The sequence below is a fragment of the Chiloscyllium punctatum genome, chromosome 4 (genome assembly GCF_047496795.1).
Source record: "Chiloscyllium punctatum isolate Juve2018m chromosome 4, sChiPun1.3, whole genome shotgun sequence".
Lineage (NCBI taxonomy): Eukaryota > Metazoa > Chordata > Chondrichthyes > Orectolobiformes > Hemiscylliidae > Chiloscyllium > Chiloscyllium punctatum.
The window spans coordinates 88,784,048-89,072,405 of NC_092742.1; the positions used below are offsets into that span (position 1 = coordinate 88,784,048).

Genomic DNA, 288,358 nt, shown 5'->3' on the forward strand with positions numbered 1-288,358 from the left:
ATACTGCCTCAAACAAAAGGCTTTCAAGTTAAAAAAGACACTTTCATAATGAAAGGAGAGTGGCCAATTCTCCCAGCTCAGCTTTTCTCTGGTTTGGTTTCGTTTTTAGCAGCCTGGCTGTTCACTGAAAGCAGTCAGGCAGTTTGGGACTGCTGCTTCAAGGAACAGCTACATGGAAGAAGGTGTTCCTTGCTGAATCTCTCTGCCATCTCTCTTTCCTGTAAGACCCGGTGTTTGATTTTAATTTTTTTTATGGGGATTGTTGCAGGAATTTGGAACAGCATCAATAAGTTGGGATAGTCTGTTGGGTTTTCAGATAGGTTAGGTTATTCTATATTCTGTTCTCTTCTGTTTGTGTTTCATTTGGTAATATTCCAAATGAATTCTGTTTTGTTTAAAACTAAGCGTTTGGGTCACCTGCATCACTCCTGAAATATCCACATGTACACCTGCTTAAAACAACTAGCAAAATTAGGTCTGGGCTACTTTCTTGAAATGTTTTGAGAGGGTCTGGCCTGGTCCATAACATGTGCCTGCAGCCCTCCTAGAGTCATATAGAATAGAAACAGACTCTCGATCCAACTCATCTGCGCCGACCACACGCCCCAATCCAATTTAGTCCCATTTGCCAGCATTTTGCCCATTTCCCTAAACCCTTCCTATTCATGTACCCATCCAGATGCCTTTTAAATGTTGTAATTGTACCAGCCTCCACCACTTCCTCTGGCAGCTCATTCCATCCATGTCCCACCCTCTGCATGAAATTGTTGCCCCTTAGCTCCCTTTTAAATCTTTTGCCTCTCACCTTAAGTCTATGCCTACTAATTTTGGACTCTCCCACCTTAGGAAAAAGACCTTGACTATTCATCCTATCAATGCCCCTCATGATTTTATAAACCTCTATAAGGTCACCCCTCAGCCTTCTGATGCTCCAGGGAAAACAACCCCAGCCTATTCAGCCTCTCCCTATAGCTCAAATCCTCCAACCCTGGTAACATCCTTCTAAATCTTTACTCCGCCCTTTCAAGTTTCACAACATCCTTCCTGTAGCAGGGAGACCAGAACGGAACACGGTATTCTAATTCTTCTTATTAATTAACAAGGTCGAGTGGATGGCTTAGTCCTTTATGGCATTAACGTTTCTCATAAAACACATGCACTGAGTGTTAATCCAAGATTCAGAGTTGGAACCCCTGTTTCCAGTCAGGAAGGCTTATTTGGAACGAAGTTTGAAATTTACACATTTTCGTTCAGGGACTAAAACGCTATCATCAACCTTGGTTCCAGAATGACCCTCACTGGTTTATCAGTGATCTGCCAACTTGGGAACGTGACAAATAGGTGTTATTCCTAGGCCAAAAGCAATAAGCAAATTTTCCAGGCAGAATAGGAATTTCTAGGTAGTGATGAATATATGCTTATTATAGACTGCATGTCTGCTAAAGTAACTGGCACCTTTAATTGTGAACTATCGGACAGTTTGAAAGGAGCTGACGTTTTACATTGACCAATCTCAGTTTTTCCGGGATGATTCACCCTGCCCAATTAACACCCTGTCAGAATCCTGACATTCATTATCACCGTGGTGGCTGTTGAATTACTTTGATTCCCAGTCTGAAAACGTTTTAATTTTGAAACCTTTATTTTCATTGTCAAATCAAGCCATGGTCTCAGCCCTCCTTATCTTTGCAATATCCTCCAACTCTTTTACTAGAACATAGAACATAGAACATAGAACATTACAGTGCAGTACAGGACCTTCAGCCATAGATGTTGCACCAACCTGTGGAACCCATCTGAAGCCAATCTGTCCTACACTGTTCCATTATGATCTATATGCCTATCCAATGGCCATTTAAATGCCCTTAAAGTTGGTGAGTCTACTACTCTTGTGGCAGGGCGTTCCACGCCCTTACTACTCTCCAAGTAAAGAACCAGTCCTATATCTATCATGCCTCAATTTAAAGTTAATCCCCTCATGCTAGCTATCACTATCTGAGGAAGAAGGCTCTCACTGCCTACCCTATTTAGTCTCTAATCATCTTATATGTCTCATTTAAGTCATCTCTCAACCTTTTTTTAATGAAAACAGCCTCAAGTCCCTCAGCTTTTCTTCATAAGACCTTCCTTCCATACCAAGCAATATCCCAGTAAATTTCCTCTGCCCCCTTTCCAAAGCTTCCACATCCTTCCTGTAATGTGGTGACCAGAACTGTACGCACTAGAGTTTTGTACAGCTGCAACATGACTCCTGGCTGCAAAACTCAATCCTTCTACCAATAAAAGCTAACACACCATATGCCTTCTTAATAACCCTATCAACCTGGGTAGCAATTTTCAGGGATCTATGTACATGGACACTGAGATCCCTCTGCTCATACACACTACCAAAAATCTTACCATTAGCCCAGAACTCCAAATTCCTGTTACTCCTTCCAAAGTGAATCACCTCACACTTTTCAGCATTAAACCCCATTTGCCACCTCTCAGCCCAGCTCTGCAGCTTATCTATGTCCCTCTGTAATCTGCAATATCCTTCTGCACTATCCATAACTCCACCGACTTTAATGTCATCCTTCTATGCCCTCATCCAGGTCATTTATAAAAATGACAAACAGCAGTGGCCCCATAAACAGATCTTTGCGGTACCCCACTAGTCACTTAACTCTAGGATGAAAATTTCCTATCAGCCACCACCCTCTGTCTTCTTACAGCTAGCCAATTTCTGATCTAAACCACAAAATCACCGTCAATCCCATGCCTCTGTATTTTCTGCAATAGCCTACAGTGAGGAACCCCATAAATGCGATACTGAAATCCATATACACCACATCAACTGCTTTACCTTCATCCACCTGTTTGGTCACCTTCTTGAAGAACTCAATAAGGTTTGTGAGGCACGACCTACCATTCATAAAACCATGTTGACTATCCCTAATCAACTTATTCCTTTCTAGATGATTATAAATCCTATCTCTTATAACCTTTTCCAACGCTTGACCCACAACTGAAGGAACGCTCACTGATCTATATTTGCCAGGGTTGTCTCTACTCCCCTTCTTGAACAAAGGGACAACATTTGCTAGCCTCCAGTCTTCTGGCATTATTTCTGTAGACAACTATGACATAAAGATCAAAGCTAAAGGCTCTGCAATCTCTTTCCTAGCTTCCCAGAGAATCCTAGGATAAGTCCCATCTGGCCCAGGGGACTTATCTATTTGCACACTTTCCAGAATTGCTAACACCTCCTCTGTATGAACTTCGATCCCATCTAGTCTAATAGCCTGTATCCCAGCATTCTCCTTGATAACATTGTCTTTTTCCTGTGTGAATACTGACAAAAAATATTCATTTTATTCCTCTCTTATGTCTTTGGACTCCTCGCACAACTTCCCACTACTGCCTTTGACTGGCCCTAATCTTACCCTCGTCATTTTTTTATTCCTGATATAACTAAAGAAAGCTTTCGGGTTTTCCTTGATCCTGTCTGCCAATGACTTCTCGTGTCTCCTCCTGGCTCTTCTTAGCTCTCTCTTTAGGTCTTTCCTGCCTTCAAATCTCATCCTAACATAAGCCTTCTTTTTCCTCTTGACAAGAGATTCACCTTCTTTAATAAACCACGGCTCCCTTGCTCGATGACTTCCTCCCTCCCTGACAGGTACATAATTATCAAGGAGCCGCAGTAGCTGTTCCTTGAATAAGCTCTACATTTCTGTTGTGCCCATTCCCTGCAGTTCTCTTCCCCATTCCTGTGCATCCTAAATCTTGCCTAATTAGCCTCATTCCTGATGAAGGGCTTATGCCCGAAACGTCAGTTCTCCTGCTCCTCGGATGCTGCCTGACCTGCTGTGCTTTTCCAGCAACACACTCTTCAACTCTGATCTCCAGCACCTACAGTCTTCACTTTCTCCCTATGTCATCTACGTGTTCATTAAACTCTACCTGTACATCCACTGCAGCAGTTAATCTTCCGTGAAAGTTAAACTCACAAGTTAAACTCACAACTGTTTTAATTTTAGAGCAGCTAAATGAGATCCTGAGGGATTGTGTCCAGCAATGTCCTTCATTCTCCAGCAGGCACCACACTCCAACTGGCTTTCTGGATTGTTCTGCCTCTCTCTGTATAGTATTGGACCCCAGTCATTAAGCATCAGTAAAATGTTTTTCTCTTATCTTTGTTTAAGGCATGGCCAGGGTTTTTAAAACCTCATTAAAATACATGCAAACAAGACAGACCCCTGGGATCATTGGCATTGACTCAGAAGAGCACTCAAGCATCCATCAAATCCATAGGCAGAATCTCCCCAACCTCTAAACAATGCAAAGCTACGGAGTCATAGAATCATACAGCATGGAAACAGATCCTTTGGTCCAACTTGTCCATGCCGACCAGATATCCTAAATTAATTGAGTCCCATTTGCCAGCACTTGGCCCATATCCCTCTGAACCCTTCCTGTTCATATTCCCCTCCAGATGCCTTTTAAATGTTGCAATTGTACCAGCCTCCACCACATCCTCTGGCAGCTCATTCCATACACACACTACCCTCTGCAAGAAAAGGTGCCTCTTAGGTCCCTCTTATATCTTTCCCCTCTCACCTTAAACCTATGCCCTCTAGTTTTGAACTCCCCTACCCAAGAGGAAAAGACCTTGTCTATTTATTCTATCCGTGCCCCTCATACACCTCTATGAGGTTACCCCGAGCCTCCGACGCTCCAGGGAAAACAGCCCCAGCCTATTCTGCCTCTCCCTATAGCTCAACCCCTCCGACCCTGGCAATATCTTGTCAATCTTTTCTGAACCCATTCAAGTTTCACTGCATTTTATTAAAGCTGGGAGACCACAGAGTTGAATGCAGTATTCCAAAAGTGTCCTGTACAGCTGAGAAATTTGGGAGAATTGTGTGAGATTGGCAGTGAGGGGTTTCCTATCATCGGATCTTATTTTCTGAAAAGAAAAGCAGTGAGATTCTTGTTTGTAAGTAGTGAGAGGACTGTTTGTATGTATTAGAATCCTCGTTGCTATGCCATACCGTCACATTAATGTATAATGTCCCATTCATGCACCCACAGGCTAGGAACTGGATAGCGACAATTCCTGACGTGAGACTCAGAGCAGTCAGCTGGCAGAACGGCTGTGCCCTTGCTCCTCCAGACCCCGGTCAGCTTCTCATGGCATGTTACATGGGCAGTGACTGCACACGCTTCCACTCAGGCCATCCAAGTCCCCAGCAAAGGCAGTGTGAGTAAGTTAAATGAAACCTGCAAGGCGCATGCAGATGGCTACTGCTGGAGAACATCGAGAACTGGTGAGTTTGGGACAGGTCTTGGACAAATGTCAGGTTAGGCTTTTAGGTTAATTTTCAACAGCATTTATTAATAGACTGTTGATAATGGTAAAGTTACAATGTATCGCTCACCCCTATCTTGGGAAGAGCATGGCCTAGTGGTATTATCACTCATCTATTAGTCCAAAATCTCAGCTAATGTCCTGGGGACTTAGGTTCAAATCCTGCCATGGCAGATGGTAGCATTTGATTTCAAGAAAGAGTCTGGATTTAAAGGTCTAATCATGGCCATGAAACTGTTGGTGGTTGTTGGAAAAGCACGTCTAAATACTCTAATGTCCTTTAGGAAAGGAAATCTGCCATATGTACCTGGTCTGGCCTACATGTGGCTCCAGACCAACAGTAATGTGGTTGACTCTTAATTGCCCTCTGTGGGCAATTAGGGATGGGCAATAAATGCTGGCCTAGCCAGAGACACCCACATACCGTGAATGAATTAAAAAAATACTGTTGAGACATTGGCAACAAAAGAAACAGAAATTGCTGGAAAAACTCAGCAGGTCTGGCAGCATCTGTGGAAAGAGAGAGAAAGCAGTGTTTGAGTCCAGTCTGACTCTTCTGAAAACCGATTTCTTTGACGAAGCTTTTGATTGCCTGTCTTAATATCTGATGGGTTTCTGTGTCAAACTTTGCTTGATAATACATCTTCAAGGCACCTTGTTTTAGTATATTAAAAGTGTTACGTAAATTAAAAGTGTTTAGTGAATTCCTGTCAGGTCAATAAAGGGAGAGGCGGAAGTGGGGGCGTTTTTGCTGCTGACATACACACAGCTGATGGATGGTGTCTCTCAGAGAATGTGGCAGCCCATTCCAGTCATAGTTTGTGGGGCTTGCTGTGAAACATATAACCAGCCAAAATACGGCTGTCATTCATTTAGAGGCTAAGAACACGGCTGACAGCATTCTTCGTTTTCAACAACACTCACTGCTTCAGCAATTCCATCCCAGTAAGCTGGCCACCATGGTAATTATCACAATCTGAAGCCTGACATGCAGCAAAAAGATGGGGACAGCTCATGCATCTGACGCAGCTGAGGACAAACACAATTGCATAGCTAGCAAGGCTCAAAAAAGGCGAGTGTTAAACATTGTCCTTCACCCAATGACGTGTAGTATCCTTCATCCTTTCATAGACTCCCTACAGTGTGGAAGCAGGCCATTCAGCACATCGAGTCCACGCCGACCCTCAGAAGAGCATCCCACGCAGGCCCACCCCCTCTGCTCTACAATCCTACATTTCCCATGGCTAATCCATCTAACCCTGCACATCCCTGGACATTACGGGGCAACTCAGTATGGCCAATCCACCTAACCTGCACATCTTTGGACTGTGGGAGGAAACCAGAGTACCTGGAGTAAACCCACGCAGACACTGGGAAAACACGCGAACTCCACATGGACAGTCACCCGAGGGTGGAATTGAGCCTGGGTCCCTGCTACGACGCAGCGGTGTTAACTATTAAGCCACTGTGCCATACCATAGGTTTATATGCAACAAACAAGATAACAAATTTCATATTATTGTACCTTTAATCCAGCAAAACAGCTCAGGGCTTTTTCAAGGCCAATTGTCAAGGAAATTGGGGAGGCTGGAAACGTCAAGTCGAGAGGAAACAAATGTAAGGTTAAAGAGATTGGCAGAGTGACAGAGCCATGCAGCTAGTTACTTGCTTTACTGAAATATCAACGTTAGGAGTTTGCCAGCAGACAGAATGCTGGTGTTTATTCATCCGTGACTAAAGTGCATTGCCGGGAACAACTGAGCCCATATATTAGTGCATTATTATTCCTTGGCAATGGAGAACCACATTTCTGGCAGTCTTGGTCTAGTCCCTGTGGACAGCTATTAATAATGTTTCAGATAAACATTTCAGTCTTAACACATCCCAGTGCAGTGGACTCAGGACGGCCAGATCCCTATTGGGAGGGCTTGTGATAACCAACAGTATTCTAACTCACGTTCCAACCTGTGCAGAACAAAAACAAAAATTAAGCTTTTTACCAGCAGAACGACGTTTACCGGTATCAGACTTAATTGGTCACATGAAGCTTACTACCTCGATTACACATTATTATTCCTGTTCCCCAGTGTCCAGGAAATCATGTTAAATTCATATAGGGACCACCTTATGAATATCCAGGGTGAGTAACAAGTCCTATGTGGGCTGGTTCTTGGCTGTTTGGAGGGTAGAGGGGATATGAGAGAATCCATGTAAAAGCAGCCCTTAAAGTGAGTGAAAACTCTGTCAAAGGTCTACAACAGTTGCAGGAAGTTCACACTGCACAAAGAGATTCTCCTGTTCTGCATTAGCGGTCGACAATTTTTATAATGATATTTTTTCTCTCAGGATGTGGTGCAGCCTTTACTCACTATCCATCGCTAATTGACAGTGGTAGCTTCCTTCTTGTCACTTTGGTAGATGTGTCACACAAAACGAATGGTTTGCTATCCCCTCACACGGCATCTTAACAGTCAACCACCTGACTGTAAGTCCGGGTCCACTAGGAATGACAAGCTTCCTTGTCTGAAGGATAATAATGCGCCAGTCAGGTATTTACAACTGGACAGTTTCACAATTACGGTGCTGATATAGGCTTTCCATTTCTGAATTATTTCAATGCAATCTAAAGTTGTAAATGGCAATGCTGAGAGATGAATTCCAGGCTTTTGCAAGGTGTGAGTCACCCTGAGTTTGATGGAGTCAAGCCAAACCAGTTTTCGCATTGTCTTTGAACAATCTCGTCGTGCTGATTGGTGTTTTAGCCTTCATGGCAAAAATCATGTCCAAATTCTGCCCCGTCTTACCATGTGGTGTTCCCGGAGCAACTCGCCACTTTGTGGATATCCTGGAATTGAATGGCATTCATTGCGTCGACAAGAGCTTTAAAAAGTCAAAGTGCGCACAGACAAACACTATCAGTCCCGAGCTGCCTTGCATGATTCCTGACATGATAGACAGGAGGAAATTATGGCCCTTTATTTGCAGACACGACCCTGGAATTCCTGTTGGATGGGGTGGTACACAGACAGGACTTCTTCTTGCCCCCCCCCTTCAGGACCAGCAGTAAAAGGCCTTGGCACCAGACCCTGCCTTTCGGAACCAGATTGAAGCAGTCTCAGCTGTCTGGAGAAATGCCCGGTTCTGTGGGAAGAAGATCAGTGTCCTTCTCCACTTATCCATGAGTGTAACGGAATTCTCCCCACTTGCCTGCAGCTCCAACAACACTCAAGAAGCTTGACACCCATCCAGGACACAGCAGCCCGCTTGATTGATGCCAGAGATGCAAATATTCAGCCCCTCCACCACCAATGCTCAGCAGCAGTGTGCACTATCTGTACGACGCACTGCAGAACTTCACCAAAGATCTTCAGACAACACCTTCCAAACCCACAACCATTTCTATCTAGAAGGATAAGGATAGCAGGAACATCTTCAAGTTCCCCTCTACTCATCAGCCTGACTTGGAAATATATCACCTTCCTTCACTGTTTCTGTGTTAAAGTCCCAAAATTCCCTCCTTACTGTCAACCCATTGCAGTGGTTCACAAAGACAGCTCATCATCACTTTCTCAATGACAACCAAGGATGGACAATAAATGCTGGCCCAGTCAGTGACACCATAAATAAGTACAAAAAATCTCACCATGCTGTCTGAAAAAAGTGTAAAATGTACAATGAGATGATCTTCACTGAACATCTTGCCCAATTCTGCCACCCAACTCACCACAGCCCCCATCACTCACAGCATGAGTCTTTGAATTGCCAGCCCAGAGGCATGGATTACTCATCCAAACATACATCCACTGAGGGTGAGGGCACTGGTTAGCCAGCTAGTTAGCACTTGGACCCAGATTGAATTGAATTGAATTTATTGTCACGTGTACCGAGGCACAGTGAAAAGTTATTGTCTTGCGAGCAATACAGGCAGATCACAGAGTTAAGTAAATAATAGGTAAACTGCGGCAAAAACGAAGTAATGTTTAAAAGTATGCTGTTAAGTTTAAAGAGTGTAGGACGATTGTAGAAAATAGGAAACTTAGCTCTGCAATGAGTTGACCATATCCAGCGCCATCTTGCATCGCCAGCAGGGATTTCACTGGCTGGGCCGGTATTTATTGCTCTTCCTTGTTGCCCTTGGGAATGTGATGTTCAGCTGGCCTCTTGAACTGCTGCAGTCCATGTGCTGTAAATGGACCCACAACACCGTTTGGAAGGAACTACTGGGATTTTGATCTCACAGCCTTTGAGCTGTAAGATGTGAACTGCTGCTTCAATAATAAAGCAGGGTGATACTGCGTCTCTGAGTGTCTCTTGACAGACTCATCTCATCTCTCGTTCACATTTTCTTCATTCTGTTCCTTCACTGATTGATTTATGGCCCAGAGCTCCGCCTCTAAAGTACCTTTGCATAAAAAAATTCCACAAATAGAAGCTGCTGGTGTTCTCTGTTTGATGCTGAAGCATCTTTATAAACTTGTCGACTGATCTGAATTAATGCATATTTAATGCAGAATGAACACTGAATTTGAACCTACCTTTCTAGTAAATTGTTTTTTGTATCGAAGTAACAGCTCTGAGACAAGACTGTCAGCACTCATGATGCACCCTCTGTCATGAACAACATAAAGAGCTGTTCTTTGTCACTAGTATTCTTCAAAAACAATTCCATCCATAGTTAAGTAGCTCCTTGGTATGCAAACCTGAAGAATTGCCAATCTCCTAGCAGTGTTTATCTTCCCGAGTAAGCGCAGGGACAGATGGCCCAAGGCAATCATACAGGTTGTAGCTTAGCATTGAGGGACTCAATGAAACATTATTTGGAAGGGATATAATCTGTTAGACACAAGGAGAAGATTGGAAAGCAGGCAAGGTTACTGGGGGAATTGTAAAGAAAGACTTGCACTCATGTCAGGCTTTTCACAAGCACGAGGCACTTCAAAGCATTTTTACAGTGATTTGAGGTCCTTTTGAAGTCCTGTCTATGTTGTAATTTAAGAAGAGCTGGTGATGCTGGTCACCTCATTCAGCGCTGGCAAGTACTGTGGGTGAACACAAGCAAGCCCCAGAAACTGGAGTGCTGTGGTAGGCTGGCACCACTTGGTTCCGTGCCCAAATGTGGAGACCTGAGACACACCTGATAATTGGGCAAGATTTGCATGAGAACGGAGGGGGTTTCTCCTCGGATGCCTCCTGGTTGTTCACCAAAGTGCTCGCTGGCAAATAGATTCTGAAGTTTGGGTGGCAACCCCTTCCTGTGTGGTCACGGTGGGGTGAGGAAACCTGGAGAGGGTCAAGCTGGGCGCGGGAAGGTCAGCACTCCAACGGAATCAGGAGGGGCACTTGCAGTGCTACATTTTGATATACCATCCCAGCAATCTTTGCAAGAATGCTGGCAATTCAGTTCTGAATGTCAGTAAAATATATAACTCAGTGAGATAAGCAACTTTGCACAGAGCGTCAAAAGTCCTTACAATCCTCTCCAAACTCTTGGCAGGCTTTTAGAATCAATTGATCGTGTTGATAAATTGCTCTACTGGATGAGATAAGCAACTTTGCACAAGAAAATCTGAACTTTGAAATGATCACTCGTTTGTCTTTGAAAATTATATTTTTAGAAAATTCCAGTGTGACCAGAAAGAACGTGCCTGTTCATTGTTGCATGTGTTCAGGCTACAGGCTGATGCTGATCTTCTTCAGCTGGCTTTGCTCTCTAAATTCACCCTGTATGCTTCTGACCAAAATGAATGTGATTGCATGGAAACTATCTCCAAACTCAGATTCAACAATAACCACTTTTAAATCTAGAGGACTTTGTTTTCAGCAGGATTTGGAAGTCTGTTAGGAGCATCGGGAATACTTATTTATTAACGTGCTTTATATTTGAATTCAAAATTGGATCTTTGAATGTTCACAAGTAGACATTATATTCAAGTAGATGCTCTTGAGAGAGTTTCACAGATCATTCCCAACAGTTTGTGCTCAGTATGAACTTCGAAATCATTGCTGACTTAGTACAGATGGAACTTTTGCATTCTGAAAATGAAAATGAGAGTTTCCCTGTCTATATTGGAGTTGTTTGCATGGGTTGTGGTAAAAACTTTGGAACCAACCATAAAGAGCTTGCCTTCCTATGCTAGAGATCTTACTAAGATGCATCTATTTCCAGTATAGTAAACTTGGAGGGATCATCATTTTGGCAAATACACAAGCTGGGACAATTAGTGTTTTGATAGATTGAATGATATGTTGGTGACCCTCCTACTATGTATATGGTGAATTTATGTGGAGCAAATCTCACAGAGGAATAATTGGTCGCAAAGTTCAGAATATATGGACATCAGGGGCTGAAGAAAAGCCTTGTAAACCATCTTTGTCTTGTGGTGCGGGCATTTTCTGTACATTTTCAATTGAGGTATGACCAGATCTGATGATGTTTGAAGAAGAAATTGATCTAAATAAATTGATTTGGCTCTTGTTGATTTGATATTTTTCACTAAGCCTTGTTTTTTTTTTGCTTCCATGAACTGATGAAAGTTCGTTTCACTGATTCTAAGATAGAGGGACAACCTAGCAGTTTCTTAATAATACGATCCCTATGTTGTGGATCTGATTGGTGTCATCACCACAGGGTTCGTGTCCATCGTACCCAACTTGGGTAGATCCAGGCGCTGTCTCCTTGCCTTCGTTGTGGAAGACGCTGCTGGGCTGTCGGTCAGATATGCCTTTGGGCAGGCAACTGGAGAAGAAGACAAAATCAATTGTGTGTGAATTTAGCACAGGGTCCCTTCCAAAATCAATATCATGGTTTCTGAGCGTTTCTTTTCAAAACAAAACAAAATACTGCAGCTGGGATCTCTTCAAGATTATGTAAAACTGAAACATTGCTTCTCCACTTGTGAATTCCAAACCCATTGACCTGTTTGTACTTTATTCCATGCTTCAGTACAATCATTCATCACGGGTGAGGTGATTGTGGAATTAATGCACTCAATGATTCACTAAGACTGTGAAGTGTGTTGTGACTGAGTAAGTTTCAGAGTGCTAACCTGTCATTGAACCACTTTATTAATATCAAACTGCTTGTCAGTTCAGAGATTCCAATGCAGTTACCTTGACCTGTGGGAAGCGTGTGTGAAGTATAATTCTTGGAATGCGACTCCCAAGGCTCTTGTGCACCATGTTCTCCCAATCAACGGGACTGCAACTGTTCACTAACCTTTGGCAAATTCACGCTGTTGGATCACCAAACACTTACAAAAGCTGCTGGGCATCTAGCACGGCAAATTCCAGATAACCAAAGGTGAATTGACGCCTAATGTTAGAGGTCAACTTGGATTGGTGAGGGGAGGCAGGCAGGAGCAGGCAGCCATGTTTAAAAAGGAAGGAGGAGGGTTACTGTCTTTGGATCATACTCTTCATGAACTTAGGCAACGCCCCACTCCAATAGAAGATAGTAGCCTTCCTTCCTGGATTTTAAAACCCATCACTCCACCCTTCTTGCTCCCACTTCCTACGCCTGAACCCCCTGCCTTCTTTGAACTGATCACAGTCTTGGCAGCACCCAATAACAAACTCTTGGCAATGCCTGGGCTGTTGGAACCAGCCATCAATCAAATTGACAGGCAGCTCCACCAGTGGGAGCGATGTTCCACTGAGCACCACATCAGCCCACCCACAATGTGTTATTGCTTCAGGTAGGGGTTCTTACAAGTCTGGTGGCTGGGTGCCTCTTTCATTCTGACAGGTTAAGCTGTCAGCAACCTGTGCGCCCCTTTCTCTGCCCACACCCCCAACCCCGGAAAGCTTCTGGCTCTGGTATTTTAATGTTTTACGTCCTTTGGAAATTTTGCTTTAAACTATGAATTAAACTATCTTAATTCCACAGCACTGAAACTGGCCATTCAGCCCAAGTGGTCTGTGCCAGTCTTTGGCTGTTATAGAGTCATACAGCATGGAAACAGACCCCCTCGGTCCAACTCATCCATGCTGACTGAGTACTTAAACTGAACTAGTCCCATTTACATGCATTTGGTTCATATCCCTTTAAACCTTTCCTGTCCATGTAACTGTCCAAATGCCATTTAAATGTTGTAACTGTATCTGCATCTATCACTTTCTCTGGCAGTTCATTCCACATAAGAACCTCCCTCTGTGTGAAACATTTGCACCTCTGGGCTCTTTTGAATCTTTCTCCCCTCACCTTGAAATTATGCCCTCTCGTTTTGAACATCCCAATCCTAGAGAAAAGACCTTGGCTATTCACCTTGTCTATGCCCCTTATGGTTTTATAAACATCTATAAAGTCACCCCCTCAACCTCCTATGCTCCCATGATAAAGAGCCTATTCAGCCTCTCCTTATAACTCAAGCCCTCCATTCCCAGTAACATTGTGTAATGGTTCTGAAAAGGTTACAGTTAAGACCACATTAGGCTTGACCCAATCTGATGATGACACATAGTCTTGGGTGAGAAAATGGAGTTGAGCTTGACATCTTGAGGGAGACAGATGTGTCAACTCCTGACAGTCTTAGTAATTATGCTAAACTGGTCAATATAACCTGTACCTTTGCTGCCATGCAGTAAACTACATCTTGTCAGACAAGTGTCTCTTCTCAATAAGGCTCACTAGACCAGAACTCCTCAAGGGTGTCCTCTGAGGTCATGTACAGTCTCCACCAATGGGCATCAGAATTCAGCATTCTGCAAGAACCAGGAAAAATGCACTGTCAAATAAGTGTTCCAGGAAAATGTTTTTTCTAACATGAGTTCTGGCATGAATTAATTTATACATTTGAACCAGAATACATTTTCTATGCTGGATTTCTTTTTATGGTGTGAAAGAGGATGATCAGTAACAGAGGTAAAGTAAGGGGTGTGGCACAATGTCAAAATGAGGAATTCAAGTGGCTTTAAACTGATATTCCTGATGGAGTTTTATTGTCTCTGTGTAGCCTGGGGGGGGGGAGGGGGGGAATAAACGGGGACAGTCTAGGGTGTGGTCTCCATTCCTGTTCTGCCTCCCCCTCCTCAGCTGCTCCCTAGATAGATTGGAGGGGGAGGTGATCACTAAATATTGCGCCACAAGTTAGCAAGGACTTAAAAAAGGCAAACCAAGAACCACATTTATTTTTGGGAAAGGTAGATTGCTAAACATGAGACAGACTGCATACAATTCTGATCATTATGTTACAGAAAGGATATAGTTACACCTGGGCAGACTTGAGTAACCAGAGAGTGGTGGGGGAGGTTTTAAACTAAATTGGCAGAGGTACGGGAACCTATCAGAGGAAGGGCAATCAAAGACAAGAACAAAAAACAGGAAGGCAAATAACAGAAAAGATAGGAAGAGGAATCAAAAACCAAGGCCATTGTAAAAAAAAAGGTTGGGAATGGGGTAAGGAATGTTGAAAAGACAAGCCTTCATGTTTGTTCCCCGAACACATGGAGCATTTGAAGTAAAGTAGATAATCATGCAAATAGATGTAAACAGGTATGATTAGAGAGACATGGTTGCTGGGTGACAAGGGAGGGAAATCAGGGATATTCAATATTCAGGAAGGACGGAGAAAGTGGAGTTGAATTACTGGTTAAAGATGATTGTTCATACAATGATGAGAAAAGATCTTAACTGAGACAATGTAGAATCTGTGTGGATAGAATTAAAAAATACCAAGGGGCGACAAAAATCATTGGGGTGCGTGATTGTAAACTGCATTTAGATTGGGTAAATCAAAATACCATTAAGGAAGCATTGCGAGAGTGTCTACAGGATGGTTTTCTGGACCAAAACCTTGATGAACCAATTAGAGAACAGGCCATCTTAGACTTGGCCATATGCAATGGGAAAGGAATAATTGGTAATGCTGTTGTGAGAGACCCCTTAGAGATGAGCGACCACAGTATGATAGAATTCTTCAACAAGATGGAGAATGAGGTAACTGATTTTGAGACTCAGGTCCTGAATTTTAATAAGAAAAACTCCGATGATATGAGGCATGAGTTGGCTGTGATACATTGGGATAATGTTACTGAAAGAATGTCAGTGGATAGGCAATGGCAAACATTCAAAGAGTGAATGGATGAACTGCAAAAATATGATTTATTTCTCTCTGGGGCAAGAGTGCAAAAAGAGCAGTGGCCAAATCATGGCCTACAAGGGAAGCTGGTGATAGTATCTGATGCAAAAAAGAGGCATGCAACTTGCAAGAAAAAAACAATAGACCTGCAGAATGGGAACAGTTTAGAAGTCAGCAAAGGAGGACCAAGAGATTGATTGCAAAAGGGAAAGTAGAGTATGAGAGTAAGCTTGTGGGGAACATGAGAACTGACTGTAAAAGTGTCTACACTTACGTAAAGAGAAAAAGATTGGTAAAAACTAAAGTACATCCCTTACAGTCAGAAATGGGGAACATTATAATGGGGAATAAAGAATTGCTTGACCAGCTAAGTTTAAATTTCACTTCTGATTCCACAAAGGAGGACAGAAATAATGCACCCGGAATAATGGGGAACACAAGATTGTGAGAGGGAGGAATTGAAGCAAATTTGTATTAGTAGAGAAATGATGTTGGAGAAATTGATGGGACCGCAGGCTGATATATCCCCAGGGCCTGATAATCTACATCCCAGAGAACTTAAGGAAGTGGCCCATTGGACTAATGGATACATTTGTGGTCATCTTCCAAGAGTCTTTAGACACTGGAACAGTTCCTACAGGTTGGAGTGTAATTAATGTAACTCCACTATTTAAAAAGGCATGGAGAGAGAAAACAGGGAATTATAGACCAATTGGTAGTGAGGAAGATGCTAGAGCACATTATCAAGGATTTTATGGCAGAGCATTTAGAAAACAGTGATAGAATTAGACACAGTCAGCAAGGATTTACAAAAGGGAAATCATGTTTGACAAATCTGCATCAAGGATGTAACAAGTCGAGTTGATCAGGGGAGCCAGTGGATGTTGTTTATTTGAACTTTCAGAAGGCTTCTGACAAAGTCTCGGACAAGAAATCAGTGTGTAAACTGAACGGGATTGAGGATAGTGTATTGAGATAGAAAATTGGTTCACAGACAGGAAACAAAGAGTAGGAATAAATGGGTCTTTTGTGAATGGCAGGCTGTGATTAGTGGGGTACCGCAATGATCGGTGCTATGATCTCATGTTATATATTATAACATCACATTATATGTTAATGATTTAGATGAGGGATCGACATGCAATATCTCAAAATTTGCAGATGTCATTAAGGGCGAGCTGCTGTGAGGAGGGTGTAAAGATGTTGCAGTGTGAGTTGGGTAGGCTGAATGTGTGGCCAAATGCCTGGCAGATGCTATATAATATGGATAAATGTGAGTTTATCCACTTTGGTGGCAAGAATAGGAAAGTAGGTTATTATCTGAATGGCTGTAAATTGAGAGAGGGAATTTTCAATGAGATCTCGGCATCTTAGTATACCAGTCACTGAATGTAAGTGCGCAGGTTCAGCAGGCAGTAAAGAAGGCGAACTTGTATGTTGTCCTTTAAACTGAGAGGATTTGACTACAGGAACAAAGATGTCTTGATGCAATTATACATTGATGAGGCCACACCTGGAATAGTGCATGCAGTTGTGGCCACCTTGTCTAAAGAAGGAAGTTCTTGCTAGAGAGTGAGGGCAGAAAAGACTTACCAAACTGATTCCTGGGATGGCAGGACTGATGTAGGAGGAGAGATTCAGTGGAGTTAGGATTGTATTCTCTGGGAAGAATGGAGGATGGCGGGGGGGGGGGCATGTTTCTGATGGTGGGGGGAGGCCAGAACCTGAGGTCATAGTTTTATGATGAGGGGTAGACCTTTCAGGAGTGAGATGAGGAGAACCTTCTTTACCTAGAGGGTGGTGAGCCTGTGGAATTCACTATCACAGCAAGTATTTGAAGCCAAAACAATATGAGGATTCAAGAAGGAGGTCAATATCGCTCTTGCAGCTAAAAGGAATAAGGGATATAGGGGAGGATGGGATTAGGGCATTGGGCTCGATAATCAGTCACATAGAATGACGGAGCAGGTTCAAGCAGCTGAATGGTCTACTCCCACACTCATTTTCTATGTTTTGAAGTATCTGTGCTCACGGTCTCACTAATTTTTCAGGTTCTTTATGTTTATTATTGCTTTGCTACTGTTCCATTGGGAACATTTCTCGCTCATCTGGATTCCATTCAGCCAGTTCACCTGAGTTGCTTGGCTATATTTCTTTGCTATTTCTCTGGCTCAGTTATAAATATATCTGTTTCTTGCCACCTTACTGAAATGGATGCCTTTTTAACTGATATTTATCAAGCTAGTATGGATCTCTCAGCAAGGCAGTAACCCTTGGTTCTGTGTCAAATACTGGAATTGTCAATAAGGTAAAATAAATTGTCTAAGCAACCCAAGTTCACAACTGAATGTTTCTGTTAAGGAGCTTTGATGAAATGATGAAGGACATGTCGACACTTCAGCAGTCAGAAGAACTAAGAACAGGCATCTGCCTCAGGTAGAACTAATTCCTGGTTTGTAATCTTCTTCAATGGTCTGTTTGCTCCCAATCAGTGACAAGAGAGGAAGTTAGTTCAGGAATAGTGGGGCCTCCTGTAGTATAACAGTATTATCCCTAACTCTGAGTGAGCCCAGGTTTAAGTTCCCACTTGTTCCCCATATCAATATAGAAAGCTTCTCTCCCTTTTCAGTTCCCTACACCAAATCTATCCGAATATCATCTGAAAACCTTGCTGTGTGCTCTGAGTTGGATGAAGAAAGTAAACATAAGTTTGTTGATTACACAAAATAGGTGGGAAGGCAAGTGGCGAGGATGACACGATGAGTCTGCAGGGAACACAGACATTTTAAGTGAATGGTCAAACATTTGACAGACAGAATATAAAGTGTGAAAGGGTGTGAGGTTATGCACCTTGGCATAGCCTTGGAAAAGCTGAATATTTCTTCAACATAACGAGAGACTGCAGGAACCTCCAGAACAGAGGGGTGTGAGAGCGCTCGTCGATGAATCACAAAACCATAGCAGCCAACTTTCAGCATGTGTTAGGAAAGGCTGATGGAATGTTGTCCATTATTCCAAAGGGAATGGACCAGAAAACAAGGAAGGAATTGCTAGAACTGTAAAAGGCACCAGTCAGACCACAGCTGGAACATCGTGAACAGTTTTGGGCACATTACCCAAGGAAAGAATAACTGGCATTGGAAGCATCCAGGCTGATAATGGGTATGGAGGGACTATCTTATGAGGGGAGATTGAGTAGATTGGGCATGTGCTCATACAAACTTTAAAAAAATGAGAGGCAACCTTTTGAAACAGGCAGGGTTCTTAGGTGACTTACCAAGGTCGATGTGGAAGGGTCGTTTCCCCTTATTGGGAGAGTCCAAGACCAAAGGGCATAATCTCAGAGTAAGAAGTTGCTTTTGAGACCCAGATGAGGAGGGAATTTCCTCTCTCCGAGTGCAGTGAATCTTGCAGAATTCTTTATCACAGAGGGCTGTTGAGGCTGGGTACATTCAAGACTGAGAGAGATAGATTTTTAATCAGTGAGGGAATCAAGGGAATGGGGAAAAGGCAGGAAAGTCAAGCTGAGAATGATCGGATAAGATCAGCCATGATCTTATTGAATGGCTAAATGGCCAGGTTCTGCTTCCAGGTCCCAACCTGCTTCACGATGACCGCCATCATCCCAGTGCTAAGGCAAAACCATGCAGTGTGCCTCAATGTCTACCATCTGGTGACTGTGAACTCAGTAATTATGAAGTGCTTCCAGAAGGTAGTCATGACTCATGTCAACACCAGCCTCCCAAATTGCCTTGATCCTTTGCAGTTCACCTAGCGGCACAATAGGCCCACAGCAGATGGCTTCACACTCGTCCCTGGAATATCTGGGTAACAAGAATACCTACTTCAGGTTCCTGTTTATTGACTACAGTTCTGTGTTCAACACCATAATTCCAAACAAACTCATCTCCAAAGTCCAAGGTGCAGGTCTCGGCTGCACACGCACCCACACCACCCCTCCCAGTAACTGGATTCTTGCACTTCTGACCCATAGACCACAATCAGTAAGAGTTGGTGACAGCACCTCCTCCACCATAATCCTCAACGCCAGTGCCTCACAAGGCTGTGTACTCAGCCACTTATTGTACTCCTTATACACACATAACTGTGTGACCAAATTCCACACCAACTCCATTTACAAGTTGCTGATGACACCACCGTTGGAGGGTGGATCTCAAACAATGAGACAGAATACAGGAGATAGATTGACTGCTTTTAGTGGTCTGGTGTAAAGACACCAATCTCCCTATTAAGGTCAGCAAAACGAAGGAGTTCGTCATTGACTTGTGAAAGCAGAGAGTATACCATTGTCTACACCAATGGAGTTGAGGTGGGCGTGGTGATCATCACTCCCATGAACTTGACGCTTTCAACCACGCCCACCTCAACACCCATGTCGAGAAATGGTCAAGAAAGAACAACAATGTCTCTACTTCCTCAGGAGCCTAAGGAAATTTGGCATATCCACATATCTTACCAATGTTTAGAGATGAAGTGAAGATGGCAGAGTTGGACTGGGTTGGGCAAGGTCAAAAATCAAATGATATCTGGCTGTAGTCCAACAGGCTTATTTGAAATTTTTATAGATGCACCATAGAAAGCATCCTGTCTGCTGCATCACAGCGTGGTTTGGCAACTGCTCTGCCCAAGACCGCAAGAAACTACAGAGAGTTGTGAACACAGCCCAGTCCAACACACAAACCAGCCTTCCATCCATTGACTCCATCTATACTTCCCTCTGCCTCAGGAAAGCGATAATCAAAAACCCCTCCCACCCCAGTTATGCTCTCTTGCAACCACTTCCGTCTGGCAGAAGGAATAAAAACTTGTATACTCATACGAATAGACTCAAGATCAGCTTCTTCCCTGCTGTTACTACACTTCTGAATGGACCTCTTAAATTGTACATTTAATGCTGATCTCACTCCCTGTGCACCTTCTGTGCAGCTGCAACATTATATTCTTCGCTCTGTTCTATTACCCTAACACATTTGTATGGTAAGATCTGCCTGTACTACACGCAAAACAAAACTTTTCACTGTACTTAGGTACATGCGACAATAATAAATCAAACCAAATCAAGACTTATGGTCTTATAAATTATTGCAATCTTATCTCCAATAAACCCAGCACCTCCTGCAGCCACAATATTCGTCCCCTTTAAGCGATGCAGGTTACCTTTAATTACTGCTGTTTCATTTTATGTCGTGCTATTGCAAGAGATGATTTTGAGGCCCTGGTTGATGAACAGTGTGGCTAGTGCTGGCTGCATACAGCAGTCATTATAATTAGCAAGTAATATTGTTTATACACTTATTGTATTATGCTAAATTGAAGGGGTGTGGGTAAGCACATTCCAATCCCCGCATTCACTTGCGGGAGTTGTCTACAATGAACCAATCGGTATTATTGCTGTAACGGTGTGCAGGTAGACACCCATTTGGGTTCAAACCGGTCCATCTAATGAAGTTAAGCTTCCAGATCATGTTGCAAATGTCAGTCATGTAATGCTACTGAAATCCACATGGTCGAGTCATGAACACAGAACCACCTGAGAGTGAAATATTGGTATCCCAAACCTCTTCAACATCCACCCACCCAACTGCACACTGCCCCCACTCTCCAGCACTCACTGACCTTCCGTTTCTCCTTCCTATCGCACAATCTATCACTTCACAACTCCGATAAGGCAGATATATTCAGAACGTTAACACGTTGATTGTGTTTTCACTTTCTGCCTCCCAGTTGAGTATTCTTTTTTGATGGGCATCTTTAACAGCCAGCAAAGTAGTTAATAATTACTCAGCTTGTAAAGGTTTTACAAACCATTCATGTGTTTCATGTTACACGCTGTTTATGTTGAATTGATAGCACCTAGACAGATTTTTTGCCCACCTGGTCAATACCTGTGTTTATGCATCATACAATCCTTCTCCCCTATTCTTCACATCAATGTAACCTATTCCTTTCTCCTTCATGTACTGACTAGCTGCCTCTTCAGCAGAATTTCTTCCACCATTCCAAGTACTAGCAAGTTCAACATGCTTACCAATCAATTGCCTCCTGAATTCTTTATTGGATTTAATCGTGACTGTTTTACGTTTATGTTTTCTGGTCATTGAATACTCCATGAATTGAAATATTTTATTTATGTCAACCCTACCAAATCTCACGTGGAGACACAGCTCGCGGGCTGAAGGCCTCTTTCAAGCTCCTCTTCAAAAAAAGCACAAGCTGATGCAATTATTCCCTCTCATGTTTGGGGAAGTTGAGTTTTCCGCACGCTACAAATGCACCAAGAGCACAAAACCAATGCCTGCTTGCATACACAGTGGAGAATTACTTGCGGAAAGTAATATTTAACCCTTTCCGGCAGCTTTCTGAATTTCACTGCTTTTGAGCTTTGATCGAAACCCTCTGGTGATTTCCCCTTGCGGCATTGAATAAGGAGGTGGTCACCACGGCATCCATTGGTGCCTTTTTTATCTGCACCTCCCTCCTGCGGTTGAAGTAGGAGCTCGTGAGGACTTGCTGACACCTTTATCGGCAGGGCGGGAGGGGGCTCGGTTTCCCAAGCACGTGGGGCAGTGCCGGCAGCAACAATCGGCGATAGCAGTGGAGGCTTGACAGGCGGCTTGTCTGGCAATTGGAAATGGCATTAGTATTGGCAAAGGCTCAGTGGACCAAGCCCCAGGAGGACGCTGACTGAAACTCAAGGCCAGGACTAGGCCCAGGGAGGTAAGACTTTAAGGTCTGAATGTTTTTCTTTTGGCTGTTTCTTCTTTATTTCTTCTTTTTTTTTAAAAAAAAATCTGACTTTGCATTTTGGCACCTTTGTCCACTTTTCACTGTCCTCCTGTACACTTGAGTACACATGACAATAAAACCTAATTCTAATTCTAATTCATGAGGCCATAGATTGTTCTGTATGACTAGGGTGTCAAATGGGAAAAGAGGGAGATTGATGTCTGAAAGCTCAAAGAAGGTTTCTCAAATTGAAGACTCTCAGCAAAATGAAAGAATCAAAGAATTCCAGCAGCTTCTGAGAATTAATCTTGCTGTTAGTTCTATCCCATAAACAATTGAGTGGCAATTTACTGACAGAAGAGAATTCTTAGAGGCTCAGGTATTATGAGCAGAGAACTGGACTGTGCAAAATCATGAAAGGTTCAGATAGAATGGAAGAGGAGAAAATGTATCCATTGACAAGAGGGTTGGTAACCAGAAGACATAGGTTGAGGTTTATAAGGGGAGGTGGGGACAATGTTTAACAGAGCAGTATGATCAGAAATGCACTGCTTGAACAAGAGTAGCTTCAATATTAACTTTCAAAAGGAAATTGGGTGGATGTTTGAAAAGCAAAGCAAAGGGTAGCGAATGTAGACTGGGATTAATTGCATAGCTGTTTCAAAGAGCCAGCACAAGCACCGTGGGTAGAATGGCCTTCTTCTGCACTGTATGAGTTAATTGAATGACGTCCTGTTCTAATTACTCAATTATTCATCAGGCAGCTTGGACAGCAAAAGCAATTTACAGGCAATTCAGTTGCAGGGCGCATCTCATGTGAGCCTGCATTTTGTCTGAAATGATTGTTCTATAATCCAGCAGCAGCATCTGCTGACTGACATTCAGAGCCAGGGATTCATTGGTTATATTTACCTCATTGATGCATAACCATAGAAAGGAGTTCAACTTCCCACCTACACCCTTTCCCCTCGAACTTCCCTCCCTGAGACCCCCACCCCCACTTCGTTGAGATCAGATAATCCAATATTCATATGGTACTGTGAATTAAGGAATAAATCACATTGGTAGGTTCCTTCTTTATGATGTAAAAGGTAGACAATAGATCAGATGGAGGTCTGCAAATATTAAAAGGGATCATTGGCGTAGAGTATGGGGAAGGAGTGACTTCATTGATTATGGATAAAATCTATAATAAGAGAGGAGATAGGTAGCAATAAGAAGAGGTTATGCATACATTAATGAAATAGAAAAGAATTGGTGATTGAAAAGGGATTGTGTATACATTCCCAGAAGTTGCTGTGAATTGGTACCTTGTATAAGTGGTAGGATTGACAAAGCATTGCAACATAGGCAGAGTGCTTCAAATGGGAAATTTTAATTGCGATATAGATTGGGAATAAGCAGACCAACACATGCCAGCAAGGTCGTGAGTGTTTAGACTCATAGTTATAACTAGTTATACAGCTGGTGATACAGGATAGTCATTTGAAACAACATTTCCTAGAACCTATAAGGGGGTAAGGTAAGAGGTGAAGTCAGAATGACAGGCCTTGATACCAAGGCCACATTTGACCAAGTGTGACATGAAGGAACCTGATAAAACTGGAATCGACGGGAGTCAGAGGGAAAACTCTCCACTAGTCATACCTGGTGCAAAGGAAGATGACTGCGGTTGTCGGAGGCCATTCATTTCAGCACCAGACATCTCTGTAGAAAATCCTCCAGGCAGTGTCCCAAGTCCAACCATTCAGCTGCTTCACCGATGACCTTCCCTCCATCATAAGGTCAGAAGTGGGGATATTTGCACAGTGTTCAGCACTATTTGGGACTCCTCATATAATGAAGCAGCCCACATCCATGTACAGCAAAATCTGGACTATGTCTAACTTGGGCTGAAAAATGGTCAGCAATATTCACTAGACAATACATGTCCAACAAGGGGGCATGCTCAGGGACTGGAACCTATTGCAGTCTGAGCACATCTCCAACATTGAGATAGCGTGGCTGCAGAACCACCTTCCTCTGTATCAGCTCCCTGTCATGGTGCAGTTCAGGAGGAACTGTGACTATATCACCCCACAACTGGGACCAATTGACATTCCTTGGAGATCATGCAAAAATCCAACAGCTTTTCCTTCTGATCGAAAGAACATTGGTTAGTTCCTTCAACAACACAGCACTCCCACTAACTCTGCAATGGCAAACCAGCAGTCAAAACCACCTCACCTGAAATAGTTCCTTCAGTGTCACTGGGTCAAAATCCTGGAATTCCCAGTGGCATTGAGGGTCAACCTACATTTATTCAATCCTGAAACTTAACTCATTCATTTAACAAATTAAACTTCATTCATTGATTCAATGAAACGAGCTTCACTCATTCATTCAACGAATCAAACTTCATTCCTTAATGCAGTGACTGAAACTTCACTCATTCGTTCATTGAAGCAAACTTCATCCCTTCATTCAATGATACAAGCTTTGATTAAAGAAGGCAGTCCCTTCTCAAGGGAAACTACAGATGGGGCCGACCCAGCCAGCAAATGCCCATGTCTCATGAGTGAATTAAAAAAAGGTCGGTGATGTCTTGATTCCTTGTGTGTTTAAGATAGGACATTAATAGCAAGTTCCAAAATTTCCAAAGGGTTGTTCTGTATTAAATCAGTGTGGCATGCTGACTGATGCACGGTCTGCCCACTCTGCAAATGCCAGTGAAACTCCAACAGGCGTTACGCATCACAATGTTACGAACAGAGCCGAACCCCACCAAGATCTTCCTAACCCTAGTCCTGTAAATACCGGAGCCGTGGGGACCAATTCTGTGACTAGCAAGTAGAGAGAGAAATGACGGTTTTCATTGACCTTCCAATGTGAACAGCAGCATAAACACAGGTTCTCCTTGAGGTGAGCTTCATTTCCTTGTGTAGAATCAATAACACTGAACAAGGCAGCTTTCTATCTTGTACAAGCATCTCCTACAGACACGGAGTTTGTGATAACTAATCGCATCACTGCCAGGGGAAAGAAATAGGATTTCCAATTTCCAGCAGCAGTTACTATCTGTTCATTATTTGTTAAGCATTTATTAGGCCTGTGACAGACATCTACCTTAGTGTCATAGAATGTACACAGCCCACTAATTCTCCCCACTGCCACACTGCAGTTTGACACAAATGTTGCATGCCATTGGGAGATTTATTTTCCTCAAGCCTTTTATGGTACACTGCAAGAATGAAGAACTCATTGGATTTAGCAATGTTTTCATGACCAATCCAGGAACATAGGAACTGAACCATTCACCTCCCCTTGGGCCCATTCTGCCTTTCAATTAAATCATGGCTGATCTGTATCTCACTCCATCATGACTAACAAAAACCTATCAGTTCGAAAATCTGTCGCCGTTATTATCCCGGAAGTGCGATGCGCCATTCATACCTTCTGCACACAGAAGAATGCAGAAGGCTGTGAATAAATCATTTTTAAAATGTCACATAATCTGTAGGCTGCTTGTTCTCTGAATGCCAGCATCCAAATGAAAGGGTAATCTCGTTGATCAGTGGAGACACATTATTTGCTGAATACTTACACTTGCTACTGGCTCCTTCCTTTTATTCAGTACAGCAGCGGTGGATTCATAAGCGGGACCATACATGGCCTCAACAGAATTTATTTTATATTGTAGTGTTCGCATGAATGCAAATTCTCTACTGATTTTCCATCCTCTGTTCTGGCCTTTGAATGAATTATTCTGCACAGAACAGCAACATTTTATGGGATGATAGTTTCCTCCTTGCCAGAATTAGCACAGCACAAAACTTGCATTTTATGAATCTAGCCAATGGTATCCTCCAAGTGGGACAGAGAGAGGGTGAGATGGATCATATTTTATCCTCTACGGAGTGCACTCTGACTCAGTTAAAAAGGTTTGTGGCACACCTGGTAAAGTGAAGTAAGGTGGAGCAGGATTGAGGTGGACTTTGGAAGTCACTGAGTGGAATTACATAACATCCACCTCATGGAAACAGCTCACATGTCTCAATGGGTCAATGTTCATGTCCAACACAAACACTCTCCCACTCCTCCTCCAGCAGCAGCAAGAGCAAAGCTCCTCATGGTGATCGATGTGAGACTCGCAGGCTGACTCAGACTTCAGGCTGTGGCTAGGCCTGTATGCCTGCAATGGTGGTGCCAAACATCTTTGTGGAGATAAGACTTAGACTTTAATAACTGGATGTTTATATTATCTTTTGATTTTCTTTTATTTCTGCTGTTGTATTTTCTTCATTCTAGTTTTATAACCAGGATAGCGCTGGCGAATGGCGAATTTATTCACTGTTCACTGCACACTCATGTATTCCTAGACTTGAGTACACCTAACAATAAAATCTAATTCTAATTCTCCTCATCAAAGGTTATGAATAAATCCTTCAGTTCTTTCTTAATTAAGCCTGTTTATGCTGTTCGCAGATGACACAAAATGTGGAATTATTTTAAACTATGAGAAGGGAAATAAGAGTCAAGAGGACATAGGATGGTGCCACGGAAGGGAAGTAATCTGCGTTGACATGGGTACCAGTAACGTGGAGAGGATGAGCAACGAGAGATTGAATTAAAAAGCAGAATCACAAAGGTAATCATCTCCAGGTTACTACTGGAGTCAAGCGCAAATTGTCATAGTGCAAATAAGATCAGAAAATTGAACTTATAGCTCAAAAGTTGTGTGGGAGAAATTGTTTTCAGTTCATGGGGCCATTACCAGTTCATGGTAATAGCTCTACCATTAAAAGAGACTCTGTTTGAATCATATTGGGACCAGTGTCCTGGTGAGTCAAATAGCTCAGACTGTGGCAGGGAGCTTTGAACTGAACAGTTGAATTTAGTATTCAGGTGGGAGGAATTTAGAAAGTTAAAGAAAGGGATAAGGCAATAGTTTTGGGTGGTCATATATTGTAGACAATGATGATCAGAATATGGTAACGCACACAAACAAAGTTCTGGCAAAGCTAAGATCAGTCACAGGAAGATTGATAAACAGAGTAAAATTAACACACGCATCATTTGTAACTAATAGAACTCAATAGTTAGGATGTGAATGTCATTACAGAGATTTGGCTGCAAGATGCCCAAAAGGGCGGCATGGTGGCTCAGTGGTTAGCACTGCTGCCTCACAGCACCAGGGTCCCAGGTTCGATTCTAGCCTCGGGTGACTGTCTGTGTGGAGTTTGCACATTCTCCCCGTGTCTGCATGGGTTTCCTCCGTGTGCTCCGGTTTCCTCCCACAGTCCAAAGATATGCAGGTTAGGTAGATTGGCCATGCTAAATTGCCCATAGTGTCCAGGAATGAGCAGGTTAGGTGGATTAGCCATGGGGAATGCAGGTTACAGGGATAGGGTAGGGGGTGCGTCGGGATGGGATGCTCTTCAGTGGGTCAGTGCGGATGCAACAGGCTGGATGGCCTGCTTCCACACTTCAGGATTCGGTAATTCTATGAAAACTGTAGCTTGAATATTCAATGGCATTTGACATCTCAGACACATGGGATGAAATGAAATGGAGGTGGTACAGCTCTGTTAATAAATCAGTACAGTCATGAGAGATGATCTTGACTCAGAACATCAAGATGCAGCATCAGTTTGTAGAGATAAGGCATATCAAAGCAAAGAAATCACTGATGTTTAGAGCCTCCCTAACAATAGCTACACTTCAGGACAAAGTAAGTGTTAAGAAATAAGGGGGTCTTGTAAGCAAGAAGCACAATAATTGGAGACAATGTATAGTTTGGATAATTCAAATTGGCCAAAATGGTCTTCAGGATGAGTTCCGATCGTGTATTTGAGGCAGTTTAATACAATAATGTGTTCTGGAACCAACCAAGGAATTGGCTATTTTACGTTTGGTAACATGAAATGCGACAGAATTGTTTAGACTCTCACAGTAAAGGAGCCTCTGGGAAAGGATGATCACAACATGACAAAAGTGCACATTCTGTTTAATGATGAGAGTCTCGGATGAGGAACTAGTATCTTAAATTTAAGTAAAGTCAATTAAAAAGGCAGGATAACCGATTCGATTAAGAAGGACTCAAGAAATAGATTAAAAACTAAGAGGATAGAAAAGTAATGGCAAACATTTAAGAAAGCATTTTATAATTCTCAATAAAGATCTATCTCCGTTTATCATGTCTGGGGCAAATATCAGGAACTGTGCAGGGCAGCTCTGGACTGACCAGGATGTATCCTGTGCACAATGGGCTTTTGAAGATGTGGATTCAAAGAGATAATTCCAGGATTACTGCTGAGTGGCGGGTTGCTGTTTGAAAGGTGTGAGATAAAATGGGGTGGAAATCAAATGTGAGAAACTCCAATAAGGATGTAGTAAGTAATGAATGAGGGGCATTTGGTAAAGTACGGCAAAACAATTCACAAGGCCTTACAGCATAATGAAGGGCTTTTGCCCAAAACGTCGATTTTACTGCTCCTCGGATGCTGCCTGAACTGCTGTGCTTTTCCAGCACCACTCTAATCTAGACTTACAGCATAATGCCCTTCAGAATAAAAACCCAACACGAGTCAAACCTAGCATCCTGGGTAGCAGCACCCAAAAATTCATCAGCTTCCAAAGATGTGATGACATCTGTTCCACACCAGCACCACAGTTGTATCCCTCAATATTTTGTGATTATCGACTGCTCATCTGACAACCAGTATAGAATGATCCACGATCATTAAGTGCTATTAAATGTTGAGAAGACCAAATCTACCTTTAAACTTTGAAGTGGCCCATGTGTGCCTCAAAGCAGAATCCTACCAGGCCCTGAATGACATGGTATATAGCGGGAACTTTGGGCAGGAGAAGTCAGCCAGACCCAGCCCAACATCAGTAATAACTAGCTGCACTTTCCAACACAGCTCCAGGCATTGCTTGGAGATTCTCACTCAGGAGTGGTGAGATGCCTATTAACAAATGATTTCTCATGATTATCCTCATTAACACTGAACCTTACCTCATTAATATGCACAGTCCTGTTGAACCACGCAATGGATAGGAACTAACCACCAGCAGTTCCTGATGTGAAAGGTACTGCTTGCCACTTGCTCAGCTGGACCTGCACCTTGGTTGGACACCTGGCATCAATGTCTCTAGGACTACGCCTGCATGCACCCCTCAGACACTGGCAACTGCCATGTGGCAGCCTCGCTGTGCCATTGTGATACATCGCCATTGTGATACGCTGCTGTACCGCGATGCTGTAATTCAGAACGCAGCAACATCTCTCATTGTAATGCTGCAGCAAGGACACTGTGCATACAGGGGATGGCATCCAGCTCACAGACTGCACCAGGCCGGGCTGCTAACTTTGTGTCAGCCTGGTTTCTCACAGCCTCCTTGTCTTTGCAGTGTTGCGCACCCCGGCCAGAGTTTAACAGCTTTCAGTTTTGTTGTCTTGTCTTGCTGTTTAGTGCCGACATGAAGCCAGACAGCTTGCAGTTGAGGGAGTGGACATGTTAATGTATGGCACGTTGTCCAATCAAACTCAACCCTGTACCACGTGTCAGCTGCATACACCCTACACCCCCTCCAGTACAATAATCTCCTTCCTAAAATGTGCTGTCCAGAACTGCATGTAGAACTCTAGTTGTAACCTAACCATATATTTCCAGCAGAATCCCTTTGCTCTTGTGTGCTAGACTAATAAAGGTGACTTCTTCACCACATTGTCTACCAGCCTTGTTACCCTAACACGAACCCTAACAACAACCCTAAATCTAATCCTAACACAAACCCGAACGCTAACCCTAACACTAAACCTAATACTAACCCGAACCCTATCCCGAACCAAAACCTTCATGCTAACACCTTAAGCCTAATGCTATCACAGCAGACCCTGAGGGTGCTGGACCAACCTGTTGATGGAGGCAGCCAGATGTTCACACGTCTGAGACGAAGGCCCTCGGGCATGGTTACCCTCCCACAGCTGCTGCACTGGAATGGCCATTGTTCTCCACAAAGCTGCCTGCCTGTGTGTGTGTGTGTGTGTGTGTGTGTCCCTGATTAAAGATACCAGGGGCTCCTCGCCTGCCTGGGGCTGAGCAGGTACCTAGTCTCTGGCAGTCCTCTGAGATGCCAGCGACCTGGGGCATTTATTCCTTGGCCAGCTGCAGAGATGTGGCAATGAAGTGCTGACCTGCATGTGCTACCACCTTAAATCTAAATATAGTATCCACTGTGGTGTCGGTATCTGAGGTGATGGAGGTAGCTTTGGCAGTGCATCCCCTGAGGGATCTGTGGGTGGAGGAGGGGATGTGTGCCAGTGAGACCCTTTTGCCCACTGAGACAGTGGAAGATACAAAAGAGAGAGGAGGTGTTACAGCTAAAGGCTATAAGTTCTGATTGATATAAACTCCATTGACAATAGGAGTCAATGTTAGAAGCGCATTGCAAGGAATGTGGCATCTTGCTCTGTTGGTAGGACAGCACCTTATAAGGGGGTGAGCACCATCTATCCATGCTCTTTTGGCTGTTAATGGGGCAATTCGCTCCTGGAATGGGGGAAAGAGAGGGATTGATTGAAATGAAGATGGGTGGTGCAAGTCTTGGTGCTGGTGGGGGAAATGGGTGAGGAGTCACGAGTGAGTGAGATAGCAATGCAAAGACCATGCTGGGGCAGTCGGGTTGGGGTGGGGGTCAGAGTGAGTGATGGAGGAAACCATGAGAGGGACGGAAAATGAGCCTTGATGGGAGGTTGGTGTGATAACGAGTGTGAGACGATAGAAAGGATGGTGGCACTAATCCTCGCGGAGCGTTGAATTTCCAAGTTTACTGGGAATTCTGCTGAGCGTTGAACCTGTATTGACCCAGGTAGGGAGCTCAGACCAGGCTTCCATGTTCTGGGGTGGTTGCCTCCTCTGGTGGTCCTGGGGGAACAGAATGGCCTACACTCCACCGTAACAGCATGCCCACCCTCCAGGGCAGCTCCAGAATGTCAGTGTGCGCAATAGTGTTTTAAAGATGGCCCGTAATGCCAGTCCACTCAATGATAAGAAGCCAGTAGTGAGCTCTCCCAGCCACAATGACCGGAAGAGCCATTCTCACAACAGGGTTGGAAGGGGAGCCCTATGGGCAGGTAGTTAACAAGGCAAGTCTTTGCGAGAAAACTCACTGGGCCTTGAGGGGGATCTCTCCATGAAACCTGCTAAAATAACAAGTTGTCGAAATATTGTAAGATTCAGCGCTTGGTATTGTTCAACCCTTCTCTGATTGTGTACAACATAGTGTTAGGTGAAGGGGTAAATGTAGGGGAATGGGTCTGGGTGGGTTGCTCTACGGAGGATCAGTGTGGACTTGTTGGGCCGAAGGGCCTGTATCCACACTGTAAGTAATCTAATCTAATCTAATCTCACTCCTTTCACTCATTCACACCTTCTGAATATCACTGAGACAGGCCTGACATGGCCATTCTCTCGGATGGAAGGCAAGAGGTCAGCATAACGTTTTTTGTAGCTTTCCAAGACTTTGCTTCAGCCACATTTAGAATACTGCCTGCAATTCTGGTCACTGCATTACAGGAAGGATGTGGAGGCTTTGGAATGGGTGAAAATGAGGTTTACCAGGATGCTGCCTAGATCAGAGGGGATGAGCTATAAGGAGAGGCTAGAAAAACTCAGGTTGTTTTCTCTGGAGCAGCAGGAGGCTGAGGGGAGACTTGATAGAAGTCTGTAAAATAATGAGATGCGTAGATAGGGTTGACAGAATTTTTTTTCCCAGACCTTGTCCTAGGGGACAAGGTAAGAGGATGAATGTTCAAAGGAGATGTGAGGGGTAAATTGTTTACACAGAGAGTGGTAGGAGTGTGGAATAGGCTGCCAGGGGTGGTGGTGGGGGCAGTTACGATGGGGCATTTAAGGGGCTTTTAGATAAGCACATGAGTCTGCAAGCAATGGAGGGATATGGACCAAGGGCAGGCAGAAGGGATTCGTTTAATTTGGTGTCATGTTCGGTACAACATCCTGTCCGTCCCTGTGCCATACAGTTCTATGTTCTATGCTCTAACACAATGTTACAAACCAAGTCTAGAGAAGTGCATTGTCTGTGGGCGAAGGGGATGTTGATTTACCTGCAAGACACAAGAGACAGACAGCCTTGCAGCCAGTGGTTAGAAGGGATGGATGACAAAGAACAAGAGTAGGCCATTTGGCCCTTCGACCCTGCTCCACCATTTTATAAGGTCATGGCAGACACTGACAGTGTTGTCAAAAGCAGAGTGACAGTGGCACTGGGGAGTGGCAGGACCTGGAGGTTTCTGCATCCCCGGTCAGCTCCCAGAAGATCCAGGACTGTCCCTGTGCTTTGGGAAGGTGGGGGGGGAAACAATGATGAGGATCTCAATCAGGCATGAAGATGCCTTGACCTGTAATAACAGAAAGCGGGAGAAAGGGGGAGGTGTTGAAGGGAGGGATTGTGTGAGATGACAGTAGGCGGTATGGATTTAGTCATGGTCCGTATGGGGGAAAGGCGATGAGGTGTTCCAAGGATGTGAGGAGGCAGGAGTGGAGGGCATGCAGTGTAGGTGAGAGTGACTGAGGGAAGGCATGGCAATGAGGGTGGTAGAGAGCTTGGTGGCAATGGGAGTGTGGGGGGGGGGGTGCGTGTAGTGTAGTGACAGAGATGGAGTGAGAGTGAGGTGGCAGAGAGACGAGTGTGGCTTTTACCCTGGTAGAGAGGAGAAGACCATCCGACATCTCTCCATGCCACTGGCCATTCTGGAAGACAACACCAATCCAGATGGCACCCCTCAGGCTGGGCTGGCACCGTCCAGTGGACAAACAATCCCCCCTGACCTCCAGGAAGAGGGCACCCTGTCCCGGTCAGAGCATCGCGATGCCAACTTGCCCCTCCTCATCCATGTTCCGACTCTTCCCTTGACTGAAGGCAGGGCAGCTTCTGGATGCCAGTGTGCTCTCGACCATGAGTCCAGCAGCCTTTTCAAGGTGGCAAGGGGTGGGGGGGGGGCAGTGGCACCAGGGATGATGGGTCTTGTTGCACATCTCCGCTGAGTAGCAAGTTGCTCTGGAGAATGGTAAGGATGGCATGCAGATCAGACGTGGGGAATGCCATAGATCTGTGGCTTGTAATTAACGGAGCGGGTTTGATAAGATAGGGCAAGAAAATCCCTGAGGCCTCATGGGGAACCTCCCCCAACCCCCCCGCCCCCCCCCCCCCACTGTCCACATCTCCGGCTCAACAAAAGAAACATAAAATTCACCGCATTGTCTCTTCAACAAAGCCTTAGTGACTGAGTGAACTCGAGTTGAGAAATATTTTGTAACACTTTTGATGTGCTCACCCCATAGCAAAACGAATCAAAAATTGATGTCCCGGGAGTTTCTCCAACTGTCTAACATAAAACGAAACCTGTATTAAAAAGCAGCAAATGCTGGAAAGGAATCAGCACCTGTGGGGAGATAAATCGAATGGATTATTCAGAACTGTAGAAAGTCAGAAGTAGCAATTCTACAGCAAGTGTAGAGGCAGGAAGAGAGGGGAGGAGGAATAAAAAAAAGGCACAGTCAGTGACAGATGAGAGGGCAGGAGTTCATCAATGACATGAGGAGCGCTGGTGTAAGGCAAAAGGAAGCAGTAATTAGACAAAAAAAAAGGTTGCTCTCGGATCATGGTCTCCGACGCGTACGTAGCAGAGTCTCTGGTAGTCGATCTCATTGCCCTCGTGCTTCCTCACTGATTGTCAACTTCGGGAAATTGCGCGGCTATAAAACTTGCATGATAGGGTACCAACAATGCCCATTGCTCCAGGTAGCACCGTCCGGACACTTGGAGGCCAGACATCTGTCTTGCAGGAGGAATTCCTATGGGGCATTCCCTCTCCAGGCGTCCCAATGGCAGTCACAAAATGGCCCCCAGTGAGTTTGCTATTGGCACTCTAACTGGTGAACCTGTCCTCCATTGCACCCATTAAATTCTGATCATTGTCTCTAAAGACCTGACCAAGGGACTGTTTCCATCTCCACAGAACAAAGAACATGACAGCACAGGAACAGGCCCATCAGCCTCCAAGCCTGCGCCGATCCAGATCCTCTATCTAAACCTGCTGCCTATTTTCTAAGGATCTGTATCCCTTTGATCCCTGCCCATTTGACTAGATACATCTTAAATGACGTTATCGTTCCCGCCCCTACCACCTCCACTGGCAACGCATTCCAGGCACCCACCACCCTCTGCGTAAAGAACTCTCCACATATATCTCCCCTAAACCTTTCCCCTCTCACTTTGAACTCGTGACCCCTTGTAATTGATTCCTCCACTCCGGGAAAACGTTTTTTGCTATCCACAGGTGTTGCCTGACCTGCACATTCCCAAATCCCAACCAGGTTGAAATCCAGATTTTCCATGTAATTTTCTACTGAAACCTTATTTACAGGATCTTAAAATAATGGAACTCCTTGATGCCATCAAAGTTACAGCCTCCAAGAGCTGAATCTTATGATACTTCAGCTGAGCACCATTTTTGTAAAGATTCCTCTTTGTCAGGATGAGTGAGTTTCCTCTTGCTATCATCCACAAAGCTGCCTCATTTGACTAATTACCCCAGCCCCTGGCACACTGTCCGCCACCTACCACCACCCAATGCTAGCTGGATTCCATCATTCACTGTCATTCACCCCTGCTGGGAATCCCAGAAGAGACTGGCATCCTTGGTGTTGGTACCATCTTGGAGGTCCAGCCATCCAGACAGTCAAGTGTTAGCAATCCAGAGTTGCCCTTCTCTGTCAATGTAGTGTTACAGCAGCCAAATACCAGCGCCTCTCACGGAATTAGGGGGAGGAGATGGCCGAGTCGTAATATCGATGGACTGTTAATCCAGAGACCCAGGTAATGTCCCGGAGATCCGAGTTTGAATCTCCTGTCATGGCAGATAATGGAGTTTGAGTTCAACTTTTTAAAAAAATCTGGAATGAAGAGTCAAGCGATGACTATAAATCCGTTGCTGATTGTCAGGAAAATCCCATCTGGTTCACTGACACCCTTTAGAGAAGGAATCCTTACTTGGTCTGGCCTACATGTGACTCCAGACCCTCTGGGCAATAAACGCTGGCCTAGCCAATGGTGCCTTCATTCCATGAATGAATTTTTTAAAAAGGTTGACACTTCCCTGAACGTATAACAGCACATTCCAACTTCGATCACTGGATAACCACCAGGAAACACAATTCACTGTCCATAACTCCATTCCATCTTACGACCCACTCTCACTATAGGCTAGCACCTTATTGTTGTTCATTGTAGACCTTTCATAGACAGAGAAGACTGCAAATCCTGTAAAAATATTAGCTTTTATCCAAAGGATGCATAAAAGAGGCATCACTCAAACAAATGCCCCCCGGCATGCAAACAAACTGTTGACATGCTGTGCAACAAGTATCTTGTGGGTGCTGAGTCATCACTGCTCTCAGCTCTTACCTACTGGAACCTGATGTCAGTTGAGCTCTGATTGGTTTGTTAGTCCTGATATTGGAGCACTCTATCACCAAGAGGATGATATCCTCCTTGGGAGACTGCGGCCACTCCTCAGTGTCCAAGAGTTCCCGCCTTGGCTTGCTTTGGTTGTGCGGAGCACAGCCTGCCAGGCCCGGGCAGGAATGCTCTGAAAAGCTCTCCCAGACTGCTCGGATCCTAAGTATCGTAAGATTCAGCCCTCAAAGCTATAACTTTGACAGCAGCCAGGAGTTGAACAGAAAATTACGTGGAAAATGTGGATTTCAATCTGGCCGAGATTTAAGAATAAGCAAGTCAGACAAGTTACTTTCAGGAGACCCATTGGCTGCTCTACCACAATCCCAGCTGAAGAGTGGGCTGCATTGCATCTGCATTTGGCCTCAGTTGCATCATGGGGTCATCTGGCCATGGTCACAGAAGGTGTCACTTGTCCTCAGTAATCTTGCTTGTGAGGCATCTATCCCTTCAGCAAATTCTCCAGGATGTAGGAGTTATGCTCGCGCCCAACGTACCCAACTCAAACCCCGAAGAACTGATGGGTTGAATTCCTATTCTCTTGATAGACTCTGCTGCATCGGGGTTAGTCGCCAAATCCTCCATCCTAGGCTAGGGCACTGAAGAGCTGTGATCAGCCACAAATGACAATGATGCACTTGTGGGTGGGCAACAAGAGATCTCACACAGTCTCCCCCACCGCCCTCCTCCCTGTGGCTCCCTGGAGCCTACACCTTTGATACCACTGCCATCTTGGTAGTTACCAGGAGAGAATGGCTGCCCACTCCTTAGGTCAGCTCCGACAATGGCAATGATGAGCCCTGCTGAAGCTGGGTGGGTCAGTCATGCCTCACAGTGCAAGAAACAAAACCAGTTCCTGGCAATGAGATGGGACATGCCTTACAAATGGCACTGGTCATGGACAGGAGGGTTTGACTATGAGTGAGGCAGGTAGGGATCCAGGAGGCAGTGCTGAAGATGCGACAGCCTTGAGCCCTTCTAAAGGATTTCTGTTTGGTTGAGAGCAGGGGCGAGAGGCAGGATGAGCAAACTGACCATAGCACCATGGTGCAGGGAGTTATTCAAGACAGGAAAAAAAGAGAATTGGAATTGCAATTGGGGCTAGTATAGTCAGGGAACAAACACAGTTCTCACTGGCAGGACTAAGGGCGCTGAAGGCTGCATTGCCTGGTGTCTGGGTTCAGGATATTTCATCTGGGCTGCAGGGGTACTTGGAATAGGTGGGGGAAGATCTGGTTGTGGTGGTCCATGATAGTGATAGAAACAGAAAAGAGATTCTGCTGAGGGAACATGAGCAGCTAGGGGCTAAATTGAAAAGCAGAACGAGAAAGGTAAAAATCTCCAATTACACACTGTTCCATGAGTTAATTAGCACAGGGTCATCAAGGTTAGACTGGTAAACTCATGGCTCAAAGATTAATGTGGGAGAAACAGGTTCGGAATCACAGGGCACTGGCACCAGTACTGGGGGAAGGAGGGAGCAGTTCCAATAGGGCATGCTCCACCTGTATAATGCTGGGGCCTGAGTCCTGGTGAATCACATAACTAGGGCTTTAAACGGAATAGTGAAGGAGCGATGGACTCAGTTGCATGGAAAATTAGAAGATAGCACTGCAGGTTAGTGATGGGGCTGATGGTTACGAGAAAATAAAAGGAAGGGACAGAAAGTGGTGAATACCATATTGCACCGAGGAATCAAAGAAGTGAAGGGAAATTCGATAATAGAATAAACGTAGAGGCCTTTATCGTAGAGCACAGAGATTTTTGAATAAGGTAGATGAACTGGTGGGGTTAAAACAATGACTGCAGATGCTGGAAACCAGATTCTGGATTAGTGGTGCTGGAAGAGCACAGCAGTTCAGGCAGCATCCAAGGAGCCTCTTCCAGCACCACTAATCCAGAAGATGAACTGGTGGTGCAATGTGAGGTAAATGCATATGATCGCACAGCCTTTATGGAAATGTGGTTACCAGGAGATCAAAGCTTAACATTCAGCGATATTCGAGCTTTTCGAGAGATAGGAGGGATTGAAAAGGTGGTGGGGTAGCTCTGTTAATAAGGGATGAAATGAGGACTGTTGTGAGAGAGATGATTGAGGCTTACATGGTGTAGAGTTAAAAAAAAAGCAAGGAAAAGCAAACATTGTAGGAGTGGCATACAGCCCCCCAAATAGTAGCCACTCTACAGAAAAGATTACAAGTCAATAAGTAACTGGAGCATGTAGAAAGATTAGAGTAATAATTATGAGTGACATTAATCTCCATGACAACTAGGTTAATCAAATTAGGAAGGGTATCCATGAAAACTAATTCATAGGGTACATTAGGGATAGTTTCCTTGAGCAATATGTTATGGAGCTGACCAGGCAGCAAGCCATCTTGGATCTATCAATGGGTAATGCATGCAGTGTGTCCAGGAAGCTTTTCTAACTCATTATGTAGATTGTCCGACCGGAGGGGAGGCCATATTGGATTTGGTACTCGGTAACGAACCAGGACAAGTGATGGGCTTGTTAGTGGGTGAGCATTTTGGTGAAGGTGACCACAATTCTGTGACTTTCACCTTGGTTATGGAGAGAGATAGGTGCATGCAACAGGGTAGGTTTTACAATTGGGGGTAGGATAAATACGATGCTGCAAGACAGGATCTGAGGAGCATAAGTTGGAGCATAGGCTGTCAGGGAAGGATGTCGTTGAAATGTGAAACTTTTTCAAGGAACAGATACGACGTGCCCTTGATATGCATGTACCTGTCAAGCAGGAAAGAGATGGTCGTGTGAGGGAGCCTTGGTTGACGAGGGAGGTTGAACATCTAGTAAAGAGGAAGAAGGAGGCTTACATAAGGCTGAGGAAACAAGGTTCAGACAGAGCGTTGGAGGGATACAGGATAGCCAGGAGGGAGCTGAAGAAAGGGATTAGGAGAGCTAAGAGAGGGCATGAAAAATCTTTGGCGGGTAGGATCAAGGATAACCCCAAGGCCTTTTATGCATATGTGAGAAACATGAGAATGACGAGAATGAGGGTAGGTCCGATCAAGGACAGTAGTGGGAGACTGTGTATTGAGTTGGAAGAGATAGGAGAAGTCTTGAATAAGTACTTTTCTTCAGTATTTACAAATGAGAGGGACCGTATTGTTGAAGAGGAGAGTATGAAACGGACTGGTAAGCTAGAGGAGATATTTGTTAGGAAGGAAGATGTGTTGGGCATTTTGAAAAACTTGAGGATAGACAAGTCTCCCGGGCCTGACGGGATATATCCTAGGATTATGTGGGAAGCAAGAGAGGAAGTTGCAGAGCCATTGGCAATGATCTTTTCGTCTTCACTGTCAATGGGGGTGGTACCAGGGGACTGGAGAATGGCGAATGTTGTGCCCCTGTTCAAAAAAGGGAATAGGGATAACCCCGGGAATTACAGGCCAGTTGGTCTTACTTCGGTGGTAGGCAAAGTAATGGAAAGGGTACTGAGGGATAAGATTTATGAGTATCTGGAAAGACACTGCTTGATTAGGTACAGCCAGTGAGGGGTAGGTCTTGCCTTACAAGTCTTATTGAATTCTTTGAGGAGGTGACCAAGCATGTGGATGAGGGTAGAGCAGTGGATGTAGTGTACATGGATTTTAGTAAGGCATTTGATAAGGTTCCCCATGGTAGGCTTATGCGGAAAGTCAGGAGGCATGGGATAGTGGGAAATTTGGCCAGTTGGATAGAGAACTGGCTAACCGGTCGAAGTCAGAGAGTAGTGGTAGATGGTAAATATTCAGCCTGGAGCCCAGTTACAAGTGGAGTTCCGCAGGGATCAGTTCTGGGTCCTCTGCTGTTTGTAATTTTTATTAATGACTTGGAAGAGGGAGTCGAAGGGTGGGTCAGTAAATTTGCAGACGATATGAAGATTGGTGGAGTTGTGGATAGTGAGGAGGGCTGTTATCAGCTGCAAAGGGACTTAGATATGATGCAGAGCTGGGCTGAGGAGTGGCAGATGGACTTCAACCCTGTCAAGTGTGAGGTTGTCCATTTTGGAAGGACAAATAAGAATGCGGAATACAGGGTTAATGGTAGGGTTCTTGGTCAGGTGGAGGAACAGAGGGATCTTGGGGTCTATGTATATAGCTCTTTGAAAGTTGCCACTCAGGTGGATAGAGCTTGTAAGAAGGCCTATGGTGTATTAGCGTTCATTAGCAGAGGGATTGAATTCAAGAGTCGTGAAGTGATGTTGCAGCTGTACAGGACCTTGGTAAGGCCATATTTGGAGTACTGTGTGCAGTTCTGGTCGCCTCATTTTAGGAAAGATGTGGAAGCTTTGGAGAGGGTGCAGAGGAGATTTACCAGGATGTTGCCTGGAATGGAGAATAGGTCGTACGAGGATAGGTTGAGAGTGCTAGGCTGTTTCTCATTGGAACGGTGAAGGATGAGGGGTGACTTGATAGAGGTTTATAAGATGATCAGAGGAATAGATAGAGTAGATAGTCAGAAACTTTTTCCCCGGGTACAACAGAGTATTACAAGGGGACATAAATTTAAGGTGAAGGGTGGAATGTATAGGGGGGATGTCAGGGGTAGGTTCTTTACCCAGAGAGTGGTGGGGGCATGGAATGCGCTGCCTGTGGGAGTGGCAGAGTCAGAATCATTGGTGATCTTTAAGCAGCAATTGGATAGGTACATGGATAGGTGCTTAAGCTAGGACAAATGTTCGGCACAACATCGTGGGCCGAAGGGCCTGTTCTGTGCTGTATTGTTCTATGTTCTATGTTTGATAAGTGACCTCTGAGTAAAAAATTCCCTTGGAACTAGTGATCATAACAGTGATAGAATTTAATATTCAGATCAAGAGTGAGAAATTTGGGTTGGAAACAATTAGACCAGAAGACCATAAGACATAGGAGTGGAAGTAAGGCCATTTGGCCCATTGTGTTTGACTTAAATAAAGGGAATTGCAATGAAATGATAGTTAGCTAAAGTGATGTGGGTGGATAGATTAGTAGGAATGACAGTAAGCAAGCAGTGGCAGACATTTAGGGAGGTAATTCATGACTCTCAGCAAAAATATGTCCCAGTAATCAGGAAGGATTTATGGGAGGGGTAAACCAACCATGGCTAACCAAGGAGAGTATTAATTAGATTAGATTACATTACAGTGTGGAATCAGGCCCTTTGGCCCAACAAGTCCACACCGACCCACCGAAGCGTAACCCATCCATACCCTTACATTTACCCCTTACCTAACACTACGGGCAATTTAGCATGGCCAATTCACCTGGCCTGCACATCTTTGCGACTGTGGGAGGAAACCGGAACACCCGGAGGAAACCCACGCAGATACGGGGAGAACGTGCAAACTCCACACAGTCAGTCGCCTGAAGCGGGAATTGAACCTGGGTCTCTGGCGCTGTGAGAACCACTGTGCCACCGTGCCACCCACTAATCTGAAAGAGAAAACATATAAGGAGGCCAAGGTTAGTGATAGCGCTAAAGACTGAGATAAATTCAGAATCTAGCACAGGAGGACTAAAATGATAATAAAGGCAGAGAAAGGATACTATGAGGGCAAACTAGTGAGGAATATAAAAACTGACAGTGAGACTTAGGTTAAAGAGACTTAGGGCGGCACGGTGGCACAGTGGCTAGCACTGCTGCCTCACAGCGCCAGAGACCTGGGTTCAATTCCTGCCTCAGGCGACTGACTGTGTGGAGTTTGCACATTCTCCCCGTGTCTGCGTGGGTTTCCTCCGGGTACTCCGGTTTCCTCCCACAGTCCAAAGATGTGCAGGTCAGGTGAATTGGCCATACTAAATTGCCCATAGTGTTAGCTAAGGGGTAGATGTAGGGGTATGAGTGGGTTGCACTTCGGCGGGTCGGTGTGGACTTGTTGGGCCGAAGGGCCTGTTTCCACACTGTAAGTAATCTAATCTAATCTAATCTAAATATATTAACAAAGAGGGAATCAAAATGAACATAGGCCCCTTAGAAAATGAACAAGAGGGATACAGTTTATAAATAGATACTAATAGGTTACGTAAGTGGGAAAAAGTTGGCAAAAGAAGTATAATGTGGGAAGATGTGAAGTTTGGCAGACAGAACAAAATAACAAAATAAATGGTGAAACACTGCAGAAAACATGCGACACAAAGGGACTTGGGGATACTTGTGCATGAAACACAGAAAGCCAGCATACAGGTGCAACAGGTAACCAGGAGGGTTCATGGAGTGTTAGCCCATTTTTCAAGGAGAGTTGGTGGCTAAGAGTAAGGAAGTCTTATTGCAACTGTACCTGGTGCTGATGAGACCATAACAGGAGTACTATGAGCATTTTTGGGTCCCCCTATTTAAGGAAAGACCGGGTTTTGAAAAGTTTTAATTCTGAGATGATAATGCTTGAATCAGATGTTAAACCCAAGAGCCTAAACGTTCCATTGGGTGTGTACCAGATCCTGCAGTAACAGTTCAAAGAAAAGATTGATCTCCCAAGCCAATATTTATATTTCAACTAGAGTTACTAACATCAAGATAACTGGCTACTCATTTCATTTGTGTCTATATGAAATTTTGGTGAACAACTCAGCTTCTGCGTTTCTTCCATTACAATAACGACCACATCTCAAGGTGCACTTCATTGCAACTCTTGTTGGACATCTGTAAAAGGCACTCTACAAATGCAAGTCTTTTTTTCCCCTGCAAGATGACACTTGACCTTAATTTTAGCATTATTCTTTACCAGTCTGGTTGGAATTAGGAATTTACCCTACACTGAATAGTAAATACAAATTGTCTGAAATAGTTCATCATTTTAATGTAGTGGCCTTTTCCAATTTGTCACGAGTCTTTGGACATTCCTTTGAGTGGCCCAGGCTCTTACTACGCAACATCAGACCGTTATAGTTGGGAGGAATTCTAAAAGATGAAAAATTCCTGCAATATTAGCTTGTGAATTATTTTAATAGAATTGCTGTCCAAGGACATCAATTACCTATGCTCTGATATAAATGTCTATTTGGGGTTGCCATGGTGATGTGCATATACCAAGGGACATCTGAACTGCTGGGTTGCCAATCCCAGTTCCCTTCCCTCATTGGAGAATTCAAAAACTGACTTAATCAAAGCAGATGAATCATCCTCCCCAGAGACAGTCATTTAAATACTTTCTCTCTTTGCAAGTTCTCTACCACTTCTATTTAAAGGTCAGACGGAGGTATATTTTGGTCAATGTGCAGTCCATCACAACCATTAAAAGCAGAATTGTTTTCTTCATTTACTCTGGATATTTTTGGCAATTCAATACTTTGGATCACTTCCACAAAATGTAATTTCCTCTGCAAAATTACAGAACAAACATAGGCCATTTGGCCCAATCAATCTGGGCCAGTGTGAAAGCACCTCATAGGTCTCCTCCTAGCTCTCTCTCCTAGCCCAGATATATTTTCTCTGAGGGATGAATGTGTGTTATTACCGTATGATTCAACTTTCCTTCTTTCAGATTTTTGTTCCATTTAGGGTTATTTTTGATGGACACCCTTTCCCGTCCTGTCTCCTGGAAAAACTGAAACGCAACACACAAGGTGCACCCAGGCCATAATATTTGTCCACCCCAGACCCAGTCTAGTAGATTCTGCTGATGTGGATAGGCTGGAAAATATTAGCCCAAATTTGTGCTTTGAGAGGCTCAATTTAATGCCCTAGATGGGGGTTTGTGAATCCAGGATTGCATAAAAAATCATAGTCATAGAGATGTACAGTACGGAAACAGACCCTTCGGTCCAACTCGTCCATGCCGACCAGATATCCCAACCCAATCTAGTCCCACCTGCCAAAACCCAGCCCATATCCCTCCAAACCCTTCCTATTCATATACCCATCCAGGTGCCTTTTAAATGTTGTAATTGTACCAGCCTCCACCACTTCCTCTGGCAGCTCATTCCATACACGTACCACCATCTGCATGAAAAAGTTGCCCCTCAGGTCTCTTTTATATTTTTCCCCTCTCACCCTAAACCTATGCTTTTTAGCTCTGGACTCCCCGACCCCAGGGAAAAGACTTTGTCTATTTACCCTATCCATGTCCCTCATGATTTTATAAACCTCTATAAGGTCACCCCTCAGCCTCCAATGCTCCAAGGAAAACAGCCCTAGCTATTCAACCTCACCCTATAGCTCAAAACCTCCAACCCTGGCAACATTCTTGTAAATCTTTTCTGAACCCTTTCACAACATCCTTTCGATAGGAATGAGGCCAGAATTGCACACAATATTCCAACAGGGGCCTAACCAATGTCCTGTACAGCCGCAACATGACCTCCCAACTCCTGTACTCAATACTCTGACCAATAAACGTCAGCTTCTTTGTTTTATTAAATACTTTAATGCAATCATTCTCAATTACAGATGATGCCAACACAGCATTATGCTGTAAGCCTTGCCTTACAAGCAAATATCTTAAATAACAGAGTATGTTAAGACTGGCCATGAAACAGTGCCTATTCTACTTCTGTTTTAATTACCGTAAGTAACACATTCCAGCCCATGTTAAACAATAATGCACATTACAGTGGTTCTTTTGGATTTAAAACAGTCTGAGGAAGCTTTGTGGTCTAATTGTCGCTCTCCATCTTGGAAACCATCTTTCGGATGAGATGTTAAGCAAATGTCCCATCTGTCTGCCTGTCCGAAAGCCTTCTCATCACTGAGGGCAATACATTTTTAGGTTGCAATTCTCCATTTCTTTGACACTGCATCTGTATCTGAGGATGCTTGGAAGATTATGAACTGAGCCTCCATCAACACTATCATTATTTCCTCATTAGCTGTGGATGTATGCCACTCTACACTGACGACATAGATTCATAGGGATGTACAGCACGGAAACAGACCCTTCGGTCCAACTCATCCATGTCGACCAGATATCCCAACCCAATCTAGTCCCACCTGCCAGCACCCAGCCCATATCCCTCCAAACCCTTCCTATTCATACACCCATCTGGATGCCTCTTAAATGTTGCAATTGTACCAGCCTCCATAACTTCCTCTGGCAGCTCATTCCATACATGTACCACCCTCTGCATGAAAATGTTGTTCCTCAGGTCTCTTTTATAAGTTTTCCCTCTCACCCTAAACCTTGGCTGTCTAGTTCTGGACTCCCCCATCCCAGAGAAAAGATTTTGTCTATTTACCCTATCCATGCCCCTCATGATTTTATAAATCTCTATAATGTCACCTCTCAGCCTCCGACGCTCCTGGGAAAACAGCCCCAGCCTGTTCAGCCTCTCCCTATAGCTCAAATCCTCCAACCCTGGCAACATCCTTGTAAATCTTTTCTGGACCCTTTCAAGTTTCACAACATCTTTCCGATAGACAGGAGACCAGAATTGCACACAATATTCCAACAGTGGCGGAACCAATGTCCTGTACAGCTGCAACTTGACCTCCTAATTCCTGTACTCAATACTCTGATCAATAAAGGAAAGCATACCAAATGCCTTCTTCACTATCCTATCTACCTGTGACTCCACTTTCAAGGAGCTATGAACCTGCACTCCAAGGTCTCTTTGTTCAGCAACACTCCCTAGGACTTTACCATTAAGTGCTACCAAGATTTGCTTTCCCAAAATGCAGCACCTCGCATTTATCTGAATTAAACTCCATCTGCCACTTCTCAACCCATTGACCCATCTGATCAAGATCCTGTTGTAATCTTCACTGTCCACTACACCTCCAATTTTGGTGTCATCGGCAAACTTACTCACTATACCTCTTATGCTCACATCCAAATCATTTACATAAATGATGAAAAGTAGAGGACCCAGCATCGATCCTTGTGTCGCTCCACTGGTCACAGGCCTCCAGTCTGAAAAACAACCCTCCACCACCACCTTCTGTCTTCTACCTTTGAGCCAGTTTTGTATGCAGATGGCTAGTTCTCCCTGTATTCCATGAGATCTAACCTTGCTAACCAGTCTCCCATGGGGGACCTTGTCGAATGCCTTACTGAAGTCCATATAGATCACATCTATCTCTTTGCTCTCATCAATCCTCTTTGTTACTTCTTCAAAAAATTCATTCAAGTTTGTGAGAAAAGAGTTTCCACGCACAAAGCCATGTTGGCTATCCATAATCAGTCCTTGCCTTTCCAAATATATGTACATCCTGTCCCTCAGGATTCCCTCCAACAACTTGCCCACCACCGACATCAGGCTTACTCGTCTATTGTTCCCTGACTTGTCCTTACTACCCTTCTTAAACAGCGGCACCACATTAGCCAACCTCCAGTCTTCTGGCACCTCACCTGTGACTATCAATGATACAAATATCTCAGCAAGGGGCCCAGCAATCACTTTCCTACCTTCCCACAGAGTTCTCGGGTACACCTGACCAGGTCCTGGGGATTTAGCCACTTTTATTTGTTTCAAGACATCCAGCATTTCCTCCTCTGTAAAATGCAAATTTTTCAAGATGTCACCATCTATTTCCCTATATTCTATATCTTCCATGTCCTTTCCCACAGTAAATACTGATGCAAAATACTCGTTTAGTATCTCCCCTATCTCCTGCAGCTCCACACAAAGGCCGCCTTGCTGATCTTTGAGGGGCCCTATTGTCTACCTTTTGTTCTTAATGTATTTGTAAAAACCTTTTGTATTCTCCTTAATTCTATTTGCCAAAGTTATCTCATGTCCCCTTTTTGCCCTGCTGATTCCCCTCTTAAGTATACTCCTACTGTCTTTATACTCTTCTAAGGATTCACTCGATCTATCCTGTCTATACCTGACATATTCTTCCTCCGTTTTGTTAACCAAACTCTCAATTTCTTTAGGCATCCAGCATTCCCTATACTTACCAGTCTTTCCTTTCACCCTGACAGGAATATACTTTCTCTGGATTCTCGTTATCTCATTTCTGAAGGCTTCCCTTTACCTGCCGTCCCTTTGCCTGTGAACATCTGCCCCCAATCAGCTTTTGAAAGTTCTTGCCTAATACCATCAAAATAGGCCTTTCTCCAATTTAGAACTTCAACTTTTAGATCTGGTCTATCCTTTTCCATCACTATTTTAAATCTAATAGAATTATGGTCGCTGGCTCCAAGGTGCTCCCCCACTGACACCTCAGTCACCTGCCCTGCCTTATTTCCCAAGAATAGATCATGTTTTGCATCTTCTATAATATGTACATTCACATATTGAATCAGAAAGTTTTCTTGTATGCACTTAGCAAATTCCTCTCCTTCTACACCCTTAACAGTACGGCAGTCCAAGTCTATGTTTGGAAAGTTAAAATTCCTGACCATAACCACCCCACTATTCTTACAGATAACTGAGATCTCCTTACAAATTTGTTTCCCAGTTTCCCTCTGACTATTAGGGGGTCTATAATACAATCCCAATAAGGTGATCATCTTACTTCTCAGTTCTACCCAAATAAGTTCCCTGGATGTATTTCCGGGAATATCTTCCCTCAGTACAGCTGTAATGCTATTCCTTATCAAAAATGCCACCCCCCCCCTCCTCTCTTGCCTCCCTTTCTATCCTTCCTGTAGCATTTGTATCTCGGAACATTAAGCTGCCTTTCCTGTCCATCCCTGAGCCATGTTTCTGTAATTGCTATGATATCCCAGTCCCATGTTCCTAACCATGCCCTGAGTTCATCTGCCTTCCCTGTTAGACCTCTTGCATTGAAATAAATGCAGTTTAATTTATCTACCTTGTTCTCTGCTTTGTTCCTGCCTGCCCTGACTGTTTGACTCGCCTTTGTTCTCAGCTGCACCAGTCTCAGATTGATCTCCTTCCTCAATATCTTCCTAGGTCCCAACACCAACACCAACCCCCCACCCCCAACCTTACTAGTTTAAATCCTCCTGAGCAGCACTCGTAAATCCCCTGCCAATATATTATTATTAACCCCTTCCAATTTAGGTGCAATCTGTCCTTCTTGTACAGAGCTTCCAATGATCCAAAAATGTGAATCTTTCCCTCATACCCCAGCCCCTCAGTCATGCATTCATCTGCTTTATTGTCCTATTCCTGCCCTCACTAGCTTGTAGCACCAGGAGTAATCCAGATATTACTACTGTCAAGGACCTCCCATTTAAATTCCTGCCTAACTAATGTCCCTTCAGAATCTCAACTTTTCCCTTAGCATCACTTGCCTGTCTAATACAACCTCTTTAGCAATGTTAAGCCCATTAAGTGTCTCAAATAATCACTCTGGCTTGATTAGCATTTTATTCCTTTTCATTTCTTTCCTGAAAGAAAGCAATTTAAAAGGGAGTATTGTTAACAAAGAACACTCGAATTTCAGCAGATGTTCTTGTGTCTGTCAAACAAAAAAAAGACTGCGCAGAACACAACCATCAAACTATAATTGTAATAACTCTAGCAATTCTGAGTAAACTCCAGTGCACACTTAACTAGTGTAAATACATTTATATTTACTACAATGTCCATATAAAATAACCTTAGCAAGTCTTTGCATCCTTGCTTTGTGTTTGATAATATTCATTGTTTGGAATATGTTATTGACAATTTTTCAAGTCTTGCCTCCATGTTGTTGCTAAGTTAGTCTGTATGTCTCTCTTTCTCCCTCTTTCTCAAGCTGTCTGTTGCTTGGCGAGGGTAACGCTAATGACCCATCAACTGAGAAGCCATGCAGTCCTTCATATCTATTCTTTCTTCTTGCATTTCTTTCCCTCTCAAGTATTATTTTTTACTAGTTCGTGGGATTTGGGCATCACTGGCTGGCCAGCAATTATTGCCTGTCCCTAGTTGCCCTTGAGAAGGTGGTGGTGAGCTGCCTTCTTGAACCACTGCAGTCCACAGTGAGGAAATTCCACGATTTTGACCCAGCAACAGTGAAGGAATGGCGGTATGCTTCCAAGTCTGAATGGTGAGTGGATTGGAGGGGAACTTGAAGCTGGTGGTGCTCCTATGTGTCTACTGTCCTCGTCCTTCTAGATGGAAGTGGTCGTGGCTTTGGAAGGTGCTGCCTGACGATCTTTGGTGAATTTTGGCAGTGCATCCTGTAGATGGTACACACTGCTGCTACTGAGCAGTTGTTGGTAGAGAAGGGAGTGGATGCTTAAGGATGTGGTGCCAATCAAGCAGGCTGCTTTGTCCTGGATGGTGTCAAGCTTCTTGAGTGTTGTTGGAGCTGCACCTATTCAGGTAAATGGGAAGTATTCCATCACACTTGTGCCTTGTAGGTTGTGGAACAGGCTTTGGGGAGCCGTGAGTTGAATAACTTGCCGCAATATTCCTAGCCTCTGATCTGCTCTTATAGCCACTGTGTTTATATGGTGAGTCCAATTGAGTTTCTGGTCAATGGTAACCCTCGGGATGTTGATAGTGGGGGAAATCAGTGATGGTAACACCGTTGTATGTCAAGGGGTAGTCGTTAGATTGTTTCTTATTGGTGATGATCATAGCCTGGCATTTGTGTGGCATGAATGATAATTGCCACTTGTTAACCCAAGCCTGGATATTGTCCAGGTCTTGTTGCATTTGAACATGGACTGATTCAGAATTTGAGGAGTCATGGATAGTGCTAAACATTGTGCAATCATCGGTGAACATTCCCACTTCTGACCTTATGACGAGGGGAAGGTCACAGATGAAATAGCTGCAGATGGTTGGGCCTAGGACACTACCCTGAGGAACTCCTGCAGAGATATCCTGGAGCTGAGATGACTGACCTCCAACATCCGTGACCATCTTCCTATGTACCAGGTATGAGTCCAACCAGCAGAGAGTTTATCCCCAATACCCATTGATTCCAGTTCAATTTCCTTTTGAGAGTTACTATTGAGTGTGTCTCCATCACCCCTTCAAATGGTGCATTCTGGATCTGTAATTAATTAGTTAATGCTCCAGCAGTTAAAAAAAATCCTTCTAACCGCCCCAGTGAATTATTTTCTCATCAACTATCTTTGTCTGTGTCATTTGCTTACTGGCCCTTGCTTGTAGAAACAGTTCCTCTTTATTTAATGTACCAAAACGCTTCATAATTCCTGCTTTAAAGAAGAACCATGCCAGCTTTTCTCTTCACTCCATCTAACTGCAGTCTATTATTTCTGTTGGCCATACTTTCAATGACAAATTTCCTGTCCGATGCCATTTTCACAGCTTCATTTCCCATAAATAATGTGCAAATTTCCACCCCAGGCCATTACGTCTCCTGTCACTAAATAGCCCAGTGACATTTGCTGCTCAGGCCCGTATGTTAAGATTGATCATTATGGAAACCTTTCGCTATTAATTCCAAACAAACTGTTAGCCTCCTGTCTCCTTTGCAAACATCATGCTGGAAGTCACAACAAACTACTCCATTTACGCTGAAGGTTAATCTTCAAGCTTTTGACCTCTCTCTCTGCAGTGTACCTTTCTCTATTAATAGGATAATTCAGGAGGCATGCTTTCTTGGGTTCAGGTTTTGTGAAATTTCAATAAACCATGTTTTACTGGACTCTGCACTTAGCAAGCAGGCTGCAAAATACAAAACGACAAAAATAAAGACAGCCACTTAGACTAGTGAATGGTGGGAAAGCAGGGATCTGTACTGACATTATTGTTCACCATTTACCCATGAATAATTTGGATGTGGGGATCAAAATACGCTTTCTAAATTTGTAGATAAAACTGAAGTAGGGTTGTGCAGTTAATGCATTGGAGGACTGTAACAAAATGCATTCATAGGGTCATAGAGATGTCAGAAACAGACCCTTTGATCCAACTTGTCCATGCCAACTAAATTAATCCAGTCCCATTTGCTAGTATTTGGCCCATATCCCTCTAAACCCTTCCTATTCGTGTATCCATACAATGTTATTTCAATGTTGTAATTGTACCAGCCTCCACCACTTCTTCTGGCAGCTCAATCCATACACGCACCACCCTCTGCATGAAAAGGTTGCCCCTCAGGTCCCTTTTAAATCTCTACCCTCTCACCGTAAACCTTTGCCCTCTGGTTTTGGGCTCCCCTACCCATGGAAAAAGACCCTTGTTGATTCACCCTAACCAAGCCCCTCATGATTTTATAAACCTCTTTAAAGTCATCCCTCAGCCTCCGACGCTCCAGGGAAAATGGCCCCTGCCTCATCAGACTGTCCCTGTAACTCAAACCCTCTAACCCTGGAAACATCCTTGTAAACCCTTTCAAGTTTCACAATATCTTTCCTACAGCAGGGAGACCAGAATTGAATGTAGTATTCCAACATTGGCCTCACCAATGTACAGCTGCAACATGACCTCCCAATTCCTATACTCAATGCACTGACCAATAAAGGCAAGTGTATCAAATGCCTTCTTCACTACCCTGTCTACTTGCAAGTCCACGTTCAAGGAACTACGAACCTGCACTCCAAGGTCACTTTGTTCAGCAACACTCCCTAGGACCTTACCATTAAGTGTATAAGTCTTGCCCTGATTTGCCTTTCCAAAATGCAGCACCTCACATTTATCTAAGTTAAACTCCAGCTGCTACTTTTCGGTCATTGGCCCATCTGATCAAGGACTTGTGGTATTCTGTGAAAACCTTCTTCACTGTCCATCACAGCATCAATTTTGCAAACTTACTAACCAGACCTCCTATATTCACATCTAAATCATTTGTATAAACAACAAAAAGCAGTGGACCCAGCATTGATCCTTGCGACATACCACTGGTCACAGGCTTCCAATTCAAAAAACAACCCTCTATCACTACCCTCTATCTCCTACCTTCAAGCCAATTTTGTAACCAAATGGTTAGTTCCCACTGTATTCTGTGTGATCTAGCCTCTAACGGAAAACACCAAAGACATGCACAATTGATATACTTCAACATGGTTTAGTGTAACATTGTGGTAAGAAAAATGCAGAATTGACCAGCTCTTTGCAAAATACTAGTGTGAATGGGACAAAGGAGCAAAGCAATTCCAGCTACCTATTCACAAGTCACAAAAAAAGTATCATTGCAGGTTAATAGGACCAAAGGAAAGCAAACCGAGAACTGGCCTTCATTTATTGAGGGATAGAATTGAAAAGAAACAGAGAGGTTACAATAAACCTGTGTAGAACTTTAATCAGACTACCTTCGGAGTACTGTGCACATTTCTGTTGGTATCTGTATTATAGAAAGGACATGAAACTACAAGCACAAAAATGATTCAGAACTGAGAGAACATATTTACAGCTAAGGTTGAACAGAGCAGGGCTCTTTACTCTTGCACAGAGAAGGCAAGGTTGTGATGAACATAATTTGATGAAAAGATTTGATTGAGTAGACATAGAGGAGATGATCTCATTCGTTGTGTTATCTGAAGCTAAACACCTTCAATATAAGACACCTATTGATAGAATTCAATGAGGAATGCAGGAAAATCCTTCTTTTTGAATGATCAGAATTTTGTTGGTCAGTAGTGAGTCTCGAGGTGGGGACTGGAGAGCCAGGGGCAATGACATCTTTGCCTGTGGATGGTTCCTGTGATGATCTGTGGTGGGGCTATCAAATCTTTTATGAAGAGATCTCCAAAGGTTGTCGGTCAATCAGAGGGCATCCTAGCATCACCAGTGGGGATGGTGGTCACTGCCAGTCAGACAAACATTGAAATAGTGAGACCATTGAAATGGTCATGAGGATTGAGAGCTGTTTGTATGCTGGCAAGGGGCCATTCTATGGGACCATAGACTCTCTGGTTAGTAAGTTCACCATCTATTTCGGGCCTGCTGCCAAAGTCATGGTTAAGGCATTGGAGCAGAAGTTGGCCATTCAGCCCATCAAGTCTGCTCCACTATTCAATGAGATCATGGTTGTGATCTGATCATTGTCAGCTCCATTTTCCAGCCTCTTCCCCTAGCCTTTGATTCTCACACTGATTAAAGATCGGTCTATCTCAAGTTTTGAATACACATAATGGTCTATCCCTCACATTTACCTTCTGTGGTAAAGAATTCTACAGATTCACTACCCTCTAAGGGAAGAAATTCTTCTTCATCTCTGACCTAAATGTGCAAATCCCCTATTCTGAGACTATACCCTCTAGTCCTAGACTCTTTCACAAGGAGAAACAACTTTGCCACATCTACCCTGTCAAGTTCCTGGATAGTTGTCCATGTTCCAACAAGGTTGCCTGGTCAGTTGAGTCTCAGAGATCCTGGGGGAAGAAAGGTTATCTTTCATCCTCTACACCACTGTGAAAATTGCACCGTGTGGGATAAGTGGCAGGAATGTCATCTCTTGTCTCTTTTCCCAGTTCTCTGCACCACCCCTATGTTCCATTCAATCAGTGCAGAAAATATAGAACTTGCAACAATGCAGAGGTGTTAACACAATTAATATAGTTGCATTAAGAAGATTTATAAGCTCATGAGGGAGAAAGTGGCATGATCCCAGCTGATGGTACTACTGGACAAACCTGATTCCAGAATGAAACCTGGTAGATTTGTTTTAAAAATATGAGTTACTGATATTCATTCACTGAAGCATAGTCACATGACATTTATTCAGCAATTGCACAGAAGTTCATTACACAAAAGGTGAAAACTAAAAACATACAGCTATCTAGATAAGGTGTATAGTTAGAAACATCTTAAAACATACAGCAATGTTTCAATCTATTCTCCAACACCATCACTTTACAGTGATTCAAATCCAGAGAAATTACATCTCCAAATCAAATCTTTTAGCTCAACTTAGCTGGTTTTCCTCAGTTATTTCCTGTGAACTATGGATTCTTCTTTCATGAATACTCACAAAACTAAGAGTTTAGACTTTCTTAGCTTCTAATAACCTGAAGATTTCTGGAAGTTGCACAGAGTAACTTTTCTACTTGTTCCCTTAACTATACAGGAAACAGACTGTACATTCTTCCAACCTTAGTCAGGTCTCCTCCCAACTGCCCTAAAAACTGTTAATCTCTGAGTTTTCTGAAAGTTTTCAATCCTTGATTATCTTGAATGAAAAACAAACTAATGACCTTTATAATCTACCAATTGGGAACCACCAGAGAGTAAACAATTTTCCACTTATACTCCAGAGAGTTCTCTGCTCTCTGACAAACACTGGATTTGGTCATTGTATTTATATTAACTTCTCAAAAGTAATTGACACCCATTTTCCAAAATCCAGACTATAAAAATTATATTAATATTTCAATAATTCGCAAACGTTTCATCACAAAAGAAGTAGAAAGGTATGCAAGCAGGTTATATAAAATAGAGTGAGTCAATGCTTGTATGCAGCATAAACTTCATACATGTGTTAGGCTGAATTCTCTATTTATCAAAACATCACTTATGGTTGGGATGTGGGTTTGTTAAGGCAAAGCTAATGTTCATTGCTCATCATTAACATTTCCCCCAAGAAAATGGTGGTGAGCTATGCTTGTGAACCTCTGCTGTCTGTGGGGTATAGGGATATACACAGTACTTTAGGAAAGGGAGCTCCAAGATTTTGACTCAGTGATGATGAAAGAAAAGCAATATGGTTTCAAGTCAAGGTGATTTGTGACTTGAAAGGGAAGTTGCATATGCTGCTGTCCCCATGTATTTGCAGCCCTTTCCCTTCTAGCTAGTACACAGCATGGGTTTGGAAAGTGCTATTGATGAAGCCTTGACAAATTGATGTAAGGCATCCTACAGACTGTCCACACACTGCAGCAATGGCATGTTATTGATGGGTAGAGTCAATATTTAAGGTGGTGGATGGAATATTGATGAAGTGGGCTGCTTTGACCTGGGTAGGAATGATGGAGTTGCACCCATCCAAATAAGCAGAGACTATTCCATCACATTCCTGACTTATAGATGATGGATAGATTTGAGGAGGTGAGTTACTGATTGTGAAACTTTCAGATCCTCACTCACCTCAGGACCTGTGTGGCTAATTCAGTGATGTTTCTGGATCAACAGCAAACCTCTGAGATGTTGATGGTGTGGAATTGGAAAGAGTGATGCTATTGAATGCCAAGTGGAGAAGGGGTAGATTTTCCTGCTGGAGATGATCATTACCTGATAGATGTGTGGCATGAATGTATCTAATATGACATTAAATATAACGGCATGTGTGTGAATTTCCTCAGCCATTATAGGGGACCGGAATACACAGCGTGAAGATTGTGCTGGATATAATACTTGTGGAGCTGTGGAATCAAGGCAGTTTGTGCAATTTAATCTGAACATTTTTATGCAGGTCTTGAAAATCGAACCTCATTATGTTTTATTGTCAAATCGCAAAAAGATTTGCTTGTCGTCATATATTTTAAGGTCACTTTAGCAATCAGCAGAGGAAATGTGGGTGGTATCTTGTGCTAGTGAAAGGGGTCTCAGCTCCTAGTTGGCAGCTGCACTTTGAGAATGTCTGCCACTTCCTGTGGCACTTAAGCACTTGATCAGCCAGTGGTGGGTCTTTTAGCTCAGATGAGTGCAGCAGGATATTGAAACTACTGAGCAGAAAGACATATATTGAAATTAATGACAAATAATTTTGAAGCTGGAAGCAGAAAGAATTTCAATCAAAATGATAACTGCTTCTTATAAAACAAAGGCAGAATAGAACACGAGTGTTACGGAATGCACAACTATAATGGAAGAGTTCATGAAGAGATGATGGTTTTCCTAATTGTAATGTGAGTGGAAGCAACAACGTACATTTATATAGCGCTTTTAACATGTTAAAATGCTCAGGGTGCACAATCAGATAAAATGTGATACTGAGCTGACTTCACAAGACAAACCCCTCAATCCGGTGCCTCTGACACAACAACAACCCTCCTCAAGTAAACGACCAAAGTTGTACATTTTACTGCAGTATTGGGAAGGCTGTGGGTTGTCTCTCATTGAAAGGCACTCAGTGCTTGATTGTGGCACTCAGTATTCGGAAAGGCATTGAAAGCCACTTGCTCTTTCTCCTGAAGCCATCCCACTCAACTGGTCTGGGATCCCTCATTGATTCTGGTCCACTAGTAGAAACATTGCTGGTAATTGACACTGCTCCCAATGTTAGTGATGGCAATGGAGGAACTGCTGGCCTCGAACTGACCAGCAGCTCTCATGGGGTAGGATTTCCAACCCTGGAGTTCTTAATCCCAGTGAAAGGCCGAATACCCTGGCTAATTAAGTTCCTGATGGTGAGCTTTCCCAACAAAGTGCATATCTCCCACTAGTTATAGAGTCAGAGAGTCATAGAGATGTAGAGCACAGAAACAGACCCTTCCATCCAACCTGTCCATACCAACCAAATATCCTAAATTAATCTAAATCCCATTTGTCAGCATTTGGCCTTTAAACTCTTCCTATTCTTATACCCATCCAGATGTCTTTTAAATGCTGTAACTTTACCAGCCTCCACCACTTCCTCTGACAGCTCATTCCATACATGCACCAAGGTCTGTGTGAAAAAGTTGCCCCTTAGGTCCCTTTTAAATCTTTCTCCTCTCACCTTAAACCCGTGCCCTCTAGTTTTGGACTCCCCAAAGACCTTGGCTATCCCCCCTATATATGTCCCTCATGATTTTATGAACCTAGGTAAGGTCACCCTTCAACCTCCGACACTCTAGAGAAAACAGCTCCAGCCTATTCAGCCTCTCCCTATTGCCCAAAGCCTCCAATCCTGGCAACATCCTTGTAAATCCTTTCTGAACCCTTGCACGTTTCACAACATCCTTCCGATAGCAGGGAGACCAGAACTGACCGCAATCTTTCAAAAGTGGCTTAACCAATGTCTTGTACAGCCACAACATAACACTCCAACTGTTACACTCAATGCACTGACCAAGAAAGGAAATCATACCAAACTCCATCTTCACTACTATATCTACCTGTGACTCCACCTTTAAGGAACTATGAACCTCCACTCCAAGATCTCTTTGTTCAGCAAGACTCCTCAGGACCATTCATTGAATAAGTCCTGCCCTGATATGCCTTACCAAAATGCAATACGTCATATTTATCTAAATTTTCCATCTGCTACTCCTTGGCCCATCGGCCCATCTGATCAAGTTCTCCAGAACTTGATGGGACCATCAACGCGACAATAAATTCCAGGTGACTGCCAAACACAGTCTGGAGTGAGTACAGACTTTGTGATCACAGACCAAACAGTACATCACACTCCCAGAGTCCTGGGTAATGAACCTACATTTCCATCGCACCTTTCATGACCTCAGGAAGTCCTAAAGCATTCTAAAACCAATGAAGTATTGTGTAAGTGACTACACTTACTGTTGTAACGAGAGTGTTGCAGCATCCAATCTATATGCAGTGAACTTGTACAAACAACAATGTTCCAGTAATCAGGCAATCTGCTTTTATGTGATGTTGGTCGAACATTAAATACTGACCAAGATGGTGGGGTGAACTCCACTGCATTTCTGCCACAGGTTGTTATATATTCACTTGAGGGTACAGAGGTGTCCTGGCTCAACCTCTCAACTATATGATCATCACCGTTAACTGTGCAACACTCTCTCACCGTTATTTTAGTCTTTGTTTAGATTGTGATTAGATCCACTGGCTTGATAGCACGTTCCCTTGACTTACTTAAAGACCAGCTACAGATATAATGTCAGTCCCAAGGAACATGGCTGTAATGGTGTAAAATGGCAAATCATAGAACCAGTGCGGAAGCAGGCTCTTCAGCCCATCAAGTCCACACTGACCCTCCTAAGGGCGCCTCATCCAGACCTGTGCCCCCTACCCTATCCCTGTAACCCTGCATTCCCCATGGCAAATCCACCTGACCTGCACATCTTTGGACTGTGGGAGGAGAAAGTGAGGACTGCAGATGCCGGAGATCAGAGCTGAAAATGTGTTGCTGGAAAAGCGCAGCAGGTCAGGCAGCATCCAAGGAGCAGGAGAATCGACGTTTCGGGCATGAGCCCTTCTTCAGGGATGAGGAAAGTGTGCCCAGCAGGCAGAGCAAACCCACGCAGACACGGGGAGAATGTACAACCTGCACACAGTCACCTGAGGCTGGAATCCAACCCAGGTCCCTGACGCAGTGAGGCAGCAGTGCTAACCACTGAGCCATGGTGCCACCTGGCAAGTGATCAGAATTTTGCAGAATCACAGAAGCATTATGGTGAGGAAGGAGGCTCATCATGTATTGACTTAGCTCATTAAATGAACATTGTTACCCAGTATCAATCTGCTTTACCCTCACATCCTCGCACGTTATTTTCATCCAAATAATCAATCAATACACACTTGAATGTCTCAGTTAGTCGCAAGGGATGAATGGAAAGAAGATATTGTGACACAGCCTTTTAAAGTGCAGCTTGTCTCTGTACACGCCACTCTTTCATTATCTAGGACTGAGTTCAATTGCTCTCATAATCCACTTGGTTGTGAGTCATTTAGTCCGACTTCACTTGACGCTTGTGTCCATCTGTTTACATCAGGAGGAGATTAAGATCCATCCCATCTCGGTTAGAAGTAAATTTTGCAAAGCACTTTAATGGAGAACAGAGGTTTAGAGCTCGGAGCCTGTAGGCAACTGTTGGCACAGCTGCAAATGATGTAACAGCGAAAATGTGCTAGAGGTTAGAGTTGGAGCAGGGCAGAGACTACACAGAGTTGCATGCTGGGAGAATGTGGGCAATTGACAAGGAGCAGGGCAGGATTTGTAAACAAGAATGAGAATGTGAGAAATACCACACTGCTGAAACAGTAAGCCATGTAGATCAGTGAGCACAGGGGTGAACAGTGAACAGAAACGTGCATGAGTTAGAATCTGTACAGCTGAAACCTGCCTGAGCTCAGCACAGATCGAATACAGAAATAACAATGGCATGGAGGGTACTTCCAGCAGCAGTTGGGCTGAGGCAGGGGCGGAGACAAGCAATGATGCAGAGATTGAGGTAGACGGTTTTGATCTTCAAGTGGATAATGGGATCGGAAGCAGGGTCAATTGCAGCACCAACAACGCGATAAAATTGCTTCAGTCTCAAACAATGATCATCGAAAGGGAGTGAGTCAGTGGCTGGGGATCAGAGTTTGTAAAGGAACCTTTATGAGGTGTGGAAAAGCAGTTGCGAGTTTGACTGTATATGAGCCTGAATGGGTTAATGCTGAAGATTGGCATAAGCATCACCCACCATGATGACATAGGGGCCTGTGGACAGATCAGCTTTGACTCTTGACAGCATGAAATCCAGTATCCACAGTCACAGAGTCATAGAGATGTACAGCACGGAAATACCTTTGGTCCACCTTGTCCATGCTGACCTGATATCCTAAATTAATCTCGTCCCATTTGCCAGCACTTGGCCAATATCCCTCTAAACCCTTCCTATACATATACCCATCCAGATGCCTTTTAAATGCTGTAACTTTACCAGCCTCCACCACTTCCTCTGGCAGCTCATTCCATACACGCTCCACCCTCTGCGTGCAAATGTTGCCGCTTAGGTCCCTTTTAAATCTTACCCCTCTCACCTTAAACCTGTGCCCACTAGTTGATTAGAATTCACGGTGAGTGCTTGGAAGACCTAGAGTTTGAAGTTCCCGTCTACAGAAGGCTGACACAGAAATCCAGCATCACCCAACAGTTGCGAATGCAATCTTTGGCTACCGGGAGAAGATGTTGAAGGAACATGACACCAAAAGTGAAATCAAGCTCATGGTCTGTCATGTGAATGATTTCAGCACCATACTATGAAGGTACCAACAAGGAGTACATACAGATGGGGATCTCAATCCATACATGCCATCCACACAGTCATCAGAAAATATCTGTAACAATATCTATTGTATTCACGTAACTCATGACAAACATGTAACCATCATAGAATCCCAATGGTGTGGAAACAGGCCATTCGGCCCAACTGGTCCACACCAACCCTCCAAAAAGCATCCCACCTTGACCCATCCCACTACCCTATATTTCCCATGGTCAATCCACCTGACCTGTGCACATCTTTAGACTGAGGGAGAAAACCAGAGCACCCGGAGGAAACCCGCGCAGGCAAGGGGATAATGTGCAAACTCCACACAGGCAGTCGCCCAAGGGTGGAATCAAACCCAGGTCCCTGACTCTGTGAGGCAGCAGTGCTAACCACTGCGGCACTGTGCCATCCGTGACTACTTTTTGCTCAAGTCTCTTTTACCTAGGCAATGAGGGGGCTTTGCTCTAGCACACAAGGCCAAGCAGGTACTATAGAACACTGCACCTACAGAGGATCGTGACACTAAACGTTTGTGATGTTGATGTGCAGACTTGGTTTAGCTACACATCCAACATGATGGGCAGTGGGAAGGATTCCATTTAGCACCACACACTGGTAGCAGTGGAGGTCTGAAGATTTTTCACCAACTCAGTTCGCCTGCTCACACAGCCAGTTAGCAGCAGGCAAGAGCTGAACACTCAAGAACCTTACTGACTTCGGCAAAGAAGCATCGACATTCAATGATAAAAGCATTTCAGACGTGGTAAGGGATGAGCGGTGGCAGGGGAGTTAGGAGCTCCCTCGAGGTGGAGAATCAATTGCTTCAAAGCAGATTACAGACCTGTATCACGTGATCTGAATGAGCAGTCCTAAATTGGGGTTCAGCTGGAGAACAAACAAACATTGTCGGGTTACAATGAATAAACTTACAATCCATGGTGGACGTTTCAAAGAAAAATGAAAAAGTAAGGATACAAATGCTACAGGAAGGATAAAAAGGGAGGCAAGAGAGGAGGGGGAGTGGTGTTGTTGATAAGGGATAGCATTATAGCTGTGCTGAGGGAGGATATTCCCGGACATACATCCAGGGAAGTTATTTGGGTGGAACTGAGAAATAAGAAAGAGATGATCACCTTATTGGGATTGTATTATAGACCCCCCCAATAGTCAGAGGCAAATTGAGCCACAAACTTGTAAGGAGATCTCAATTATCTGTAAGAATAATAGTGTGGTTATGGTAGGGGATTTTAACTTTCCAAACAGATTGGGACTGCCATAGTGTTAAGGGTTTAGATGGAGAGGAACTTGTTAAGTGTGGACAAGAAAATTTTCTGATTCAATATGTGAATCTACTAGAGAATGTGCAAAACATGACCTACTCTTGGGAAATAAGGCAGGGCAGGTGACTGAGGTGTCAGTAGGGGAGCACTTTGGGGCCAGTGACCATAATTCTATTAGATTTAAAATATAAAGGCAGTAGGAATATACTTAAGAGGGAAATCAGGAGGGCAAAAAGGGGACATGAGATAGCTTTGGCAAATAGAATTAAGGAGAATCCAAAGGGTTTTTACAAATACGTTCAGGACAAAAGGGTAACTAGGGAGAGAATAGGGCCCTCAAAGATCAGCAAGGCGGCCTTTGTGTTGAGCCACGGAAAATGGGGGGAGATACTAAATGAATATTTTGCATCAGTATTTACTGTGGAAAAGGATATGGAAGATATAGACTGTAGGGAAATAGATGGTGACATCTTGAACAATTTCCATTTAACAGAGGAGGAAGTGCTGGATGTCTTGGAACGCATAAAGGTAGCTAAATCCCCAGGACCTGATCAGGTGTACCCAAGAACTCTGTGGGAAGCTAGAGAAGTGATTGCTGGGCCTCTTGCTGAGATATTTGTATCACCGATAGTCACAGGTGAGGTGCCGGAAGACTGGAGGTTGGCTAATGTGGTGCCACTGTTTAGGAAGGGCAGTAAAGACAAGCCAGGGAACTATAGACCAGTGAGCCTGACCTCAGTGATGGGCAAGTTGTTGGAGGGAATCCTGAGGCACAGGATGTACATGTATTTGTAAAGGAAAGGACTGATTAGGGATAGTCAACATGGCTTTGTGCATGGGAAATCATGTCTCACAAATTTGATTGAGCTTTTTGAAGAAGTAACAAAAAGGATTGATGAGGGCAGAGCAGTAGATGTGATCTATATGGACTTCAGTAAGGCATTCAACAAGGTTCCCCATGGGATACTGATTAGCAAGGTTGGATCTCACAGAATACAGGGAGAACTAGCCATTTGGATGCAGAACTGGCTCAAAGGTAGAAGACAGAGGGTGGTGGTGGAGGGTTGTTTTTCAGATTGGAGGCCTGTGACCAGTGGAGTGCTACAAGGTTCGGTGCTGGGTCCACTACTTTTTTTCATTTACATAAATGATTTGGATGCGAGCATAAGAGGTACAGTTAGTAAGTTTGCAGATGATACCAGCATTGGAGGTGTAGTGGACAGCGAAGAGGGTTACCTCAGATTACAATAGGATCTGAACCAGATGGGCCAATGGGCTGAGAAGGGCAGATGGAGTTTAATTCATATTAATCAGAGGTGCTGCATTTTGGGAAAGCAAATCTTAGCAGGATTTATACACTTAATGTTAAGGTCCTAGGGAGTGTTACTGAACAAAGAGACCTTGGAGTGTAGGTTCATAGCTCCTTGAAAGTGGAGTCACAGGTAGATAGGATAGTGAAGAAGGTGTTTGGTATGCTTTCCTTTATTGGTCAGAGTATTGAGTACAGGAGTTGGGAGGTCATGTTGTGGCTGTACAGGACATTGGTTAGGCCACTGTTGGAATATTGCGTGCAATTCTGGTCTCCTGCCTGTTGGAAAGATGTTGTAAAACGTGAAAGGGTTCAGAAAAGATTCACAAGGATGTTGCCAGGGTTGGAGGATTTGAGCTATAGGGAGAGGCTGAATAGGCAGGGGCTATTTTCCCTGGAGAGTCGGAGGCTGAGGGGTGACCTTATAGAAGTTTACAAAATTGTGAGGGGCATGGATAGGGTAAATAGACAAAGTCTTTTCCCTGTGGTGGGAGAGTCCAGAACTAGAGGGCATAGGTTTAGGGTGTGATGGGAAAGATATAAAAGAGACCTAAGAGGCAACTTTTTCAAACAGAAGGTGGTATGTGTATGGAATGAGCTGCCAGAGGAAGTGGTGGAGACTGGTACAATTGCAACATTTAAGAGGCATTTGGATGGATATATGAATAGGAAGGGTTTGGAGAGATATTGGCCAGGTGCTGGAAGCTGGGACTAGTTTGGGTTGGGATGTCTGGTCGGCATGGATGGTTTGGACCAAAGGGTCTGTTTCCATGTTGAACATCTCTGTGACTCTATAGTATAAGCTGGGAATATGAAAAGGAAAGACAGTACTTACTGTTTAGATCAAACAATATTGATTAGATTAGATTACTTACAGTGTGGAAACAGGCCCTCCGGCCCAACAAGTCCACACCGCCCCGCCGAAGCGTAACCCACCCATACCCCTACATCTACATCTACCCCTTACCTAACACTACGGGCAATTTAGCATGGCCAATTCACCTGACCTGCACATCTTTGGATTGTGGGAGGAAACCGGAGCACCCGGAGGAAACCCACGCAGACACGGGGAGAACGTGCAAACTCCACACAGTCAGTCGCCTGAGGCGGGAATTGAACCCGGGTCTCCGGCGCTGCGAGGCAGCAGTGCTAACCACTGTGCCACTGTGCCACCGTGCCGCCCACTAATGAGGGCTGACAACATGAGGCATGTCTACAACAAGGGAAATTAAGGGCTACAAAATAAGCTAAACAGGGGTCTCAGGCACAAGGACAGCACAAAGCCAACATTAAAGCTACAAAGAGGAGGAGTGGAAGGCTTGACCACATATGATCTAATGGAAGGGGAAGGTTTGGAGAGATTATAGATTAGATTACTTACAGTATGGAAACAGGCCCTTCGGCCCAACAAGTCCACACTGACTCCTCCGAAGAGCAACCCACCCAGACCCATACCCCTACATTTACCCCTTCACCTAACACAACGGGCAATTTAGCATGGCCAACTCACCTCACCTGCACATTTTTGGACTGTGGGAGGAAACCAGAGCACCCAGACAAAACCCATGCAGACATGGGGTGAATGTTCAAACTCCACACAGACAGTTGCCTGAGGTGGGAATTGAACCCGGGTCTCTGGCGGCGTGAGGCAGCAGTGATAACCCCTGAGCCACCACGCCACCCACTGGGGGCCACAAAACAGACAGATCCTTCTTTAAAACTCTGTTAAATGTGAGAAGTATTTATTTAAAATGCAGAGAGAAGGAACAATTCAGGAATATACCACTAGAGAACTGAAGATCATTATCAAGACTGAAGACAACAGGAATAATCTGGAAACAAGTGTTAAAAATGCAGAATTAATCTTGTAAATCAGTGAGTAGTGGGAGACAGTCAGTAAAACCATTATGGTGTTCTGAATTTTGAATTCAAACGGGTTCTGCTGCAATTAAGTAAATAGCTGTTCAAACACTTGCTGCCAATGCCTTAACTTGAACAAAGCCTATACAAGCTCTCACCCCTGTGCTCACTCACTCACACTCACACTTGGTCAAGCATCATCTTGGTTTGAAAATTCCCATGCTTATTTTCAAATCGATCACGTCTCTCCTTGGCTCTGTTTTCCTCCAGCCTCTCTGAAGGATCTGCACTTTTCCATATCTTGTCTTTTGATGTTAATTATTGTACCGTTGGTGTCTGTTAAACCAGCTTGCTAGGCCTAAGACCTGGAGCACCCTCACAATGCCTCACTGCCCCTCTATTCCTCTCTTCTTCTCACAACTCCCCAATCTGACCAAGAGTTTGCTCATCTGTCCATCGTGTTGTCTCTGGGTGGCTGGGAGAGGGGGTCAGCTGTGGAGCAGATTGGATCACTGGGGATTGGGGTTGGGGGCAGTGGTGGTGGGGAGGGGTGGATGTTGAGGGGCAGGATGTAATGCCAGGGCCCAGCTGTGGCAAAGAGGGAGGTTGGGCCTGGGGACAGAGGGGTGGCTTCAGGTCCTGGAAGGAGAGAGGACATGCCCAGTTGGGGATCTAGGGGAACTGTAGTGGGGAGAGGGTGTGTGAAGTAAGATAAGGATTCAGCTGAATCGTTCCTCAGGAGTTAGACGAGGTAATTAATGATTTAACTTTTCTGAAGTAATTATTTACCTAACTGCAGCCGAACCCATCTGAATCCACCGATTTAAATGGATACTTCCAGAGGGTTCCAAAAATAAAGAATTTCCGAGCTGGATCTTCAATTTCTCCTGCAATTTCTTTGGAGTCCTTTATGATGAGGATTCCACAGGATCCTTATGTACAACACCTATGCTTCAGAAACAAATATCTGACCATTGGAAAACCAGGGCCAATTGTTTTTTACAAGTGCCAACATCAAAACCTAAAATCCTAACCTAAGAATTCCAGGACAATGTGATCTAGATGTGGGCTTGTGAGGATATCAGTCGATTATAATTGCTTATGAATATTCATTGTAAGAAGCAATTCTACATTTCATCATGGGAGTGAATGCTGCATTACAGAATATACAATCTCAAAGTGACCCACTTCATTTATATACATTCTGACTGCTCAAAAAAAATAACCGTTCAGTGCTCTATTATCTCAGTACTGAATGGCAGCTCTACAGTCAATTAAAGACAGTTATTAATGTTGAATGACAATTCTTTGAACACACACACACACACACACACTCACTCCAGTCATAGCAGTCATCACACTACCACCCTCATTTGAGAGAGAACTGGTGGTGGTTTAACCTGAGGGTCAGCACATCTCAGGCAACAGGCAAGGTCAAGAGGGTGGGACCTTCATTGTGACCTGAGCTGGTAATGAGAATGGAACCTGTTTTCTGAGTAGCACCCTGCTGCACAAATCAATCATCCAACCAACTGGGCTATAAACTCTTTAGAATGTCTTTGTCTCAGCCTTCAGGGAGAAGTGGGGACCCCATGTGTCTTGACGCGGTTTCCCTAAGTCTCTGTGTACATGTCTGTGCATTGACTTTTTAAAAGCCACTGTAGTTATAGAACAGGCTTTCCTTCTCCATTGTATGCCCTTAAAAGCATTTTATAAATAGTCCTTAGCACTCTGTTTAAAACTGCCTCTTTATGACTGCTTGAGGTCCACTGTTTATTTTTCTTTTTTTATCTTACAGCTGGTTGGCTACTTTCCAACAGGAAAGCTTCAAGGTTCTGAAATGTCCTAGGCTTTTGTTTGATTTTTTAAATGAGTTTCTTGGCACTTGAACAAATCAAATAGTGAATTTAATTTTCATTAATGAACACCACAATTTCTTCACGAAATTGGCCACTTTGTTTGAAGTATCTCTCCACCTACCCATGTCACAGTTTATCTACATATTGCACTGCCTTCTCTCACTGTCTGGGACTCCATGTCTGTCTCCCTCTCTTATCCATCTGTGTGTTGACAAGGTTAACACTAATCTCCTGCAGCATGGCACCAGTGAAGCAGAGGAGGGGCTAGGACAACGTGTTCTATGGGCACGCCAGGTCACTACATTGCTATAGCACCTGCTCACGATGAAGGTTGCTCCAACCAGCCATTTCATGTGTAGGAAACGACAGTGTCTGCTTGGTCTAGTATTGATGTGGAGGTACCAGTGTTGGACTGGGGTGGACCAAGTCAGAAGTCACGTGACACCAGGTTAGAGTTGAACAGGTTTATTTGAAATCGCAAGTTTCTGGAACGCTGCCCCTTCATCAGGTGGAAGATATGAGCAGAAGTAGACCTCTCTATTCCTGGAGACTTGTCCATCATTCAGTAAGATCAGAACTCATCCTTATGTTTCCAATTTCACATTTCCATCTCTCCTGAATAACCCTCCATTCCCTGTCTGACAAAGATCTATCCATCACAATGCTCGGTGTGAAAAATATTCTCTTAATTTCTGTCCTGAAAGAGCTACCCCTAATTTTAAACCCCCACCCCCAATTCTGGACTGATTCGCAAAAGGAAACATACTTTTCATATCTACTTTGTTCAAGATCCTTCAGAATCTTACAGCTTTAACCAAGTTACCTTTCACTCTTCTGAAAAAGTGGAAACTAGCCCAGCCTGTCCCTCATTCCAGATGTTAATCTTGTAAATCTCCTCTGAGCTGCCTCCAATGTCTTTCAATCCCTCTTTAAATATGGAGACCAAAACTGAACACAGTATTCCAGATTGATTTAATATTTCAGCCAAAACATGGCTCTTTCAACATTGTAGCAGTTCCTCTGTACCAAACTGTAGCCAGGATTTTGTGGTCCATTAAGTATGATGTGATTGCTTAGACTTAGTTCCTCTACTCCCATGCAGAACAATGCAAGCAAAACTCCACTACCAACCCTGATCTAATGCAGTGACTTGCAAAGGACGTTGGGTGGCAGGGTGGCAGTGGTTAGCACTGCTGCCTCACAATGCCAGGGGCCTGCCAGCCTCAGGCTGTTTGCACATTGTCTTTGTGGTTTCCTCTCACAGTCCAAAGATGTGTGTGGGTTAGATGTATAGGCCATGCTAAACTGCCCATAGTGTCCAGGGATGTGTGGGCTAGGTGAATTAGCCATGGGAAATGCAGGGTTACTGGGTTTGGGTGGGATGCTCGTTGGAGGGGGCAGTGTCAACTTGATGGGCTGAATGGCCTGTTTCCACACTGTAGGGATTCTAAATGGTCTCATCAATTCCCTGTATAACTGAAGCATAACAGCCTTCTTCTCATGTTGAATTCCTCTCATAATAAAGGGTAGCATTCCATTAGGCTTCACATTTTCCCACAGTACTCTGCAGCTGCCAGATTTTTGCTTGCTCACTCAGTCTATTTATATTTATCTGCAACTTCTTGATGCCTACTCTGCAACACACTTTCCCACTATCTGGGTGTGTCATCTATGAATTTAGCTACTAAGCCTTTACTCCCTTCATTCAAGTCATTGAAGCGAAGGACCCAGCACAGACCCCTGCAGGACTCTACTTGTTACATCCTGTCAATCAGACAAAGACCCAATTATGCAGACTCTCTGTTTACTGCCAAACCAGCCTGTTTTCTATCTATGTTAGCCCCCATACCATGAGCTTTTATTTTCCAATAATCTTTGACGTGGCACCTTATCGAATGCCTTCTGAAAATCCAAGATAATACGTCCACAGGCTCCTCTTTATCCACACTGCATGTTACTCCTTCAAAGAAGTGCAATAAATTAGTTAAACATGATTCGGAAAGGTTTGGAGGGATATGGGCCAAGTGCAGGCAGGTGGGACTAGTTTAATTTGGTCAGCATGGACTAGTTGGACCGAAGGGTCTGTTATGACTCCATAACTCCATGATTTCCTTTTGATAAAACCACGCCAACTGTCTCTAATCACCTTGAACTTTCCTAAGTGAGCAACCATAATCTCTTCAATGACTGATTCTACCGTCTTCCACGCAACAGGGATTAAATCAACTGGCTCATCGTTTCCAGTTTTCTGCCTTCCTGCTTGCTATTTTGCAGTGAAATGTAATCTTTCCAGAAATTTTAATTAACACAAACACATCTACCAGCGCACTCACCAGCAGTCTTAAGATCCCAGGATGAAATCCATTGGGACCCAGAGACATGACAGCTACAGCACCATCAGTTTGACTTCTATCATTATTGTCATTTCCTCTTATTTCCACTTTCTGATTTACAGCTATTACTGGAATGTTTCTGTATCCTCTGTACTGAAGGCAAAAGCAAAGTTTTTGTGACTTTCATCCACCATTTCCCAATTATCCACTCTTAACTCCCCATCCTCACTCTTTGGAGAACCCAACACTAAATACTTACAATTTGACTTTTTAAATACCTTTAGAATTTCTTGCTATCCATTCCGATATTCCTCGCCAGCTTCCTCGAACATGCCATAAAACAAAACAAAAGAACTGCAGATGCTGTAAATCAGGAACAAGAACAGAAGTTGCTGGAAAAGCTCAGCAGGTCTGGCAGCATCTGTGAAGAGAAATCAGAGTTAATGTTTCAGGTCCAGTGACCTGAGTTCTGACTTCTATTTTTGTTCCTCCCATACTCTAACCTGTTCCTCCTGATTAACCTTCTCATCATTCTCTGTCATTCTTTATGATCTCAGCAATCATCTGAGTTGCTACACATCTTTACACCATTGTAAACACTCTCCTTAAGTTTGATGTGTCCCCTAGTTTCTTCAGTTAACCACAAATGACAGGTTTTCCCTTTAGAATTGTTCTTTACAGTAGGATTGTTAGCGTACTGTTATAATTATGGCGAGGACCACACTCCCTCAAGGTCCTAAGTTGTTCTCCCTGGTAAGTCCATACAGCATCCACATAGTGGGCAATGCTTGCGGGCACAGCTTAGTATTAACCTTTTCAGTCACATTCTCTGAAGGCTCCTTGTGCTTCTCTCTCTTCTCTTCCACTAAGACCTGCAATGTGCCCGAGGGAGAAGAAAGACATTATATGGTGGCACAAATTGGTGAAATACGTTTCCAAGTTAGTGCAGTGCAGATTACAACTTCTCATGTATCGGTGACATCAATTCAGCATGAGAGAGAGTCAAGAAGTAAACTGTAGGGTTCAGGCTATGATCTGACACTATGTTTGTTTCTGGACTATACCCATCCATCGCCAAGCACCAGTACTAGTAACACCATGCCAATCTGAAGGGCACCGTCCATTATGGTGCTCAGTGGCAACGGCTGCAAGTCAGTTCCATGGCTCTCAGTCTTTCCTTTACATTTTAACTCTATTCACCTGCAATGAGAAATGGTAGAGAGTGAGAAATCTTAAAAGTGGAGGTTGAACATGACTCATTTTTCGAGACAGACTGTGAGAAGAGGAACGAAGGCAATAGCCTGATGATGAGTGCAAGTGTTGTCTGGTGAGGAAGAGGTTTGGGTGAGGAAGCAGGAGAAAAAGCAATGTAGAAGAAAGCTAGTGAGATGAGAGAGTGGCAACTTGTAGTACACTGACCTTGACAGATCTTATCCGGCTATTACACCTCTCTCACCACTAGGTGTCGGTCCTGGGTACCAAATGCCAGCTGCTTACCATTTCTACTACAACTTGCAGTCACATCTACTTGGTAATGTTGGTTGATGTCCTCCTCCTCCCATCCTCAGGGAACAGGACTTCTCCATCTTCAATGCATGCAACATGACCTCTAGAGATGGGTTTGAGCTTAAAACTAGAATGTAATCCTCCCGTGTACGTCTTCTTTCTGTTCTGCACCTGCTTCCTCCCCCCACATCCAAGTTCAGTGGCTCACTTAGTGCTGCTAAGTCTGACTGGAATAGACATCCTTCATTTTAACCTGCCCTCCCTGGTTGGTTAAACAGCCAGGTGAGATATTGATGCCATGGTTTGGTTAAAAAAGATGAAGGCACGGTGGGCTGAATGGCCTCCTGCTGCAGCCAATTCACGGAGAAACCCATCAAAATTGAACAATCAAGTTCCTGACCTGAAAATGCTCTCATCATTTCAGCAAAAGCCGAGTTGACAAAATTCCAGCCAGTTTGTCTCTTTTTGCATCCGTGTGTTTGCATGTTTTCCAACTCAGTCAATATTGGAGGTAATGAGTGTTTGTTGATCTGTGTGTTTATCTGTCTCAGAGTATGCCTGTGGGTATGTCTGTTTCAGTGTATGTCTGTGTGTGTGTGTGTGCTTGTCAATGTTGTGATCATATGTATTTATCTATGTGTGTATCTATCTCAGTGCATGTCTGTCAATGTTGTGTGTGTGTATGTCTGTCAATGTGTGTGTTTTCTATCTATATGTGTATGTGTCTGTAAATGCTGTGTGCATGTTTTTCTATTGGTGTATGTATGTCTGTAAATGTAGTGTGTATGCTTTTCTATCTGTATGTTTATGTCAATGTTGTGTGTGTGTTTTTCCATGAGTGTGTCTGAAAATGTGCGTGTGTGTTTCTATCTATGTGTAAGTATCTGTAAATGTGTGTGTGTTTCCCATCTGTGTGTATCGGTCAATGTTGTGTATGTTTTTCTATCTGTGTCTGTCAATGTTGTTTATTTTTCTATATGTGTGTGTTTTTCTATCTAAGTGTGTGTGTCTGTCTCAGTGGATGTCTGTTGGTGCAGTATCTGAGTTTCTCTGTCTCTCTCTCTCTCTCTCTTTCTCTCTCTCCCCTTCTGTTGCAAAATGGCAGAAAGTCCAATCAGAGTTATAACCACATGGTGTCTTGTGAGTGGCCAGTTACCTGCTGGAACCTCTTTTCATATCCTTGATTTCCTACCAAAGTTGATCTTGAATATGAATACTGAATGCATCATGTAACAAAAGATCCCGTTACAAAATTATTAATGCCCTTTGGAAAAAACTGGATCAGACAAAGAGTTTTTTCTCCCAGCTGCCTGCCTGGCTCCGTGGATCAGAGCCACTGAATACAAAGCAAAAGGGCTCAACGTGAATTACAGTGTAAAATGAGAACTGCTACCACTTTGTGGACGGCACGGTGGCACAGTGGTTAGAACTGCTGCCTCACAGCGCCAGAGACCCGGGTTCAATTCCCGCCTCAGGCGACTGATTGTGTGGAGTTTGCACATTCTCCCCATGTCTGCGTGGGTTTCCTCCGGGTGTTCCGGTTTCCTCCCACAGTCCAAAGATGTGCAGGTCAGGTGAATTGGCCATACTAAATTTCCCGTAGTGTTAGGTTAGGGGGTATGGGTGGGTTGCGCTTCAGCGGGTGGATGTGGACTTGTTGGGCCGAAGGGCCTGTTTCCACACTGTAATCTAATCTAATCTACCTACTGAGCAGGGAGAAAAATCTTTCAGAAGAGGCTGGTAAGTGTGCCTAAAGAGTCACTTAGAAATTTACTGCCTACCTCTGGAACCATGTATTACTACCAGACTTGCCAATTCCGTGCTGTCGTGGTCAGTCTCCGATCTGCCACCCTCCATAACCGGTACAGTTTATCCAAAGAGCTGCTGCCTATATTCATGAGTGTTCTTAAACCAGCTCTCTGCTGAGTAATGTCTCACAATGTCAACATTCTCACCTCAGTCTTCACAGATCTCTGTGCCCTCCTGCTCTGTAGCTTTATTCAGCCTCCCACATCTTCCCACTCCTCCAAGTCTGCCCTCTCAGGAATCCCTTAACACAATCATTGCTGGTTGAGGGTTCAGCTGCCTTGGCTCCAAGCTCAAATTCCATTTCTAATTCTCTCTAGCTTACCACAACTTGCCTATTTATGTTGTTCTGTACAAACGATCTCTTTGACCCCGAATGCTCGATCCTCAGATCTCCTCCATCCTTTTATCTGCACTGACGAGAGGAGAGGGAGCACTGCTTTCTCTGAAGGGCTGTATTTTAGAAAGGATGTGGAATGCTAGGCCTCTCAAGAGGATATGAAATATCCTGAGATACTCTTTCAAAGAAGAACATAGGTGTTGTTTGACTCCCCCATGAAAACTTAGCTCTCAACTAACATCTGATTGTTTTTCAATGTGTGTAAGTACAAGAGTTTGCTGCATGCAAGTTGACTGCTATATTTCCAACACTATAGCAATGACTGTGCTTTGGAATGTATTGATTAGCTGTGGAGTATCAGAACATTCAGAAAGGTGCTGGATGAAGGCACACCTTTCTTTACGCAGATCAGCATCAGTTTCTCATTGATACCCAAGAAGAGCCTCCAGGTGGTTTGCTTTGTCAGAAGGCTACACAAATGCAGGTAGGTTGTTGTTGATTCCATCAACTAGAGGAACAACTGCTTGACGTTGAGAGGGGAGCTTGACCTGTTGGGATCCTGCAGTGCGTATGGTTGGTAAACAACGTTGCCTGGATTTCTGATGCATTCCCTGAACCTGCAGTGTCAGCTCAGAAAGGAGTGCTCTGTCAGAGGAGCACCAATGACCCAGGATTAGTTGGGAAGACTCTGTACATTAAAGATGAAGCAAAAAAACAGAGGTTGCTGGTGTGCATCTGTGGGAAGAAAGTCCTATGACTCTTCATCAGAACTGACAGCAGCTAGGAAAAGGTAGTGTTTATGCTCAAGACTTTGTGGAGTGGGGAGGTGGATAGGGGGAGATGGAACTCAGAGAAAGAAAGATATGGAAGGGGTAAGTAAACAAGGGAGATTATGTATTGCGGGCTGATACTGAAGGAAAAGCTGAATAAGTGATAACAAGAACTAAGAGTAAATTCATAGCGATATACAGCACGGAAACAGACCCTTCAGTCCAACTCGTCCATGCTGCCCAGATATCTAGTCCCATTTGCCAGCATTTGGCCCATATCTCTCTAGACCCTTCCAATTCATGTACCCTTCCAGATGCCTTTTCAATGTTGTAATTGTACCAGCCTCCACCACTTCCTCTGGCAGCTCATTCCATACACACACCACCTTCTGTTGAAAAAGTTGCCCCTTAGGTCTCTTTTAAACTTTTCCCCTCTCACCTCAAATCCATGCCCTCTAGTTTTGGATTCCCCCACCCTGGGGAAATGACCTTGTCTATTTCCCTCATGGAGAAAACAGGCGTGCTGTACTAAAAGCAACCCAGGTAATGTGATAATGGGCCTAGCAGTACTGGAGGATGCGTGACCATACTAAAAGCAGCCCTGGGTGGGTTAAAAATACAGCAGTTTAGAATCGGGCTCTAAGGTTATTGAACATATTGTTGATTCCTCGCGGCTGCAGGGTCCCCAAGTCTCTTTGAGCTTATGATGAGGCTTGCTGAAGCACTGCAGCAGGCACGAGACAGAGATGTCCGTCAGGGAACAGGGTGGTGTGTCAAAATGGCAGGCAACTGGAAGTTCGGGGTATTATTGCAGACAGATCGTAGGTGTTCTGCAAAGCGCTCGCACAGTCTGTCTTTTGTCTCCTCAATGTGCAGCATAGAATCATCATAGACTCCCTACAGTTTGGAAACAGGCCCTTCAGCCCAACAAGTCCACACCGACCCTCCAAAGAGTAACCAACCCAGACCCATTCTCCTACTCCATTACTTTACACTTACCCATGACTAATGCACCTTACAGACCCCTGAACACTATGGGGCAATTTAGCATGGCCAATTCACGTAAACTGCACACCTTTGGACTGTGGGAGGAAACCGGAGCACCCGGAGGAAATTCTCAGAAACACGGGGAGAATGTGCAATCTCCATAGAGACAGTCGCCCAAGGCTGGAATCAAACCCATGTCCCTGGCTCTGTGAGGCAGCAGTGCGAACTGCTGAGCCACTATGCCACCCTCACAGTGACGCAGATCACAGTGTGAACAGCGAATACAGTAGATGAGATTAAATGAACTGGTGCTTCACCTGGAAGGTACATTTGGGACCTTAGATAATGAGGAGGGAGGAAGCAAATAGGCAGGGGAAAGTGCCAAGGAGTGGACCAGGGTGGCACAAATGGAATAGTCCCTGTGGAATGTTGACAAGGGAGGGGAGGGAAATAGGTGTCTGGTGGTGGCATCCAATTGGTGCTCACAATCCTTTGGATGCTGGTGGGCTGATAAGTGAGGACCAAGAGGATCCTATTCCTGTTGTGGGAGGGGAGGGAAGGGGTGAGAACAGACATGCAAGAGATGGGTTGAACACGTCTGAAGGCCCTCAACCAAAGTGGTGAGGAATCCTTGGTTGATGAAAAAGGAGGGCATTTCTAAGGCCGTCCAGCTGAAGGTGGCATCATCAGGAACACATATGACAGATGTGGGTCAACTGGGAGAATGGGATGGAGTTCTTCATGGGAAGCAAGATGTGAGGATGTTTAGTGAAGGTAACTCTGGGAGTTGGTGGGTTTGTAGTTGGTATTGGTGGCCAGCCTATCCCCAGATATAGAAGCTGAGATGTTGAGGAAGGAAAGGGAAATGTCGGAGATGGACTAGGTGAAGGTGGGAGCGGGGTGGAAATTGGAAGTGAAATTGATAAATTGTTCAAGTTCAAAACGAGAGAGGGAAGCAGCACCGATGATGCACTGATGTACCGGAGAAAGAATTGTGAGGAGGGTCCTGACTAGGATTTGAACAAAGAATGTTCCATATCTGCCACAGAGAGCCAGGCGTATCTAGGGCCTGTGCCCCAGTTTTGTTTTTATTCAAGATGAAGCCCCAGGACATGGCTGCAAGGAAACCTGATGGGAAAATCATAGTGGCATCAAAAAGTGATGTTTTCATTCATACTTATTACACAGAAAGTATTCGTCACAAAATAAAAGTGGGCTCTTTTATGTGGAATTACATTGAATTTACTGCAAATTAAAGAACCCTTTTTGTGTTCCACATCAGCCTCCATCTACTTCATCTCAATCAATCTACATATCATGTTGGACCAGGAAAAGTGGTTGTTGGTAGGAAGTCATGTGATATGCAAGAAAAATAACAACTTGCATTTATATAGCTCCTTTACTGCAATAAAACATCCTAAGGAACTCCATAGTAACATAGAATGGCTACAACACAGAAATAGGCCATTCAGGTCTTGTATTGGTGTCAGCTCTTTGCGAGAGAAACTAAGCTAGTACCACTTCCCTTCCTATTGCCATGGTCTGCAAAGGCTTTGGATAATGATCTTCTGGAACCTTTGATTTTTCTGAATGTCTCCCTCTATAAGGAGATCTTACTGCGGATTTCAAGTAGTAGATACCTACAGTCTGCAGGATTTCCCCATTGGGGCATATTTTGACGTGACCTTCTGAAGTGTGAAGCAATGTGAGTATTAAAAAGCATCATGTGTTGCCGCAGTCTTGGTGGGCCAAAGGTGTGTTGTACTGTTCTTTGTTATATCTATTCCACTCATTGATGGAGTGTAAAACCTCCCCACGAACGTAACGGAATCTCAATTGTCCCAGAACTCGAATCAAATAGATTTTATCCTTCACCCCTCTGGAACATCTTTTCTATAGAGAATGGTAATTCTCTACTTAATCTACTTTAACTTCCCCCTCTTACCTGAACACCTTGTAACTTGGAATATTTTGTACCCAGTGCTACGTTTCCTTAAGGTCACATTTGAAAAGTGTGGCACCTCTCTAGCCATGCATGAATCTGCCATATCCTCACTTGCGTATGTTGTCAAGAGTAATTTGGAGACACATGTTAATTGATGCTGTTAATTGATGTGAATCAAAAAAGAAATCAGTATAGAATCTGTTAATGAAAATGACACACACACACACACACACACACACCAACAGACACCTAATCCTAGCATAGGCAGCAGAGCTAGGATAAAGATCGATGAGTAGACTCGAACCAACAGGTTGGCCTACTTTCGTCAGTAATCGGTGATTAATAGCACTGCAGCGAATTGAACCAAGCTTTCAACAGAATTGGTTAGCCTGATGTTCAAGAGGGAGGAGCTTGCATAGACATTGTGGACAGTGTAGGTATTTTGTGCTGTTTTATTTTACAGAACGTAAAGGATCACAAAAAGGAAACATCTCCTCAGCAGAGTTCAACCATCAAGTACCGATCCAAGTGCAAGTAACTATCCCAGGTGACTCAGTGGATAGGTGACAGTCGAACAGGTCTTTTCGTGATCTGGTCGAATTTGGTGGCCACGCCCTTTTAGTGTATCAAAGACGCATTCTTAAGAATTGGATCTATTGTGACATTCACCTCACTGCTTAATTCTGAAGTCACCCAAGTCCAACTAATTACAAGGGCCTAGAATGTTCTGGTGAGAGCCTGAGGGAATGGGAATGTTCCACCAGCTCCTCGCGAACCCTTTTGTATCTACAAAATGAAAGAGTAGAAGATCCTTTCAAAGTTTTGGGCAGGGACTGGCACCATCCCAGGAGCAACTTGAAAGTCCACTTAAGGGAATGGGAACAGTTGGAAGATTTACGTGGGATTGGTAACTCAGAGCACAGTGAGAGTCTGGACAAGAAAAAGTTTGAAAATCCACATCAGCTTTACTTCCCAGATGAACACGTTGTTGACGACCCCTACCCAGAGGGAAAGAACGGTGTTTAAGAAGTGGAACTGTAGCCTTTTTAAAATTGGGGAATCCAACTACACTATTGTGCAGCTTCAAGTAAAGATTGAACGAGGAAAATAAACAAATAGAATTGGATATCATTGTTGCTTTATGTTCATTCACTTCTTCTTTGTGTGAGAAAGAGAACTAAAACTACCAACCTCTCCCCCATATCAATGCAGAATGGCTAACTCTGATAGAATGTGCTCTTGATAGAATGTCTAGGACATGACTTTGTCAGTAGCAAGACAGTCACAAGATATTATGGCAACAGTGATGGTACACAAACTGGTCAACTACATCATCACCTGAGCAAGGGGCTACAGAGGTGACCACCATCAGTTGTACCTTGACAGGTAACACCATCTATTGGACAGATCACCACGTTTTCCAATGGACCATCAGCCAGGCCCCCAAACAGGAAGACAACTAAAGTGAAGCTGCAAGAACATTAGTGTTGAAGGCCACCAAGATGGTTCTTCTCAATCAGTGCCTCACTTCCAATCTCTCAACCTCCAGTGTGCACCTTAAATACACCACAACAAGCACCTGCAAAGGGGTCCATTGTCTGTTTACCAGTTTGGCTTGACAAAAATAATCACAGAGAGATCCAGCAGACCTAATCAAGTGCATGCATGAAACTTTCAATTACTGGAAACTTCATCACACCTCAAGAGAAAAGCAGCAGTTCTTTAGGCGACAGGAGGCAGGAGTATAGATTAAATGAGGGAGGAAATCCCAACAATTCACAGACATTAATGACAACCGTGAGTTCTTCAGCATTGTCAAGACAATCTATAGCCCAAAGAACTGAGGACAGTAATCAAGGCAGGGAGCTCAACATGGATAGGGAGGCAGTCACTGCTCACTGGACTGAACATGTTGAAGAAATCCCAAACAAACATCCTGTTTTTGATTTGAACTCCTTCAATTCCATTCCACAATCCTTTATCCTACTCAATCTCAGCACCAGCCCAATCTGATAGAAGTTGAGAAAAACACTCTAATACTGAAAACAAGGCCTTCGGGGCAAATGAAACCAAGAAAGAAACTAGGAATAGCACAATCTACATTATTCAATTTTATGAAAGCCTTGGACTCTTGACCCCTGCAAAGGTTTTTTTTCTCAAACTTGGCTGTCATTAGTAATTTATCACCACTTCTCTGTGATGATATGCAAACCAGGATCATCACCAGGAGGGAGTTGGGGGAATAGATGGTAATGTCACTGGATGAGTAACGCAGAGCTTCAGGCTAATGTTCTGGGGAACATGGGTTTGAATCCCACCATGTCTGATGGTGAAATTTGAAATCAACAAAATCTGGAATTACAATGTAATTTAATGGTGAGCGTGTAATTGTTGATGCTGTTGGTTAAAAACCCATCTGGATCACTAGTGTCCTATAACATATGAGAAAATGGGCCTTTCATAAAACATCTGGAGAAGTAATGTTCTCTTCCAACCAGCTCCACGCACTCTACTCGTAAGTTTAGTCAAATAGAGGGTTATATCCGATTGCTGTATCTCAGAGGAACCTGTCTGCTGTCTGTCACAGGGGAGATCATTGCAAGGACCCTCAGCAATTGTCTCGACCCATTGGCTAAGCAGAGTTGTGGTCTGGTTTTCGTTCATCAAGACTAGCAGAATGCTGATTAGTATCAATGATGAGAGCCTGGAAAATGTTTTTATATCTTTTCCTTGTGGCAAAGGCAGACATGGTCAATAGAAGTCACCACCTCCAACATGGCAGCCCAGTTTCCAGCCAGCTAAGGTAAACTCAATACAAAGGTCATGGTTTACTATACAGCAGCATTCCCTACACTCCTACAGGGAACAATCTACAGCAGATAACTCAAAGCACAGGAGAAGGGTGGCATGGTGGCTCAGTTAGTAGCACTGCTGCATCACAGCACAAAGAACTCAGGTTCAATTCCACCCTCGGGCAACTGTTTGCACGTTATCCCTGGGTGCTCTGGTTTCCTCCCACAGTCCAAAGATGTGCAGGTTAGATGGATTGTCCATGCTAAGTTGCTCATAGTGTCCAGGGTGGGTTGGCCATGGAAATGTGGGGTTATGGGGCTAGGGTGGAATGCTGTTTGGAGGGTCAGTGCACACTGAATGGGCCGAATGGCCTCTTTCCACACTGTAGTATGGATTCTATGGAGTACCACTAGCAATGCCTTCTCAAGATTCCTCAAATCTGCTTAGAAGAACAACAACAAATCCGTCTCCCAAACCAACACGCCCAACATTGAGCTGCCAATCACTCAAAACAAGCTCTACTGGGCAGGACATGTTGTTCCTATTGCTTCACCAGAGCCCTGAAACAATTCCTCTACTTGGGACCTGGTTATCATGGGAGCCTCCAACAGGGCAGCAGGCATGTTTTAAGAATATCCTTAATGAGGAAGTCAAACATCCCTCACTGACCTTTGAGAGTTCATGGTTTGTGACCAACAAAAACAGAGATTCATTTAGGAAGGTACCGAGCACATCGGGAGACCTGGTTGAGAAGAGGTGAAAGTGTGGAATGATCCTCCTCTCACCTCATCTACTCAAACTCTTCAAGCACAGGGGGCAAAGTTTGCAGATCATGCATTGGACTTACCAGCTGCCTCAGAACCCATTGGCCTGGAGTTGAAGTGGTGGCATTTTCCCAGATGACCAATGCTAGTACCCTGTAGTGTTTGGCATCTGTTTCAGTGTGTGTGGAATTGTTTATGTGTTGTTTGAGTACTCCACTGCCTCAAATCCTCCTTATTCTTAGGCTACAGTGTGACTACAGTAACGGATATACCACTGTACAGAAGAGACACTGTCCTTAGATAACAAGAAAGTGTATTGCACTGACATCAACAAATACAACTACTATTGGTCAAATATTAATTATAGGGATTTAGGGAGCTGATACACATACATCTGCTCCCTAAGACAGCTAAAGCAGTACATCCAGTCTCCAGTGTGTCACATCAGTCGAATGAGTGGAACCAATTTAACATGAACATTAACCCCTTCAGAGCCATTACAACAGAAACAAGTCTTTTTAAAACTCGATTCCAAAGGACTGCCGTCATTGAGACTGCCTTGCTAAGACTTCCGGGTGAGTTGCTGTACTATAGCTCACAAGTACATAATAGCATGAACTCGCTGTGAATCGACTGACCAGGCAAATCTCGGGTAACTTAACTAAGAATGGACAGAGGCACGTTCGCTGGCCTGTATTCTCCTTTCTAAACCCTCCTCCCTTTGAGCCTGTCCTTTATGAAGAGTAAGTATTGATTTTATGCAAAACAGCAAGTTGCAACCGTCCCCAGGGAAATCTCGCACTTCCCAAAAGTTGGAATAAATGTAGCAGAGAGAGCATAATAAATTCCACAACTCCACTCCATTATTGCTATCAATGCCCGCACAAAGAAGTTGGGCTTATTTTTAAAAAATATAAAATCACGAGTATAAAATACAAACAACTTCTCTGTTTCATGTCAGGGTGCAGGGCTGTCTATTCTCCTGGTGGGACCCACAAACGCTTGATTTTTAAAAAAAACTCTCTCTGTGACCTCGAGGGCATCACAGGGTGGAAAGATGTGACTGTAGTGTTGTGCTGCCATTCATCTCACAAATGACTGCACAAGAGACAGCGTTCAGTGTTGGTGGAGAGAGAGAGAGAGAGAAAAGGAAGGAGGGATGGTTGCATAGGCAGAACACTGATCTCAGGCAGTGCATGGACAGTGTGGCAGTATTTCACACAAAAGCAAATTGGTGATAAATTATGCACATTGAACTGCACAGAGTCAGCTGCAAGCCTCGTTCAGCAGCAGGAACCCAGGGCTGTGTGCCGGCAAGGGAGAGAGTGGGAGATTTGAGCCAGGCGAGGAGACAGCAACACCACCTCAGGGCTCCTCAATGTCACGGTCCTACTCACTACCCGGGAGAGGTCTATCGAAGCGGGCTCCTTCCTCCGGGCGAAGGGGAGATTACCAGCAGCTTCTCATCGCCCGAGCAGTGAGGAATTGGGAAGCTACGCCAATGTACTGAGTGTTAGAAGCAGAACATCGGGGTAAGAGAGAACGTGCAATCTTCCTTTGAATCGGTTTAACTTTGCATAGCTGCGGAGGCTGGGGCTGGTATTCAAATGCAAGAAAAAAAATCAAAATATATATGTGTCAGTGACTGGACCGGTTGCATATATGCCCCTGAAATAATGTATTCCGTCCAGTTGTCTCTTATCAGGCAGACTGGTGCTTATTGCAGTCTCTGGGGTTTGCATTGTAGTTAAAAATCGAGGAATTCTGACCCTTTGCAGAGATACTTGAGTACTGGTGTCTGTAGGAATCAATGAACATAACCTCCTGGGTGATATGGATAGGGAGGGGGCGGGGGGGAACAATCGTTAGATAGCGAGGCTTGGGTTTTTGGGGACATTTTGAACTTTATACTGTTTGTACAGTGAGAGCAGGGCTTTGCTTTATGTTGCATTCCTATGGAACCGCATGTTCAAATCACACTGTGCGGTTTTGGCATGATTGGAGGTTACACCCACGCTTCATTTATTTTTGTGTACGTATATAAACTCTGGTCTATCGGAGATGTTAACAATGTAAATCAGGTTTGTGGATGTCCGGACACACATGGTGGTGCGGGTAAGCAGAGATGGTTTCTGGGCTTAAAAGGGAAACTCTCCTAGTCACTTTTATCCCAAGACTGGGGGAATGAACGTCGATCCTGGCGAAAAAGAGTTTTCCCTTTGCAACCTCTTGCTAGAAAGTGCCACTTGATTCTTAAGCAGCCGCTAGCCCAGCTCACGACCAGGAGGGGCTGCTAGCAACAAAGGGGCGGAGCGGCCGCATGGGACATTGCCCCCATCCGCAGAGGGCGAGATTCGGATTGGATTCAGCCAATACAGAGACCCAGCGCTCCGATGCTGACTTGCCTTCGAAACACACAGTCTCACAAATGCCAATTGAAAGCTTTCCATCTTAGGGAAAACAATTCAGGTTTATTTTGCTAAAAGTTGGGTTGGTTAACATCCACAGCAGGTGGCAGCACCAGGTCGCTTTGTGGGGTAGGGGAATGGAGGCATAGATATTCTTACAAGCCTAAGTATTGCAGGTCAGCATGGTTTAAACCTGCCCAAAAAAATCTATTCAGTGCAAATAAATTTGATGCAAAGATGTTAATCACTAAAGACAAAGTCTTGTGTAACAGGCGGTGAAAGAGAACATGCCAGGAGCAGAGGGTTGGAGGAATGGTAACTGTACACAGGAACGGCAGTTAGCAGTGTGTCAGACACTATTCCGTGTGATGTTCCTGCTGCTTTCTATTAAATAGTCCATTACTGCTCACTCTGCAACACTCCGCTATACACAGTGTGACTGAGATTTTTCTTTTCAGCAACCTATTCAGAGATGTCATTACACATCTCTGGAGCAGCTAGAACTTTGAACCCTGAAGTGCCCATTCCACTGCACAACGTGGTAGCAAGAATTTTCGATGACCCTCCAGCCAGGAAATTAAAATAACCTCTGCAGCAGTGCTTTTCTGTTTTGGTTCATGGTCAGTAAATGCATTACTGTATATTATTCAGTTTGAAGGATATGCAAATGATTGTGGGATTGAATGTTCATGCATAACCAGTTCTCAGGCAACACCACACACAAAACCACACCTGCAAAACAAAATGCTAACCTGTTTGCTGCTAGCTGATTTTAAGATGTGCAGATTTATTGGTGCTGAGCTTGAATGTGATGCACTTTGATCAGTAAATAATCAGATCAATATTTCTTCTGATTCCTTTGAGGATCCACAAAGCTAGGCCTGTATGTGTATTGGGAGGGGTTACTGACAGAGAGCAGGATTAACATCAGTAGAGATACACAGGCTGGGAGAGTGTTGAGTGACCTGAGTGTGTGTGCTAGATTATCAGTAAAAATTCAGTCCCTAAATCTGCCAGCACTTAGTCAATAATATAATTTAAACGGTGTTCGATAGTTCACCCTGGCGTGGAGTGTTTCTGGATGATGTCAAAATTTTTTTTTGGAATTAACTGGCCCTTTTCTAATAGCTATTTATTTTTCAGAAGTGGTATTGATGGTAAGACCTGGGGTGTTCATGGTACAGGTGCCTGTTTTTACATGGATCCTGTCAGTGAGTTCCCTTCCTTCAGGATGATAGTCATGTACAGGTTTACAAAATAGGATGTTGGCTGATTGGCTGTGGAGAAGGGTGTAGTTTATGCTGTCTTCTGGTAACGTCCATAACTGTGGGCCAGAAGGTCCAGGTTCAAGTCCCACTGGCTGTGGAGTTGTCATAACATGAAGAAACTGTTCAACATCTTCATCAGGAATAAATCAGGCACAAGAACAATAATTCTGGAGACATGGACAACCGTGCCACTCCTGGCGTAGGGTTTTCTCATTTTGTTTGCGATGGCATCAGTGCCCTGCTCTATCCACCCTGATGCCAATCCTCTATCGGTGCCAGCTCAGGAACCCCATCAGAATGTAGCAGTGCACCATCATCAACAATGCAAGGAGGTAGAAACCGGTGGATTAGAAATCATTACAAAGTTGGATACCCTCTTTCGAGAAGGTATTAATGTACTCTTTAAAACGTGTACCAATCTTCTGAGTGAAGAGTATTTTATATGTAAGCAGTCTCTTGTCCTTCAGATGTACAACAGATTGCAACACAGTTGTAGTAAATTTCATTACAAGGAAAGCCAGTAATATTGTATCCTTTCTTGTGCGGCAGCAGAGTTGGCATGTCTGAAGAAAGCAAAGCTATTTCTGTTTTTTTTCCTGTTCTTAGATTGCTATTCTTTTGGAATAGTACAATAATAAGGTCCTGTCAAAGATTAACGTTGACCCCAGTGACACATGTGGAAAAGTAGGATTATTAGCTTTATATTGTTGGAATCATCCTATTTGTTCAGTGGCAAAAGGCCAAGGTACATCTAGTTCACCATGAAGAATCCTGGTAATCAGGTTTTGTATGCATGACTGGAGTCGTTGATGTATTATAGAATCAATTGCCATTGGTTAGTCTGCTAGGTAAAAACAAGGACTGCAGATGCTGGAAACCAGATTCTAGATTAGAGTGGTGCTGGAAAAGAACAGCAGTTCAGGCAGCATCCGAGGAGCAGGAAAATCAATGTTTTGGGCAAAAGCCCTTCATCAGGAATAGAGGCAGAGTGCCTGCAGGGTGGAGAGATAATTTACCTCTCCACCCTTCAGGCACTCTGCCTCTATTTCTGATGAAGGGCTTTTGCCCGAAATGTCGATTTTCCTGCTCTTCGGATGCTGCCTGAACTGCTGTTCTTTTCCAGCACCACTCTAATCTAGAAATTGGTTAGTCTGCCACAAACCTTGACATGAGGCAAGGAAGTCCCCCAGTGGTTGAAAATTCTGGGATTGATATTTCCAAAGCCTGTTGCTCCTCTCAAGCATGTTACATTTTAGATTTTTACTGTTTTTTAAACATTTTATCAGGATGTTACCGGGAATGGAGGGTTTGAGTTATAAGAAGAGGCTGCAATATGCTGGGACTTTTCTCAATGGTGCATAGGGGGTTGAGGGTGATGTTATCGAGGTTTATACAATCATGAGGGGCAATGATAAGGTGAATGGCAGGTGTCTTTTCTCTAGGGTGGGGGAATTTAAAGACCAGGGGACATATTTTTAAGGTGAGAGGACAAAGATTTAAAAAAGACATGAGGGACAATTTTGTTTATACAGGGAGCGGTTCATGTGTGGAATGAACCTCCAGAGGAAGTAGTGGGTGTGGGTATAGATGCAAAATTTAAAAGGCGTTTAGATAACTACATGAACAAAAAAAAGTGTGGAGGGGAATGGGCCAGGAGTGTGCAGGTGGGGCGAGTTTAGTTTGGGATTATGATCATTGTGGACTGGTTGGACCGAAGGGTCTGTTTCCATACTGTGTGGCTCCACATATACCACATGTCTTGTCTTAAATCACTCAAATGCTTTGTCACAAACTATTGGCTTGGATTTTCCAACAACTAGACAGTTGTTATTCCATTGTAGATAGGAGATGCCTTTTAGGGACTTTGCAGAATCCCGAAATAGTACGCTGTAAATAAGTTGCCTGGGAGGTAGATTTTTCTACTGGGGCGTTCTCTATGTCTGAAACCCTCCAAGATTCTGCATCAGAGACTTTGGATGGTCCTGATGAAATGAAGTAAAATAGTTACTCAGGCAAAGTGAGACTGTTCAGAATATTGTCTAATGCCTGAGTAACACTTCAACTGACCTTTGAGTATCGGAGTTGGGACGTCATGTTGAGGTTGTACAGGATGCTGATGAAGCCTGGTCTTGTGCAGTTCTGGTTACCATGGTAATATGAAGGATATTACTAAACTGCAGAGGGTTCAGAAAAGATTTACCAGGATGTTGCCGAGAATGGATGGTGTGAGGTATAAAAATAGACTGGAAAGGCTGGGACTTCTTATTTAACTGGAGTATAGCAGGTTGAGGTGTGAAACCTTAGAGGTTTATAAAATCATGAGGAGCATAGATAGGGTGAATGACAAGGACTTACTCGTGAGGGTGGGTGGGTTTAAAACTAGGGGGCATATTTTAGGGTGAGAGGAGAAAAGGTTTAAAAAGGCATGAGCAACCATGTTATTTACACAGAGAGTGGTTTGTGTGTGGAATGAACCACCAGAGAAAGTGGTGGATGTGGGTATAGTTAGTGTTTAAAAGACATTTGGATAAGGTCATGAATAGGAAAGGTTTAGTGGAATATGGGCCAAGTGCAGGTAGGTGAGATTAGATTAGTTTGGAACATGTTGGACTGAAATGTCTGCTTCCCGTGCAGTATGACTCTTACTGACCTTGTACTTATGACACACACAGACACAGACACAGACACACACACTCCAATTACATCTTCCCCAGACCACTTTTACAGTACCCAGATTCTGACCAGCCCTGGGACCCAATGCTCCCTTGGGATCCTGATGCACAACCACCCCCATACAACCAGATCCAGCATGGTGGCACAGTGGTTAGCACTGCTGCCTCACAGCGCCAGAGACCTGGGTTCAATTCCCGCCTCAGGCGACTGACTGTGTGGAGTTTGCACATTCTCCCCGTGTCTGCGTGGGTTTCCTCCGGGTGCTCCGGTTTCCTCCCACAGTCCAAAGATGTGCAGGTCAGGTGAATTGGCCATGCTAAATTGTCCGTAGTGTTAGGTAAGGGGTAAATGTAGGGGTATGGGTGGGTTGCGCTTCGGCGGGGCGGTGTGGACTTGTTGGGCCGAAGGGCCTGTTTCCACACTGTAAGTAATCTAATCTAATCTAATCTAATCTAACCCCAATGGATTCAATTTCTGCCAGACCTACCCTTAACACTGCATCACCTACTTTGCCACTTGGATCCTGGCACCCTACCCTCTTGGCAAACAATTCCCTCCTCAACTGGCATCCCACCCCGGCTTCCCCACATGCTACTTAGGTCACCCTACGCCCCACCCAACTGAAACCTTTCCTCCCCTCCCTGTACCATTACATTACACTTACCTTGGAGATGTCACAGTGGCTGTCAGCACCTTTACATTTAAAATACAGCTGTTTTGCCTTCCTCAGCCAGTTCTGCACCAGTATAGAGCTGTCAGGATGGAAGTACAGCTCTTCATTTTTGAGGGAACTCCTCTGATTGGAATCTCCTATTGGAGATGTGGCCTCCCTTCTTTCTCGAAGACAAAGGGCTAGAGTGATAACTTGGGTGAGATTGCTACCCTTTGGAAAATTCTGCCCAAGTATTTTCTCGAAGAGGTGAAGATTTATTGGGCTGAATCAATGTTGCCTGGCTCTGCTTTCTCCCAGCGAGGATCTTCCGTAGATTTACTACTGGCTCTTATCCAAATAATCCCTCCAGCTTTGAACAACTTCTGCTCCAGAAAGGTGACGTTGAGGCAGTTCGGCAGCCATGACGTTTTGGAACAGTAGAGTAAGCTTTAAAAGCCAAATGTTCTGCAGCTGCTCCTATTTCTGACATTGTTGCGTTCTACTGCGCTGGGCAAACTGAAGTAGGGTGTCATGGTTGACATTATCTATCCTTATTGGATTCCATGAACAGCAATGATTTCACCTCCTTTTCCGGTGAGAACATATCCAATTTAAATAATCATTTCCCCTAATCCCATCACTCAGTTGTCCTGATTGCTCTGTCCTGCACCCTTTTACCAGCACTGATATCCTGTTTTTTTTGTAAAGTGGAAAACAGAACTGCATAAAGTATTTTAACTGCTGTCACACCAGTAATAGCGACAGGATTGCCAGGCTGGCTTCATTTAATATCTGACTTGCTTGATTCACTGCTGCCAAGCATTGCTACAAAAACTTCAATTTACAGGATCCAATAGATTTTAATCTGCTCCCACGTGAAGCACTTTGTATTTCTCTGCAGGAGGGTTCATATACTGTACGTCCTTCTGCACAGTTCACAAAATATGTTCAAATTTCCCCTTTGCTTCCCCTATAGCAGCTTTGACTGCTGCTGTTCAAATCACAGTCAAAGATTTGTTACGGTACAAAAGAAGGCCTGAGCTGTTTCAGCATTTTGACCTAATGCCAAACTCCTCCCTTTTCCCTCCCATAACCTAGCACGTTGGTTCTATTTAAATGATTATATAATAACCTCCTTGTAGGCCTCAGTTGAACCTGCTTCCATCACACTTCCAGGCAGAGGGGGATGGCAGACCCAAATCCTCATTTGCTTAGCATCAAATTCCATCACTTTTTAAAAACTATTTGTCACTGCCAGATCTGGACATAAAGATATTAAGTGAAAAGAACCCCCAGAATACACTGTTATGGGAGGACCTGGTTCACATTCTCCTGTGTTGATGACAATCTCACCCCTGAGTTCTGTTGGTCAATCAATTTCACATCCATGTATTATTCCCGCTGGCTCCCACTGTACTGTCAATGTCAACGCCTCTTTGATAGAAAGGTCTTATCACGCCCACTGACCCTTGTTAGATGAATGTTTTTCTGTTCTCAAAGGAACTAGAGGGCATAGATTTATGTGAGAGGGCAAAGATTTAAAAGGGACCTAAGGGGCAGCTTTTTCACGCAGAGGGTTGTGCATGTATGGAATGAGCTGCCAGAGGAAGTGGTGGAGGTTGGTACAATTACAACATTTAAAGGCATCTGGATGGGTAAATGGCTGGGAAGGGTTTAGAGGGATATGGGCCAAGTGCTGGAAAATGGGACTAGATTAATTTAAGATATCTGGTTGGCATGGACAAGTTGGACCGAAGGGTCTGTGTCCGTGCTGTACATCTCTTATGACTCTAAAAGTAAAACATTGCAGAAGCTGGGCATTAGAAATAAAAACAGGGACCACCTGAAATACTCAAAGAGATCTTGCAGCATCTGTTGGGAGAGAGGAATGGTTGCCAATTGATGCCCTCTCATCAGAACTGGGAGAAGTCGGAAATGCAGTCTGCTTGAAACAAGTGAAAGTGGGAGGGCGAGAGGGAAAAAAAAGTACAAAAGGGAAGATCTGTCATAGGATAAAAGGCGCGAAAGACTGCACGAAAGCTCAAGAGGATTGGCTGTAGTACATGTAAGAGATTAAAGCATGTGTCAGGGGGAGGTGTGAATGGTAGAATGATGAACAGCTGCGATCCAAAAGCAAACAGGAAAGAAATGATCACAATCCAGAGCAACAGAGAAAACAAAGGGACTACGGGAAGGAACCGTCTTAAATCATTGAACTTGGTGTTGAGTCCAGAAGCTGTCAAGCCATTTATTGAAAGTTGAGGTGCAATGCCTTGAGATTATGTTCAGCTTCATTCGAACATTGCAGGAGGTGGAGAACAGAGAGGTTAGAGCACGGGCAAGGTGGAGAGTGAAAGTGGGAGAAAACCAACACGCTTGACAAGCCCTCTTTCATGAACACGTGACCCGATCTGCTCTCATGGGTGAATGGAAATTATTTCACAGCCACATTTTTACAGAATCCTCCCTGGTGCTGTGGTCAATATGATCCTTCAATCAACAACATAGATATTGATTATCTCATCGTTATATATTGCTGGGATATCAATTATTTGGCTGCTATATTTCCTACACTACAACAGCAACTTCACTTCAAAGACATTGCATTAGAGATTTTGAGAAGTCCTGAGGAAGTGCAAGTGCTCTATTAATACAACTGTTTATTCTGATTGTGTTCATGAGGAAATCAACGACTTCAAACAGAATCTCTTGTTGTCATGTCTAATGGCTCTTTGGGCCTTGGATGCTCTCTGGATGCATCCACTTCATTCCCATGCCCATTCCGAATTGTGGTCATCCTCTCATAGCTTATTCCGAGGGCTCACCTGACAGTGGATTCCACAATCACCTTTCTTCCCAAATCTTGCAGCACCTCAGACCTGCATTGGATTTTTCACATCACCTACCACTGGTCTGCTTGTGTGGCAGGGTTTTAGAGTATAAATGTAAGAGGCAATTAAGGGGGCAGTCTGATTGAAGTGCTTAAAATGATCAGAGTAAATAGGGAGACACCATTTCCATTGTTGAAGGCATCGAGAAGAAGGGGGCCATAGCCTTAAAATTCGAATCTCTTTGTGTCAGGAAACAACTCTTCCCGCAGCGTTGTGGAAGCCTCTCCCTTGAAAAGGCTGTCGAACCTGGAGATTACTTGAACAGGGCAGCACGGTGGCACAGTGGTTAGCACTGCTGTCTCACAGCACCAGGGTCCCAGGTTTGATTCCAGCCTCGGGTGACTGTCTGTGTGGAATTTGCACATTCTCCTCCGGGTGCTCCGGTTTCCTCCCACAGTCCAAAGATGTGCAGGTCAGGTGAATTGGCCATGCTAAATTGACAATAGTGTTAGGTGCATTAGTCAGAGGCAAACGGGTCTGGGAGGGTTACTCTTCGGAGGGTCGGTGTGGACTGGTTGGGCCGAAGGGCCTGTTTCCACACTGTAGGGAATCTACTCATTGCAAACCTGACACTTCTGTTATTCAACTTTTGTCAAAGATTGGGAGCAAATTAAAGTAAAATGGGCTGGAGGTACAGATTATCTATGATCTAACTGAAATGGGGGAACAGGCTTTAAAGGCTAACAGGTCAGTACCTGCTCTAAATCTGTTTAACTCCCTTACACTCCTACATTGTTCCTGTGGCCCAGTTCTCATCCTGCACATCTTGTGCTGGCAGTGGTAAACGTGTGGAAAAACTCACCTCATTAGTTAAAAGTGACAGCCAGAAGGATTCTCGTTGCCGAGGTTTCCCTGTCCTGCACTATATGGCTTAACCTTACCATTATAAAATAACAGCGGATTCTGGAGTTCATCGACCCTTGACTAATTAAGGATATGAGCCTGAGAACAGGAGAATTGTCTGGGGTGAAGCCAGCTGCAGTTCTTCACACAAAGCACAGTGGAAATCTGGAATTCTGTCCTTAAAAGGCTATTGAGATGGGGGTCAACTGCAAGTTTAAACGTGAGATTTATGGACTTCTGTTGAGTCAGGATGTTAAGTGCCATAGAACCAAGGTAAGTAGCTGGAGTGAGGATTCAGAGAAGCCATGACTAAGGTGACTGAGTGTCTGAATGCCCTCCCTATCTTTTTCTGTAAGCAGATTTAAGACTTCAGATTATTCGCCCAATAACTCACACCTTAGTGAATACAGTATCTGTTTATTTTCTGAATTCTTCCATATTGTGCCCATTCATTTCAGTGCTGTTATTCCAAACTGCTGCATCTGCAAAATAAGCCGCTTATATTGTTCCTCTAATATTTATACTGACTTTCCACCAGAGTAATGGGGTAAGCCATTAGGAAGCCCATGATGATTCACACCAAATATATTGTTGAATTAGCTCAAGCACCAATTTCCAATGGGTGTGAGGTTTCTCAGTTTGATGGAAAAAGGATTACTTTCTCATCTCCTCACTTAAACTGGAATAATTGTATAGCCAACGCATTATGATAAAGGCATAAGGATTAAGAGCAGGAGTAGGCAATTCAGCCCTGTCAGCTTGCTCCGCCATTTAATCTCATCTTGGCCTCAACTTCAGTTTTCTGCCCGCTCCCCATGACCCTTCAGCCTGTTACAAATTAAAATCTGTCGATCTCCTCCCTAAATTTATTCAGTGTCCGATCACCCTCGGGTAGTGAATTCCACAGACTTAAAACTCTTTGAGAGAAATAATTTCCCCTCATCTTTGTTTTAAATCTGCCACCTCTTAGGCTAAAACTATTACCTCTTGTTCTAGATTTCCATCAAGGGAAACAACCTTTCCATGTCTACTTTGTCAATCCCCTTTAGCATCTTATTTACCTCAGTAAAATCTCCTGTCATCCTTCGAAACTCTAGTGAATACAGGGGCAACGTCAATTATCTGAACAACACAGGCGCCGGGAGTATTTTTCTTCGGATAATCGAATGATCAGATAATCAAATGTTCGGATAACATAGTTTACTCAAGCATCGGGACTTGGAAATCTTGATGGATAATCCAAAATTTGGATAATCAGTGTGCGGATAATCGAGGTTGCACTGTAAATGCCTAATCTGCTCAATCTGTCCTCATAAGAGAAGCCTTTCAAATCTGGAACAGATAATGAAATAAATATCATTCTTGTAAGCCGACCTCTTACTCCCTTCAAGACCAATATGTCCTTCCTAAGGTGAGGTGCCCAGATATGCTCACAGTACACCAATTGGGCTCTAATCAGGCCTTTGTATAATTGCAGCATAATTTCTGTGTCCTTATACTCCAGTCATAAAGGCTAACATTCCATTAGCCTTCTTGATTATTTTCTGTGCCTATTCATGGCATTTCAGAAATCTATGGACCTAAACCCTCAAGTCTCTTTGGACAAACACTGGATTTAACTTAATGCCATCTAGAGAGTACCCCGATCTACCCTTCCTCGGTTCAAAATGGATAACCTCATGTTTGTTTACATTGAAATCCATCTGTCACAGTTTTGCCCATTCACTTAGTCTATCAATATACCTTTATAATTTTATGTCATCAACAACAATATCTATTGTGTTGTGTAACTTTGTGTCATCAGCATATTTGAATATCAACTTTCTATGTCATTATTCAAGTTATTCATAAATAAATGTGAATAAACTTGGGATTTCTGGAGGGCACGGTGGGTCGGGTGGCAGGAGGGTTGACGTTTTGGGCATGGGCCCTTCAACAGGGATGTAGGCGCAGGCCCGTGCGGGCTGGGAGGTAGGTGGGTTGCTGGGGGGGATGTTGGCTTGGTAGGTGGATGCAGGTGGATGGTGAGTTGGGGTGGATGGGTGGGGGGGGGGTGTGGTTGGTGGGGGAGGTTGGGGGGGCAGTGCCGGGTTGGAGGGTTGGATCTGGGATTGGGTGGGGATAGGGGAAATGAGGAAACTGGTGAAATTGGCATTGATGCCGCGTAGTTAGAGTGTCCCTCGATAGAAGATGAGGCGTTTTTCCTCCAGGAGATAGGTGGTTAGGATTTGGCGGTAGAGGATGCCCAGGACTTGCATGTCCTTTGCGGAGTGGGAGAGGACTTGAAGCCCCACCTTGTCCCGGATCTGGCCCTCCAGCTTGGCACTGCCCTCTGGGACCTCTCCCACCTGTCAGTCTTCCTTCCCACTTATCCGCTCCACCCTCCGCTCTGACCTATCGCCTTTACCCCCGGCCTGTATTCGCCTTCCGGGCTGCCTTACCCCCAGCCCCACCCCCCCCTCCTGTGTGTCTCTCAGCTCCCTTGTGCTCCCTCACCCGAAGGGGCTTGTGCCTGAGGCGCTGACCCTCCTGCTCCTTGGGTGCTGCCTGACCTGCTGTGGTTTTTCAGCGGCACACATTTCGACTCTGATCTCCAGAATCTGCAGTCCTCACTTTCCCCTCATCATTATTATAAACGCTTCAGCCTTACCTTTTCCAATGATGTGCTAGGCTCTCCCATCATTGAGAATGGAAATATTTGTGGAACCTTGTCTTCTATGAAGTGTTTAAATTACAGTTTACGATTAGATGTGGCAGGACTACAGAGCGTAGATCTGTTCCATTGGTTGTGGGATTGCTTAGCTCTGTCCACGACTCACTGCTTATGCTGTTTGGCACGCAAATAGTCCTGCTTTGTAGCTTCACCAGATTGACATCTCATTTTTAGGCATGCCTGATGCTGCTCTTGGCTTGTGCTCTTGCACTCTTCATTGCGCAGAGTTGATTCTCTGATGGTAGAGTGGATATGCTGATTCTTGAGGTTGCACATTTTGTTTTTTCCCTGCTGCTGTTAGTCAGCAGCACCTTTTGAATGCCCAATCTTGAGTTACTCGAACTGTCCAAAATCTGTCTCATTTAACACTAGGATGGTGTTACACAACATGATGAAGGATATTCTCAATGTGAAGCTAAAAATCACACAACACCAGGTTATAGTCCAACAGGTTTAATTGGAAGCACAAGCTTTCGGAGCACTGCTTCTTCATCACCTGATGACCTAAAGAGAGAGCTCAGAAGAGCCAGGAGGAGGCACGAGAAGTTGTTGGCGGATAGGATCAGGGTAAACCCTAAGGTTTTCAATAGGTATTTAAGGAATAAAAGAATGACAAGAGTAAGATTAGGGCCAATCAAGGATAGTAGTGAGAAGTTGTGTGTGGAGTCAGAGGAGATAGGGGAAGCACTAAATGAATATTTTTCGACAGTTTTCACAATGTTGTCGAGGAGAATATGGAGATACAGGTTACTAGACTAGGTGGGATTGAGGTTCACAAGGAAGAGGTATTAGAAATCCTGCAGAGTGTGAAAATAGATAAGTCCTCTGGGCCGGATAGGATTTATCCTAGGATCTTCTGGGAAGCCAAAGGGGAGATTGCTGAGCCTTTGGCATTAATCTTTAAATCGCCATTGTCTAGAGGAATAGTGCAGAAGACTGGAGGATAGCAAATGTGGTTCCCCTGTTCAAGAAGGGGAGTAGAGACAACCCTGGTAATTATAGACCAGTGAGCCTTACTTCGGTTGTTGATAAAGTGTTAGAAAAGGTTATAAGAGATAGGATTTATAATCATCTAGAAAAGAATAATTTGATTAGGGATAGTCAGCACGGTTTTGTGAAGGGTAGGTCGTGCCTCACAAACCTTATTGAGTTCTTTGAGAAGGTGACCAAACAGGTAGATGAGAGTAAACCGGTTGATGTGGATTTCAGCAAGGCGTTCGATAAGGTTCCCCACAAGTAGGCTATTGTACAAAATGCAGAGGAAAGGGATTGTGGGAAATATAGCAGTTTGGATCAGTAATTGGCTTGTTGAAAGAAGACAGAGGGTAGTGGTTGATGGGAAATGTTCATCTTGGAGTTCAGTTACCAGTGGTGTACCGCAAGGGTCAGTGTTGGGTCCACTGCTGTTCATCATTTTTATAAATGACCTGGATGAGGGCGTAGAAGGGTGGGTTAGTAAATTTGCAGACGACACTAAGGTCGGTGGAGTTGTGGATAGTGACGAAGGATGTTGTAGGTTACAGAGAGACATAGATAAGCTGCAGAGCTGGGCTGAGAGGTGGCAAATGGAGTTTAATGTGGACAAGTGTGAGGTGATTCACTTTGGTCGGAGTAACCAGAATGCAAAGTACTGGGCTAATAGTAAGATTCTTGGTAGTGTAGATGAGCAGAGAGATCACGGTGACCAGGTACACAGATCCTTGAAAGTTGCCACCCAGGTTGACAGGGTTGTTAAGAAGGCATACAGTGTTTTAGTTTTTATTAATAGAGGGATCGAATTCCGGAACCACGAGGTTATGCTACAGCTGTACAAAACTCTGGTATGGCCGCATTTGGAATATTGTGTACAATTCTGGTCACCACATTATAAGAGGGATGTGGAAGCTTTGGAAAGGGTGCAGAGGAGATTTACTAGGATGTTGCCTGGTATGGAGGGAAGGTCTTATGAGGAAAGGCTGAGGGACTTGAGGCTGTTTTCATTGGAGAGAAGAAGGTTGAGAGGTGGCTTAATAGAGACATATAAGATAATCAGAGGGTTAGATAGGGTGGACAGGGAGAGCCTTTTTTCCAAGTATGGTGACAGCGAGCACGAAGGGGCATAGCTTTAAATTGAGGGGTAATAGATATAGGACAGATGTCAGTGGTAGTTTCTTTACCCAGAGAGTAGTAAGGGTATGGAATGCTTTGCCTGCAACGGTAGTAGATTCGCCAACTTTAAGTGCATTGGACAAACATATGGATGTACATGGAGTAATGTAGGTTAGATGGGCTTCAGATTGGTATGACTGTTCGGCGCAACATCGAGGGCCGAAGGGCCTGTACTGCGCTGTAATGTTCTATGTTCTAATCAAGCGAATCTTCTCTGAAATAAATTAATCATTTCTGAATTCCTGGTTCACTGGTCTTTTTTGAAACATAGCTAAGTTTCTCGGCATTCTGAAAATATAGACCAATGCTTGCCGAATCTGAACACTACATTTAACTGGAATAGCAGAACGAGCTGAAACCGCAAAAAGTGGTCAGAAACATAGGAATCAAACACCTTTGGTATAATCTTGAAACCTTTGTAAATCCTGGTGAAATAATCTGGACACTTACCATATCGTAGCTATGTTGAATTTGTATCGAGCTATGGCTATACCATATTTGGAGCATGACGCGTAGCTCTGACCTCCATGTTTTAAAATGGTCCTTGAGGTGATATCAGAACTGACGAGAAGGGCACAGTAGGCTCATGTGGTGCATTAACCAGTGATCTACATTCTGTGCAATATTTCTTGGATGAATGTCTGCGCAGCACAATATTACAGGGAGCAGGGAATGCACAAAAATATTGCCCAAAGGAGCCAGGATCAGTTTGAAATTTCAAACAGAAAATACCACATACATCGACTGATGTGTTTGCTAAAACCACTGCAACTCAAAATAAGTGACCAGGACAATGTCACAGCTCTGAGAACACAGAGATACATAGATTCATACAACGCAGAAAAGGTCCTTTGCCCTATCGAGTCGACACCGACATAACTACCACTAAAAAGGACTAAAATCTCAACTTCCTGCACTGGTCCCATACTCTTGAACGTTATGATATTTGAAAAGTACTCCTCCAAATATCTTCTAAAGGCTGTAAGGTTTCCAGCCTGCACTACTTTCCCAGGCAGTGCATTCCAGATTCCCACCATTCGCTGAGTGAAAAGGCTTTTTCTCAAATACCCTCTGAATCTCCTGCCCCTTTCCCTGAAACCGTGCCCTCTCCTGATTGACTGCTCAACCAAGGGGGAACAGCTACTCTGTATTCTCCTTGTCCATACCCCTCATAATCTTATACACCTCCAATCGTGTCTCTTCAGTCTTCTCTGCTCTAAAGAAAACAATCCAAGCCTGTCTAGCCTTTCCTTATGGCCCAATTTCTCAATCCCAGGCAACATCCTGGTGAAGCTCCTCTGTACCACCTCCAATGCTATCATATCTTCCTTCCCTGTAGGGAGGTGACCAGAACTTCACACGGTATTCAAATTGTGACCTGACCAACACTCTGCACAACTCCAACATTACCTCCTTGCTCTTACGCTCCATGCCACACCTGATGAAGACAAGTGTCCCATAAGCCTCCTTAACTATTCACGTGCTCTGCCGACTTCAGGGATCTGTGGATAGTTACTCTGTTCTTCCAAGCTACCCAGTGTCCCGTCATTCACTAAATATTCCCTCATCTTGTTTGTTCTTCTGAAGTGGATCACCTCACGTGGATGTTAACTGGATGTTAAAAGAGAAATGGAGAGGGCAGACAGCTGAGACTAAAGGGACATCACTGTCAAGACAAGACAAAATATTTGAACAGCATTTATAAACCCAGTGGCTACCTTATGACCTTAGACAAATAGTGCTGTGTTGCCATCAACACAACAAATGGATTGGGTAGAATTCCTACAGGGGTGCCTCCCAATTTTTTTGTGTAATCTCAGTGATTTCCTCAGGGTTCTGTTAATTTTTATCCACATTTTACAACTCGAGATCAGGGAAGCTTCAGTTGAAATTTCTACTGGGTTATCCCTCTCCCTGTAAGGCATTGTGCAACAAATTCCATTCTCGCATGAAATGTCAAGTGAACTTGGCAGAAAGTCTACTTTAATATTTCAGTCCCATTGATTTAATAATAAAAATCAATACCTCTCTTACTTTATTAAGAGGGCACTGTTCTCACAATCGGCAATAGAATTTGTCATAAGGTGTGCTTACAGCAGCTGAAAGTGAAGCAGAGATTATGACAAAAATCTATTGAAGTTCTTCTGTTATTTAAAGTTTACACATAAAAGATTTTAGGATTATGGGAATGGCTGACAATAAGAGGCCAGGTCCATTTGTTGGCCTTCTATCATCTAGTAATTGGCTGATGGAAGGATAATGAAGTAATTTTCCTAATTATAGAGGCAAAAGTGAGGACTGCAGATGCTGGAAGCCAGAGTTCAGATCAGAGTGGTGCTGGAAAAGCACGGCAGATCAGGCAGCATCTGAGGAGCAGGAAAATCAATGTTTCGGGCAAAAGCCCTTCATCAGGAATAGAAGCAGGAAGCCTCCAGGGTTGAGAGATAAATGGGGCTGGGAAGAAGGTAGCAAAGATTACAGTAGGTGAATGGGGGTGGGGATGGAGGTGGTGACTACCTGGTCAGGTCCAGCAACCCACCCTCCCATCTTGGCACCCTTCCCTGCCACCGCAGGAATTGCAAAACGTGCACCCACACCTCCTCCCTCACCACCATCCAAGGCCCCAAAGGAGCCTTCCACATCCATCAAAGCTTCACCTGCACATCCACTAATGTCATTTATTGTATCTGTTGCGCTCAATGCGGTCTCCTCTGCCTTCTCACAGAGCACTTCAGGGAACATCTCCAGGACACCCGCACCAATCAACCCCACTGCCCCATGGCCCAACATTTCAACTCCTCCTCCCACTCTACCAAGGACATGCAGATTCTGGGCCTCCTCCAACGCCACTCCCTCACCACCTGACGCCTGGAGGAAGAACGCCTCATCTTCCGCCTCGGAACACTTCAACCCCAGGGCATCAATGTGGACTTCACCAGTTTCCTCATTTCCCCTTCCCCCACCTTACCCCAGTTCCAACCTTTCAGCTCAGCACTGTCCCCATGACCTGTCCTACCTGCCAATCTCCCTTCCCACCCATCTGCTCCACCCTCCCATCTGACCTATCACCTCCACCCCCACCCCCATTCACCTATTGAACTCTTTGCTACCTTCCCCCACCCTCCTCTTTGACCTATCACCTCCATCCCCACCCCCATTCACCCATTGTACTCTTTGCTACCTTCTCCCCAGCCCCACCCCTCCCTATTTATCTCTCCACCCTGGAGGCTTCCTGCCTGTATTCCTGATGAAGGGCTTTTGCCCGAAATGTCAATTTTTCTGCTCCTCGGATGCTGCCTGACCTGCTGTGCTTTTCCAGCACCACTCTGATCTAAATCCACCTTTTCCTAATTATAATCTCACGTGAGTTTGTAAAAGATCCATTCATAAAGGAAGGATAAAACAAGCAGAGAAGGCAGGTTCATAGTTCCTTGACAGTGGAGTTGCAGGTAGACAGTGTAGTGAATAAGGTATTTGGTAGGCTTGCCTTTATTGGTCAATGCATTGGGTTGGGGAGGTCATGTTGTGGCTGTACAGGACATTGATTTTGGAGTACAGCGTTCACTTCTGGTCTTCCTGCTGTAGGAAAGATGGTGTGAAACACAAAAGGGTTCAGAAAAGATTTACAAGGATGTTGCCAGAGTTTGAGCTGTAGGCAGAGGCTGAAGAGGCCAGAGATATTTTCCCTGGAGCTTTGGAGGCTGAGGGGTGACCTTATAGAAGTTTATAACATCATGACAGGCATGGATAGGGTAAATAGTCAAGGTCTTTTTCTCAGGCTAGGGGAGTCCAAAACTAGAGGGCGTAGGTTTAGGTGAGAGGGGCAAGATTTAAAAGAGACCTAAGGGGCAACATTTTCCACATAGAGGTTAATATGTGATTGGAATGAGCTGTCAGAGGAAGTGGTGGAGACTGGTACAGTTACAATATTTAAAAGGCTTCTAGATGGGAATATCAATAGGAAAGATTTAGAGCAAGTGCTGGCAAATGGGACTAAATTAATTCAGGATATCTAGTCAGCTTGGATGAGTTGGACTGATGGTTCTGTTTCTATGCAGTACAATCTATTACTCCTATATTCTAGTGGGTGAGAAATATATTTCCAAAGACATCAATTAGTACCAAACATTAAGTTTTATAATGATGGTCCCAGTGTAATATATTATTGGTCAATCTTAATGCCTTATTCAGGGAGGAGGGATGTGTTTTAATGCAGTTAAGAAAAGTTCAGTGGTTAAATGATAGATATGCTCTTTTGAATGCCACTAATGGATCCTTATATAAATCCATCACTCGAAGCGTATATCATGACTGATGGTGAGATGAGTGTGGTGCTGGAAAAACACAGCAGGCCAGGCAGCATCCAAGAAGCAGGAGGATTGACGTTTCGGGCATAAGCGCTTCTTCAGATTCCTGAAGAAGGGCTTATGCCCGAAACGTCGATTCTCCTGCTCCTCGGATGCTGCCTGGCCTGCTGTATTTTTCCAGCACCACATTTTTCAACTCTGGTCTCCAGCATCTGCAGTCCTCACTTTCTCCTCCCTGATGATGAGATGAGCTGGGAGTTGTTGGTTTTGCTTTATGGCCCAGGTGTAATTTTTCCAATGAATTCAGGAAGTTGTGGGGTGTTCTGACAAAGGTGTTTAAGTTGATTATCTCTTAAACCTATTGTATCCTTTATCTAAAAATTAAACAATTTCCCTGGGAAAATCTGGGTGTGGGGTGGGGGTGGGGGGAGAAAAAAAAGAGAAACCTCTATAACCACAGCAGTGAGATCAGAAAGCACTTATTCTGACATGAAGTAGTGGAAAGTTGGAAACGTGCCCCTCAAAATGATGTGGAGATGCTGAAGCCGACAACTGTAGCCTTCGAGACTAGATTAGGGTAATGGGACATGGAGAGGAAGGCAGGAAAATTAGACTTAGGGTACAGATCGGTCATTATTTAATTGAACCGTGCAACAGGCAAAACCCAACTCTTTTACTTCATGTATAAACCTGAATGTGATTTTTTTAAAAAGTCTCTGTGCAATCTTAGGCTTCCTCAATCATAGAATTATTGAATCATAGAACCCCTACGGTGTGGAAACTGGCCACTTGGCCTGATAAGTTCACACCGACCCATTCCTCTACCCTACTACGCTGCATTTCCCTTCAGTGTGTAGTCTTGTAGAGGCAGTGATCGATGCTTTCGAAAATGTTCAGAGTTGGAAATAACATACAGACAGGCTCTTGTTACTGGGTTTTTCCTGCAGTTACATGTCCTATAAACAATAATTATAAGAATCAGGAGCAGAGATAGTCTATTCTGTTTGTTCAGCCATTCAGCGGAATCCTCAACATCACTTACCTAGATTTTCCCCATAACCCTTGATTCCCTGATACTGATGTAAAAATCTGTTCATCTCAGCCTTAAATGTACTTAATAACCCAAACACTATAGCCGCCTGTGGTAAAGAATTTCACAGATTCACTACCATCTGAAAGAAAAATTCCTCCTTCTCGCTGTCCTAACTGGGTGTCCCTTCCTCTAACATTATGCTTCCTAGTTCTAGACTCTCTCACAAGGGCAGAGCCAACTTTTCGACATCTGTCAGTTAAGGCCAAAAGAATCTTGTAAGTTTTAATAGGGTCTCCTCTCATTCTTCAAACTTTTAATGAGTACAGGCCCAACCCACTCAACCTGTCCTCCTATATAAATTCCATCAGACCGAGGTCAATCTAGTGAACCTCCCCTGACTACACTGAATATTAGCATATATTTCCTGAGATAAGGTGGCAAAAGTTGCTCGTGTTATTCTAGCTGTGGTCTGACTAGTGCCTTGTATAGTTTTGGCAAGACTTCCTTATTTTTATATTCCATTTTCTTTGAAATAAAGGCCAACGTACCATTTGATTTCTCTCTTACCTGTTTAATTTCTATTTTAGTTATCTGTGATTCCAAATCTTTCTTTGTTGCAATTTTCTGCAATCTATGTCCACTTAACTAACATTCAGCTTCTCAATTCTTCCTTCAAAACCTGGCACTTGCCACGGTATATTTCATCTGCCAAGTTTTTGTACACTCCCACCCACTTATCCTATCCTTATTCCTCTGCAGGTGCTTTGTTTCATCTACACCACTTGCCTTCCTACCTACGTCTGTGACATTTACAAACTTGGCAAAAAGTAATTCACTTTCTTCATCCAAGTCATTGATATGTATTGTAAATAACTGTGGTCCTAGCACAGATCTCTGTGGCACTCTGTTACCTACAAGTTGCCATCCGGAAAATGTCCTGTTTATCCTAACTCTCTCTTCTATTACTGATCTGAAAAATGTGTCGCTGGAAAAGCGCAGCAGGTCAGGCAGCATCCAAGGAGCAGGAGAATCGACGGTTCGGTCATGAGCCCTTCTTCAGGAAAAGACTTATGCCCGAAACATTGATTCTCCTGCTCCTTGGATGCTGCCTGACCTGCTGCGCTTTTCCAGCAACACAGTTTTCAGCTCTGATCTCCAGCATCTGCAGTCCCCACTTTCTCTCTTCTATTAGTTAGCCAATCTTCTATCCATGCTAATATGCTAATTCCAAAACCATGAACTCTGACCTTATTAAGCAGCCCAATGTGTAGTACCTTCTTAAACACCTTTTGGAAAAACAAATACAAAAACATCTATTGGCTCCCCTTCACCTAACCTGTTTATTACTTCCTTAAAGAATACACAAACAATTGTCAGGTGTGATTTCCCTTTCATGAAGCCATACTGATGCTGCTTAATTATATTTTAATTTTCTAAATGCTAGGCTATGATATGATATTCTTTCTAATAGACTCTAACATTTTCCCAATAACAGATGATAAGCTAATTGGCCTATTGCTGTCTGTGTTTTTGTTTCATATCTCCCACCTTTTGTGAATAGGGGTGTTATATTTGGCAGTTTTCCAATTGCCTGGCACATTTCCAGATTTCTTGGAAGAATTCTTAGAAAATTATTACCAGAGTATCCCACTATCTCTGCAGCTATTTCCTTTAATATCCTACAATGCATTCCATCAGGCCCAGGGGACTTAGCAGTCTTTAGCCTCATTGGTCTCTTGTTCTCTAGAGAGAGCTATAGTATTTATTTCTTCTCCAACTTTTGCTCATGGACTCTTTAGTATTTTTGGCATGCTGTTAGTGTATTCTACTATGAAGACTGACGCAAAATATTATTCAGCACCTGTGCCATTTCTTGGTTCCCCATTATTATTTCCCCTGCCTCATTGTTTAGGACTCTATTTTCACACTGGCCTCCATCTCTCTTTTCTACTTTAAAGAGGCCCTTGCTGTCCATCTTGATATAACTTGCAAGCTCATCCTCAAAGCTTATTATCATCCACTTTATTATTTTCTTGGTTATTTTTTGTTTTTTTTTCCTCAAACTTTACTAATTCTCTGGATTACTAATAATCCTTGCCACTATTTGTTTGTGTTTCCTTCAATTTGATGCTATCCCTAACTTCCCTAGTAAGCCATTGCTCATTTATCCTAGTATCCTTTTTCCTCACCGAGATAAATGTTTGCTGAAGAGTCACACAGTATTTTCTTAACCATCTGCCATATTCCTCAGCTGCCTTTTCTGCTAAGCTCCTGTCCCATTCCAGTCTTTAATTATCCTTGTTTCAGTTTCGCAAAAGTTGCTTCTGTACTCTCAGGCTGAATGCTAAATTCTACCCTGTTATAGTCACTGTTTTCAAGAGGATCATTTGCTCTGAGCCCACTTAATAAATCTACCACATTACCAGATCCAAAATGGCTTGATCCCTGGTTTGATCCACAACATATTGTTCAGGGAAACTTCAGAACACATTTCCTGAATTCCTAGCTCCATATGCCCATGTGACCATCTCAATCTGCATAAAGATTGAAGTCCCCCGTAATTAGCATACTGTCTTCACTGCATCCCCTTATTACTTTCTGATTTATTCTCTGACTTACCAGAGAGCTGTTGTTAGGGGGCCTATAGACTTCTTCTAGTATTTTTAACCCGTTTTTATTCCACCTATATGGATTCAACATCTTCCAATCCAATATTGTTGGTCAGGGATGGATAGAAAGAACAATGCTACCCCACCACCCTTTCCTTCCTACTTGTCCTTTTGAGAAGTCACATACCCCTTATTACTTAGTTCCCAGCTTTGATCTCTTTGTACTTGGCTCTGTAATGGCTATAAGAACTATTAAACTGTATCTGCGTCATTAATTCATTTATTTTGTTCTGAATACTGCACGCATTCAAGTAAAGAGACACTAATTTTGCTTTCTCGCCATTTTTTCCAGTTTTGACCCTGTTTGCTGTTGTTTTTCTTTTCGTATTTGCACGCTCTGTCCTTTTCAATTCAACTGTGGTTATCACTCTCTGAATAACTGCCCTGTAATACCCGGATGTCCTTTTGTAAGTGTACGATTCCACTCTTCACAAGCATCCCCCCTACCCTTCCTCTCTTTACTTTAAATCCCTGTCTACCACTCTGGTCATCCCCTTCACCAGGACACTTGTCCCAGTATTGGTTCAAGTGAAGTCTGTTCCACCAGAGCCGTTCCCTTCTACCCAACTACTAGTGCCAGTGCCCCACAAACTGAAACCATTCCACCCACATCCATCTTTAAGCCATGCATTTAACCCTTTGACATTATTTACCTATGGCTCAGCTGGAAATCCAAAGGTTAATACCTTCAGAGTTCTAATTTACCTCCAATTTAATCAAAATCTTTGAGCAAAACCTCTTTTCTAGTGGATGACCACGACTGGATCTCTCCTTTTAAAATCTATGTTCCTTCCTAGCCCCAAAGCGATGTCCTTAGCCTTGGAACTGGGCAGGTAACACAGCCATTGAGACTCTCGCTCATGGCTGCAGAGGGCAGTATCTATTCCCCTAGTTTTACTTTGCCCCACCCCTATTATATTCCTGTTTCCTCCCTCCACTTCAATGCCTCCCTGTACCATGGTTGTCATTGGTACATCTGAGTGGCTTGCTCGGCCATTTCAGAAGACAGATGAGAGTCAACCATAGTGCTGTGGGTCTGGAGTCACATGTAGGACAGACCAGGTGAGGATGGCAGATTTCTTTCCCTGAGGGACATTAGTCAGCCAGATGGGTTTTTCTGACGATCGACAATGGTGTCATAGATTCTTAATTCAAGATTTTTAAAAATTGAATTCAAATTCCACCATCTGACATTTGAACCTAGGTCATTGGAATGTTAGTGTTTAGATCACAGTGGTGCTAGAAAAGCACAGCAGTTCAGGCAGCATCCCAGGAGCAGGAAAATCGACATTTTGGGCAAAAGCCCTTCATCAGTAATAGAGGCAGGAAACCATCAGGATGGAGAGATAAATGGTGGTGGGGGGGGGGGGGGGGGGGGAGGGGGGAGGCTGGGAAGAAGGTAGCAAAGAGGTGAATGGGGTGGGATGGAGGTGATAGGTCAGAGAGGACGGTGGGGGAAGATAGCAAAGAGTACAATAGATGAATGGGGGTGGGGATGGAGGTGATAGGTCAGAGGGGAGGGTGGAGTGGATAGGTGGGAAGGGAGATGGGCAGGTATATTGGAATATTAGCTAAGCTTACAGATGAATAGTCTAACAGTAATGCCGCTAGACCATTGCCTCCCGTGGTGCTGTGGTCATGTCATTCAGTCCTACTCTGAGCCATAGAATCATACATCACTGAAACAGACCCTTCGATCCAACCAGTCCAGTTTTGTCCACACAGCTTGTTCACAGGCCAAATTTGAATAAGCTAGTCTGAGGGGTGTGATTGTGTACCGGAGGTAAGTATGCAGGTAGCTTTCCCCCTTTACTAAGGTGGCACAACATCTGCAGTTGGGACTCCAGCTGGAATCTGAAATTCCTACAGCTGCGAACACTCACCATAGCTGTGTTCTCCCTGAAGAACCTTGGCATCCAGCAGCTCCCACATGCCGCAGCAGCAACACATAACCATCCTTTCATGACTATCATCTTTTAAAATTAATTATTCATTACTCCGGTCTCCCTGCTCTTTAAACTTTATTGCAATTTTTTTGTTATGCCAGAATCGATCTTTATGCTTGAAAAGTTATTTTAATCAAAATGATATTATTTTTACTTGGACCTTAACGATTAGAAATACTCCTCAGTGCTTTCACTGCACTGATGTACCGTTGTGTCACCCTGTCGCTGCTCTCACTGCAGTTCGGCCTTTCAATCCATACATTTTATCCTCTTTTGCTCCCCTCTTGCTCAAACATTATGAGAATGAGCTGAGGAATAGAATAAACCTTGACTACTTACGAGCTACTTAGCAGTTAACCAGCTTCTTGTCCCAGTAATGCACATATTCAGCTCTAGTCCCTGTTGAAGGCTGTATCATAATTTGGCAACATCTCCAGATGAGGAAAAGGTATTTAGAAGAAACTTGAACCGGAGACTGAGTGTGTGGAGCTTGCTGCAATGTGGTAGTTAATGAGAATAATATAATGTATTAATTGAGAAGCTAATTAAGTGGAAGGTAAGAAAGGATCTGTTGAAAGGGTTAAAATTAGGGTGGGAGGAAGCTTGTGGAGAAATACAATTAGATTTTATTGTCACTCAAGTACGGGAGTGCAGTGAAAAGTGTACAATGTCGCCATTCTATTGGCGTCATCTTAAAATACAAGATCAGAATTTTGTTTTTAAATGTAAAAGAAAACGGAAAAGAAAAGAAAAACATCCAACTCTTAAAGTTCAAACCCAAAAGAAAAGGGAAGAGTCCAGATTTTAAAATCTTATCCCTCTGGGCCTACCACTGGCCTAGAGTTTGTTCAGCCTGCTCCTGGAGCATGCTCCACTGATCATCTTTGATGCCAGTGCCGCCTCTGCTCACCAGGGGGAGCCGCCTGTGGTATTGTCACTGCTGCAGTTCCTCAGGAGGCCGGACCTGGTCTTGCCCTGCCGAGGACACTGGAAAAGGTGTTTGAAGAGGCAAAAAAAAAGGGAAAAAATAAAAAGAGCAAAAGTAAAAAGAAATAAAGAAAGCAGATGAGCCCCAGGCCAGGAACCCATGCTCAACACTGCTGCTCCGCCGCCATCTTACACTTGTGTCTGATGCAGAAATACTAGCATGGACATCTGGGCTGAATGTTCCGGTTTCTAAATGTAAAATTCTGTGTGATTCTCCTTAACGCGAAATTGAGTGTAGAAGGGATAAGTACAATGGAGAATTGTTATTTGAAAAAGTGCTCATGGTGAGGCTATCCCTTTTAAAACACATGCTCAGTGAGTGCTCAAATAGAGGAACATGGTAAAAGGAAAGAAATATGTGTTGATGCTGAGAGTAATTCCCCTTTTTAATTGGTCCTGGTTGCAGACCTCTGAGGTTAAAATGTCGGCTGGAAAAATTGCTGTTTGGCAGCCATACCACACGTTTTGTTTGTTCTTACCGTCCAACATCACAAGAGGCAAAATCCTTTTCCAAAGCTAATTTTGGAGCTTTCTCTTTTACAATGCTACAGTGAAGGGTAGTAACAGTAGTCCTGTCCTTCAGACTGATCTGCCCACCCCCATTTCTTTGAGACAGACCATTTCTATCATTAATTAATTACATAATAGGGTCATTGAGTTCAACAAGGTGCTGAATTAATTAGTACTTCACTTCTAATTTTTTTTTGGCAGCAGATGTTTCTTTCTGGAGAATTGTAACTTTAAAATGGATTCTCAGGACAATCTCAAGATTCTCATTATCGTAGTGCATTAAACCCTGGCTCTGGACCAGGGCAATCCTAGATAAAATTAAGATTCTAAATACCTTTGGACATCTTCAGAGTCAAAACCTACATTGTGTGTGCCAATGAACAAATCGAATATTCATTACCATTTTCACTTTCGCATAGTGCACTTAGCTGTAAATATCTCAATTTTTTCAGTTTGGAAAGAAGCCTTACTTCAGGGTACTGGAGGTCTTGTAGGAAAACTGGATATGCCCCTTCCAGTCCTGTTCGAGCTTCGGAAAGTGTATTCTCAATGAAATCAAATAGGTTGAATGTCAGTGTGTTGGTCCTTCTAACATACAACAATGGAAGGCAGGACTGAGAGAGATTCCTGCTCAGCCGTGAAACAGAATGAACTTGGCGTCTCTCCCATCACTGTCTGCAGCTCCGTTCATGTAAAAGTATAGGTTGCCGCAGCAACTCGGACTCCTTGCGGTGGCTAGTCGGCTCAATTGATTGGTGCCGACAGCGGTTGGGGTTGACCCCAATTTCAGCTGGCATGGACTCGGGTAGAAGCAAAATACTTCAGGTGCTGGAAACCTGAAGCAAACACAGAGAATGCTGGAGAAACTCAGCAGGTCTGGCAGCATCAGTGGATAGAGAAACAGTGTTGATGTTTTGAGTCTGGCACGGTTCTTCTTTGGAACTCGGACTCAGGATCTTACTGAATGGGAAAGCTGCTTTGTAGGGCTAACTGGCCTCTTTCAGCTCCTACTTATCTTGCTCTTATGTACCAAGTAGCTATTGTGGAGCACACTGCTTTACTTCTTCACCCTATTAGCTGGGTAGTTTGCAGACAAGGTGCATTAACACACTGGAATACTTGACTCTCCGACACAGTGAGAGGTTGTTGTAGAAGTTGTTCGGCTGTGTAAGGGTTAATGCTGAGGATTGCATCAAGCACCACCAAGTATACTGATGGACTTGGATGGGAAAACAACTGTGGATCGTGAAGGAGATTGATCTATCATCTCAGTCTCCTCATGGTCTTAGTAACAAGATTTATTAGACCATTGTAACTTGTACCTACTTGCTATCCTGCAATAACCAGCATCTTGTTTGAGATAAGAGCCTCTTGTTAAACTACCGAACCATTTAAGTCTTTAGGCTAACAGTAGTTTGCAGACACTTAGTTCAGGTACAACTCCAGCAAGGAGAGATGGGGTTGAGAGAATTTACAAGGAAAGGAACCAGAAGTGCATGGGCCAAATGCTGTAGACAAGTGTAGGATCAATGTGAATCACTACAGCTTCCGCCTGGCTGTACTATAACATCCGTACATCTGTTTCAGTGCTCTCCCGGTCTGCAGGCTTGATGAACTTCAGATTGCACTTTGCCTGTGTCCTATCTTGCATCTCCACCTCCTTCCCCTGCGTAAAACCCAACCCATTGGCCAAGGTCCTGGTCAACCCTCCTAATTCCTGCCTCTTTCATTTCACATTCGCTGTTAGCTGTGTGCACATTTATGAAATATGCTACATTGTTTTACCCCACTAAAGGCACTAAATAAAATCAACCTATTATGGTAATAAAAAAGGACTTAAGAGAATGGAAGAAGAAGAATATAAACACATGAATAATTTCCATGCAAATTCGATTGAATGGGAGAATATTGACTTCCAAACTCTGGGATTTTGATAATGTTAGTTGAGTAAAGAATTGGACTTTATTTTAAAATCATTCAATGGATATGGAATATTTTGAGTGTTGCTGAGAAGGCCAGCATTTATTGTCCTTCCCTAATTTCTTTTAACAAGGTGATAGCGAGCTAGCTTCTTGAATTCCAGAAAGACTGCTTGGTGCCACACTCTGTGAAATGTGGCCTCGATGTTAAGGTAGCTGCGGCATTTTGATGCCGTGACATTTGAAGGAACACTTATACAGCTCCCAATCAGGCAAGAGTGTGCCCTTGGTGGTGGTGTTCCAATGCCTCAGCAGCCCCTGATCTTTTTCAGTGGGTGAGGTAATGGCTTTGGAAGGTGCTGTCGCAGGAGGCTTGGGGAATTACTGCTGTGTGTTTGAGTCTGTAGTAGCCTTTTAGAATGAGAATGATACTTGGTCTAGAGCAAAACCTATATGTGGAGTGTTTTTTTTCGATGGGGATGTTATGGTGCTACAGCAACCACACCGCTTTTGCCGACCATGAATCAGCCTGACTCTCAGCACTCCCCGTAGGAAAGATATACAGATGGTGGCAGGAGTAAATAATAAAATGGTAGATTGGATGCCAATCTGTTATGGACTAGATTAAACCTCCTCAAAATATATGAAGAAGATAGCCTAGACTCGTAACCTCTTCTTCGTTTAAAGGCAAATGCCAGGTGTTGCATTCAGGATGCAATTTGATTGGTCAAACTACCAGTCTTGCAACAAATGCACTTTATTCATACATTATAGATAAACTACAACAAAAGAAAGAAGAAATTAAAATAACTTAACTCTATTGGAAAACTGAACAGAAAAATGGATTATTTAACTACCAAACAGTAACTGCTCCGATTATAGTAACTTAACATAAACACACTCTTGGCAAAGGCAAATTCAGTAAAATAGATTGTCTCACATGCGATTCTGACAGGATGAGACACCTCTGTCTTCAAACCTCTCTTCAAAACAATACCAGGACAAAATATACCTCTTAATGCCATAGCATCATCACAGATCAAGCAGATTTAGGGCAGCACTGTGGCTCACTGGTTAGCACTGCTGCTTCACAGGGACCCAGGTTCGATTCCTGCCTTGGGTGACTCTGTGGAGTTTACACATCTCCCCGTGTCTGCATGGGTTTCCTCTGGGTGCTCCAGTTTCCTCCCACAGTCCGAAGATGTGCAGGTCAGGTGAATTGGCCATGCTAAATTGCCTGTTGTGTTAGGTGCATTAGTCAGAGGGAAATAAGTCTGGGTGGGTTACTCTTCAGAGGGTTGGTTTGTACTTGTTGGGCCGAAGGGCCTGTTTCCACATTGTAGGTAATCTAATCAGATTGCTTTTCTTGGATGGGCTCAGGCTTCTTCTGTGTTATTGGGTCTGGGCTCATCCAGGGGAGTCAGGAGGTGAGTTATTCGCTGCAGAGTGCCCAGCCTTTGACTTGCTCTTGCAGCCTTTATATAGCATTTATATAGCTGGTCCAGTTCACTGTCTGGTTTGCTGGTATCCTTCAGGAGGTTGAGGGTAGGAGATTCAATGATGGTAAAACAGCTAAATTCCAAGGGAAGGCAGTATTGTGTAAATTTTGTTAATGATGGTTTTTCCCCACGCTGGTATGACTCAATTTTTGCTTGCTACTTATTAACCCAAACCTGCATCCCATCCAAGTATTGCTGTGAGTGAACGAGGGCTGTTTAAAGAATTAAAATTAAGATTCAAAAACTACTGAAAGAATTGTGAATGAATAGAACACTCTGCAATCATCAGCAAGCATTCCACTCCTGGCCCTTCTATTTGAGGGACTGTAGCTGTGTTGAGTTAGTCTTCAGGCTTTGCCCTGAGGAACCCCTCCCTGTGGCAATGATGTGAGGCAGGGTGATTTGCCTCAGTAACTAGAATCCTCTTCCTTTCTGCTAGGTACGACTCCAATTAGTGCAGAATGTGTTCCTGCGTCCTATTGACATCAGTTTTACTGAGGCTCCTTTGGCCAAACCACATTTGTTCAAATGCTGCCTTGATGTCAAGGTTAGAAACACTCTACTCAGCTCTGGAGTAATCAATGATTTATCTTTAAAAAGAGCATCTAGATTGAATTGGTCCGAAGTGAAAATCTTATCAAATAAATGCTTCAACTCCAAACTATTTCCTCATTGCAGATTGGCATTTGAGTCAGATAACAAGGAGAATTGAATAAGGTAGACACAAATGTCTAAACTGTGCCTTGACTTGATTTAATGCATTGACAATGCCAGCTGTTTCATTACGGATAACTCCAGCGCTGAGTAATTCTAATCAGTGTCTTGGTTTTCCCCTCCCATTTAAATAAGTTGGGTTTAGTGTGCTGAAGACTTCAAACTTACCCCAGCAGGGATGCTGCTGCTGACGACCAATCCCATCTCCAGCACAATGAGCTATTTATAAACCATGTACAAAACCGCATTTCTGAGCTGCAATGTCATGGTTCAGAGTCTGACTTGAGGAACTTGAGCCCTTGTTACCTGCTGCCTGCCTGATACAGTACTTGAGGGAGTGCTGCATTGTCAAAGGTGCTATATTTTTGATCGGACGTTATCCCGAGGTGCTGTCTGATTCTTGACATTGTGAAGTATCCCCTGACACTTGTTGAAGAGTGGGCAAGCTTATCCCTTTCCCACTAAAATTGGTAATTGGGTCATTAATATTTTTGGGACCTTGACTATTGCGATACAATGATTACTCTTCTGAGAAGTTCGCCATATAGCATGATGGGATGCCCTGGAAGGTGCTATTCAAAGGCAGGTCTCTATATATTTCTTTTTGAGAAACAGTAATTATAAATTGTGTCACTACCTTTCAGGCATGAGTTTTCATTCAGGGATTGGGAACCAGAAGTGGGAGCTCATTGGAAATCCCCAACGCTCTGTTAGGATTAGGGAGCACCTTGAAGAGAGAGAGAGAGAGAGAGAGAGAGACGGAGAACAGAAAATGCTGGAAACTCAGCAGGGAGAAGCAGAGTCATAATCATAGAAATGTACAGCACGGAAACAGACCCTTCAGTCTAATTCATCCGTGCTGACCAGTTATTCTAAATAAATCTAGTCCCTTTTGCCAGCATTTGGCACATACCCCTCTCTTCATATACCCATCCAGATGCCTTTTAAATGCTGTAATTGTACCAGCCTCCACCACTTCCACTGGCAGCTCATTCCATACCACCATCTATGTGAAAAAGTTCCCTCTCAGGTCCCTTTTAAATCTTTCCCCTCTCCCCTAAACCTGTGTCCGCTCTAGTTTTGACTCCCCACCTCCAGGGAAAAACACCTTGGCCATTCACTTTCTTCATGATTCTATAAACCTCTATAAGGTCACCCCTCAGCCTCCGATGCTCCAGAGAAAACAGTCCCAGTCTATTCAGCCTCTCCCTGTAGCTCAAACCCTCTAACCCTGGCAACATCCGTGTAAGTCTTTTCTGAACCCTTTCAAGTTTCACAACATCCTTCCAATAAGGAGGAGACCAGAATTGCACACAGTATCACAAAAGTGGCCGAACTAATGTCCTGTACAGCTACAATATGACTTCCCAATTCCTGTACTCAACGCACTGACCAATAAAGGCATGCATAACACCCTCTTCACTATCCTATCCATCTGCAACTCCACTTTCAAGGAACTATTTGCCTTTCCAAAATGTAGCACCCTTGCATTTATCTAAATTAAACTCCTCAGCCCATTGGCCCATCTGACCAAGATCTCGTACTCTGAGGTAACGTCCTTCGCTGTCCACTACACCTCCAAATTTGGTGTCATCTGTAAACCGACTAATTATACCTCCTATATTCACATCCACATTATTTTGTATAAATGACAAAAAGCAGTGGACCCAGTACCATTCCTTGTAACACACTGCTGGTCACAGGCCTCCAGTCTAAACAACAACCCTCCACCACCACCCTCCACCTCCAAGCCAGTTATCTATCCAAATAGCTAGTTCTCCCTGTGTTCCATGTGATTGAACCTCGCTAAACAGTCTACCATGAGGAACCTTGTCTAACGCCTTATTGAAGTCCCTATAGATCGGGTCCACTGCCCTGCCCTAATCAATTCGCTTTGTTATTTCTTCAAAAACCTCAGTCAAGTTACTGAGACACTACTTCCCATGTACAAATCCATGCTGACTATCCCTAATCAGTCCTTGTCTTTCCAAATACATGTACATCCTGTCCCTGAGGATTCCCTCCAACAACTTGCCCACCGCTGACGTCAGGCTCACCGGTCTGCAGTCCCCTAGTTTACTTTAAATGGTGGCACCACATTAGCCAACCTCCAGACCTCTGGCGTCATACCTGTGACTATCAGTGATACAGATATCTCAGCAAGGTGCATAGCAATCACTTCCATATCTTCCCACTGAGCTCTAGAGTACACCTGATCAGGTTGCGGGCATTTGTTCACCTTTTAGGTGCTTTAATACGTCCAGCACCACCATGTCTGTAATATGGACATTTTCCAAGATATTGCAGATGAACATTTCAGACTTGTTTACCTTCCTTCAGAGTTCAGTACTGGGATATGCCTCCATGCACCTGAGTGCTGAGTTTTGAAAGATGTGAGTTGGAGTGCGGCAACTCCCCCCTGCAGGTAGTTCTGGTTACACTGGCCTCAGTGACCCAGTTCACATCGGAATATCTGTCGATGACAAAGGAGTGTCCCGGCTGCTTGAAGGGGTGAAGCCAAACCTTGCCAGGACTTGGGAAATCCTGGCTGGAATGTGACCTGGACCCATCAAAGAGAATCCTAGTTCTCCATTACCCCAACCTTGGATCAGTTTGAGTTGGCAGTGGGTAGGATTGGGGTATAGTCGGTTTACTGGGTGCTATACTTTGTTGGGCCTGCAGGTGGTGGCAACAAACCAGTGAGGAAGGCACCACTCAACTGGAGGAGACCCCTCACTCACTCCCTTGAACTGGATGGTGATACAGATTATTGCACAAGCACTATGTGATCCACTATTCACTAGCTGAGCTGAAGTTGCATTAGTTGCTTATAATTCATTTAACTACTATGTTTTTCAATAGACTGTGTGTGTGTGTCGACTACATTTTATTTATTTTTCACTGTTGCTTTCTCTTTGCTTTTTAATATCCTTCCTGCTTTTTCAGTTCCATTGTTGTTGCTCAGTTCTGTGGGGCAATACTGTCCTCTGCTGTTCTTGCCGCTTCTGATTTTGAACCATCCTTACATGTGGTCCTGGTTCTATGTTGGACATCCACACATCCGCTCTACTCACCAGGGATTGCTGTAGAGTCATCCCAGGTCCTTCCTGTCCCTGTTCTATGGGACCTATGGAACAATACCAGGCAATATGTGAGCCTGCAGAGTTAGCACTGCTGCCCCACAGCGCCAGGGTCCCGGGTTTGATTCCAGTCTTGGGCGACTGCCTGTCTGTGTGGAGTTTGCACCTTCTCCTCGTCTCTCTGTGGGTTTCCTCCAGGTTTCACCCACAGCCCAAAGATGTGCAGGTTGGGTGGATTGGCTGTGCTAAATTGTCTAAAACGTGTGCAAGCAAGGTGGATTAGTCATGGGAAATGCAGGGTTGTAGGGATGGGGTGAGTCTGAGTGGGATTTTTTTTGGAGGGCCAGTGCTGGCTCAGTGGGCCGAATGGCCTGCTCCCACACTATAGGGATTGTAAATTTCTGAAGAATTGGAGCACATCTCAGTAAGTGCACCAAATCCTTGTCTAGTCGACTGCATCCCAACACTAACTACCCTAGAGTAGTATGCTGAGGTAATTTGTGGTAACTTTGGCTTCTCCAGAGTACAAACAGCCTTGCTTCAGTAAAAAGGATCGGAGAAACTGATTCTTTATGACAGACACAACCAGGAACAGGGCATGTTCAAAATTAAAAAGTGTTTTGATAACAGAGTTGGGCAAGTTAGTCCCACCAATATAAGCGTTGGGAAGGGAAATGTAAAGATAATGGCTAAAAGGAGCAGTGGTGAGTTGAATTTCTGAGGAGTTCTGGAATACATTGTCTATGTGGTGGAAGCACACTCACTAGTAGATTTTGAAAGGACTTCAGGTAGTAACTTGAGAAAGGGGTCAGAAATAGCTGAGAAGGAAATATTGGTATAATGCGGCCAGGAGCAGTGGAATTGATCAAGTTAGAAGACTCTAAGAGGGAGTACAGTGCAGGCACGGCAGATTGAATAGAGCTCTTATTTAATAAACACTGGCTAGAATGCACTGTGAAACCGACAGTTTTGGAAGGTGATAGCACGGCAGGGAACTCGGAATGTGTTCTGTTAGCTGACGCTGGGTGGAATTCCGACTTCTGAAAACCAGAATGAAACAACACCCACTGTGTGAAAGCCAAGTGTACAACTTCAACGCTTTGTGACCGCTCCCCATGAATATGCAGCTGCTTCCAGGTCATACTCATGACCTTAAATCGCAGGCACAGTGTTTTTCTTTTTTTTTCAAAGAACTCGCTGCAAAAGAGGAAATCACTGTGATCTGCAGAAGAACATGCTGGTATCTCGTTTATAATTCAGGGCCGTTATTGTGGGTTGTGATTGCGTTAAATGTGCAATTTGAAAAGCTCCATAGTTGCTGAGTCCTCACTCTCTCGGTCCTCACTTTTTGCATCCTGCTAGCATCCACATCCAAAGGATCATGAGTCACCATTTTTGCCACCTCCAGCAGGATGCCACCATCGGACACACATTTCCCTTCCCATCCCTTGTCAGCCTTCCACAGGGACCATTCCCTCTGGGACATTGTGCTCCACTCCTCCTTCACTCCCCACACTCCCAGGGCACTTACCCATGCAATCCCAGAAGGTGCAACACTTGCCTGTTTCCCTTATCCCTCCTCCCTATCCAAGGCCCCAGACACACCTTCCAGGTGAAGCAGCACTTTACCCACACTTCACTCAATCCAGCCTGTGGTGTATTCACTGCTCACAATGTAGTAAGTAACGCCTACCCATAAAAATGACCCTCAGCTTCGAGGTGCCTGCCACTTTAACTCACCACCGTGTTCCCATGCCAACATTACTTTCACAGTCTTGTTGGAATTTTCTCGCAAGGCTCAAAGCAGCTGTAAGAACAACACCCCCTCTTCTGCCTTCGATATCTGCCAGCCTTCAGGACTCAACATTGTATCTAACAATTTCAGAACGTGAAGACTCTCTAAGATATTTACTGTCCTCCGCCACTATTGTCTGCCACTACCCTAGGTCTGGACATGTGCTGCACCAACCCGTCTTCAATCACTTTGGGTTCTCATTAGCACTCTACCCAACATTTAGAAATCCCTCCGCTTATCATCAACAATCTCTTTACTGTCCTCTCCCTTTTATTCTCTCTCACTCTCTCCCTCACCGCTGCCCCATTAAATCTCTTCTCACCTCAACCTCTACCCCCTTATTCAGTATAAATATCACCCTTTATCAGCTATTTTCAGTTCTGATGAAGGGCTCTTGGACTTCAAACATTAACCGTTTTTACTCTCTACATATTTTGCCAGACTTGCTGAATACATCCAGCACTTTGTTTTCATTTATTAGTTGGATTCATGGAGATGTACAGCACAGAAATAAACCCTCTGGTCCAACTTGTCCATACCGACTAGGTATCCTAAAATAATCTAGTCCCATTTGCCAGCACTTGGCCCATAGCCCTCTGAACCCTTCCCATTCATATACCCATCCAGATGCCTTTTAAATATTGATTCCTGATGAAGGGTTTTTGCCCGAAACGTCGATTTTCCTGTTCCTCGGATGCTGCCTGACCTGTTGTGCTTTTCCAGCACCACTGTAATCTCGATTGTAAATGTTGTAGTTGTACCAGCCTCCGTCATCTCCTCTGGCTCAGTCCATACACACAGGCACCACCTTCTGTGTAAAAAGGTTGCCCCTTAGGTCCCTTTCCCCCCCCCCCCCCCCTCTTGTCTTAACCTATGCCCTCTAGTTTTGGACTCCCCTACCCGAGGGAAAAGACCTTGACTATTCATCCTATCCATGCCCTTCACAATTTTACTGTTCTAATTTCTAAGCAGTCAGACATCACCATTACTTATTGATGAAGATTATGGGTACCCACACCATTGGCCTAATCAGTGGGAAAGCTGATTGCATTTGTATAGTGCCTTTGAAGCAACAAAAGACTTCAAAGACACTTTGGACAAGCCAACAAAATGTGACACCCAAGCAGGTAACCAAAAGCCTAAAAGGCCACATTTTAAGAAATCCACTCAGTTCAGCTATAATGCATAGTTCTGTTCTTGTGCAATAAGAAAATTGTGTAATATCAGCACCATTTAAACTGATGGGGCTGGAATCGCATTATAATGAATACATGCTTAAAAACTTCACGCTGTAGGAACAGTGTCTGAAATTCGTCAATCATGTTATAGTGAATTTGGGTTAACAAACCGTGTGGTGGAGCAGAACGACCTACACCTTTTAAGGAGGAGGGGGTGCAGAGACATTGAGGTACAGAGAGATAATTCCAGAGGTTGGGGCTAAGCAGCTAAAGCCATGGCCATCAGTGGTGGAGTAATGAGAATAGAGGGATGAGTGAGGGATCAGAATTAGAGAAATACATTACTCATGGGGCATGATGGGGCTGGAAGAGGTTATAGCGATACAGAGGGGGAGCTTACGGTCACAGCAATGAGGAGGATTTTAAACACGGTGCTGTGTCAGGAGATATCGTACAAATCTTCAAGTGAGTTAGCAGGCAGCTGTGGTCCTGACGGTCCTCTCACTTTGTTCTCTACAAACATAGTCAGAGACCGGAGGAAACACAAACAGAAAAGCTCAGCAGGTCTGGCAGTGTCTGTGGAGGGAAATCAGAGTTAACGTTCTGGGTCGAGTGATCCTTCCACAGAACTGATAGTAACTAGGAAAATGTCATTTTTTTAATGGAGAAGATAGGGTGTGGGGAGGGGGTACGCAGTAGTTAATGGGTGAGAATATAGCCCAGAGAGAGAGAGAAGAATGGTTGGCCATACGAAGGACTGGATAACAATTTGGCCAGGAAGGTGAATTAATTGAGACTGTTAATGTTTAACAGTAGATTGTGTGTAATAGCAGACTATGTGATAGCAAGGCCTGATGTGTGGGGGTTGGGGTAAGGACATAAGACACCTCCAGCCTTAACCTCATTGAACTTGATATGGAGTCCAGAAAGCTGCAGGGTCCCCAAGTGGGACCTGAAATGTTAACTCTGATCTCTCTCCACATATGATGCCAGAACTGCTGAGCTTTTTCAGCAATTTCTGTGTTTGTTTCTGATTTACAGCCTCCGCAGTTCTCTCAGTTTTCAATAGATACAGGAGTTGGCCATTTGGCCTTTTTGCTCACTGCGACTCAGTTAGATCATGACTCCCGTGCACCTCAACTGTGTACCCATCAAAAATCTAACACCCGCCGTGTGGAAAGTCAATGTCCTACTGAGCAAGTCACCCGATGGTGATCAGGAGCAGAAGCTGTGATCCATTTGTCATTTCCTGTCTTGTGCAGTATTGAACCTGCCTGAAATCAGCTAATTTACCTCAATTCCACACCAGGCATTGAATCTAAGTCAGGCGGTGAGCTGCATGGCATGCTGTTAAATGTTGAGGGACACCATGGAGCGGTAGATATGATTTATTACTGGTTGTCAAAAGACTATAACAGCAGCCTGATGTCAATCACTGGAATGCAACAACACTGACACCATGTTTATTGAGTTATCCTCAAGGGAACCTTTCCCTGTCACTTGGACTCCTTCAGCTGGGAAAGGCAGGCATGTGAGCTGCAGGCTGTGTTTACTAATTCATTATCCGGTGAGTTGTGTATTCAGAGGTGAGGGCTATATGAAGGACTCCCGAAGCATGTTCGATAACAGATCTTCCCTTCCTCCTTCCCTAACCACAAGCAAGATCTTTAACTCATTTGAAATTGTGCAGAGTTAAAACGGGGTCCGCTGTGTCTCACCCCTGGGCCAGCTAGTGTGTTGCTTCATTCATGGACTGGTGACAATCTTTTGCACCTGTCAGTCTGAGAGGGTAGAGGGTATTCTGCTTGAAGTGTCAAAGCAAAGAATTTTAAACACAATCCAGGCTGATGCTGCCAGTGCAGCACTGGGGGAGTCATACATTTGTACAGCATGGAAACGAACCCTTTGGTCCAACTCATCCATGCTGACTAGATATCCTAAGTTAATCTAGTCCCATTTGCCAGCATTTGGCCACTATTCCTGTACCCATTCACATGCCTTTTTAAATGTTGTAATTGTAGCAGCCTCCACCACTTCGTCCGGCAGTTTATTCCATACACGCACCACCCTTTGTGTGGAAACAGTTGCCCCTCAGGTCCCTTATAAATCTTTCCCCTCTCACCTTGAACCTATGCCCTCTAGTTTGGGACTCCCCTACCCTGGGGAAAAGACCTTGTCTATTCACCCTATCCACGCCCCTCATGATTTTATAAATCTCCAGAAGGTCATGTCTCAGCCTCTGATGCTCCAGTGAAAATAGCCCTAGTCTATTCAGCCTCTCCCCATAACTCAAACCCTCCAACATTTTTGTAAATCTTTTCTGAACCCTTTCAAGTTTCACAATATCTTTCCTAGAGAAAGGAGACCGGAAATGAACACAGTATTCCAATAGTGGTGTAACCAAACTCCTGTACAGTCGCAACGTGACCTCCCAACTCCCATAGTCAATGCACTGACCAATCAAGGCAAGCATACCAAACATTACCTGGGACTCCATTTGCAAGGAACTGTGAACTAGTCCTTCTCTGACGAAACATTAAACCAAAGCCTGACCCAGCCTCTCGGTTGGGAGGTCCCATTCAGTGTTTTAGAAGAGCATCTCTGACAGCCCAGCACTACTACAGTTCTGCATTGGCATATCAGCCTTTAGTGTCTGTTTGAGACTTACCCTCGGAGAAAGTGAGGACTGCAGATGCTGGGGATCAGAGCTTAAAAATGTGTTGCTGGAAAAGCGCAGCAGGTCAGGCAGCATCAAAGGAACAGGAGAATTGACGTTTCGGGCATAAGCCCTTCTTCAGGAATGAGGAGGGTGTGCCAAGCAGGCTAAATAAAAGGTAGGGAGGAGGGACTTGGGGGAGGGGAGGGAGTGGTCTTTCCGGAACGCTGATAGGGGTGGGGAGGGAAATATATCTTTGGTGGTGGGGTCCGGAAGGACCACTCCCTCCGCGACTCCCTCGTCAGATCCACACCTCCCACCAACCCAACCTCCACTCCCGGCACCTTCCCCTGCAACCGCAAGCAATGCAAAAACTGTGCCCACACCTCCCCCCTCACTTCCCTCCAAGGCCCCAAGGGATCCTTCAATATCCATCAGAAATTCACCTGCACCTCCACATACATCATTTACTGCATCCGCTGCACCTGATGTGGCCTCCTATACATTGGGGAGACAGGCCGCCTACTTGCGGAACGTTTCAGAGAACACCTCTGTGACACCCACACCAACCAACCCAACCGCCCCGTGGCTGAACACTTTAACTCCCCCTCCCACTCCACCAAGGACATGCAGGTCCTTGGCCTCCTCCATCGCCAGACCATGGCAACACGACGCCTGGAGGACGAGCGACTCATCTTCCGCCTAGGAACCCTCCAACCACAAGGGATGAATGCAGATTTCTCCAGCTTCCTCATTTCCCCTCCCCCCACCTTATCTCAGTCCCAACCCTCAGACTCAGCACCGCCTTCTTGACCTGCAATCTTCTTCCCGACCTCTCTGCCCCCACCCCCTCTCCGACCTATCACCCTCACCTTAACCTCCTTCCACCTATCGCATTCCCAACACCCCTCCCCCAAGTCCCTCCTCCCTACCTTTTATCTTAGCCTGCTTGGCACACCCTCCTCATTCCTGAAGAAGGGCTTATGCCCGCAACATCGATTCTCCTGTTCCTTGGATGCTGCCTGACCTGCTGCGCTTTTCCAGCAACACATTTTTAAGTTGAGACTTACCCTCACCTATCTTTACCACTGAGCAGCAGCTGACATGACGAATGGGGGAAAAAAACTGAGGCACAGTGAGGTGTTGTGAAGAGTTGGTGCTCGGGAAATGTGTATCTTTACAAAACAAGGGGCGTTGGACAAATGACTGTCAATAGCAGGACGTCTCTGTTAGCTCAACATCGATCGCTTATTCCAGGGCTATTTTCACTGGAGCATCGGAGGCTGAGAGGTGACCTTCTGGAGGTTTATAAAATCATGAGGGGCATGGATAGGGTAAATAGACAAGGTCTTTTCTCCAGGATAGGGGAGTCCCAAACTAGAGGGCATAGGTTCAAGGTGAGAGGGAAAATATTTATAAGGGACCTGAGGGGCAACTGTTTCCACACAAGAGGGTGGTGCGTGTATGGAATAAACTGCCGGAGGAAGTGGTGGAGGCTGCTACAATTACTGCATTTAAAAGGCATGTGAATTAGCGATCAATGTTATGGTGTGAAGGCACCGGTGTTGGACTGGGGTGGACAAAATCAGAAGTCACACGACACCAGGTTACCATCCAACAGGTTTATTTAAAATCACAAGCTGTCTGAGGTGAAGTCAGTTTGAGTTATACAACAGCTATCGGCATGATATGGTGCACGTTGGAGACTTACAAAATTCTTCAGATGACCAGCACCGCACCACAAAAATGAGCAGATTAGGAGATGGCACACAGGTTACTAATAATGACGGTATGACCTGGTTTTAAAAGGTGGGACGGGTGGAAGGATAGAGGAGGTGGTAATGAGGTCAGCTGAAACACAGCACTTCTAAATAAATGAGTCTGTGCTCTCCACTGAGAAACTGAACAGAAAATAATTGTGTAGTGGGAGCACATACCCATCTCTCAGGTTTTATTTACATTGTACTTACTATGAAAAAAATGACCAGCAATTCTATCATCCCTTTTATATGCATTCAGCGTGCTGAATAAGCTAATTAACTAGGTTTTTTTGTGTGTAGTCACTGTTATAATGTCGAAAGCAGGCCAGCCAATTTGCACACAGTAACAGTGAATGGTAAATGCTATGTCACCTGTTAATTAATGGATGTTACTCCAAAAATAAATATTTCCTGGGACATTGAGGAGCATACACTGCTCGTCTTGGAAGATCAGACTGAGCTTTAGTATTTTATCTGAAAGGTAGCACCTCCCATTGAGCAGCACAGTCCATTTTGAGGTACTCATACTCCCCATTATCGTCAATCTAGCTGTTCTTCTGTTACAATTCCTTTATCTGCCTAACTTTCTCCGTCTGAACTCTGTCTCACCTATCCTCTTCTTTTACTCCCCACTCCCTACTATCAAGATAAATACCATGTTTTCCTCGATGCTATTAGTTCTGAAGTACTTGCTGGACTCAACATTGGCTTAGCTGTCTCTCCATGCATGCTGACACACCTGCTGAGTTTCTCCAGCAATTTGGTTGTCCATTGCATAACCCTTCAGTGTTGTACTGGGTGTGTCTGCCTGGACGATGTGCTTTATTAAGGTTCAGAGGCAACAGTGTGACAATACTGTTGCTTTAAGAGATGTATTTTTTGATTCTTTTTTGAAAAGAGGTTTTAAGACAGAGGCGCCAAGGTGTCTATTTAAATCCTATGAACAAAACAGCTGGTGATGCTGCTTTTAATGTTAGAACAATAGAAGCAGCCTGAATGGGTGGAGGCAAGCTCCCACAGAACCAAGATGTTTAGTTTTAGCTTTTCAGCAGCAGTTGCTGCACCTTGAAGCTGAGTTAGGAAGCTGCAGGGCATCTGTCCCTCTGAATTTTTCTCTTGATGTTTTTCCACCTGGACTGGAGGATTTCCTGTGAGGCAATCTATTTTACTGAATTTGCCTTTGCCTTGGGTGTGTTTATGGGATGTTACTATATTAGAAATGTTACTGTTTAGTAGTTAGGTTATCCATGATTTTAAGCTTTCCAGTGGAGTTAATGGGCAGCACGGTGGCTCAGTGGTTAGCACTGCTGCCTCACAGCGCCAGAGACCCAGGTTCAATTCCTGCCTCAGGCAACTGTCTGTGTGGAGTTTGCACATTCTCCCCGTGTCTGCGTGGGTTTCCTCCGGGTCTTTTGGTTTCCTCCCACAGTCCAAAAATGTGCAGGTTAGGTGAATCGGCCATGCTAAATTGCCCGTAGTGTTAGGTGAAGGGGTAAATGTAGCGGAATGGGTCTGGGTGGGTTGCACTTCGGTGGGTCGGTGTGGACTTGTTGGGCCGAAGGACCTGTTTCCACACTGTAAGTAATCTAATCTAATCTAAATTTTACCAATTTCTTCTTTATTTTGTTGTATTCTAACTACAGTGTATGAATGAAGTGTTTTGCTTCAAGACTGGTAGTTTGAGCAATCAAATTGCATCTGAAACACAACACCTGGCATTTACTGTAGCTCAGTGGTTAGCACTGCCTCACTGCGCCAGGGACCCAGGTTCAATTCCAGCCTCGGATGATTATCTGTGAGGAGTTTGGATATTCTCCCCGCGTCTGCATGGGTTTTCTCTGGGTGCTGCAGTTTCTTCCCACAGTCCAAAGATGTGCAGTTAGGTGAATTGGCCATGCTAAATTGCCTATAGTGTTCAGGAATGTGTAGGTTAGGTGCACTAGTCAGGGGGAAATCTAGAGTTATAGGGGAATGAGTCTAGGTGGGTTACTCTTCGGAGGGTCGGTGTGGACTTGCTGGGCTGAAGGGCCTGTTTCCACAATGTAGGGATTCTAATTCTAAATAAGAAACAGTTATGGTCTAGGATATCTTCTTAGTATATTTTGAGTGGTTTAGTCTGGTCTAGAAGAGGTCTAGTTTTTTTTAACTAACCTATTTGGAGATATTATCCACTTTTTGGAGCAGGTGAGACTTAAACTTGGGCCTCCTGGCTGAGAATACTTCCATCGCACTATGAGAGTTCTCTTATGCAAGAGTCGACTCACTGAACTGACACTCCTACTATGTGGATCCAATTTGTTATTGATGACAGACAACTTGGAATAGAATGATTGAAGTGTGACATGGCTCCTGTCTGTGCAATCATTTATTGATGAGCTGATGCTTTGAAGTTGAAAAGTACTCTGACTGAATTCGCTGTTACAAAGGACCTCTGCTCCACCAAGGGAATTTGTACTTTCAATTATTCATCCTCCAGAGAAGCCCAAACCTCTGCCAGACACAGCCTAATGCGCATTAAGTCCCATATGTCCTCCGTCACTACGCTTGCTGGCTCCATTGGCTCCTAATTTAGCAATACCTCAGTTTGAAACTCTGATCTTACTTCTCAGTCTACTCCATGGCCTTCCCCGTTGCATCTCCCTAACTTCCACTAGTTTTACAATGCTCCCTGCACTTCTCCAGTTCTTCACTTCTTACACATTTCTGTATTTTTCTAACTTATTACTGTGATTTTGTACTTTTGAAGGTCTGTAGTGCTCAACTTTTAATTTCTTTATTTTTCCTAAGAATTTGTACTCTAGAATCTGTACCTCGGTACCTTTTATAGCTAAGATGGTGCCGTAAGTGGTGAGTTGTGTACTTTTTTTCTTTCTTTTAAAGCATTAATGTGTTACCTCATTAAGAATTTATTGACTATGTGTCATAAAACCATAGAGATATACAGCATGGAAACAGACTTTTTTTATTTAATTAGATTCCCTACAGTATGAAAACAGGCCATTTGGCCCAACAAGTCCACACCGACCAGCTGAAGAGTAACTGACCCAGACCCATTCCCCTACCCTATATTTATCCCTGACTAATGCACCTAACACCATGGGCAATTTAGCGAGGGCAATTCACCTGGATTGTAGGAGGAAACTGGAGCACCCGGAGGAAACCCATGCAGACGCGGGGAGAATGAGCTAACTCCACACAGTCGCCCAAGGTTGGAATCGAACCCTGACCCCTGGTGCTATGAGGCAGCGGTGCTAACCGCTGAGCCACCTTTACTTGTGAACTTTGCAATGTACTCATGTGATCATGTGACAATAAAGCTCACTGATTCAATCATTCATCCTGGAGTTAAACTACTCGGTTATTGGTGGCTGTGCGTCGGTCAGCTAAGCTGTAGGTTCTGGAATTCCTTCAATAGACCTCTCCAGCTCGTCACATTGCTCCCTTTTCAAAAAAAACATCTCACAACCTACCTGTTCAACCTAGTCGGGTCACCATAATACCTCAACACTGGTAAGTATGAGCTTTTGCTGACTGGTGCCATGTAAAATAGCCTGGGCTATTCTGTTCAGTAAGAGACACTTTGCACACGCAATTTTGTCTCCTCACGGTCACAAGGGTTCAGTGGTGGAAGTTCGTTTGCGGCAGTGACTTGGGGCACAATTTTGGAGGTGTTGGCAGTTCTATCCGCTCAGCCACACACCAGTCAGGTAGGGGCAAGACCATTGATGGGCTTCCATTTGAATGGAAACCCTGAGAGCAGAGGTTCCACCCAGCAAGGGCTGTCGGCCAAATAGGGGAGGTTATAGCTACTGCCGGAAGAGCTGCGTTGAGTGCCTGGACTGCTGAGGTCCCCAAAGATCGACACGTGATGTAGGGAGCCAGTATGTTGAGGGAGTCAGGGATTGGAGGGGAAGGGGAGGGTGGTGGAAACAGGGGCCAGGTGGCGGTGGCTGCCAGTGGGCATCTTCCTCCATGTCTAGTTCCTCCATTAGACATTGATCAAGAGACCCCACCACCTGGGATGGCAAGGGCTGCCAGCAGGTTGGTAGCTGTTAGGACCATGGCACGGGAACAGTCCAGCCCTCTGCTAATGCAGCAGAAGTGACGTCCTTAATTTGCCCCCAAAGGCCTTGATCAGTGCTGGGGGTAGGACCGTGGACCAAGAACCCAATTCTGTTGGAGGCAGGAACGCATGGGTTTTGGTTACATGACCACTCTGCCAAAACGAGACGTTGTTCCTGCCTGCACCACCGGGAGCAGGAGGTTCTCCTCTCCTTGGGTCACATGGGAGTAAATGTTGGACGAGCAGGAGTGTGAGCATGAGGGGGGGGGCGGGGAGGCAGATCCCTGCACTTTTCAGAAGTCATTCCCACTTTCAAAACCTCATTTTGCGATCGGGGAGGCCAAGCAACCCTTAAGAAGCATTTCCCCCTTCAGTGGGGAGGCAGTGGACAGGGAGCCAAGGCATCCGTGTAGGGTCAGAAAGTGGAAAAGTCACCCCTAGGGTGCAAAGGCGCACTGGTGCCTGTCCACCCTCCCAAAGCAGGAAACGAGCACCTCATTGATGACCCAGTGCTCGAGCTCCCTCTATGTGGGAGAGCAAACAAAGGGACCAGCCATTACCACAACATGGCGATGATTAGATGGCTCATAACCAGCATGTGACCCCCTGTACAACAGTAGTCAGAGCAACTGGGCCAGCAGCCTGGATGAGTGGTGGCTTTGGCTTTTGGTCAGTTCAGGGCAGGATCCCTCAGTAGGGCTGATTGCCCCCACCCACTGATAACTGATGAAAGAAGCCCTGTGTCGGGCCTTCTACCAGTCCAGCTAGACGGGATACCTGCCTTCAGAAGTAGTTAATCTGGCAGACTCTGCTTTGCCTTAAGCCAAGGAGGACAGTTGCTACTCTCAGCATCACCACTTCCAATTGTAGGAGAGGAGGAGCAGGATTCTCTCATTACAACCCACGAGAGGAGTTGCTGTGAGGTGTATGACAGACAGGCCATGTTGAGCCTCTTTTCAAGAGCACTGCCCGTTAGACCTTCAGAAATTTGGACAGCCTTCCCATATGTCTACACGGCAGTAGCAATGGGAGAGTGGCCAACAACTCTAGCCAATGCTCTCACGCAGATCTTGAGGTCCATATTGGGGTGAACGTCGCCCCATAGCTTTTCACAACCAGTCGATAAGAGGAACGGAGCTACAGGAGCAGCAGGACACAGGATGCAGCTAACCCCCATCCCCTGCATAACCTCAGCTAGACTTTTCCCACAGATAACTGTGGCATAGGGATTGCCGTGGGATTGAGAGTCATGTCCACTTCACTATTGTCGAAACACAAATAATAGAATAAAATTACAGGGCAGACAAATAGGTGTTACTACAGGTACGCAATCTTTTATCTGAAATCCTTGGGGCCAGTTGTTCTTCGGAATTTGGAATTTTTCGGATTTTGGAATAAATGACATTTTCACAGTGAAATAAAAAAAATCACCTAACAGCAGAAACACGTGTGAATAATTGACACCTACCAGTGCTGGGCTACACTGCCATGTCACATCTGAGTGATTCGAGTGAGTGTGGAGTTGGGTCACCAGTTCACATGCCAAAATAATGCTCCCCACTCCACGGCAAAACTTTTCAGATAAAGGATTGTGTACCTGTGCTAGTCTTCGCTTCAGTTTTCTTTGAAAGGAGGGAAAGGGAATAGAAAGTTGAGGTGAGACAACAAAAAATACAGGAAGGCGATTGTAGGATGGGTGCACTCTTTCACTGACACAGTAACAGCAACAGGTTTCACAGGAAACAGAAAAAAAAAGATGAAAATGCAGCTTATACAGGAAATAATATTCTCAATCAACAGAAGGACAGAACTTTGATAGACAACAGGGTTCCAAAGTGAGATGGAAGCTGTTCGAAAGCAATCAGTAAGTCCACAAAAGACTTGAACCACTCAAAATAGCTTGAGAAATGAGATCCGTCACCGGCTAATCAGGAACAAAATTTGGAGGTCATCCCTCGGTAACTTAGTTCTGGAACAGCAATTGCATTCCGTGATAGAAAATACCTGACAGTTCCTCCAGCCAAAATCCCCGTCGCAAGTATCAGCAAATTTCATACCTGGTATAAAGACTCAAACTCTCACTTGTTATTGTAAATCCTGAACTTTTCTGTTGGAAGGCTGGGCTATTTAGTTGTATGGGGTACGTTGCCTTTAAGATAATCCACTATTAAGGACTCGCAAGGTATCCTAGTAGGGGACTCAAATGTCGATCCCAAAGAATGCCTCAGAAACTGCACTACTGACTGAATTTTATTAATGCATTCATAGAATGAGGGTTTCACTAGCTAGACCAACATTTATTGCCCATCCCTAATTGCCCAGAGGGCAGTTAAGAGTCAACTACATTGCTGTAGGTCTGGAGTCACATGTAGGCCAGACTAGGTAAAGATTTCCTTCCCGAAAGGACATTTGTGAATCAGATGGGTTTTCAACATTGGATTCCTGGTCACTTTTAACTCTTAATGTTTAACACTCACATTAGACTCTTAATTCCAGGTTTTTTTATTGAATTAAAATGTCATCATCTGATGTGGCGGGATTTAGAGTCATGGAGATGTACAGCATGGAAACAGATCCTTCGGTTCAACTTGTCCTGATATCCTAATCTAATCTAGTCCCATTTGCCAGCACTTGGCCCATATCCTTCTAAACCCTTCCTATGCATGTGCCCATCCAGATGCCTTTCAAATGTTGTAATTGTACCAGCCTCCCCCTCCTCTGCAGTTCATTTCATACACACCCTATTTGTGGAAAACGTTGCCCCTTAGGTCCCTTTTATATCTTTGCCCTCTCACCTTAAACCTATGTCCTTTTAGACTCTCCCACCCCAGCGAAAAGACTTTGTCTATTCACCCAATCCATGTCCTTTATGATTTTATAAACCTGTATAAGTCCACCCCTCCACCTCTGATGGGAAAACTGCCCCAGCCTCTCCGTCTCGCTCAGATCCCCCAACCCTGGCAACATCCTCGTAAATCTTTCTGAACCCTTCCAAGTTTCACAATATCTTTCCTCTATCAGGGAGACCAGTATTGCACACAGTATTCCAACAGTGGCCTAACCAATGTCCTGTACAGCCGCAACATGACCTCCCAACCCCTGTACTCAATACTCTGTCCAAGAAAGGAAAGCATACCAAACGCCTTCTTCACTATCCTATCTACCTGTGACTCCACTTTCAAGGAGCTATGAACCTGCACTCCAAGGTCTCTTTGTTCAGCAACACTCCCCAGGACCTTACCATTAAGTGTATAAATCCTGCTCTGATTTGCCCTTCCAAAATGCAGCACCTCATATTTATCTAAATTAAACTTTGAACCTGGGTCTCTGGATAATACCAATGATAAGACCATTAGGCCATCACCCCCCCAGTGGTCACTTGGTCATGTCTTGAAGGACATTGCTGCAAAACAACCAGGTTTGGGCTGAAAAGTGGTAATATTCACATCACACAAATGCTCGCCATCTTCAATAAGCAAGAATCTAACCACTGCCCCCTGCCATTTAATGGCATCACCATTAATCAATTCCCCAAAATTGACATCTTAGCTGAGGGAGGGGAGTTTCCACTGATCAGAAAGAGAGCTGGATAAGCCATAGAAATAAAGTGGCTACAAGAGTAGCTCAGAGGCTCAGAATTCTGCAGCGAGGAACTCGCCTTCTGAACCCCCCACCCCACCACAATGCCTGCACATAGCACAAGTCAAGAGTTTGATGGAATACTCCCCAGTTCTGTTGAGGAATACAGCTCCGACAACATTCAAGAAGCTTGATATCACGAGGGACAAACATTCTCCCTCTGCACTCAGTTGCTGCAGTGTATATGATCAACAAGATGTACTGCAGAAATTCACCCAAGATCCTTAGACAGCACTTCCATCTGCAGAAAGGGCAGCAAGTACATCAGAACACCACCATGTGCAAGTTGCCATCTAAGCCACTCACCATCCTGACTTGAAAATATATCACCCCTTCCCCAAAATCTTGGGGGGGTGTTCCCTCCCCAACAGCGTCGTGGGTCAACCTACAGCACATGGACTGCAGTTGTTCAAGAAGGCAATTCACCACCAACTTCTGAAGGGCTATAAGGAATAGGGAATAAATGAAGTCAAGAAGGCAAGTAGGAAGTGACAATAAATGTTTGCCCAGCAATGCTCATACCAAATGAATGAATTAAAAAATTCAATTCTAACTGTTAGCCTGCTATGAGTCTAGAAGCTGTGCACGCAGAATTCAGATGGCTGTGGTCATGTCTGCTTCATAATTTATGTTTTTGTTTCTCAATGAATTAATCCATTAAGTTATTTAATCCCTGATGGACAATTGATTATTAGACCATTAACATCAACACCACAGAACAAAGGAACAGAAGTAGGTATTTTAACCCCTTCCACCAATTAGATCATAGCTGCCTTGTTTCTGTAATGTCTAACACCAATATCTGATTAAAAATATGTCAGTCACTGTCTTAAAGTTTTCTCATTGAATCCTTACAGTGCATAAATAGGCCCTTCGGCCCAACAAATCCACACCGACCCTCTGAAGAGTAACCCACCCAGACTCATTCCCCTACATTTACCCCTGGCTAATGCACCTAACTTACACATCCCTGCACTCTACAGGTAATTTAGCATGGCCAATTCACTGAACCTGCACATTTTTGGACTGTGGGAGGAAACTGGAGCATCTGGAGGGGACCCACGCAGACACGGGGAGAATGTGCAAATTCAACACCGACAGTGACCCGAGGCTGGAATCAAACCCAGGTCCTGAAACTGTGAGGCAGCAGCGCTAACCGCTGAGCCACTGTTCAACATCCACAAATCTTTGGGTAAGGAATGAACAGATTTCGGTGAGGAATTGCTTCCTGATCTCACCCCTAAAGTGCTCAAAGTTCCATTCCTCTTTTATTTTGGATTCCCCCACCAAAGGAAATTCCTTCCCTATTTTAAGTCAATCAGCTGCTTTGTCAGTGACAGCTCTCCCTCATTTTGAGCATATTCAGAGTCATGAGTTTACAGCGTGGGTCTTCAGGTGACTGAACAGACTTATTCTCAAATGCCTCCTTCAGTAATCCAAAGCACATCAATTGTATTACCCCATTTCAAAGAAATGCAAGCTTAGTCAATTTCCTCGTAATTTAGCCCTGTATCATTCTGATGAATGTTCATTGCAACCTCTCCCAGGCTAAGATACCCTTTCTGGAGTGGAGTGCCCGAAAGCGATTGGAGTATTCCAGATGGGGTGCTAACCAGAGCTCTGTACAGTTTTAACACAACTTCCATCCCGATGTACCATCGCCTTTGAGGCCTTTTCAATTACATTTGTCTATCATCCAATCAGCTTTTGGTGATCTCTGTACTTGGACACTTGCTCATTTCCGTTCTGCCCTAACTATAGTTTCTTGCCATTTAGAAAATATTCTAATTTATCTTTCTCTTGTCCTAAATGGCCAACGCTTTCCACATCATTAGCTGCTGACTTAATCAATCAATGGCTCTTTGATACTTTTTACTCTTGCCTACGCTTTCACCGAACACTTCATGTCCTCTACTGACACACAGGTGGGCCTCTATTCCTTTATCACTTACAAATATAGTTAGGTACCTTTTGGAGGGACGAGGCTTTGATCCACTTATAACTTCAACATTTGATCTGTAAATATCAAACTGCCATTTGACAGTTGGTAGAAGGGTATATTTTAATTTCCAGTGAATTGCTTCTTTGAAGCATTTAGTCTTGCAAAGACACGGACAAGAAATTCAAGATAATAGAAATTTCTGCAAACAACAATCTTTCATTGAAAGGCAAAATATTTGTAAGCTCATCACTGTTAGATCATTCAGCGTTTATTGCAATTCAGGATCATAGAACAGGAGGAGACCGTGCAAATTCTAAAGCCTGTTCCAGCATCCATTCATAATTAGTCAGAGTCAATGAGGGAGCCACAGAAATCTCTACTCAGTGCAATTCTGTGCACTCCTGCCATTCTTCCTTCATCTCCAGCTTTCGATAGTTCTCCAATCCTTAACCTGGTATGTGCCTTCTTTCTTAATAATTATCTTCTTTTGTCGCTAATACCAGATTCTCAAATTGTTTTTCCATCATTCTACACTCTTGGTTTCTGTTTCTTTGGTTCAACTCAAAGCCCATATGATGAGTTTTCTTTTCATTTGTCAAGAAATTTCAAGGTTCCTTGCTCAATTTGGCTGATTCTGAGCACCCTTCTCTGGTGTTTCTCAGAAGCTGTTCTGATCAACTTGATTGGGGGTTCAGTTCTCATGTTCGTCCAGGACAAAGTTTCATATCAAGGATATTGCAAGTGGCTTTTTCATGTAAAGGGCAACGTTGGATGCACTTCACACTTCAATCAGCTGTTGGGTTGCAGAATAGTCCTGACTTCAGTGTTGCTATCTAATTTAGGGTTACTTTTAATCCCAGGAATTGGTGTATTCCCACTGTTTGATTCACTGCGCTCTCTGTGACTGGTCATTGAATGTATCTTATTATTAATGTTCAGTGGGTGGCATGGTGGTTCAGTGGTTAGCACTGCTGCCTCACAACGCCAGAGACCTGGGTTCAATTCCACCTTTGGGCAATTGTGTGGAGTTTGCAAGTTCTCCCTGTGTCTGCTTGGGTTTCTTCTGGGGTGGGGGGGGGTCTTCTGGGGTGGGGGGGGGGGGGTGGAGGGTGCTCTGGTTACGCCCACAGTCTGAAGATGTGCAGGTTAGGTGGATTGGTCATGTTAAATTGCTCATAGTGTCTAGGGATGTGTAGGGTAGGTGGGTTAGCCATGGGAAATGCAGGGTGAAAGAGTGCATGGAAAGGTGGGGGATGTGGGTCTTAATGAGATGCTCTTCAGAGGGCCAGTGTGCATTCAGTGGGCGGAATGGCCTGCTTCCACACTGTAGGGATTCTATTCTACAAAAGATGAATTGCAAAGTTGTTAAACCTCAGACATAATTTTCTCAACCCTTGACTGAATCTAAGGACTTTGTGTAACCTACCACTAATACCAACAATTCTTTTTCATTTTGCTTTTTGATATACTTCTCAATTTTGCAATGGAATCATATCTGATTACCTTTGGCTATGGTGTAACCAAACAGTTCCTCTCCATTTTTGGGCTGATGATTCACAAAAACCTTCATCTAAACATTTCTAGGAGAACCTTTGAGGCTTGGCTTTATGGGATCAATTATTCTGTGGTTTTGGCAATGTCACCCGCTCTAAAATTAGTCAAACATCTGGCCAGATCCAAATCCAGTTTCTTTCATTGATTTGGATGCCATTGCTTTTCAAAACCTTCAAGACATGACATAACAAGAATGTGTCAAACTCAGATTTTAAATTAACAATTGATCTAGCATTACTTACTGTTTGCAGAAAAATGTTCAAAACTATGACGACCCTTTGTGTGTAGGAATGCTTGATAATTTCACTCTTGGAAGGTCGGACTGTAATTTTTAGAAACTGCGCCCTCATCCTAGACTCTTCAATATGAGAAAACACTCCTCTTTATCTGTTTCCCTTAAGACCTTAAAGATCTGGATCAATTTACCCTTTAACTTTCTATATTCCAAAAATTGCAAATCGATGTTGCAAAATCTCTTCTAGCTAATGTAACTCTTGGAATCCAAGGATGACTGTCCATTGATTAGTGAATCAGTACTGAATTTCTCCCAGATTGTTATATGTTTCTGAAGATATGGTGCCCAGAACTGCTTGCAGTACTCCCAGTGTAGTCTCACCTGCACTTCTGTACAGCTGAAGCATGGCTTCTGTAGCCATAAACTCAAGATGGCTAAATATATTGGCTATCATATTCCATTAGTCTTTTCATTTGTTTTCTATAGTTATTCATGGCATTTTAATGGTTTATGAACCTAGGCAGCCAACACTATCTGGGCATCTACAAGCTTTAGCTTTTCATCATTTGGAAAGTATTCTGCTATAATTTTCTTTTAACATCCAAAGTGGATGAGCTCATATTTTCTGACATTGAAATCAATTTTCCAGCTTTGCTGATTTATTTAATCTATTAATATTGTATCGTAACTTTGTACTGCCATCTGCACTACTTACAAGCCTCCTGACTTTTGTGTTCAAAGACACAAGTGAATGTGTGCTTTCCATCCTGTAAGCTAAGGTGTGGCTGAATACCAGGAATAGTCGAGGACTTGAAATAGATTCTTGCAGGATATCACTAAGCACATTCTGCCAGTTGGATTGCCAGTCTAATATCCATACTTCCTATATCAATTCAGTAATTTCCTAAGCAGGTCAGTAATTTGTCTCAGATTTTCAGCCAAAAGTCTCTTCAGAGATATTTGATCAAATACCTTCTGGAAATCCATGTAAATAACACCCAAGGATATTCCCTAATGTCAATAATTTTAGTTCAGGTAGTTCTTCTGTAACGTGATGATTGTGTTCTTGTGCAGCCCTGCTTTATAGAAAAATTGCACTTTAGAAACGACGCTTAAAGTTTTGGCTAAGTAATCGCGTTACAGCCAACACACGTTTTAAAAGTCTGCGCTTTAGAAACTGTCCCCAATTTGTCAATTGTGTTCCAGCGAATTCACATTCACGCGTGTTATATCAGAACGTCCTGTTGTCTTTATCCTTGTCAACATGAGAAGCAAATATATGATGCCTGTCAAGTAGAGTCTGTTCCTGTGGATACTAATGCTCCATTTCACCTGAGTCCCACTTGCTGTGTGCACTCTTGATTAGAGGATCCCTATATTGTGGAAGCAGGACATTCGACCCTTCGAATCCACATTGACCCTCCAAACAGCATCCCACCCAGACCTAACCCCCTTTCCTGCATTTCTCCTGGCCAATCCACCTTAAATGCACATCTTTGGACCGTGGTGGGAGCGGGGAACTGGAGCACCGGGAGGAAACCCATACAAACACTGGGAGAATGTGCAACCTCCATGTAGACAGTTGCCCGAGAGTGGAATTGAACCCGGGTCCCTAGCGCTGTGAAGCAGCAGTACTCACCATTGAGCCACTGTGCCGTGTGTCACAGAGTCATACAGTACAGAAATATTCCCTTTGATCCAACCAGTACATGCCGAACATAATCCCAAACTCAGTTAGTCTCACCTGCCCTCTCATGTCCCATATCCCTCCAAACCTTTCTTATTCATGTATCCACTCCAAATGTATTTTGAACATTGTAATTGTACCCGGATCTACCACTTCTTCAGGAAGCTCATTCCACACATGGCCCACCCTCAGTGTAAAAAAATTTGCCTCAAGTCTTTTTTTAAAATCTCTCTCCTCTCACCTTAAAAATGTGCCCCTTAGTCTTGAAATCCCTCATCTTTGGGAAAAGACAACTACCATTAACTCTATCTGTACCCCTCATTATTTTATAAACTTCTATCATACCTGATCCTGCATTTCCACAATATCTGTTGTCCAAATGTAACTCCATCTTTCTTGTGCATCAGGGTATCTCCATCAAACCCAAATCTGACAGGTTCAAGGTGGAGAAATTATCCACTTGGAGCAGTCTCACTGTCCATAAACTCCCACACAGTCGGCAGTCCAAAAACGTAACCTACCCTGCCATCTCGTAGTCTAGATTATTTATAAGTATGTATTTTTGGCTTGTTGTACACTTTTTGTTTTGTTTTCTTTTCATATACAAGAACTTGCATCGGGCCTTAAAACGTCAGACGAAAAATGTTCAACAATTACAGCATCAAGCTTACCTGAAGCATTATCTCAAGATTGGGATATCTCCCTTTCCTTTCTGCACTGAATTTCCACTCTTGCCAGAATCTCTGCTGTTGTAGTGTCCATAATGAACTCTGTTTCTGAACACTTCTCCTGATTTTCCTCCTGACAGCCATTAGTTCTTAGCACCACTAATTTAGTAAAACTGTCTTAAGGTGCTTGACATGCAAGAATGTATTCCAAGTTTTGACATGGAGCTAGATATGAAATTGGGTGACGGGGACAGGTCTTAAACAAGCATGTGAGAGGAAGAACGACAGAGAACCAGAAAGGATAATAAAAGGCATATCAGAGCCTAAGCAACTGCTGAAGACAGTTCAGTACAAATGATGTGGTGAGGGAAGTGGGGAAGCACATATGTCAAAGTTGGAGGAACTAGGAGATCATGGGATTGAACGAGGTTATGAAATTATAGTGAGGCTGCAGAGGGATTGAACAAGAGTTAAGCAGGAAAAGCATATAGAATGCAACAATCTGTGAATGTTTACTCTTGATGAATGCCAACTGAATGGAATAGTTAGCAGACCCTGAAGCTAAAATTGGCCTTTGACAATGAAGTGTGCTGGAATGATTTAGAGCTGGAGAAATGCAGCGTTCTCAGAGTGCCAAGAGTTCTACCTGGCTCGGTAAATCTCACCATCATGAGAATGTGCTATTAGCAAGTGTTTTCTGGGCCATTTTGCTTGTGGAAATATTCGCTGATTACCTAGGTTCAGAGACCTTTCCCCTGTAGTGGGAGTGGAAAATCGCATGTAAGTGAAATGAGATGAGAAGACATTTCTTCACTCAAAGGGTGGTGACTCTGTGCAATTCTCTGCCCCAGAGTCTCCAGTTAAGGCTGGTGCAGTGATTGAATGAGGTCAGCCTGGTGGACCTCATAGAGGCCCACCAATTGGAGCTGTTAGTCTGGTCCAATCATGGGGTCCTGGTTGACAGATAGAAATAGGAGTGTCGGGGCTTCTCCTCACTCTAGGAGCTGGCTGTGAGCTAACTGGCTCACTGTCACGTACGAGGCACGTGTAAATAAAGGGTGACTTGGTGACTGGGATACCAGCCTTCATGGAGTTATTTCAGCTGGGATAGAGAAGAGGTTTAATCCCTCAGGGAATCAAGGGATATGGAGTGATGCCGGTGGTCAGCCGTGATGAAATGGGATGGCAGAGGCTCGATGGGCTGAATGGCTTATTCCTGCCCCTATTTTCCTGTGTTTTTGTGCTAAAGGGATGAAATGTTTTACACAGAGGCCAAATGCTGTACTCCAAACGTTAGCTTTATTTATTATTAATGAGGTGCTTAAGATATCTGCCCATTTGGGATGATTAGGAAGTAGAGAAGTAAATATATCCGCAAACAGTCCCATATCGCAAGTAGTAGCTTTAACTGTGTTGCCTTAAGTTGAGCTTAGTCCCTTGAACATATAAGCCAGAATTGAATAGCGGCTGGTAGAGGGGAGGCAACTTGGTTTTTACCTCAGGCTTCCCACTAACACTCAAGGGAATCGAATTCTAAAGCTTTGATGAGGCTTGATCTCTTGATCGCTGGTGGGCAAAGAGTGGGTGAAGAGGACGAATTATCAGTGACCTGGGGGCTTGGGAAAGTTGTGTGGGGTCTGGCCTGGGGGTTCCTGGGGTTCGATGGGGGTGCACTACATTGCTGGCTGCTACGTGTATAGACAGGATAGGTGTGTTAGTGGGTGATTCAACTCAAATACTATGACAGTCCTCATTGTTGAGAAATCATCCTGTAGGTTGTCCAGCAGGTTAAGGTCAACGTGAGACTGCACCCCTGGAGAACTACCGCGCAAAATGTTCAAAGCTCATAATGGTTGAGTCCTTACCTCAGTAGTTGTCAAGGAAAATAGATCAGGAGTAGACCATTTAGCTGCCTAAACGTATTCCACTGTTTAATCAGCTTATGGTAGCGCAAACCATTCACCCAACGTAGCTCTGCTTTCCAACAAAAGCTGATCAATCTCAGTCTTCACTTCAATTGAGGTATAGATTCCATAGCATTTAGGGAGAGAGATTTCCATTACCATCTCTGTAAAAAGATATTTCCTGATTTTAGTTCTCAACAAACTAGCACTAATTCAGTGCTGTGCGCCTCTGTCTCGATTCCTGCACCAGAGGTTTTTCAGCAATTACTTTACACATTTGAAACACCTCGATGGAAGACTGGAAAACTTTCTGGCTGTAACTGGCTGCTCCTTTGTTGAGGCATTTTTTAGGTGTTGGAGGTGATTTCCTCGAGTTCCAGGAGCAGCAGTTACTGGACCTTTGCAGGAAAAAAAGTCAAAACAACAGCACTTTTAAAAGGGAGAGGGACAGATAAAGGAAGCACATGGTCTCAATTTCTTTAGTCATCCAGCATTCCCTGTACCTACCAGCCTTCCCTTTCACCCTGACAGGAATATACTTTCTCAGGACTCTCGTTATCTCATTTCTGAAGGCTTTTCAAGATGGTGACATCTTGAAAAATGTCCATATTACAGAGGAGGAAGTCCTGGATGACTTGAAACCATAAAAGTGGATAAATCCCCAGGACCTGATCAGGTGTACCCTAGAACTCTGTGGGAAGCTCGAGAAGTGATTGCTGGGCCTCTTGCTGAGATATTTGTATCATCGATAGTCACAGGTGAGGTGCCGGAAGACTGGAGGTTGGCTAATGTGGTGCCACTGTTTAAGAAGGGGCAGTAAAGACAACTATAGACCGGTGAGCCTGACGTCAGTGATGGGCAAGTTGTTGGAGTGAATCGTGAGGGACAGGATGTACTTGTATTTGAAAAGGCAAGGACTGATTAGGGATAGTCAACATGGCTTTGTGCGTGCGAACTCATGTCTTGCAAACTTGATTGAGTTTTTTGAAGAAGTAACAAGATTGATGAGGGCAGAGCAGTAGATGTGATCTATATGGACTTAAGCAAGGCATTCGACAAGGTTCCTCATGGGAGACTGGTTAGCAAGGTTAAATCTCATGGAATACAGGGAGAACTAGCCATTTGGATACAGAACTGGCTCAAAGGTAGAAGACAGAGGGTGGTGGTGGAGGATTGTTTTTCAGACTGGAGGCCTGTGACCAGTCGAGTGCCACAAGGATCGGTGCTGGGTCCAGTACTTTTCATCATTTATATAAATGATTTGGATGTGAGCATAGGAGGCATAGTTTGCAAATGACACCAAAATTGGAGGTGTAGTGGACAGCGAAGAAGGTTACCTCAGATTACAAGGGGATCTTGATCAGATGGGCCAATGGGCTGAAAAGTTTAATTTAGAGAAGTGCGAGGTGCTGCATTTTGGGAAAGCAAATCTTAGCTGGACTAAGACACTTAATGGTAAAGTCCTAGGGAGTGTTGCTGAACAAAGAGACCTTGGAATGCAGGTTCATAGCTCCTTGAAAATGGAGTTGCAGTTAGATAGGATAGTGAAGAAGGCGTTTGGTATGCTTTCCTTTATTGATCAGAGTGTTGAGTAAATGGCAAGTCATGTTGTGGCTGTACAGGACATTGGTTAGGCCACTGTTGGAATATTGCGTCCCTATCAGAAAGATGTTGTGAAACTTGAAAGGGTTCAAACAAGATTTGCAAGAATGTTGCCAGGATAGGTTTGAGCTATAGAGGGAAGTTGAATAGACCAGAGCTGTTTTCCCTGGAGTATCAGACGCTGAGGGGTGACCTTATAAAGGTTTATAAAATAATGAGGGGCATGGATAGGATAAATAGACAAAGTCTTTTCCCTGGGGTTGGGGAGTCCAGAACTAGAGGGCATAGGTTTAGGGTGTGAGGGGAAAGATATAAAAGAGCACCTAAGAGGCAACTTTTTCATGCAGAGTGTGGTATGTGTATGGAATGAACTGCCAGAGGAAGTGGTAGAGACCGGTACAATTGCAATATTTAAGAGGCATTTGAATGGGTATATGAATAGGAAGGATTTGGAGGGATATGGGCTGGGTGCTGACAGGTGGGACTAGATTGGGTTGGGTTGTCTGGTCAGCATGGACGAGTTGGACCGAAGGGTCTGTTTCCATGCTGTTCATCTCTATGACTATGACCTCAATCAGATTACACCTCAATATACCGGGAAACTCTTGAGAACCTCGCTACAGGAGGGCACAGGTTCGGAGAAAGGGAAAAGCAACATTTCAGAATCGAATAAGAATGAGATTTTGTTTCCCATTGCTGTTCTTTTCTGTTGTGGCATGCATTAACTGCTTGTGTTTTTTTTTAAATATCAATATCACAAAGTATTTATCTTTCACGCTGCATCTCAGTTAATGACTGCAGAGAGTGACACCACAAGTCTTCGCCACAATAGAGGATGATTCAGCCATTGTTGTGAGCAACAATAGTTTTGTCAATTTGTGCACAGTGTGGTTTTACAAATCAATCAGTTAAACAGATAATCTGTTTTTAGATGTTGGCTGACTTCTTTTGTATTGTGCGAAGCAAAAAAAAATCGAATGCCAGTAAATCAAATATCCTCGACAAAGCTTGCCATGTAAGAACATGGGTCTTCTGTAGGCTGCCTGTGGATTTCCACTGAAGCTGTTTTTTCAGAGATGTGCTCCACAATTTGATGGAGCTCTGTAATCCCTTTCTGCGCAGAGTATCTACAATGGCAGTCTTTGTTGTCCCACTATTTGAGAGGAAGGTTTGTTCCTGCCGGAAATTAAAAACTGGAAATACTCGGCAGGTCTGGTAGCATTCTGTGCAGAGAGAAACATAATTAGCGTTGCAAATTCAAAGATGTGTCCTCAGTTGGATGATGTTGTACTTCATCCAAATGTTGTGCCCCATTCGCCAAGTCTGAGGGCAGCTCCACGTAGATCTTCAGTATCTGTCCAAAATAGCCGTTCAGTTTTAATTAGTGATGCTGGTAGATTGGTCTGGATTGACATGTCTGTTTGTTGCACTTGTAATGATATGAATCATTGTCAGTAGAGACTGCATATTTGTGGTGTTGGCTGACTGATGGATATTTTAAAAAATAAGGAAACGTAGGAACAGGAGTAGGTCACTCAGTCCCTGGGGTCCAATCAGTTCAATCGTGGCTGACCTGTACTTCAACTCCATTTACCTGCCTGTGCTCCATTCTCTGTGAGGTTCAGACTTTACAAAAATGTATTTACCAACTGCTGTAGACTTCAAGCATCCACGGCCTTTTAAGGAAGCAAATTTCAGAGTTATGTAAGCCTTTTTGTGAAGACCAGGTCAAGAAATGGTTTGAAAGATTTGTTTTAAGGTGAATGTGTACTACAGAAAATGGTGATTGACTGAAAAAGAAATTCTCCAGAACTAAAAAGGACAGTTCTTAACTCTTCACATATTCTTATGTTTCTGCTCGTGTATGCTGCTTCAGCTTTCCGACAGAAGTTCACAACCAATAAGCAAGCTCGTAAAATATTTATATGATTTTGCCACTGGCCTGGAGTGAAAGCTTTGAGGATTTAGGATATAAAAAGAAACAAGGAAATGTCAAAATGAGAAGGAGCCATCAAATTCTGCGAAAGCCTCGATTCCTTTCTGGAATTTTCTGCACGCTGCATGTGCTCAGAGTGCACAGGGTAAAAATATCCTGGCAAGCCTGAGGCCTTCAAATAAAACCTTTTTAATGAAGGTGCTAAAAGACACAGAATGAAATGGACTCATCTAATTGTGTTACTATGAAATGCATGGGGTTTTTTTTAAAGCCCTTACTTTGGAAATTGATTACTGTTATTTAGATTAGTTATTCAAATAAAAATTCACAAATCTACTCACCAATACAGGTATCCCCTGCTTTTCGAACGTTCGCGTTACGTAATATCACTTTTACAAAAGACTTAAATTAGTACCTGTTTTTGCAAATCCGAAGAGGGTTTTTGGTTTTATGAAAAAAGGTATATAAATCATATACCTTCGCTCTGCGCCATTTTCGGCTTACGAAAGGTTTCCTAAGAAAGCTGTATTTTCGGATAGTGGGGGCTACCTGTACTGGGCACACCAATAAGCTGCATAGTCACCAACTATCATATGAAGGGTAAAATCCTAACACAAAAAGGTGTGATCAAGGTAACCTATCTTAAAATGGAAATGATTTAGAGATGTCGGTGTTGGACTGGGGTGTACAAAGTTACAAATAACACAACACCAGGTTATAGTCCAACAGGTTTAACTGGAAGCACTAGCCACAACCACCTGATGAAGGAGCAGTGCTCCGAAAGCTAGTGCCTAGGTTCGAATCCCACTGCAGCAGATGGTAGAATTTGAATTTGATAAAAATCTGGAATTAAGAGTCCAATGATGACCACAACTCCATTGTCGGAAATGCCCATCTGGCTCAGTAATGTCCTTTTAGGGAAGGAAACTGCTATCCTTATCTGGTCTGACCTACACATGACTCCAGACCCACAACAATGTGGTTTACTCAACTGCCCTCTGGGCAATTAGGGATGGGCAATAAATGTTGGTCTTGCCAGGGACATCCACATCCCGTGAATGAATATAAAAGGGCTGTTAGCAGCTGCTTTGGCACAACAAGATGCCATTGACAGGAATGTAATCATGACCAGATGATCACTTTTTCAGTGATGTTGGTGGAAGCATAGATATTGTTCAGGATACTGGTTTAAAACCCCTCTAATCTGTATATTGCTGTGGAATTTTTTTATGTTAACTGGAGAAGGCAGATGGAGCCTCCAATTAACATCTGCTAAAGAGAAAGGATACTAATGTAAACACTGGAGCTGATGCTTTCTGTTTTTTAAGTAATATGGCCATGTATATGCTTCTTGTCTTTATTAGCATGGCTGGAGCTATGTTTAACTGACTGTACTGCTTGCTCCTTAATGAGGTTCTCTGCAAGGGAAAAGTCACTACCGGTTTATCGTTTGGTCTTTCTGCATCTGATTTCTCAAAATCTGTGTGCCAGCAGTTTTTTTTCTAAACCGGCGCTCCTTTTGATTTTCACTTTGGAGTGGAAGGTCAGGGATGGAAAACTCTGTCATCACTGGTCTCATCAGCTTTCAGACTGGCAAAGCCTGGATTTTAAAAATTGCAAGCCTTGGTATATGCTATTATTTTTCATCATGCATTTCCTATTTTTACATTAGATAAGATTACTTACAGTGTGGAAACAGGCCCTTGGGCCCAACAAGTCCACACCACCCCACCCCACCCCACCGAAGCGCAACCCACCTGTACCCCTACATTTACCACTTACCTAACACTATGGGCAATTTAGCATGGCCAATTCACCTGACCTGCACATCTTTGGACTGTGGGAGGAAACCGGAGCACCCGGAGGAAACCCACGCAGACACGGGGAGAAGGTGCAAACTCCACACAGTCAGTCGCCTGAGGCGGGAATTGAACCCAGGTCTCTGGCGCTGTGAGGCAGCAGTGCTAACCACTGTGCCACCGTGACGCCCACTATGTTGTGACCCAGACGATATCCTGTATATCCCAATATTTACAGTAATATGTATTGTATATACAGGCATGTATCTATATACCCAATCGTTCCACACAATGTGCCCTGTATATAACCCACCACTACAAGCTTATGCAGCAAGCCATGCCCGTAATATCTGTTAACATTCCTGCAAAATTGACTGGGGATGCTTTACTAGGTTAAAGCTGCTTTATGCACAACCAGGGGGAGGATGTGAGTTATGTATACCTGGAATAATGAGGACAACAGAAGCCTCATATACAGGGTCAAGGGTATGTTCTTATGGTCCCTTCCGTATATTCTGTCTTTGCCTGCTATGCATGGCCTGAATCCTCTGTATACCCCGGTCGAAGCAGACATATATTGTCTATATAATTCATTAATTCACAGTGTGATGTATAGATAGCCAAAGTGCTTTCTTGCATTACAGTCACCAAATTCAGAATGTGCCACACTGTCATTTATTATTTAAGCTACATGTCGCAGTTCTCCAGTGCATGTGCTCCATATATTCCAAAGCTCTTGAGGGTCTATTATCTGCTTCCTCAGTGTGCTCGCTATATTCGTCAGCTCCTGATTGGATGCACAAATGTTTCCAACGTATCAATATTTTCGCATTTTAATACATCAGTGCTCTACACTCCATTTCCGCAAACTTTCCTTTAAAGATCAGTGACTGGGGCATTGATGGAAATGTCTGGTGTCTACATGGAGGCATCAAATTACAATACGTATAAATCTTAAACTCTGAAATGATTCAGCCTTGCAGCTCCCACCACTGTGTGCTAGGAATCATTCCAGCAATAGGTTAGTCCAGAGGTGGGGAACCTTTTCATGTTGGAAGGCCGCATGATGTTAGTTGTAATCTAATAAGGCCGCATCCAAGAAACTTCAATTATATATTCTTCAAAATTCACATTTTTTAAATTGTGGCAGTCAGTCTGTGAGGATTATTTCATTGAATTTTCTTTTACTCTCTGGTATTTTAAATACATTCATTTTAAGATTAAAATAAAAATAATAAAGGATGAAAAAAAACATATTAATGAAAAGTACAGGATTTGTTCTGAAAAATTTGGATTCATTCAAAAGGCCACACACAATGGCCTAGAGGGTCGCAGATTCCCCACCCGTGGTAGTCATTTATTAGAAGTAAGTTCATGACTGAGTCAGACTCTAAACCTGGATCCAAGTCGAGGGCTATATAACAGTGCACTATGTGTATTTATGCAGTGCCTTGCATGTGGTAAAGTATCGCTGGATGTTTCACAGAAATGTTGAGTTAACGATTGGTAACAATTAAGGGGAGATATTATACAGTTGTGGGTGGTTCTAAAAGGATACGAGGGATGAAGAGAGTTTGGGGAAGAAACACCTCCGCTCAGGGTGACACAGTGGCTCAATGGTTAGCACTGCTGCCTCACAGTACCAGGTTCAATTCCAGCCTTGGGTGACTGTCTGTGTGGAGTTTGCACATTCTCCCCGTGTCTGCGTGGGTGTGCTCCGGTTTCCTCCCATGATCCAAAGATGTGCAGGTTAGGTGAATTGGCCATGCTAAATTGCCCATAGTCAGAGGGAAATGGGTCTGGGTGGGTTACTCTTCAGAGGGTCAGTGTGGACTGGTCAGGCCGAAGGGCCTGTTTCCACGCTGTAGGGAATCTGATCTCATCAGGGTCCAGAGTGGTGAAGGAACAAGTACCCCGTCTTTCCTCTTGTGATCTACATCATGGAGGGTTTTTTTTATTGTTGAACAGAAATGAGACTGGCTTTTAACAGCACGTTTTCTCATTCTCAAACTAACAGTGGGAGAAGGCAACATAATTAAGGAGCGACATAAAACATCACCCTGAGTGTGCCCTTGTGCAGAATCTACCATTTGAATCACAGAAAGCAATGAATCTGTTCAGTGCGAGCACCTCCTGTTTACTGCTGTTTATAAATCCTCTCTCCCAGCTCACCAAGGTTGCCTCTTTGATACTGATTAAATTTCTTCAAAAAATGGACCAAATAAATAATAAACACCAGGGGGACAGGACTTGAAGGTAATGAGGATGTAAGAAACCGTAAGAACGTGAATCAAAAGTCACGTTCTCAGAGCACCCGTACATTCCCAACAAAATGTCATAGAGCCATTAAGCTATACAGCACAGAAACAGACTCTTTGGTTCAACTTGTCCCTGCCAACCAGGTATACTTAAATAAATCTAGTCCCATTTGCCAGCACTTGGCCCATATCCCTCCAAACCCTTCCTATTCATGTACCCATCCAGATGCCTTTTAAATGTTGTAATTGTACCAACCTCCACCACATCCTCTGGCAGCTCATTCCATACACGTACCACCCTCTGCGTGAAAAAGTTGCCCCTTAGGTCTCTTTTAAATCTTTCTCCTCTCACAGCTTTGGTTTGCAGGCTGTCAGACTAGCCAATTTTCCCGCAGCAAGATCCCAACATTGGCAAATGCAATTAAGACCCCTTGATGAATATTTGAAGCTTTGGGTTGAATAGTAAATGTCGGTTCGGGAGAATTCCTTGTTCTTAGCAAGAGTCCGGGAAGTGCACTAGAATGGTACCATACAAAAGCGTAGTGATTCCTTGCATTTAGAACAATTTAGTTTGTTGAATGGAATTGCAACATCAAGTAATCCTGCATAGATTTCATAGATCTGTAATCAGGGAACGCAAACTGATGCCATTTTTCATGCCAGTTCTTCTTGGCCATAACTTCTGCTGGATTGTCATTCAGGCAGGAAGGTGCCAATAGAGTTGCAAGTCGCAGTTCAATAGGAAGTAGACCAACAGGAGGCTGGAAGAACACAGCAATCCAGGCAGCTTCAGGAGGCAGAAAAGTCAACGTTTTGGATGTAACCCATTTTGAAGCAGTTCAATAGCAAGCACTCTCGCCTCTGGGTTCCATGGCTGAATTCAAGTCTCACTATAGAATCTTCAGTACAGAAGCGAGGTCCTCATTTCAGTTTGCCTGTACTGAGGCAGCAGTGCAACCTTGGAGGAGCAGAGTTTTGGAATGAAATGTTAGGCTTCAGATTTGTCCACTCTCTCAGTTAACATAAAGGATCCAGGAGCTGTACTGCGAAGGAGAGCAGGGACGTTTTCTCCAGCGGCTTAGCTGATATTTATCCTTCAACGAGCTTCACAAGAAATGTGTTATGGCTGTTATCCGTTTGACATTAGTATGTAAATGCTGTGTAAATTGCTAGTTGCATGTCCTGTACAGTATGAGTTGGGGATGGCTAATTTGCAATGCAGAGTGATACCAACAGAGTGGATTCAGTTTCTGCTCCCACTGAGGTTACCTTGAAGAACTCTCCTTCTCAACCTCTCCCCTCACCTGAGGTGTGGTGACCTTCAGGTCAAACCACCACTGGTTGTCTCTCTTCAAAGAGGCAACAGCTCTGTGGTTGGTCAGACTATGGTGACTTGATCTTTATTGCATCCATGATTACAATTCAAAAGTACTTTGTTATCTGAGAAGTAATTGGGATATCCTGAGGCCTTGAGAGACATTCTGTAAACCCAGTCCTCCTCGTTATCTGGCACACGTGATGAAAAATGATGCTTTCATTTTTCATGTGCTCTTGTTGTTTGTTTACCCTTTTATTCTTTCAGGGGATGTTGGTGTCAGAAGCAATGCTGGCATTTGTTGTTCCCCACCCAACCATGAACTGAGTGGCTATTTACGTCATTTCAGAAGAGTCATATAGCACAGAAGCAGAGCCTCTGGTCCAACTCAATCAGGCCCATATCCCTCTTAATATTTCCTATTCATGTACCTGTCCAAGTGTCGTCTTAAATACTGTAACTGTTCCTGCGTCTACACCTTCCTCTGGCACTTCATTCCGCATACGAACCACCCTCTGTGTGACAAAGTTGCCCCCCCGGGTCCCTGTCTCCTCTCACACTGAAATTATGCCCTCCAGTTTTGAACTCCTCACATGGAACAAATTCAGTTGGCTGAAGATTGGCGTCTGAAAATTGCTGCGAATGCTTCAGCTTTACGTTTGTCCTGATGTGTTGGTCTCTTCCATCATTGAGGATGGGGATATTTGTGGAGCCTCCACCTCTATTACATTGTTTAATTGCCCATCACTGTTTGAGGTACCACTGCTGTGGGCCTGGAGTCGCATGTAGGCCAGATCAGGTAAGGATGGCAGATGTCCTTCCCTAAAGGACATTAGTGAATCAAATAGGCTTTTTATTCCCACAAGAACAATCAGTGATAGTTTCATGGTCACCTTAACTGAGACTAGTTTTCAATTCCAGTTTTTATTAACTTGGATTTAAACTCCATGAGCTATGATGGTGGGGATAGTGAGCATTAGCATTAGTGAGAGTCTGGAGATTACTAGTCCAGTGACATTAACACTGCCACAATCTCCTGTTGCAGAAATGCTTCCTCTAGAATATGCTGTTCCTTTTACTACAGGACAAAGAGTATTCGTTTATTATGAACTATAGCATTTTTGCTAACTGCAAACTGCATCCCCATGTTACCCCCATCCCTTCACACCCCTTAGGCTCTCAAAGAATTAACTTTAATACATTCATGAAGTGTGGCGTATACATATTAATGTCAGTCAGTGCTCCTTACAAGGTGCAATGTCCATGAAGGGCTAATTTCCTGACCGCAAACCACACACACACCAGGAAGTGGGGAGCTCAGGGCAGTCATCAAGTGTTGTAATTGCAACCTACGCACTGTGTACCAACAGTTAACCTGCTCGTCACAGCGTGTGCTGTGCTAATTATGCAGAGCGCAGTTAGTCTCCAGTAACTGCCGTTTAGTGCAAGTGGTTGCTGTCCACCTCGAAGTAAGTAGTGAGCTGTCACATGTACACGTTTCTGTGAAATACCCAGATTACTTGTGGGCACCCACTATTGTTGAAGGTAGGGAGGAGTGCTATGCTGGCACTGGCTGGCACACAGCAATCCCGGGTGGCTCACTGGCTGGGAAGACGTACAAATTCTCTGATACACAAGGGGGAGGCAGTGGCCTAGCCGTATTATCACTGGTCTGTTAATCCATTGACCCAGATAATGTTTTGGGAACCCGGGTTTCAATCCCACCGCGGCAGATGGTGGAATTTGAACTCAATAAATATCTGGAAATAAGAGCCTAATGATGACTGTGAATCAATTGTTGGAAAAACCCATCTAGTTCGCTAATGTCCTTTCGGGAAGGAAGCTATCGTCCTTACCTGGTCTGGCTTACGTGTGACTCCAGACTCACGGCAATGTGGTTGACTCTTAACTGCCCTCTGGGCAATTAGGAATGGGCAATAAATGCTGGTCTAGCCAGTGATGCCCTTAACCCATGAATGAATAACTAAAATAAAAATGCAAGAAATCCAGCTTAAAAAAAAATCCAGAGGAATCTTTTATGTATACTAAATGTGAAGATAGATATACTCTTGATCGACAGTGGGATTCAGGGTTCCAGGGAAAAAGCAGGAACAGATACTAGGAATGTCAGATCAGCTGTGAACCTATTGAATGATTGAGCAGGCTCAAATCGTCGAATCCCTACAGTGCGGAAAGAGGCCATTTGGCCCATCGAATCCACACTGACCCTCCAAAGAGCACTCCGCCCGAACCCAGCCCCAACCCAGTCCCTGCATTTCCCATGGCCAATCGACACAACGTGCACATCTTTGGACTTTGGGAGGAAGCTGGAGTACCTGGAGGAGAATGTGCAAACTCCACATAGACAGTCATCTGGGTCCCTGGCGCTGTGAGGCAGCAGTGCTAATCACTGAGCTACCATACTGCCCCACCCATGGCTCAAGGGGCCAAATAGCCTACTCCTGTTCCTATTTCTTATTTTTCTTAAATCACAAGTTGTGGGCGTCTCTGGCTAGGCCAGCACTTATTGCTGGTGATTCCACAGAACGTAGATTGGATGTGACAGCTTTGCTGAATGCCTCCGTTTACCTGACTACCTGCCAGTTTAGCTCCTGACCTTGCTCCCGAGTTGGCCTCTCTACCTTTGACCTCCTGCAGTGTTTCAACAAAGTTCGAGGAACAACAACTCATCCTTTGATTTGAAACCTTGAAGCCTTCTGGTCTTGATATTGGGTCTAACAATCGCAGCTGGTAACCTCCATCTCCATTTTGCTTCTTTTTGTTTTAAAAACTTTGCAGACCTTCTTCAATACTTCTGCTTTTGCAACTTTGTAACTTTGTATTCCTTGCTCTGTTTGATCACTCTGTGATCATTGTACGGTATGATCTGCCAGTACTACACACAAAACAAAACCTTTCTCTGCACCTAGGTACGTGTGCGAATAATAAATCAAAGTCAGGTTTTAAAATGAGGCCGACCCATTCAAAATTACTGCCATTGCAAGCTTTTAGACTTGCTGGGGTGACATGCCCTCTCGACCCTCCTGTGTGCCCACCGCAGCGGCTCAGGAACAAGTTTGATTTGACCTGCAGTGTCAGGGTCAACTTGGTTCAGGTCAGTCCCAACACTGGTCAAGCGATCCAGCCCCTCAAGCATGCTCTGCTGTACAGTGAGCTAATATGGGCCTGTTCTCTGTTCACTCGCCTTATACCTTAATAATCTGACCCCAGAAAAATGGACCACCTTCAGGCTTGGTGGATTCAGTTGACATTGCTGCTGTTTGCTGGCATCTGCTCTTTACATTTCTCCTTTGCTACGTTCCATGCAAGCAGTTCTGCAGAACAAAGCTCGCTCCAGGCAAATGGAATAAGGAACGACAATTATTCCTGCATCAGACCCTAGCTACTCTCTTGGTAGTCGATGCATATTCCAGTTAATTAAATAGAATGCCTTGGAGCTAAGCCTGTCCTTTCATTGCAGCTCCAGGTGGAACCTTCTGGATGCTGAAATTTTTTTGTTGTTATTTATTCATGGGTTGCAGATTATGGTTTATTGGTTTACTGGCTTATTTACTGCTCATACCCAATAGAGTTGAGGTCGTTTAAAAGTCAGTCACAGTGCTGTGAAATGGAGGCCGGACCCAGGGAAGAAAGGCAGATTCCCTTCCCTAAAGGACATGAGTGAACCGGATGGGTTATCATGACAAATGGTGGCTTTTTAAAAGTTCATTCAAACGTCACCATCTGCCGTGGTGGGATTTGAACCCAAGCCCCTACAACGTTATCCTGGAATACTAGCCCAGAGGCATTACCACTGTGCCACTGCCTCCCCCAATTTGCAAGCTTTTGTTTTGGATTTTGACCGTGAGTTAGGTTTCAACCACAGCCTTCCAGGAGGCTTGGTGATCAAGAGCATGCCTCTGAGATCGCTTTCCAATTGGCGATGGTGGGTGGACTGAGAGGGATGGCAGGAGGAGAGCCAATCTGCAATGTGAGGGGCAACTGGCAGCAGTGAGTGTGTCTGGGAGATGAGAGGGAACAATGGTAAATGGGAAATAAGGCTGATGATGGTAAACCAGAGCACTGACCCTGACAGCAGTCTCCATGGCAACTGGCCTGTGCTACTGGACAATCGCTTTCAAGCCTGTGCCCCTGGCCCTTCCGTTTTCACCAAGGACTGGTCATGGACACTGCAGTTGTGGGGAGGGAGGAAGTCCTGTTCACCTGGAGAATAGTTCAAAGGAATGGTGAAACATGCCTGATAATTGCCTCTCATAAAGACAGTGCCTTTTTACTTGGTGCTTTTTAATCGTGTGGAGCGAAGTGGGAGACAAGTGTTTTGGAACCCAGGGATTTACAAAGGTGGCTGCGTGTTTTGAAAGCAAGGGATTTGATATCTGTTGTGAACCCTTTTTTTGTGTAGCTGTTGAGTTCAGTATGCAGACAAACTGGAACCAAAGGGTTGTTTACAACTGAAACTGTTGACTAGGGACAGAAGTACTCTACCTGCCAACAACCATGTGTTTGGTTGCCCTATAGTTGACCAAGTCAGGCTGTGAAAAAAGACTGAGTGAAGCTTTGATAGCCCCAAAGAGAAACCAGCAGTTCTACAGCAGCCCCCCTCTCTCTACCTCTCTCTCTGTCTCTTCTCTGCAGTAAGCTACTCTGAAGCTGAAGAAAACCAGCTTATCTGATTTCCAGCACACTACCACAGTGAGTCTTGATAATGGGCTCCCGATAATGCATAAAGCGTCGCACTAAAACATTTGGAGATGGGAACTCATCGGCAAAGTGGTCCGCACAGTCCTTCAGATATCTGCTACTCCTGCCTCTTTAACCCAACCCAAAGAGGCCGGAAAAGATCCCCCTCCTCCCCTGGCCCACTAACAGGTAGGTCCACTAAGGCCCTCCCATCAAGCCTGCTGCAGCCCTGATGGAGCGTTTCAGCCTGAAACATTGATTTTCCTACTTCTTGGAAGCTGCCCAACCCTCTGTGCTTCTCCAGCCTCATACCTACTGCTGAAGCCTGCTAAACCATTCAGTTAGATGATGACCGATTTGTATCTAAATACTGTCTTTGTCCCTTGCTTCCATTGCCCTTAATACCTTTAGTTATTAACAATCTAATTAAACTCAGCTTGGAATTTTTCAATTGATGCTTAGCCTCGATAGATTTCGAGAGCCGTGTTTTCCAGAATTTCACTAAGTCTTTCTGTGAACATCACTGCAGAGCCACATAGCTCCAGTTAGTGCTCTCTTGCCTGCAGTCTGTCACCAGAGACTAGAGTTCCTCTGTATCTATGCTGCTAACTCCTTTAACATAGAGTCATGGAGTAATAAAGCACGGAAACAGAACCTTCGGTCCAACCAGACCATAATCTCAAACTAAACTAATCTCACCTTCCTGTGTTCGGCCCATTTCCCTCCAAACCCTTCTTATTCATGCACTTATCCAACTGTTTTTTAAATGTTGTAACTGTATCCATATCCACCACTTCCTCTGGAAGCTCATACCGCACACAAACCACTCTCTTTAAAAAAAAGTAACCCTCATGTCTTTTTTAAATCTTTCTCCTCTCACCTTAAAACTGTGTCCCTAGTCTTGAAATCCCCCACCCTTAGGGAAAAGACACCTGCTGTTCACCTATCTATATTGTATAAACCTCTAGAAGGTCACCTCTCAACCTCCTACGCTCCAGTGAAATAAGTCACAGCCCCTCCTTCTAACTCAAACCCTCCATTCCCAGCAACATCCTGGTAAATTCCGTGTGAACCCTCTCCAGCGTAATAATTTCCTTCTTAGAACAGGACAGCCAGAACTGGACACAGTTTTCCAGAAGAGGCCTCACCAATGCCCTGTACAACCTCCACATGACTTCCCAACTCTTATACTCAAAGGGCTGAGCAATGAAGGCAAGTGTGCTAAAAGCTTTCATAACCACCCTGTCTACATGTGATGCAAACTTCAAAGAATTACATACCTGAGCTCTTATGGCTCTCTGTTCTACAACACTACCCAAGGCCCTACTTTTAATTGTCTAAGTTCTGTCCTTGTTTGTTTTACCAAAAGGCATTACCTTGCATTTATACAAATTTTCAACTCCATCTGCCACTCTTCAGCCCATTGACCCAGTTGATCAAGATTGAATGAGTTAAACCTAAGTATCTTAATATCGTAAACTATGTAATTTGACATCCCTTAAACAAGGAAATACAAGCCTAGTTTATGTAACCTGTCCTTATGATGTAGCCCTTTTTGCCTACATTGTATCCTGGAAGTGTGTACTTGCACCCCCCTCTAAACCAGATACATTTTCCCTATGTTTTACCAACACTACGACTCAGTTACAATCTTAGAAGCACATTCCCCATTGCAGCAATGGAGCACAGTTTCTCCTATGTCTCTCACTTGCTATCCGGTGTAGACTCAAACCCACACAGCATGAGATTGAGGCAGTCCAAACTCAATGATCAACAGGTATAGAAAGCCTCCAACCAGTCAGTCTGAGCATCCAGATACAATAGATGGAAGGTCAACCCCCTGGAGTACAGTTTCTCCCCAAGAGGGTTGCATTGTACAAACATAACTCACCCTATTGTCGAATGACCTTTCTTTAAATCATTCATTCACAGAATGTGGGCGTTTCCGGCCAGGCCAGCATTTATTGCCCATCCCTAATGGGCAGTTAAGAGTCAGTCACATTTCTTTGTGGTCTGGAGTCACATCATCAGCCAGACTAAGTAAGGATGGCAGTTTCCTTCCCTAAAGAACATTAAGGAACCAGATGGGTTTTCCTGACAATCAACAACGGATTCATAGTCGTCAATAAACTCTTAATTCCCAATTTTTATTGAATTCAAATTCCTTGATCTGCACGGTGGGATTCGAACCTGGGTCCCCAGAACATTACCTGAGGTCTCTGGTAATGTCCAGTGATAACACCACTCGGCCATTGTCACCTCATTGTTGAACTATATCTCCTCAAAATCCACCACTCGTAGAGGTGACTGCGTTCCGTTGGGGACTGATTAAACCAAATATTGGAAGTGGGAATGCAAAAGATGCAACATAAAAGATATCTCTGACTGATTTTCAAACTTTCTGTACAGCAGGTTACTCTTTCTCAATAGGGGTTTTAACGGGGGATGTTAATTTGCTAGCTGAAAAACAACATCAAATAGACAACAGAATCAAAGCAGGCCACTTTACTTCCTATATAAGGAAAGATGGCATCTCGACCAAATGTCCCCAGATCCTACTCAAATGTCTTTGTATTAATGTGCCCCTTTGTCTTGAGAAACAAGTCTGGTTCAATAGCCTAACGGAATTAAACTGCTATCAGAAAAGGACTGCAGGGCTAGTGGCATTAGGCAGTCACTAACCATCAGTTAAAGCAGAACGTAGCTCCTACAGGTTGCAGATCTGTAAGATTCTGTTATTAATGAGGCCTAAATGAAGGCATTATAGGACCAAGGTTGGCTTTCTTTGTGCCTTCATATCAGCACAGAGCCTCTTGCTTTGAAAAAAGTATAGAGAATCTGGGAGTGTTCTCTTCAGAATGAGAAGGTTCTTTAGAAGATGTTCAGAAATATGAAGCTTTGATAGGGGAGACAGGGAGAAACTATGGTCAAAATTAGAGTGGTGCTGGAAAAGCACAGCAGGTCAGGCAGCATCTTTTGGATCTATTCCTGGAGGTTTCAATACATGATATCCTTTTGCTAACAACTCTGCTCTCACACTTCATCACTGATCAATCAAACATACCCATCTGCCAAAGCCATGCCTTCCTATGCTTATCGGAGAGTGGGAAAACTTTTTTTTTAATCCAACTGGATGCCTCTGGACTGGGAGTCAGACAATCCAATTTCCAGAGGATGTGCTTCTTTTCAAAGTAAGGTGTGAGATATGTTACTCCAAGCACTGTGGCTGGTAGGGTGAGGGGGTGCAGTTTTCAGTTGCAGATCTAGCACTACAGAATCTCCATTGTCCAAACCTGGGTTTTCACTTCCGGGCCAGCCGAGCAAAGACAGGAGGAATATGAGGCTTCAGGAATATGAGCCTTCAAATTGTCATTGGATTTGCAGGCTGGATTAGAATTTGGGGTGGGGTGACCCTGGCAGAATTGAAGAGACAGCCAGATGCAGAGGCAGATTCGCCTGCCTCAGGGATGTGGCAGTATATCCAAAGTTGAAAGAATAAACTTGAATTTTCTGTCCAGCCCTCACTTGCCTTCATGTTCCTCACGCACCATTCGTTCCTAACTTAGGCCACCTCATGTCATCAACCACATGATCCCCCACAGCTCCTCATGGTCTGTAAGTCATCCTGTATTGTGGCTTCACCAGGCTGATGCCTCAGTTTTATCTGTGCCTGGTGTGGGCTTTTAGTATGCCACCCTGCATCCTTCATTGAACCAGAGTGGATCACTCTGTTTGTGACATTGGTAGAGTGTGGGATCCACTGGATCATGCAGTCACTAATTTTGGTTGAATACTATTTTGCTGCTGTGATGGCCCATAGCATCTTACAGACGATCGGCTTTGAGGTTCTACATTTGTGCGAAAGATCTCTCGTTTAACGTGGTGGTAGTGTTACACAACACAGTGAAGGATCTCTTCAGTGTGAGGAAAGAACTTTGTCTTCACAAGGCCTATGAAGTGGTCACTACCACCAATACTGTCATGGATTGTCATCTGTGATGGATAAATGGATATGGATGAGGGCAAGTAGATTTTTCTGTCTTGATTACCTCACCATTTAAAACAGACTCAGTCCAGCCGCTTTAGAACTTGGCCAGATCGTCAGTAGTTGTGTGACTGAGCCATTCTTGATGATTAACATTGAAATCTCCCACCCAGAGTACCTTCTATCATTATCTTGAGTCCTTTTTTTTGGTGTTCAACATGAGGCATACTGATTCTTCCACTGAGAACGGATGGTACGTGGCAATCAGCAGGACGGTTCCTTGTCCATGTTTGGCCTTATGCTGTGGAACTTCATGATGTCCAAAGTAAATATTGAGGGCTCCCAGGATAGCTTCTTCCCAACTGTGTACCAGTGTGCCTATACCTCCACTGGGACTGTCCTACCAATGGGACAGAACATACCCAGAATGGCGGTGATGTCTGAAACTTTTTAAGGTACAACTCCGTGAGAAACACCAAGTTAGGCTTGACTAGTCTGTGGGACAGCTTTCACTAAGGAAGGTAGATTTCCTTCCCTAATGGACACATGCGAATTAAATGAATTTTATGACAATTTGCAGTGGTTGCTCTTAGACTAGCTTTAATTCCAGATTTACGAAGTGCATTGAAGTTTCATTAGCTGCTAACCATTACCTTTGTCCCCTGGTTTCCTAGTCTAGTGCCCGTCCTGTTAACAGCCAGGGAGAGATTCATTAAGACTGACTTTCACTTGAAATATCTGCTTGCACTCATTAAAGTAGCATTTTGCACTTGTTTTGAAGTAAACAGGATGTTATTGAAGAGTTTAAGTACCTCTCCTAGCATGCTATCCATTTCACCTTCACCTGCTTTGAGAGAAGTGCAGAGGATGTCTTAAGGAAATCAGGCAGTTTATTTAGTCAGTCTTCACCATAACATTTATTCCACAAATTCTGTCAGGATTTTGCCTAAAACAAATGTCACGGGTGTGCTGCTGCTGCTGTTTATCAGAATCAGCAGGAGATGGTGATCTTGAGTATCTAGCTCCAGACTCCTCTTGGTTCAGGTGAGAAATGGGAGGAGGACATGAGGTCAGGCAGTGCAGCACTAGCTGGGGCAGTACAGGGGCATTCTTCCTCCTTATTCCAAATGCACACTGCAAGACCATAAGAAGAGGCAAGGGCCTAGTGGTATTATCGCTGGACTGTTACCCCAGCGATCCAGGTAATGTTCTGGGAACCTGGGTTTGAGCCCTAATACGGCAGATGGTGGAATTTGAATTCAATAACAATCTGGAATTAATGATGACCATGAATCCAAGTCAATTATTGGGAAAATAACCCAAGTGGGTCACTAAAGTCCTTCTTTAAGAAAGGAAACTGCCATCCTTCCTTATCTGGCCTACATTTGACTCCAGAGCTGAAAATGTGTTGCCGGAAAAGCACAGCAGGTCAGGCAGCATCCAAGGAGCGGGAGAATCGACGTTTCGGACATGAGGCCTTCTTCAGGAATGCTGTGCCTCCAGACCCACAACAATGTGGTTAGCTCTTAACCTACCCTCTGAGCAATTAGGGAGAGACAATAAATGACACGTTCATCCCATGAACGAGAGGAGGTGAAAGAACAAGTGTTGCATCTGCTCCATTCTAGCAGAGTGGTGCCAGTGGGAAGGGAATTCTGGGAATAGATGATTGTATCAGGTTGTTGTGATAGGAATTGTCCTTTAAGAATGCTGGAAGGGAAAGAGGGAGGAAGGTGTGCCAGGTGGAGAGCATTAGCCTGTGGAAATTCTGTCCTCATCTCCCACAACAGGGGTAGTCGAGGACATTAGATGTTTCTATCACCCCCCCCCGACCAAGGACATTGAGATTAATTATTGTACCCCACCTTCACTTACTCCTTACCGTTGCTGCCATCAGTGAGGTTGAACACAGACTAGGCATGGACATTGTAGAGCATGGTTCACCATCATAAGAGTGCACATGTAACCAATGCAATGAGATAAAAGTGCAGAATGAGAAAAACTTAAAGGTGATACGAGGGATTGGATTCTATGATTCAACATGGATGATGTCAGTCAACGCTAGTTCTGGTTAACTGGATTTCTTTGTGTTCTGCACATGGAGTTAACTCCAGAAGAAGGCAGTGGAGATAACCAGCCTGATTATAATGTAAATGGATGACCCCTTGGAGGATGTATCGGGCCTTTTTGGATGGATGAAGTAAGCTGGAAGAATATGTAATCCCTTTCAGGATTATGAGTGGGATGCCTATTTAAGTGAACTTATTTGGACCTCACACAGTTTATTGTGAGATAAATGCTACCATTTCTATCTTGTGGTCTCAGATCCTGATCTCTAATGACCTGTTTATCTTGTTCAAGTTTGTTTTGCAATGTCTCGCTCAGTCTGTAAGGAGCTGCGCTGGGGTTCCTCAGAGAGGAATGTGTTTAGTTTAAAGCTGCCATTCACTGTCATTGGCTTTAGAATTAGAAAGATACAGGCAAAAGTGATCAAATACAGTATGATACAGCAGGCGTGCTAATAAGAACGGGATGATGTATTTTGGTCTGACAGCCAAATCTCATTGGGAAATCTCATGGTTAAGGGAAATCACATTCCGATGAGCAATTAAAGATGATTTCTGGAGGGTAACATATGAAAATGTTATATTGAAGGCTGTGAGCCTGGTGTGCTGAATGCTATGTATGTTGCTTTTCTACCAGGCTAGTGAGGAAAATGCTCATCGTCTCGTAACAAGTGTTCATTCATTTGATCCACAAACATTATCCAGCACTGCATGACCAAACTGTCGAGAGCCCTGTAAATGGGTGACATCTTTGAAGGAAATATCGAGTCTTTTGGGACAGATGAAGTGACACAACCTAAAGCCGTGGCTAATGATCAAGAACAGGTGGTCAAAGTGGTAGCCCACCCATCCCCCCTTTCCTCTCCTATTTCCAGGCCAGCTTCGTGGAGAACAGTTTCTGAGTAGTTTCTAGCCCATGGCTGTCACTCTGCTGCATTGAGAGGCAGGGGTAATATTGTTACCTGTCTTCCTGTCCCAACTGAATGTGTCATCAGTCTCCCATTCTCCCTGATTTAGAAATCTGATTGCTCAGATTTGCAGTGTTTGGGGAATGAATGATAGCCTTGCATTTCTGAATGGTGCATTGTTCTGCATTTCCTATCCCACCTCATTGGTGGATCCCAGCACTACCACGTCAGATGTATAAGTGTCTTGGCCATCCTGTGTGTAACTTGCCCTGGACAGACCCTCAGACATCCTTTGAAATATTACCAGCTCCAAGCACCACAGGCTGCATGACAAAAGACTTAGATGTCCGTTCAAAGGCCATGGACTTTTAAATCTGTGTTTTATTTGTGGAAGCTGTAGAGTCGTAGTCATAGAGACGTACAGCGTGGGAGCGGACCCTTCGGTCCAACTCGTCCATGCCGACCAGACCCTCTAAACCTTTCCTATTCATAAACCTAGCCCTTTCAAAATTGTACACCGTTCTCTGCTGAACTAGCAGTAGAGCAGTCTACCATCGTGAACATGAGCCAGTACAATCTTTCAACACTAACTCATCTCTCTCTCTCTCTCTTTTCTCTCTCCACCCCAACCCCATTTCTCCCAGAGCTCATCCAATTGTTTCAAATTAGTGCGGCGATGGATTTTAAGATGAAAACCAGGATCAGGATTCCAGAGAGGAGGTCTTCGCTCTCGTGGTAAACAATGATCAGCACAATGACACAGGCCGTGCAGCAGAGTAGAAGATCACAGCTCCAGTGCACAGAATGCAGCTGATGAATTACTCCAGCCCACTGCACACTCCGCCTGCAAATTGGTCATCAATCAGTTCGGGATGCATCTCAGGCTGATTCCGCTCTCACTGCACTGAATGGGCACACCATCTCCTGGATTAAACATTCCAAGTCATTAATCCTAGCTTGTGTCTACAGGTCAGATGTATAATGCTTTTCACCAGGGCTAATGGATTCCTGTGATCTGTTTACTTCTTCCATTTGAAATTGTGCACTGCTTTCCCTTTGAAGTGCACAGCACCTCGGAGCGTTGGTTTAGCCAAGAAACATACACCCCGCACGCAGTAGGATTGCGGATGGTTGAAGTTGCTCATTAACGTTACTGAATCTTTAAAGGATCAGACATTGGAGGAAATACTCGTCTTCCTTTCGGAGCACAGAATCGGAGGCTATCGGCTTCATGCAAGCCATCCTCCTCTGTAGGAGCTGCGACGCTTTGGCTGAGCTGTCTAGTTCATTAGTTGGTCAGGACCCCCTTGGAGTGCCGGGAGCTCCTTGACGGATCAACATGGTGCTGCCACCGCCGGACCGGCGCCACGTCTGCCTCTCCACCATCGTCATCATGAGCAGCATGGCCTTCATGGACGCCTACCTGGTGGAGCAGAACCAGGGGCCTCGGAAGATTGGCGTCTGTATCATTGTCTTGGTCGGAGACATCTGCTTCCTGATCGTGCTGCGGTACGTGGCTGTCTGGGTTGGAGCCGAGGTGAAGACTGCCAAGCGTGGCTACGCCATGATCCTCTGGTTCCTGTACATATTTGTCCTCGAGATTAAGCTCTACTTTATATTTCAGAACTATAAGGCTGAGAAGAAGAGCACGGACACTGTTGCACGGAAGGCCTTGACCCTACTCCTTTCCATCTGTGTGCCTGGATTGTACCTCATCTTGATCGCCCTGGACAGCATGGACTATGTCAGGACTTTCAGGAAGAAGGAAGACCTGCGAGGACGCCTCTTCTGGGTAGCCTTGGACTTGCTGGATATTTTGGACATCCAGGCCAATCTCTGGGAGCCACATAGGTCTGGCCTTCCGATGTGGGCAGAGGGCCTCATGTTTTTCTACTGCTATATTCTCTTGCTCATTCTGCCGTGTGTGTCTCTCAGTGAGATCAGCATGCAAGGTGAGTACATAGCCCCTCAAAAGATGATGCTATACCCTGTTTTAAGTCTGGTAACCATCAACGTGGTCACAATATTCATCCGGGCAATTAACATGGTCTTGTTTCGAGACAGCCGGGTTTCGACTATATTTATCGGTAAGAACGTCATCGCAATCGCGACCAAGACTTGCACTTTTGTAGAGTACCAGAAGCAGGTCAAGAATTTCCCAGAGAACGCGATAGCCCTTGAACTGCAGCAGAACTCCATTCCGCACAATCAGACAATCCATGAAACACAAGCCATTCCACAGGACCAAACGCCAACGAGGGAAATAGTGGACACATGACACAATGTGGCAAAACAGTGCATCATAACACACTGGGGGCCTGGGCAGAGGAGTTGGTGGGCCAACTGGAAGGAAACAACGCCGGACTTTAGCTAGCCCTGTCCAAAAAAGTTGTGTGGATGGGCAGCCAATGATCTGTGTTCATCCTGTCTCTCACTTCCCCCTCCTCCTTTTGGTCTCCAGTCACCAGCCTCTTACAACATCTCAGGTACAATGTGAAAACCAAGGGAATGAACGGAGCTGTGGAATGGTACCATAAACCCTTCAAACTATAACTAAAGGTTTGGATGGAAACTCTAGCTTGAACTCACCACGAGAGGCTGTAACACAATGCATTTATTTTCCACAGCTGACGGCGCATTGGTTTGTCGTTCTAAAGACTTGAGACTTTTCAACTTTCTAATGTACGAATTAACATGTTTAAGTGACCATTTTACAAACATATTTTGAGGTGCAGCTGTATTTTCGGATCAGAATATTTAAATTATTTCATAAATCTCTGTCAAATTTTAAAGGCAGGAGGAAGATTGGAGGTGGAAAGGCAAACAGCGAAACATGTTTTGATATGTGACATGTCGCCCTTGAATCATCACCCTTTTCTTTTGGGGTTGGTGACACCTCATGTGCTGTCCTTCACTTCCTTTGCACTTGCAACTCACGGTTGTAATTAAACCTGGACTTCTGCAATTCTAGTGAAAATTGCTCAGTGCTTCTGAAATGTTGATTTGAATCATTCTTCTAGGAAGCTGCTGTCTCATACTATTGCCCCTGTATTTACAACACATTGACGTTAGGCTCCAGCTTACGTCATGAGTAAACCATGAATTGCAACTCTTGCAAGCAGTGGGTCACTCTTCCTTATGGATAAGAGAAGGGAGTTCTCCGTCAGTGTGAAGGAAACTGCCGTGAGTCCCACTTGACCTCTTTATCATGAAGGTCTACTGTATGCTTGATTATCATGTGAAAATCCAAACCACCAAGAGCTGTTGGTCAGTGATACCCATTCAAGTCCAAATATAGATCCCAGACCAGAGTCATGGGGTGGGGGGGGTGGGGCCAGGGAGTTGCCGAGATCACTCCGTAGGGATGATTGGGAAGGAGCTCGGCAGCAAGGTGACACTAAGTGGTTCTCCAGCCACCAAATCTCCCCCCCCCCCCCAATACTGGGAACCTTGATCCAGCCCCTCTGAGGTGAGTCCCACCTCACCTCACCTCCAAACCTACACCCCCCACCCCCCCACCCCTTTCCGCCCCGTCCTACAGACCAGAGCTGGAATGCTGTGAAACTGGAGCAGTTTGGAATTAAGATGTACTGGCATTGGAGGCAGTCCAGGGAGGGTTGACAAGGCAGATCCTGGGAATGAATGGACTGTACTCACTAGGGTTCAGAAGAATGAGAGGTGACCTCATCGAAACAGGGATGATTCTTAGGGAACTTGACAGAGTAGATGATGCAAACAGGTAGATAAGTACATGAATGGGAAAGGTTTGGGAGGGGTGGGGGGAGCATGGGCTGGGAGCAGGCAAGTGGGAGTTGTTGAGTTTTGGGATTATATCCGGTGTAGACTGGTTGGACTGTGAAGGGTCTGTTTCTATGCCGTATGGCTCTATGTGGGGAGATTGTTATCCATTTTGGGAGAGTTTAAAACCAGAGAGCAAACTCAAAGGAAAAGGAGTCACCCGGTTAGGATAGAGATGAGGAAAATTCCACCCCCACCCACCGGAGGCCAGTGAATCTGAGGAAGTCTGTCCTGCAGAGGGCTATAGAGGCTGGGTTCTAGGCTGAGATGGACAGAATTTTAAATCAGGGAGGGAATCAAGGGTTATGGTGGAAAGGCAGGAATGTGGTGTTGAGGATTATCATGAAATCAATGGGAGGAAACTCAAGGCCAAATGAGCGGAAGTGAATACTGCAGAGGCTGGAGATTAGAGTCAAGATTAGGGTGTCGCTGGAAAAGCACAGCAGGTCAGGCAGCATCCGAGGAGCAGGAAAATCAACTTTTCAGATGTCATTTTTTCTGCTCCTCGGATTCGAATCTTGACTTTAGGCCAAATGGCCTAGTTCTCCTATGTCTTATGGTTTTGTTTCTGAAACCAATAATCATTTGGAACAGAATTAAGAGTCACATGGAAAAAAATGTGGATTGATTGGAAGAGTCATCATGGATTTATTAAATGAAAATCACGTCTGTCTAACTTCTTAGAAGAGGCAACAGAGAGGGTTGCCGAGGGGAAGGCTATTGGTGAGGTGTACGTGGACACGAGACTTGTAGTTTTATTTTATCACTCGTGGGATGTGGGCAATACTGGCTGGACCTGCCAGTATTGCCCATCCCTAAGAAGGTGGTGATGAGCTTTCTTGAGTTGCTGGAGTCCACCTGCTGTAGGTTGGTCCACAATGCCCTTAAGGGAGGAAATTCCAAAATTTTGACAATGAAGGAACAGAGATAAATTTTCAAGTCAGGATGATGAGCGGCTTGAAGGGGGACTTGCCGTTGGTGGTGTTCCCATGCATCTGCTGCTCTTTTCCTTCTAGATGGAAGTGGTTGTGGGTTTGGAAGGTGTTGTCTAAGGAGCCTTGGTGAATTCTGCAGTGCATCTCGTAGATAGTATACACCGCTGCTACTGAGCAGCAGTGGTGGATGGAGTGGTTACTTGTGGATGTGGTACCACTCGAGTGGGCTGCTTTGTCCTGGATGGAAAGTTAGACTATAGAATGAAAAAGGACAGTAGTAAAGTGGATACAGAGTTAGCTGAGGGATAAGAAACATAGAATAATGGCTAATGGGTATTTGTCAGGCTGGAAAAAGATAATGGAGCTCCTCAGGGGTCATGTTAGGAACTTTGCCTTGCATGATATACATAAATGATCAAGAACTTGGGGGCACGAGACAATTTTAGAGTTTGTAAATGAGACAAAACTTAGGAGAATTGTAAACTTTAGGGTGACACGGTGGCTCAGTGGTTAGATGTATTTCCTCACAGGGCCAGGGTTTGATTCCACCCTTGGGTGACTGTGTGGAGTTTGCACATTATCCCTGCATCTGCGTGGGTTTCCTTTGGGTGCTCCAGTTTCCTCCCACGGTCCAAAGATGTGTACGTTAGGTGGATTGCCCATGCTAAATTGCCCATCATGTCCCAGGGTGTTCAGGCTAGCGATGGGAAATGGAGGGTTACAGCGATAGGTTAGAGGGGTGGGTCTGATAGGGTTATTCAGAGGGTTGTTGTGAACTTGATGGGCTGAATGGCCTGCTTCCCCACTCTAGAGATTCTACAATTCTTTGAGGAGGACTGTGTGGAACTTCAAAAGGACAGCAGACACATTGATGGATGAGGTGGATAAGGGAAATATGAAGTGTAAATGGAATATAAAGAATATGGAGAGACAGTGGAAAGGAAAGGGGACTATTCTAAAAGGTGTTCAGGAGCAGAGAAAACAGGATGTATATGTGTATAATTTATTAAATGTGACAGGTCAGGTAGAGAGCATACAGTATTCAGGTTTCAATATGACAGGCATAGGGTAGTGGAGCAGGGAGGTTAAGCTGAAATCACAGGACACTGGATAGATCTCACTTGGAATGTTGTGCAGGGTTCTGGGTGCCACGCTATGGAAAGATGTGAATGCACCAGCCAGCATGCAGAAGAGGTTTACGAGGATCGATCCAGTGCTGAGGTAGATTAGAAAGAGGAGATACGTTTTTTTTTTCTTGGAGAAGTCCAGGAAGGGATCTGATAGAGTTTTCAAAATCAGGAAAGGTCTGGACAAAGCAGACAGGGAGAGACACACTCAAGCAGATCTGAAATTGTTGCCTCTCGTTCTGAAGCATGTTACAAATTTGTACACGTGAGGTTAGAAAAACCCCTTAACACACAGCAAGTAATTAGTGTCTGGAATGCACTGCCTGGAAGTGAGGTCAAGTGAGGTATTCAAGAGGGTATTGGATGATTGTTTCTTTTTAAACAGGGTTGGGTGAAAAGGCAAAAGTTGGCACTAAGTTAAAATGTTCCAAGAGCCATTGCAGACATTATGGGCTGAATGGCCTCCTCCTGCATCAAACCAGTTCTGTGATTCTATGATTTGACAGTGGTGATGAAGCACCCTCATTGGTCAAAGATGTGAAATTGTGAAAAGAATTAAAGAATGAACCACCATTTTTAATAAGTAGCCACCAGTTGTTGAGGTTTACGAAGCATATTGTTAAGCTAATGTTTGTAAAGGACGAACAATGAGGCAGAGCAAGGCACTTATTTAATTTTCATCCCGGAGCCACATGATTTCAAGGTCCTGTGCTTGTTTGTTTTATGTTCTCAGACTGTCCTTGCCATTACTGGGAAAACTGTCAGTCACTCTAACCCTGTCACTTTCTGAACTGCAAGACGTTATTTTGGCTGTCTGTGATTTGTCTAACAGGGAGATTATTGGAAAACCAAGTTGATTTGCTGAAGCAAAATTAACCTTATTTGTTTGACAAACACCACAGGCCTGATACTGAAGTAATCAAAGGATAAATAAGATATGCAAAACCACGTAGCTAAAGAATGTGTTACGGTTTAGATGATGATCATTAACACAATCAACGCTATTAAAACTCTGCATTTGATTTTCGCTCGTGTTGTCTGCACAAAGATGGGTCCTCAGCTCAATGTTTGCATTTCTTCATCGATTCACAATAAAACCTGGGTCATCGGTCACAACTTGTTTCAAATGAATGTGATTCAGCCAATCGTGCTCTTGCCTCAGTGTTGGAAAGAATTGGAGGGGTGGGGTGGGTGGGGTGGTATTAAACCCCGTGAACAACCTGATCTGAAATCCCACAGCTCCACATTGAGAAAGCAGAGGTGATCTCAACTTGTTCCCAGAATGGGAACGTCTCGCAGTTTTTTCCCCCTCAGAGGCGGGATGGCCTTCCCTAGTGAGCTGCTGGTCAATGAGATTGGAACCAGCAATCAAGCAGGGGCCACTACTAGCAGGACAAGACACCAGAAGGTCCCATTGCACCAGTTTAAAGATGACTTGGGCGGGGGTGGGTGGGGTGGGGGGGGGGGGGGGAGGTGCTGGGATTCTAGAGCTATAGATCTCCTTCAAATCGGACAACACTCTGGGTCATTGTCACTCTGCTGTTTTGTAGCCTGCTGCTGTGCACAATAAGATACTGCATTTCTCCACACCACAACAGTGAAGACAACTTCAGAAGTATTTGCTGTCAGTAGAACTGGGATGGCCTGAGATTTGCAGAGGTGCTATGTAGAAGTAGGCACTTTCCCACAATTTTAACAATCTTATTATATTTCCTTGTTTGATTCCATTAATTTGGTCTGTCGGAAATATGAAAATCATTTTTTTTTATCTTGGCTTCAACGTTTTCATCTGGGTTAGAATGAAACTTAGAGATGTTAACCTGGCAGGGAGAAGGCGATGGTATAACTCACTGCCACAGACATGCCTCCATTTCTTCCTCTTCAGGCTTTCAGACATTGTCAAAACTAATAGAAGTATGCAACAATATCCATACCAGCAGGTAACCTTACTGCCAACAGCCAGTAACAGACAAAGGTATCTGCCAATCGTGAGGTCTATTAATGTGAACACCATCAATGCTTCACAAGATAGAGTTCAGATTTTGTCAGCATTGATTCGAGTGATATGGCTTCAAGCTAACACACAACTGACATTCCAAACAGAATTACGTTGAACTGGCAGCACAGAAACAGTTTCCAACATCTCTGTGGTGATATTTATGCTCCTCTGCTGGGTGTTATTTAGCTTCCTCTTACCTGGAAATTACAGACCGATTAAAAATGTCAGCCAAATCTAACAGGCCTTCAACACGGTGAGAGTTAAAATTCCCGCGACAGCAGTGCTCCAAATATCACATGTCCACTTCTTGGGAAACTCACTCATGTATATCCGGCAACTCATTCCGTGCAACAATCATAGAATCTCTGCAGCGTGAAAGCAGGCCATTCAGCCCATCTAGCCTACACCCACTCTCCAAAGAGCATCTGTATCCCTGTACCCTTCATTTCCCATGGCTAATCCACTTAAACTGCACATTTTTGGACTGCGGGAGCACCCAGCAGAAACCCGCCCATGGGGAGAATGTGCAAACTCCACACGGACACTTGCCCGAGGCTGGGATTGAACCTAGGTCCCTGGTGCTGTGAAGCATCAGTGCTAACCACTGAACCACCATACCACCCTGGATTATGATTCCCCTCCATTCACTTGCCTAGGTTTATTATGGTAATCATTTTTCCACCTTAAGAAAAACATAATTGCTTTTGATTTATGTTTTTTATTAAGTATAATGTATTCACAGAAAATAGACAAAAGGCAATTGAAATGCCAATGAACAAATTTAGTATTAACTTTCCAGAAAGATTGTAAGCAATAAATTCAATACTAACTGGCCTCCGTAATCAATAAACCCCTCACACCAATTGTGCTAAGGAGTCTGTGGTTCCACTGGGTTACTTAACGTGAAAAAGGCTCACACGATAAAAGGAGAACTTTTTGTTTGCAGTCATCAGAATTAGAACGCAAGAAACCAACTGGAAACAGGGGATATCAATTCAAGTCCTACAGTTTGAGGAAAAGGGCACTGCTGGGTCGGGTCATCGTTGGCATGGAGATGCAGTAAGAACAGTTAACTGTCAGACTTGGTTCCTTTTTATTCATTTTTGTTTGTTCACTTTCAGAGACCTGGCAGTGTCAGGAGGTGTCTTACTCGAGGAGAAATCATTCACGGGCCCCACATTTTTTTTTTGTTTTTTTTTCCCTGTTTATTTTGTAAAAATTATTTTATAAAAATTATTTTATTAGACGATTACAAAAGAGTTTATAAAACACGGTTAACCTTTACAGCTGTATACAGGAGACAGCAATTTTACAAGGGAGAGGAAAAGCAAAACCAGGCCCCAAACCCTACCGTCCAACCAGTTTACAGGGAAATGAGGGCAAACCTCAAATCCCCAGACTTGGTTCTTAGATGAGGCAAGTGGTCTCTGATTGGTCTCGGTATCGCCATGGAAATGCAACAGAGCTTGATAGTCTCCATGACCCCTTTTAGATTACTTACAGTGTGGAAACAGGCCCTTCGGCCCAACAAGTCCACACCAACCTGCCGAAGCGTAACCCACCCAGACCCATTCCCCTACATTTACCCCTTCACCTAACACTACGGGCAATTTAGCATGGCCGATTCACCTAACCTGCACATTTTTGGACTGTGGCAGGAAACCGGAGCACCCGGAGGAAACCCACGCAGACACGGGGAGAATGTGCAAACTCCACACAGAGTCGCCTGAGGCGGGAATTGAACCCGGGTCTCTGGCGCTGTGAGGCAGTAGTGCTAACCACTGTGCCCACCACAAAACCAGGCCCGTTCAATGGGTTTACAGGGAAATAAATAAAGTTGCAAAGTGTGTGCAAATTCCTTTTGCGTACTCAAGATAGGGTCCTATTGTTAGTACATGCATCACAATGCATGAGAATCTTGAATTATTTTCCAATTTATTTCTTAGCACAGTCGGAGTTATTTAATAAATAATGACCAATACAGGAATCACACCTAATGGTGGCACAGAGTATTCTGAGGCTGGCAAACTCAGGCTTAAGCCTGATTGGCATGTTTTCCACTGTGACTACTCAAAAGGATAAGATCCACCATTTCTTGGGGCATATGGCCTACATATCTAGCATCGTTCTGGCACTAAAACACGTATCAGTTAGTGTGGTGGGCAGAATATCGTTTTGACTTTATGGTAGCATCCTGTTAGTGAGATCACAAACTACATGTGTTTATCGCAAAGTAGCAGCGTGAGACAGCTCGCTTCACCTATGGTTCAGGAGAGAACTGCCCACCTCTCAGGATAGCACGAGGACTCTGTTTTCACGTGGACCAAAAGGAATTTGGACATGCATTACACCTTCCGTTGAAGAGTGGGTTCACGAAAGCTGCCAATAATTGCCACAATTCCATGGCACCACTTGGACCATTCAGCGTCGACTTGCCTGGTCAGAAAAATAAGTTCAACGAGGTAAGAACAATGACTGCAGATGCTGGAAACCAGATTCTGGATTAGTGGTGCTGGAAGAGCACAGCAGTTCAGGCAGCATCCAAGGAGCTTCGAAATCGACGTTTCGGGCAAAAGCCCTTCATCAGGAATAAAGGCAGAGAGCCTGAAGCATGGAGAGATAAGCTAGAGGAGGGTGGGGGTGGGGAGAAAGTAACAGAGTACAATGGGTGAGTGGGGGAGGGGATGAAGGTGATAGGTCAGGGAGGAGAGGGTGGAGTGGATAGGTGGAAAAGGAGATAGACAGGTAGGACAAGTCCGGACAAATCATGGGGACAGTTACTGAGCTGGAAGTTTAGAGCTAGGGTGAGGTGGGGGAAGGGGAAATGAAGAAACTGTTGAAGTCTACATTGATGCCCTGGGGTTGAAGTGTTCCGAGGCGGAAGATGAGGCGTTCTTCCTCCAGGCATCTGGTGGTGAGGGAGCGGCGGTGAAGGAAGCCCAGGACCTCCATGTCCTCAGCAGAGTGGGAGGGGGAGTTGAAATGTTGGGCCACGGGGCGGTGTGGTTGGTTGGTGCGGGTGTCTCGGAGATGTTCCCTAAAGCACTCTGCTAGGAGGCGCCCAGTCTCCCCAATGTAGAGGAGACCGCATTGGGAGCAACGGATACAATAAATGATATTAGTGGATGTGCAGGTAAAACTTTGATGGATGTGGAAGGCTTCTTTAGGGCCTTGGATAGAGGTGAGGGAGGAGGTGTGGGCACAGGTTTTACAGTTCCTGCCGTGGCAGGGGAAAGTGCCAGGATGGGAGGGTGGGTTGTAGGGGGGCGTGGACCTGACCAGGTAGTCACGGAGGGAATGGTCTTTGCGGAAGGTGGAAAGGGGTGGGGAGGGAAATATATCCCTGGTGGTGGGGTCTTTTTGGAGGTGGCGGAAATGTCGGCGGATGATTTGGTTTATGCAAAGGTTTGTAGGGTGGAAGGTGAGCACCAGGGGCGTTCTGTCCTTGTTACAGTTGGAGGGGTGGGGTCTGAGGGCGGAGGTGCGGGATGTGGACGAGATGCGTTGGAGGGCATCTTTAACCACGTGGGAAGGGAAATTGTGGTCTCTGAAGAAGGAGGCCATCTAGTGTGTTCTGTGGTGAAACTGATCCTCCTGGGAGCAGATCTGGCGGAGGCGGAGGAATTGTGAATACTGGATGGCATTTTTGCAAGAGGTAGGGTGGGAAGGAGTGTAATCCAGGTAGCTGTGAGTCAGTGGGTTTGTAAAAAATGTCAGTGTCAAGTCGGTCGTCATTAATGGAGATGGAGAGGTCCAGGAAGGGGAAGGAGGTGTCAGAGATGGTCCAGGTAAATTTAAGATCAGGGTGGAATGTGTTGGTGAAGTTGATGAATTGCTCAACCTCCTCGCGGGAGCACTAGGTGGCGCTAATGCAGTCATCAATGTAGCGGAGGAAGAGGTGGGGAGTGGTGCCGGTGTAATTACAGAAGATCAACTGTTCTACATGGCCAACAAAGAGACAGGCATAGCTGGGGCCCATACGTATGCCCATGGCTACCCCTTTGGTCTGGAGGAAGTGGGAGGATTCAAAGGAGAAATTGTTAAGGGTGAGGACCAGTTCGGCCAAACGAATGAGAGTGTCGCTGGAAGGGTACTGTTGGGGACATCTGGAGAGGAGAAAACTGAGGGCTTTGAGGCCCTGGTCATGGCGGATGGAGGTGTAGAGGGATTGGATATCCATGGTGAAGATAAGGCGTTGGGGGCCGGGGAAACGGACGTCTTGGAGGAAGTGGAGGGCGTGGGTGGTGTCTCGAACGTATGTGGGGGGTTCCTGGACCAGGGGGGGATAGGACAGTGTCGAGGTAGGTAGAGATGAGTTCAGTGGGGCAGGAGCATGCTGAGACAATGGGTCGGCCAGGGTGGTCAGGCTTGTGGATCTTGGGAAGGAGGTAGAACCGGGCAGTGCGGGGTTCCCGGACTATGAGGTTGGAAGCTGTGGGTGGGAGATCTCCTGAGGTGATGAGGTTCTGTATGGTCTGGGAGATGATAGTTTGGTGATGGGGGGTGGGGTCATGGTCGAGGGGGCAGTAGGAAGAAATGTCCTCGAGTTGACGTTTGGCTTCAGTGGTGTAGAGGTCAGTGCGCCAGACTACCACTGCGCCCCCTTTATCCGCTGGCTTGATGGTGAGGTTGGGATTGGAGCAGAGGGATTGGAGGGCTGCGTGTTGTGAGAGGTTGGAGTGGGGGAGGGAGGTAGACAGTTTGAGGTCGACCAACCTGGCCGACCCATTGTCTCAGCATGCTCCTGCCCCACTGAACCCATCTCTACCTACCTCAATACTGTCCTATCCCCTCTAGTCCAGGAACTCCCCACGTATGTTTGAGACACCACCCACGCCCTCCACTTCCTCCAAGATTTCAGTTTCCACAGCCCCCAATGCCTCATCTTCACCATGGATATCCAATCCCTCTACACCTCCATCTGCCATGACCAGGGCCTCCAAGCACTCCGTTTTTTCCTCTCCAGACGTCCCCAACAGTACCCTTCCACCGACACTCTCATTCGTTTGGCCGAACTGGTCCTCACCCTTAACAATTTCTCCTTTGAATCCTCCCACTTCCTCCAGACCAAAGGGGTAGCCATGGGCACATGTATGGGCCCCAGCTATGCCTGTCTCTTTGTTGGCTACGTAGAGCAGTTGATCTTCCGTAATTACACTGGCACCACTCCCCACCTCTTCCTCCATTACATTGATGACTGCATTGTGCTCCCGCGAGGAGGTTGAGCAATTCATCAACTTCACCAACACATTCCACCCTGATCTTAAATTTACCTGGACCATCTCTGACACCTCCCTCCCCTTCCTGGACCTCTCCATCTCCATTAATGATGACCGACTTGACACTGACATTTTTTACAAACCCACCGACTCCCACAGCTACCTGGATTACACCTCTTCCCACCCTACCTCTTGCAAAAATGCCATCCCGTATTCACAATTCCTCCGCCTCCGCCGGATTTACTCCCAGGAGGACCAGTTCCACCACAGAACACACCAGATGGCCTCCTTCGTTAGAGACTGCAATTTCCCTTCCCACATGGTTAATAATGCCCTCCAACGCATCTCGTCCACATCCTGCACCTCTGCCCTCAGACCCCACCCCTCCAACCGTAACAAGGACAGAACGCCCCTGGTGCTCACCTTCCACCCTACCAACCTTCGCATAAACCAAATCATCTGCCGACATTTCCGCCACCTCCAAAAAGACCCCACCACCAGGGATATATTTCCCCCCACACCCCTTTCCGCCTTCCGCAAAGACCATTCCCTCCGTGACTACCTGGTCAGGTCCACGCCCCCCCTACAACCCACCCTCCCATCCTGGCACTTTCCCCTGCCACGGCAGGAACTGTAAAACCTGTGCCCACACCTCCTCCCTCACCTCTATCCAAGGCCCTAAAGGAGCCTTCCACATCCATCAAAGTTTCACCTGCACATCCACTAATATCATTTATTGTATCCGTTGCTCCCGATGCAGTCTCCTCTACATTGGGGAAACTGGGCACCTCCTAGCAGTGCGCTTTTGGGAACATCTCCGGGACACCTACACCAATCAACCACACCACCCCGTGTCCCAACATTTCAACTCCCCCTCCCACTCTGCCAAGGACATGGAGGTCCTGGGCCTCCTTCACTGCCACTCCCTCACCACCAGACGCCTGGAGGAAGAACGCCTCATCTTCTGCCTCGGAACACTTCAACCCCAGGGCATCAATGTGGACTTCAACAGTTTCTTCATTTCCCCTTCCCCCACCTCACCCTAGTTCTAAACTTCCAGCTCAGCACTGTCTCCTTGACTTGTTCGGACTTGTCCTACCTGCCTATCTCCTTTTCCACCTATCCACTCCACCTTCTCTTCCCTGACCTATCACCTTCATCCCCTCCCCCACTCACCCATTGTACTCTATGCTACTTTCTCCCCACCCCCACCCTCCTCTAGCTTATCTCTCCACGCTTCAGGCTCTCTGCCTTTATTCCTGATGAAGGGCTTTTGCCCGAAACGTCGATTTCGAAGCTCCTTGGATGCTGCCTGAACTGCTGTGCTCTTCCAGCACCACTAATCCAGAAAAATAAGATCGGCAGTCAACTGTTCCCGCTGCATTTTGGTGCCTATTAGGGCCTAACCAAGTAGCATGCTGTATAAATTGGTGTCCCCATTTTTCCAAGTGCTTTTCTTGCATTTGAGTTCTGATGAGTGCAAGAGCAAAATGCTCAATTTCAGGCATCCTTTGTCTACAACGCCACAACCTTTTTCATTGAAAAAGGATCATGGAGATGTTTAAATTCTCTCCTACCACCCAATTATAGAATATCAGTCGGCACTCCTAGCCAAATTTTGAATACAAGGAGATAATCATGACTTACTATTTAAAGCAAGGCCAAGTCTCCTTATATCTGGAACTTGATTTTATTACTTGTACTCAAATACAGAAGTACATTGAAAAGTGAACTGTCGCCACACACGGTGCCATCTTTGCATCTTAGGTGCAAATACTTATGCACAGAATCCTAAGATCAAGGCAGAAGGAAAGAACTAAGTTTAAAGTTAAACATTGCAGTAATTATAGTGTAAACTGTATGAAACAAGGTTAGAAGTTACACATTGCAGACCTTAAGTAGAAAATAAAGTAATAAAGCTAAAAGTTCAAATATTACAAAACCTCTGTAGTACTGTCCCAGTCTGTCAATTTGCTGATCTAACTGTGTCAACAACAGTGAAAAAGTCACCCACAGTATCCATCTCGAAAATATATTTGCTTCCAAAACCAACTTGAACATCTGGACTATTGTTTTGATTAAAAACTATTTTGTCAATAACTAATATTATCAATGGCTACAATTACATCAATTTGTAAATCATTATTTAATGCCTTTATCCATACATTCTTTCTGCTGGTACATTAATATGTATACCAGATTTAAAGGGGTGTCCCGTGTTACACAATAATATGTTGCTCAAAACACGCTGTCCAATAAGACATCTGTTACTGCCTTACAACAGAACTTTTACTGAGGTCTTCACCTGACCACATACCCAAGGGGACACCAGAATTGTACTGAAATGTTAGGACCTCACCTAGGTGGAGACCAAAACCTCAAATCAGCCAGTGGTGGCAATTGGTTGGCTTTGTTAACCGGACAGCTGGGTTTGCTAGGCAGAATGATACCAACAGTGTGGGTTCAATTCCTGCACTGGCTAAGGACTCAACCCTACCGCTCAAGATATATTTCCCTCCCCTCCCCTATCAGCTTTCCATAAAGACCATCCCCTCCACGACTCTTGTCAGGTCCATGCCCCCCACCAACCCACCCATCCATCCTGGCACCTTCCCCTGCCACCGCAGGAATTGCAAAACTTGCGTCCTCACCTCCATCCAAGGCCCCAAAGGAGCCTTCCACATCCATCAGAGTTTTACCTGCACTTCCACACATTATTTACTATATCCATTGCTCCCGATGTGGTCTCCTCGACATCGGGGAGACAGGACGCTTACTCGCAGAGCGCTTCAGAGAACATCTCCGGGACACCCGCAAAAACCAATCCCACCACCCCGTGGCCAAACACTTCAACTCCTCCTGCCACTCCGACAACGATATGCAGGTCCTGGGCCTCCTCCATCACCACACCCTAACCACCCGACGCCTGGAGGAAGAATGCCTCATCTTCCACCTTGGGACCTTTCAACCAAATAGCATCAATATGGATTTCACCAGTTTCCTCATTTCCCTTCCCCCACCTTAATCCAGTTCCAACCTTTTAACTCGGCTCCGCCCTCATGACCTGTCCTACCTGTCCATCTTCCTTCTCACCATTCCACTTCACCCTCCTCTCCGACCTATCACCTTCACCCCCCCACCTTGATCCACCTATCACACTCTCAGCTACCTTCCCCCCCCAGCCCCACCCCCTCTCATTTACCCACCCCCTCGGCTCACAGCCTCATTCCTGATGAAGCGCTCTTGCCTGAAATGTCGATTCTCCTGCTCCTCGGATGCTGCCTGACCTGCTGTGCTTTTCCAGCACCCCAATCTCAACTCTGATCTCCAGCATCTGCAGTCCTCACTTTCTCCTAAGGACTCAACCTGTCCCCTCACCTGAGGCCTTCAGTTCTCTCTCTATCTCTCTAATGAGAGAGCACCCCAATGGTCCATTCGGACTATGGTGACATTTTACAACCCGACAGCTTATTCTGGCTACCATGAACACTTCTGCCTAACACAATAGATTGATGGTGCTAGGAACACAGGAAGATGTGGAACAGGGATAGGTCATTTAAGCCCAGGAACCCATTCCTATATTTGGTTGACCAGTATCTCCACTCCTTCACCCACTTTGCTCTGCATTCCCTGATCCATTACCCACCAATAACCTGTTAAGTTTGACAACATCTATCGAACCCCAGCATCACAATTCTAGATTTAGAGGGCTCTTAATGTGGGAAAAGAAAGTGAGCAGAAGTTAACACCTCCCATATGACGTATTTGATGAAGGGGCAGTATTTAATCAGACGAGAGTGTGGTGGATGGGGACCCTGATACCATAACAGTGCCGACCTTTGATCCTGGTTAAGTCTGTGCCATGGATGGTCTTTCTACCCCAATGATACCTGACATCCTTAGGTTGAAAGCTAATGCCAACTTAAGGTTCTCATCTTGTCTGCTGGTGCTTGGCCAGTGGATACCCAGCATATGGGAGAAGCCAAAATCCAAACCGTGCTGATGTTGTTTGTGGGCCCCCACAGGAGATCCTTGATTCAAAGGTATTCATCGCCCAATCACGAGACTCAGCAACACAAAGGGGATTCCTGCTAAGAGGAGACCAGAATTGTTCATGAAATGTTCGGAACTCAGCTTAACGGAGAATTTAAACTTCAAGTCAGCCAGTGGTGGGGATCAGTTGGCTTAGTCAACTGGACCAAAAGGTGTGGTGCTGGAAAAGCACAGCCAGTCAGGCAGGATCTGAGGAGCAGGAGAGTTGATGTTTTGAGCATAAGCTCTTCATCAGTAGTCCTCACTTTCTCAGGTTTATTCCGCTCTCTGGGACTTGATCGGCCAGGACCTGCTGGAGGTATATGTCAGTATGCTTCGGGCAGGTACCATGAGTGAATCCATGAGGAAAGGCATCATCACCCTCGTCTACAAGCGGAAGGGGGAGAGGGAGGAAATTAGAAATTGGAGACCGATCTCACTGTTAAATGCAAACTACAAAATCTTGTCAAAGGTCATCGCCAACCGGGTCAGGTCTGCTCTGGGATCGGTGATCCACCCGGACCAAACCTGTGCTGTACCGGGCAGGAAGATCTCTGAGAGTCTCGCACTCCTCAGGGATACGATCGCCTACGTGCAGGACAGGGGGGTGGACACCTGCCTCATCAGCCTGGACCAGGAGAAAGCCTTTGACAGGATATCGCATACATATATGAGGGATGTCCTCTCCAAAATGGGCTTTGGGGAGGGAATCGGAAATTGGATCAGACTGCTCTACACCAACATTGTCAGTGCAGTCTCAATCAATGGGTGGGAATCAGATAGCTTCCCTGTAAGATCTGGAGTCAGGCAGGGATGCCCCCTCTCACCCGCCTTGTTTGTGTGTTGCATAGAGCCATTTGCCGAATCCATCAGGAAGGATGCGAGCCTGAGAGGGGTGACTATTCCTGGCAGCGGGGGCCTGCAGGTTAAGGCCTCCCTGTACATGGATGACGTCGCTGTTTTCTGCTCGGATCCGCTGTCCGTGCACAGACTCGTGTGCATCTGCGACCAGTTCGAACGGGCCTCGGGGGCCAAGGTAAACCGAGGCAAGAGCGAGGCCATGCTCTTCGGGAACTGGGCCGACCAATCCTCTATCCCCTTCACCGTCAGGACTGACCACCTGAAGGTGCTGGGTATTTGGTTCGGGGGGGCTGGGGCGTGCGCCAAGACCTGGGAGGAGCGGATCAGGAAGATGAGACAGAAACTAGGCAGATGGGGGCAACGGTCGCTCTCCATCGCAGGAAAAAACCTGGTCATCAGGTGTGAGGTCCTCTCAGTATTGCTATATGTGGCACAGGTCTGGCCTATCCCCAGGACCTGTGCCGCCGCAGTCACCCGGGCCATCTTCCAATTCATTTGGAGATCAAAGATGGACCGGGTCCGAAGAGACTCTATGTACAAAGACCGGTGCAATGGGGGAAAAAACACGCCCAATGCCACCCTCACCCTGATGGCCACCTTTGTGCGTGGCTGCATCAAGCTGTGCGTGGATCCCCGGCACGCAAACACCAAGTGTCACTACGTACTGAGGTTCTACCTGTCCCCGGTGTTGCAAAGGATGGGCCTGGCCTCGCTGCCGCGGAACGCTCCGAGTAGTTGGACCGTTCCGTATCACCTGTCCTTCGTGGAGAAATTTATGAGGAAAAACACCTTTGACCACAAGTCCATCAGGAAGTGGTCAGCACGTAGCATCCTTGAGACCCTTCGGGAAAAGGAGAGGGCGGATCCTGTCGAGCGGTTCCCTGAGCAGACTGTCAAAGCCATTTGGCAGAATGCCTCATCGCCAGAACTTTCCAACAAGCACCAAGACGTGGCTTGGCTGGTGGTGAGAAGGGCTCTGCCTGTGAGATCCTTTATGCACGCCCGGACTCTCTGCCGCACCGCACGCTGCCCTCGAAGTGGCTGCGGGGGGGACGAGACTGTCACACACCTCCTTCTGGAATGTGCCTATGCAGAGGAAGTCTGGAGAGGAATGCAGTGGTGCTTGTCGAGGTTCGTCCCGAGCAGCGCCGTGACGCGGGACTCCGTGCTCTACGGCCTGTTCCCTGGGACTCACACCGAGACGAACATTAACTGCGCCTGGAGGATCATCAACTCGGTGAAGGATGCTCTCTGGGCGGTCCGAAACCTGTTGATCTTCCAGCTGAAGGAGTTGACCCCGACCGAGTGTTGCAGACTGGCACATTCCAAGGTCCAAGACTACGTGCTGAGGGACGCGCTGAAGCTTGGGGCAGCTGCCGCCAAGGCGCGGTGGGGAAAGACCACCGTGTAAGATCGGCCTGCCTAAAGAAGAACAGGGGGCCCATGCTATGTTTTTTTTTTGGGCTCTGCTGATGCCTCAGCCAAATATATGTATATATACAAGATTGGAAAATGCACAGGATTGTAAAGGACAAGGATAAAGTCGAATCTGTGTTTGTAAATATGGACATATGTATGGCATGATCCAATGTACAGACCATCAAATCATTTATGAATAAAGTATATTTTTGAAATAAAAAAAAAGTCCTCACTTTCTCTGAGTTAACTGGATGGCTGGATTTGCAGAGTGATACCAACAGTGTGGGCTCAAATCCTGCTCCAGCTGAGGTCACCCTTGCTGACATGTCCCCTCGCCCAAACCCTGAAATTTCCTCCCATCAACACGGTCTTTAGGATGGGTGATCTGTAGACAACACTTTCTAGTGATCTGGAAGGGGGGGGACCTGCCTGTGAAAAGTGGGCCCTCCCAAAAATAAAGGTGAAGCAGAGCCATATTTGGTTCCCCAGCAGGGGACAAGAGTCCCAACTCCTTTGCCCAATTTTCTTGATATCTCTCCTGGACCAGCTTTGACATTAAAGTTATGTTTGCATTTCTGATGACCTCCCACCAGAGGAAATAGACTAGCATTTCAAACATCTTGATTAAATCACCTGTCAATCTTCTTATCGCAAGGCAATGCAAGCTATGAACCTGTTGTTGGGACTGAAACGAGGTTGGCCAAGTGGATCTTATTGAGTATGAATTTCCTGATTGGCCCCAGGTTAAAGCCCCAATCAGGGAGCCCTGGCTGACAGATATAAACAAGAGAGACACCTGCGCACACACATACACGGGTGCTGGGGAAAAAAATAAGCACTACGCAGTAGTGTGGGGGTTAATACAATAGAAAAAAAGAAATAAAAAGAGAGAAAGAGAAAAAAAAAAGAAAAATAAATAAATAAACAAGAGAGACCCCTGCACACACACACATGGGTGCTGGGGAAAAATATAAGCACTACTGCAGTTAGGCGGTAGTGTAAGAAAAGGAAAAAAAACACAGGAATGTCAGAGGTTCTGTTCAATCTGAGAGCTGGCTCTTGAGGGAGCTGGACCAGTGTGAAGAAGAAGAAAAAAAATAAACAAGAGAGACACCTGCACACACACAACATAGGTGCTGGAAAAATAAGCACTACCGCAGTTAGGCAGTAGTGTGGGGGTGGAAAAAATAATAAAAAATAAAATTAAAAAAAACAGGAAAAAAAAATAAACAGGAGGGTCAAAAAAATAAACCGGAGGGTCCAAAAAAAAATTTAAGCAGGAGGGTCAGATGCTAGAAAAGAAGAAAACAAAGAAAAAGAAAAAAAAACAAGAGAAACACCTGCACACACACAACATGGGTGCTGGGGAAAAATAAGCACTCCCACAACTAGGCGGTAGTGTGGGGGTAAAACAAAAGATTTTTAAAAATAAACAGGAGTGCATCATGGGTTTTGCTCACTCTGAGGGCTGGGTCAGTGTGTGTGAAGGGAAGGACTCTGCTCTTTGAAGAGAAGAGGGGACTAAATTTTGTTGGTTTCTTTGCAGTATGGAGGAGTTTATTTTGAAGTTTTTTTATTGTTTGTTGAGATTGTTTGCTTGTTTGTTTTCTGGCTTTTTCTTAAAAAAACTAAATAAGAGTGACACCTGCACACACACTTCATGGGTGCTGGGGAAAAATAAGCACTACCGCAGTTAGGCGGTAGTGTGGGGGGACCGAGAAAAAAGGGGGAAAAATGAACAAAGGAGTGTCAGGAAAAAAAGAGAAAAACATAATAAACAGAAGGGTCAGGGACCCTGTTCAAAGATTTAAATAAAATTAACGGGAAAAAAAATAAAAAAAAAACAAGAGTCGCACGTACACACACATGACACGGGCACTAAACAAAATGAAAGAAGAAAAACATGAATAGGAGTGTCAGAGCTTCTGAGAGCTGTCTCTGAGGGAGCTGGATCAGTGTATGAAGGACTCTCCATTTTGAGTGTTAGGTAGAGGGACTGACCTCCAAACTGCCTGAACCAGACGGTCAGTGTGTTACTACTGCTGTTGGGTTTCCGACTGAACATGTTTTTTTTGTCTCTCCCCCTTGTTTCAGGTAGACTTTGCTTTGATTTCTTTATTTTTCTTTATTGTTTATTGTGTGTCTCAGGGATTCTCCTCATTCTAGGAACTGGCTCAGATGTCTGATCAGAGCCCATGTATTGTACGCATGTGAATAAAGGGTGACTTGGTGACAAGATATCAGCCTCTGTGCAGTTATTTCACCCGTCCCTGTAATCTGAGCCTCTGGGTGTCTCCAAAGCTACTACTGGGACTGGTCTGAAGTTATAGACTCTCTTAATCAGTGCAGTCATCATTGCCCAAGTAGAGACAGCAGAGTCTGCCTGGAAAGACAAAGAATTGAACGGAATGTTTTATACAAGTCAGTTTGCAAAATGTATAATTTTTCTGTGTGTCAATGAGGGGATTAGTTTGATCAGTTTAAGGATTTCCTTCCCTCAAACCATTTAAAATATGTTTCACACAGAATCATTAATTGTGATTAGCCTTGGATTATTACACTTATAGGTGGGTATAAAAACGCGACAATAATGGGTGAAATTAACCAATTAATCCCTGTTTATCTCAACGAGATGAAATGAGTGCTCAGTGTTTACACTGCATAATATTAAAATACTTGGATTTCTAATCTATGATTTGGTGGCTAATGAGACACTTAGGAGGAGCAGGGTGACTGAGGGAGGCTCATGTGCAGTGCTGTCTAGTTTAACTTCATATCGCTAAACACTTTTGCACATGAACATATTGAGATTAGATAAAGAATCTACTTAGAATCATAGAACCACTAATGTGGAAACTGGCCACTCAGCCCATTAAATCCACACCACATCCCATCCAGACCCACCCCCCACCTTAATCTATAACCTTACATTTCCCATGGTTAATATACCCCAACCTGCCAATATCTGGACACTCTGACCAATTGAAGACGACCAATCCACTGAATCTGCACATCTTTGGACTGTGGGAGGAAACACAGACATGGGGAGAACATGCAAACTCCACACAGAGGCTGGATTCAAACCTGGGACCCTGGCGCTGTGCAACAGCAGTGTGAACCACTGAATCCACCATGCTTAAACAGTAATCTGTTACATTATTGGGAAATCCCAAGATACATGCAGTAGAATTGCAAGGACGGCAAGTTTTGCCATCTGAATCTTGAGATCATTTCGCTGTATCTTGTTCACTTGTCACATGCAGCGTGGTGAGATTCTCTCCAGCTCATTATTGCTTGTTAAATGCTTTGTTAACAGCTCAAGTTGCCATGGGTTGTTATCGTGACCAATATTGCCAAGCAAACTGGCCATTGAGAAAATCTGACTTGGAAACCAACGTGGGTTCATGACGGGTTTGAGTCACCACTTTCTCTGAAAGGTGCCAATGTCCATGGGCACTGACTGCATGACACCACATTGATGGCCATTGACATCTAACATCTGCCAGCCTCGATGGCACATGTTCGATCCACTTAAAAGGGCACTTCTGTATTTCAATGGTGCACCAGCAACTTTCATTCTAGTGTTGCAGCACGAACCACAGTGTGCTCAGGGACACACACCCAGCTCACGGACTGGAGCAGGCTGTTCACTGGCGATTAAAGCATTCACTCAGTCTAAGTCTACATGGAATCTCACAGCATCTCTGCCTTGCATTGCCTCATTGTGGATTACCACCTCAAAAAGAGATACTGGGCTCATAATACTACTGTTGTGCTGCGCCATTTAGCAAAGAAGCAATGCCAGGAAGAGTGCCAGGATTGTCAGCCAGTTTCAGTCCAGTCAATGGGGGATAGCCTTCACCCAGGAGATGCCAGTACAATAAGGCCATCCTCGGAGGCCAGTCCCTGCTCCCCTCAGTACCCTATGCTGATAAGGGATGGGGAGCTGAAGGAGGGGCAACACACACCAAATGTCTTGAATCTTTCCGCCCTATTAGGAGCTGTTGTGCTCCTGGAATGAGAGAGAGAAGCGGGTTTCATGGGAGATGGAAGTGGGTGCTACAGTTAGCCCAGTTGGGGAGGTTCCCCTGGTGAGTGGGCATGCCGCACAGAGGGTATGCAGGGCTAGGTGGTGTTGGGGGTTGGAGTGGGTGAGGGGAGGGTGTTACTGGCAATGGTGAAATTGGTAGAGCAGGAGCCTTGATGGGAGGTGGGGCAGAGTAAGAGGTGCCAGAGAGAAAATGGTGGCACCTACACTGGCAGAGTGGAGATGAACATTGACCTTCTCCTTACAGAATGGGCTTTCCTGCAGGCAGCTGAGACTGCACTAACCGGCGTGGGGGTTGGTCAACCTTGGGCCGGGGCTGATATGATCTGGTGTTGTGGCTTCCACTGCCAGTCCCAGAGGGGCTGATAAGAAAATCCTATCCGTGCATCACCCCATCCAACGGGAAACCCAGGGCCAAGCAAGGTACTGATGTTCCCCTGTCTGACAATGCTCAGGGAATATGTCAGTAACCATGCAGGGCACCACCAGATTGACAGGGCTTGTCCAGGTACACAATGGTCTTTTGAAAGCAATGGTATTGGGGCCATAGTTGCCAGTCAATTCCAATGAGTTGCAAATTACTTCAGGAAAGGCATGTGATTAAGATGAGGCATAACATTGGACATGATTCTCACCGTGAGGGATGACACCCCAATTAATGTGGCCAGTTTCTTACAACTGAGAGAGAACACTTGGAATCATAGAATCCCTAGCGTGCAGATAGAGGACATTCGGCCCATCGAGTCTGCACCAACCCTCCGAAGAGCATCCCACCCAATCCCTGAAACCCTGCATTTACCACGGCCAACCCACCTAGCCTGCATATCTCTGCACGCTATGGGGCAATTCCCCATGACCTAACCTGCACAACTTTGGACTGTGGGAGGAAACCAGAACACTCAGGGGCAACTCACGCAGACATGGGAGAAAGTGCAAACTCCACACAGACAGATGCTTGAGGCTGGAATCGAGCCCAGGTCCCTTGCGCTGTGAGGCAGCAGTGCTAACCACTGTCATCCCCAGCTTGCTTAGCCTCACGGTGAGAATCACTTCACCAAACTGCACATGATTTTCACTTAGCCAAAAAAACCCACAAGATTCAGCCTCAAGTAAATCATCTTTCCACTGAACCCTGTAACCTTGTTACCAAAGCTCACAACCAGTATAAAGGTACTTTGGAGTGTAATACAGCAATAACAGGATACGTCTACTACCAACTATTCAAACACAATGTTTGATTCATTGCTGCTTTACTTGTGGTGGATATCAAACAAATCTCTCATGAAACACCGGCAGCATGGTGAGGGAAGCGAGAAGGAACTAAATCAAAATGGAGTTAGAGAGGTTAATAAAGGATTGTATCTTCTGCTTTCCTTATCTAAGTTGCAAATTGCCATTTGTAACACTTCAGTGCTGATCTTGCAATCAGCCATCATTAACTTTGCATATTTCCTGGCTCTGTGAAAAAACTAAACTCGCGTTTTCCCTCGACCTGACCAAATTGCTTCTTGCTTTTCTAAAAATGCTTTGCCTGCCCTCATGCGTCTCTGAAAATTTACAATTACTTCTCTTATTCTGTTCTCTTTACCTGTTGCTGAAACTTCATGTAAGCTCAGTAAGCCGATTTCTGCCTCATAATCATGTCTGGTAAATTGGGGTTGATGGAAAACCTTATCCCATTTCCATCATAAAACTGAAAATAGAAACATGTCTGTGGCCTAAGAGTGTTTTATTTTATGCCTATTTGTAAGTTGTTCGCAATGAATGGAGGTCAATTATGGATCTCAGAAATCCTTGGCAAACCAGATTACAACTTAGCAGTTGACTTGGCTGTACACTAATGGGTGTTTATGTTGGGGATTTGATTAAAACTGCCGTTTGCTAACTGTGACTGGATATATTCCTATTGGTGTCGTCATGACATCTGATCACTTCTGACTGTTTGGTCCCTTAATATCCTCCCATGACTCAAGCCCAACCTCATGGAACCCTCTACATCAAACCAAACAGCAGCGAAACAAACTCCTTGATGATCTTTGAACCCCACCTGGGCAGTTGGAGAGGATAAAGTTAAATTGGTAAAACTGGGAAACCTGATGCCAACTCTTGGAGTCACGCAGTTATACAGTACAGAAGGAGCTCATTGGGTCTGTGCCTGCCTATCTACACCAATCCCATTGTTCAACACCAGACCCGTAGTCCTGAAGTCAGTGCTTGTCCAAGTACTTTTTAAAGCTTGTGAGGTTTCCCGCCTTAACTACCCTCCAAGGCACTGCATTCCAAATGTCCAAAACCCTCTGGGTGAAATGGTTTTACCTCAAATCCCCTCTAAATCCCTTGCCTTTCATCACTAAGTTACACCTTATTATTATCGGCCCTTCAACTAAGGGGAATTGCTGCCTCCTATCTACTCTGGCCCTGTAATCTTTAGGCCTTAATCAAGTCCCCTCTCAGCCTTCTCTGCTTCAAAAAAGACAACCCAAGAAAAGAGCTTATCCAGCTTCTCTTCAAAGCTAATCCAACCCGGCAACATCCGGGTGAATCCCTTCTGCACCCCCTCCAGTGCAATCACATCATTCCTGCTCCAGCTGAGGTCAAACCAAACATTCGTACAGCCCCAACATAACCCCTCTGCTCTTACAATCAATACTATGAATGCTAAGGGCTAGTGTATACCTTCTTACATACCCTGGCAACAAGAGGGATCTGTGGCCAAGTATCCCAAAGATCCTCTGGTCCTCTGAGCTTCCTATTGTCTTGCCATTCATTGAGTACTCCCTCGCCTTCCCCTTGTTCCATCTTCTGAAGCGCATCACCGCACACTTCTAGCCTTAAGTTCCGTTTGGCACTGATTTGCCCACTTGACCAACTTGTCCATTACCTCCCGTAACCTAAGACCTTCTTCCTCACTATCAGCCGCCTGGCTGTTTGTATTATCCACAAACATACTTATCACCCCCTCTCCCCACATTCTCATATGAACAATAAGGGACCCAGCATTGATCCCTGTGGTATTCCACTAGGTACTCTACCCTGTCTTGTCTGAAGATCCTATGCACTGGAATGTCAAGTTGCCAGTCCTGTCCCTCCCTCAGCCACATCTCTGTGATGGCAACAATATCACAATTCCACATGTCAATCCATATCCTTCATGTATCAGTCTTATCCATAATACCCCTAACATCAAAGCTGAGGTCAACCAGCTTCGCCTTACTCCCCTGAATCACAATATTGTTGAACTCTGTCTGTTCTGGTCCCTTGACTCTATTATGCTGTGTTCACATTGTACTAATCTTCTGTGTCCCCTCTCCCTGCTGTACCAGTCTAAGCTCCGCCCATCAGCACTAGCAAATCCCCCCGGGAGGACGTGGCTCTCATTCTGATTCAGGTGCGGACCATCTCATTGGTACAAGTCACACATCCCTGCTCCCCTCCCCCCCTAGAAACAGTCCCAGTGATCCAGGAATCTAAACTGCTCCCTCCTACGCCAACATCTGAGTCACACATTCATCTGCCCTCATCTTCTTTTGCTGTAATTCCTTACAATTGGCACCCGGGAGATATCCAGAGATTGCAACTTTTGTGGTCTTACTTTTTAATTGCCTAGTTTCCTATATTCTTGCTGTAAGACCTCATTCTATTTACATGATTGATACCAATGTGTACCACAATCTCTAACTTATTATGCTTCCCCTTCTGGACTTCCTGCAGCCTTTCATAAGACAATAAGATGTAGGCTCAGAATTAGGCCTTTCAGCCCATCAAGATGCTCCCCCATTCGATCATGGTTGAACCCCAATCTCCTGCCTACCTCTCCTAAGCTTTGATCCCCATGATGATCAAGAACAGTACAATTGCCATCCCTGTCCCTATCTCTGTCAGCACACAATCCTGCAGTCAGGTCTGTGGCCACAGAAATGCCTGTCTGCACCCCCCTACTGTTGAGTCATCCACGCTACTTCCCTTGAATTCCAGCTTCTCCCTCCTTGCACAGCCAGGCAATCCACGCTGCTGCTACTCCCACACCAATCACCAGTTTTCAAAACTGAGAAATGGCGATTGAGTGGGATAGCCACTGGGGATTTTCTGTTTGCCTCACCCTTTGCCTCTTTTTGGTGGTCACCCATTTCCTCTCTGCTTGCAGCTCCTTAGTCTGTAGGGTGACCGCCTCAGAAAACATGATGTCCATGTGGCCTTCAGTCTCGAGCATGCATCTCTGTGCCTCTAGTCAACACTCAAGGTCCAGGAATTACGGCTGTTTGAATTTATGGCATTCTGAAATGTTCCGCAAGTTGGAAGTTCTGCAAGTTCAGATTGTAAAACCTGTGCCCACACCTCCCTCCTCACCTCCATCCAAGGCCTCAAAGTAGCCTTGCACATCCGGCAGAAATTTTTCGGAACATCCAAACACCTCATCTACTGTGTCCATTGCTCCCGATGTGGTCTCCTCTACAGTGGGGAGACGGGACACAGGCACCAATCAACCCTACCACCCTGTGGTTGGACACTTCAACTCCCTATCCCACTCTGCCAAAGATACGCAAGTCCTGGGCCCCCTACCACCAAATTCTAGCCACCCAATGCCCAGAAGAAGAACGCCTCACCTTCCATTTTGGGACGCTCCAACCACGTGGGATCAATATGGATTTCACCAGTTTCCTCAGTTCCCTTCCCTCCACCTTATCCCAGATCCAACCTTCCAACTCGGCACCACCCTCTTGAACTGTCCTACCTGTCCATCTTCCTTCCCACCTATTCACTCCACCCTCCCATCCAACCTATTGCCATCACCCCTCACCTCAATCCACGTATCACATTCCCAGCTACCTTCTCCCAAGCCCCACCCCCCATCCCATTTATCAATCAGCCCCCTTGGGCGCCCTCCCCATTCCTGATGAAGAGCTTATGCTCAAAACATCGACTCTGCTGCTCCTCAGATGCTACCTGACTGGTTGTGCTTTTCCAGCACCACACTCTCTCTCATTACAACTTGTTACTGAATTCAAATTTCACCATCTGTAATGGTGGGATTTGAACACCTGCCATCAGGAGATTCACTGGGGACTGTGAAAGACTAGTCCAGTGGTAAAAGGCTTAAGGGATGCATCCCTGAAGAGATTACATATTCGCACTAATTCACTGGAGACACAGCAGTGTAACAAGCAAAATGAAATCAGTTCGAACAGAATCAGTTCGCCATTACAAATATCAAGAGATTTCATCGGGAACATGCAAAAGCAAAGCTGAGGTGGTAGAGAGAGTACACAAACCTCCCAATAACGCATGGACACAAACCTCCCAATAAACCACCAGCAAAAACCTCCCAATAATCCACCAGCATAAACCTCCCAATAAATCACCAGCACAAACCTCCCAATAAACCACCAGCAAAAACCTCCCAATAATCCACCAGCATAAACCTCCCAATAAATCACCAGCACAAACCTCCCAATAATCCACCAGCATAAACCTCCCAATAAATCACCAGCACAAACCTCCTAACAACTCACCAGCACAAACCTCCCAACAACCCACCAGCACAAACCTCCTAACAACTCGCCAGCACAAACCTCCCAATAATCCACCAGCACAAACCTCCCAATAAACCACCAGCAAAAACCTCCCAATAATCCACCAGCACAAACCTCCCAATAAACCACCAGCAAAAACCTCCCAATAATCCACCAGCACAAACCTCCCAATAAACCACCAGCAAAAACCTCCCAATAATCCACCAGCATAAACCTCCCAATAAATCACCAGCACAAACCTCCCAATAATCCACCAGCATAAACCTCCCAATAAATCACCAGCACAAACCTCCTAACAACTCACCAGCACAAACCTCCCAACAACCCACCAGCACAAACCTCCTAACAACTCGCCAGCACAAACCTCCCAATAATCCACCAGCACAAACCTCCCAATAAACCACCAGCAAAAACCTCCCAATAATCCACCAGCACAAACCTCCCAATAAACCACCAGCGCAAACCTCCCAATAATCCACCAGCACAAACCTCCCAATAAACCACCAGCAAAAACCTCCCAATAATCCACCAGCATAAACCTCCCAATAAATCACCAGCACAAACCTCCCAATAATCCACCAGCATAAACCTCCCAATAAATCACCAGCACAAACCTCCTAACAACTCACCAGCACAAACCTCCCAACAACCCACCAGCACAAACCTCCTAACAACTCGCCAGCACAAACCTCCCAATAATCCACCAGCATAAACCTCCCAATAAACCACCAGCACAAACCTCCTAACAACTCACCAGCACAAACCTCCCAACAACCCACCAGCACAAACCTCCTAACAACTCGCCAGCACAAACCTCCCAATAATCCACCAGCATAAACCTCCCAATAATCCACCAGCACAAACCTCCCAATAAACCACCAGCACAAACCTCCCAACAACCCACCAGCACAAATCTCCCAATAAACCACCAGCACAAACCTCCCAATAGCATGTGCCCTGCCTTTGGCAGAGGCTGCAGATCATGTAGATGGCCTTATCAGCCATTTCCGAACACATTGAACCAGACTGGAAGGAAAACATCCCAGGACCCCAAGCCTCAGCCTGAGGAGAAGCAATTATCATATTAAAGTGAGGCACTACACTATTCATGGTTCTTTCTGCCCCAGGCCCATCCCTCAAGTAAACCTGTTGTGATCTGCTGCGTGACCTGTGGGCAATTTCCCTCATGAACTCACCCCCCCACAACCTCTCTCTCCTCTTGCTTCCTGGGATCTCTCCCTTAGACTTCTGTTTCCTTACATCTTGTGATCCAAGCTGCAACCCCTCATTTCCTGTGATCTCTTTCCCTCCCCCTGACTGTCTTTTCTTGTGATCGGTTATCGTTCGTTCCCCGTTAGCTGTCTGCCGGCAATCTAATAACGAGATGTTCTAGCCTGAGAGAAAGTTGACTGGTCCCTCTACTCAGTGAGGGTGAGTCACTAGCACCACAAAATCTCAAAGCAGCGAAACGCTGGAGATAATGAGCAATATGGAGATGATATCATCCCCCTTCACTCAAACAAACAGACATGGCAGTAAAGGCCAGGTTGCATCATGTCAGTGAAATTACATTACAATACAGATCCTGGCTTTGTAACTCGATAATGTTGTGTGTGTACATCTTCTGATGGACCTCTGAGATTACTGGTAGAAAGCTCTCGCTGTTAACCCATTGGACTCACTGGCATAATCCATTCAGCACAGATCAGTGAAAGCAATACTTTGAAAGGAAGAGTCACATTTATATCGGATGTGTCATACTCTGAGAATGTTCCAAAATGCTTTCCACCTTTCCCAGCACTTTTTGAAGTATGGTCACTCCGAATTACTGGAAATTCCCATTTTTCAGCTTTTGACCCATAGTCCTGCAGGCTATGTCAATCCAAGTGGATATGTAAATGCTGTTCCACCTCACTAGGGGAGTGCACAAGCCCCACGATTCCGGGACTTGTCACTAAGGTTAAAAATTTTAAAATAAGTACACAAAATTCTTCAATTTATCCATTTCCAGACCCAGGTTAACAGACCAGCTTTCAGTAGTTGACAAGGTTTGTTATTTGTTCCGAGTAATTAGACCCTAGCTAGAGATAAACAATTATAAACTGAGAGCATATGATGCAAATTAAAACTCTCACCTGTTTTTAACCTCCTGCTTACACGCACACACACACACACACACACACACACACAGACACACACAGACCCAAACCCACACACACAGACACACACACACACACACACCCACACACACACACACACCCACACACACAGACACACACACACACACAGACACACACACACACACACACAGACAGGCAGGGAAAGTAAGTTCTTGATGGAGAAAGACTGGGAAGACAATTCAGTGGTTTCTATTCATGGGTTGCTGAGATGATCCTTAGCATTCTTATGCTGTTCAGAATGTTGGCTTTTCAGTTGTCTTTCTCTTGATGCTTCCACTGGTTTGTAAGACACACAAGGTAACTGATTTATTTATAAAGAAAAATCTAATTTATCAGTTTGCAGCTTGCAACAACTGCTGAAGAAAAGATTAAACAGGATCTCTTCGGGTTTAAAGTGGTTTTTGACTGCAAAGAACAGAAAATCAGCTCCTGAGCTAATGGAGATCAACACTTCTCTCTGTCTTGTTCCCAGTCACAAGCTGTTCAGTGACCCGAGAACCAACCGTACAGCTGTTGGTAGCCAAAGGCTTGTGTCTTTGATAACTTGTCATTTGTCCATAGACCAATCAATTCCTTGTTGCCAACTAGAGTTGCATCTGTGCACAACCCCTCAGCTCCAGTTTGTCTGGAACCCAGACTTCAACTCCTGCTTGTTCCAGGCAGCTGTTTACATGATGTTTGCCTTGTGAGTCAGATTGCTGACTTTTCAAAACATACAGTGATCCTTCAAACACTGGTTTTTTAAAACAGTTAATGGAGAAGCAATGGCCTAGTGGTATTATCACTAAACTACTCATCCAGAAACTTAGCTCATGTTCAGGGATGCCGGTTCAAATCCCACCATGATAGATGGTGGAATTTGAATTCAATAAAAATCTAGAATTAAGAATCTACTGATGACCAAGGAACCATTGTCGATTGTCAAAACAAAAACATCTGGCTCACTCATGTCCTCCAAATAAGGACATTTGCTATCCTTACAGAGTCTGGCCTACATATGGTTGACTCTCAATTGTCCTCTGAAATGGCCTAGTAAGCCAATTAGTTCTAACAATTGCAATGAAGTCTCAACAAAGAAAACAAAATGGAAATAATAAGGGCAGGATCAGCCCTGTCAACTGTGTAAAGTCCTTTTTATTAACTCTTGAGGGCCAGTGCCAAAATTGGAAGAGCTGTCTCACAGACTACTCAAGCTTGACATGAATCATACAGATTGAGCAACTCAAGACAGGGCAGCCATGAGGCATTGTGGGACAACAGCAGCATTGTATTCCAGCACAATCCGCAAACTCATGGCCTGGCATATGCCCCACTTAACCATTACCATCAAACCAGGAGATCAACACTGGTGCAGTGGAGAATACAGGACAACAGGCCAGGAGCAGCACCAGGCATATCCAAAAAATGAGGGGTCAACCTGGTGAAGCTACCAAACAGGACTAATTGTGCAGCACCAGCCCCAGGCCATCTCTAAAGCAGGTTCCTCAGGATAGTGTCCTAGGCCCAATATCATCTTCAGTTGCTTCATGACTGGCCTTCTATCCATCATAACGTCAGAAATGAGGATGTTTACTGATGAATGCACAATATTCAGCATCATTCGCAACACCTCAGATACTGAAGCAGTGAACAAGATCTGGAGAATATCCAAGCTTTTATTAACAAGTGACAAGCACCATTGACACTACACAACTGTCAGGCAATGACCATCTCCAATAAGAGCACCAGCCCTTGACATTCAATGGTTTACCATCACTGAATTCTTCCACTATCAACATCCTATGGGTTACCATTGACCAGAAACCTAATTAGATTCATCAGATAAATACAGTGATTGCAAGAGCAGGTCAGATCCACTGGAGAATACTATGGCATATAACTCACCTCCTGACTTCCCAGAGCCTGTCCACCGTCTACAAGGCACAAGTCAGGAGTGTGATGAAATACTCCCCACTTGTCTGGATGGCTGCAGCTCAACAACACTCAAGAAGTTTGATATCATCCAGGACAAAGCAGCTCGCTTGATTGGCACCACATCCACAAACATCCACTCCCTCCATTACCGAAGTGAAGTAGCCGCAGTGTGTATTATCTCCAAGATGCACTGCAGAAATTCACCACAGATCCTTCTAAGCTCACGATCTAGGACAAGGGCAGCAGATACATGGGAATTCCACCACCTGCAAGTTCCCCTGTAAGCCACTCATTATCCTGACTTGGAAATATATCGCCATTCCTTCATTGTAGCTGGGTCAAAATCCTGGAATTCCCTCTCTGAGGGCATTGTGGGTCAACCCACAGCAGGTGGAGCAGACTGCAGCGGTTCAAGATGGCAGCTCACCACCACCTTCTCAAGGACAATACATGTTGAACCAACCAATGCCACCCACATATCAAGTGATCTTCTAAAAAAAAAGTTGCCAATCATTTCTATCCCCAGGTTTTAAAAAACATAAAAATATAAAGTCACAGCCTTCCTAAAACTAATGTTATGGGAGTTTCTGACTCAACCAGCCTTTCAGACAGTGAGCTCCAAATTCCCACCAGCCTCTCTGCGAAAAAATTTCCCCCATCTCTCCTTTTAGCCTTCTACCTTACATCCACGCTCCTGGCTATTGACCAGTTGGCTAATGAACAAAGTGCCTTTCTAACCAGCTTATTTATGCCTGTCATGATCTTTTACACCTCTGTCAGGTTCTTCCTCATCCTTTGCTGCCCCAAAGGAAAACTACCCCAGTCCCTATCCAATCAATCAATCTTCAAAGCTCAGAGACTCCAGCCCAGGCAGCATCATGGTAAACCTTTTCTACACCCTCTCTTGTAAAGTCACATCCTTCTGATGAATGTGACCAGAACTGCATGCAGTATTCCAGTTGGGGCATAACCACTATTTTATACAGTTCCAGCTTAACCTCCTTGCTCATGTATTCTATCCCTCAGTTAACAAACGCAAGTATCTCAAATGCTGCCTTAACCATCTTATTTACCTACGCCCAGGGATCTGTGGATTTGCTTTGATCTTAAGCACTTTCCAGAGTCACACGATTCATTCATAGCGTAATCCCTTGCCTTGTTAGCCCTCCCCATGTCTATCACCCCTCATGTTTCCGAGTTGAATTCCATTTGCCACTGCTCTGCCCAGTTGACCAGTCCATTGATATCCTCCTGCACTTTACAGCCGCATCATTTATTACCCTGTCAATTTGTGTCATCTACAAACCCCTTGATTGTAGCCCCTATATTTAGGTCCAAATCATTAATATATACCACAGTCAGCAAAGGACTCCAGCATCAAGTTCTGCCAAACCCTACTAGAAATCAACTTCCAGTCATTGAAACATCCCCTCTACCATCGACTTCAGCTTTCCACCTCTCAGCCAATTTTGGTTCCACTTTGCCTTGGACTTCTGCTTTCCTGATCAGTCTACCATGAGAAACCTGTTCAAAAGCCTTGTTAGAGTCTGTGTACATCATATGAAATGCATGACTATCATAAGTACACCTGGTTACATCCTCTGAAACAGGCCCAGAAGAGTTTGCTTGAAGTGCAGTCGACAGAGTCCAGAATAAATACAAAGAGAAGAAAGCAGCAGCTTCTTAAAATTACGTAGAGAACATTCAGACAATTGGATTTTCCCAATTTTTAAGTATTATTAAAGTCCTCAAGATAATAATTTTGTAGATTTTACTTGATTCGGATAGCTCATGCCCAGTGGAACCTTTCACATTCTTTTCTGTTTTAGCTCTGGTTTATGAATCATCATCATCACGATTCACACCCACTGTTCTGATTTTCAAAGACAGATTCATACCTTACACACGATGTCCTTGAATTTGTCATCAGCATCCCTGGGTGCATCCTGTCCCACTGACAGAACAGGCCAATGGATTTTCTGCCCAGTGGTACACAGAAGGGAGCTGCGCTGGGACTCCGCAACATTTACTGCGGATACAATGAAGTCTCATGGCATCAGGTCAAACCTGGGAAAGGAAACCTTTCCTACGTACCACGTACTGTTCACCCCACTCCACCACCCCAGCTGATGAACCCATAGTCTTCCATTTTGAACATTACTCAGGAGGAGCACTGACCGGCAAGAATACAGAACGTTCTTTGAATGGGTAATGTCCAAGAGTGGCTTGGCAGCAGTACTACTGATCAAGCTGGTTGGTTGCTAGTCTGGGTCTGCAGCAGGTGGTGAGGGAACCAAGAGGGGAAAAGCATACTTGACCTCATCCTTACCCATCTGCCAGCTGCAGATGTATCTATCCATGATAATATTAATAAGAGTGACTACCGCACAGTCCTTGTGGAGATGAGAATACTTCTCATTGTGTTGAGTGGCACAATCACCATGCTAAAAGGTATAGATTTCAAACAGACCTAGCAACTCAAGACCGGGCATCCATGAGGCATTGTGGGCCATCAACAACAGCAGCAGCATTGTACTCCAGCACAATCTGTAACCTCATGGCCTGGCATATCCCCTACTCAACTATTACCATCAAGCCAGAGGATCAACTCTGGTTCAATGAAGAGTGCACGAGGGCATGCCAGGTACAGCACTAGGCAGGCCTAAAAATGAGTTGTCAACCTGGTGAAGCCACCAAACAGGGCTACTTGTGTAAACAAAACAAATGGAAGGAGCAAGTGAAAATCAAAGCTATGTGATCCCATAACCAATAGATCAGATCTACACTCTGCAGTTTTGTTACACTCATATGTCAATGCTGCTGGACAATTAAGCAACTCTCCAGAGGAGGGTCATTTACAAATATCAACATCCTCAAGTTATGCGGGAGTCCAGCACGTCGGTGCAAAGGACAAGACTGAAGCATTCGCATTAATCTTGAGCTAGAAGGACTGGTTGGACCAAAGGGTCTGTTTCCATGCTGTATGACTCTATAAGTGCCATCTCAACCTCTTCCAATGGTCCTCAGCATCATATGCTAGTCTTCAGCTAATTCAATTCACTCTCAAATGATATCAAGAAATGACTGAACGTACTGGATACTTCAATGGCTAAGACTCCTGACAACAGCCAGTATCAGTATAAGTAGGCTCTAAGTTTGGTATTGCAGTGACACTTGGCTTGGGCATTTTAAAGGTTAAACAAATGTACTGAATATAAGCTTATTTCAGAACTGTACAGACCTAGAGGAGACATGAGCTGATTAGCTACACAAAGAGACATAACTATTATTGTGCATGCTGTATGGAAACTCATTTAATATTACAGAGATGTAATGGTTGTAAATAGGAACAACCTTTGCGTTTTCAAAGGAACATGGGCACTAGACATAGACACAACAGGAGCTTGATTGGAATAAATTTTTTCCACTGTAAGGTCAAACAAGGACTGGTCCAGTTTTCTAATGAAATATCGATAGTGTAATTGCCTAGTGTTGCTTATCATGTGACAAATTGTATTCCTAACTAACGAGCATAATTATACAGTGTATAAAAGTGTAAAGAAACCTTTGATAAACACTTTCTATGGACCTCCATTCTGGTCAAGGAAAGTCTTTTGTTTAGACCTTTAACCATCTCCTTGACAAGTGTCACTTGAAACACTACAGACACTAACCCTGTGATTAGGGTTGTTTACCAGCAGCCAGTGATTGGATGAGTACTTTTATTTACCACTGGTAGATAAGGGTTTAGTTTGGACTACAAAGACCAAATTCCAACACCGTTGGGGTGGTGGTGGTGGGGGGGGTGGATGGTGAATAAGATAAAGGGGTAGGAGACAGAGCTGTTGTTTTAGGTTAGAGTTGAAAATCACACAACACCAGGTTATAGTCCAACAGGTGTATTTGAAACCATGAGCTCCTTCTTCAGGTCGCTACAAAAGCTTGTTATTTCAAATAAACTTGTTGGACTATAACCTGGTGCCATGTGATTTTTGATTTTGCCCACCCCAGTCCAACACTGGCACTCCCACGTCACATCTTAGGTGAGAACCATCAATTAACAGGTTGGTCAGAATCCAACAGGGACTGGATCAAGAGCCATTGAGTGACAGGGCAAGAAATACCTTGGGACATAGGCCAAATGTAGCCATCGAAATAGGAAGAGGAAACCCAAGGCTGTGATCACCGGGAATGCAGCGACTTGTCAGGAAATGACACCTTTAGTTGGGAACCTGAGGGGGTCAATAACTTAACGTTTCCTGTGGTAAAATGAAGACAAAGGGTTGGAATGTAGAGGACCCACTGGAGAAGAAAAGGATCTGGTGAGAACTCAGCAAAGGCACAACGCAGATTAGAGCAGGGCAGCTTCAGACTGCCGGTGTTTGCCCACGCACACTGCATCCTTTCAAATATGGCACGGGCGTGCCAGTCATTTGGTGGTTATCCACTGTATGGCGATCTGCACTGGGGAGCAGTGTTTAGTAAGATGGAGCTGGAATCAGAAATGATTGATGCCATGGAGGGAGGGTAGTTGATGAGGTATATTTGGTAAGATACAGTGAGGAAACTAGATAGGCATCACAGTGGAAATCCCTCCGAAAAAAAAACTGATGTAACTCAGAGTTAGCCAAACATTGCCCAGAGAAAACGTTATATCACTAGTTCAAATTCAAAATTCAAACTCAAAATTAAATAATATTTAATATATATGAATCACACATCCTACACTGTATCCGGAACAATACTGATGGAGACAGAGCTCCACAATACAAAGTTATCTTTAATCTCTATTAACCAACACTTTGGGCTCAACTGCAATATTACATACAATTCTGAGCATTACACTTTAGGAAAGATGTAAAGACATGGGAGAGAGTACAGAAGGGATTAGAATGGCTTCAAGGATGAAGAACTTCAGTTACATAGATAGATTGGAGAAAAAGGGTCTGTTGTCCTTGGAGGTGAGAGGACTGAGAGGTGATTTGATAGAAGGATTCAAAATTATGAGGAGTCTGGACAGAGTAGATAGGGAGAAATTGTTCTCATTGATGGAAGAATTTAGAAGGAAAGAATACCAATTTAAAGAGATTGGCAACGGTTATGTGAGAAAAATTGTGTTATGTGCAGAGTGGCTAGGATCTGGAATGTATTGCCAGAAAGTCAGATTGAGGCAGAGTCAATCACTGATCTCAACAGGGAATTGGATCGTTATCTGAAGTAGAAGTTATGTTCCGCACTATGGGGAAAAGGCAGGGAGTAATGTTAAGTGAATTGCTCTTGCATAAGGTTATCACTGACACAATGTGCTGAATGGCCTCCTCTTGTAACTAACCATTCCAAAATTTGATGATTCACTTGCTTCCAATCCTCAAACTAGATAATCATATAAAAGTTAAAAAGTATATACATATTTCACATAAAGAGAACTTAATTATCTTGTCCCATAGCAATCATTTTGATTCTCCTTAGTTAATGAGCTCTGCTTCCATCAAGCTAATATGACTGCTATAATTCCCTTACCCTGTTATCTTATCATTCTTTGTTCTTGTTATCTATCCTTGCTAATATATCAGTTATACCTTTAATTAGGTGCCAATTTTTCAGATTCATTGGTGCTAGTTGGAAGGATGATCCATTTTACACGTTTATTTGTAGAATTAACATTAATCACAAAATGACTAAGTTTCTCTGAAGCTTATGAATCTGTACATAAAAGTATTTATTAACTTTAATGAAGAAACTAAACTGACTATTGCTCATAGGTCAGTCTTAGTTCATCAGCTCAGTTGTCGCTGCTTCAAAATTGACTTATGCTTCACTTGCTTAATCAACAAAACCCAAAACCTAGTAATCGCGCAGAAATCAATTGTGATTAACTGAGGGAGATTTCAAAACAGTCTGATTAACTCTTTGCTTACAGCTGAGAAGAGATCTTAACCTATCTTATCAAGGATGAGGAGGTGCTGGTGTTTGACTGGGTTGGGCAAAGTTAAAAACCACACAACACCAAATTATAGACCAACAGGTTTATTGGGAAGTATTAACTTTTGGAGTGCTGCTCCTTCATCTGGTAGCTACTTGACCAGCTACTTAATGAAGGAGCAGTGCTCCGAAAGCTAGTACTTCCCAATAAACCTGCTGGACTACAACTTGGTGTTGTGTGATTTTTATCTTCTCAAAGGAAGAGCTGCAAGGTCTCCCTAGTGTTCTAGGCCATTTTTGTCCCTGAGCTGACATCACAAGGCAGAGTAAAAAAAGAGGGACTTGCATTTCCACAACTCAACACTGTGTGGCAGGAGAGCAAGAACCAGAACAATAGGACAGCTATTAAAACGACCAAGGAGGAGTTAGCAACCAAGGCCAGCCAGGTTAAAAGGAAGAACAGACGTGAAAAGGTTACTGAACTTGGCACAACAGGCATTCTGAAGTGTGTTTATTTTAATGTGAGGAGTATGATGGGTAAGGCAGATGAACTTAGATTAATACATCTAACCGTGATGTTTTAGCTTTTACAGAGACTTGGTTGAGAGAGGACAAGACTGGCGACTTAGCGTTTGGAGATTTAGATGTTTCAGGTGAGATACGGGGCTATGTATGGAACAGGTGGGGGAGTTGGTGTTATGGCGAAGGGAGGGTATCACAGCTAGACTGAGGGACGACACCTTGGAGGGCTCCAACAAAGCCATGTGGATGGAGCACAAGAATAGGAAGGGTGCAATCACTTGATGGGATTGTACTACAGGCATCCCAACAGCCAGGGGGTGAAAGAGGAAACGACATGTGGACGGATTATACCAACATGGGAAAACAGGGTTGTCGCGGTCAGTGATTTTAACTTGCCCTGAACGGATCAGAACTCGCTTAGGGCCAAGGGCTTAGATGGGGGGACTTTTTTTTTGTGTATCCAGGACAGTGTTTTGAAATAATATATTAATAGTCCAGCTAAGGAAGTGGCCACACAAGACCTGGTATTGGGGGATAAGCCTGGCCAGATGATCAAAGTTTCAGCGGGAGAAGACATTTAGCGAACAATGACCATCATTCCGTAAGTTTTAAGTTACTTATGGATAGGGATAAGAGTAGTCCTCGGGTGAAAGTGTTAAACTGGGGGAAGGCTGATAACAACAGCATTCGTCAGACTCTGGGCAATGTAGCTTGGGGATGGCTGTTCAAAGGTAAATCCACATCTGGCACGTGGGAATCTTTTAAAGGACAGTTGATTAGAGTCCAGGACCAGCAAGTTCCTGTGAAAATGAAGGATAAGGATGGTAGAAGAAATTTAGATGTTAAGAAGGAAGAGTCAGACACAAGGTTTAGGAAACTGAAGACAAACAGAGCCCTTGAAGAATATAATGGAAGCAGGAAAGAACTTAAATAAGGAATTAGGAGGGCCAAAAGGGGCCACGAAATAACCTTAGCAAAGGGGATTAAGCAAAATTCCATATATAAAGAGCAAGAAAGTAGCTGGGCAAAATGTAGGCCCACTGAAGAACAAAGCAGTGAATTTTTGCATGGAGCCAGCGGAAGTGGGTGGGGTCTTTCATAACCACTTTGTATTGGTATTTACAAAGGAGAATGACATGGTGCTTAGTGAGTGTTAGGAGGGTTATGTTGACATTTGAGGGCATGTCAATATAAAAAAAAAGAGAGGTGGTGTTGAATGTTTTGAAAAAATTAAATTAATTAAGTGTCTGGGACATAGGATCTATCCCAGAATACTGTGGGAGAAAATTTCAAGGGCTTTGTGAAATCTTTGTATTTAATTACAGGCGAGGGGCCCAGAGGACTGGAGAATAGCCAATGTCGTTCCTTAGTTTAAGAAGGGCAACAGGAATAATCTGGGTAACTACAGGTGGGTGAGCCTTACATCAATGTAAGGGAAATTATTGAAGATTCTTAGGAATAGGATTTACTCACATTTGGAAAAGTATGGCATTTCTAGCAACTAGGCAGCATGGTTTTGTGTGGGTAAGGTCATGTCTCACAAACTTGATTCAGTTTTTTTGAGGGAGCAACAAAGATGATTGATGAGGGCGGGGGGAAGCTGTTGTCTATGTGGACTTGACCAAGGCCTTTGACAATGCCCCCATGGCAGACTGATGTAGAAGGTGAAGTCACATGGATTCTGCAGCAAGCTGTTAAGTTGGATATAGAACTGACTTAGTCATAGAAGACAGAGTAGTGGAGGAAGGGTGTTTTTCTGGCTGGAGATCTACAACTACTGGCGGTCCACAGAGATCAGTGCTGGGACATCTGTTGTTTGTAATATATATAAATGATTTGTAGGAAAATGTAGGTGTCTGATTAGTAAGATTGTAGGTGACACAAAGATTGGCGGAGCTGTAGATATTGAGGAGGGTTTCGGAGGATATAGTAGGATATAGATGAGCTAGAGACTTGGCCGGAGAAGTGGCAGATGGTACTTAACCCGAGAGGTGATGCATTTTGGAAAATCTAATGCATGAGGGAAGTGCACAGTAAATAGTAGAACTCTTAGTAGCATCAACATACGGAGGGATCGAGGTGTACAAGTCCACAGTTCCCGGAAAGTGGCAACACAAGTGGATAAGGCGGTCAAGGAGGCATATGGCATGCTTGCCTTCATTGGTTGGAGCATAGAGCATAAAAACTGGCAAGTCATGTTGCAGCTGTACAGAACGTTAGTTAGGCCACATTTGTAATATTGTGTACAGTTCTGGTTCCTACACGACCAGAAGGAGGTGGAGGCTTTGGTACAGAAACGGTTTACCGGGATGTTGCCTGGTTTAGAGGGTATTAACTATGAGGGGAGATTGAATAAAGTTTTCACCTGAACGTCAAAGGCTGAGGGGTCTCCGACAGAGGTTGAGAAAATTACGAGAGTTATGGACAGAATAGATAATCTTTCTCCCAGGGTAGAAATGTCAATTACGAAGAGACATAGGTTTAAGGTAAAAGGAGTAAGTTTAAAGGAATTGTGAGAGGCACAATTTGTTTTTTACACAGCGGCTGTTAAGTGTCTACAATGCAGAGGAGATGGTGGAGGTAGATACAATAGCAACATTTAAGAGGCATCTTGACAGATACATGAATAGATAGCGAACAGAGGGAAACACACTGCGTAGAAGCAAAAGATTTTTAGCTTAGAAAGGCATTGTGTGTTGGTGCAAACTTGGCTGAAGAGCCTGTTGCTGTACCGACCTTTTCTGTGAGACACCAGAAGCAATTTCCTTCTCCTCCTGGCCCTCACCTGACGAATGAACCAAAAATAATTTTGTAAACGTTTAGTTCTTTGGATCTCTTCTGGCCCCGGTGCTGTTCCTCACTGGATTGAATCCCCCCCCCCCCCCAGCCAATGCCTCCTGCTCAGGATCAGCACAGAGGTCACACTGACATTGGTGATCTCCTCACCCGGAAGTTAGCCCCTGAATCCATTATTCAATGGATCAGGGACTGCAAAACGAGGAGGTCGGCCCACACAATCAGAATAATTCAAAACCTCGAAGGTTAACCTTAATCAATAATCCAATTGCTGAGGTTTTCCTCAAGAGGACCCTCTGAGGATAGATGGCGTTGTTTGACTGGCTCCGAGACAGTTCCTAAGAAGCACTCACCTTATCAATCATTCATGATGCGGAGGGAGGGCAGTCCATCCTCCACAGAAAGTGGCGTCTGCCTTGTTCGTTTATTCAAAGAAAACAAATCGATGTGAAAGTGCTTAGGGTGGAAGTGAGTTAATGTCCTGGGAGCCAAGAGACATTGCTGACCAAATGCCAAAAAAACCTTAATCCATCTTAAAAAAAGATGGGAGCGATGGAGATTAAGATATTCACTCCTTCCACTGAGTCAAAATCTGGAGAGAAAGAAATTGAGAACTTGTAACTAAAATGGTTGACACTGTCACTACAGTGATAAAAAAAATTTTGCATTTACATAGCACAGTTCACAACCTCTTGAAGCACTAATGCCTCCATCTTCCACTGCTTCATCAATGGCCTGCATGAGGTCAGACGCGGGAATGTTTTCTGATAATTGCAAAATGTTTTACACTATTCATGACTCTTTAGATACTGAAGCAGTCCATGTTCAATTGCAACAAGATCTGGACAATAACCAGGCTTGGGCTGACAAGTAGCAAGTGACATTAGCACCACACAAATGTCAGGCAATGACCCACCTCCAACAAAAGACAATCTAACCACTACCCATTAACATTCAATGACATTACCATCATTGAATGCTCAACTATTAACATCCTGTAGGTTAATATTAACCAGAAACTCAATTTGCCCCAAAAAGACAGTGGCTACAAGAGAAGGTCAGGGGCTAGGAATATTTCTGCGGGTAACTTCCCTCCTGACTTTGCAAAGCCTGTCCACCATCTATAAGGCACACATCAGGAGTGTGATGGAATACTCCCCACTTGCCTGGATGGCTGTAGCGCCAATTACAATCAAAAAGCTCGACACCATCCAGGAAAAAGTCATCAACTTGACTGGCACGACATCCACAAACATCCACTCCCTCCACCACTGATGCTCAGTAGCAGCAGAGTGTACTATCTACAAGATGCACGATGGAAATTCATCAAAGATCCTTAAACAACACTTTCCAAAACCATGACCACTTCCTTCTAGAAGGGCAGTATGGGATTACCACTACCTGCAAGTTCCTCTCACTATCCTGACTTTGAAATATATCACCGTTCCTTCACAGTGGCTGGGTCCAAATCCTGGAATTCCATCTCTAACAGCATTCCGGATCAATCTACAGTACATGGACTGCAGCAGTTCAAGAAGGCAGCTCACCATGTATTTAGTTGTGAAGCACTTTTCTCAGTTCTCTCAAGGGATGGGCAATAAATGTGACTAACTAGTGACATCCATGAGAGAACTGAGAAAAGTGCTTCACAACTAAATACATTAAATCAGGTCTGAAGGAGACAGTCTTACTGGGCATGAAACGTTGACTATTTTTCAGTCTCTGTAGATGCTGCCAGACTTGCTGAGTTTCTCCAGCATTCTCTGTGTTAGTTTCAGATTACCAGAATCTGTAATATTTTGCCTTTATTAAGTACCTAATTGGTGTTATAATGCAGGAAGCACGGCAGGCAATTTGTTCACAGCAAGCTATACATTGTTAAACTTGAAAGGGTGCAGAAAATGTTTTGCCAGGGTTGGAGGATTTGAGCTACAGCGAGAGGCTGAATAGGCTGGGGCTATTTTCCCTGGAGCATCAGAGGTTGAGGAGTGACCTTATAGAGGTTTATAAAATCATGAGGTACATGGATAGGGTGAAGACCCAAGGTATTTTTCCCAGGGTAGGGGATTCCAGAGCTAGAGGGCATAGGTTTAGGGTGAGAGGAGAAAGAAATAAAAGGGACCTAAGGGGCAACTTTTTCACACAGAGGGTGGTGTGTGTATGGAATGAGCTGCCAGAGGAAGTGATGGAGGCTGGTACAATTACAACATTTGAAAGGCATCTGGATGGGTATATGAATAGGAAGGGTTTAGAGGAGCATGGGCCAAAAGCTGACAAATGAGACTAGACTTATTGAGGATATCTGGTCAGCATGGACCGGTTAAACTGAAGGGTCTTCTACCGTGCTGTACATCTGTTTGACTCTAAGCTCAACCAGTAAGTACAGTAAATAGAAAGAGCAGATAGACAATCTATTTGAGATATTAATTGAAAAGCAAGATACCACAAGTGCTGTATATTTGTAAAAGAAATTAGAAAATGGTGCAAATGGTCAAGGAGCAACCATGGGGAGAGGGGAACACAGTTACCATATCAGGTACCACTCAGCAAAACTGGGAAAACGTAGGGACATAATTAAGTTCAAAATCACACAACACCAGGTTATAGGCCAACAGGTTTAATTGGAAGCACTAGCTTTCGGAGCGCCGTTCCTTCATCAGGTGTTTGTGGACTATAACCTGGTGTTGTGTGATTTTTAACTTTGTATACCCCGGTTTAACACCGGCATTTCCAAATAGGGACATAATAGGTTTCGAGGAAGAGATAAAGAGATGTGTCAAGGTTAAAGGCAATGGGGCTAAAATTAGGAGAGACTGAAGGATGGAAGAGGTGGTTGTAAAGGACCAGAGAGATTGGTGACAAGGCAGACAAAGAGACAAGACATAAAACAAGTGCCCTGATCAGAGGAGCTGCTGACTGGAAAAACAGGAAACCAAAGGAGCAACAGAAATAAAATGGAGCAGAGTTTGCATTTAGAGACCATTGAAATCCAGAAGACTACCAAGTGCATCATCAAAACAGATGATCCTTCCCTCCACAGATGCTGCCCTAATGTACTGGATATTTCCAACATTTTATTAATGTTTAATTTAGTACTTTAAGTGCTGGTTGGGGGCTGGTATTTTTGGGAGATCAGAAGCGTTGGCATTGGGAGACTTGTATCTGTATGGACAGAAGGAAAATCAGTGTTGGGGCTGGGGGTGGGGGGGGGGGAGGTGTGGGCGATGGAGATTAAAGCTTGGAGTGGGACAAGACTGGAAAGGATCAGAGGGACATTGGAGGCCGCAGCCAGAGGACATTTGTGGAGAAAGGCTAGGTTTAGAAAAGCCTGCCATGGAAGGCAGGCAAAGAGTCACAGTTCATGGAGCGTGGAGATTGGAGCAGGGATACGAAGGGCAAAGATGGAGAGAAAGATTCTGATAAGAGAGGGTTCCATCACTGGGGTAGTGGCCTATCTTGCTTTTGGTCGTGAGGATATGCCGGTGGGGTGGGAAAACAGCCCTGTTCCTCCTGGTCCACAAGCATTGCTGGAAAGGCATTCATCATTCTCATATATCCGTCCTCGTCTCCATTAGCTGCCAGGATTTCCAAAACCTAAAACCTGAACTAAAATAACCCAATGAAATGAGGAAAGTCCCTTCTACAGGTTTATTTACCCATCCCATCTGTTCAACAAGAGATGGGTAGATTTGTGTTTCAAATTGCTAACATTTTGACATCCATTAAATTAGATTACTTAAGTGTGGAAACAGGCCCTTCGGCCCAACAAGTCCACACCAACCCTCTGAAGAGCAACCCATTCAGACCCATACCCCTACATTTACCCCTTCACCTAATACTACGGGTAATTTAGCATGGCCAACTCACCTAACCTGTACATTTTTTGGACAGTGGGAGGAAACCGGAGCGACTGACTGTGTGGAGTTTGCACATTCTTCCCGTGTCTGCGTGGGTTTCCTCCGGGTGCTCCGGTTTCCTCCCACAGTCCAAAGATGTGCAGGTTAGGTGAATTGGCCATGCTAAATTGCCCGTAGTGTTAGGTAAAAGGGTAAATGTAGGGGAATGGGTGGGTTGCGCTTCGGCGGGTCGGTGTGGACTTGTTGGGCCGAAGGGCCTGTTTCCACACTGTAAGTAATCTAATCTAATCTAATCTAATCACCCAGAGGAAACCCACGCAGACTTGGGGAGAATGTGCAAACTCCACACAGACAGTTGCCTGAGGTGGGAATTGAACCCGGGTCTGGAACTGAGATATAAGAAAGGAATGATCACCTTATTGGGATTGTATTATGGACCCCCCAATAGTCAGAGGGAAATTGAGAAACAAAATTGTAAGGAGATCTCAGCTATCTGTAAGAATAATAGGGTAGTTATGGTAGGGCATTTTAACTTTCCAAACATCGACTGGGACTGCCATAGTGTTAAAGGTTTAGATGGAGAGGAATTTCTTAAGTGCGTACAAGACAATTTTCTGATTCAGTATGTGGATGTTCCTACTAGAGAAGGTGCAAAACTTGACCTAGTCTTGGGAAATAAGGCAGGGCAGGTGACTGAGGTGTCAGTGGGGGAGCACTTTGGGGCCAGCGACCATAATTCTATTCGTTTTAAAATAGTGATGGAAAAGGATAGACCAGATCTAAAAGTTGAACTTCTAAGTTGGAGAAAGGCCAATTTTGACGGTATTAGGCAAGAACTAGGCAAGAACTTTTATCCTAGGATTATGTGGGAAGCAAGAGAGGAAATTGCAGTACCGATGGCAATGATCTTCTCGTCTTCACTGGCAACGGGGGTGGTACCAGGGGACTGGAGAGTAGCGAATGTTGTGCCCCTGTTCAAAAAGGGAATAGGGATAACCCCGGGAATTACAGGCCAGTTAGTCTTACTTCTGTGGTAGGCAAAGTAATGGAAAGGGTACTGAGGGATAGGATTTACGAGTATCTGGAAAGACACTGCTTGATTAGGGACAGCCAGCATGGATTTGTGAAGGGTAGGTCTTGCCTTACAAGTCTTATTGAATTCTTCGAGGAGGTGACCAAGCATGTGGATGAGGGTAGAGCAGTGGATGTAGTGTACATGGATTTTAGTAAGGCATTTGATAAGGTTCCCCATGGTAGGCTTATGCGGAAAGTCAGGAGGCATGGGATAGAGGGAAATTTGGCCAATTGGATAGAAAACTGGCTAACCGGTCGAAGATAGAGAGTAGTAGTAGATGGTAAATATTCAGCCTGGAGCCCAGTTACAAGTGGAGTTCCGCAGGGATCAGTTCTGGGTCCTCTGCTGTTTGTAATTTTTATTAATGACTTAGATGAGGGAGTCGAAGGGTGGGTCAGTAAATTTGCAGATGATACGAAGATAGGTGGAGTTGTGGACAGTGAGGAGGGCTGTTGTCGGCTGCAGAGGGACTTAGATGTGATGCAAAGCTGGGCTGAGGAGTGGCAGATGGAGTTCAACCCTGCCAAGTGTGAGGTTGTCCATTTTGGAAAAACAAATAAGAATGCGGAATACAGGGTTAATGGTAGGGTTCTTAGTCAGGTGGAGGAACAGAGGGATCTTGGGGTCTATGTACATAGATCTTTGAAGGTTGCCACTCAGGTGGATAGAGTTTGTAAGAAGGCCTATGGAGTATTATCGTTCATTAGCAGAGGGATTGAATTCAAGAGTCGTGAAGTGATGTTGCAGCTGTACAGGACTTTGGTTAGGTCACAGTTGGAGTACTGTGTGCAGTTCTGGTCGCCTCACTTTAGGAAAGATGTGGAAGCTTTGGAGAGGGTGCAGAGAAGATTTACCAGGATGTTGCCTGGAATGGAGAGTAGGTCGTACGAGGATAGGTTGAGAGTTCTTGGCCTTTTCTCGTTGGAACGGCGAAGGATGAGGGGTGACTTGATAGAGGTTTATAAGATGATCAGAGGAATAGATAGAGTAGACAGTCAGAAACTTTTTCCCCGGGTACAACAGAGTGTTACAAGGGGACATAAATTTAAGGTGAAGGGTGGAAGGTATAGGGGAGATGTCAGGGGTGGGTTCTTTACCCAGAGAGTGGTGGGGGCATGGAATGCGCTGTCCGTGGGAGTGGTAGAGTCAGAATCATTGGTGACCTTTAAGCGGCATTTGGATAGGTACATGGATGGGTGCTTAATCTAGGTTAGAAGTTCGGCACAACATCGTGGGCCGAAGGGCCTGTTCAGTGCTGTATTGTTCTATGTTCTATGTTCTATGTTCTAACTTTCGAAAGCTGATTGGAGGCAGATGTTCGCAGGTAAAGGGACAGCTGGAAAATGGGAAGCCTTCAGAAATGAGATAACAAGAATCCAGAGAAAGTATATTCCTGTCAGGGTGAAAGGAAAGGCTGGTAGGTATAGGGAATGCTGGATGACTAAAGAAATTGAGGGTTTGGTTAAGAAAAAGAAGGAAGCATATGTCAGGTATAGACAGGATAGATTGAGTGAATCCTTAGAAGAGTATAAAGGAAGTTGGAGTATACTTAAGAGGGAAATCAGGAGGACAAGACAGGGACATGAGATAGCTTTGGCAAATAGAAATAAGGAGAATCCAAAGGGTTTTTACAAATATATTAAGGACAAAAGGATAACTAGGGAGAGAATATGGCCCCTCAAAGATCAGCAAGGCCACAGAAAATGGTGGAGATACTAAATGAATATTTTGCATTGGTATTTACTGTGGAGAAGGATATGGAGACTCTAGGGAAATAGATGGTGACATCTTGCAAAATGTCCAGATTACAGAGGAGGAAGTGCTGGATCTCATAAAATAGTTAAAGGTGGATAAATCCCCAGGGCCTGATCAGGTGCACCCTAGAACTCTGTGGGAAGCTAGAAAAGTGATTGCTGGGTCTCTTGCTGAGATTTTTGTATCATCGATAGTCACAGATGAGCTGCCGGAAGACTGGAGGTTGGCTAACGTGGTGCCACTGTTTAAGAAGGGTGGTAAAGACAAGTCAGGGAACATTTGACCGGTGAGCCTGACCTCAGTGGTGGGCAAGTTGTTGGAGGGAATCCTGAGGGACAGGGTGTACATGTATTTGGAAAGGCAAGGACTGATTCGGGATAGTCAACATGTCTTTGTGCATGGGAAATCATGTCTCACAAACTTGATTGAGTTTTTTGAAGAAGTAACAAAGAAGATTGATGAGGGCAGAGCAGTAGATGTGACCTATATGGACTTCAGTAAGATGTTTGACAAGGTTCCCCATGGGAGACCGATTAGCAAGGTTAGATCTCATGGAATACAGGGAGAACTAGCATTTGGATACAAAACTGTCTCAAAGGTAGAAGACAAAGAGTGGTTGTGGAGGGTTGTTTTTCAGACTGGAGGTCTGTGACCAGTGGAGTGCCACAAGAATCAGTGCTGGGTCCTCTACTTTTTGTCATTTATATAAATGATTTGAATGTGAGCAAAAGAGGTACAGTTAGTAAGTTTGCAGATGACACCAAAATTGGAGGTGTAGTGGACAGCGAAGAGGGTTACCTCAGATTACAACAGGATCTGGACCAGATGGACCAATGGGCTGAGAAGTGGCAGATGGAGTTTAATTCAGATAGATGTGAGGTGCTGCATTTTGGGAAAGCAAATTTTAGCAGGACTTATACACTTAACGGTAAGGTCCTAGGGAGTGTTGCTGAACAAAGAGACCTTGGAATGCAGGTTCATAGCTCCTTGAAAGTGGAGTTGCAAGTAGATAGGATAGTGAAGGCGGAGTTTGGTATGCTATCCTTTATTGGTCAGAGTATTGAGTACAGGAGTTGGGAGGTCATGTTGCGACTGTACAGGACATTGGTTAGGCCACTGTTGGAATATTGTGCGCAATTCTGGTCTCCTTCCTATCAGAAAGATGTTGTGAAACTTGAAAGGGTTCAGAAAAGATTTACTAGGATGTTGCCAGGGTTGGAGGATTTGAGCTATAGGGAGAGGCTGAACAGGCTGGGGCTGTTTTCCCTTGAGCATTGGAGGCTGAGGGGTGACCTTATAGAGATATACAAAATTATGAAGGGCATGGATAGGGTAAATAGGCAAAGTCTTTTCCCTGGGGTCGGAGAGTCTAGAACTAGAGGGCATAGGTTTAGGGTGAAAGGGGAAAGATATAAAAGAGATCTAAGGGGAAAGATATAAAAGAGATCTAAGGGGCAACTTTTTCATGCAGAGGGTGGTATGTATATGGAATGAGCTGCCAGAGGAAGTGGTGGAGGCTGGTACAATTGCAACATTTAAGAGGCATTTGAATGGGTATATGAGTAGGAAGTGTTTGGAGGGATATAGGCCGGGTGCTGGCAGGTAGAACTAGATTGGGTTGGGATATCTGGTTGGCATGGATGGGTAGGACCGAAGGGTCTGTTTCCATGCTGTACATCTCTATGACTCTATGACTCTGGTGCTGTGAGGCAGCAGTGCTAACCACTATGCCACCGTGCTGCCCACTTCCTCAAGACCTAAACCCAGCCATTTGCTTTGGGGTGTTAAAATCGCCAGCGATGAAACATGCACCAGATAGAAGGAAAAACAAACATACAAGACATTTAAACATAGGCAGAGAAAGACAGTGCATAGAGATATTTGATTTGATTTATTGTTGATCCATGTACCTAAGTACAGTGGAAAGTTTTGTTGTGTGTGTAGTACAGACAGATCATACCAATCAAGATATACAGATCATAGGGTGATTAAACAGAGTGAGGAATTCAAAGTTACTGCTGAACAGGAGGTGCACAAAGCAAGATCAATATTAGTTTGAAAATTTTGAGGTCCTTTCAGCACTCTAATAACAGTGGGGAAGAAACTGTTCATGAATCGGTTCTTGTTATGTGCGTTTAAACTTTTGTATCTTCTGTTCGACAGAAGAAGTTGGAAGAGATTAAAACTGGAATGGGAGGGGTCTTTGATGATGTTGACTGCTCTTCTGCAGCAATGAATAGATGGAGTCAATGGATGAGAGTATAGCTTATGTCTGGGCTGTATTCACAACTTTCTGTAGTTTCTTACGGTCCTGGGTACAGCAGAAGCCATGAGGCACCCAGATAGGATGGTTTCTGTGGTACATCTGTTAAAGTTGGTGAGGGTCCTTATGAACATGCCAAATTTCCTTAGCCTCTTGAAAAAGAGGAGGCGTTGTTGTGTTGGCGAGCTTTCTTGACCATCACATCTATTTGAGTGGTTCAGAACAGAGGAATAGGCACATAACACTGGCAAAAAGAGACAATGTGACACAGAAAGCATAAGGTAAGTGAATGATGAACATAAAGGGTGAGAAAGAGCAAGGGACAGAGGCAGATACATATGCAGATAAAGCTGAGGTGGCTGTAAGCAGATGGAGATTGAGACAAAGGCAAATATTTGAAAGTGCTGTGCTATTCTCAGGACACTTCAACATTAAGAACCTTGTGTCATGACAATGAGAAGAGCTGGGCGAAATTGAAATTGAAAAATTTCAAGCATTTGAAGTCAGCAGGGGAGAACAGAACTGCTGACAAGATACAAAATGGAATGTCATCCAATCATTCATTGTTAGACCAGGAGCAGTGGCTGTTCCTAATATGGTCTCAGAGACAGTGGAGAGTGTCAAAGTAAAAATGAAGTCTCTTTCAGGATGAGTTGTGAAAGCTGCAAACAAGCTGGGAAATCCAGGCTGCAGTTCAACTGTGTGACAGGAAACAGACAGCAATGGCTCATGGCTGGTTTTTGGGGTGGAAGGTGGATTGCCCAGGAGTTCCCTAGAGTTTGCTATCAGGTATCTCACCTTTTCTGATATACATCTATTATGATATGCAGAGGTCAATTTCAAAAGTTTGCCAATGACACTAAACATGGAGATTTATAAACTTTGATGGGGACAATGTGGAGCTCCAAAGGACATTGTTTAGTGGAGTGGGCAGATAGGTGACAAATGAAGTTCAGTGTGGAGAGGTGTGATATGTTGCATTTTGCAATAAAGAACATGGAAAGACAGCACAGCTTATATAAGGGTACTATTCCAAAGGGCGCTGGAGCAGACAGAATTGAATGTACATGTACATGTATCATTAATTGTCACTAAATGGACAAAAAGAGCTGTTAATAAAGCATATGGCGTATTAGGGTTCATTAATAGGGGCATAGAGAACTGGAGCGGGGAGTTGAAGCTGCTGTCAAGGTTTCCGAGCTGCTACTGAGTTTTCACTTGCTATTTTTTCTCTCTGCTGCTGGTTGCATCTGAGAAAATCGAATTTCTAAATTTGCCCTTTTGCCAAAGTGTTTGTTTAGGGAATGTTACTACATTGGAATATTTGATCAGTAACCATTACTGTACCCATTATTCCATTACTTTTTCCAATCGAGGTATGTTATTCTAAATTCCTGATGTATTTTAACTATGGTGTTTAAATAAATTGTCTTGATTAATATCGCGTAGTGTGACCAGTTGCAGTGCATCTGGAGCATTTATCTTTTAAAATAAGAAAAAGTTCGGGTTAAGGCCTAATAAAGGGTTATGGAAAGAAGCAGGAAAATGGATCTGAGTGATTAATTGTAAGGTCCTGGGGAGTGTTGCTGAACAAAGAGACTTCGGAGTGCAGGCTCATAGCTCCTTGAAAGTGGAGTCGCAAGTAGATAGGATAGTGAAGGTGTTTGGTATGCTTTATTGGTCAGAGCATCAAGTATAGGAATTGGGAGGTCATGATGTGGCTTTACAGGATATTGATGAGGCCACTTTAGGAATATCGTGTGAAATTCTGGTCTCCCTCCTATAGGAAGGATATTGTGAAACATAAAAGGGTTCAGAAAAGATTTACAAGGATTGGAGGGTTTGAGTTATAGGGAGAGGCTGAATAGGCTGGGGCTGTTTTCTCTGGAGCATCAGTGGCTGAGAGGTGACCTTATAGAGGTTTATAAAATCATGAGGGGCATGGATAGGGTAAATAGACAAGGTCTTTTCCCTGGAGTGGGGAAGTCCAGAACTACAGGGCATAGGTTTAGAGAGAGAGGGGAAAGATTTAATAGGGACCTAAGGGGTAATGTTTTCATGAAGAGGGTGGAATGAGCTGCCAGAGGAAGTGGTGGAGGCTGGTACAATTACGACATTTAAAAGAACATCTGGATGAGTATATGAATAGGAAGGGTTTACAGGGATATGGGCCAAATGCTGGCAAATGGGACAAGATTAGGTAAGGATATCTGGTTGGCATGGACGAGTTGGACCAAAGGGCCTGTTTCTGTGGTGTACATCACGATTACTCTATCACTTGTTTGACCTTAGCCGTAGTAATGTGTACAGTTCTGGGAACATGCCATATGCAAATGCATTGAAGAGAGAGTACAGAAGCAATTTATGAGAAGGTTTCTAGAGACAAGGCAGTTCAGTTATGAGGATAGACTGAAAAATTTGGAATTGCTTTCCTCGGAGAAAACAGAAGATTTGACAGAAGTTTTCAAATTCATTTGGTGTCTTGACAGAATGAATAGCGAGGAAGTCTTGTTACTCAAACAGATCTAGAACCAGAGGACACAAATTTAAAGCATTCTACAAAAGAAGCAAATGCGAGGTGAGAGGAAAGTAAAAGATTCATAAAGTGAATAGATAAGGTGTGGGGAATGCATTACTAGGCATGCAGTGGAGGCAGGTTCAATTGAGGCATTCAAGGGGGCATTAGATGGTTATTTAAATACAGAAACTATGTGCAGGAATACAGAGAAACAGCACTGAGTTAAAATGCTCAGAGAGCCAATGCAGACATGATGGGCTGAGCAGATACAATCTAACTGTTCTGTGATTCTGAGAGCGAATAGTATTAAACACCTTTAATGGGGAACTATGATGTGATCAGGACAGTCAGTCTCATCCCTCCGTCTGTGGAAGATGTGTTTAGGGTGCTGGCCTTTTGCATGTAGAGTATAAGTAAGTTATTTTGGAAAGTAGCTTTATTGCCAACTATTTTCCTGCTTTTTTGTTCTAATTTAAATACTGTAGTATTACTGCTTTCCTTATGTGCAACTTGAATGAGAAGATGCTTTTATTGAGGATATTGATGAATTCGTCCAATTCATTTTCTGTGCGATCTCAGATACCTCATAAATCAAAACAAACACAGGAGGCATTGTTACTGTGTGGTTGTACCACGTTATGCATATGTTAGTGAGAATGAAAAAGTAGTGCCTAAAAACCAAAAAGTAGTCCTCTAGCCAAAAAGCAAAATGACTCCTGTTGAGTATGGATGGCAAGACCTTACAACTGGGGAAGGGGAAGACAGAGGTCAATCAAAAGGGAACCCACGGCAGGCAGCATTAGCACAGGATGGGATTAACAGGAATGTAGTCAATAAGGATGGAGCAGAGGAAGTAGATCATGTTGCGGAGAATTCTGAAGGAGTGGAAACTGGAGGATAGATTATGTTATGGGATTTAGATTTTATTGTCACATATACTCAAGTACTGAAGACAATAACAAGTGGATAATGCCACATATGACGCCATCTTAGGTACAAAGGTACCTAGGTTCAAAAAGCCTAGGTACAAAGAAATGAGAGAAACTGAGTTAAAAAGGTTAGCACTACCTTCATAGAATAAGTAGAAAGTAAAGAAATAAGGTGATCGTTCACATTAAAGTCCTTCTTAATTTAAACTGGAAAAATGAAGGGATTAAGTTAAATGTTCAGCAGGCTTCAATTAGTCCTCTGCTTAACTCGCTCCCTGGGAGACCTCAGCTGCCTGTTCCCAATGCCAGCATTGCAGATCATAGTGGAGCTCCCTCACTGCTCACTCCTCCTGCAATGGGCCGCCAGCCCATCGCTGCTGCTGTTGCTGAAGCTGCTGCCGTTGCTGAGGCTGCTGCCTCCCCAGTCTCCTCCTGGAGCCTTCAGAACATGTCCGGGCAGGATCCAATTGCACGCTGAGGCACCGCCACTTCGACCCAAGAGACCAGGCAAAGACACAGCCATGGGCAGCTTGCCCGGTCCACACTGAGGCCAGGAAGAAACACCAAGAGGGAAAGCAAAGAAAAAAAAAGGGGGTAAACAAGAAAGAAACAGGAAAGAAACATACAGAGTGTACGAGCTCTGGCTGAAGTGTCCTACTCCGCTGCCATCTTGGTAAGTGGCAGGAAGACTGGCCCAGAAAAGGAAGTCTTCAGGGCCCCAATGCTTCAGATTCAGTGAACATTGTATAGGAAATCTGCACACAGCTAGATCCCACAAATAGCTTTGTGGTAATGATCAATCCACTGTTTTTTTGGGTGTTGTTTTCTTGAGGGCCAACTCCACTTACAAAGAATACTGTGGGATCTTCCCTATCCACCTCAGATGGGAGATGGGGTCTTGATTTGAACCTCTGACAATGCAGCAGCCCCCTCAGCACTTTTCTGGAACTACAGTTCAGGTGTCTGGCGGAGGACGTAAACCCATTGGGGAGCGCATGAAGTAACAGTCAGGGAAAGGACCACAATGCCTGTCAACATTTTTACCTCTCAGCAAAAATGCAGGGAGGTCTGTATTGCAAAAAGCAATTACATTAGCTATTCATTGCATGACATTAGAGTTTGTTCAATGATTATTTTATAGATATACACTCACAGTTCTTCTTTATAATTATCCACCTGGTCTGTGATCCACGACTGTAAATATCGAATGTTTTCACCAACGTTCATTCATTAAAATACATGGAAGATTAATGTCAGTAAGAACAGAGTATCAAGGCCCATACCTGGATGTACTCAGCTATTCCTGTCTTTTGACTAGATTTAGAATGCATTATTATAATCAGTGGTTCCATCTGAACCAGATTAATGGAGACTGCAGTCATTTCTCGATAGATGGAGCTCATTTATGTTTGACTAGTTACTAGATAATAGCTTCACAAGGCCTGTTGCTCTTGTTCACTTTGAAATTGCATGCACCTATTTTGAGAAGGCCACTGTGAGGAAGTGAAAACAATCGCAGAGATTGCTGATCAAGCAGATATTGGGCGAGTGATAGCAAAAGATTTTGTTTTCAATCTTAAAACGTGCAGTTAATCTTGCCCCTGAATAGCTGTCTAACATTTTTTTTTTGATTCTTCTACAGGATGTCGGCATCATTGGCCAGACTACAAAGAGGAACCTCGATTATCTGAACGACACGGGCGGGGAGCATTTTGTTCGGACAATCGAATGCCAGATAACACAGTTTAGCCAAGCATCGGGACCTGGTGACCTTGGTGGATAATCTGAATTTGGATAATCGAATGCCGGATCATCATGGTTCCTGTGTAGCATTTGTTGCCCACTCTTGAGAAGGTGGAGGAGAACTGTCTCTTGAACTGTTACCATCCAAGCTGCCAGAGAGAGACGTCCAGGATTCTGACCCAGTGACAGTGAAGGAAAGGCAATATAACTCTGAGCCAGGACGGTGTACGGCTTGCTGGGGAACTTGCTGATACATTTGCTGCCTTTATCCTTCTGGGTTGCAGGTTTGGAAGGTGCTCTTGAAAAATAGCTGAGCTCCTGCAGTGGTGTCCATCAGGGAGCAAATGTGCCCGGTGATGAATGGGATGTCATTTAAGAGGGCTGCTTTGCCCTGGATGGTGTCCAGGTTCTGCAACATTGTCGGAGCTGTGCTCCTCCAGGCCAGTGGAGAACGTCCATCACAATCCTAACTTGTGCCTTATAAATAGTGGACAGGCTCTGGGAAGACAAGACAGCGAGTTACCCACCGCAAAATTATGAATGTACGAGCATGCAAGTTAATGGCAGGAAAAGTAAACCATTTGATCCCTTGACCCTGTTCTGCCATTTAATAAAATCATGGCAAATCTGATTACGGCGTCTCCATGCTGAATAAGAATAACCTTTCACCCACTTGTTTAAACAAGAATCTATCTGAATCTGCCTTAAAAGTATTCAAAGGCTCTGTTTCCACTGCCTTTTGAGGAAGAGTTCCAAACATTCATGAATCTATAAGAGAAAAGAAAATCACCAAATCTCTTTCAAATGGATGGCTCCTTATTTTCAAACAACAGCCCTTTGTATTAGATTCTCCCATGAGAGGAAATATTCCTTCCACATTCGCACTGTCAAGTCCTCTCGGGGTCTTATATTTTCGCCATGTTGCTGCTAAATTGACTAAACTCCAAAGGATACAAGTCTAGGCTGTCCAACTATCGCTTACAAGGCAACCCAAACATTTCAGTTATTAGAGTCGAAGAGTGTGGTGCTGGAAACACACAGCCGGTCAGGCAGCATCTGAGGAGCAGGAGAGTCGACATTTCGAGCACAAGCTTTTCCTGATGAAGAGCTTATCTTTGAAACGTCGATTCTCCTGCTTCTCGGATGCTGCCTGACCGGCTGTGTGTTTCCAGCACCACACTCTTCGACTCTGATCTGCAGTCCTCACTTTCTCCCATTTCACTTATGAGTCTAGTGTGATGATGCCCTAACTTTAAGAGGTTATTTTGTTCTGGTTTCTTTTAAGGGAGAGATTGAACGAGAGGTATGGAGTGGCTACTGAAGACCACTTGAGTAAACAGCTTGGGAGGCCTTGGGTTTTTATTCAAATGAAGCCTGAGTAGGAGTGGCCAGCCCTCACAGATCAGGATTTCTGGGTAGCATCAGAAGCTATTGGGGTCTCAACAGAGTCAGGAGCTTCTGTGAATGTCTCCTGGCTGCTACTCTCTCTGAATTTTCCCTTGATTGATTTTTCCCCCACCTGGAATGCAGAACTGCCTGTGAGATTCCGTGTATGAATTTTTTTTTTGCCAAGAGGTGTGTTTATGGGATGTTACCACATTGGAACAGTTAATTAGTAACAGTTACTGTATCTATTATTCTAAGTTTCCAATATATTTAAGTTATTCTAAATTCCTCTTCCTTTGCTTGTATTTTAACCTCAGTGTTAAATAGATTGTGCTTTGCTATTGTTGAATAGTTTGACCAGTCACATTGCATCTGGAACAGACACTTTCCATTTGTCTTTAAAATAAGAATAAGATAGGATCTAGGCTACCTTCTTAAAATATTTTGAGGGGGTCTGATCTGGTCCATAACATTAGTGTTTGTCTTGTCTAAACTGGCTTGCAATGCAATTATATCTTTCCTTAAAAGATAACCAATACTGTACACAGCACTAATGATGTGGTCTCAACCTTCCCCTGTCAAACTGAAGCATAGTATTTCTACTTTGGCATTCAGTTGTCCTTATTATACAGTAACATTCTATTAGCTTCCTTGATTACTTGATGAATCTGCTTACTAGCTTTTTGTGATTCGTGCATGAAATCCCTTTCCTATCTAATATGTCACAAAGCTCATCCCTTTTGTTTCTAAAAGCTGTTCCTTGGCTCAAGGAGACTCTGTCATTGAGTTTTTTCAGAGGGGTAATAAACCAGGCTGGGGTCCAATCAGTCTGGTTTGGTACAGAGAGGAAAAGGATTTTGAGAGGCCTTTTGTTTATATGTAAACAGTTGAGACTTCAGGCCAAAGTGGTCATGTTTTAGAAGTGACCTGTAGAATGAAAGGGGAGTGGTCAGCTCTCTAACTGAGCAGTTTAGTTTAGTTCTGAACTGGTGAGGAGTTCAACAGTGAGCTGTGTGGAAACTTTCTCTCTCTTTCTGCCCTTCAACTTTAACCTGTAAGCATGTGTTGCATTTATACTGGTTTTTAAAGGGAGTTTGCTTAATGGGACTGTTGTGTATATTCAGAACAGCATAATTATGTCCAGTTTGGATAGACTGAGTTCTGTAGGGGTCCTTTACTCTGTTCTTTGTGTTTCATTGTGTAATAATGTGAATAAATTTTAGTCTGTTTTAAAATCTAGTAATCAATTCTTGAGTAATTTTCACTATACACTTACTGAACCAGTTTGCAAAGTTATGGTCTGGAGCTGCCTGCTTAAGAATGTTTTGAATGGTCTGGCCTAGTCCATGACAAATAGCATTGGCAATGAATAGAGAACTGGCTGAATGGCAGATGACAGAGAACGGGGATTAAGGGGTCTTTCTGAGGATGGCAACGGGTGACTACCAGAGGCCCACGTGTGTCTGTGCTGGGATCACAACTAGTGTCACTTCGACATTAAAGGTCTCAAAAAAGGAACTGAGGGCACTGTTTCTAAGTTTGGAGATGACACAAAAATAGGTGGAGGGACAGATAGGTGGAGGAAGCAGGAAGGTTGCAGAAGACCCTGAACAGGCTAGGAGAGTGGTCAAAGAAGTGGCAGATGGAATACAGTGTGGGAAAGAGAGAGGGATCATGCACTTCAGAGTTATGGTCTTATGAACCTTCCTCGAAGCTAGGGAATTTTGCAGAAGTACAGCCAGCATGTCAACTCTCTCATTAGCCACTTCCTTTTCCTCTGGGTCCTGAAACCTTCAATATCCTAGTCCATGTCATCCTGCAGCCGTGTCTCTGTAATGGCTACTACATTATACTTGTTCATTTCTATTTGCCCTATTAGTTCATCAATTTTGGTTTGAATACTGCATGACTTCAAATGCAGAGCCTTTAGTTTTAATCATTTTATTATTTTCATAACCTTTAATATTATCTATTGATTTACTCTTAGATTTATATTATCTATCTCTTCCTGTGATGGTTTATTTATTGTATCCTGCTTCAATAACCTTTGATTGCTTTCTCTCAATGCTTTGATTTATCACAGCTCTCCATATTTGATTCTTTGACCCAGCCACCTCCCTAATTAAATATCTCACTTGGACACAAGCTCCAGTTCTAATGGTACAGATCCGACTTTGGCCAGTGCTGGTGCTAAAGCCTCACGAACTGGAACTCACTTCTCCTCCACTAGCTTTTGAGACATGCATTCATGTATGTTTCAAACAAAATCAGAAATCACTGGAAAAACTCAGCAGGTCTGCAAGCAGCTGTGGAGAGAAAGTAGAGCTACTGTTAGGTGCGGCATGGTGGCTCAGTGGTTAGCACAGCTGCCTCACTGTGCCAGGGACCCGGGTTTGATTCCAGCCTTGGCAACTGTCTGTGTGGAGTTTGCATGTTCTCCCCGTGTCTGTGCAGGTTTACTCTGAGGTGCTCTGGTTTCCTCCCACAATCCAAAGATGTACAGGTTAGGTGAATTGGCCCAGAGTGTTCAGGGATGTGTAGGTTAGGTGCATTAGTCAGGGATAAAATGTAGGGGAATGGATCAGGGTGGGATATGCTTTGGAGGGTTGGTGTGGACTTGTTGGGCCGAAGGGCCTGTTTCCACATTGTATGAATTCTGTTTCTGGTCCAGTGACCCTTCTTCAGGATAATTCTAAAGAAGGGTCTCTGGATCCAAAACATTAACGATGCTTTCTCTCTCCACAGATGCTGCCAGACCTGCTGAGATTTTTCAGAAATTTCTCTTTTTGTTTCCAATTTCCAGCATCTGCAGTTCTTTTGATTGTTCACTTCTGTCATCTTATTTGCCCTTGAACCAATTTACAAATGGCTTATGCAATCATCCAGAGACGATGGTCTTCGAGGTTCCCCTTCTTAATTTTTCCTAGCACCTCACACAGACTTTGCAGAACCTCGTCCTTTTTCCTGCCTGCATCATTGGTGTCTGCTTGGACTCCTGATGACTAGATCTGTTGGAATATTGTGTGCAATTCTGGTCTCCTTCCTATCAGAATGATGTTGTGAATCTTGAGAGGGTTCAGAAAAGATTTACAAGGATGTTGCCAGGGTTGGAGGCTTTGAGCTATAGGGAGAGGCTGAACAGGCTGGGGCTGTTTTCCCTGGAGTGTCAGAGGTTGAGGGGTGACCTTATAGAGGTTTATAAAATCATGAGGGGCATGGATAGGGTAAATAGACAAAGTCTTTTCCCTGGGGTGGGGTAAGTTTAGAACTAGAGGGTGAAAGGGGAAAGATATAAAAGAGACCTAAGGGGCAACCTTTTCACTCAGAGGGTGGAAGGTGCATGGAATGAGCTGCCAGAAGAAGTGGTGGTGACTGGTATAATTGTAACATTTAAAATGCATCTGGATGGGTATATGAATTGGAAGGATTTGGAGGGATATGGGCCGTGTGCTGGCGGGTGGGACTAGATTGGGTTGGGATATCTGGTCGGCATGGATGACTAGTACATCTCTATGACTCTATCTTCCCCCTCTTGCTTTAACTCCTCTCCAGCTGTGGACAGATGTTCTGAAATGGCTCCAGGCAGTCAACACATCTGTCCTGGTCTTTGCTATGGAAAATATTATCAATCACCTTCACTCTCGTTACCTACCACCTCTTACACTGCCTTTCACTCCCCCGTTTGAATGCCACCCTGCTCCATGACCACAAGGGCCAGTTTTACGGCCTCAATTATTTACTGTCAAAAGTAAAAATTGGAGGAAGGGGCAGAGTATAAAGTATACAAATATAGTGGAAGGGTATGCTGTGATGAGAACAGAAGGAATCTGTAGCGTGATGTAAATGGATTTGAGTGAATGGGCAAAATCTTGTCAGATGGAGTTTAATGTAGAGAAGTGTGAGGTCATGCATGTTGGGAGGAAAAATCAAAAATGGATTATTTAAATGGAGAGATTCCAAAAACAGTGCAGCACTGAGAAATTTAGATGTTCTTGTGCTTGAAACACAAAACATTATCAGGCGGGTGCAGCAATATTCAAGAGGAAATTGGCATTTTGGCCTATATGACTTGGTGGTTAGAGTTTAATCACAGGGAAGGCTTGTTATGACTGTACAGGATGTTGGTGAGGCCACACCTGGAGTACAGTGGACAGTTGTGGGACCCCTATTTAAGAAAGGATGTACAGGTACATAATCCTTTATCCGAAATCCTGAAATCCAAAAAGTTCTAAGATCCGAAGAATTTTTGACTCTGTAACAAGGTTGCTTGGCGTGCAAACAGTTAATCCAACTCCACCCCTATGTGGCATGGCAGCATGGCCCAGCACTGACAGGTGTCAATTCTGTCTCAGCGCCCATCATACTCACAGTTGCGTCTGCTGTTCAGTCATTTTTTTAAAATTTCACCAAGAAACTGTCAATTATTCCAAAATCCTGGAAGGTATTCCTGGAAGGAAGGGGTTGGCCTACCAAAAACAGTTAAACAGGTTAGGCCTTTAACCATTAGAGTTTGGAAGCATGAGAGATAATCTTATTGAAGTGTGCATGATTCTGAGGGGGCTTGACAGGCGAAATGATAAAATGATGTTTGGACTAATGGGGGATTCTCAACCAAGGAGACAGTTAAAGAGTTAGGGGACACACATTTAAGACAGAAATATGGAGGAATTTCTTCTCTGAGGGTAGGGAATTTCTGGAATTCTTTACCCCATAGAATTGTGGAGGCTAAATTATGAAGTATTTAAAGAGGAGGTAATGAGCTGACTCAATACAGGAGGTGAGGCATGTGACAGATTGACCCTGGTCTTACAGAATGGCTCAGCTGGCTTGAGGGCTGATCCTCTCGATCTGATGTTCTTATGGTGTCATGGTCAATTAGTTCATCAACCCTGCAGCGACCCCTCTAATCTGCACAAGTTGAAACATTCTCAGATCGAGCCTCCTGCCTTTCGGGTTTCCTTACTTGTCTCGCTTGCAGTCACACTCTGTGATCCTTCACTGCGGGCCCAATCAGAAGTCCCTTGCACAAGGATTTCTGATTTCACTGCCTCCTTGCACAAGGTATCCAGGTAATTTGCCACATTTTCAGACTCCAGCTAAATCCCAATGAGTTCAAGCTGCTAGAGTGGTAACCTCTTGCTGCAGATGTATTTAGCCTGGATTACTTTGGCATCCACAATGCTCACACCCTACAGCTTTCACACATCCCCCTCCACCACCATTCTGCCATTTCGATTCACTGCTGGATTATTTTATGCTGTTACGTATTTGAAAGTTTTTTTATTAACCCCACCATTCGTTCCTCTACTATTTTATACCTCAGGAATAAAACAGACATTAAATTGCTTGGCAGAAACTCACTGAATTGCAAGCTTCTTCCCATCCAGTAGAATAAGTATCAATCCTTGAAAGATGAAAAAGTTAGAAAGTAAAGGCAAAGGAGCAGCTCCTAATCACCTAACTCCCTGAATCACTGAGTTCCCAGAACTTTGTCCAAAGCCACACTCAGTGCTAACTCACACCAAGACTTGTGACAATACTGTGGCTTTAAGAGGTACATTTAGTCCTTTTGTTTTGTAGAGATTTGGTACCATAGGTGACAACCTGTCTTCCACATCAGTAAAGTAAACAGCTTGAGAGGCCTTTTTCTTTAAATTACAACAATAGAGGCAGCATGAGAGGGTGGAGTCAGGTTCCCACAGACTAGGTTTTAGTTTGGCTTTCAGCATGTTGAAGCAGCCATACGTTTCTCCCTGCTACAGAAAAATGCTTGAGTTCTCTCTCTACCAGAGTTGTTCTTTCCTTCTGGACTGGAGAAACACCGCATGCAAGATCATCTATCTAACTGAATTTGCCTTAGCCAAGGCTGTGTTTATGGGAGGTTTCTATATTGGAACAGTTGCTGATTAGCAGTTAAGTAGTCTATTATTCTGTTACGTTTTCCACTAGAGTTAAAGTTATATCAATTCCTCTTTCTCTTGTTTGTATTTTAACTGTATAGGGATAAGAATAAAACAATTGTATCTGGGATAGCTTTTTGAATAAGCCATCAAATTAGTTCCCCCTCCCACCCCGGATTGACCAATAGTATTATCTTCTTTAAAAAATTATCCAAATTCCCAATGAATGTAACTACCAACTCTGTATTCATCAGCTTCTCAGGCAGTGCATTCCAGATCAGAACAACCCACTGCATAAATTCCCTTTATCACTCTCCCTTGCCACCCCTCAAGCATCTTCTGCCAACTATTTTAAAATTGGTGTCCTGCTTATGAACTCCTCGGTCATGGAAATCAGTTGGCTCCTATCTACTTAATTGGAACTCTGATTAATTTTGAAAACTTCTATTAAAATCCCCTTTTAATAGTCTTGGCTTTGGACCAATCCCAGCTTCTCTTGTCTTTCCATTTTGACTGAAGTCTATCATTCTGATAAATCTCCTTTGCACCCTCTCTCTCACCTTTCTGAAGCACAGCTGTGAGAAACTGGGTGTAATACTCCAGCTGAAGACTAGTCAGTGATTTATACAACCCCTCATAATTTTCCACACTCCCAAAGAACCATCCTTTAACCTTCTCGGCCTCGAAGGTCAATGATATCTTACTTGAAGAACTTCAACTTGTGGACAAAATCTGTCTGCCAGAGATTACCTACTAACCAGTCCTCGCTGATTCAGTAAGCACGCCTGATTTAAATCTGCATGCTAAGGACTCACCAGTGCTTTATTAAGTATGTCTGCAAAACCAGACAGCTTTTGCCAGAAGTGTGGAGCATCCCATTCCAGTTCAATAAATCATGTTTGATTGCTAAGCCATCTGTCTCATCAGGGCTAATGGGTTTTTAGGAATACTTTTCCTGAGGGAGAATCATCTATTTGTGCAATTACATGTAAGCGACGAGTGAGCAATAATCACTGTAAATGGTTGAACTATTACAGCTAGCAAGGGCACTGAAGATCTCAAGGCATCGTCTGAGCCTTGTCCTTTGCAAACAAGAAAAAAACGTCAACCCTTTTTCATTCACATCAATGACTCTTCATAGCATTTAGTTCGACAAGAAACAGTTGCGAATTCAGCCAACCTTACGATTGCTCGACTCCAATTATTCAGTTTCCTTTCAACAGCAAGGTGGCCTGTTACAAATAATTCTGCCTTTTTATAATAGACAAGCAGGAGGCTGGAAGAACACAGCAAGCCAGGCAGCATCAGGAGGTGGAGAAGTCAACGTTTCAGGTGTAACCCACGTCCCTTCCACCCCCCCGGCTCACCCATCATCTATTGTTAATGGATGCCACATCAATTTGATGAGCTGTTGGGTGGCCTTCCATTTCCACGCCCATACACGCTTGTGTCATCGACTATTATTGTAGATAAGGTGAGCTGTTAAAAAAAATCATTCCTAGATCAATTAATGATGACATGTCTATTGGGCACTGGTACTGGTGATGGGCTTTGGGTGCATACTATAAGGGGACTGAAATCTGCTCCACACTCACAGGCATTTATGGCAACGTGGGCCGAACAAGCCATTTTTTAAAAAAAAGAGGGCAACATTGAAATCCTTGTTCAGTGCTTTATATTACATTAACCTCAATTGGCATCTGATTGCCATTCTTCCCTTTTGGAACACTACAGTGCTTGCCTCATATTGTTTAATTCCATACTCCTTGTAGAGTCATAGAGTTGTACAGCATAGAAACAGACCTTTTGGTCCAACTTGTCCATGTCGACCAGTTATCCTGCATAAATCTAGTTCCATTTGGCCCATATGATGCCTTTTAAATGTGCAATTGTACCAGCCTCCACCCCTTCTTCTGGCAGCTCATTCCATACACGTACCATCCTCTGCATGAAAAAGTTACCCCATACATCACTTTTAAATCTTTCCCCTCTTACCTTAAACCTATGCCTTCTAGTTTTGGACTCACCTGCTTTGGGTAAAAAAAGACCCTTTCTACTTACCCTATCCATCCCTTCGTGATTTTATAAACCTCTATCAGGTCAGCCTCCCAACGCTCCAGGGAAAAGAGCCCCAGCCTATTCAGCCTCTCCCTATAGCTCAGACCCTCCAACTTTGACAAATATGCTTGTAAATGTTTTCTGATGCTTTCAAGTTTAATGTCTTTCCTATCGCAGGGAGACTGGAATTAAGCACTGTATTCTTTCTCCCCGTGGGAGAAAGAACAGAAGTTTGCTGAGTATTGAATCAATGAATGGCGCTTAGGTTACATCAACGGAAGCAGCAAAAAAACACCAAAAAGAAATTAAAATCATCATCCAATTCAAAACAGTCTACTTGTTCATTGAACCAATCACTGTCTCCAACACCAATACACCATGGCTGCAGTTGTACAATCTTCATTAACCAATAATCTTCACCATCTAGAAAGCCAAGGGCAGGGGGCACATGGGAAGCCACCTCCCAAGTCCTCTCCAAGGCCCAACTTTGGCTTATATTGTGAGTTCCTCATGGTTGATGGGCCATAATCCGAGAATTCAGTACAGAAAGCAATGTGAGTGGACTAGTGCAGCAGTCCATTGATTCTCCAGCTCCTCTGATGCTGCCTGATCTGCTGTGCTTTTCCAGCACCACACTCTCGACTCTGCAGCTACTCAAGTGCAAGGCTGACTAGCAGCTTCTCAAAGAGAGCTGGGGATGGTCATGAGATGTTGATGTTGTCATGATGCCTACAACTGACCATCTACAAGGCACAAGTCAGGAGTGTGATGGAACACTCCCCACTTGCCTGAATGGGTGCAGCTCCAACAAGTTTGACACCATCCAGGACAAAGCAGCTCGCTTGATTGCACAAATATTCCCTCCCTTCACAACCAGCACACAACAGCAGCAGCGTGTATCCTTAATGAGATGTACTGCCAGAGTTTATCAAGTATTTTCAGCAGCCTCTTCTAAACACACAGCAAGTACATTTAGAAGGATGAGGGGCAGTAGATATCTGGGAACACCACCAGCTGCAGGTTTTCCTCCAAGCCATTCACCGCTCTGACTTGGAAATATATCACCATTCCTTCAGGGTCACTGGGTCAAAATCCAGTGCCACTACTTTGTTGCTTCAAGAGATGAATATGCCAATGAAACAAGGTCAACAGTGAAACCACATGACCAGCTGCACTGTGCAATCCAGCAGAAGTAAACTTGATGCTCACAGTTATCTATCATGGCAAGTCAAAGCCTGAGCTGTTAAATAAACCTGTATGAGCTTCTCAAGTCAATTGTATGTACAGGTCATAGAGTCATAGATATGTACAGCATGGAAACAGACCCTTCGGTCCAACCCGTCCATGCCGACCAGATATCCCAACCCAATCTAGTCCCACCTGCCAGCACCTGGCCCATATCCCTCCAAACCCTTCCTATTCATGTATCCATCCAAATGACTCTTAAATGTTGCAATTGTATTAGCCTCCAACACATCCTCTGGCAGCTCATTCCATACACGTACCACCCTCTGCGTGAAAAAGTTGCCCCGTAGGTCTCTTTTATATCTTTCCCCTCTCACCCTAAACCTATGCCCTCTAGTTCTAGACTCTCCGACCCCAGGGAAAAGACTATTTACCCTATCTATACCCCTCATAATTTTGTATATCTCTATAAGGTCACCCCTCAGCCTCCGACGCTCCAGGGAAAACAGCCCCAGCCTGTTCAGCCTCTCCCTATAGCTCAAATCCTCCGACCCTGGCAACATCCTTGTAAATCTTTTCTGAACCCTTTCAAGTTTCACAACATCTTTCCGATAGGAAGGAGACCAAAATTGCACACAATATTCCAACAGTGGCCTAACTAATGCCCTGTACAGCCGCAACATGACCTCCCAACTCCTGTACTCAATGCTCTGACCAACAAAGGAAAGCATACCAAACGCCGCCTTCACTCTGCGATAACATGACCGTTTGTTCCTCTGTGACTTCATGCTGTAGGAAATCATGCTGTGGAAGATCGCGAATGGAAAATCACTAAATCTGTTCATCAGAAAGTTCGCATGATCCAAACAACTTCCACAATTTGTCAATCACGTTGTAACCAATTCACGTTGATGAAACACACGTTATAGCAGAACTTAATCTAACCTTACCGATAACTAAAATCAAAATGGCAGATGGACTACAACCGTTTCAGAGACATGCTGGGCACCAACGTTTCAAGGGTGATTAGGGTCAAGCCGGTAGTGTGCATACCGATGAGAGAATTTCAAAAAAAACTTCTCTCTGTAATATTAGTTAAGCACGGTCAACTGAGACCATGAAATTAGAAAGAAGGCTCTCACACAGATTAATCTGGTAAAGATTCAAGGCTCTGGGGAGGTAGCAAGGCAATGGAAATGATTTGGATTGTACTAGCAAAGGACCATCACTGTGACAATGAGCAGAATGACCTCTCTGTGTGCTGTGAATCATAGGGCCTTGATGGACTGTCTAGTGCTAAATGCCAATAATAAACAGTGGCTGAGTATAGCATCCATCAACAATGATGTTCCATACCACAAAGGGGGGAAAGAAAAACCATAGAACAGGTCAAGAAGTGCACTTTTAAAAACAAACGTAAAGGAATGAAACACTGTAATCAATGTGCCCTGTTGGGGTATAACTGATTGATTACTCACAGAGTTAAAGTATTGCTGTCTATCACAAATTTGCAGTTATAATCTGTAGTAACACAAAACTGATGTTGAATTGACAGCTAATTTTAAACCTCATCCAACACCTTTTCCCATGGAAGTTGTGAGAAATTAATGCCAAGACCTAGTTTAAAAAAAAACTCCATTTTGTTTCAGAATAATTCATTCACGTCTGGTTCCATTTTATGGCAAGTTTGATAGCCAAAGTATATAACCACGGCCCGGCAATGTATCTGACTAGTAACATCTGAAAGGCTGTAACTGTGGTCAGATGAAATATTCCTGAATCGTAATCTTTTCAGGGCAATATCTATAACTTCATTCTTTTCTGAACACTGTTATGAGCCCCATGGAGAACAAGCTAAAAAGGAGCCTCCAAACAACTCCAACCAATTGGAATTGGCAGGTAAGATTTCACCGTTTAAGTATTTTACTGTCAGCAAAACGAACATGAACTTGGGTACGTGAATCAACAAGTGGAGTGTCACTTGAAAGGATGAATTGCACTTTTTAAAGAACATTTGACACTGCAAAGATACGCCTCAACTAACTGCATAACTTTCTGCATAAATGTGGCAATCTCTCATCCCTCCAGTATGTAAAAGACTCGCACTTCTCCATTTCAACTGATTTGGCTCTTAAGTTATTTTCACTGGTAATTACGCTCTAGCCAAAATCCCTGGACATTCTTGACACAATCAGAGTGCATTTCAATGAACTCTCTGTCATTGGGTCTTGTCAGTCCTGATGGCATAGTTTTCCCGATTTCCTTTCCAACTGGCTAGTCAATGGCAGCCTGTTCACAGTTCGGCCCTCTGATACAAACACTCAGCTCTTTCACATGCCTGAGCTATTCAATTCGGATTCAGCCCCCTTAAGCTCACTAGTACATGGCTTCTATCCTTCCTTACCACCAGACAGCAAACGGGGTAATTTGGGAACAGCTTCACCTCCTCCTCCTCCCCCTCACACAGATTCTATGCCCTGTTGCTGAACACAAGCTGCAACTCAAAAGTTCCAATTAGTTTCCCCTCTTAAATGAAACATTCATCAAGTTAACCAATCCCTATTGGGGCACTGTAACAGAAACAAAATCAAACCGTGGAACCTTAGAAAACTGAAATGGAAGCTTATCAAACTTTACAGCAAAATAACATTAACTGGGATAATGAGGCACCCTGTGGTGTCCCTCCCATCTCTAAAGGTTGGTAGGCTAATTCGTTAAGTTAGATCAGATGAGATTCAGGGAGAGCTTGCCAACTGGATATAAAATTGGCTTGACGGTAGGAGACAGAGGATGGTGGTGAAGGGTTCTCTTTAGGACTGATCACCTGTGTTCCACAGGGATTGGCGTCACGTCCACTTTTGTATAAAACAATTTGGATGAGAATTTAGGAGGTATGGTGAGCAAGTTTGTAGCCGGCACCAAAATTGATCGTATAGTGAACAGTGAAGAAGGTTATCTAAGATTACAAAGGGATTTTGATCAATTGGGCCAATGGGCTGAGAAGTGGCAGGAACAGTTTAATTTGGATAAATGCAAGATAATGCATTTTGGCAAAACAGACAAGGACAGGACTTAGATATTTAATGGTAGGGCCTTGCATAGTGTTGTCGAAAGAGGGAGACCTAGAGTAAAAGTAAATTACGGCAGATGCTGGAATCTGTTGTGAAAATAAAAAAAATGCTGGAAATCATAGCAGGTAAGGCATCATCCATGGAGAGAGGGCAAGCTAACATTGAGTCTAGACTCGAAACGTTAGGTTGCTGTCTCTCCACTGATGCTGCCTAACCTGTTGTGACTTCCAGCATTTTTTATTTTTGGAGAGACCTATGGGTTCGTTGAAATTTGTGTCACCGATAGACAGGATGCTTTCATTCCCAAACCATTGAGTATAGGAGTTAGGACGTCGTGTTGAGGTTGTACAGGATGTTGGTGAGGCCACTTTTGGAGTATGGTGTAAAGTTCTGGTCACCTTTGCTACATTATTAAATTGGAGAGGCTTCAGAAAAGATTTACCAGGATGTTGCTGGGACTGGAGAGTTTGAGTTACAAAGATAAGCTGGATAGTCTGGGATTTTTTTTTCACTGGAGTGCAGGGGGATGAGAGGTGACCTTGTGGATGCTTACAAAATCATGAGAGGCATGAATAAGGTGAACAGTAAAGGGTCTTTTCCCTGGATTGGGTAAATTCAAATCTAATTTAATCTATCAATCCCATAGTCAGGAATTTCAAATATCCCTCTTTTAAATAATAATTTCTCTTTAGCTTCACTTTGGATTTAAAGCAAAGAGATTTTAACATTGACTAGATAACATGGTTTATATTACATCTTCCAGGATTTGAAGAGTTAAACAATGGGTAAAGTTTATGTAAACATGGGTGATTTTTCCTGGAATATAAAATGTTACGGGGTGAGATTTTCTCAGAATTTGGTAAGAAATTGTTCGGGTAGAAAGGGAACTCTAATTTGCTGGTGCTTGAATCTGGGACAAAGAGACAAAGTGTTGGTCTGATTGTTGTCTCAAGCCCACCTAGAGATAACAAGAATCGCAGATGCTGGAGAGTCAGAGTGGATAAGATGTGGTGCCTGAGAAAACTCAGCAGATCAAGCAGCATCAGAGGAGAAGGGGAGTCGATGTTTCATGTCAGAACCTTTCATCAGGATGGGAAGTTCTGACTTGAAACGTCGACTCCCCTTCTCATTTGACGTCTCAACCCCAGCTTCCCATCTAATCCTTGACTCCCTTATTGATCTACCTCTACCTCGAATAAATCCAATGACACAACTTTCTGGGGAAGAGAACTCCACAGGCTAATGACTTTCTGAGAAGCAAATATTCTTATTTACATCTTTAAAGGGGGTCCTCTTATTCATAAACTCTGTGTCCAATTGTGGTCTCCTCACAACAGGAAGCATCCTCCCAGAATCCATCTTTGAGTCCTTTCAGCATCTGATTTTGTTCAATAAAGTCACCTGTCATTCTTCTAAACTTTATTGGTTACAAGCTCAGTCTAAACATCCCCTCTTTATAAGGTGACACCTCCATCCCAGGAATATATTGCGCAGAAATCCTCTGAAATGCTTTTACTACCAGTAATAGGGGGCAACAAGCTTGAGCAGTCAACGCCATGAGAAGAAAAGTCTAGACTGACCACCCTGAAAAAGAGATTGACCACTGGACACACACAAAGCAGATTTAATCTCTTCCAGGAAACAAAAATACTTTTCCATCTTCAAAACTAGGCTGGGAAATGGAGTTAAGATTTCTAAAAAAAAATTTAATAATTTCTAATTTACTTGATGACAAACTTAAACACAAGCAAGGCTTCAGAAACAAGCTGATCAATCAACTGGGGGGAAAAGAAATCGGGAATAAACTGTATCCAAAGTTTCAGAACCCAAACAGTGAGGTTAGGGCTATTCCTTTGACAATTTAAGTGAGAAATGAATGTTTTACCAAGCAAGTTTTACTGATTTTCTTCACCAAAAACTAACATATTGGAGATTAAGAAAGAGTGAAATTCTAAACGAGGATTATCAAATTTAACATGAAAAGACCTCAGACGCAGAAAGAATTGGCACAAATGATGTGATAGCAGTAACCTTGACTACAGTCAAAAGATTACTGAATCTTATTGATTGAAGCAATTTTGTGAAAGATTCTACTCGATATTTTAGAAATCCTTCTTATACCTTGGAAAGGAATATTGTCATATATTAAATGGAGAGAGTACAAAAAGCTACAGTGGAGAGGCATTTGTGGGGTGGGGGGGGTGGGGGGGGGGGTGTCCTTGTGCATAAATCACAAAAACCTAGCATCCAAGTTTAGCAGGTGAGAGGGAAAGCAAATGGAATTAAGGCCTTAATTTCAAAGGGAATGGAGTATTGAAGTAGGGAGGTTTAGCTAAAACCAGACAAGGTACTGGTCAGCCCACAGTTGGAATATCATGAACAATTTTGGGCTCCTTATCTAAGGAAATATGTTCTGATGTTGGAGAGAGTTCAGAGAAGGTTCACTAGATTGATGCTGCCAATGGAGGGGCTGGCCTTTGGAGGAGAGGTTGAGTAGATTGGGCCTGTACTCATTGGAGATTAGAGAAATGACAGATGAACTTATTGAAACATACAAAATTCTTAGGGGGCTTGAAACGGTAGATATGCAAAAGTTGTTTCCCCTTGTGGGAGAATCTATGACCAGAGGGTCGCAATTTACAAATGTTAGACTTACAAAATCAATCTCATACAGGGGTGTAATTTTAAAGATCCGATCTAGGAACATTTCCTATACTTATGAACAGCTCCTTTATACTTGTCCCACATTGTGTCTGACTTGCGTACAAATTGACTTGCAACCAGGCTCCAGAATGAAAGTCATTCCCAACCCCCAGACTGCCTGTAAATATGGAATAAGGGGCCACACATTTAAGAGAGATAAAGGGGAATGTGTTCTCTCCAAGGCAGTGAATTTGTAGAATTCATTACGAGAGAAGGCTGTGACAGTTTGGCCGTTAATTATATCCAAGGCAGAGACAGACAGATTTTTGAGCAGTAAGAGAACCAAGAGTCTAAGGGAAGGGCAGGAAGGTGGAGCTGAGGATTATCAGATCAGCGGCACGATGGCTCAGTGGTTAGCACTGCTGCCTCACAGCACCAAGGAGCCAGGTTTGAATCCAGCTTTGAGTGACTGTATGTGTGGAGTTTGCACATTCTCCCAGGTCTGTGTGGGTTTCCTTTGGGTACTCGAGTTTCCTCCCACAGTCCAAAGATGTGCAGGTTAGGTGAATTGGCCATGCTAAATTGCCCATAGTGTTCAGGGATATGGTAGGTTAGATGCATTAGTCGGGGTAAATATAGCATAATAGGAAAGGGGAATGGGCCTGGGTGGGTTGCTCTTCGGATGGTCGGTGTAGACTTGTTGGACCAAGGGGCCTGTTACCACACTGTAGGGATTTTATTCTATCATCGCATTGAATGGTGGAGCAGACTTGATTGAATGAATGACCGACTTCTTATGGTCTTATCTTTGTGAAGACACCTTAATGGTAAAGGAAAACTAAATTTTACATTGAAAGCAGTATGTAGAACAGCAGGAACTTTAACAGCTTTCAGCTTCAGTAGTACAACAAAGATGTAATAACAATTTTAACAAGGAATCAAAATGAATGGAGTATACAGGGAGATCAAAATACTTGATCAAAATTCTAACAATGATTATCCCATTCAAGAAAATAATCAACAACTTCAAGAGTTGATCAACAATCTGCCAAGGCAACAAAATTCAATGAAATTTCCAAGATTTTGAAAGCATTGCTCACAAAATCAAATGAAGAATATATTAGTTCATTTTGCGGGGTAAAAACAATGACTGCAGATGCTGGAAACCAGATTCTGGATTAGTGGTGTTGGAAGAGTACAGCAGTTCAGGCAGCGTCCGAGGAGCAGTGAAATCGACGTTTCGGGCAAAAGCCCTTCATCAGGAATACAGGCAGAGTGCCGGAAGGGTGGAGAGATAAATGAGAGGAAGGTGGGGGTGGGGAAAAATTAGCAAAGAGTACAATGGGTGAATGGGGGTGGGGGTGAAGGTGATAGGTCAGAGAGGAGGATGGGGGAAGGTAGCAAAGAGTACAATGGGTGGATGGGAGTGGGATGAAGGTGAAAGGTCAGAGAGGAGGGTGGAGTGGATAGGTAGAAAAGAAGATAGGCAGGTAGGACAAGTCATGGCAACAGTGCTGAGCTGGAAGTTTGGAACTGGGGTGAGGTGGGGGAAGGGGAAACAAGGAAATTGTTGAAGTCCACATTGATGCCCCAGGGTTAAAGTGTTCCGAGGCGGAAGATGAGGCATTCTTCCTCCAGGCGTTGGGTGGTGAGGGAGCGGTGGTGAAGGAGTCCCAGGACCTCCATGTCCTCGGCAGAGTGGGAGATGGAGTTGAAATGTTGGGCCACAGGGCGGTGTGGTTGATTGGTGCGGGTGTCCAAGAGATGTTCCCTAAAGCGCTTCGCGAGGAGGCATCCTGTCTCCCCTATGTAGAGGAGATCGCATCGGGAGCAACGGATACAATAAATGATATTGGTGGATGCGCAGGTAAAACTTTGATGGATGTGGAAGGCTCCTTTCGGGCCTTGGATGGAGGTGAGGGAGGAGGTGTGGGCGCAGGCTTTGCAATTCCTGCAGTGGCAGGGGAAGGTGACAGGATGGGAGGGTGGGTTGTTGGGGGGTGTCGACCTGACCAGGTAGTCACGAAGGGAATGGTCTTTGCGGAAGGCGGAAAGGGGTGGGGAGGGAAATAGATCCCTGGTGGTGGGGTCTGTTTGGAGGTGGCGGAAATGTCGGCGGATGATTTGGTTTATGCGAAGGTTGGTAGGGTGGAAGGTGAGTACCAGGGGGCGTTCTGTCCTTGTTACAGTTGGAGGGGTGGGGTCAGAGGGCAGAATGTGGACAAGATGCGTTGGAGGGCATCTTTAACCACGTGGGGAGGGAAATTGCGGTCTCTAAAGAAGGAGGCCATCTGGTGTGTTTTGTGGTGGAACTGGTTCTCCTGGGAGCAGATACAGCGGAGGCGGAGGAATTGGGAATACGGGATGGCATTTTTGCAAGAGGTAGGGTGGGAAGAGGTGTAATCCAGGTAGCTGTGGGAGTCAGTGGGTTTGTAAAAAATGTCAGTGTCAAGTCGGACATCATTAATGGAAATGGAGAGGTCCAGGAAGGGGAGGGAGGTGTCAGAGATGCTCCAGGTAAATTTAAGGACAGGGTGGAATGTGTTGGTGAAGTTGATGAATTGCTCAACCTCCTCGCAGGAGCACGAGGTGGTGCCAATGCAGTCATCAATGTAGCGGAGGAAGAGGTGGGGAGTGGTGCCGGTGTAATTACGGAAGATGGACTGTTCTATGTAGCCACCAAAGAGACAGGTATCGCTGGGGCCCATACGTGTGCCCATGGCTACCTCTTTGGTCTGGAGGAAGTGGGAGGATTCAAAGGACAAACGTTGAGGGTGAGGACAAGTTCGGCCAAACGAATGAGAGCGTCGGTGGAAGGGTACTGTTGGGGACATTGGGATAGGAAGAAACAGAAGGCTTGGAGGCCCTGGTCATGGCGGATGGAGGTGCAGAGGGATTGGTGAAGATGAGGTGTTGGGGGCCGGGGAAATGGAAGTCTTGGAGGAGGTGGAGGATATGGATGGTGTCTCGAACGTATGTGGGGAGTTCCTGGACTAGGGGGGATAGGACAGTGTCGAGGTAGGTAGAGATGAGTTCAGAGGGGCAAGAACATGCTGAGACAATGGGTCGGCCAGGGTGGTCAGGTTTGTGGTTCTTGGGAAGGAGGTAGAACCGGGCAGTGCGGGGTTCCCGGACTATGAGGTTGGAAGCTGTGGGTGGGAGATCTCCTGAGATGATGAGGTTATGGATAGTCTGGGGGATGATGGTTTGGTGATGGGGGGTGGGGTCATGTTCGAGGGGCAGTAGGAGGAGGTGTCCTTGAGTTGGCGTCTGGCTTCAGCGGTGTAGAGGTCAGTGCGCCAGACTACCACTGCACCCCCTTTATCTGGTAGTTTGATGATGAGGTCGGGATTGGAACAGAGGGATTAGGGGGCTGCGCATTGTGAGGGTGAGAGGTTGGAGTGGAGGAGGGGGGTGGACAGGTTGAGGTGGTTAATATCCCAGTGGCAGTTGGAAATGAAAAGGTCGAGGGCAGGTAATAGGCCAGTACGGGGTATCCAGGTGGATGCAGTGTGTTGGAGGTGGGCGAAGGGATCTTCGGAAGGTGGGCGGGAGTCCTGATTGTAAAAGTAAGCCAGAAGGGGAGGCGGTGGAAGAAGTGTTCGACGTCACGATGTGTATTAAATTCATTGATGCGTGGACGGAGGGGGATAAAGGTAAGGCCTTTGCTGAGGACTGATTTTTCGTCCTCAGTGAGAGGGAGATCTGGGGTGATGGTGAAAACTCGGCAGGGCTGGGAGCTGGGACCTGGTGTGAGTGTGGAGCTGGGAGTGGGGGCAGAGCCTGTAACTGGAGTGGGTGTGGTGGTAGGGGGAATGGGGGTAGAGTCATGAGCAAGGGTAGTGTTCCCCTCAGGGTTCTTGGGGGCGAGGATAGTGACAGTGGGATCTGTGGGGGTATGTCAGCAGAATGCAGGTGAGTGGCGTTGGTGGAGGTGAAAGTGGTGGCAAACATGGCAGTGGTGGGGGGGGGGGCGGAAGTCACTGAGCATGTAACATCAGCAATTATGAGAGGGGCGGAAGTGATGTCACGTGTGGTGCATGAGGAATTGTGAGGGGCGGAAGTGGCTGTGGAAGCAGCCATGATGGGGGCAGAAATGACGTCATCAATCAGCGTGGGGGTGGCAGCTGCACCAGCCACATGGTTCATTCATGAAACGATTGCCAGGAGAGAAAAAAAACACCTGGCTCACTAATGACATTTTAGGAAAGAAACTGTCATCCTTAACTAGCCTGGCCTATATGTGCCTCCAGACACACAGGTAGACTCTCAACGACAGGCAATAAATGTTGGCCTGCTTTATTAATGCACAATCTACAGCTGTGGTGAATTGTCACAGGTATGGCTTCAGACCCCATACCAATAACAAAATTATCCATTTTTCAATCAGTGTATTTACTGAAGGAAAAGAGGCCGCTTTTCAAAGATGTCTCACAAAGTCTAAAGACGTGGCAAGCATCAAACCAAATTCTTCCAATGTATAGTCATCCCTTTACTGCAATGGAACAAGTTTCTTCACATTGGAAACAACTACCTAAACGTGAACAAGATCACTCTATTCTCAGAATGCTAACACCCTCACCCAGTCCAGATGCTGCTGACCTAGCAGAACAAACAATCCACATTCTCTACATTTCTGCAGTTACAATACAAGACTGTTCGGAAGCACTGGCAATCTAACCGAGGCCAGCCGGAGGCCCTGGCAATCTAACAGAGACCAGCAGGAGGCACTGGTAATCTGACAGAGGCCAGCAGGAGGTGCTGGTAATCTAACAGAGGCCTGCAGGAGGCACTGGTAATCTAACAGAGGCCTGCAGGAGGCGCTGGTAATCTGACAGAGGTCGGCAGGAGGTGCTGGTAATCTAACAGAGGCCAGCAGGAGGCACTGCCAATCTAACCGAGGCCAGCCGGAGGCACTGGCAATCTGACAGAGGCCAGGAGGAGGCACTGGCAATCTGACAGAGGCCAACAGGAGGCACTGGCAATCTAACAGAGGCCAGCAGGAGGTACTGGCAATCTAACAGAGGCCAGCAGGGAAAAAGGAGGCTCACCTCAAGTGTTTCTATTCCTTGTTACAGACTTTTCTGTCTCTCTGCTCAACATCAATGAATTAGGTCAAAGACCAGGGGAGGGGTGGAAGAAGAAAGGAGAACAATGTACATTAAATGTTGCAGAAAAAAGTATTCTAGATTATGGATTTAAAAAGGTACATAAAAGTTTATGACCGGGGTAAAAAAAGCTTGTGAAATGTGGATGATAGAACCACACTCAGAAAAGCACGTGGGGGTCCACATACTAGTATTGGGAGGTAGAGATTATGGGTTAGTCTTCTGTTAACGTAACAGTAAGGTTAGAGCTGGTATATCTTCAATTAATAGTGAATTTGCATTAATATTTAATGGACAGTGTTGTCAAGAAGCCCAAAAGTGAAGCCAGTTGTTGACTCTATCTTTTATTCAACCAACTCACTGTGATGTGGACCTGAAACCACGTGACAAAAGAAAATCTCTCACTTTGAACACCTGATGTCAAACATTGTCAGGTAACACCTCTGAAGTGCCTGTGACAATTTATTATGGCATAAGGGCCATATAATTGTAAGTTGTTGTTGAAGCTAGTAAAGGGTTTTGACATGTCTGAAATTAAAACCTTTGGATTTCAACAGGGCAGCCGAGAGGGCCAATTAAATGAATCCTCTGAAGTGCAGTAGGGTATTACAATTCTTGAAAATAAGATACATGAAACTTTATTACTGTTTTATTCCTTACATTTTGCACATTTAAAACGATAAAAATAAAAAGCCTCCATTTATAAAACTTGGCTGTCATATAGGATGTCTTCCTAACAGTGAGACATTAGATAAAGATTGAAATCTGGCTCAGGGAGGCGGAATTTCAGAACAATGGATGCCTCTTATATCATACATGCTGGAGATAAGTAAAGTGAAAGGGAAAGGCAATTACTCCAACCAAAGAGGAATTGTACATGTTACTGAAGTACATCTAGTGATAAAGTGGTCCAATGGGTAATAGACAGCAAATCTAATTATTTAACCTGATATAAAAATCCGCAAAGCACATATTAAATCAGTAGGATCCCTCAGCATGGTATCTTGAGAATATTTTGAATGCAGGAAGACTCACACTCCCACTGAAGCTTATTGTTTGACAAATGTATATATAATTGGCATGAGAAGTGTGGAGGAGTGAAGTATACAATATACAACATATGAATATGACAAGAAGGAAAAGCCACCAGCTCTCAGGCAAGGTACTGCCCAACTCCACTACGATTTTGGAGAGGCAAAAAGTAAAGGCTCAGCCAAACGAAGTAACCTTGAAAGTTCTTTGCCCCCAAAGGATGAAATCCATGAGGTGACATGGATATGTCAGTCTTCACACAAAAGTCCAATCTGACACTCTCTAGGAGTGCTGCAGAATTGCAGGCGCCATCTTTTGGTTCAGACCCCACCAGTTTTCTCAGGTCACTATTTCAAACGGGAGCCATGGGTGTTATCCTCACTGTCCTGCTTAATATTTATCACTCAATCAACTTTGATTTATTTATTGTGACATGTTGCAAAACACAGGGTGTAGTGTCGCCACTGAAAACGCAGAAAAATGTAGAACTTAAAGGCAGAGAAATGAAGGAAGTGTCCAACTTTACAGCCGTTCTTGTTTAAGCGCTCTGCCATGGTCATGGGCCTGGTGGCCAGGCATGGTCACTGTGCCGCCAGTGGAACACAAGTCTTTAATGCCTTCTCCACTCCACCGACCTCACGATAAAACAGATTATTTGGTTTTCATCACATTGCTGATTCTGGGAGCTACTGTGTACAAGTTGACATAAAGCAGTGACTACACTCACTTTGAAAACACTGAATTGGCTATAGGCACTTTGGCGTGCTCTCACGTCAAGAAAGGTGCCACATAAACAAAAGTTCTTCTTTCTTGAATAGCTATTCAACTAATTAGAATGATGTTCAAGCTAACTCTGATAACCAGCTGGCCCTTGCTCTGTCTGCTGAGAAAGCAGAGATTGGAGAGAACATGAAAAAGTATATTAATGCAAACTACTGCCAGTATAGGCTCCACCTAAACAAAATGAACAATTGTGGGTGCTGGAAATCTGAAACAAACCATGTTGAAATTGCTGGAGAAACTCCGGCCTGGTAGCTATGTGGAGAGAAAGGTGAGTAAACGTTTGGAGTTCAGTGGCACTTCTTCCCTTCTCGGCTCCACCCAAAGTGGTCCATCGCTCACGGCACAAATAATGTGAAGGTTTTGCCCCATTTCTAAAAGTTATGAAACAAAATTTCGCATATCTGAGCCCTTTTGGATAACAGAATGTAGACAGCTGCAGAATACTCCTCCGCTATTGGCAGCTGCTCATGCTCACTCACACAGTCTGATGGTACGCTCCCTTCCAGCTCAGTCTCAGAAAGGCCACATTTTTACATTTTATGCATTCATCAAACATCTACTTTTAAGGAGCAGTGTGCATCCTGGAAGAAAGGAAAGTTTGTCCCAAAGATTAAGCGCAATGCAATTTGATGCTTGTTTAGTTTAGATTAGATTAGATTAGATTACTTACAGTGTGGAAACAGGCCCTTCGGCCCAACAAGTCCACACCGCCCCGCCGAAGCGCAACCCACCCATACATGTACCCCTCACCTAACACTACGGGCAATTTAGCATGGCCAATTCACCTAATCTGCACATCTTTGGACTGTGGGAGGAAACCGGAGCACCCGGAGGAAACCCACGCAGACACGGGGAGAATGTGCAAACTCCACACAGTCAGTCACCCGAGGCGGGAATTGAACCCGGGTCTCTGGCGCTGTGAGGCAGCAGTGCTAACCACTGTGCCAAGTTCTCGAAGAATTGTTTAGTTGGTACACATGCCTAATTATTGGATTATTAAATTTGGCAGTGTACATAACTAGATTCTCATTCATGGGTTTTGGAAGGTCTTGAGGGATAATATTTGATTGATTACAAAATGTACCACCCAAAATGATGTCTTAAGGAATTGCTGGGAAAATGAAATAGGATCTCATGTGAGATGAACCCAAAGCACACTCTTCCCAACAGTCTTGGGAGAAATGCAAAGCCTAGTTTTATAACCTGTACATAGTTGCACAGATGGCGTAGTGGCTCAGTGGTTAGCACTGCTACCTCACAGCACCAGGGACCTCGGCTCAATCCCAGCCTCGGGTGACTGTCTGTGTGGAGCTTGCACATTCTTCTGCATCTGCATGGGTTTCCTCCCACAGTCCAAAGACGTGCAGGTTAGGTGAATGGGCCATGCTAAATTGCCCAGAGTGTCACAAGGATGTGTAGGTTAGGTGCATTAGTCAGGGGTAAATGTAGAGTAATGGGTCTGGGTGGGATACTCTTCAGAGGGTCGATGTGAATTTGTTGGGTCAAAGGGCCTGTTTCCACGCTGCAGAGATTCTCAGATTTCTCATTCATGAAATAAACTGCATTGTGTTCACTTGACAAGACTCTTCTCATTAAACCAGAAGGTGGTGACTGTTGCAAACAAGATACCACATAACCCATACACTTAAATGATTACAGAACACAACATTGGCCAATTAGCTTAATGCAGGCTATAGGAATGATAGTACAACGCCAGAATCAATTATGAAATAGAATAATATAATAAAGAATAATCAGCATAGATACCAAAAGGTAAAGGTAATTACTGAATTTGGGGTGGCAAATGGCTCAGTGGTTAGCATTGCTACCTCACAGGGACCTAGGTTCGATTCCACCCTTGGGCAACTGTCTTGGGAACATAGAATATAGAACATAGAACAGTATAGGCCCTTTGGCCCTCAATGTTGTGCTGTCCTTTTATCCTAGTCTAAGATCAGACTAACCTACATACCCTTCATTGTACTGTCATCCATGTGCCTATCCAAGAGTCGCTTAAATGTCTCTAATGTACCTGACTCTACTACCACTGCTGGCAGTGCATTCCACACACCCACTACTCTCTGTATAAAGAACTGGCTTCCCCTAAACCTTCCTCCATTCACCTTTAAATTATGGCCCTTTGTGATAGCCATTCCCACCCTGGAAAAAAGTCTCTGACTATTCATTCTATCTAAGCCTCTCATCATCTTGTACACCTCTATCAAGTCACCTCTCATCCTTTTTCGCTCCAATGAGAAAAGCCCTAGCTCTCTCAACCTTTCTTCATAAGACTTGCCCTCCAGTTCAGGCAGCATCCTGGTAAATCTCCTCTGCACCCTCTCTGAAGCTTCCACATCCTTTCTATAATGAGGCGACCAGAACTGAACACAATATTCCAAGTGTGGTCTAACCAGGACTCTATAAAGCTGCAGCATAGCCTCATGGCTCTTAAACTCAATCCCCCTACTAATGAAAGCCATCACACCATATTCTTTCTTAACAACCCTATCAAGTTTGCACATTCTCGTTTTAGTGCGAGTTTCCTCCAGGTGCTCCAGTTTCCTCCCACAGTACAAAGATGTACTGGTTATGTGGAATGGCCATGGGAAATTGTCCATAGTGTCCAGGGAAATGTGGGTTTAGAGGATCAGCTATGGGAATTGCAGGGTCACAGGAATAGGGTGGGTCTGGATTGGATACTCTTCGTCTGTTTCCACACTCCAGGAATTTTATAAATTCTTTGAAGAAATAATGGAAAAGGTGGATAGGGTTAGTGCAATTGAAGTAATATATTTGGATTTATAAAAATACTTCAATACGGTATTATGTAAAAAAGCTCAAGACAGAAATCAGAGCTTGTAAATTGAGTAAACCAACAACAGAGTAGTTAAAAGGCTAGCAATAAGAGAGAAACAGAATACAAAACAATCTCGATTATCTATACAAGACAGGCTGGGAGTATTTTGTTCACATAACTGATTGGATAACGTTTTTACAGGACCTTGAGATCTTGTTCGGATAATCCAAAATTCGGATAATTGATGTTTGGATAACCGAGGTTGTTCTGTATAGGGTTGAAAGTTTGCTACTTAACATTGATAAACAAAATGTTTATGGTAAATTGTTCAGATAGTATTGTGAACTTTTCATTTCCTCATGGATTGCCACTTTGATACGTTATAGAGTCTGGTGCACTCTGATGAACCTTGATGCCCTCAGGATTCCCTTATCCTTGATAAATCTACCCGTGGCAGCAAGATCAAACACGAGAGAAAGCTCACCAACTGCAATCTCGAAATGTTCCCAGTGCAGCGGGAACAAACCATAGAATTCCACAAATGGGAAATGTTCAGCACTGAGTGAGCACAATGCTGCAACAACAGAACAGCTTAAAGCAGCCGATTGCTTTAAAAATACAGACAACCAGCAAACAAAAGGCAGCGTGTGAAATCTCATTGGGGTAACATTGCTGGAAAACAGCTTATCTTTGTGCCGTCGCAAGTGTTAAAGACTTCATAAAAACATGCAGAATTCCCTAGTTCACCTGACCTACAGACCCAGGTTAACAGAAAGCAGACAGCAGGTTTCGGTACTTAACAGGAATGATTGTTATTACAAATAAATAACATCTGACCTCACGGTTATCAAGGTATGAGCTGTTGACATATAGCTCTACTGGTTAAACTCTAACCCTCTTATGCGCATGTATACACACACTCACATTCACAAACAGACAGATAAGAACATTAAAAAAAACTTAAGTGTTATTTGTGGAGGGAAAGACTGGAAAAGGGGCCCAATGGTTCCTGTCCCCGGGGCTCGATGAGATGATACTTTTGGTTTGTCAGGATGCTCACAGCTCCTTGATCTTCCATCTCCAGATAATTCCACTTGCTTTCAGGAGGCATAGAGCAGCTGGTTCACACTTATAAAGTCTCTTAATTGATTGATTTTTTTGTTGTCGCGTGTACTGAAGTACAGTGAAAAGCTTTGTTAACGACCAGTACGGGTAGATCATAGTAAGCAAGACTGTACGGAACAAAAGAGTTGGACAGAGGCATACAGGTTACATTGCACAGGGAGTACGAGAGAGACTAACGTTAGCAAGATCAGCATTATTTGAGGCCAGATAGTCCTTGAACCTGCTGGTGCATGTGTTCAGGCTCTGTATCTTCCACCTGATAGAAGAGGTTGGAGGACGTCATAAAGAGCCACAGCTTATAATAACTGCAGAGAAGCAATAAACTGGCTTTCTTCAGGCTTCTACACTTGAACTAAGTGGCTTGATAGTCCATTTCATAGATCAGTTGATATATTACAGTTGATATATTGTTGTGATCTCGAGTCACATGTAGACGTGACTGGCTAAGGATGACAGATTTCCTTCCCAGAAGGACATTGGCACAGAGACTAGGGACAGCTCCATCCCTTTTTGAGATCCAATGGTTTCCCCTTCAAGCATTCACATTCATGAGCTACCTGACAGCCAATCATTCAGTAAGCTTCCACCATTTTGCTGAGGTTGGGAAAGCTGGTCGGCATGGACGAGTTGGACCAAAGGGTTGGTTTCCGGGCTGTACATCTCTATGACTCTATGACTTTAAGTTCACAAACCCTTGAGACAGCTCTTGAGAAGATGTTACCAATGGTGCCGGATTAGGAACCAGCAAAACATTTTTGAAAGGATTAAACAACTCTTAAATCGCTTCCAAACTCTTAGCACATTCTGATCAACATTTAGTTGTCCTAGCAAATGAATCATCTATAAGACCGTGGGCAATACTTTTTTAAGCTATAGGTGAGAGGCTCAATAGGCTGGGGCTGTTTTCCCTGGTGCGATGGAGGCTGAGGGATGACCTGACAGAGGTTATAAAATCATGAGGGGCATGGATAGGGTGAATAGGCAAGGTCTTGTCCCCTGGTTGGGGTAGTCCAAAACTGAGGGATATAGGTTAAAAGTGAGAGATAGGAAAGGTTTAAAAGGGACCTTACAGGCATTCTATTCATGGAAACGGTGATGGGTGTATGGAATGAGCTGCCAGAGGAAGTAGTGGAGGCTGGTACAATTACAACATTTAAAATGTATCTGGATGGTTATATGACCTGGAAGGGGTTAGAGGGCCAAATGCTAGCAAGTGGGACAAGATTAATTTTGGATATCTAGTCGGCATGGACGATTTGGACCGAAGGGTCTGTGTCTGTGTTGTACATCTCTATGACTCTATGAGACTATGCAAGACAACAGCAAATATAAATCCGTTTATCGTGCTTCAGAATACATAACAGAGCAAGAATCGCAATATGGTGCAATAAAGAAAAAAACTTTAACAGTAGCGTCAGTATCCCAAAACTCAGGTTATAACATAGGAATAGGAATACGTTGTTGTGGTTCTGTTCGCCGAACTGGGAATTTGTGTTGCAGACGTTTCGTCCCCTGTCTAGGTGACATCCTCAGTGCTTGGGAGTCTCCTGTGAAGCGCTTCTGTGATGTTTCCTCCGGCATTTATAGTGGTTTGAATCTGTTGCTTCCGGTTGTCAGTTCCAGTTGTCCGCTGCAGTGGTCGGTATATTGGGTCCAGGTCGATGTGTTTGTTGATAGAATCTGTGGATGAATGCCATGCCTCTAGGAATTCCCTGGCTGTTCTCTGTTTGGCTTGTCCCATAATAGTAGTGCTGTCCCAGTCGAACTCATGTTGCTTGTCATCTGCGTGTGTGGCTACTAAGGATAGCTGGTCGTGTCGTTTCGTGGCTAGTTGGTGTTCATGGATACGGATCGTTAGCTGTCCGAGGATGTCACCTAGACAGGGGATGAAACGTCTGCAACACAAATTCCCAGCTCGGCGAACAGAACAACAACAACGAGCACCCGAGCTACAAATCTTCTCACAAACCTTGAACAGGAATACGTCATTCTGCCCCTACAGCTTGCTCACCATAACTGATTGTCTACCTCAATGCCTTGTCTCCATTCTATCCCATAATCTCTCGACATCATATGTGATGAGAAATTTAGAATCTCTCCCTCTTCTAATTACTTAACAACTAAAGCAGATTTCTAGGGTAGAGAATTCTAAAGATTCACCACCCTCTGGGTGAACAAATTCCTCCTCGTTTCAATTCTAAATGGCTGGCCTTTCATTCTGTGTTGGCATTCCCTTGTTCTGGAGCCTCTATTCCGAGGAAACGTCCTTTCTGCATGTACTCTGTGTAAGAATTTGGTAATTAATGATACGTAATGGGATTGCAGATCAGAACTGAAACCAATCAGAAACAGTCTTTGCCACCAGGAATCAAGGCTTCAGATTAAGACTCTCACACAGAAAGTTCAAACAACAGCAGACACGCTTTCAAGGATATCGACAAGTGGAACTGAAGTGGAAGACTTAGAGATCATTGAGGTGGTTGAAACCTATACATGCTTAGTCACTCAGAACTCTCCAGCCACTGAAAGACCATTGCAAGTGATAATGAAACTCCAAGAAGAATGTACTTGGTTGAAGAATGTACTTATACCTAAAAATACTGCCTGGAAGGAAGACCAGACTGCATACTCAACAATCTGATACTGTGCCAGCAGTTTAAACAGTACAAATACCTCACTGCCATTGACGACTTACAGGTCTTCAATGAGAGATTAGTTAAGCTGAAAGCACGTTGGCTTGATATTCTTGAAAAACTTTACCAAGGACAGTTAAGGATTGGAAAACATTGTGTGAGAACACAACAAACAGGTTAATAGCTAGCATCACTCACTCTCTATAGGAAATAATAATTAATTGCATTTCTTGGACTATAAGCAGCCCAAGACAAAAATAACCATTATGACTGTCACCTATTCCATCAGGCCATTGGTGTCCTTGGGCAAGCATTTGTTTGAGTCAAGGACAAATCCTTCTGTGTACTTACCATTCAAGATGGATTGAAGTTAACTGTTTGCATAATGTCACAGCAGATACTGTCAGCCAGTTCCACAAAAGAACTTACTCCATGCATAGTATTTTGGACACTGTATTTCATTGTCTAACTTCACAATTTTCAACAAAGTGATTTCAATATTCTGAATGTTAATATATTTTAATTCATGTTACCTGTTCACACTGCTTATTTCAAACAAATCGAGAGGCTGGGAGACGGGCATGAGTAATGAATGTTTTATTGAGAAAAAGGAAGACCTTCATACAGGCACACAGCACAGAAACGGACCCTTCAATCCGATTAATCCACGCCGACCATGTTCCCAAACTAAACTGGTCCCACCTGCCCACGCTTAGCCCATATCTCTCCAAACATTTCTTCTTCATGTACTTACACAAACGTCTTTTACACCATTTCCTCTGGCAGTTCATTCCACACTGTGTGTAAATAAGTTGCCCCTCACGCCCCTTTTTAAATCTTTCTCCTCTCACCTTAAAAATGTGCCCCTTAGTGTTAAACTCCTCCGCCCTCGGGAAAAGACCCTTGTCATTCACCCTCATGATTTCATGAACCTCAATAAGGTCATCCCCCGACCTCCTATGCTCTAGTGTAAAAAGTCCCAGTCTTTCCAGTCTATTTTTAAAAAAAATCTCAAACCCTCCATTCTCTGCAACATCCTGGCAAATCTTTTCTGAACCCTCTCTAGTTTAATATCATCCTAACTATAACTGGGCAACCCTAAGCCTAACCCTAACCTTAACCCTCCAGAAAAGGCCTCACCAACATCCTGTCAGACCTCAACATGACATGTCAACTCCTATACTTAAAAAAGGTCTGAGCAAGCGTGATAAACAGGTTTTAGATTAGATTAGATTCCTTACGGTATGGAAACAGGCCCTTTGGCCCAACAAGTCCACACTGACCCTTCGAAGAGTAACCCACCCAGACCCATTCCCCTACATTTACCCCTGACTAAAGGACCTATGTGTTTTTTTACATCAGATTAGATTCCCTATAGTGTGGAAACAGGCCCTTTGGCCCAACAAGTCCCACCAACCCTCCAAAGAGTAACCCACTCAGACGCATTTCCCTCTGACTAATGCACCTAACATTAAGGGCCATTTAGCATGGCCAATTCACCTGACCTGTACATCTTTTGGACTGTGTGAGGAAACCAGAGAGCCCGGAGGAAACCCACACAGACATGGGGAGAACGTGTAAACTCCACACAGAGAGTCACCCGAGGCTGGAATCGAACCTGGGCCCCTGGTGCTGTGAAGCAGCAGTGCTAACCACTGAGCCACTGTGCCACCTTCTTAACCACCCTGCCTACCTGTGATGCAAATTCCAGAGAATTATGTACCTGATCCACTAGCTCTTTCTGTCTTACACCACTACCCAGGGCCCTACCATTAATTGTATAAGTCCTTTGTTGCTTGTATTAGCAGAATGCAATACATCATATTGCAATAAATCAACTCCATCTGAATTTTGGAATGACCTCATTGAAGTTCATAAAATCATGAGGGGCAGAAATAAGAAGAATGACAAGGGTCTGTCCCCTAGTGAGGGGGAGGTCAACCCTAAGGGGCACATATTAAGGTGAGAGGAGAAAGATTTAAAAGGAGGCATAAGGAGCAACTTATTTACACTGAGAGTGGTTCGTGTGTGGAATGAACTGCCAGAGGAAATGGTGTAAAATACACTTGTGTAAGTACATGAAGAAAAAATGTTTGGAGAGATATGGGCTAAGCGTGGGAGGTGGGATTAGTTGAGTTTGGAAACATGGTCAGCGTGGATTAATTGGATTGAAGGGTCTATTTCTGTGCATGAAGGTCTTCCTTTTTCTCAATAAGTCATTCATTACTCATGCCACTCCTCAGCCCATTGACTCAACTGATCAAAATCTTTTTGTAATCTTAGATCATCTTCATCACTGTCCATTTTACCATCAAGTTTTGTGTCATCCACAAACTTACTAACCATTTTTCCTATATTCTCATCCAATCATTTGTATAAATGACATACAAAAGTGGATCCAGTACAGATCCCTGTGGAACATCACTGTCACAGGCCTCCACCATCATTCCTTGTCTACCAGCATAAAGCCAATTTGGTATCCAGTTGGCAAGCTCACTCTGAATCCCCATGTGATCTAACTTTACGAGTTAATCTACCATGCAGTACCTTGCCAAAAATTTTAGTAAGGTCCAAGTAAACGATGCTTACTGCTCTGCCCTCATCAATCTTTTGCTTCATTAAAAAAAATGTAATCAAGTTTGTGAGACTTTTTTCCTTGCACAAAACTATGCTGACTATCCCTAATCAATCCTTGCCTCTCCAAATGCATGTAGATCCTATCCTTCGGAATCATTTCCAACAGCTTAGCCACAATCAACGTCAGAGTCACCGGTCTGTAATTTCCAGGCTTCTCCTTACAGCCTTTCTAAAACAATGGGCACAACATTAGCCATCCCGCTACCCACCCCCAACTACCAGTCAGTCCTCCGGTACTTCACCCATCTTTATAGATGATACAAAAATTAAGCCAGGGGCCCCACAATTTCCTCCCTAACTTCCCACAATGTCCGAAGATACACTTAACCAGGTCCTGGAGATTTATCAACCTTTATGCTTTCCAAGGCCCTCAGCACTTCCTCTTCATCATATGAACAGTTTTCAAAACATCAATATCTATTTCCCGGAGCTCTCCGGTTTCCATTTCTTTCTCAACAGTAAAAACTGATGTGAAATATTCATTTAATATATCTCCCATCTCCTGAGGTTCAACACAAAGATAACCTAGTTGATCTTCAAGGGACTGTATCTCTTTCTAGTTGCTCTCTTGCTCTTAACGTGCTTGTAGAATCTCTTTGGATTATCTTTAACCTTATCTGCCAAGGCTCTGTCATTAGATTAGATTACTTACAGTGTGGAAACAGGCCCTTCGGCCCAACACGTCCACACCACCCCGCCAAAGTGCAACCCACCCATACCCCTAACCTAACACTACGGGCAATTTAGCATGGCCAATTCACCTAACCTGCACATCTTTGGACTGTGGGAGGAAACCAGAGCACCCGGAGGAAACCCACGCAGACACGGGGAGAATGTGCAAACTCCACACAGACAGTCGCCCAAGGCTGGAATCGAACCTGGGACCCTGGCGCTGTGGGGCAACAGTGCTAACCACTATCATATCCACTCTATTTGATCTCTGTTGTCCAAACTGATTCTTTTCTATATCTTGGTTTTTCTAAATGTTTTATTCATTTTCATGTTGCTCTGTTGAGTTATCTATCCTCATCACTACATAATGGGTTGCTATTGGAAGAATTACTGAGTGATGTTGGAGATTGCGAACACAGCTTCTCTGTTATACAGCTTCGAGTGTCACAATACACACATGGATCAAAACCCTGGAGCTCTCTCTCATAAATCTTGCGCCCCAGCTCCTGATTACCATTTGGCGGCCTGTACATAACCCCAATTATGGTTTTCTTTTACCTTTGTGGTCCCTCAATTCTACCCATACAGATTCTACACCATCTGACCCTGTTTCTTAGTATTGACTTTAATCGGTTTAAATAGTCTGACAATATCCAGTTTTTGTTTAAATTTTCTTCTTATCCTGGTGCATTGTTTGAGAAATTTCAAATGTAGCATAATGTAGTCAAGTTATGAATGATGAAATTATAGAATTTAGCACAGGAAGAACTCTTTTAATATCAATAGGAAAGGTTTGGAGGAATATGGGCCGGGTGCTGGCAGGTGGGACTAGATTGGGTTGGGATACCTGGTTGGAGTGAAGGGTCTGTTTCCATGCTGTACACCTCTATGACTATGACTTAATTTCAATTTTTACTAATAAGGCAACCCTACCACCTCTGACAACCTGCCTATCTTTTCGATAGGATGTACATCCTTGAATATTCCGCTCCCAATCCTGATCGCCTTGCAGCCACGTCTCCGTGATGCCCAGCACGTCATGCCTGCCAATTCTGATCTGCGCCACAAAATCATTCAGTTTATTCCTTATACTGCGTGCATTCAGATATAACACCTTCAGTCCTGTATTAACATTGTCATTCGTTTGTCCAGTGTGCTTGAAGTTTGATTGCTAACCTTTCCCATATACTCTGTCCTATTTGTGTCTATGCTGAAGATTTTAATAACCTCCCCTGAGTTCTCCACTCTTACCTCCTTCTTTAATTTGAATTTTCTAATTTCCCCCTCTAACTCACCACCCCCCCCACTCCAATTTGCCTTAAAGCCCATCTTACAGCCCCAGTTATGCAATTTGCTAGGACTCTGTTCCCAACATGATTCAGATGAAGACCGTTCCATTGGAACAGGTTCCTTCCTCTCCAGTACTGGTGCCAACGTCCCAAGAATTCAAACCCATTTTTCCCACACCAATCTTTCAGCCATGCATCTACCTGCTTAATCTTACTGACCCTGTGCCAATTAGCTCATGGCTCAGGTAGTAATCCAAGGATTATAACTTTTTTGGATCTGCTTTCTCAATTTAGCTCCTAGCTGTTCATGCTCTCAGCAGACCCTCTGCCCTAGTTTTATCTATGTCATTGGTACCTACATGGACCACAACCACTGGATCTTTACCCTCCCACTCTGCAGCCCAGGGGAGATATCCTGAACCTGAGCCTCGGGCAGGCAATACAACCTTCGGGACTCACGGTCCAGATCACAGAGAACAGTGGCTGTGCCCCTAACGAGACTATCCCCAATTACAACATTTCTCCTCTCTCCCTCCAGTTGAATGGCTCCCTGCACCACAGTGCTGCCATCAGTCGGTTTATCATCCCTGCAGCCCCCATTCCAATCCACACAGGGAGCAAAACTCTTGAAACTGTTAGACAAGGACAGGGACTGCTGCACCTGCAACTCTACCTCCCAGATCCCTCTACCTGCCTCACGCAGAGCCGCATCCTCTCCCCCCCACCCCCACCCCCCTTGTCCATGACCACCGGTTGAATTCGAGTTAGTTAATCCAAGGGGTGTGACTGTCTCCTGAAGCACAACGGAGCTCTCTTCCTCCTCTACAAGGATCTTAGCCTGCTGGGCACACTTTCCTCATTCCTGAAGAAGGGCTCATGCCCGAAACGTCGATTCTCCTGCTCCTTGGATGCTGCCTGACCTGCTGCGCTTTTCCAGCAACACATTTTCAGTCCTGAAACACAATGTCCAGATAAATCTCTCTCTCTCCCTGATGTGTCACAATGTTTGAAGCTCAGACTTCAGCTCATCCACTCTGAGCTAGAGTTCTTCCAGCAACCAACATTACTACAGACATAGTCTCTGGAAAACATCATGGGGTACACTGGTTCCCCATTAGGCAGAAGTAACACATCACGTGACCCTCCATCCTTATTTTATTTAATTAGTTTTGAGTAAGTTTTTAAAAACTTTTAACTGTATCTCTGTTTATGCAAGTTGCAACTCATATAAGTTGTAACCAATAAAATAATATGATTCAATTTAACAGATTCAAACTTAGCAGACTGCTTATTTAGCCAATCAGATCACAGCCCTCCTGTGATGTTGCTTTTCACCTTCTCCTCAATTGAAACCATTTTAAATCAGAATCCCTTCCCTTCTCAGGCTGCTCTCTGTTCGATCCCACTCAGCTCTGGTCCCAAAGAGCAGTGGTCAAACTACCACAGGGACGAACCTTGCAAAGTCTGAGACTTGGGTGGGGGAGGGAAGATGTATAGAATGTAATCATAGCAGGAAGACAGCATACATACTGATGTTGCGATGATGCTCTGGAAGGGAGCAGATTCCCTAACCTCATGTCAAGAGAATCTATGCAAAGCTCTTGGTTTCAATAAAGAGCTCTTGCTGACTCAAGCAACATTACTTTTGGGAGACTAGAAATATGTTACAAAACAGGTGATGGCAGCACCATCAGGGTGAGATGAAAAACATAGCTGGAGAAGTTTGAATGCTGACAGATGTGTGGCTTGGTTACAGGGTGACACGATGGACTAATTACTGTTCAATACTGGCAGCCTCTAAGGTATTGTATGTCATAGGGGCAAAGGAATGCTACGATTGTACTGAGAAAACATTGGAATACACTACGTGCTAATGCCAAATTACAAAGGTATGTTTTCCATCAGATGAGACAGAAAGAGGGGAAAACAGTCACTCAGTTGATGACTAATTTGAGACTGTCGTCAGATGGATATAGTTATCTTGTGCTGAATCTGACTGAAAATCAGAGAACTCAACAGTGCAACTTGGGTACGTTGAGGTATGAACTGTTGGAATGAGGTGACGATGTAATGCCGGGTGCAGAAGCTCATTGGAAACAATGGAGAGACAATCCCACACATGAAACCTGGTCCCCATGGAGACACGGGTTGATAAAAACCCAGAGCTGAGATTGGAGTGTGGAGTCAGAATTGTTCGCTAGATATGACAGAGCTCACGTTCATGGGCATAAACTTAGAGAGCTGGAATCAACCCAATCAAAGAGAAAATAGAAGTGCGGTAATTAGTAGCAACACAATAAAAAATGCCAGAGAACAGAGATTGGATCAAACATATAGGGAAGAAATTGACAATGGATTACCATTATTAAACTCTTAATTCCAGATTTTTTTTCTGAATTGAATTCAAATCTGCTTTGGTGGGATTTGAATCCACGTCCCAGAACATTATCTGGGTCTCTGGATTAACACACCAGCAATAATATCACTAGGCCATTGTCTCTATGTGGTTTGTGATACTTCATAGTGCACAATTAGAGATGTGTTCTCAGAGGCATCTGAGCTGTAGAGTCAGAAAGACTTAGGGCTAGACTATTGATACTAACTCTTGAGGTCACTTGGGAATGGTTAATCAAATATTCAGAGCCAAAGTGAAGTGACCATAGATGGAGAATGTTATGGAGCAGTTTGTCAATACAAATAGTGGATGTCACGTTTTTAGCAGACCCAAATCACTAGAAACAGTACAAAGCACATTGTTACCAAGTGCACAATGGGAGGATTTCAAATAGCAAAGAGTCTGATGAAGAATCATCTAGAATTCTGAACGTTAGCTTGCTCCCTCTCCATGAAGGAGGAGAAAGTGAGGACTGCAGCTGCTGGAGATTTTAGTTGAGAGTGCAGCACTGGAAAAGCATAGCAGGTCAGGCAGCATCTGAGGAACAGGAGAATCGACGTTTCAGGCATAAGCCCTTCATCAGGAATGAAGCTTGTGGGTCAGGACTGAGAGATAAATGGGAGGGGAGGTGGGTTGGGGTGAGGTAGATGGGAAAGCAATAGGTGTGAAGGTGAGGGAGAAGGTGATAGGTCAGAGGGGGCAGTGTTGGACGGATCCGGAGGGCAGTAAATGTGGATTTCAATAGCTTCCTCATTTTCCCTCCCCCTACATTATCCCAAGCCTCCAACTCGGCACCACTCCCTCCAGACCCACACATCACTGGCCCCTCTGACCTATCACCTTTCCCCTCACTTTCATTCACCTATCACTTTCCCAGCTACTTCCTCCCAACCCCATCCCCCTCCCATTTATCTCTCAGCCCCGGTCCACACGCCTCTTTCCTGATGAGGGTCTTATGCCTGAAATGTCGATTTTCCTGCTCCTCGGATGCTGCCTGACCTGCTGCTGCACTGCACTCTCAACTCCCTCTCCATGAATGCTGTCTGACCTGCTCCAATCTCCAGCATTTGTGGTTTTCAGAAAAGCGTCCACACGAGAGATGATGAATGATTATAGTCATTACTGTGACCATGTGGTAATGAAGCCTACAATGCCTGAGAAAATGGGGCTTGTATTGACTGAAACAAGCTGCAGTCTACTAGTCACTCTGTATTCAAACAATGGGCCACAATTCATTCACAGACCTTTACTCATCACAGTCACTCAGCATCGTGGAGTGATGCAAATGGAAACAACTTAACCATTCTTTAGAGAGATGGATGAGGACTATTCAGGTCATGGGCAAGGTTGAAAGGAGGGCATAGCTATCTTGGCGGCCATGTATGGAACTCCACAAATTAAGTTGGCAATTAGGTGGAAGACATGGATCACCAAAGCAGAGCTCAGGGATATCAGGACTGATTAGGTATTTTGTGATCAATGGCTGAGAAGAAGGGAGAAAATCATTTAGACAGAAAGGGAAAAGTTAGACAGTCACATGTGGTGCCAAGTGATGAAGTGTTGCTGAGACTGGAGTGTCTGAGCAAGATGGATACAACATTTTACCTCAAACCGTGTACAGTCAATGCCAAGAAGGAGGATAGCGTAACTGTGTAATCACCAGGATTTGACAGAAATTCTTCATGTATCAAAATAATGGTGACAACATGATGACAAAGACCACAGCAGCAGATGTAGGAGCTGAGGCAAAGTTGACATCGAGTGATCCAGAAGTCTGTGTCATTGGTCTTGCTGGCAGGCAGACAGATTGTTACCCAGAGGGAAGATCATCATTCCCAATGGGATAAAAACAACAAGACCTTGATGCTGCGATCAGAGGTCCTGGGACAACAGGCAGACTAGAGCACAAGAGGAGACCACCACATTCCATGCTGGGATTAAGTTCAAAACAAAATCACACTGAGTGCTGTCCTTAAAAGATAATGAGTTTTTTAAAATGGAAATGTTATTGCAGTATGTGTATAAATGTTCATTCTTGTAATGCCACAAAGCAATAGGTATGTTTGGCCTGATATAGGAGGAAGGTCAGGGTAATAGTTCGAGTATTAGATGCTGAAGGTACTATGTTTACTACATAAAACGTCAGAGAGCATGTGTAAGGATAACAGCCTGCGTGAAGGTTTGTTAATCTTTGTTAATGATAAATTTATAACTTCACAGAGTCAAAAGTGGTGTTCTTACAGCCTGAGGCATGACACCCATGACTAGACAGAAGTAACAGCACCAGAGCCCTCAAAGAAAAAAGCAAACCGTTTAACAAGTGCAAGTCCAGCTTTAAATTGATGCAGAAAATGCTTAGCATTTCTTCAAACTCAGAGAAATGAATCTGAAGTTAGTTGATTAGTCCTTTAAATACTATTGAAAGGGGAATAGTGGGAGTGGTGTATATCCTTTGCTTTATTCATTCAAATGAGCAGCATTTGATGCCCATCTCTAATCACCCTGAGATGCGAGGTTGAGCCACCTTCTTCAACCAGTGCAATCATTGTACTGACCCAGCAACAGTGAAATAAGGGTGAGATAGTTCCAAGTCAGGATCGTGTGCAAGGGTAACTAACAAGTTTCCATATATCTGCCCTTCATGTCCTTCAAGGTGGCAAAAATTACATATTTGGAAGGTGCTCCTTTGTTAGTCTTTTGGGGATGTGGGTGTCACTGGAAAGGTCAGCATTTATCGGACATCCATGTTTGCATTCCGTGGCTTGCTACAGCCATTTAGAGTCAACCATATTGCTGTGGGTCTGTCGTCACATATAGATCAGAACAAAAAAATAGACTTCAGATTTCCTTCTCTCAAGGACATAAGCAAAACAGATGTGCGTTTACGACAATCAATGATAGTTTTATGGTCACTATTACTAAGATTAGCCTTCAATTTTAGAGTTTTGAAAAAAAAATTATTCAAATCTAAATTCCACCAGCTGTTGCGGGAGATGAGCTGTCTGAAAAATGTTCGACAACAGTGTAGCAGCTGCCAAAGGACATTTGTTGAGGAGCAGTGGGGGTGCATCTTTTAGATGGAGTGCACTGCTGCTACTGTGAGCTGACGGAGGAGAGAGTGAATGTTACTGGTGGGTGGGCTGCAATCAAGAAGGTACCTTTCCTTTGAGTGGTGTTAATTTTCTGGCTGACCCCTGACTCACTGAAGCTCCAGTATAAACTATCTATAAGTTGCACTGGAGGAGCTTGGAGTCATAGAGATATACAGCATGGAAACAGACCCTTTCGTTCAACTCGTCCATGCCAACCAGATATCCAGGTGTCCACTACACCTCCAATTTTGGTGTCATCTGCAAACTTACTAACTATACTTCCTATGTTCACATCCAAATCATTTGTATAATCCTTCTGGCATATCACCAGTCACAGGTCTCCAGTGACCCACCACCACCCTCTGTCTTCTACCTTCGAGCCAGTTCTGTATCCAAATGGCTAGTTCTCCCTGTATTCCACGTGATCTAACCTTGCTAACCAGTCTTCCATGAGAAACCTTGTTGAATGCCTTGAAGTCCATATAGATCACATCCACCCTCTGCCCTCATTAATCCTTTTTGTTACTTCTTCAAAAAACTCGATCAGATTTGTGAAACATGATTTCTCATGCACAAAGCCATGTTGACCATTCCTAATGAGTCTTGGCCTTTCCAAATGCATGTAAATCCTGTCCCTCAGGATTCCCTCCAACAGCTCGCCCACCACTAATGTCAGGCTCACCAATATATAGTTTCCTGGCTTTTCCTTACCACCTTTCTAAAATTGTGGCACCACATTAGCCAACCTCTAGTCTTCTAGCACTTCACCTGTGTTAACACTCCATCGTGTTATACAGCACAGAACAGACACTTCAGTCCAACACATCCATGTCAACCAGATATCCCAAATTAATCTAGTCCTATTTGCCAGCATTTGGCCCACATCCCTCTAAATGTTTCCCATTCATATACCCATCCAGATGCCTTTTAAATGTTGTAATTGTACCAGCCTCCACCACATCCTCTGGCAGCTCATTCCATACACGCATCACCCTCTGCGTGAAAAAGTTGCCCTTTCAGCCTCCTCCACCATTAAATTAAATCATGTCTGATCTGATTTTAATCTTGACTTTACGATTCCTGCGTATCTCTCATAATCTTCAATCCCCCAGGTAATCAAGAATAGAGTTACTTCTGCCTTTAAATTTTTCAAATGATTCTGAATCCATTACCTTTTGAGGAAGGGAATTCCAAATGGTATCAACGCCCAGAGAGAGAAAAAAAAGTTTCCTCATCTCGGTTTTAAATGAGGGAACCCTTATTTTTCAGCTATAATCCCTACATATACAGACTCTCCCACAAGAGGAAACATCCTTTCAACATCCATTCAGTCAAGTCCCCTCGGCATCTTATATGTTACAATTAAGTCACCTCAGACCTTCCTAAACTCCAGAGGGTACAGCCCTAGCCTGCATAGCCTTTCCTCATGACCTGTTCCAGGTTTCATACACCATCTGACAATGCCCTTGGTAGTACTTTAGGACATTCTGAAACAGCAAAGGGCACTTTATAAAACCTTTTCTCCAGAAGAGTTTCTCTCACATTGCAACCAGATGTTGCTGTTTGACTTGGGCATGCCAGCAATTTTGAGCATTTGGTCTTTCATCTCTTTATTGATTCGTGTGTGCTTCTCATCTTCATTTATTATATAAACAGCAGCGAGCACAGCGAGGTAGTGAGTGGTTCAGTGCATTTACATTTCATCACGTTGTTAAACAGCAACACGGCTATGCCAAGGCCCAGGCTAGTGTTGCATGCTTTCATTAATGCACTGTGGAGTTTTGTGAAGCACAAATTCATCAAGACAAGTAATTGCAAATGTGCTCATTTTTCAGTCATTGGATCCCGAGGTGATGTCAACCAATTGCAATGCATTTTCGAATGCCTTACTTTACTGCATACTGGATCATAACCTTGCATTTAATTTGTTTTCAGAATATGGTGAAGACTGGCCAGGTCATCACTTATTAAGATAAAGTGGTAATGGACTCTTCTATGTTTTAAATTGCTGTGGTTACTGTGTGTACACAACAGTGTTGCATGATGCTAGCTAGGAAACCAGCATTGCAGACTCACTGGCAAACAGAGCCAAAGGTGACCTTATCTTTGAGGATATGGGGCAGCTAAAATGCATTGCGATAGGACTTGCAAGACACCAGCTTCTTTCTAGCTATGTTCTTGCTACCGATGTGGACCAGAACATCTTCCTGTATGTCGTTAGCCTTCAGAGTGATTTACAACTGCTCAGTGACAAACTGGATCTTTGCCCCAAGTAGGCATCAGCCTAGAAATACACCTACTGCAACAGAAATGGCTTTGTGGTCCCCTAGCTACAGAACCCTTCTCCCACCATGGTCTGTTCAATCTGGATCTCCTACCTCTGTGTTAACCTCCAACTACTGAAGGGCTCTCATTCTGACTCCTCAGCCACAACACCCCTTTCCCCACTCCCTTGGCTTCACATTTGGTAGCTAATCATTAGTGCCATTCTATTAGAATCATTAGAGTGTTCAGCAGCTTGAGTCTGATCTGCCATTCTATTGGATGATGACTGATCAGTAGCTCTATTCCTTTAAACTACTAATGAGCCACATCCTCTGGTAGCCAAATATAACAATGCTCTATCAATCCCTTTCTTAAAAATTTATATCAACTTAGCATTCATGGTCTTTTCTGGAAATGAATTCCAAATTTTTGCTACCTTCTGTATCCTGATTTTTCTCCTGGATATTTTGGCTTTAATTTGAAGATCGTTCCTCCCCGGCATTTGTATTGCATTTCCTCATCAGAGTAAATTATTTCCTGGTATCTGCCTTACTGGTATCCCTTTATAATCTGCCAAACCTAGATTAGATCTCCTCTCTCTGCCTTCTAAACTCAAGTAAAAATTAACCAAGTTTACACAATGGTAGTTTTACCCTTGAAGGCCTGATAATTTTCTAGCAAATCAGTACTCTACTGCCGCCAAGCCGACGGTATTTTGGCTAAGGTGCGGTACCTGTTATTTAACACAGTGCTCTGTACAAGATTTGGCCAAAGTCCTGAACAACTGAAAGCATCACTTCAGAATTCCAAATCTTGAGATAAAGGCTGAAATTCCATTAACCTTTTTGATTAGTTACTGTGCACTGGCTTTTAGTGGCTTATGCATGTGGGTATTTAAATCACTTTTGCTCCTCCACAATGGAATCTCTTGCCATTAAAGAAACAATCCAATTTATCTATCTTAATGCAAAAGTGAATCGCCTCATAATTCCCCACATTGAATTCCATCGGTCATGTCTTTCCTTTTCACTTCACCTACATGCATCTCTTTTTAACCTCCTGTTTCCATCTTCACTGCTTAACATGCCTCCAACTGACTTCCAAGTCAGTCATCATCGTAAGGCCAGAGGTGCAGATGGACAAGTTGTTCAGTTCTATTTGTGATTTCTCAAATAATGAAGCAGTCCATGTCCACACGCAGCATTTGGACAAATAGCACACAAATGCCAAGCAACGATCATCTCCAATATGAGAATTTAATCATCATCTATTGACGACATTACCTCTCCAACAGGATCCTGGGCGAGAGGTTTTAGTTAGGAATAATGGACCGATTTTCCAAGGAGTGACTACCTTGTGCAGATGGTTACTCTGCCCCTTCTCTTGTAGGTGAAAGAAGGGAGCTCCACATTTCTGATGAGAATTGCTTCCTTTTGCATAGCAGCCAGCTGCTATATTCTGAAACTTAAAACATCCTGACAGCCACTTTGACAACTGCTGTGTGCTGGGATGATAAGGTTCAAGATAAGCAGTGGGCTAGTGATCAGGTAAATATTAGGGTACCAGGTAGATAGGGTGCCAGCTGGATTGGGGGTAATGTGTCAGATGGGTAAGAGGTAAGGTACAAGATGAATAGGAGAAGGCTGCCAGGTAAGTATGATGCCAGCAGGGGAGAGTGTTGGGTGCCAGGGATAGAATGCCAGTGGGCAGTATAGCAGCTTCCTGGCTGCTAAAACACATATACATTGCCAACTTGGTCAAACAGCAAGGGATGCTGGGTACACTGGCCAAGTAAAACACTAACGTCACAACCAGGTGCTAATTTCATTACCATAATGTAAATGGCAGCAGTTATCCTGGATAGATATACCCCCAACAACTTAACCATCAAACAAAGGAGGGCCCAGACAAACAGGCATTGGGTTCTGCTACACAAAGAAAATGACAGTAGCAAGCCATCTAAATGATTGGCAATGGTTCAAATTTATAAGTATGTCTCCCTTATTGGCCAGAACTGTAAGAAAGCTCCAGAAAAGCATCCAAAAAGTATAAAAACAGGGTTTACCTCCAGACTAATTTCTCTTGAATCTTCTGGAGGCCTTCCTGGGAGACTAGTGTGGTAAGAGGCAGAGACCAGCTGACCATTCAGAAAGAGAGTGACTGTGTAAATCTACAAGAGACGCAAGAAGTATTGCATTAAGGGGCCAAGTAGGATTAGAGATAGTATATTTAGTATTAAGTATTAAAGGTTATTGTAACTTGTTTCCTAATAAAGTTGGGACTCTTATGCATTGGTACTGACTTGTGTTCATATTGATTTGACCGCTTCAATATTGTTGGACATCTGGGCAAATTCATTATAAAATTCTGGTCAGAGTTGTCTAACTTGTTTTAAGGAGGAGCTAGATAGCAGTAGGATGCAGAATGCAGAGTGAAAAGGGGTCCAGGAATGTGATGCTGTGTTTAGGAAAGGTCAGGGTAGCTGGGAGAAATCAGATTGGGTCAGGAAGGGGTGTAGGGGTGGTGTGGGAGAATGAATGTTGGTTCCAGGACTGAAGGCGTTGAGTATAGCAGTCAGCTGGATCCAGTATCAGCAGTGGAGGGGTCTTGGTTCGGCAACAGGAATGGGGTCAGGAGAGTTGGGAATTGGGTGCGACAACAGTGGAACGAAAATGGGTGCACAGTTGGAGGAAAGAGGTTTACATTTCAGGCAACTGAGGAAAAGGAGGTTTGGTTCCGCAGGCATGGGGCAGTGGGGGTAGCTGGGTTTAGAACAGAATGGGGGTGTTGGGTCTCAGAAGGGAAAACAAAAGAGGTGGGTGGGCTTGTGGAGAGGTGTAGATAACTATTTACTTGATTTCATTGGTGTCCTCCATATTCTCCAATTTCAAGTGGAGAATTTTGGAGGCATAGGGAAATTGCCCAGCAGAATTTTAAATTTCCCAGGCTATTCCCTTTGGGATGACGGGGACTATAAGTTTCCCACGCACAATTCCCATCTACGCTGGAATGATGACTGTCTGACCAAAGGAAAATCTATTCCCTTCCAAAGGTTCACAAACAATACCCAAGTTACATTGCAAAATGCAATTAAATGCCACAATTAAAAACCTGAAATCTATAATTTTAAGGAAAAAAAGATCTTATTCCCGTAATTGCCTATGGATGAGAAACATCATTCAGTTCAACATAATTCAGAGCAATCCAATGTACAGGTATACCATTTTGCTACATTTGATCTGTCCACCTACACAACTCTGGGAGTCTATTTCAAATGAAGGAGTCACTTTCTATTTGAAGAAAGAAAACCCCAATATCAGTAATTAAGGTAGCTTTGTCTTTCTCAGACTTTTACTGCAGTAGTGATACAAAATAATGTTTTCCCACACCAATCATTATCTTCTCCACATCTGCTAGTTCAGATCTCCAATGCTTCTTTCAAAGCTAACTGAACCAAGAGTTTCTTAATATCTAAAATTTTTTAACACTAAAACATCTTTATCTCCAAATCTCATATGTTTCTAGGTGATCAGAACTGGATAGAGTAATTCAATGTGAGCAGTATATTTTCAATAACTTAGACCTTACAGCTTTACCTTGGTGATCAAATAGCAATGAGGTGAAAACAATGATTGCAGATGCTGGAAACCAGATTCTGGATTAGTGGTGCTGGAAGAGCACAGCAGATCAGGCAGCATCCAAGGAGCAGCGAACTCGACGTTTCAGGCAAAAGCCCTTTATCAGGAATAAAGGCAGAGAGCCTGAAGCTTGGAGAAATAAGCGAGAGGAGGGTGGGGATGGGGAGAGAGTAGCATAGAGTACAATGGGTAAGTGGGGGAGGAGATGAAGGTGATAGGTCAGGGAGGAGAGGGTGGAGTGGATAGGTGGAAAAGAAGATAGGCAGGTAGGACAAGTCCGAACAAGTCATGGGGACAGTGCTGAACTGGAAGTTTGGAACTAGGGTGAGGTGGGGGAAGGGGACATGAGGAAACTGTTGAAGTCCACATTGATGCCCTGGGGTTGAAGTGTTCCGAGGCGGAAGATGAGGCGTTCTTCCTCCAGGCGTCTGGTGGTGAGGGAGCAGCGGTGAAGGAGGCCCAGGACTTCCATGTCCTCAGCAGAGTGGGAGGGAGAGTTGAAATGTTGGGCCACGGGGCGGTGCGGTTGATTGGTGCGGTGACCCAGAGATGTTCCCTAAAGCGCTCTGCTAGGAGGTGCCCAGTCTCCCCAATGTAGAGGAGACCGCATCGGGAGCAATGGATACAATAAATGATATTAGTGGATATGCAGGTAAAACTTTGATGGATGTGGAAGGCTCCTTTAGGGCCTTGGATGGAGGTGATGGAGGAGATGTGGGCGCAGGTTTTACAGTTCCTGCGGTGGCAGGGGAAGGTGCCAGGATGGGAGGGTGGGTTGTAGGGGGGAGTGGACCTGACCAGGTAGTCACGGAGGGAACGGTCTTTGCGGAAGGTGGGGAGGGAAATATATCCCTGGTGGTGGGGTCTTTTTGGAGGTGGCGGAAATGTCGGTGGATGATTTGGTTTATACGAAGGTTGATAGGGTGGAAGGTGAGCACCAGGGGCGTTCTGTCCTTGTTACAGTTGGAGGGGTTGGGTCTGAGGACGGAGGTACGGGATGTGAAGGAGATGCGTTGGATGTGTGCAGCCCTCTAATCCCTCTGCTCCAATCCCAACCTCACCATCAAGCCAGCGGATAAAGGGGGCACAGTGGTAGTCTGGCGCACTGACCTCTACACCGCTGAAGCCAAACGCCAACTTGAGGACACCTCTTCCTACTGCCCCCTCAACCATGACCCCACCCCCCATCACCAAACCGTCATCTCCCAGACCATACAGAACCTCATCACCTCAGGAGATCTCCCACCCACAGCTTCCAGCCTCATAGTCCGGGAACCCCGCACTGCCCAGTTCTACCTCCTTCCCAAGATCCACAAGCCTGACCACCCTGGCCGACACATTGTCTCATCATGCTCCTGCCCCACTGAACTCATCTCTACCTACCTCGACACTGTCCTATCCCCCCTAGTCCAGGAACTCCCCACATACATTCGGAGACACCACCCACGCCCTCCACCTCCTCCAAGACCTCCGTTTCCCCGGCCCCCAAAACCCCATCTTCACCATGGATATCCAATCCCTCTACACCTCCATCTGCCATGACCAGGTCCTCCGAGCCCTCCGTTTTTTCCTCTCCAGACGTCCCCAACAGTACCCTTCCACTGACACTCTCCTTCATTTGGCTGAACTGGTCCTCACCCTTAACAATTTCTCCTTCGAATCCTCCCATTTCCTCCAGACCAAAGGGGTAGCTATGGGCACACGTATGGGCCCTAGCTATGCCTGTCTCTTTGTTGGCTATGTAGAACAGTTGATCTTACACCGGCACCACTCCCCACCTCTTCCTCTGCTACATTGATGACTGCATTGGCGTCACTCGTGCTCCTGTGAGGATGTTGAGCAATTCATCAACTTCACCAACACATTCCACCCTGACCTTAAATTTACCTGGACTATCTCTGACACCTCCCTCCCCTTCCTGGACCTCTCCATCTCCATTAATGACGTCCGACTTGACACTGACATTTTTTACAAACCCACTGACTCCCACAGCTACCTGGATTATACCTCTTCCCACCCTACCTCTTGTAAAAATGCCATCCCGTATTCCCAATTCCTCCACCTCCACTGTATCTGCTCCCAGAAGGACCAGTTCTTTAGAGACCGCAATTTCCCTTCCCACGTGGTTAAAGATGCCCTCCAATGCATCTCGCCCACATCCTGCACCTCCGCCCTCAAACCCCACCCCTCCAACTATAACAAGGACAGAACGCCCCTGGTGCTCACCTTCCATCCTACCAACCTTCGCATAAACCAAATCATCCGCCGACATTTCCGCCACCTCCAAAAAGACCCCACCACCAGGGATATATTTCCCTCCCCACCCTTTTCCACCTTCCGCAAAGACCGTTCCCTCCGTCAGGTCCACTCTCGCCCACAACCCACCTTCCCATCCTGGCACCTTCCCCTGCCACTGCAGGAACTGTAAAACCTGCACTCACACCTCCTCCCTCACCTCTATCCAAGGCCCTAAAGGAGCCTTCCACATCCAAAGTTTTACCTGCACATCCACTAATATCATTTATTGTATCTGTTGCTCCCGATGCGGTCTCCTCTACATTGGGGAGACTGGGCGCCTCCTAGCAGAGCGCTTTAGGGAACATCTCTTGGACACCCGCACCAACCAACCGCACCGCCCCGTGGCCCAACATTTCAACTCTCCCTCCCACTCTGCCGAGGACATGGAGGTCCTGGGCCTCCTTCACCGCTGCTCCCTCACCACCAGACGCCTGGAGGAAGAACGCCTCATCTTCCACCTTGGAACACTTCAACCCCAGGGCATCAATGTGGACTTCAACAGTTTCCTCATGTCCCCTTCCCCCACCTCACCCTAGTTCCAAACTTCCAGTTCAGCACTGTCCCCATGACTTGTTTGGACTTGTCCTACCTGCCTATCTCCTTTTCCACCTATCCACTCCACCCTCTCCTCCCTGACCTATCACCTTCATCCCCTCCCCCACTCACCTATTGTACTCTATGCTACTTTCTCCCCACCCCCACCCCCCTCTAGCTTATCTCTCCACACTTCAGGCTCTCTGCCTTTATTCCTGATGAAGGGCATTTGCCCGAAACGTCGATTTCGCTGCTCCTTGGATGCTGCCTGAACTGCAGTGCTCTTCCAGCACCACTTATCCAGGGTCAAATAGCAATGCCAACCTTGATTCATCAAACCGTACAACAAAGAAGGACATCATCCCATCCATCATACTTCCGTCAGCTCCTTGAATGAGGCGAAAGTGAGGACTGCAGACGTTGGAGATTAGAGTCAAGAGTGTGGTGCTGGAAAATCACAGCAGGTCAGGCAGCATCCAAAGAGCAGGAGAATCAACGTTTCTGGCCAAAGCCTTTCCTTGAACAAGCTTGGCAATAAGTCCTAGTGACCCTGCTCTTTTATAGTACCACTGCAGATTCAAGGCTTCTCTTCGGTTCCATGTTTGAGTTTGAAAAGTCCTTTTTGTTGGCTCAGTCCACATTTCTGAAACGTTGCTGATTTTCACTAGTAATATGTATGTGTTTTCTAGCAGCAAGCAGATGTTCCCTGAGGCTAGCACCGAGGCTCTCTGTAAACAAATCTCTCAAGGTGGTAGTTAAACTGTATTTTCTTTTCCAGTCACAAGAGCCTGCCTTCCACTGCGGGCTACTGTTAACATTTTGATACCCAAAATTCAGCCACAATCGGACCTGAACTGCAGAAGGTAAATAAATAGGCAAACATCATCGCTCTTGTTCATTCTCCCTTGAATCTTGCTGAAAAATGCCTACAGGTTCCCATCCCTTGCATTGCCTGAGTGTAGCTCCGTACTGGATCATTATGTAAGAAGTTGTCAGCACATTGAAGTGGTGAATTATATAAACCATTCATCAAATTACCAAATAACCAATATTCAACGCCAAGGTATAGGCGATTGTCGTAGCTTGTACTTTGGAATTATGTGAAATACAGATTCACTGGGACAATTCATCTGCATGCCCTTATTTTTCCATAACTCAGACACAGAAAGAATGTCTGAAGTACCATCTCATTTCAACATAGAGCGCATGGCAGGCAATATGTGCACAGCAAACAAACTATGGAATAATCATCAGATATTCCAATTTTGCAATGTTGATTGAAGGTTAAGTACAAGTCAAGGCATTGTGGAGAATTCCCTGTTCTTCTTTGCAATGGATCCATCTCATACCCACTTGAAGGGGTTTGGCTGGATCTCAGTTTAACAGATCACCTGAAGAGGGCATCTCTGACTATGCAGCTCTCCTGCAGTACTGCATTGGAATGGCAACTAGGTTATATGCTCACCTCATTCTGTAGGACTTGGAGCAGAGAGTGTTACATCTGGTGGGTAAATTCTACATTTAAGAATAGCTACTGAGTATTCACATGAGGAGCTTTGGCACTGGGACATCAGATCACGAGGAACAACAGCCTGAGTCCAGAAGCTGTTCTCTTTAACAATCCCTCGTACATAGTTGCACTGAATAAAGCCTGTTCATGTTCATTCACAAAAGCACAGACTCCAGCTTACTACACGACCAGTGCTGAACCAAGGTTGATAACAGGCTTGAAATTAAATGGAACATGAAACATAGAAAATAAGAACATTTGGTTCAACCCATCAAGCCTGCTCTCCCATTCAAACAAAACATGGCTGACCACTTGCCTCTAGAATGTCTTTCTCCACCAATCCTTGGCGCATCGTTATCATCATCCAGGCACCTAGTGATTTCAGTTTTAAGCCCAAGAGGAGAGAAGAAAATATGAGAGGGGAGGAGAAAGGTTTGAGGGAAGATCAGCAACACCAAAAAATGAGGGGCCTTCCTTTGATGTACCAAAGCTCAGAGGTGAATCTAAGTTTAGACTGCTGTTGCTATACATGGAATTAAATCCAAAGGACTGAAGACTCTGGCTGTTAAGAAGAACCTTACTGTCCAAAAATATATATCAAAGGGAGTAAGCTTTCAATACTCTAGATACATACGTACCAAGGTTAGAAGCATTAAAATGTCTACTCTGCACTATAAATATGTTATGCAATACCAGCAAGAAAGAAAAAAAGTTTAGATTTGCTAAGCAACCTAGCATCATTTGAAGAGCTGTTGCAGATTTTGTGTGCGGCTGTGATTCATTCACACTGCCTGACTAATGTGCTTTGCAGTCGGTAATTGACTCCTCTGCACAGCATCCTGTGTAATCTCCATCTGGTTCAGCTTCCATTCCGTGGAGCAGCAACATCAACGTGCATTCGTGTAGCACTTTTTATGAGAATAAGACATCAAGCTACAGAAGAGTTTATCAGACCACATTGAGAGGTATAAGAGCTGAGGCCGAAACATGGTGAAATGATTTATTGTAAGGAGTATCTTAATAAGGAAAAAGGGAGGCATTGTGATGCCCAGGAATGGAATTCCAGATGTTAGCGTGGAGGCAGCTGGAAATAGGAGTTCCAACAAGGCAGGGAAGAAAACGAGAATTATGCTACATTCCTGAATTGATAGGGTTTAGATTTTTGGGGGAAAGGAGAGGCAATAGAAATCAGGAGGTATTAAACAAGGAAGAGAGTGTGAAAACATGAATGGAAATTTTAAAATCAAGGCATTGGTTCTCCATTGAAAGGCTTCAATGTCTTCTTCTTATAAACCATTTTTGAGATGATGTTGAGCAAGACCTGGACAATTTTGGCTTGATAAGCGCCAAGTAGCATGTGTGTCACACAAATGCCAGGCATTGACTACTTCCGATAAAGAAACAACTTAACCATCACCACTTGGCATTACCCTCACTGAATCCCCCACTGTCAACATCTTGGAGGTTATCATTGACCAGAAACCAAACTGGACGAGGCATATAAATATAGTAGCAACAATAGAAGTTCAGAGGCTAGGAGTCTTACAGCGACTAACTCATCTCCTGACTTCCCTTGCCTGGATGAGTGCAGCTCCAGCCACACTCATGGAGGTTGGCACCAGTCTGCTTCATTGGCACCACATCCACATCATTCACTCCCTCCATTACCAATGATCAATAGAAGAAGGTGTACCATCATCAAGATTCATTGCACAATTCACCAAAGATCCTTACACAGCACCTTCCAAACCCATGACCCATCTAGAATGACAGCAAATTCATGAGAAACATTACCACCCTCTTACTTAGAGTAAAAGGAAGACCTTTAGGATGGAGATGAGGAGAAACCAGAGAGTGGTGAGTCTATGGAATTCATCGCCACTGAAAGCTGCGGAGGCCAGGTCACTGAGTACATTTAAGGCTGAGATAAATAGGTTCTTGAGTATCAAGGAGTTCAAAAATTAGGGGGAGAAAGTGGGAGAAGAAGGTTGAGAAACTTATCAGCCACAATTGAATGGCAGAGAAAACTTGATGGGATGAATGGCCTAATTTCTGCTTCTATGTCTTACGGTCTCTTATTATGGTCTTAAGATCCCCACCAAGCCATATTATCCTAACCTGGAAATACAACAGTGTTCCTTCACTGTCACTGGGTCAAAATCGTGAAACGCATTCCCAATGGCATTGTGGGTCTACCTACAGCATGTGGACTGCAGCAGTTTGAGAAGGAAGCTCACCACCACCTTCCCAAAGGCTGCCCCAGCTGGTGATGCCCACATCCCACAAATGAATAGGAAAATAGATGTGGACATCATTGACTGGATCTTTGTTTATTGTTCATCCTTAATTTCCATTGGTGGGCCTTTCCAAGAGGCCCCTGTGGTGAAGGTGTTACCACAATGCAATTAGACAGGGGCTTCCAGAATTTTAACCCAGTGACAATAAAGGAATTATGATCCAGTTTAAATTGCCACATTAAGTGTTGCAAGACCCTCCAAACTGTAACCTTCATCATTGTAAAGATTAACAACAGCACACACATGGGGACACTGTCTAAGTCACAAATTATCCTCAATCAGATGGTCCATCACTGATCCATCACGTGTCACTGCACCAACGTCCTGAACTCTCAACACAACTGTGTTGGATCATTATGAAGATGAATTTGCTGGGTCAAAAAATGCTGGAGCTCCCACCCTAACAACACTAGGGATCTAGGCGAAAGTGAGGACTGCAGATGCTGGAGATCAGAGTCTGAATTAGAGCGGTGCTCATTCCTGATGGAGGGCTTTTGCCCGAAACCACGACTTTCCTGCTCCTCGGATGTTGCCTGACCTGCTGTGCTTTTCCAACACCACTCTAATCCAAACATTGGGGATCTATTTACATTACCTAGGCTGGCACATCACCATCTTCTGAAGGGCAAATAGGATTGAGCAATAAAAACAGTGATGCCCACATTGCATGAAAGAATAAAATTCAACAACTACAAGTTTTAAAGAGGCTCAGGCCTGTGTGTGACTTGTGGGAGAACTTGAAGGTGATGCTGTACCCACATGTATGTTGCCTTTATCATTCTAAATGGTGGAAGTCACAGTCTGGGAGGGGCTACTGAAGAGGTCTTGGTGGGTTGTTGTACAGCTTCTTGTACACACTGAGGACAAAGCCACGGTACATGGACATTGGAGAGAGGTCATGCTTGTGACTTGTGGGTCTAAAGCTGTGCTACAAACTCTGGAGGACATGTTCAAACAGGTTTTTCTTACTCTTGAAACTTAAGAATGTAAGGTACATCCTTGAGTAATTTACAGCTGATCAATGACATGCCTCATGACCGATATATGAGGCTTTAATGTGAAGCAGTATTAAAATCTAATAAAGCAAGAAGTGTCATTTTTCAACATCCCATTCTTCCTGTCAGCTCATTTTATCACATTTAATGTCATGATTGTGTGTAGGAGTTACATTATTCAATTGCATTTTCACAAAAACAAGTGCAAGAACTTTTGTTTATATAGACATTTACATTACCTCAGGGCATTGTGGAGCATTTTATGGCCAATGAGATACTTTGGAAATGCTTTCACTGCTGTGATACAGGAAACCCCACAGTTAATTTGGGCACTGCATATAAGGAAATGCTTCTGAAAGGCTTACAGTTGGAGACTGTATTAAGTGCCATCTAATTTGACGATGTCGTACAGGCTGGATGGGGATTTCATGAAGTGAGGACATACATCAGCAGGTCTCCTCACCACCTTAAAAATAATGCTAGAATTACTCATGTGACTTGCATCTGATTGGTTTAAGCAACAGAATCATAGAGTTCCTTCAGTGTGGAAGCAGGCCATTCGGCACATTGTCCACACCAATCCTCCGAAGAGCAGCCCACACTCAGTCCCACACCCTACCTTATCCCTGTAACCTTGCATTTTCCATGCCCAATCTACCTATCCAGACACTATGTGGCAACTTAGCGTGGCCAATCCACCTGACCTGCACATCTTTGGACTGAGAGGGGAAACCGGAGCACCCAGAGGAAACCCACGCAGACACGGGGAGAATGTGCAAACTCCACACAGAAAATCACTCAAGGCTGGAATCAAACCCAGGTCACTGGTGTTGTGTGCTAACCACTGAGTCACCATGCTACCCGATAAACTACATCTGGTTCGAACCAGACCCTCTTCTTGTTAAGATTCACTGGATCCTCTCCTATTGTAAAGCAACAAAGTCCATCAGACACACTCAAGGAAAGAGGAATGGTGGGAGTTTCCTGCTACCAAATACCACATGCCCATCAACCACCCAAAAATAGGGATGGAATAATGGAAAAATAGCCTGTTTTTGTGATGTCAGTGCGGAGTAATTATTTGCCAAAACAGCACTTCATTGAAACCAGTGCCATTGGTTTCTTGTATGCTCACCTCAGAGGATATCAGTTGGCACAGGGTTTCAGCCTGTATCATTCACTCAAATCTCTACAGTAGGATGCAAATCCATGGGCAGAATCCCCTGAATGACCTGGGCTCCAGTGAGAAATTTGGATTAATCGTGTGAGATATTCAATGAAGTCCTTGAGACTAAAAGTCACATTTTCCAACCAAGATGCAGAAGTCAAGATGCATTTCTCACTAGTGAGTGGCAAGAGACCCATTAAGAGGGATTATTAGAATTCATCCTCTTTTTTACTACTTAATCATGGCCACTGAATAATAACAGATGCTGACGATTCTCAACATATAAGTCAGAGCAGATACTTGGTATCTCCAACTCACTGCTTGTGTCTCTGGACCTCCATCTTGGACACCCAGCACCAATATCTAAAGGCATACTCCATGTACAGCAGCTGCATGCACCCACATGCATTGCTTGGCATCCAACATCTACCAGCCTGTAAGAATCCTCATGACATATCTCCAATCCATCTACACATAAGTCTGCTGTTTTACCTTCTTATAGCCTTGAGGGGTCATATTTGGCTTGAGAGAGGATTCTGGGTAATCCAAGATGGAGGACAGGAATTCCAGGAGCAGCAATGACTGTTTCATATGTTAAAATAAAAGCAAATGCCTGCGGTTGCTGGAATCTGAAACCAAAAGAGAAAATTTTGGAAAATCTCAGCAGGTCTGGCAGCATCTGTAAAGAGAGAAAAGAGCTGATGTTTCAAGTCTAACTGACCCTTTGTCAGCTCTTTCTTCTCCTTACAGATGCTGCCAGACCTGCTGAGATTTTCTCACATTTTCTCTTCTGTTTCATATGCTGTTGCATTGTTTTGGAACTTTGGACAAAAAAAAAGTCAAAACAACAGCAGTTTTAAAAGGGAGATGAACAGACAAAGGAATCACATGGTGAGGTCAGTGCAGGGGAGGGAGAGAGAGAGAGAAAGAAAAAAAACTGACACTGTCTTTGCTGTTTTGAACTGATGTATCGCTGGACATCAGAGTGCATCTGGGAAACAATGAAATTCACAACTGATCTTGGAGGAACTGTTAGGCAAAATTCACAGCACAGAATCAGATTAAGTAAATTGTTGTTTCAAGTGTCACCTACAGAAGGTCTGCAGTAGTGAGTAGAGTGGGTTCTTTCTTGATTATATGTTTTTGGAGATATTAATCTTGATTAAACTTAAAATATAAGCTATAAGTATTAAGTTAACCTGGGACAGTGTTTGTAAAGAAATAAGGCGGTGTTATTTTCTGGGTCTGTAGATTGTGAAGGAGCAAAAATGGCCTTTAGTACAGTAATATGTGCTTCTTGTCATATGTGGGAGTTTAAAGAGAGTTTAAGGGTTAATGCAGATTATATCTGCCATAAATGCTGTTTGTTGCAAATCTTATCAGATCGAATGGATCGATTGGAGAGACAGTTAGAAGCAGTATGTGAGGAATTTGCAACAGCAACAGTATGTGATGGATGGCAGTTATAGGAAGGGGGGAGGTTAACAATAGGCAAGTTAGGAGAGGTAGGCAGCTAGTGCAGGAGTCTTTTGTGGCTATACCCATTTCAAACAGGTATGTTGTTTTGGAAAATGTAAGGGGTTATGGATTCTCAGGGGAACGTAGCACAAGCAGCTAAGTTTCTGGTATTGAGACTGGCTCTAATGCAACGAGGGGTATGGTGGGTTCCAAGAGATCAATTGTGTTAGGGGACTCTGTAGACCGAGGTACAGACAGATGTTTCTGTGGCCAGAAGTGAAAAGTCAGAATGGTGTGTTGTTTCCCTGGTGCCAAGATCAAGGATGTCTCTGAGAGGGTATTGTCTCCAGCAACAGCTTCACTTCACTTGGAGGTCATCACTGATGATGTTACCTAGCCAGGTAATGAAACGTCTGGATATCAAACCTACAGCTCAGCGAGCAAACCTACACCCTAAACCTCAACCTGAGCTACAAACCTTCACAAACCTTGCAGGGTGCAGAATGTTCTCACGGGGGAGAGGGGCAAACAAGAGGTCATTGTACACATTGGAATCAACGGCACTAGAAGGGAAACGGTTGAGATTCTGAAAGGACATTACAGAGAGTTAAGCAGGAATTTAAAAAAGGAGGTCCTCGAGGGTAGTAATATCTGGATTACTCCCAGTGCTACAAGCTAGTGAGGACAAGAATAGGAGGATAGAACAGATGAATGCATGGCTGAGGAGCTGGTGTATGGGAGAAGGATTCACATTTTTGGATCATTGGAATCTCTTCTTTTGGGGTAGAAGTGACCTGTACAAGAAGGGCGGATTGCACCTAAATTGGAAGGGGGTGGGAGGGGTGTGAGACCCAGGGAGATAGTGAGGATAGAGATCAATCTGAGACTGGTGCCAGAGGAAGTGGTGGAGGCTGGTACAATTGCAGTATTTAAGAGGCATTTGGATGGGTGTATGAATAGGAAGGGTTTGGAGGGATATGGGCCGGGTGCTGGCAGGTGGGACTAGATTGGGTTGGGATATCTGGTCAGCATGGACAGGTTGGACCAAAGGATCTGTTTCCATGCTGTAAATCTCCATGACCCTATGAGTCAAACAGTCAGGGCAGGCAAGGACAAGATAGGGCTAAAGAATTAAACTGCATTTATTTCGATGCAAGGGGCTTAACAGGGAAGGCAGATGAACATTGGACTGGGATATCATAGCAATTACAGAAACATGGCTCAGGGATGGGCAGGACTGGCAGCTTAATGTTCCAGGATACAAATGCTACAGGAAGGATAGAAAGGGAGGCAAGAGAGGAGGGGGAGTGGCATTTTTGATAAGGGATAGCATTTCAGCTGTGTTAAGGATGGATATTCCCGGAAATACATCCAGGGAAGTTATTTGGGTGGAACTGAGAAATAAGAAAGGAATGATCACCTTATTGGGATTGTATTATAGACCCCCCCCCCAATAGTCAGAGGGAAATTGAGAAACAAACTTGTAAGGAGATCTCAGTTATCTGTAAGAATAGTAGGGTGGTTATGGTAGGGGATTTTAACTTTCCAAACATAGACTGGGATGTCATAGTGTTTAGGGTTTAGATGGAGAGGAATTTGTTAAGTGTGTACAAGAAAATATTCTGATTCAGTATGTGGATGTACCTACTAGAGAGGGTGCAAAACTTAACCTACTCTTGGGAAATAAGGCAGGGCAGGTGACTGAGGTCAGTGGGGGAGCACTTTGGGGCCAGCGACCAGATTTAAAATAGCGATGGAAAAGGATAGACCAGATCTAAAAGTTGAAGGTCTAAATTGGAGAAAGGCCAATTTTGACGGTATTAGGCAAGACCTTTCAAAAGCTGATTGGGGGCACATGTTCGCACGTAAAGGGATGGCTAGAAAATGGGAAGCCTTCAGAAATGAGATAACGAGAATCCAGAGAAAGTATATTCTTGTCAGAGTGAAAGGGAAGGCTGGTAGGTATAGGGAATGCTGGATGACTAAAGAAATTGAGAGTTTGGTTAACAAAATGGAGGAAGAATGTGTCAGGTATATTCAGGATAGATTGAGTGAATCCTTAGAAGAGTATAAAGACAGTAGGAGTATACTTAAGAGGGAAATCAGGAGGGCAAAAAGGGGACATGAGATAACTTTGGCAAAGAGAATTAAGGAGAATACAAAAGGTTTTACAAATATATTAAGGACAAAGGGTAACTAGGGAAAGAATATGGCCCCTCAAAGATCAGCAAGGCGGCCTTTGTATGGAGCTGCAGGAGATGGGGGAGATACTAAACGAGTATTTTGCATCAGTATTTACAGTAGGGAAGGATATGGAAGATATAGACTGTAGGGAAATAGATGGTGACACCTTGCAAAATGTCCATATTGCAGGAGGAGAAAATGCTGGATGTCTTGGAACGCATAAAGGTGGATAAATCCTCAAGACCTGATCAGGTGTAGCCTAGAAGCTATGGGAAGCTAGAAAAGTGAATGCTGGGCCTCTTGCTGAGATATTTGTATCATCGATAGTCACAGGTGAGGTGCCGGAAGACTGGAGGCTGGCTAACGTGGTGCCACTGTTTAAGAAGGGTGGTAAGGACAAGTCAGGGAACTATAGACCAGTGAGCCTGATGTCATTCGTGGGCAAGTTGTTGGAAGGAAGCCTGAGGGACAGGATGTACATGTATTTGGAAAGGCAAGGTCTGATTAGGGTAGTCAACATGGCTTTGTGTGTGAGAAGCCATGTCTCACAAATTTGATTGAGTTGTTTGCAAAAGTAACAAAGAGGACTGACGAGGGCAAAGCAGTAGATTACTTACAGGTTAGGTTACTTACAGTGTGGAAACAGGCCCTTTGGCACAACAAGTCCACACCGACCCTCCAAAGAGCAACCCATCCAGACCCATTCCCCTACATTTACCCCTTCACCTAACACCACAGGCAACTTAGCATAGCCAATTCACTTAACCTGCATATTTTTGGACTGTGGGAGGAAACCGGAGCACCTGCAGGAAACCCACACAGACAGTTGCCTGAGGCGGGAATTGAACCCTGGTCTCTGGCGCTGTGAGGCAGCAGTGCTAACCACTGTGCCAATGTCCCACCCAGTAGATGTGATCTACAGGGACTTCAGTATGGCGTTCAATAAGGTTCCCCATGGGAGACTGATTAGCAAGGTTAGATCTCATGGAATAAAGGGACAACTAGCCATTTCGATACAGAATTGGCTCAAAGGTAGAAGACAGAGGGTGGTGGCGGAGGGTTGTTTTTCAGACTGGAGGCCTGTGACCAGTGGTGTGCCACAAGGATCGGTGCTGGGTCCTCTACTTATTGTCATTTACATAAATGATTTGGATGTGAGCATAAGAGGTACAGTTAGTAAGTTTGCAAATGACACCAAAATTGGAGGTGCAGTGAACAGCGAAGAGGGTTACCTCAGATTACACAGGATCTTGACCAGATGGGCCAATGGGCTGAGAAGCAGCAGGTGGAGTTTAATTCAGATATATGTGAGGTGCTGCATTTTGGGAAAGCAAATCTTAGTAGGACGTATACACTTAATGGTAAGGCCCTAGGGAGTGTTGCTGAACAAAGAGATCTTGGAGTGCAGGTTCATAGCTCCTTGAAAGTGGAGTCACAGGTAGATAGGATAGTGAAGAAGGCGTTTGGTATGCTTTCTTTTATTGGTCAGAGTATTGAGTACAGGAGTTGGGAGGTCATTGGTGAGGCCACTGTTGGAATATTGCATGCAATTCTGGTCTCCTTCCTATCAGAAAGATGTTGTGAAACTTGAAAGAGTTCAGAAAAGATTTACAAGGATGTTGCCAGGGTTGGAGGATTTGAGCTATAGACAGAGGCTGAACAGGCTGGGGCTGTTTTCCCTGGAGCATCAGAGGCTGAGGGGTGACCTTATAGAGGTTTATAAGATTATGGGGGACATGGATAAGGTAAAGAGACAAACTCTTTTCCCTGGGGTCGAGGACTCCAGAACTAGAGGGCATAGGTTTAGGGTGAGAGGGGAAAGACATAAAAAGAGACCTAAGGGGCAACTTTTTCACGCAGAGGGTGATACGTGTATGGAATGAGCTGCCAGAGGAAGTGGTGGAGGCTGGTACAATTGCAACATTTAAGAGGCATTTGGATGGGTATATGAATAGGAAGGGTTTGGAGGGATATTGGCCAGGTGCTGGCAGGTGGGACTAGATTGGGTTGGGATACCTGATCGGCATGGACAGGTTGGACCGAAGGGTCTGTTTCCATGCTGTACATCTCTATGGCTCTAAGTTGTGTCCTAAAACTGGTACATCAGTGTTTAACCTCCTCCCTGTTAACAATTCCCCTGCCAAGTTCCCATTATCCCATTATGTTATTCTGTAACTGAGTAGTGTTGTACCTCACCATGGTACCACAATGAAGAATGAGCTCTGCAATCATGCATCAAGAGTGTGATGCTGGAAAAGCACAGCAGGTCAGGTCAGCATCTGAGCAGCAGGAGAATCAATCTTTCAGGCCTGACGAAGGGCTTTTGCCCGAAACGTCAATTTTCCTGCTCCTCGGATGCTGCCTGACCTGCTGTGCTTTTCCAGCACCACACTCCCAATTCTGATCTCCAGCAACTGCAGTTCTCATTTTCTCCTCTGTAATTATGTATCTATTGGTAGCCCATAATAAGAAAAAACTGAGTTAACTTTTTCATCACGACCCTAGCTGGAATCATCCTTAAACTTCTCGTAATCAGGTTTTTTATGCATAACTACAGTCATGCAGTCATAGAAGTGTACAGCAAGGAAACACCCTTTGGTCCAACTCGTCCATGCCGACCAGATGTCCCAACCCAATCTAATTCTACCTGACAGCACTCGGCCCATATCCCTCCAAACCCTTTCTATTCATAAACCCATCATTCCATATATATACTACCCACTGCATGAAAAAATTGCCCCTTTAGGTCTCTTTAATGTCTTTCCCTCACACCCTAAACCTATGCCCTCTAGTTCTGGACTCCACCACCCCAGGGAAATGACTTCGTCTATTTATCCTATCCATGCACCTCATGATTCTATAAGGTCACCCCTCAGCCTCCAACACTCCAGGGAAAACAGCCCCAGCCTGTTCAGCCTCTCCCTGTAGCTCAAATCCACCAACCCTGGCAACATGCTTGTAAATTGTAAGCGTATATTGATGTGCTACTTTCATTTTCGGTAATGGAACTACACAAACTACTAACACGAGGCTAAATGTTTCTTCAAAAACTGATATAAATAATGAAACTTTAAGTTTGATTGTCCATTTGAGTTTTCTTACCACCTGACACGCGTGACATGTTTACAGAACTGCACTACATCTTTGAAGTCTTGACCATGTAAAAATACTTAGGCAAAAGTGAGGACTACAGATGCTGGAGATCAGAGTCAAGATTAGATTGGTGCTGGTAAAGCACAGCAGGTCAGGCAGCATTCGATCAGCAGGGAAACCAACGTTTTGGGCAAAAACCCTTTATCAGGGCTTTTGCCCGAAACATTGATTTTCCTGCTCCTCGGATGCTGCCTTACCTGCTGTGCTTTTCCAGCACCAATCTAATCATGTAAAATACTTGTTGTGGATGCCTGCATCTTCCATATTCTGATGTGTCCTACCATGGGCATTTCACATGCTATTCTTAAGATCTCCTTGAGATATCTGGGTGATATCACTATTTGATAAATGACCATCTATTCTTTGTCCTCAGGTCAGTGAGATTGTTGCTGCATCTACTACTGCTTGGACCAGCAGCTGTGTCAACAGTACTTACAATGAGTGTCATGACATTTGCTTTCAAAGCGTGCAGCAATTCCTCCACATTTTTAAAATAGTTATTTTGCCATTTCACTCTTGACAGCTTGACACCATCCAGAACAAAGCAGACGGCTTGATTGGCACAATATCCACAAGCAACCACTCCCTCTCCCACTGACGCTCAGTAGCAGCAGTGTGTACCATCTGCAAGATGCACTGCAGAAATCCATCAAAGATCCTCAGGCAGCACCTTCCAAATCCAGGACCACTTCCATCCAGAAGGACAAGTGCAGCAGACATACAGGAACACCACCATCCTAAAGTTCCCCTCCAAACCACTCACTACCCTGACTTGGAAACATATCGCCGTTCCTTCACTGTACAAAGAGTACAGAACTCATCACCTGATTGATGCCTGTCTCCAAATCTTCATTCTCAAATTGGGGTCCCATTGTCTGATACTAACTCTTCCAGAAAGTGGTGCATCACAAACATCTTGGTAAGTGCTCCGATCGCAGTCTGCTGTGGTCAAATGAAGTTTAGTCACTTCAATCTATCTTGAAAAATTGTTGGCTAGGACTACATATACCACCTAAGGGACAATGTTTTTCACTCAGAGGGTCGTACGTGTATGAATGAGCTGCCAAAGGAAATGGTAGAGGCTGGTACAATTACAGCATTTTAAAAGGCATTTGGATGGGTTTATGAATAGGAAGGGTTTGGAGGGATATGGGCTGGCTGCTGTCAGGTAGGACTAGATTCGGTTGGGATATCTGGTCGGTATGGATGAGTTCGACCGAAGGGTCTGTCTCCATGCTGTACATCTCTCTGACTCTATGACTTCCCTTAAAAGTCCTTTGAGCCTTGCCTATAATCTTTCCAGCAATGTTGATAAAAGCCTTGGCTCTATAGGGCACATGACCAATGTAATCCTGTATGTCTTTTCAAATGCCTGGCTACTATACTGATTGTGGCAGCTCTTGCTCTGCATTTCGTCATGTCTAAATGCCCCATGTAGAGTTTCAGTTGGATCTCTCTTTACACCAACTTTACTAGAAACATTCTATGGTTATACATCTTTACAACTGTCAATGTGTGACAGTGGTACCCTTTCAGCGCTTATCTGCTGGATTATATTTCACCTTTGTAGACTGAGTTGTCTCATCTTTGTGCGCATTGCCATACTTTCTGCCCATCTTTTCCCTCAGCCGCTGAAATGCTGGTTATCACCATAGAATAAAAGCACCACTTGTACAAGAATAATATCGACTTTTTTCTGCTCAATCCACCGCTACTCTTGAAAGTGTGTCCACTGTTACTTGTGCCTTGAATGCAAAATAAATGATTCCATGTCCGTATCTCATCTGTCTAAACCTAAATCTTTGTCTGTGCAGAGTGTTTTTGAGATTTCTTTCAATTCCAATAATGCTACCAATGGCATGTGGTCCATCTCAACCTTAAATTTCAGTCCCCTCAGAAATGTGCAAACCTTTCATGTCCTCATGTAACTGCTAATGCTTCCTTCTTTAAGGTTCAGTGTTCATCAAAGCTCTCAACATGAAGTACAGCAGCTTTCGTGTTTGGTCAGTTCACCACTCGAATAAGGACTGCTTGAAATTCAGTGCGTGTGAAGCATCTGAGGCAACTACCATGGATAAGACTGGATTATGACATGCCAAAATATCAGTAGACAGTAGATTATTTTTATTTCTTTTGCAGTCTGTTCCTGCCTCCAATGCCATTGCTGACCTTTCTTCAAAAGCTGTCCCATGAGTTGTGTAAGGTGACTATGTTCGCAATAAACCTTTCCACTTAATTCACCATGCCCATGAACAGAAGCACATTATTTCGGCACTTCAGTGCTGTAAATTCACCGATAAGCCTCATCATCCTTGGATCCACCTTGTTTTGGATATTGTGTTCTTGAAAGGTAATCATTGTTCTAGACAATTGTCATTGTCCATTTAAGATAAGATCTCCATTCTGTGGAGCCTTTAACCCTCTGATCCTGTTCCTTCTTCGGTTTTACCACTCTGATACCATCCATACGGAAAATTTTCACTTCCAGGATTCAAGGCTTTGGAAAATCTCTGGTGCATGTTCATATGGCAGGCAGCTGCAGCAATTCCACCCAAACTATCTAATATATGGAATCAACAATCTTGACTCTTGGGCTAAGGGCATTTGTCAGAAATCACTGTTTACATCCTGTTTTTTTGAAAAACTTGTTTGTTGTCAACATTGATAAATTATTGTCAACAAATGAAATAGAATTGATTTCTCGTCTTGCTCCTTTGTTTAACTGAGTGAGATCTATACACAATTTTAGCTCACCATTTGTCTTGCAAACAGTTACTTGCCCTGAGCATCATTGTGTCAGTTCTGTCACTGATGATATGGCCCCACTTTCAATCATTCTGTGTAACTGAGATTGTACTTGCTGCTTCAAAAGCAGCTAAGAATATTTCTGGCAACGTACAGGAAGACGGGCCAAGCATTTTCTTTGTGGACTAATGTAATACTCCTGATTGGTTTCTGAATAGCTTTGGAAATTCTTGGTGAAATTCTCTCCAATTTTCATTCTGAAGAATTGCATACACTCTCTGAGATAGAACAAGATCAATACACATATTTTAGCTTAACAATGAGGCCACACTATGTATAATGTTTCACTGATATTTCACCCTCTGATGAATATATGTGGTGATTTCCTCACACCAAATTTGTTATTCTTAAGCTTTGGAGCTTTATGTTTTTTAAAAATGTTTTTATTGAAAAAATATTTCTTTAGAAAGCTATAAAATTCCAAAAATATCAAAATATAACATTAAAACAACAAAAACAACCATAAACAATAAAACAACTACTATACAACTTGACAAATGAACTCACAACTACACTCATTACTCAATAAATAAATAAGTAAATAAATAATGCCACTCAGTGTTAACAAGATCTCAGATCTCAACCTAAGGGCATCAATTATTAAACCCATGTTGGCTCGAAATTCTTCCTCTCAGGACATTAGACTTATTAAATCAAACCACCATGGTTAGACAAAAGCCCTAATTAAAATGGCAGGCAGATCTGCTTCCAAATAATTCAAAAAGGGCTGCCATGTCTTATAAAGATTACCCATTCTCTTGTACACCCTGTTTGTAAGAAAGTCCAAAGGAATGTGTTCCATAATTAACTTATGCCACCCCAACAGACCCGGGAGTGCTCTCAGACACCCAGCACACCAGAACGTTCCTCCTCGCACAAAAAGCGACATTAAAAAGCTTTCTCCCATGCACGTCTAAGGGAGATCAATTCGGCAAACCCAGGACAACAGAAATCGGGTCCACTTTGACTTTGCTCCCCAAGACCCTCTGTATTACTCCTGCCACAGCACTCCAATACGCGTGGAGCCTGTGGCAGGACCACAAACAATGAGTGAAGGGACACGTATTTATTTTACACTTGGGGCACATTGTGCAGCTTCAATGATTAAATTTTGCAAGACGATCTGGGGCCAGATGAGCCCAATGAAGAATCTTTAACTGGATAGCATGGGTCCTATTACACATTGAAATCCTCCTCACGCTCTCACAAATGTCCTCCCATGCTTCCAGAGTGATCTCCTCCCTTAACTCTCTCTCCCAGACCTCCCGCAATCGCTTAATGTCACCTGAGGAACCTCCCCGCAACAAATGATAGAGAGTACTCACTGAAAGAGTGCTCTTAGCCTGAAGTACCCTCTTTTCTGTATCAGATCTATAACCCTCAGTCAGAAGCATAGTCTCTTTTCAGATAAAATCTGATTTGAAAAGAAAGGAAAAGGTCCCTACTCGATAATCCATACTTACGACTTATTTGAACAAATTACATTAATGTTTCATTTTCAAACAGGTCACCCAAAGAAGAGACTGTCACTGTCTACCCTGGACTTAAATCCATTGTCCCTGGCTGGAAATCTAGCAAACCAACTATGGGAGTATGGGAAAATGTTTTCGACATATTACCCTTCATCTGCCTCATTGCCCTCCAACCTTTGACAATATTAATAACTATTGGATTGCGACAATGTTCTGCAACAATCCTCATTTTGTCCAGAAACAACAGGTTAATAAGAGTACACTTTGCCTGGGAGGCCTCAACATCCAACCATATCGATGCCGGGTCCTCACAGGCCCAATCACTCACAAAAGACAGAAGGGAGCTCAACTGATATCCTCTGACATCCGGGAGAGCCACTGTTCCCAATCCCTGGGCCATTTGCAATTTCATTAGCTTGATAAGAGGCCACTTTTGGCGCCAAATAAAAGAATTAAACCAACCACTTAATTTCTGAAACATTTGTCTAGGAAGAAGGAAGGGAAACATCTGCAGAGGGTATAATAAGTGAGGAAGAACGTTCATTTTAATAAGAGCAACTCAACCTAGCCATGATATTGAAAGGTTCCCCCCCAGTCTTTGAAGGTCTTGTTTAATCTTGTCAAACAAATGAACAGGTTAGCCTTGAGTAACTGATCAAAACTAGGGGTAACAGAGAGGCCCAAATAAAAAAAGCCTCCCTGTGCCCACTTAAAGGGAAACCCACCTTCAACGTCCAGTATTCCCCTAAGACACTCCATAGGCACAGCCTTCAATTTTGGAAAATTGATCTCGTAACCTGAGAAAATGCCAAACGAATTATTACATTGTATAAACAAAACTGCCAAGTTTGAAAGAAAAATGAGAACATCATCTACATATAATGTGATCTTATGCACCTTTGACCCTACCTTTGGGGCAGCTAGGGTCCCCACGAATGGTCTCTGTCAGCAGCTCAATCATCAATGTGAAGAGTAAAGGTGAGAATGGACAGACTTGCTGACTGTCCCTACCAATGTTAAAATTATCAGACCTTATACCATTAGTGAGAACCACAGCCAGAGGATCACTGTAAAGGACCCTTACCCATCTCGTAAACACTTTACCCAGGCCAAACCGCTCCAGGGTATAAAAAATGATTGGCCATTCCACCTGGTCAAGTGCCTTCGCCGCGTCCAAGGAAACCACCAACCCTTGAACCAACCACTGCTGGCACACTTCAATCATGTTTAGCAGTCTCCTAACATTATTAGATGATCTCTGACCCTTTATAAAACCCGTCTGATCCTCCTTAACAATAGACAGCAACACCCTTTCCAACCTCAATGCCAGAGGCCACGATAAAATTTTAAACTCAAGAGTTTAAAAGCAAGATGGGTCTGTAAGATGGACAGCCTTCAGGGGTCTTCTCTTTCTTAAGGATAAGAAAGATATTAGCCTCTCTCAAGGATGGTGGGAGGCAATCCTGACTACATGAATAGTTATACAGGTCTAGCATCGGTCCTGACAGTGTGTTTACAAATTCTTTATAAAACTCACTGGGCAAGCCATTGGGGCCTGGTGCCTTTCCACTCTGAAGTTGCCTCACCGCCTCCTGTATCTCCTGGGCTGTTAATGGAGCACTAAGGAGAGACACCTGTTCAGCGGACACACCAGAAAGATCCAAATTCCTAAAGAAATACTCCATCTTATCTGAACTGTCCTCACAGCATTCTGACTGGTAAAATTCAGAGTAAAACCTCCGAAATGCCTCATTGATCTTTTTAGTATCGTAAGTAAGGGTCCCATTCCCTTCCCTAATAGAAGCAATAGACTGGGAGACATTCTTCTTCCTGACCAAATATGCCAAGCATTTACCCGGCCAGTCACCACGCTCAAACAGCCTCTGCTTCGCAAAGGAAAGTTCCTTCCTTGCTGTATACGTGAGCATGGAATTTAAGGTGGATCGGAGAGCTGTGAACCACTGCAGCTTAGTCACCGACGACCTACTGTAATATGCCGTCTCAGCTGCCTTCAGTCCTGCGTCAAGCAGATGTTGCTGCTCTCCCTTCTGTCGGGCTGGCAGAGTATGAGGTAATTATCCCTCTAGCATAGGCCTTAGCAGTCTCCCAAGGAATGGACAGATTAATAGCTGTACCTGAGTTGGTGGCCAAAAAAGCTTCAAATTCCATGGAAAAGTATTGTACAAACCTGCTGTCCTTGAGGATGAAGGGATCCATTCGCCAGTGATCCCATTGCGTCACCCTTAATCTTAACCATCAAATACACCGCTGCATGATCAGAGATGGCAACATTCCCCATCGAACAGGATACCACCAAACCTAAAAAAGCCACAGGAGTTAGGAAATAATCAATCCTTGTGTGGCATTTATGAGGATTGGAAAAGAATGTTAAATCTCTGCCCGGGAGGTGTAAACTTCTCCAAACATCTGCCAACCCCAGTTCCACTCATAGATCATCCAATTGCTTAGATTGTGAAGAAAGCTTTGTGGGGGTGCTTTGGGCATTCTATCCAGCACAGAATCCATAAGGCAATTAAAGCCCCACCCCCCACCCCCCTGCCCCCATAATAATATGCTGCGATGCTAAGGCTATTAGCTTAGATAGTGCATGAGTCAGAAATTTAAGAGGGTGGGCTGAAGGACAGCAGACATTCAAAATACCATATTCCTCGCCATGTATAAGGGCCTTAAGAATAACAAACCGAACATACTCATCTTTAGCACAATCTATTAAATTAAATGGGAGACCCTTCCGGATAAGAATTGCCACTCCTCTGCTCCTAGTACGAAAAGACAAGGAAAACACCTGATCAAACCCACCTTGCTCTTACTTTAAGTGCTCATTGTCATTAAGTTGAGTCTCTTGTAACAGGGCAACACTCACCCTCTCCTTTCTGAGACTTGACAACACCTATTTTCTTTAAACTGGCGAATGAATGCCTCCGATATTCCAGATGCACCATTTAGGAATGCTGCTAACCATGAGTCTTCACAATCACCTTTGACCTGCCAAGAGGACGTTTTCATCTTACAACACGCTGAGCATACTCAAAAGGAGACTAATAGAGTCTGTTTACAAGAAGCCAAAAAATAAACTAATGACAAAACACAAAAGGCACTTAATGGGGGGACTTTACCCCCTGCCCACAGAGGACGCTTACATTTCCCACACACACCTCCATTCCCCCTTCCAGCTTGAGCCACACCCTAAAACCAAGCAATGGAAGAAACCAAACAAAGGACATTGTAAATGCAAAAGTATGACAAAAACAGTGAGCACTCTGCTCACTCCCCACAATATATCAATACCCCTCCAGTTCAGAGAGAGAAAAAAATCCCACCAACAACAGTTTTTTTGGGAAAAGTGTGAAAGTACAAGAAATAAAAGCACGACAAAAAAAACCTCAGACACTACTGTCCATATCCATAAATACATCTACAATATTTTGAAGTGTCCAAGATGTTTTTGGCTTGCTCCAAGGAATGAAACGACTGCACAGTCTCCTCGTGAGTAACACAAAGCATTGGATATCTCATCAAATATCAAATACCAAGGTCCTTTAATTTTCTCTCAACTTATCAAACAATTTCCTTTTATGGATCACTGCTGCAGAAAATGCCTGGAAAAACCATTATCTTCGTTCCCTGATAGGTCAGGACCTGCGGATCTCTCCCCAACCTTCTAGAACTTTCCATAGCTTGTCCCTGTAGCATTGAAATCGTATCAGAACCGGGCAGGGATGCTGACCCTGACCGGATCTGTGCACTGCAACCCAGAGAGCTCTGTCAACCTTCACCCAGTCCACCTTGGTATCCCAGCCAAGAAATTGTGGCGACCAGTCTTCAAAATAAAAAACTTGCTGGCTGCTGATCTTCTACACCCTCTGGCAGCCCAACCACCCGGATATTTTCCTTCCTACCTCTATTTTCCAGGTCATCGACTTGCTCAGTCAGGGCCCGAACCTGTTTCTCAAGGGTGTGGATCTGCCCCCCCCAAGACTCGACCTCTGTCTCCAATGCTGCGGTCTGCCACTCAACCTCTTCAACTCGCTTCCAGAGCCCTTCCAACTCTTTCTCGTGCTTTTGCAACATAGCTGAGATGGGGTCCAGTCAATGACGAGTCTCTGCCCTCATCTCCTAGATCAGCCGTCGGATTGCTCCAAGTTCCTCCATGATGTTCTGCTGCGCAGGCATTTCTTTCACAGCTGCCTAGGGACCGGCAGCTGTTTCCCCATTTGCAGTCTCGGGCCCGCCCGATGTTTTCGAGTGTCCAGAGTGTTGAGACTTGGCTGTTTGCTTCCCCTTAGTCATTGTCGCACACTTGACAAAGCATTTAAATGGTTGTTTTACAGTTTAACAATTTTTTTTCCAAAAACAAATAAGGTTGTGGAGGGGGGTGATAAAATATTACTACCCTGGATTGGGGTTTAGAGTTCAGCAAGGCTCATCTTACCAGATTGCTGCCATCTTGAATCCCCCTGGAGCTTTATGTGTGATGGTTCATATTTCAGAAAATTCAGCCATAGCAAATGTTTGTCCTGTATTGAAACAACTGTTCCCCTGTTGACTTTAAATTCTGTTGTTTCAAACCTTTATGTATTTAAGTTGATCATCCAGAGTCCATCTGGATCACCTTTTGCTCTGCATCTTTGACTTCTTGAACTTGTTTTCTTGGTTACATGTTTTCAATTTCACTGGAACGTTTCCTTCTGCAGCATCTTTTCTGTGTTTTGGGGGTGCTCATTTACAACATTCTCTGAAGTGTACCAAACAGCCACACTTACAGCAGCATCCCTCCCACCGGGTGGACATTTGTTGCACTTGCAATTCTGTTTGGAGCCACATTTTACACAACCAAATACAGAGACATAATTGATTCCTACTTTAGTGGCAGTTCGATAGAGTTTTAGATGGGTAATGATGTCACCTTGAATCCTATGGATCTGACTGCATCAGAAAAATCCCCAATTTCGTTATAGTCCTGATTTTTTTCTGCATAGTGACCTGAACTAACTTTTCCCAAAGGTACCTCCTGTGGTTGGAGAAAGTCTGATACATTTTATCTCCCATACCAACTACATGACCTCTTATGAATTCATCCCGTTAGGCTCATTATCCACAACATCTTGTTAAATGATATAATCCCATTCAAAAAGCTTCAATCAATTCTCCCAAGTGTTGAGGTTGCTGGCTAAATTTCACCCATGCCATCACTAAATTACTTCCAGACCCAAAGTACATGTCCAATGCTTTACTAAATGCATCATTCTCTGTTGTATATTCTTCCACACTTTGTCTTATCTGATCACCATCAGCGATTTGACCTACACGCTGACTTGATGGCATTGTTCCTTCACTTGCAAGCCTGAGACTGTTCTGTAGGGCTAAAGTTGTCACTCCGGAGCTCTGTTATCTGGCCCCGTTTCCAGGTTCTGAATGGTTCAGTTAATGGGAAGACTGATTGGAAAGTTAATCCCCCGACTGAACTGAATGAGCACTTGTGTTCCAATCCTGCATTATTCCTCTCCGAAGTCTTGCCAGTTCATAGCTAGGATTTAGCGTTCAAACGATTCTTTCCCTCCAACCAGAATCTTCATTCTCTGAAATCCTGCTGTTGGGGTCTCCTGAGTTTGTTCTCCTTTGAGGTCTTTGCTTTTTCTCAGTGTCTTGCCAGATCTTGTCCTGCCTCTAGAGATGGTTTTAACTTCAGATCTTGTCACTGGAGGGTATTTTCCTCCTAAGTGCTTTATCTTGTGCTTGAACCCATAATCCTACCGCTACATTAAGATCCCAGTCTGGAGTAGAATAGCCTGTGTGCAACTTCATATACATTATCTCTGAGGCTATTTGACCCTTACTTGCAATTAAGGCTTTTCAATTTCTTATAGATGTTTTGTAATCAACTTGTTCAGAAACATTACTACACCCCTCTGGAAAAGGTGAGACTTGAACCCAGATTTACGCTGTATCACTCCCTTATTTAGATATGTACTTAACAGGTTTCCAAATACAACTTTTTATTACACCTCTCTCTTCACAGGTACTTCGAGACTTGTGTCTTCTCTCTCGCTGATGAGTAGGTAGCCCACATTGAGTCATGACATCAGCTCCATCATTATGAGTGACATGCGATTCATTATGCCATTAGAATGAAAGGAGACTATTGAGCATTGTGTTGTCCCCTTTCTCATCTGAGAATTTGCAAACAATACAAGAAGAGACATAGAGATGTATAGCATGGAAACAGACCCTTCGGTCCAACCCGTCCATGCTGACCAGATATCCCAACCCATTATAGTCCCACCTGTCAGCACCCGGCCCATATCCCTCCAAACCCTTCCTATTCATATACCCATCCAGATGCCTCTTAAATGTTACAATTGTATCAGCCTCCACCACATCCTCTGGCAGCTCATTCCATACACGTACCACCCTCTGTGTGAAAAAGTTGCCCCTTAGGTCTCTTTTATATCTTTCCTCTCTCACCCTAAACCTATTCCCTCTAGTTCTGGACTCCTCGACCCCAGGGAAAAGACTTTGCCTATTTATCTTATCCATGCCCCTCATAATTTTGTAAACCTCTATAAAGTCACCCCTCAGCCTCCGACGCTCCAGGGAAAACAGCCCCAGCCTGTTCAGCCTCTCCCTGTAGCTCCGATCCTCCAACCCTGGCAACATCATTGCAAATCTTTTCTGAACCCTTTCAAGTTTCACAACATCTTTCCGATAGGAAGGAGACCAGCATTGCATGCAATATTCCAACAGTGGCCTAATCAATGTCCTGTACAGCCGCAACAGGACCTCCCAACTCCTGTGCTCAATACTCTGACCAATAAAGGAAAGCATACCAAACGCCTTCTTCATTATCCTATCTACCTGCGACTCCACTTTCAAGGAGCTATGAACCTGCACTCCAAGGTCACTTTGTTCAGTAACACTCCCTAAGACCTTACCATTAAGTGTATAAGTCCTGCTAAGATTTGCTTTCGCAAAATGCAGCATTGCGCATTTATCTGAATTAAACTCCATCTGCCACTTCTCAGCCCATTGGCCCATCTGGTCAAGATCCTGTTGTAATCTGAGGTGACCCTCTTCACTGTCCACTACACCTCCAATTTTGGTGTCATCTGCAAACTTACTAGCTGTACCTCTTATGCTCGCATTCAAATCATTTATTTAAATGACAAAAAGTAGAGGACCCAGCACCGATCCTTGTGGCACACCACTGGTCACAGGCCTCCAGTCTGAAAAACAATCCTCCATCACCACCCTCTGTCTTCTACCTTTGAGCCAGTTCTGTATCCAAATGGCTAGTTCTCCCTGTATTCCATGAGATCTAACCTTGCTAATCATGGGGAACCTTGTCGAACGCCTTACTATATAGATATAGATCACATATAGATCTCATCTACTGCTCTGTCCTCATCTTCTTTGTTACTTCTTCAAAAAACTCAATCAAGTTTGTGAGACATGATTTCCCATGCACAAAGCCATGTTGACTATCCCTAATCAGTCCTTGCCTTTCCAAATACATGTACATCCTGTCCCTCAGGATTCCCTCCAACAACTTGCCCACCACTGAGGTCAGGCTCACTGGTCTATAGTTCCCTGGCTTGTCTTTACTGCCCTTCTTAAACAGTGGCACCACGTTTGCCAATCTCCAGTCTTCCGGCACCTCACCTGTGACTATCGAAGATACTAATAACTCAGCAAGAGGCCCAGCAATCACTTCTTTTGGTAACTTTGAACATCCTTTTTTGTGTAAGAACTACCTGTCAGTTCAGTCAATAAGAGGGGGCCCAGCTTTCCCACTCAAACCTTGAGGAGATGGGCTATTTAGTTAGACCTAAATAGGGAGGGGTCTGACATAGAATCATGGAGATATACAGCATGGAAACAGACCCTTCAGTCAAATCACCCATGCTGACCAGATATCCTAAATTAATCTAATCCTATTTGTCAGCATTTGCCCTATATCCCTCTAAACTCTTCCTATTCATATACCTATCCAGATGCCTTTTAAATGTTATAATTGAACATAAGAACTAGGAGCAGGAGTAGGCCGACTGGCCCTTCCAGCCACTTTGTACTAGCCTCTCCCACTTTCTCTGGCAGCTCATTCCATTCACGCACCATCCCTCTGCGTGAAAGATTTCCTCCTTCGATCCTTTAAATCTTTCCCTCTCACCTTAAATCTATGCCTTCTAGTTTTGGACTCCCCTACTAATGGGGAAAAGACCTTGGCTATTCACCCTACCTGTACCCTGAACGATTTTATAAACATCTACAACACACTCCCACCATACATTTCCATATCAGCAGGCATTAAGCATTCAAATTAGGCATTAAAAAGAACATTTAAAAATCCACTTAAAGGCATTTGTTGGGCAATGCTTTATTTCCCTGGAATGCTGAAATGGTGAAGGGGGCAGTGCAAATGTAGGGCCTTCATTTGCTTTTTAAATTAATAAATTATTGTGGTGACTCATAATTGATTTATAAAATGTGTATTTTCTGTTAAATTTAGTGAGCAATTAAGTTTTATTGACAAGGCACAGTTTAACCAATACAGCGACTATATTAATTAATCATGAATCACTGGCAGTAAGTTAATTTATTACAGTTAATTCTTCTACTGAATTCTGTAATGAATACTACAAATTAATAATAAAATCTACTTAGTTATGACATATAGAGCTGTGACCAGCTGGGATTGGAGCTCATGCATTGTAACTAAACTCAGTTACAGTAAAATAGCAGCAGCAGCCTATGATTGAGCATAACCGCAATATGATAGAATTTACTGCACAGAAACACACCATTTGGCTTGCTGGTTTACATCAGTGTTTATGCTCCACAGGAGCGTCCTTCCAAATACACTTCGTTTAAAACTCCCTGCATGAATTTCTGTTCCATTCAGCGTGAGATGAGGAGGAATTTCTTCAGTCGGAGAGTTGCGAACCTCTGGAATCCGCTCCCACAGACAGCTGTTGGGGCCAGTTAGTTCGATATATTCAAGAGGGAGGCTGGACATGGTCCTTTCAGCTAAAGGGATATGGAGGGAAAGCGGGAGCGGGATACTGAAATAACAGGATCGGCCATGATCATATTGAATGGTGGCGCAGAGTCAAAGGGCCGAATTGCCTACTCCTGCACCTATTTTCTATGTGCGTTAACCTTAAATGCAGCAATTCTATTCTTGGAAGTGAAAACACCTTTTCTATTACTGACCTGACCCCTTCGACATCAGGCTATGCCTCAACCTGACATTACCACAGAGCCACAGCCTGCTCACTTCCACCTGATAAAGTTCAGCCACTTGAGATTCTGTGGCCTCTTTGGCTTCCTTTTAACATCACACAACCATCTCACCATGTCATCAGCTCTCGCACCGCTTTAGAGGACATCCTGTTTAAAAGGGTCAGGTCAGGGTGGGGAGTGCCAGTGAGGGAAGGGGTGATCGGGGGCTTCTGTCACTTCCTATGTGAGACAGTAAATGGGGAGTTTTTTATTGAAGCAATTATGACAGAAGGGCTCATAAAATGGTTTGGTTGCAC

General features: G+C 44.2%; 1 protein-coding gene across 4 annotated transcripts; it reads left to right on the forward strand.

The window, feature by feature from the left end:
• Nucleotides 1–79,401: 79,401 nt before the first annotated feature.
• LOC140476514 (transmembrane protein 121) lies at nucleotides 79,402–214,240 on the forward strand. 4 transcript variants are annotated; one of them, XM_072569255.1, is made up of 3 exons: nucleotides 79,936–80,396; nucleotides 81,731–81,892; nucleotides 157,420–163,751. In XM_072569255.1, the coding sequence occupies exon 3, from the start codon at nucleotides 158,115–158,117 to the stop codon at nucleotides 159,051–159,053; it is 939 nt and encodes a 312-aa protein (XP_072425356.1). In that variant the 5' UTR covers nucleotides 79,936–80,396; nucleotides 81,731–81,892; nucleotides 157,420–158,114; the 3' UTR covers nucleotides 159,054–163,751. The 4 variants fall into 4 exon arrangements, 3 of the variants coding, with proteins under 3 accessions (XP_072425357.1, XP_072425356.1, XP_072425355.1); XM_072569256.1 differs by lacking the exons at nucleotides 79,936–80,396; nucleotides 81,731–81,892 and adding an exon at nucleotides 79,402–79,439; XR_011960499.1 differs by lacking the exons at nucleotides 81,731–81,892; nucleotides 157,420–163,751 and adding an exon at nucleotides 213,118–214,240.
• Nucleotides 214,241–288,358: the final 74,118 nt, after the last annotated feature.

Excerpts from the sequence above, each read along its gene's own strand:
- LOC140476514 (XM_072569256.1), top strand. The coding sequence starts at position 158,115 with ATGGTGCTGCCACCGCCGGACCGGCGCCACGTCTGCCTCTCCACCATC.